At 41.4% G+C, this 288,358-nt stretch overlaps 6 protein-coding genes, 1 non-coding gene and 2 pseudogenes across 37 annotated transcripts; 5 read left to right on the forward strand and 4 right to left on the reverse strand.

The window, feature by feature from the left end:
• Nucleotides 1-835: 835 nt before the first annotated feature.
• SLC11A2 (solute carrier family 11 member 2) lies at nt 836-153,998 on the forward strand. Of its 11 annotated transcripts, none has more exons than XR_009599900.1 (19): nt 836-904; nt 12,162-12,233; nt 13,954-14,105; nt 14,802-14,927; nt 15,710-15,829; nt 17,246-17,352; nt 17,882-17,952; nt 18,060-18,127; nt 19,397-19,552; nt 20,207-20,365; nt 21,199-21,285; nt 22,176-22,295; nt 22,451-22,600; nt 23,129-23,202; nt 24,015-24,168; nt 25,785-25,838; nt 32,234-32,400; nt 152,858-153,685; nt 153,959-153,998. XR_009599900.1 is itself a non-coding variant. In XM_042246728.2 (18 exons), the coding sequence occupies exons 3-18, from the start codon at nt 12,200-12,202 to the stop codon at nt 32,309-32,311; spliced, it is 1,710 nt and encodes a 569-aa protein (XP_042102662.1). In that variant the 5' UTR covers nt 2,132-2,206; nt 2,709-2,765; nt 12,162-12,199; the 3' UTR covers nt 32,312-35,102. The 11 variants fall into 11 exon arrangements, 7 of the variants coding, with proteins under 7 accessions (XP_027823124.1, XP_027823125.1, XP_042102662.1 ...); XR_009599897.1 differs by having other exon boundaries at nt 152,875-153,685; XR_009599898.1 differs by having other exon boundaries at nt 152,875-153,998.
• LOC114113747 (N6-adenosine-methyltransferase TMT1A-like) lies at nt 63,762-67,845 on the reverse strand (annotated as a pseudogene).
• On the forward strand, nt 79,538-79,668 carry LOC114114251 (small nucleolar RNA SNORA38). The gene has a single exon (XR_003589081.1). It is a non-coding gene; the product is annotated as a small nucleolar RNA SNORA38 (small nucleolar RNA).
• Nucleotides 97,561-153,998, forward strand: LOC101116975 (natural resistance-associated macrophage protein 2-like). Of its 21 annotated transcripts, XR_009599901.1 has the most exons (19): nt 97,561-97,632; nt 103,272-103,355; nt 105,233-105,384; nt 106,084-106,203; nt 106,619-106,738; nt 108,179-108,285; nt 109,543-109,613; nt 109,721-109,788; nt 110,854-111,009; nt 111,669-111,827; nt 112,500-112,586; nt 113,494-113,613; nt 113,768-113,917; nt 114,455-114,528; nt 115,422-115,575; nt 117,396-117,451; nt 125,140-125,305; nt 152,875-153,685; nt 153,959-153,998. XR_009599901.1 is itself a non-coding variant. In XM_060412592.1 (18 exons), exons 3-18 carry the CDS (start codon nt 103,283-103,285, stop codon nt 125,153-125,155), a joined length of 1,683 nt encoding a protein of 560 aa, XP_060268575.1. In that variant the 5' UTR covers nt 98,756-98,959; nt 99,437-99,493; nt 103,272-103,282; the 3' UTR covers nt 125,156-126,430. The 21 variants fall into 21 exon arrangements, 15 of the variants coding, with proteins under 15 accessions (XP_042102665.1, XP_042102666.1, XP_042102669.1 ...); XR_009599902.1 differs by having other exon boundaries at nt 152,875-153,998; XR_009599903.1 differs by lacking the exon at nt 152,875-153,685.
• Nucleotides 153,999-165,569: 11,571 nt separating this feature from the next.
• LOC114113748 (N6-adenosine-methyltransferase TMT1A-like) lies at nt 165,570-166,123 on the reverse strand. Its single transcript, XM_060412598.1, has one exon. It carries the CDS (start codon nt 166,059-166,061, stop codon nt 165,576-165,578), a length of 486 nt encoding a protein of 161 aa, XP_060268581.1. The 5' UTR covers nt 166,062-166,123; the 3' UTR covers nt 165,570-165,575.
• Nucleotides 165,940-222,826, forward strand: LOC101116391 (natural resistance-associated macrophage protein 2-like). Its single transcript, XM_027965937.3, is given in 20 exon segments — nt 165,940-166,050; nt 167,460-167,614; nt 177,294-177,388; nt 187,969-188,040; nt 190,700-190,851; nt 194,390-194,509; nt 195,168-195,287; nt 196,514-196,620; nt 197,726-197,796; nt 197,912-197,979; nt 200,459-200,614; nt 201,251-201,409; nt 205,824-205,910; nt 206,787-206,906; nt 207,335-207,484; nt 208,021-208,094; nt 210,795-210,948; nt 212,680-212,733; nt 222,661-222,687; nt 222,689-222,826. Coding segments are annotated over 19 exon segments (1,947 nt in total). The 5' UTR covers nt 165,940-166,050; nt 167,460-167,507; the 3' UTR covers nt 222,743-222,826.
• A 2,627-nt stretch (nt 222,827-225,453) lies between these two features.
• Nucleotides 225,454-240,902, reverse strand: HIGD1C (HIG1 hypoxia inducible domain family member 1C). The gene is made up of 3 exons (XM_060414062.1): nt 240,798-240,902; nt 233,047-233,181; nt 225,454-226,350 (listed from the first exon to the last, which is right to left on the reverse strand). Exons 1-3 carry the CDS (start codon nt 240,889-240,891, stop codon nt 226,286-226,288), a joined length of 294 nt encoding a protein of 97 aa, XP_060270045.1. The 5' UTR covers nt 240,892-240,902; the 3' UTR covers nt 225,454-226,285.
• A 13,049-nt stretch (nt 240,903-253,951) lies between these two features.
• TMT1A (thiol methyltransferase 1A) lies at nt 253,952-265,187 on the reverse strand. Its single transcript, XM_004006354.6, has 2 exons — nt 264,619-265,187; nt 253,952-255,326 (listed from the first exon to the last, which is right to left on the reverse strand). The coding sequence occupies exons 1-2, from the start codon at nt 265,117-265,119 to the stop codon at nt 255,090-255,092; spliced, it is 738 nt and encodes a 245-aa protein (XP_004006403.2). The 5' UTR covers nt 265,120-265,187; the 3' UTR covers nt 253,952-255,089.
• On the forward strand, nt 257,104-266,345 carry LOC132659620 (thymosin beta-10-like; annotated as a pseudogene).
• The last annotated feature ends 22,013 nt before the right edge of the window (nt 266,346-288,358 follow it).

The following is a 288,358-nucleotide window of genomic DNA, read 5'->3' on the forward strand; positions in this document are numbered from 1 at the left end:
CCCCACTCCCCTCCAATGCCTCTCCTTTCCAGCTTTGCCTCTGGCTGGCTGACTAATCTAGGATATTTGCCCGAGGCAAGTTCCTCCACCATTTTTTTCCCCAGATTGAGCAATCCCGGCTTTCTCTGGATATACATATCGCACACGTATACATAGCAGCCTCAGGTGTGTTTTGTTTTTTTCTTTAACATCAGACACTGAGTCTCGGGTTTGTGTGGCTTTGTTGTCCGCCTGTTTATTACTGATTGACCTGGCTGATGCCAGCGGGTTCTTCAGATCTCAAGGGATGGACTGGGTGGTGTTTTCACCCATACTCTGAGACTTCCTATAATTACCCTGGCACTGCACGTACCTATGTGGAAAATACTCATGGACTGTCAGGCTTGGGGTTAAGTGGTTTCAGTTTACGTCTCAGGGGTGCAGAGTCCTAGTGCACATGCAATCCTGGTTCAAGTGCCCAAACCAGCTTCACTCCAAGTGGGGGTGGCATCTGGGAAGGAAAGCAATTCCTCTTACTCCACCCCTTTCCACCACTGGAACACACAGGCTTGCCTCGGGCCCCCGTGAAATAAGACAGAGATGAAATCTTAGAATTAAAGTTTTCACATGCAATTAATTGTTCCTTAATGTCCAGGAGTGGCAGATATGTGATGCTTTCCTTTTCATGGCAGGTCAAAGATGAAATTTGATTATGCTTTGAAGGGTGTGGTTTGCTTCTCGAAATTCCCTGCAGTGTCTTTAACAATGTGTTGCCCAGAGTAAGGTAAGGGGCCTGTCTAACCAAGGGGAGGCGCACTTGTCTCCATATATAGAGGCAAGAGACAGGAGCAGCGCTGGGAGTCAGACCGAGCCTGCACAATGAAGAAACAGCTTAAGGAGGAGGCAGCCCCACAGTGTGAGCTAAGTAAGTAGCCAGCAATAAGCATATAATAGCCCAGGGAATCTACCCACCAGAGCAGACCCTGAACACGACAAGGAGGCTCCAGCCATTTTATTTTCTAGTTGCAGTAGAAGTTCCCAAAGGAAAGGTTCTGTTCTGGAGGGACTTCATCAAGCCTTTCTGAAACACCCCATACGTGTTGCAGAGAGATTTTCAGAACTAATTTGCACATTTTCTTTTCTCCCTAGGAGAAATTCGGTATGGAAACCAGCCTGTATCGGATCACTGATGATGCTCAGATCAGTTTTTTTTGGTCCCTGAATTTGGATTTTCCTTCTTGCAGTTTACTCTCCTTTTCTCTTCTCTTGGACTCTTTTATCAACTAATAAAAATTTCTCCTAGCAGTTTTTACACGAAGAAAGATGTTGGAAGGTTTTATGCTTTTCTTCTCTAGGTCTATGACTTGGTTAGATAAGCTTGGTTACCTTTAAGGAGAGCGGTTATGGGGGCAATGTGGGGGCCGGGAGAGAGAGGGGTCTAAGAATGTTTCTGGCAGCTGTAAAGGACATTGTAGAAAATTAGGGTGGTTAGTCAAACTATTTTCTCCTTTCTGAAGCACCACTAGCCTGGTCGTCATCTTCAGAGAAGACTCTGGGATGTGCGATTGAAACTGGGAATGGAGCGGGACTGCTTTTGGGTAGGTGGAAAATAAAGTTTGGGAGAAGAAGCGAGGCAGCTGAGTAGGAGAGAGGAAAACAATTCAATGCCGAGACTTGGGAGTAGGGCATCTGATGCAGTCGAACTGGCTGCGCTAGCTGATGCTTCGCGGTTCCTCCCAGCTGTGGGGTGCTCTTGGTGGGGCAGCAGATACTATGATGCGGCTTTGGGGGCGGGAGGTGGAGCTGGAACTCTCATATAGAGCCGTGTGTCAGAAGCAGTGATCTTGTCTTCCAGGGCCTAACGAAGTCACGGCGAACTACAGCAGGAAACGTACTCGTCCGTAGGTTGCTAGCTGGGTGGGAGACTCCACAACACAGCGTGGGTTGGATGAGCTCCAGCACTAGCTCAGCCGCAGACAGCTCCCGCCTAGACCTCCGTGGCCCCGCCCCCAGTCAGCCTGGAGTGGGCGGAGACTCGGGATCCGTAGTCAGCCTGCCACGCGCGTTGGCCGCTACGGCCAATATGGAGAGTCCAGCCAATAGGAACGTGCGGCTGCGATCCTGTCGGCCAATCGCGGGGCGTGTAGGGGGTAGGCTGGCGTGGCGCTGGCTCCAGGGATATGGAGCCGCTGGAGCCGGGACGGATTGTCAGGTGGTTGCGGAGCCGGTAAGGTGGGGAGCGGGCCAGGTCAGGGGTCACGCGGGCGCCCCGCTTTCCCGGGCTCCGGGCGGCTCGAGGGCCAGCCTGGGAGCAGGCGCTGCGGCCAGTATTTGGCGTGCGGGGCTCCAGGAGGGTTTGCGAGGGGCGGCGCGGGCTGGGAGGGCCTGGACGCGGGTTCCAGACGGAGCCGCATTCTTCAAAGGAAGAGCGAGAGGAGGGCCTCGGGAGGGGGAGCGGGAAGAGAGCGCCGGAGGTCGCAGGGGCCTCGTCCCTTCCCCGCCGCGGCCTAAAGAGACCTCAAGAGAAAATGGCTGAACCCCTGGGCGGACCTGCCGCGGTCCCGGGACCCGTGGTCGAAGGTCTGCCGACCCCGCTTCACGCCGCGGGAGAGGCCGACGGACGCGGGGCAAGGTCCCCTCGGCCTCCTTATCTTCGGAGCCCTGATGCCCCGTCCGCTCCCTGGGCCTCCCGCCGCCGCACTTCAGCGAAAGAATTCATTTTACTACAGGCGACATCCAAGAAGCGCCTCTTCGTGTGAAGGGCCTGGACAGACCGCAGAGTCCTGGTGTGTAGATCGGTTTTAGGGCGGTTTGTGCAGCCTCCAGGCTCAGGAGCTTTTGTAGGGGCGTTGTCGCACTCCGTGTGTGAGAAGGGTGGCTGGCTGCTCGACATCTGTTCCGTTTCATAGGTTCCTGCTGTTACAGCTATGTTTACTTTTGGATGTTCTGTTTTTGGTTTTTGTTTGTTTTGTTTTCAATTGGTTTCCCCCAATTCTCTTCATATATCAGGCTATTTCAAAGAGCATCATTGAAGAAGTTGAGTAACCTGGACTTGAGTTTTCCTGTGTGTAAAGTGAAGATATTCTCATACCGTCCACTGCTTTCAAAAGAAGTGTGATGGAGTTAAGGGAATGTGACACCTCTTTAAAGAAAAAAGCAAAAGCAAAAATTCTATGGAATGCGAGGCAAGAGGAGACAGGTTTCCAGAAACTTTTGCTGGCCATAGTTCTAGTGAATATTGCTGCAACTAGGGGACCTTGTTTTTCTCCCTTGACTCTTGTGGAATCTGAACCCCAACTAGTTTGCAGCACTTCTTGGTTCTCTAAACCTTTGAGCAGGGTTCTTAGGCTCTTTGTTCTTTTGTTTCCACATATTTAAAATGGGAATTGATAGTATCTTAAAGAGTATTAAATGGTGGTGAGTATTAAATGAATTAATACACATAAGGTGCTTAGAACAGTTCCTAGCATGTAGGAGCTTTTGTTATTAATATTACCTGTAAGTAAGTGCCTTCTTTCCCCTAAAAGATTCCACACTAAAAGAATTCTGACCTTATTATTCTTTGTTCAGAATCTCCTGACCCCATTGCCAGTGAACCCCTAGGCCTGTTTTCCATTCACATTCTTGTGACTATAGACTCTCTGCTGCGTGTTTATCGTTAAGTCAGGTTCGAAACTCCAGCTCTGCAGTACTGCCTGTCCATGATAGCTGTGTTGGGTAAATGAAAACTTCTTTGGCTGTTTAGTTTTTCATTGAATAATATTTCACTTACAGTCTTGGCCTACAGACTGTTTTTTTTGGACCCACTACCAAAAAGGCCATGATTGCAGCACACTTGGTTCCTCAGATTTCCGGAATGGCCATGGGACTTGGGCGGGGAATTTCTGGGCAGCCTGGCTGCACTTATTAGTGAATGGGGAAGCTTGACGCAAGTCTTACTGTACTGTTAGGAAATCAGCGGTGATCCCTTGGAATACGACACAGAGCTAAGCAGCTTTGGTTCATTTTTAAAAAATATTTATTTCTTTTGTTTATTATTTGTTTGGCTACGTCGGGTCTCAGCTGAGATGCGCTGAGTCTGCGGCATGGGCTCAGTAGTTGCCCCGCTGCACGTGAGATCTTAGTTACCCAACCGGGGGTCAAATCCACATTCCCTGCATTGGAGAGTGAACTCTTAACCACTGGACCACCCAGGAAGTCCTTGGATCAGTTTTGACTCAATGAAGTGATGGTTAGAGGTTACATACTGGTGTTCACAAAGCAGCATCTTTTCTATTAATAAGTGACTTTTAGTTCTAAGAGTTTGGGTGAGTGCTGTGAAATCAAAGACATCTTTAGCCACTATCTCCTTATTGTGTATGTAGATAGAAATGTCTGCTGACAGACTTAGGCTCTTTCTGTGAGTTTAGAAGTTTCTCTGAGGTTCTCTTGATACTATCTGGAAGGCTTTAATAGAAGACATTTCTGTCTTGCAGTTCTCCCTCTGCAAGAAAACTGCTGTTTACATAGGTAGCAGAATTGGAAACTAATCGCTAAATGAGAAACTTTGGATTTACAAAAAAAGAACATGGCTTACTGCATAAAGTATGCTGGCCTGTTTGCTAGCTTTTTATTAAGACAATTTAGTATTTATATAGTGTTGAAATTTTGATGTTGGCTTTGTGCAAGTGGAGAACATTGTGAAACCTTTGTGCTTTAATAAGGAGGACAGGGACTGATATCTTTAAAGAGTTGAGTGCTTGAGGCAGAGAGGGAAGCCTTTTTCTTTAATATTGTTGTCATCTTTATCATGTGAGTCTGGTTTGAATAAATATTTTGGAAAAGAGGACAGGGAGCATTTGAATGTGCAGAATATGAGGAGTTGGGAGACTGAGATCCTTGTTGTCTCAGCCATCCAATGCCATTTAGTCTTTTGATAATTTAACAAACGTATGTTGAACAGTTAACGTTTTTTGGCCCCTGGAGACATGAAGAGCCCTCCAGGTATCATCAGGAATATCATGGATATAGTAAAACAATAAATATGAATTATAAACTATAATATCAGAATGGAATGTCAAAGAGTTGGCCAGGAATGATAAAAATATATTTATTGTCTAATTCCTCTTCCACTTTTAAGATTAGAGTAACTTACATTTTTTAATGTAAGGATCAGTTCCCAGTAAAAACTTAGATTGGGAAATTAGGGTTTTCAGTCTTGTCTTTGTTCTTATTGCTAGTAGGTCATTCTGTGTGGGTATTTTTGTTTGCTTTGGTTCCATTTATTACTAATAATAGAGTGTCTATAAAATTCCTAGGTAATGAAAGGAGGCTGCAAGTTAACTATTGAAATTTCAGCAGGTTCCAAAGAGTAGAAGGAGGCCTGGAGAATCTTATATATATTGTCTGTTTTTACAGGTAATTTTTCTTTGCTTTAAGCAAAGAAACTTTGAGGAAAATATGTACTTAATATTGTTAAGGTCAGTCTGCCTCGAGGGAGCCAGTATCTTTCATTGGAATAAATAAGTTGAATGTAATCTAATGGTAATCATTCCTCACTTCTGCCAGAGAAAAGCTACCTTAAGTATAGGGCAAAACATTTTTTTTTTTTTTTTCCCCGAGGCAAGAAGTGGGTATAGATTAGTTTAATAGACTTTCTTACTTGAGGGTAAAGCTGTCTCTGAAATTTTTACAATGCTTGGAGTTGTGTTCTGAGATAGTTGTGTCGGGCGCAGAAGGCCAGGTTGGGCTGTCAAAGGGAAATAGTGCTGTAAATGTCGGTCGATTGGGAGGAAATCAGGGGAAGCTTACAGTGAGAGTTGGACGGAACAAAGACCAAGCTGTAGTTTCTGGAAGTAAGATGTTAGCGGCCCTGTCATGTAAGCAGGCAAGGAGGTTTGGAACCTGGCTAAGCCTCAGAGGGCTGAGCAGGGAAAGTGAAGAGCCCAGTTTAACAGATACTAATTGGGCCCTTCTAATTCTGAAGTCTCTGGCTGATGAGTGATATTTTTGTCTAAAAGCACAGTGCTTCTTGACAGCCTGGCCACATTTCTCCCCACTGTTATCGTCTTTGACACCCAGGCAGCTGATGTTGTTATCAACTGTGCTCTTCCCCCCGTGTCTTACCCCTCTCTCCTCCAATTGCTGCCTAACCTTTCTCTTCTTTCTTAATCATTAGATGTTTTCCACGTTAGGTTTTCCTTTCAACCATAAAACAGATTTTCAAAAGTCTAAGTCAGGTGGCAAACAGCAAACTTGGTGAGTTGAAATTGTGGTACTCTGATAGGCTAAATGAGATGTGTCCAATTTTCAGATCATTACTATGACATAAAAAGTCAGTAACATGGGGGGAAAAAAAAGTAACACAGTCTGTGGACCTTGTGCCAGAGAGAGAGAGAGGCTGTGATGTAAGTGAAGCGCCTTGAACAGTGGCAGCACTGTTTGTACTTTATGAACTGGCTGTGCTTGTGTGACTTTCAGCTTACTGAAATATCACCCACTAGGGTGGAGAGGATTAGAGTTTCAAGGCCTTTTTGTTACGCTAACACCAGAGGGTTATTCAGGAAGTAGATGTAATCTCTTTCCAACCTGTCTTTTTTTTTTAATATGTCGATTTTATATCAAGTTCATTTTTATGAGAGAAAAATAGGATTATTTTTTAATCGAAATTTAAAAAGCAATTGCAAACTTCACATCCTCAATTATAATTTAGAAATTCACATGACTTTTCTAAGCTTTTCTCTCCCATCATCCACTTTGGGGGAGATTTTTGGAATCAATTAGGTGGATATCCTGATGGAAAGACTGAGAAATGGGTGCTTTATTGACCTGGAGTGGAAAAACAGAGGAAATTACCATTTCTCATTTTGAAAAATGGCCAGTAGTATTCCTGATTAAAATCCATAGGTTCAGGGACTTCCTTGGTAGTCCAGTGGCAAAGGCTGTGTGCTCCTAATACAGGGGGCAGGGTTTGATCCCTGGTCAGGGAACTAGATGCCACATGCCACAGCTAAAGATCCTTGCACTTCAGCTAAGACCCAAAGCAGTCAAATAAGTAAATAGATACTTTTTAAAAAACATAGGTTCAGACAGCAGTGAGCTCTGTGTGAACCATGGAATATTTCAGTTTTGTTGACTCCCAATCATACGGGGGCAGGAGCTCACCTTCATGAAGAACATCTTATATAATATAAAAGCTAGATTAATAATAATGGTTTAGTAAGATTATCAAGTACTTTAGCCTTAAAGTAGACCTTTAGAGAAAAGGGAATTTTAGAAGGATCTAGAAATCTTTATGTTTTCTTCAAGCAAATGGAATTCTTTTTTTAATTTTTTTTTTTAATCACAACTCCTTTTTATTCTCCTATAAACAACTTGAGTATGACTTTTAACGCCTGTTTCTGGCAGTTTCCACCTTGTCACCAGCATGTTGAACACTGAGTATTGGCTGAGGAAGAAGAAGGGGTTTGCCAGTCAGCTTTAAACATTCCTGTTCATATTTATCTAATCAGCTGATTGCATGCACACTTTTATGGTTGCCTCTATGAAACTTCTTTTCCTACTAATGCTGTCTCTGATTTTATTTATATAATGGGGAAAAGACGAGGAGAATTATTAGAGGACTGTTCAAAAAACATTCCTCTCCAGAACTTAAAATTAATTTTAGGGAGACCGTTGCAACAGCTCCTAAGATCAATGAAATGGTTTGGGGTACCCTTGCTCTCTGTAAGAGAGTTTTCTAAGAAAAATATTAGTTTAAATTCAAGCATTTTTTTAGCCGTGGGGGGAAAAGTTGAAATTGTATGTATTTAATACTCAGTATTTCACACTTCCTTGGGGGCAATTTTTAAACCAGTTTTGGGCTATTCACATTGTTCTTCTTGAGTTCCTGTAAATGCCAAGAGAACACCTGGAATTACTGTGAATTAAATTTTCATAAGTTATTATAACTAGTAAGTGTTGGAGGATATAACTTTTTGTTTTGATGTAATTTCAGACTTGCAGAGAAGTTGCAAGAGTAGTATCAGGGAATAAGTGCTTTCAGAATAACATGATATTACAGTAGTAAGCAGCACATGCCTTGGGGAACGTGAAAGAGGGCCATTTAACCCATATTAGGGAGTGAAGCGGAGGATTTGCTGAGGAGACTTTTTTATTTCTTTGGATTCAGGAGAAACTTCCAAATCACAATTTCAGAGCATGGCTGTTTGCGCACTAAGTCCAAGTAGTAGTAAGTTAAGCTTGAGGCTTCAGCTCTCTGGGTATCCACTGCAGAAGCTCCATCAGAGAGAATTGGTCCCTGAAGTGTTCACTGAGAAACGGAAGGTTCCTGAGGTGTTTGTTGGGGAACTGAGTAAATCTGCATGATCTTTATGTTTTTAAAAAATAAACGATGCATTTACTTGGCAATTTTTTTTTTTTTAATTGTAAAACTGCACACAGTGTATTTTCACGAGAGGTCCTTCTTTCGCCTGACCTTGTCTGGGCTCCTCCACTCCTTCCTCTCGGAGTCGGCATTACCAGTTTTGGGCATCTCCTTGGGCATCTCCTCTGTTCGCGTATTTTCTCAATATTTCTCTTTTGTTGCATAAATGATAGCTAAGTGTTCTATAAATTATATCTTTAACTTCACAGTGTATCTTGGAGACTGTTTCCTACCAATCTGTTTAGATCTGCCTTGTTTATCGTATTCCATTCTATGAATGTCCTAGGTTGTTTTAGTCTTTTGACACTACAGACAGTGCTGTGGGAAATATTCTTGCATATGCTGATACTTCCTGTACAAATGTTTCTTCAGTATGCGTTCTTAGAAATGGAATTGCTGGGTCAAAGGATATGTAGACTTTTGACATTTAGACAGAAAATGTAATTAGCATTCTTATTTTATAAAACAGTCTTTCAACTTTTTTGATAAGGAATAGGATAAAATAGTTATTACATTGACCCGTGAGTGCCCTTTTCCCCCCTGCTGTCAATGGCTGTTTGATAGGAGGAGACTTACTGGCTCTAAGAGAAGGTGATGCTTAGTGGTTGGGGGTAAGCTAGAATGTCAAGGCACCTTGTTAATCATAACTGTCCGAGCACTGCAGGGTTGAATCTTGTTGCCTGTGTCTCCACTTGATCTTTTTCTTAGCATAATTTAATGACTGAAGTGACCTGGGGGTATGGTCCTAGAGAGCAAAGTGGTCTTATATTAACTTACTGCTTCTCTATGGGTGTTGGATTTTCGTGGAGACCTTAACATTGTGCAGCACCCAGAGTGTACTGACTCTCCATGCCTTGCCCTAGTTATGTTCTCTAGACACTGCAAGCAATGGAGCTTACAGTTTGTTGACTCAGTGTTTCGATGAGAAATTTGGAATAGGGAATTCCCTGATGGCCCACTGGTTAGGACTCAGTGCTCTCACTGCTGGGGCCCAGGTTGATCCCTGGTCTGGGAACTAAGATCCTACAAGCTGCATGGTGCAGCAAAACAAACAAGCAAACACACCAGCAAACAGGTTGGAATCTAGAACCCATTTTCTTCCTTGGAGAGAGATTTCACAGAGAAGGTCAGGCTTCTTGTGTTTTACAAGTTCTGTAAGTAATTATGGGAGCAATCACTTAGAACACTAATAGTAATTATTAAAATTTTTATCTTGAGATATTTCTGTTTAAAATTACTTAACTGTCACCTTTTCACACTTCATATTGGGAAAAAAACACACTACTGTCTCAACTGTTTGCTTTTTTAAAGATGCAAGGTTTAAAGGCTCCTTTTGGACAGGGATCGTCCTCAAATGCACTGAACGCTTCTGTGCCTTCTAACACCGAGTGTCAGTCATCATGCAAAAGTAGTTGAAGTTTATTGATTCTTCATGAGTAGGACAGCAGTTAGAAACTTGAGTTATTCTTAATAATAACAATATAACATTAGTAATACTATTCTTTAAAAAATAACCACTCAACACTTTTCAGCATGTCTTTTCATTTTATTTATTTTATTTATTTTTTGGCTGTGCTGTGTGGCTTGCAGGATCTCAGTTCCCCATTCAGGGATTGAACTGAATCCCAGGCCACAGCAATGAAAGGCTAGAGTCCTCATCACTATGCCACCAGGGAACTCCCAATAATAATGCTCTTTTTGGGGGGAATAGGGTGAGAGGCCTGTGCTTTGTGGCTTGTGGGATCTTGGTTCCCTGACCGGTGATTAAACTTGCCCTTTGCAGGGAAAGCATGGAGTTCTAACCACTGGACCACCAGGAAATTCCCGATAATCTTAATAATAATGTTCTCATAGCTGATTGAAGTATAAGGAAGTTGTCTCATAAAAAGCTCATGATTTCCCTTGTAAGAGCTGTAGTCCCAGATCGGATTTGTGGTTTCTAGTTTATTGTGTGTTATCCTGGCTTCTTAGAATTAAGTAAAAGTATCTGTGTTGTGATTGGAATTCAAGTGGTGCCGCTGCTGAGCGGTCAGATTAAGTCCCATTTAGTTGAGGTGCTGGCTGAAAGAGGGCTGGGATTTAGTCAGCAGTATTGAGGTCTGCTGGTGAAACCATCTCATAGCACAAACTGATAGGAAGGACATGGCTACTGTTTATTATGAGTCTCCTTATTGGTGACTATAGAGTTGAAAGTTTATATTTTCTAAATTAGCAAGATTTAGATGTTGCTATGTGGTATACTCCAGAAAATAGGTGAAATCTAATACCCCTTTCAGGTCTTAATTCTGTAATTTGGCAAAACAGATATAGAATATGTTGATTTGTTGTTGTTTTAGTCGCTAAGTCATGTCCAACTCTTGCGACCCCCATGGACTGTAGCCTATCAAGCTCCACTGTCCATGGGATTTTCCGTACAAGAGACTAGAGTGGACTGCCATTTCCCTTTCCAGGGGATCTTCCCTACCAGGGCTTGAACCCAAGTCTCCTGCATTGGCGTGAGGATTTTTTACTGTTGAGCTACCAGGGAAGTCCTAGAATATGTCGATAGATTATCTAAAAAAGAAAGTAGAGCACTGTTCACATAAGAGCAATAATGGTACGAGAGTGGAAAAAGACTAGTAAAGGATAGATAAGGGGAGGTTTCCTCAGTTTTTCAGGATGGTTGTTACTGGGATTCAACCAGTAAGGGGGGGTGGTTAACAATATTGTTTACCTTTCCCATAATTTCTAAGTCTAGAATTAACTAAGAAGTAGATTCCTTAATCAGTAGATCAGAATTTTTAAACAACCTTATTGGTGGAGTTGACTGGAGAATATGCCATATATCCGTGGCCCAGTGGGCTTACTAATACCACCTCTACCCCCTGTTAAACTTAGCCCACTTAAACTTAAGCCCTCTACCCCAGTTCACCTTAACCCAGTAGGAGGCTGGACATCTGGAATACCCCCTCACTACCACACCCCCTCACCCCTAACATCCCTCACTCCTCGTCCCCCCGGTAAGTTGCTTACTGCTGATAGAGAGACGTGCAGGTGGGCTGCTGTCGGTGCCCTTTTCTCCTGGTGCCTCGGCTCTCCTTGAGGGGAGTGTGGTCACTCACTCTTCTCTCAGTTGTTGAAGTGTTGGGGAATGAGACCTGAAACCTTAAAGCTGAAGTCTGTCTCAGAGAAAGATGAGACTGGGAAATAGTGGCCCTCTCCTACCAGTGTGCTGGTGAAGTCTTTCCCCCTTCCTCCCCACCCTCCAGAAACTTGAAACATGAACTTAAATTGTTAGTTAGATCAAAGAGAGTTATAGATCTTTGTCCTTAAAAGCGCATCAAAATGGTGGGAAGTCAGTCTTTTAAATATTTGGGTTAATTGCAGGTAAAGGGTGGGAGACTGGGTGACTGATTGCCTGGAAGCCTCTGTGTGGAGGCCTTATTTGTGTTGTTCAGTCGCTAAGTCGTGTCCAATTCTTTGCGACCTCTTGGACTGCAGCATGGCAGCTTTCCCTGCCATTCACTGTCTCCCGTGGATACTTAAAAACTACTTGCCCACTTGCCTGAAATACCTTTTGCTTCACTTTGGTTTCCAAGTGTTGCTAGTATTTCATTTTTTCCCCGTAAATATCTCTTAATCATATTCTGAAAACTGTGATTGTTTTCAAGGTTATCTAATTCAGTAGAACGATTATTCTTTTCGCATAGTAAGGGTTCAGTCATACAGTGTCACAGAATACTGGTTGTGAACTTGTTTTAATTTGTTCTTGCTAATTCTCCTCTTCTCTCTTTTCCAGAATCCTTTTCTAAGAACTCAGGCACTCAGGTATCCACCATGGTGTTGGGTCCTGAACAGAAGATACCAGATGGTAATTTACACCTTTGTGTTATTGACTCATTTTTGTTTGAAATTAGGCTTAAGCCATTAAGAAAAATGTACCATATTGTCCTTCTTGTCCTCTGTTCCATCAAAAGCTGTCACCATCTCCTGTCCCCCAGCCAACTATATGGAGACTTGCTCCATTCAGAGGTGACTTAGGTGACCTGGTGACCGAGGCTGTAAATGAAAATGGATTTATAACCATAGAGACCTGCCTCAATTTTATTTCCAGTTCTCAGATGAGCCAAGATTAGCTGCAAGTCTGGTTTCTATAGCAGTAGTGCTTGTAAAGGCAGTCTAACTTGCAGACCTGGTATAAAAACTTCTGGGGTGCTTTAGCTGCTGAAGACACTTCAGATAAGAGTGGAACAGGAAAATACTGAGCTAGCACCTTGTAGAGTATTTCAGGAGACTTTATGCTTTGACTAATCCTTCCTGATTCTAAATTTCTCCTTTAGAATTTCCATTCCTTTTCTGTACATTTACTCCTCAGTTCAGTGTCACTTAAGGTGAAGTGGGTCAGTTCCCTATGAAAAGAAAGCTTTTGTTTTTCTAATTGGCGGTTGCACGGGGTTCTTGGAAACCCTGAGATTAGAGCTTTGTGGTTAAAAATAGCCATTTGATGGTCTCAGCAGACTGGGTTTCCTAATTTTCTGGTGAGTTAGCCCTTTTCTGTCAGACCCTCGCCCGGCTCCCCTGCTGGCCGGATTTAAAATTAGCAGCGAAATGCAAGAGGAAGACTAATCACACTGGTGATTAGTCTGCGGTGAGCCCTTCAGTCGCAAGGGTGACACCTCCCCCTCCTCAGGCTCTTCACTGAAGGCCTTCACCAAACAGGAACCGATGGCAAAGGGTTCCTGTTAGGTCGTTTCTCTGCAGCTACAGATTTTAGCCTGAAATATGATAGTGTTTTGTAAGTTAATCATTTCTGGGGAAGCCTGATGGAGATACAATGTCCAAGAATGATCCTTTGAGTAAATCCTACCAAATAATGGGTGGGAGGTGGAGAGAATGTCCCGTTAGCCTGTTTCCTTCTAAAAGCTAAGATATAGGTTATCAGTGAGGCTAGTCTGGGGATGTTACATATTGAGCCCTGGACATCAGTGATTTGGGAAGAAAATGAAATGATTCTAAAAATTGGCAAGTGACAATAGAAGCGTGAAACTACGGGGAGGCCGGTTGTGAGATTAGTGTTGAAAACCGATATAGAGATTGGTGACTGGAGAAGAGGGTTGAGAGGGAGCTTTTTTACCGTAAGCATTTTTGTGTTTCTCAAATTTTCAGCCAATACATTTGAATGTATTGCCAATTCAAAAATTAATTTAAAAATATAGTACTGGAAATTGAGATGGAGTTAGGTAGATCTTGTGCATTTATTGAGGTATTAAAAAGATTTAACTTTAGCACTTCTAAAGATGATTATTGATATTACCAACTGCACTGGGCTTCCCAGGTAGTGCAGTGGGTAAAGAATCTTCCTGCCAATGCAGGAGACACCAGAGATGCAGGTTCAATCACTGGGTCAGGAAGATCCCCTGAAATAGGAAATGACAACCTGCTCCAGTATTCTTGCCTGGAAAATTCCACGGACAGAGGAGCCTGGCAGACTATAGTCCCTGGGGTTGCAAAGAGTCGGACAGAACCAAGCACCTTTATATTAGTGGATTTTATTCATTTTAATTCATTTCTTCTCGATTGTTTTAACTCAGAAGATGCTTCTGGAGACCATGGAGACTCTGCCAGTCTTGGTGCTATCAACCCTGCATATAGTAACTCCTCAATTCCGCAGTCCCCCGGGGCAGGCTCAGAGGACCCCTTTACCACCTACTTTAATGAGAAGATTGCCATTCCTGAGGAGGAGGTTAGTGACATGTCCTTGGGGGAAAATATTATTATCTAGGGAAAACTTATGTACAATGTCTGCTAGACAACTAAAGATCAGCAACCTCAGAGTCAATTCTGGCAGGCAGTCTCTGAAGACTGAATTTTTGTAGTCAGAGAAACTGTTAAGGAAACCAAGGTCCTTGTAAAACCATTGCCAAGTTTTACTGGTGAGCATTTTTTGATCCAGAAAACATGATTTTCATGTTCCCTTTTTTATGGTGCCTTTTGTCGCGTTTGGGTAGTGTTTGAGCACAGAGGTAGGAGTTATTATTGCTGGGGTTTTAGAATGAAAGGCTGTTGGAAGGGCAGGTAAGAGAAGGGCTCTTATTTGTACAGAGAGCTAACCAGGTTGCTGATAAGGAATGGATAAAATGGAAAAGAAACTTGGACACACCCACGTCCAACTTCTGAAATCCTTTGTTCTTATGAAGCTGATATTGTTGCAAGTTAGACCAGGAGTTTGGAGGTGGTAATCCTTTTTTTTCTCCAAGATAAATTTTATTTATTTTTATTATTATTTAAAAAATTTTTTATTCTGTATTGGAGTATAGCCAGTTAACAATATTGTGCTAGTATTGGGTGGATAGTGAAGGGAGTCAGCCATACATATGCATATATCCATTCTTCCCCTGGAGGTGATAATCATTTTGTTCTGTATTCCTCTCTTGTACAGTACTCTTGTTTTAGCTTTCGTAAACTCTGGGCCTTCACGGGACCAGGATTTCTTATGAGCATTGCTTACCTGGATCCAGGAAACATTGAGTCTGATTTGCAGTCTGGAGCAGTGGCTGGATTTAAGGTGAACATGGAGTCTTCCCCGCTTTCCTTTTTAAACACTTACAGCATACTTCTCCTCTGCTCTGCCTGTTGGATATCAACCTTGTGGGCTATGTGCTGATTCTGTATTGGCTCTGACACTTAGATGAAAAGTGCTTTTCCGTCTTTTTTTTTTAATCCCAACTAGGAATGAGAATTTATTTGTTTATTTATTCCTAGCTGTGCTGGGTCTTTGTTGCTTTGCGCAGGCTTTTCTCTAGTTGCAGCGAGAGTGGGGGCTACTCTCTAGTTGGGGTGCACAGAGTTCTCATCGCAGTGGCTTCTCTCGTCACAGAGCAGAGGCTCTAGATGTGCAGGTTTCAATAGCTGTGTTTCCCAGGCTCCAGAGGACAGGCCCAGGAGCTGTGGCATACGGGTTTAGTTGCTCCGTGGCATGTGGGATTTTCCCGGACGAGAGACTGAACCCTTTCTTCTGCATCAGCAGATGAATTTTTTACCACTGAGCCACCAGGGAAGCCCTTTCCATCTGTTTTTTTAAATGTTATTGTGTAGTTGGTTTTTAGTTTTGTTTTACCCAGGTAGTTTCCTTGAACAAAAGCGCAACTGCAGATGGGAAAAACTAAGGCTCAGAAAGGTGTGAGGTGACCTAGCAAGTTCTGTGCAGAATGTGATACAGAACTCAGATCATTGGATTCCTGAGCAGAGCTCTTTGAGTGTGCTATTTCCCATTGACATTGCCAAACAACCGAACTTAAACCACCAGTTATCTCATGAGTGTAATGGTGGGGTTTTGTTCTTCTCTAGCTGCTCTGGGTTCTCCTGTTGGCCACCATCGTGGGGCTCCTGCTCCAGCGTCTTGCAGCTCGACTGGGAGTGGTCACTGGGCTGCATCTGGCTGAAGTGTGTCACCGCCAGTATCCCAGGGTAAGCAGTGTTTGTCACCCATCTCATAGGTAACTGTGTGTCTAGACATTTGGGACTTGTTGCTGCCTAAGGCAGGAATGGGTAGACCCAGTGTCTGTAGGCTAGCTTTAAACTGACTTAATTGATCAGTCAGTTCAGTCGCTCAGTCGTGTCTGACTCTTTGCGACCCCATGAATTGCAGCACGCCAGGCCTCCCTGTCCATCACCAACTCCCGGAGTTCACTCAAACTCACGTCCATCGAGTCGGTGATGCTATCCAGCCATCTCATCCTCTGTCGTCCCCTTCTCCTCCTGCCCCCAATCCCTCCCAGCATCAGAGTCTTTTCCAATGAGTCAACTCTTCACATGAGGTGGCCAAAGTACTGGAGTTTCAGCTTTAGCATCAGTCCTTCCAAAGAACACCCAGGACTGATCTCCTTTAGAATGGACTGTTTGGATCTCCTTGCAGTCTAATTCAAAAGCAGAGACATTACTTTGCCAACAAAGGTCCATCTAGTCAAGGCTATGGTTTTTCCAGTAGTCATGTATGGATGTGAGAGTTGGACTGTGAAGAAAGCTGAGCGCCAAAGAATTGATGCTTTTGAACTGTGGTGTTGGAGAAGACTCTTGAGAGACTTGATTGTTAGATAAGTACTAATCTATCTCTGGTTCATCCTAAATGTTTAATCTCCTTTCCTGGCTGTGAGAGAGTATCCTTACCTGCTTTTTTTTCTTACATACCTCTCAAAAAAGAAGTTGGTAACTTGTTTGTTTTAGCTTCTCTTTCTTCTTACATTTCTTACACGTCATGTTTCTTAGTTTGTTTTTTTTCTGGCCTCAGTGTGCTAGCACTACTAAATTTCTTTCTGTTTGATTATTTGACCAGATTCGATCCCAGATTTTATTATAGGACACCCAATTCCAACACTTCGCCCCGAGTCCCTTTGTATATCTGTCTTTTTTTACTTGCTTGTGCATTATTACACCAAGGATGACTCCAACCTTTTCATATTTGTTTTGTCTCTTCAGCTGTGGTCAGAATAGATATTTTCTTCTGTAGTATTTTATTCTCTCCTGAACAATATTTTGACCATCTTAGCATCCTCATTTCCTCCTAACACTTTCAGGATTGTTTTTAGGCAAAAAATTAAGTGGAAACAATGAATGGAAACTCCATTCTTCTGTCGAGTAAAACAGAAGGAGAAGAAATTGGCATCAGCTCTGCCCTGACCTTGACTCAGGCTCTACCACAAAGAGCAACCTGGCCCTCTCCAGCAAGGGACCGAGTAAAGCTTGAATTCTGGTCCTTCATCTCCAGACCTAAGGCTTAATAAAGGACTGTTTTGGATCACTGCCAAAATATGTATTCCAAACTATGGAGGAAGTTCTTAGAAGTGATTAATTAAGAACCATATCTTTTTGCTGTTTGATGTTTAGGTTCCACGAATCATCCTGTGGCTGATGGTGGAGCTGGCTATCATTGGCTCAGACATGCAGGAAGTTATTGGCTCAGCTATTGCCATCAATCTCCTGTCTGTAGGAAGGTGAGGGGTTTTTCCTCTACAAATAATTTTTGTTTTGCCAGATTTCAAAGCAAGTGTAAAAAGAAAATCCCAAGTCATCTTCAATTTTAAAGATTCAGCTCACGTATTGTTTTTCCTGTGGAACCTTTCTGGAACCACCTTCTCTCCTGCCAGGTGGAGGCTCTCTGTCTTCCATGTTCTCATGGCAGGTTATGCAGACCTGTTGTTATCCAGTGTATGGCAGTGTGTTTTATAATTTGTATCTCAGTTTATCCCACTTGATAAGTGAGTCCCTTGAGAAATAAGACCCCTACTTTTTAGCTTTGTGTCCTGAATGTCTGAAATTATAGACAAAATTTGAATGAATGTGTTACTTCACTTAGTACTGAGATCCTAAACTACCCAAGGTCTGGCCCCCTTGCTGCTGTTCCTGTTTCCCAAGTCCTTAGTCCTCCACGTGTCATGTATCTGGAACGCTGTTGGAAAACTGGGAAATGGGTCTTTCTCAATGTTTCTTTCCTTTAATCTCCCTTTTTAATCTCTGACCTAGGATTCCTCTATGGGGTGGAGTTCTCATCACCATTGCAGATACTTTTGTATTTCTCTTTTTGGATAAATATGGTAAGGACAGTGGGAATGGAGGGGTCACTCAAAGGAGCTGCTTCCTGTCATGTGGCTTATGGGGTAATTGCCTTCTGTGAACTCACTGCTGTGCTTTTCCCCTTTAGGCTTGAGGAAGCTGGAAGCATTTTTTGGTTTTCTCATCACTATTATGGCCCTCACATTTGGCTATGAGGCAAGTATTACAGGCTTATTCATTAGCTTTATTATTATTCTTCTTAGCTTTTTAAAACAAGGCGTTTGTCCTTTTATTATGAAAGACAGTACATGCTAACAAAAGCCGAATTCAGCACTGGCCAGTTTTAAAGGAATAAGGATATGGCAGAGACTAGTGTCCAGGAAGACCTTCAGGGACTCCTAATTTAAAACTTTACTAGAATTTCTGGTCCCAAGTTATTCTCAGCAACAGAACAGCATTGGAGAGGGTTAGGAAAGGGGTTACAGGGTTATTCTTGGCTGTTAACATTAGAGGGGTTTGTTTTTGCTCATCCTAGTTGACAGTAGTTGCAGCTTGGACTTTCTCTGTATTGTAACAGTTAATGAACTATAGGGGATACAGTACATGTTTCCCAGTTTGTGCCCCAATCCGGACATTCCGTTGGGTTAAAAGTAACCCTAACCCTACCATTATATTCAGTAATGCCCCTGTCTGTGTCCAGTTATTATAAACTGATTTCTGCTTATTGTCCTAGCTAGGCTTTTGAAAATGTGTCTACTTTATGAGTAGATGATAGAGCTTGGTCTAAGGCTTCAAGAGAAATGCTAAACCAGGAAAAAGTGTTTCTGAGTGAGTCTCAGCAGATGCTAGTGGCAAGTGTTAGTGATTTTTCTATACAGAGGTGAACACGGGAGCATGATTAGTGTGGATAATCAAGAATCGACTATTCTAAGGTATGTCTCACAGGAGTTATTGTGATAATAATATCAATAAGGCCCTTAGCAGCTGTTTTATTTCTTTAGAATATTAATTAGATTCTCAACACATCCAGGCTTCCCAGGTGGTGCTGGTGTTAAAGAATCGGCCTGCCAGCGCAGGAGACACAGGAGACTTGGATTCTGTCTTTGGGTGGGGAGGATCCCCTGGAGGAGGAAATGGCACCCCTCTCCAGTATTCTTGCCTGTGAAATTCCGTGGGCAGAGGAGCCTGGCAGGCTGCAGTCCATGGGATTGCAAAGAGTCGGACAGGACTGAGCGACAGGACTGAGCAACAGCACTGCACATCGATTTCGTATATCTAAAATACAGTGTGAAGTGTCTGGACACCCCAGTCCTAAACTCTCTGACCTTGTGCTGCTTGGTTTTTTTGGGTGGTTCTGTGTGCCTCATTTCCTGTGTAGTTGTTGATGAAGGGGATTAAGGAGTAAAGATGCAGTGTCTCTAGTACTGTGTTACTCCCTAGTCTCATGCTCCAGAAAAGACTAATAGCTGTTCTGTTTGTATGTAGTATGTTACAGTGAAACCCAGCCAGACCCAGGTCCTCAAAGGCATGTTCCTACCATCCTGTTCAGGCTGTCGTACCCCACAGATTGAGCAGGCTGTGGGCATCGTGGGCGCTGTTATCATGCCACACAACATGTACCTGCATTCTGCCTTAGTTAAGGTGAGCAAGGCCTTTCTCATCTCAGTGGCCTGTGCAGTTTCATGGCCTCTTTTCCTTTCGCTGCAAGGGACACACACGTGGTTCACAGCTCTTGGAGCCCTGAAGGAGCACGCGATTTTCCACAGTTGGATGCCACACTCTTGTATCACCAAGGTGACCAGAGATGGCACCAGCATGACATAGAGAAGGGACTAGAGTCCTTCTTAAAAGAGCTGAAGGGGCACCATGTCTCTTGTGTTTAAATCTCAGAAGCCTGAGTGACCTCATGGAGGTCAGGAGGAAAGAGCCTAATCTGGCTTTTACCAGTTAATCCATCACAGTCGTTTGTTGGAAGATTTCAGAGACCTTTGTAATTAAGGTGGTGTCCACATTCGGTCTGAAATCAGATTGTTCTCGTAGGTCAGCAGTTCTTCCAGTCACATAACTGAGGGTTCAGCAGTCACTCGTTCACTTTTTCCTCTTTGGGATGTGTGATTTATCAAAGGGCCATGACTTCTTACTCACTCAGTTAACCAGGATGTAAGTGGAGTCTCAACATTTCATGTGGTCAGTTGTTTGCCCCCTAGGCCTTTCAGCTGACTACAGACTTGTGAAATATCACAAGGAAACTTGTTCCAGCTCGTCAAAAAGTGACTGTTGCTGTTACGTCTCTAGTCCAGACAGGTAGACCGGGCCAGCAAGCAGGAAGTTCGAGAAGCGAATAAGTACTTCTTCATTGAATCTTGCATCGCTCTCTTTGTTTCCTTTATCATCAACGTCTTTGTTGTCTCAGTGTTTGCCGAAGCATTTTTTGGGAAAACCAACGAGCAGGTGGTAAGTAAGCCTGGGTCCTGTGTAGTAGTGGATGTGAGGGTAGGGAGGAGGCTGCATTGGGGCAGGAAAACATGACAGTGACTTAGAGCTCAGGGGACATAGATCTCAGTGCTGTCCCTAAGTCATGGCACTACTCAGGTTTACAGTCTGGGCCTGTGACCAGGCCCAGACTCTCCTTCGCAGCTTTAACAGGTAAGGAAGTGTGCCTTAGACCAAGGTTGCCTTATGCTGTTGTTGGCGGCTTCATGTCTGTTTGGCTCTTTATCATCCCCTTTTGCTTCCTGTTTACCAACTACTGGCTGCTTGCCAGTCCTGCCATTTAGTGATTACAGGCGGGAGGAGTCAACCAACAGAAAATAGAAGCTGTGGCTAGACAGGCTATCACACTGAATTCTCTGTCCTCTTGACTCCTGATTGCCAATCTAGTTTTTTTTTTGCCAATCTAGTTTTGATAACTCCTTTGTTTCCCACCCATAGGACCTCTGACTCCTGGCTCTGCTTTGAATAAGGCCACCCTGTTCTGGGTGTCCTCTCATATTTGAAGTCTGTTTAAGGGCCCTCACCTCCTATTATCATTTAAAATGACCCAGCATTCGTGTATTACCATGCACACTCTATCTCAAGGAAAAGCTTTTGGTGACCTGGGGGTGTAGAAAAAGTGAGGAGGCAGAGCTCAAGGACCTGCCACCAGCCTCTGCTGTCATCAGCCTGTGTCCAGTGTCTCACCTGCAGGACTCGTTTCTTAGATGATCCCTCTGTCTGTGAGCTGCTGGGGAGGTCTTCTTCTTTGAGTTGTGGACTCAAAAGTTGTTCCTAAACTGCTTTGGTTCCAGGTTGCGGTCTGTAAAAACAGCAGCAGTCCCCATACTCACCTTTTCCCAGAGGATAACTCAACACTGGCTGTGGACATCTACAAAGGGGTAAATGTATTTGGATTTCTGATCTCTGCCCCTGAATCAAGATTCTCAGCATAGTGTCTGGTCTTTTCAGTGGGTTCACTTCAGAGCTCAGCATATCTTCTGTATAGTGTCCCTTTTTTTCAGAGGTCCAGATGCCAGACAAGCCTTTTGGATTACCTGGAAGGGAATAGGAGATCAGCTGACAAGATGATTTCATTGTGTCAGCAATTCCCAAACTTACATGTTGATAGCATATTGGTTTCTAGGTGTTAACTGGGGAGACTAAAGAAGTATCCCTGGTAAAGTGGTCTTTTTTGTGTGTGTGGCTGAAGACTATTTATTTATTTAAATTGCACTGTGTGGCATGCGGGATCTCAGTTCCCGGACCAGGGGTGAAATTTCTGCCCCCCTGCATGGGATCACAGAGTCTTAAGTACTGGACTGCCAGGGAAGTTCCAGTAAAGTGGTCTTTACTGGGGCCTCTCTGTCCGTTTTATGCTGATTACATTGTGAACCTCCAACAGTACACAATACATAGTATTTAACATTTCTGAAATTTATTGGAGGTTTCTTTCCATTCCTATTACCATCTTCCAGAATAGTGTGTTTAGGAATATAATTTGGGAAGTGTGTTATAGTCATTTTTCTTTTTGATACTTAACATATGAGTTGAGGATAAAGGCTTTAGGAGCCTAGAGAAGAGAAGGGACTAGGCTGAGGAGGAATGGGGGCCCATCCAGCAGAATGTAGGTTGAAAGCCTCTAGAATGAGGTCAGGACCCGAGTCTAGCTCCTGGGACAGTGCCAGCACATTGCTTGGTAGAGGTGGGTGCGTAGCCAGGAGTGGGGAGAGGTGACAGAGGATATGTTTGGGGTGCTGTCTCAGGTGATCTCTCTCCCTTGCCTCTCCAGGGTGTTGTGCTGGGGTGTTACTTCGGGCCTGCCGCTCTCTACATCTGGGCGGTGGGGATCCTGGCTGCGGGGCAGAGCTCCACCATGACAGGAACCTATTCCGGCCAGTTTGTCATGGAGGTACGTGCTGCTGTGACTGGGATAGACGAGAGGAAGAGGACATTGCCCTTTTGTCCCTTCTTAGTTCTGTGCCTCTAAGGTCTTCCCAAACCTCCCCAGACCTTTTTCTGTGTCCCTGTTCCAGACATTCATCCTGCTTCTGTGTTTTCTTCCAGGGATTCCTGAACCTAAAGTGGTCACGCTTTGCCCGAGTGATTCTTACCCGCTCTATTGCCATTATCCCCACTCTGCTTGTGGCCGTCTTCCAAGACGTGGAGCATCTAACAGGAATGAATGACTTCCTGAATGTTCTTCAGAGCTTACAAGTGAGAAGGGAGCTGGGGACACTCACATTCCATTGAGTCAGGAGGCATTCTGCATTGCCCTTAGGTACCAAGCCTAGTGTGGGTGTGGGGAAAATTCAGAGGAAGAAAGAGGCACAGTCTTGGTCTATGGTGAACGCATATGAAATCTCTAGAATCTAAAAGGTTTTTAGAAGTGGCTTGTTTTTTTCTAAGCCTGTTGAATGGGAATTATAAACTGTAATTACACATAGAACACAAAATTATTCATTAACTGAAGCAAACATTAAATAATGTAAAGGAGACTGTTGGATATTATGCAGATTAAGAAGACAAGGCAGATAGAAATTTTGTAGACACTGTGAGCATAACTGATGCTGGGTTCATGCTATAGATTTCCACATAACCCTGCAGCTTGTTGGGATGACAGGAGTAATTTCTCACAGAGTGGGTGAGGCAGGGTCTGTGGTTCCCTTTTGCTAAGAGTGCTGCTCTGTGGGGTGTTACAGGACCCCCTGGAGCCCCGTCTGATCTTAGCTTTCTCTTTTGCAGCTTCCCTTTGCTCTCATACCCATCCTCACGTTTACGAGCTTGCGGCCTGTGATGAGTGAATTTGCCAATGGATTGTGAGTGTACTTCTGTTCCCCAAGATGTGGGGGAGGAAGGGTATCTTCATCAAACTGACCAGTCAGAAATTAAGTCATAGGGGGACTATGTGCTTTAAGACATGATTGCTAGAGCTGCCCCCTCACTCTCTGACTTAGAAAATAGAGACTGTTGGGGACTTCCCGGTGGTCCAGTGGTTGAGACTGCCTTCTAGTGCAGGAGGTGCGATTTCCATCCCAGGTCAGGGAACTAAGGTCCTACATGCCACAGGGTGTGGCCAAAAATTAAAAATAAGTAAGCACAACATTGTGAATCAACTATACTTCAGTATAAAAAACATTAAAGAAAATGGAGACCATGAATTTAACAACGGAGGGCAAGCACATTTTTTGTTTCTGGTGGGAAATTTTTTAGCTTTTAGGGCTTTAACTAGTCAACTTCAGCCACTGAAGGTTAAAGTATCTTAAATCCATCTTAAATGATCTTAATGAGGGAGGCATAAGCTAATACCTTTTATATACATCTCTAAAGTACATGGGATATTTAAATGACATGTTGCATCTCTAGGGACTCATGACTGTTTCACTTGTAAGGCTTGTTGCATTTTTAGGGGCTTAAATAATAGGGATTATTTGATAGTGTTTTTTTCTTCTTCTTCTTCCTCTTTCTCCCTATCATTGCTCATTTAACCTAATCTGGGACCTAAGCATTTTTCGGTTTATTTTTAAATGCCACTTACTCCTGTCCTGTGACCACAAAAGACACAGTGTCTTTTTCTGTTTGTGGACAGGTTGGACTATTCTACCAATAACTGTGCTGATTCTTTTGACAGGGGCTGGAGGATCGCAGGCGGTATCTTGGTCCTCATCATCTGTTCCATCAACATGTACTTTGTCGTGGTTTATGTGCAGGATCTAGGGCATGTGGTATTGTACGTGGTGGCTGCAGTGGTCAGCGTAGCTTATCTGAGCTTTGTGTTTTACTTGGTAAGTCCAGTTGGAAGGGGCAGGGGTGGTCAAGGGGGACTAACACTCAGAAGAGAAAGGACCCAAAGGAGCATATGGTTATCTGTCTTTAGGTTATTGACACAATTTACATGAAATCGTTAAACCAGCTGTGACTAAAGAATATTTTTAACCATAAATTTTCCCTCGGTTCCTAAGAGCTATCATTTTTCTAAATCTGTCACTCTGTCTGGTTTCCATTCCTAATAATTCCTAACAAGAGAGTGTAGTATGTTTGAAGAACTTAAGATCAGGCATGTAGAAAGTAGAGTTGTATGAGATGAGGTTGGAGAATGGAGGTGTGTCTTGTGATTTCAAATCTCTGGAGGGAACACATGTGGGTTCACAGCACTGCCCAGCTCTACTGCTTAATAGCTGTCCAATGACGACTCAAGTAAAAAGTGATAATCTCTTGTTGAATTATTCTAGAATTACTAAAGAATGATGGTTATAAAACAAGCTATATAGAAAAGGAATGCAAAATAAATAAATAATAATAAAAAGAAAAAATGCAGAATTATAAATACCTAGATAATAAAAAAAATTGTCAAGAGTCTAGAGTAAATTACGTAAAATGGTAATAGTAGTTGCCTTTGGATGGTGGGGTTATGGATATATTCTTTTCTCTGTTTTCACCTTCTTCTGTAACATTACTTACATCCAGGAAAAGCAGCTATGCCAGCAACACATCTCCCTCATTATTCTAGACAGGTTTCTCTAAAAATCACAGTGGGTGAGGACTGGGGACAGCCGAGTTTATACCACGTCTACTGCAAAAAATGGGAAGACTGGATGATAGAAACCCCTGCTCGTCTGACAACCCCTAGCCCCCGTGTCAGGGTCTGCCAGAGGGTAGATGCTTGATTGGAAACATTGTTTTAATGAATGTTGGGAAATTGTGTTTTGGATGGATATAGCTCTGCTTTCTTCCTCCTCAGTGAGCCATGGGCACACTAAGATTATACTGATCCTACAATATAAGGACTTACTCCCAGGAAACCCAAGGAACTCAGTATGGCCTTGACAGAAATTGTTTTAATAATTCGCTGTAGGGTGACCCTTGGTGGCGTAGTGGTTAGAATTTCTGGCTTTCACTTCAAAATCCCAGATTCAGTCCCTGGTAAGGGAACTGAGCTCTGCAACACCCCCCAACCCTGGCCCCCCAAAAAAGTGCTGTAGAACTTAAGGGGATCCTTCCTTCATGCAGATCAGTTATGACAGTGCTGAGTCATTCTTAGTCACCCTGAGGCTGTAGAAAATGTTGAAGACCCATTTTCAAGGCTGGGGACTGATTCTAGACGAATTCCTACTGTTTAGTTCAGGAGACTGTTGCAGCTGTATTAGCCAGTGGGTCATTGCCCTGCATTGTGAGGAGTGGAGTAGGACTGAAATGGGGTAGTGGTCTTCAAGGAATTCTGCCTGAGAGTTAGATAAAAGAAACACACCACAAACACAAAGCAGTAGGAACAGAGGGAGCTGAGAATTGAAATTAGTACAGCAAAGAGGTTTGCATCTGAGCAGTGCATTTGTGGGCAGTGAGGGGGGTAAGTGGGCTCTCCAGACGGGTCAGCGAATGATGACCATATTTTCTCTTTTAGGGTTGGCAATGTTTGATTGCACTGGGCATGTCCTTCCTGGACTGTGGGCACACGGTAAGCATCTCTAAAGCCCTGCTGACCGAAGAAGCCACCACTGGCTATCCTAAGTAAACACTGTTCACAGGCAGCCATCAGAGCCAGTGTGTTTCTATGGTTTACTGTGTGAACATAGCCAAAGGTATGTGCTGTTGCACAGACTGCATTTAGGACTCGGCTGTTGGTTGGGAAAGACATTGTCGCATATTTGTTTGAAAGATAGCATTATTTTTCCTCCTGAACTCCTAACCTGGTAACTGGATTTAGGATCTTTGACAGCTTGATACCTGCTCTCAAACAGCACTGAATTCTTTCACTGTCCCAGGGTCAGTTGTTTTATTTTTATGTGAGATAATTCTCAATGCATGATTCTTAACAAGACTGACTATATGTTAAAAAAACATATTTGGAGAATGCAATACAGTTTTCATAATACAAATTACAGAATAGGTATGCAAGTTTTCTTTATCAAAAGATAATGGATTTAAAAGTCTGAGAAATACTTTCCTTATGCATACCCTTTGAATTAATTATAAAAAATAAAACAATTAGGGTGGTTTGATTCATATTAAATATAACCTTATGAGATAGTCTACCTCCATCAGGTTCAGGATTCTTTTAACTTATTTTCACTTTAATTTCATTGAAAGTTAAGAGGGGTAAGAAAGCATTAAAGAAGATGATAAATGGACAGATGGTAAAACTCACTTGTGGTCATGGTGACTAACACTAACCTCTTCTGAAAATCACTCTGATGATTTCCCTCAGAGATTGAGAGCTTACTGAAATGTTGTTGGGAGTCCCGACTTTAATGACTCTCATGTTAGTACAGAGCTCTCTTGATGGTATTTCTTTTTGAGCACTTGGAGTAGAGAAACCTTCCCCTTCCTCCTCCAGGAGGGTAGTGATAGAAAAAGATGGTAGCATTTATGAACTGATGTTCTCAAGAGACTTTGGGGTGAGGTGAAAAAACTTGAAAGAAGAGGAACCATCTGTTTTATTCCTGAAAAACACCTTCTACCAGAATCGTCATGTTTTTCTGAAGCATGCCCAAGACGACTTGCAAGGCAATCTCAGGAGCTCTGGATGTAAGCGTTGGAAAGCCCACTCCCTCTCAGCGAGTGCTTTGGTGTCACTGGTTGCCAAGTTCTCTCTGCAGGGTTGCACTGGGCTACCTCTCTTCAGCCATTCCCTCAGAGGGAAAAACTTTGAGACCAGATGGTGGAGCTCTGGAGTCAGAGGAAATGGGTCCCTTCAGCATGGAGCTGCTGCTCTTCAGCTACTTGTGACATTTTTACATGTGGAGCCTGAGACCATGTGATTATCTCAAACCAAGTCATTGTCCGGTGGAGATAAATAACCAGGTCTTTTGTAGCTACTGACTTGGTGAGAACAGTAATGGGAATGCAATCAAAGGACTTTTCATTTTTGGTGTAATTCCTGTTGATTGATGTTCTCTGTTCACCTGAGCCCCTAAAGGCATTGTTTCCAGTACTTTGTACACAGTCTAAAGCACAGACTGAATGGACTGTCGTTTACACGGCTTTAAGGGTAAACTTCTGTGTTCCACTGACCGTACCTTTACCTCAGCCCCTCCAGTGACATAGCACACAATCACGAGAGACAAATTCCCCAACCGTTCCTCCCTCTCCCCTACCATCATCCCCTAAGCTGTTCACAAGGGCACTCTGGAGATATCGGGGACTGACCTCTTAAGCCCTCGTCTGGCCTCAGTAGGTGAGGGCCATGTTGACAAAATTCTTTGTAAAAGATGGTACACTAACATCATTTACCTTTGCCTGGAGTCTGGCTGGGTCCAGTCAGTCTCAGATTCACAAATATTTAGAAGCCCAGGTAAAAGCTGCTAGTTTTCTTTTCAAAGTTATGTATATGTCTTGCAGTGATGAAAATTTTTTCCCAGTTAAATGTCAGTTTATGTCACTCTGTGTGTAGTATTTTACAGTGTTAAAAGCACTCCCGTACTGTGTTCCACCTAATGCTTTCAGATGGAAAGTATACTTTCTATCCAGCCACTACTCTGGGTGCAGTAAACAATGCTTAGAGCTGACAGCTCCCAGTGCCAGCATGTGCACGCTGCTTGTGTGAAATGTGTAAGGATACACAATTGTACTTTATGTAAGTTGGTCCTTGTTCTTTATAAATGTGGCATGAAATAACTGCTGCTATAGCATACTGGGAATTATCAGCAATGGGGAAGAACTGCAGTTTGGCTCCTGTGAGGTCCTGCTAGTGATTTTAGGAGTGGTTACAATGAGCTTTTAGGGGCCATTTAACAATATGTAAACTTGGTTTGAAATTAAAAAGTTTTTTTTTCCTTTTTCCAATTTGGTTTCCTGGATATTTTTTTAAAAACCTTGAAAATACTCTGTGAGTGGGATCTCAACAACTTTGAAATACTGAAACATCAACTACCACCTGGATTGACGTACTAGATTCACACTGTTCATGATTTTTCTCTTTAGAAGGGATAGAGGAATACAGTTGACCTCCCTGGACATCTAGGTGTTAGAGGTGTTTCATGGAGGCATGAAATAAAAATTCTGTGTGTAATTTATATCAGCTCTTTATGTGTATACTCAGCCTTTCATGTCCAGTGTTCCTCCGAATGTGTGATTTCATGTTCTCAGATTCATCTTGCTGGGATCATGTATTTCTGTCTTATTTACCTTTGAAAAAAAAATGTATATGAGGAGACTCTTGAGGTTCAAATTCAATTTGTTCAAGGCTCAACATAGGTTTAGTTCGAAGAAGGCTTGATGAATTATAAACACCAAGCACTAATTTATATCACTGATTTAATTAGTTTTGCCATTGCTAAATGTTACATCATTAAAATATTTAAAATTGAGAAAAAAACTGTCATTCTGCCTTTTTCTCCTCTAAGCTGAACATTTTTCTGTCTGTAGTCTTGCTTCACCATTCAGGTAGGCGTTTATATTCTGTATATGCTGCCAATAAAAAGTATGAGTATTTGAAAGGTGAAAGGAAAATTGTTTAACTTAGAAATGAAAGCATATAAATACAAAGACCGGATAGAAATACAAAACTCAGACACAGTAAACTGCTAGTCTTGTCACCAAACACATGGCATGAAAAACTAGGTCAGCCCTTAATTTGTTCCAGGATTGTCACTCTGTTGCAAGCCTTCCCTGTCTGTCTTACAGGAACTAAATCCTGTGAATTAACACCATAGACGTCATCTGAGAATTTTCTTTTCCATGCTGTCCTTCTCATTTAACTCACCCTTCTTACCTTGGTTTTGTTTTGTTTTTTTAATTCTTTTTTTGGCTCTGCCACATGCCTTCGGGGATCTTAGCTCCTGCCCAGGGATTGACCCCATGGCAGGAATGGGGCTCATGGCATAAAAGCTTAGAATTCTAACCGCTAAGACCAGGGAACTCTTTATTTGGGTGTAATTTCATGGCTAACATAGGGTGTGTCACAGTTTGAAGGTCCTGGTGTGAGACTTCCTTCAGCTCTGCCCTCTGCGGTGCTCTGTGTTCCTTCCTTGGGCAGGGCCTGTGAATCCAGATGTGCCACCTTTGATACCTTAGGTTGGGGACATTAAAAACAACACATTAGTATGGTAGTTGGGGTCTAAGCACACTGTGTGTGTGTGTGTGTGTGTGTGTGTGTGTGTGTGTGCGCAGGTTTAGTTGTGTCTGACTCTTTTTCAACCCATAAACTATATCCTGCCGGGCTCCTATGTCCATGAGATTTTACAGGCAAGAATACGGAAGTGGGTTGCCATTTTCTACTCCAGGAGATCTTCCCAACCCAGGAATTGGACCCACATCTCATGGGCCTCCTGCATCAACAGGCAGATTCATTACCTCTGAGCCAGCTGGAAAGCCCTCAGCGTGCACATGGTCTCATGTCATTCTTACAGCAAAAGGATATATATATATATATATATATATATATATATATATAAGGCAACTGAAGGACCAGAAACTAACGCATCACTAATCAGTAGGCATTTGGCATTTGTGCCTGACTAGCTTAATTCCAGAACCCATGTTATTTTTACTAATCATCCAATACAATACGTAGTATACACTTAACAGTACACTTTAGACACCGAGCTTTGGTGTTAAGCAGCACCAAGAATAGTACCATATCAAAGATACTTCTCTTAATACTCTAATGAGTGCTAGAATATGTTTTAGGTCAAAAGTTGCCAATTCATAGACTAATTTTGTTTGGCCTGTGCTAAATTTTCAAAAGTACCTGAATGCTTTTTGTGGTGGGTGTGGAAAATGGGCAGGGCCAGCAATAAGTAAGAACTGATGGTTTATTCATTTGCGTACCTCTCTGCCCTTGAAAGGTTTAGCCAGTTCCTCTGCTATTTAGCTCCATTTCTCAGTGTCCCTGAGCAATACAACAAACTTTTCCAATGAAGGAGTTTTCTCTACTAAGCCATGAAGTGATACAACCTGGAGGTGATGGAGCTAAAAATGCAGCCCTTGCTTACTACACGCCCACCCCACCACCTTAGTTCACTTAAGAAAAGGCCGCAGTGGATTGTCAGTGTATCTGACTATTGCTCTTGGTTACTAAAACCTGAATCACAAAACCCTGAAGCGAGTATAAAGGCTGAAATCTGAAGTGCTGTGCTTCTGCCCTAAGGCCAGTGTGGCTCAGTAATTCCTAGCCTTCTAGTTGAGAATAGTTTTATCATGGGCCCCATTTTGTCCTCATCTTCACACAGTCATCGTAAACCTCTGATGGGCATTTTTAATGTCTAAAAATATTGCTGAAGACTAAAGTGAGAGGTTTCCCAGGTGGCACAGTGGTCAAGAATTGGTCGGCCGGGGCAGGAGATGCAAGAGGCATGGTGCAATCCCTGGGTCATGAAAATTCCCTAGACTAGGAAATGGTAACCCATTCCAGTATTACTGCCTGGAAAATTCCATGGACAGAAGAGCCTAGCTGGCTATACAGTCCATGGGATCAGAGTCGGACATGACATCACACCCACCCCACCCCCACACAAAATGAGATAGTTTATTAATGTCCTTGGCGTTTTAAAGTGCAGCATTTATTCCCGTTTTACAGATGAGTAGGATAAGGCTCAAGAAGGATACATAACTTGCTCGAGGTCATAGGAAATGGCAGAGTTGGAGCTTGATCCCAGTCCCAGTGCCTTTTGCACTATATTCTTCTACTAGAAGTATTTCTGTGAATTTATAGTGTGCATTTGGCATCCTGAGCACTCATATGATCTCATTTGATTCTTACAACAGAAGGTTCAGTCTCTGTACAGATGAGACAACTGAAAGGCCCAAAAGAGGCTGTTGGTACCAAGGGGCAACAACATTCCTAAAACCCCTGGTACCAGTAGGGCTAAAAGGAGACTCAGTGATGGTCCCACGGTGAATGCAAAGGAGAGGAAAAGAGTAAGCTACAACTTCACAAATGCTGACACAAATCATCTGGATTAGGCCTCCTGGAGTGAGTCTGGCAAATATTTTTTGCTTTGTTTTCATATTTTTTTTTTGTCCACCTTGGGTCTTGGTTGCATCTTGTGGGATCTTTCATTGCCATCTGCAGACTTCTCTCTAGTTGCTGCTTGTGGGCTCCAGAGCCAGAGCTTGCTTAGTTGCCCCTAGGAATCTGCAATCACAGTTCCCTGACCAGGGGTCAAACCTTCTTCTGCCTGGCAAGTTGGATTCTTAACCACTGGACCACCAGGGAAGTTCCTGGCAATGTGTTTTAAAGGCAGCTAAAGTAATTCTTACGAAGTCTGATACACGTCTGGGATCCTTTTCTCTTAGCACATGCCGTTTTATGTTTCTTTCTTTTGTTTAATGAAAGGCTTTTTCTGCTCAGGGGTGCCAAAGGATAATTAGGGCCCAGACAATAGGGCTCAGAATTTAGACTATTTGAAATTTGATTTCTTTTCTTTTTTTTTGGGGGGGGGGGGCGGGCGGGGCGTTCTGTGCAGCTAATAGGATCTTAGTTCCCTGACCTGGGATTGAACCTGAACCTTCTGCAGAGAAAGCACAGAGTCCTAATCACTGGACCACCAGGGAACTCCCTGAAATTTGAGCTCTAACACACTTAGTATTAAGGTATAAAAGCTCGCAGTACATTTGCTCTTAATATCCAGATCAGAAACACCCACGCAGAGGTAGAGTATGTCACAAGGATAGTTAAAGTGCAGATTTTGTATTTGGCATTAGCAAATCCTTGACTATTTCAGCTCCTGTCAGTTATTTTATATATGTAGTAAACCATTCATGTATTTATAAGCCATTTATTTTCTGAAAGAAAATCAGTATAGCAGAACTGAAATAAGAGCTACTTTTATATGCTGATTCTAGGCACCTAAATGCCAATTTTAAATACTTATAAATCAGTCTAACCCTTTTCCATCTTTTTGTCCTCAGTACCGTCTGGGATTGACAGTTCAACCTGAACTCTACCTTCTGAACACCGTGGATGCTGACTCACTTGTGTCTAGATGACTGACAGCCGGAGGGACCATATAAGACCCACTTTCTCTTAGTCCTTTTGTGCCAAGTGTCCTGTTAACATTTCTCTTGTTTGTTCGGTGGTGAGTTTTGTTCAAATATTTTGAACAAAAGGTAAAAATTTCCTCATGGGAAGGGTGTTAAAGCTGACAGCTGTTAAGTGTAGGTCAGAGACCCACCCACCTCGCAACAGTCCACAACTGCCAGAGTTGAGTGATTAGCCTGTAATGGCCACACACCCCTATGGGCTTGTGTCTGGACTTTGGGAATTTATAAAAAATATATATGTGTGTATGTTTATGTAAACCTGAACTTACTGGTTTGGGTAGAGTTTATATAAAGATGATATTCTGTATTTTTTAAACAAATTTGTTCAGATAAATCATATTTATTTTGTCTAAATCACATGTAACAAAGGAAAAAGAGCACTACTCTTTTTCAGAATGAACTGGTCAAATAGACTGATTTTTAAAGTGATACTTGACTGTGGCCGGTTAAACTTGACTTGGATTTAATCAACCAACCCTTGGTAACTACTGGTACTAGCACATCGTTTCCAAAAGAAGACATTCCTTTGGCAGTCTTTCTTCATCCTGGTTGTCGGTGTGCTCTGTGATTATTATTTTTCTCTGTTGTTGTTTTTCTTGAGTGTTTTTTTCAGAGATAGGATGGTATTTTCCAAAGAGCTTACTACCTAGTAACAATATCCAGAAATCATACTTTAACCAATAATCAGTTTTCCATGCTGCACTGTAACTCAGCCCATTCTAGCATTTTAGGTATAAAAAGAATTCTAACACTGAACTTTATAAAGCCCAACAGAAGATAATGGAGGTATTAGTTTTCTTTCTAATGTGTGTATAGTCCCACCATGTCTTGTCTTCCCCCTTTTCCCATTAATACTCCAGACACCATTTCTAGGCCAAAGTCTGCTTCCTGGAGTGGCTGATGTTTCTAATGCTGACTCTCCGAGGGAATGCTAAGCATTTTAAGTTTATTTCTACCAAGTAGTATGAGATTAGACCCACACTGGGACTTGGAAGATTGGTCCACATGTATAAACTGCCTGCCCACGTATGGATCATAGATATTTTGACTCTTCTTCCTAAGCAGAATTTTTTTCCATAACACTTTTATAATAAAACACTTAATACTTAAAACTTTCTGCAGAAAGTTTCTGCATATTGATCTGATTGAAAAGTCAGAACATTTTCAACACCAGACTCACAGCCCTTCATGGAAGTGCAGTTGACTTACACTGAGTGGCAGCTACCATTTTTAATGGAATACAGTCTGTGCCTTCTCTCATTTCCTTCCAGCCCCAAAGGCTTTGAGTTTGCAAATCCTGCAGCCTTTGTGTTTGAGCATCATTTTCCTCTTTGAGCATAAACCTCTCTGCCTTACTCTAAAACTTTGCACATTTCAATAAGACTTTACATTGCCTTGGTCATTTATAATGATCCTGTAAGTGGCAAGGGTTTTTTTCTAAGATGATTCTTAAAATTCCCTCATTTCTAATTCATGACCCTTGAAACTTCTGATAAGAGCAATAGCCTTGCAACTCAGGTTAGAGACCTTCTGATCTTATAAGTAAAACTGAATTAACATCGTTTATCAGCTTTTATTTGAAAAAGAGACTTAAAAAATGAGTTTCAGTGTTTCGGTTTCTTTATACAGAGACAGCAACTCTATATGAATCAGTTTGTTGCATTTTTTTCCTCCCTCCCTGGGCAGTTCCATTTCTCAGTAGTTTCATTACCAGAGGATGTTTGGGAAAAGAAAAAAGGCAGAAAGAATCCTGTTTTACAACTCATAAAAAGAATAAGGTGGTTGGTTAAATAGAGATTAAGTACTTGAGGGGTTTCTATAGCTTTTCTCCATTCTTAAATTGTATCTTATTAGGAACAGACTAGAATTTACAGCAAAAATTTATAAGTATATCTCTCAGGTCATACAACTCCTGTAATCAGAAAACTTTATAATAAAGCAAGCCGAATCGTGCTAAAACCAGTGGAGGAGACTGATGTCTAACAGTAAGTCTTGGACAGACTTTTTTGCTAAGTTAATATTTAATCATTCCTTATGATTTACAGTCTGGATTTCATGATTCGTGTTTATATAGAAAACAATATAATCAGTCTCCCCGCCTTTTTTGACCCCACTGTGTGGAATGTGGGATTCTCCATCAGGGATTGAACTTGTGCCCCACCACTCCTGCAGTGGAAGTGCAGAGTCTTAACCACTGGACCACAAGGGGAAGTCCCAATAGAGTCAATCTTAAGATTAACCTAGATTCATATACCCACTCAGTTTCTGAGGTTTAACACTATGGAGTCAATTTGTAAAAGGGTACTCTGATAGTACATATCCAGGATATCAGAAAAATGCAATTAAATAGTTGTTACTGAACAGCTGCTGCTGTATAACTGTGTGCTGGCCTAATAAAAAAGTAGTCAGTGCATACCCAATAGTCAGGGAGGCATCAGAGGTTATAGCAGCCAGTAAAAATAGACTTCTGAATTTTAAACATGATGATATTAAGCAGCGAGCCTTTGCCCCAGAAGTATTGTGCACATTCAGGTTTGTGTCTGTTTATAGGGTCTTCCCTCAGTGACCTCCCTTTGTCCAAGCTAATGTGGGTAAATGGGCTTCTTGCATACTTTTCTCCATAAATGATTTTATGTTTTAATTTAAGCATAATTTTTGAGCTCTTATGTATAGCTACTTTTAATATTTTTCATTGCTTTTTTCCGAGCAATAAATACATTAGTACTTCCAGAGTAAAGGTATCACAAAATTCTGGAATCTTTTGGGTTTTGAGAAGAGCCCATTTCTGAGTTAACACTTCAGTTCATCTATTTTTAATGCTGAACATGTTTTGGGAGAGGGGGATCTTTCTGGTAGCCTGATTAGAAGTATCTTCATTGTGTAATCAACATGAAGGATGACATTTCTATGCCAGAGGTCTTAAAATTTCCTGATTTCACGGAAAATATTATAGCCAACTGCTGGAATGTTTACTATAGAGTAGTAGAGTAGTTGGATTCTTTCCTCGCCTGTTTTCTAAAGAGGACAGTGTTGATTGAAACATGTCTGTTTGTTGGTGGCACTTGAAGAGCCTCTTAGTAGGTGCAGATGGCAACTTTAAAAATAATTACCCTGAGCCAGTAGAGAAGCAGAGAAGGCAATGGCACCCCATTCCAGTACTCTTGCCTGGAAAATCCCATGGATGGAGGAGCCTGGTAGGCTGCAGTCCATGGGGTTGCGAAGAGTCGGACATGACTGAGTGACTTCACTTTCACTTTTCACTTTCATGCATTGGAGAAGGAAATGGCAACCCACTCCAGTGTTCTTGCCTGGAGAATCCCAGGGACGGGGGAGCGTGGTGGGCTGCTGTCTATTGGGTTGCACAGAGTCGGACACGACTGAAGTGACTTAGCAGCAGCAGCGGTAGAGAAGAGTATATAATACACAGAACAACGAGTTAATGTTTAGAATGCAGATATATTTTCAATATTGTTGCATCTTTCCCTTCTCCAAATACTAGACTTGACCTTCCAGTCAGAGTATTTCTGCACTACAGAAAACATAAAGAGGAGGAAATCATTACCACAGATCGTATTACATGCATTTTAGTGCACTTTTTGTTTTTTACCTTGCATTCTTGATTTTATCTCAGTGGGTACTTTTTTTTCCCTTTGGTTTTCTTTCCCAGAAGTGCCTGGCAGGCTATACAGTCCATGGGGTTGCAATGAGTTGAACACAACTGAGTGACTAAGCACATTTCTTTCCCAGGCCTGGAGTCAGAATAAGTCTGATGCATAGCAGGTATGACTTCAACAAAGTGGAACTAGTTTCTAGAACCCTAGGCTTACAGAGGAGCTTGAGACCTCAGGTATACTTCACATTTATTATCTTTGTTTCTTGTGTTTTCTGCAGTGTCATGCCAGATTAGCAGTAGCACAAAGGGACTAAATCTTTCCACTCCCACAATACTGCCATTTGAAGGGAAAAGGGATTTGTTGTTTTTGGAATTTACCTTTGTATTCCCAGAAATACTTTCGAGAAGTATAAAGATGAATACACAAATATTTAAATATTAGACATTTATGTTTGTGGTAAATCAGTCAGGTTTCTGTATAAGAGTGAGGTGCACAGTGATGAACCAGTTTTTAAAAGAAATTTCACTGAGCCTCAGGCAGTGTGCTAACCTGCGTGTATCACGGTGCTTGTCTGATAGACTCCCACATGCAGCCTCCAGGGCTGAACCAAATTTAAATAACAATGTAGCCGTTCATTCTCCTCTGATGTGATTTTTGCCTATTCTAAAAAGGAGTTTATGAAAGCCTTAATTACCTTGCCCTGTTTGGAGAGAATGTCTGATATGGATAGTGATGGTTTTTCTGTAGCCGTTATATAACTCCTAATTTTCAGATTGATTTGGCATAATATAGATTATTTTCTGCTGCTAGCTAGAAAATAAAAATTTTAAAAGTCAGAAAATTATGTCGTAGGTTCTAAAGGACATCAACAAAGGTATTTTTGAGTTGACTATTTATGGTAGTTGATTTGGAAATCAGTGTCTCAAAAAATTGAAGGCTGTGAGAATTCTGACTGAAATTTCTGCAGTATAATTTGCTACATATTGAAAATTCATTTTTTGTAAGTACTTTTCAGAAGACTTCTTATTTTTCTTGTATGTGGCTTCATTTTTTGGTAATTCTTACAGAGTAGAGAACACCTATAAGCAAAAAGTTGTATATCAATAGAGTATTGATAGGAAACAAACACTGAATTTCATCGCTTGTATTTTTTCTAAAACAATTAAAAGCAAACACCCTCTATCTTATTATTTTTTGGCTTGGATCATACAGCTGACTCCAGAACTGGGGAAAAAAAAATTTAAGAGCCCTTTAGGATAAGTATAAATCTGAGTTTATGATGTACTATGCCACCCTAAAGTTTGAATTTTAAAATATTAGAAGGGAAAGTGGGAAGATTAGGCAAGATCTTGAGATTAAAAACAATAAGCGCTTCTACTTAGCAAACATCTATTCATTATTGTTCTCAGTATTGTACTTAGTATTCTGATAAAAAGGAAAGTGAATGGATTGTAATCCCTGCTTCTAGGACTTTACCATTCAGTGGATGAATTAGCTGTGTTTAGGCAGATGAGACAGGTGTACATCTTCCCCAAGGATGAGGTCCTAGGGCCCTGCAGAAATGGGGGAGGGCCTGGAGAAATAGCATGAGGAAGAGCTGATTCAGTGAATTCCAGGGAAGTCAGCAAATGTTCATACCCAAAGCAAGATAGGGAGCAGCAGATTTAAACTGCATTCCATAACAGTTGTCAAGGCATCGGCTGTCTTAGGTTGTCTAAACTAAACCTTGGCTTCATTTTCCTTCTGCTTTATTTATGACTTCTTGTTAATAACTACAGAGTCTATAGTGTCAGTAAGTTCATTGTTTTCATCCCAGTCAGAGAGCTAAATGAGGCAGATGTCTGCATCATTTTCTAATGAAATAGTACTGTAACTGTCAAAGATGCATAAAATTCAAGCCAAAACGTGTTTAAACTTGAATCGTGGTATCTATGGAAACCGCATTCCCAGGTTCAAAGAGAATTATATGACTCATTTCCCTGTGCTTATTAGACACAGTTATTAGCCTTTTGCCTACCTCGTAAGGCTTTATAGGTGGCACAGTGGTAAAGAATCTGCCTTCCAATGCAGGAGACGCAGGAGACTCAGGTTCAATCCCTAATTCAGGAAGATCCCCTGGAGTAGGAAATGGCAACCAACCCAATATTCTTGCCTGGAAAATTCCACAGACAAAAATTTCTGGTGGGCTACAGTCCACAGGGTTGCAAAAAGTTGGACACGACTGACTCCACACCCATACTACTTCTTAAATGTAGGTGTTCCCCAGAGCCTATATATAGATTATATTATATGTGACGTTTCTGCCTCCCGTAGGTAGGTGTATATAAATCAGTGTGTTGGCTGTTTATAATAATAGCCAGGACATAGAAGCAGCCTAGATGTCCATCGGTAGACGAATGGACAAGAAAGCTGTGGTACATATACACAATGGAATGTTACTCAGCTATTAAAAAGAATGCATTTGAATCAGTTATGAGGTGGATGAAACGAGCCTATTATACAGAACGGAGTAAGTCAGAAAGAAAAACACCAATACAGTATATTAACCCATATATATGGAATTTAGAAAGATGGTTACGATGGTTACGATGACCCTATATGCAAGACAGCAAAAGAGACGCAGATGTAAAGAACAGACTTTTGGACTCTGTGGGAGAAGGCAAGGGTGGGATGATTTGAGAGAATAGCACTGAAACATGTATATTATCATGTGTGAAACAGATCGTCAGTCCAGGTTTGATGCATGATACAGGGTGCTCAGGGCTGGTGCACTGGGATGACCCTGAGGGATGGGATGGGGAGGGAGGTGGAAGGGAGGTTCAGGATGGGGAACACATGTATACCCATGGTTGATTCATGTGAATGTATGGCAAAAACCACCGCAATATTGTAAAGTAATAAGCCTCCAATTAAAAAAAAAATAAGTGTTGAGCATTCCCCTCAAAATGTGCAGTTATAAACCATGTAAATGTACTATAGTCAGTCTATTACTGGTAAAGATTTTTAGATTTGGTTTGGCTCTGCAGTGTGGTGTGCAGGATCTTAATTCCCACCAACCAGGGACTGAGCCCATGCCCCCTGCATTGGGAGTTTAACCACTGAACTGCCAGGGAAATCCCCCAGCAGGCACCTTTCTCAACTGCTATTCTATTTCACTCCTCTGTTTAAACTCTTCAGTGGCTTACTTCATCTTGTTACTCCTCAACTAGCAACCATGTTAATCTATTGGGGGCTTTGTTTTATATCAGTTTAGCTAACCTGTTACTGTGTTTTCCAGAATTGCCTTCTCTGCAGAGTTATGGGTTAGCTTGGCCATGAGTGGTATTTTGCTTGAGATTTGAAGGTGAAAGGTGAAGCAGCAGTTGCCAGATTCTTTTTGCACTTGGAAGGCTTGGTACAGAGCACCAGATGCTGTTACAGTTTGTGTGTGATGTTTATCTGCTGGCTCACCTCACTGTTGTTGGGCAGCAGTCAGGCCCATAGATCCTTCAGTTGCTTGTGGATCTCTTCCACGGCTCGTGGGCCAGGTGTGGATTAGCTCCATGATAAAGGCTGCCAGCTTTTCCTAACGGTCATGCCATCAAGGTTAGAGTCAGCAAGACTCTGACTCAAGTTTCCACCTGTCTGTGGTTCTAGTTCATCCTTGCAGATTCTAGTTTCTCTTTCCTTCTCAGTTGCTGTCTTGTTAACTTTGGGTACCAGGATTAGAAATATGACCAACAGCCTAACACGGACTGTTTAACCAGCTCCCCAAATTGCTTGAGGTCATGTCTTTTTAATAAATCTCTTTTTATATTATCACTGCTAGTAGTTTTAGAAGGAAATGGCAACCCACTTCAGTATTCTTGCCTGGGAAATCCCATGGAGAGAGAAACCTGGCTACAGTCCATGAAATTGCAAAAGAATTGGACACAACAACTAAACAACAACCAAAGCAACTAGTAGTTTTGCTTATCTGATTGAACAGACTGTAACAAAATTTGGTATTAGAAGCTTCCAGAGGAACGTAACTCTGAGGATTCTGGGTTATCTGGGGTTGGTTCTCTTGATCTGATATAAGGTGTTAATGGCCTTTCCCCCAACTCCAGTGGCAAAGAGTATGCTGGCAGTCCATGGCATGCGTTAGCAAAACTTTGCAGAGACCCTTAATCGGGTGCCTATAGAAAGCAAGGCTTTGGGTGATCAAGTTTTTACTGCCATAGAACATTTAGTGGAAATAAGGAGTAGACTACAATTGGTTACTTCTAAGTGTGCTGGAGACCTTGGGAAAACTATATGATGGGTTCATGGGTTGTTTGTTTGTTTTTGAGAAGCAATTTTATTTCTTTATTAAGGTACACCAGGTCTTAGTTGCACCATGTGGGATCTAATTCCCTGACCAGGTATCAAACCCAGGCCCCCTTCATTGGAAGCTCAGAGTCTTAGCCACTGGACCACAAGGGAAGTGCCTGGGTTCATGGCTCTTAATTCCTAGTTTAAGTTTGTGTGAGGGACCTGAAAGTTTTATGACTTTGCAAAAAGAAACTATTAACTCCTTAGGCATGAGATTGATATTTTTGAAAAATATACAAAGAGGCTAATCTTGTAAGTGATTAATTACAACACAAATTAAATTCCCAACCTCACAACCTCTTGTGTTTAAGTTTAGGACATTGCTTTGGAAGGAGTAGGACTCTGAAAATTGGGGACAAATGGGCAGATTTCAGTGAAAATGGGTCCTTGAGCCCCAGTATCTTACAGACACTCCTTTGCCAGGAGAAACAGTCCTTTGATCTCTGTCTGATAATGACTGAAACTTGGACCAAAAAGTAGTCTCCAGTTAAAGAAGCTGAAATACCAAATCTTCCTTAGTATACTTCCATGGTGGAGCAGTGATTCTTCTTTACTGGTGTGATTGTGTTGCCCAGGGAAATCTGGCGATGTCTGGAGATAATTTGGTTATCACAAAGCCGGCGGGGGGCGGGAGGTGGGGGGCAGGGGGCGGGGTACCATTGGAATCTAGTGGGTAGAGGCCAGGGATACTATAGAACTTACTAAAATGCACTGGACAGACAGTCCTCCACAACAAAGAATAATCCAGTCCAAAATGTCATAGTGTTGAGATTGAGACACTTTGCCATAAAAGAAGGTATCCAAGGCCTTAGGGAGATTGGAATGTTAACTTTGACTTATCCTGCTCATGTACGCTATGCGTGTGTGCTCAGTTGTGACCGACTCTTTGCAACCCTATAGACTATAACCCGCCAGGGTCCTATGTCTTAAGAGATTTCCCAGGCAAGAATAGTGCAGTGGGCTGCCATTTCCTCCTCCAGAGGACCTACCCCTGACTCAGGGATTGAACCTGGGTCTCCTGCAATGGCAGGCAGATGCTTTACCCCTGAGCCACCTTTATCCTGCTCATCCACCCGCTAAATAAATCTTCTTCCTTCTACAAAGCTGTGAGAAATATATTTATGAAGTCAGCCCTGGTCTCCTTGAAGAGATCTATGGTAATAGTTTTCTGTAAGCCAGAAATGACAGTAGCAATTTCAGGACTTCCTGAATTCAGTGGGAATGATGAGATTATAGATTGGCAGGGGGTAAACAGCAGCATTTATTTGACAAAAACAGTGAAAGTATGGTGACTGTAATGGGCAGCAAAGCCTAAGCAGTAATCAGCGTAGTCTAAGCCAAAATGATCTTTGATATTGGCTAATTCATTATCATGTACCTAGAGTTGTAAGTGGTGAGCAGTGTGTAAGCAGAAAAGCTCTAGGTTTGGTGAGCAAGAGTTTGACTTAAATCATCACAGTAGAGAGCCATGGCCCCTCAACCAGTTCCTGAATTTGAGTTTAACTGACAGACCCAAAGTCCTTGCAGTAAAGAGGTCAGATCTCCTTTACGACAGACCCTGTTTCACAGCCCCAAATGCTAAAATTACATATCTTCCTTCTAGTCTTCCCCAAGGAACCTGTGACTATTCAGTAGGGTGCTTGTGTAAGAGGAAAAGGGAAATAATCATATTTGTGGGACACTTAAATATTGGCTCTGAATTGACACTATTGCCTGGAGAACTAGTTTGTTTTACCAGCCAAACTAGGAGTTTATGGTCGGATCAGTGGAGGTGTGCTCTGGGTCTATTTTATAGTTGGTCTGCTGGGTCCCTGAACTACCTTATGTTATTTCCTCAGCGATGGAATGTTTAATTGGAACAATTCAGTTCAGTTCAGTCGCTCAGTTGTGGGACTGCAGCACACCAGGCCTCCCTGTCCATCACCAACTCCCAGAGTCTACGCAAACCCATGTCCATCAAGTTGGTGATGCCATCCAACCATCTCATCCTCTGTCGTCCTCTTCTCCTCCTGCCCTCAATCTTTCCCAGCATCACAGTCTTCAAATGAGTCAGCTCTTCGCATCAGGTGGTCAAAGTATTGGACTTTCAGCTTCAACATCAGTCCTTCCAATGAACACCCAGGACTGATCTCCTTTAGGATGGACTGGTTGGATCTCCTTGCAGTCCAAGGACTCTCAAGAGTCTTCTACAAGACCACGGTTCAAAAGCATCAGTTCTTCGGCACTCAGCTTTCTTCACAGTCCAACTATCACATCCATACATGACCACAGGGAAAACCATAGCCTTGACTAGACAGACTTTTGTTGGCAAAGTAATGTCTCTGCTTTTTAATATGCTATCTAGGCTGATCATAACTTTCCTTCCAAGGAGTAAGCATCTTTTACATACTCAGTAACTATCAGAATCCTCACATTGGTTCTCTGACCTGTGGAGTAAAGGCTTTTATGTAAGGGAATGCGAAGTATCAGTTCAGTTCAGTCGCTCAGTCATGTCCGACTCTTTGCGACTGCATGAACTGCAGCACGCCAGGCCTCCCTGTCCATCACCAACTCCTGGAGTTCACTTAGATTCACGTCCATCGAGTCCGTGATGCCATCCAGCCATCTCATCCTCTGTCGTCCCCTTCTCCTCCTGCCCACAATCCCTCCCAGCATCAGAGTCTTTTCCAGTGAGTCAACTCTTTGCATGAGGTGGCCAAAGTACTGGAGTTTCAGTTTTAGCATCATTCCTTCCAAAGAAATCCCAGGGTTGATCTCCTTCAGAATGGACTGGTTGGATCTCCTTGCAGTCCAAGGGACTCTCAAGAGTCTTCTCCAACACCACAGTTCAGAAGCATCAATTCTGCAGCGCTCAGCCTTCTTCACAGTCCAACTCTCACATCCATACATGACTACTGGAAAAACCATAGCCTTGACTAGATAGACCTTAGTCGGCAAAGTAATGTCTCTGCTTTTGAATATGCTATCTAGGTTGGTCATAACTTTTCTTCCAAGGAGTAAGCGTCTTTTAATTTCATGGCTGCAGTCACCATCTGCAGTGATCTTGGAGCCGCCCAAAAATAAAGTCTGACACTGTTTCCACTGTTTCCCCATCTATTTGCCATGAAGTGATGGGACCGGATGCCATGATCTTTGTTTTCTGAATGCTCAGCTTTAAGCCAAGTTTTTCACTCTCCTCTTTCACTTTCATCAAGAGGTTTTTTAGTTCCCTTTCACTTTCTGCCATAAGGGTGGTGTCATCTGCATATCTGAGGTTATTGATATTTCTTCCAGCAAGCTTGATTCCAGCTTGTGTTTCTTCCAGTCCAGCATTTCTCATGATGTACTCTGCATATAAGTTAAATAAGCAGGGTGACAATATACAGCCTTGATGTACTCCTTTTCCTATTTGGAACCAGTCTGTTGTTCCATGTCCAGTTCTAACTGTTGCTTCCTGACCTGCATACAGATTTCTCAAGAGGCAGGTCAGGTGGTCTGGTATTCGCATCTGTTTCAGAATTTTCCACAGTTTATTGTGATCCACACAGTCAAAGACTTTGGCGTAGTCAATAAAGCAGAAATCGATGTTTTCTGGAACTCTCTTGCTTTTTCCATGATCCAGCGGATGTTGGCAATTTGATCTCTGGTTCCTCTGCCTTTTCTAAAACCAACTTGAACATCAGGGAGTTCACGGTTCACATATTGCTGAAGCCTGGCTTGGAGAATTTTGAGCATTACTTTACTAGCATGTGAGATGAGTGCAATTGTGCGGTAGTTTGAGCATTCTTTGGCATTGCCTTTCTTTGGGATTGGAATGAAAACTGACCTTTTCCAGTTCTGTGACCACTGCTGAGTTTTCCAAATTTGCTGGCATATTGAGTGCAGCACTTTCATAGCATCATCTTTTAGGATTTGAAATAGCTCAAATGGAATGCCATCACCTCCACTAGCTTTGTTCGTAGTGATGCTTTCTAAGGCCCACTTGACTTCACATTCCAGGATGTCTGGCTCTAGATGAGTGATCACACCGTCGTGATTATCTGGGTTGTGAAGATCTTTTTTGTACAGTTCTCTGTGTATTCTTGCCACCTCTTAATATCTTCTGCTTCTTTTAGGTCCATACCATTCCTGTCCTTTATCGAGCCCATCTTTGCATGAAATGTTCCCTTGGTATGTCTAATTTTCTTGAAGAGATCGCTAGTCTTTCCCATTCTGTTCTTTTCCTCTGTTTCTTTGCATTGATCACTGAAGAAGGCTTTCTTATCTCTTCTTGCTATTCTTTGGAATTCTGCATTCCAGATGCTTATATCTTTCTTTTTCTCCTTTGCTTTTCACTTCTCTTCTTTTCACAGCTATTTGTAAGGCCTCCCCAGACAGCCATTTTTCTTTTTTGCATTTCTTTTCCATGGGGATGGTCTTGATCCCTGTCTCCTTTATAATGTCACGAACCTCATTCCATAGTTCATCAGGCACTCTATCTATCAGATCTAGTCCCTTAAATCTATTTCTCACTTCCACTGTATAATCATAAGGGATTTGATTTAGGTCATACCTGAATGGTCTAGCGGTTTTCCCTACTTTCTTCAATTTAAGTCTAAATTTGGTAATAAGGAGTTCATGATCTGAGCCACAGTCAGCTCCTGGTCTTGTTTTTGTTGTCTGTATAGAGCTTCTCCATCTTTGGTTGCGAAGAATATAATCAATATGATTTTCGTGTTGACCATCTGGTGATGTCCGTGTGTAGAGTCTTCTCTTGTGTTGTTGGAAGAGGGTGTTTGCTATGACTGGTGCATTTTCTTGGCAAAACTCTATTAGTCTTTTCCCTGCTTCATTCTGCATTCCAAGCTAAATTTGCCTGTTAGTCCAGGTGTTTCTTGACTTCCTACTTTTGTATTCCAGTCCCCTATAACGAAAAGGACATCTCTTTTAGGTGTTAGTTCTAAAAGGTCTTGTAGGTTTTCATAGAACCGTTCAACTTCAGCTTCTTCAGCATTACTGGTTGGGGTATAGACTTGGATCACTGTGACATTGAATGGTTTACCTTGGAAATGAACAGAGATCATTCTGTCATTTTTGAGATTGCATCCAAGTACTGCATTTCAGACTCTTTTGTTGACCATGATGGCTACTCCATTTCTTCTGAGGGATTGCTGCCCGCAGTAGTAGATACAATGGTCATCTGAGTTAAATTCACCCATTCCAGCCCATTTTAGTTCGCCGATTCCTAGAATGTCGACGTTCACTCTTGCCATCTCCTGTTTGACCACTTCCAATTTGCCTTGATTCATGGACCTGACATTCCAGGTTCCTATGCAATATTACTCTTTACAGCATCGGACCTTGCTTCTATCACAAGTCACATCCACACCTGGGTATTGTTTTTGCTTTGGCTCCATCCCTTCATTCTTTCTGGAGTTATTTCTCCACTGATCTCCAGTAGCATATTGGGCACCTACCCACCTGGGGAGTTCCTCTTTCAATATCCTGTCATTTTGCCTTTTCCTACTGTTCAGGGGTTCTCAAGGCAAGAATACTGAAGTGGTTTGCCATTCCCTTCTCCAGTGGACCACATTCGCTCAGAACTCTTCTCCATGACCTGCCCGTCTTGGGTTGCCCTGCAGGCATGGCTTAGTTTCATTGAGTTAGACAAGGCTGTGGTCCTAGTGTGATTAGATTGACCAGTTTTCTGTGAGCATGGTTTCATTGTGTCTGCCCGCTGATGCCCTCTTGCAACACCTACCATCTTACTTGGGTTTCTCTTACTGTGGGCGTGGGGTATCCCTTCACGGCTGCTCCAGCAAAGCACAGCCACTGCTCCTTACTTTGGATGAGGGGTATCTCCTCACCACCGCCCTCCTGACCTTCAACGTGGGATGGCTCCTCTAGGTCCTCCTGCACCTGCGCAGCCACCGCTCCTTGGACGTGGGGTTGCTCCTCCTGCCCGCCGCCCCTGGCCTCGGGTGTGGAGTTGCTTCTCCCTGCTGCCACCCCTGGCCTCGGGCGCTGCCCCTGGCCTTGGACGCAGGGTGGCTCCTCTCGGGCGCCGCCCCTGACCTCAGACACAGGGTCACTCCTCTCGGCTGATCCTGCGCCGTCTCAACCTGGCACTCTAGGCCGCTGCCCCTGACCTGGGACATGGGGTAGCTCCTCTCGGCCGGGCTTAGTGCGCCGGAGCGCCGGCCACAGCCGCCTGTGCTTAGTATAAACCATTCTAAATGCTTCTGTTACCAAAGCAATATTATATTCCCAGAGGGACTGTAGAGTTTAGTGTCATCAGCAATAATTATACAGATGCCAGGCTGGTGATTTCTACAACATGTTTATTCATTTTGCCTCTGGCCAGAAGGCAGATAGATCTTACAGAATGAGAATGAATTTCTATCAATGTAATCAGGTGGTCAGTCTAATTGGAACTGCTGTACAGGTGTGGTTTCATTCCTGTAGCAAATCAACACAGTTTTTGGTATTTGGGTTTCAGCTGTTAATCTGATGGATTGTTTTTTTCTATACACCTTTTCGTATAGAAAGACTGTCAGAAGCAGTCTGCTTTCATGTGGCAGGGCCAGTGGTATACTTTCAGTGTTCAGTCTCAGGGCTGTGTGAACTCTCCAGCTCTGTGCCACAATCTAGTCTGTAAGACCTTGATCATCTCTCTGTTCTATAGAATATCACATCAGTCCATTACATTGATCTGATCTATCAAGGGGAAATTGCTACTATATTGTTAGGATAAGGAGGAGCGTGTCTGGAATGTATACCTTCTGGGGCATTTCTTAGTACTCTCATGTCCTGTGATTGAAGAAGGTGGAAAATTACACCCAAAACAGGAAGGATAATTAATGACCCAGGTTTGGGTCAACACCCCAGTCAAATAAACGCTGTGCTTTCAGAAGGCAAAGGATGGATTAAATGGCTAGTGGAAAAATGTATTTATAATACAAACCATGGTCATCTGACCTGTTGCAGAAACAAGACTGATAGTTACTTGTATTTTTCCTTATTTTGATATGAATATACTTGTGTTTACATTCACCAATTGTTTTTTTCTGTTTGCCACCTCCATTTACCTACCATCTAATATAAAAAGTGTTAATAGTAGTTAACCTCATATCTCACGATTTAAGTTACAGGATAGAAAAGGGGACACGACAGCTCAGAGATGAATCGACAGCATCTGAAGATGTACAAAGGGACTTTGTGTCTTCTTTTGGGAGAGAGTTAGCCTGTTTTTCATTATACAGGGAATGGTGGTTTTTCCCATTGTGTTTATTTGAAGGTGAGTATATTAAGAGAGGTATATATGGAGACCAGGTTGGCAAGGGGTAGACAGTGATGGATCTGTATTGTGTCAGCTTAGCTAAACTATAACTAGGTTTTCCAGAATTCCTTTCCTTTTGTCAAGTACAAATTGACACTTGCCATCTACCTCTACAAGGTGCTGCAGCACCCTACATCATGTACTGCTGCAGCTGCTGATTTTCACTACCCCATGAAAGGAGTTTCGGGTGGAGAGCAGAAATGAGGCACTCTGTGCTTGGGGAAGTCCTGGCAAGACAGGTCTTCAGATAGATATTTTCAGGAACTGATTTTGAGTCTAATTCTTTTATCTCCTCATATCTAGAAAAGCACTAAAATACTTGATGGTGATAACTGTTTCTTGCGACTAGTAGAAAGCTTCGTGAGACTAGCAGAAACCTTCTGGAAAAATATGTTACTGCATGCATTCCCCCTTAACCAAAAACAATATACTGCCCTCCCCCTGCCTCTCACCACCTCTTTGGAGCAGTTTCTCAGAGCTATCTGAGGTGCTGTCTTCCAGACTGCAGTCCTCCTTAGGCCCCAAATAGAACTCAGCTTGCAACTCTTGTGTTGTGCATTTTAAGTCAACTCTTTCATTTCCTGAAAAACTGCACATGGACTTTTGCATGAGATTTAGAAGGCAGAAGTAGAGTAGCAGCCAAGGCACGTTGCAGCATGGTTCTCCTGTCTGCTGGCCCACCTTGTTCGCATAGGATGGCAATCAGGAGTGCAGCTACCATGGCTCCCGCTGAATTTCCTCTTTAACTTTCTCTGACTCCTTGGCCAGGTCCAGGTTTAGCTCCAGGATGAGGGGCATAAGCTTTTTCTATGTCACTCCAAGCATCTACTTTGGAGGCTTAGAAATGGTGAGAAATCCACAAGCATTCCAGACTGTCCTGTGTGTCCTAGGTTATACGTGTAGGTTCCAGATTTTCCTTGCTTCTCTCATTTTTCTGCTGACCAATTCAGGTCGCAGCCGCTAAAACATAAGCAACAGCCTTACAATTACATAAATCCAAATACCTATAACAAACTTCTTACTCTGTTATTACTAGTAGTTCTGTAGTCTCATCAAACACTGATTGATTCATCTCACACCAAGCTATGTTCAGTTCAGTTTAGTCGCTCAATCGTGTCTGACTCTGCAACTCCATGGACTGCAGCATGCCAGGCCCCCCTGTCCATCACCAGCTCCCATCCTCTGTCATTCCCTTCTCTGCCTGCCCTCAATCTTCCCAGCATCAGGGTCTTCAAATGAGTCAGCTCTTCACATCAGGTGGCCAAAGTATTCGAATTTCAGCTACAGTATTAGTCCTTCCAGTGAACACCCAGGACTGATCTCCTTTAGGATGGACTGGTTGGATCTCCTTGCAGTCCAAGGGACTCTCAAGAGTCTTCTCCAACACCACAGTTCAAAAGCATCAATTCTTTGGCACTCAGCTTTACAGTCCAACTCTCACATCCATACATGACTACTGGAAAAATCATAGCCTTGACTAGATGGACCTTTGATGGCAAAGTAATGTCTCTGCTTTTTAATATGCTGTCCAGGTTGGTTATAACTTTCCTTCCAAGGAGTAAGCACCTTTTAATTTCATGGCTGCAATCACCATCTGCAGTGATTTTGGTGTCCCCTAAAATAAAGCCAGTTACTGTTTCCACTGTTTCCCCATCTATTTGCCATGAAGTGATGGGACCGGATGCCATGATCTTAGTTTTTGGAATGTTGAGCATTAAGCCAATTTTTTTTACTCTCCTCCTTGACTTTCATCAAGAGGCTCTTTAGTTCTTCTTCACTTTCTGCCATAAGGGTGATGTCATCTGCGTATCTGAGGTTATTGATATTTCTCGGCGATCTTGATTCCAGCTTGTGCTTCCTCCAGCCCAGAGTTTCTCATGATGTACTCTGCATATAGGTTAAATAAGCAGGGTGACAATATACAGCCCTGAGGTACTCCTTTTCCTATTTGGAACCAGTCTGTTGTTCCATGTCCAGTTCTAACTGTTGCTTCCGGACCTGCATACAGATTTCTCAAGAGGCAGGTCAGGTGGTCTGGTATTCGCATCTGTTTCAGAATTTTCCACAGTTTATTGTGATCCACACTGTCAAAGGCTCTGGTATAGTCAATGAGGGTAGGGAGTTACTTTTATCTTTATATTTCTAGACCAGCACAGTACCTTACATATAGCACATGCTCAATAAGTGTTTGCTGAATGACGAAAATGAGAACATATTACTTTGCAGTAGTTTCTTGGTGTATTTTGTTTAATACCTGGTGACTCAGATCGTGAAGACAGCCTGCATTGCAGGAAACAGCCTGCGTTGCAGGAAACAGCCTGCGTTGCAGGAAACAGCCTGCGTTGCAGGAAACAGCCTGCGTTGCAGGAAACAGCCTGCGTTGCAGGAGAGTGAGTTTGATCCCTGGGTTGGGAAGATCCCCTGGAAAAGGGAATGACAGTCCACTCCAGTATTGCCTGGAGAATTCCATGGATAGAGAAGCCTGGCGGGCTACAGTCCATGAGGTTGCAAAGTTGGACATGACTGAGAGACTAGCACTTCACTTCTTTCACATATCACAGCTTCAATAAATGAAATTGAAATAAAACTGACAAAAACAGCAAAAAATAAATAACAGTGAAATGATAATGGCAGGTATATTGAGAAACAGGTACAATGCTGAAAGCTCTGTAAGTTTAGCCAGATCTTTCTGGAAAGATATAATAAGTGATATTAAGCTGAAGATGCTTCCTGCCCTGGAAATTTTACTTTGGGGAACATACTCCAAGGAACTAAGCAAAGGAAAAGTAAAGAAATTGACACAAAGATGTTTATGGCTACACTGTGTATGAGAAGAAGGGCGCAGCAAGAGAATGAGAGGGTTGGATGGCATCATTGACTCAGTGAATTTGCGCAACCTCCAGGAGATAGTGAAGGACGGGGAAGCCTGGCGTGCTGTAGTTCAGTGAATTTATGCAAACTCCAGGAGATAGTGAAGGACAGGGGTCACAAAGAGTCAGACACAACTGAGTGACTGAAGAACATCAACAATGTATGAGGAAAAACAAAACAACCCAGATGGCCTAAACAGAAGAAAAACCACCATAGCCTTAAAAAATATCGTAAGTATAGGAAATACTGAGGAAGAAGCAAGAACAAATAATCTGTTGCCACAGAGTTTAAATACAGGTAATGTACACATAGACCTTAGCAGTGATCATAAGATTTTAAACAATATAAATTATAATGAGAGAAGTTAAGAAATATGTTCTGTAAATTATCTGCACAGGCTACTCCATCCTGCAGCAGAAAATGCTAAATAGATATTCTTAATAAAACAAGTGAAACAAACTATTTCATAATTATATATATATATACAAATTTTATGATTAATTTTTCTAGCAAAAGCTTAGCTCTCTTCCCTTATCAAATCAAGACTCTGTTCCTACTGAAATTTGTTTTCTTTTTGAGATTAAAGTTAGAACCTTTATTGCTTTCCATACAGCCTCTCTGTAATTTGTATATAATTGAGTTTAGCTGGAAATATGTTTATCTTCTTGTTTAGTCACCCTAAATGTCTCTGGAAAAACAGTATAATTTACAACAGACCCAGTGATTAATCTCTGTTCATTACAGTGATCTGTTCAAGTGACACTGAGTTCTTGAATTGTTTTTCTAGTTAAAAATGCTAAAGAAGAAAAAAAAAATGCTAAAGAAGATGAAATCACTATAAAATTGTTTGCCACCATTTCTTGCTATTATAAGCCTTAATCAAATTAAGTGGAACATTTGGGGTGGGATGGGGAGGGAGATGGGAGTGAGGTCAAAAGGGAGGGGATATATGTATACCTATGGCTGATTCATATTGAGGTTTGACAGAAAACAGCAAAATTCTGTAAAGTAATTATCCTTCAACAAAAAATAAAAAAAAATTAAGTGGAACATTTAAACATGGAGTATTATTATAAAATAAAATTTTGATTCTTTTTGATATGTGAATAATGACACCTATAAAATTGCTAGATTTGTAGTGACATTTAATGGAAATATGACATACCTATTTAGAAGGTTTTGTGGGATTAATCACAAATTTATGTATGTCTGATTTTTATATATGTATATTTAAATTTTATTGAAGTATAGTTGATTTATAATTTTGTGTTAATTTCTCCTATATAGCAAAGTGATTCTGGTATATATATATTTTTTTTTTCATATTCTTTTCCATTTTAGTTTATCACAGGATATTGAGTATAGTTCCCTGTATATATGTCTGATTCACATAAGTTATTTTAATAGTTTCCAGACAAAATAAACACAAGGAAAGAGGCATGGCTGAAGTATACAATAATAATTCTTTCTTAGGGCAGCTAAAGTATCCAAAAGAGAAGGAAGAGAAAACTTAGCTTTTGAAACAAAATACTGGTGTTTAGATTTTGTGTGTGTGTGTGTGTTTTTAAGTCCACATACTTATAGTATTTGTTAAAAATATAAATGTATAAAATATCTATTGGGAAAGGATAAAGAGGCCAATACTCCAGATACAACTATAATAATATTGATACTTCTTGAACTGGAGTTTATTTAACCATCATTATTAGCATCTGGAACACATCAGGAGGCCAGCAACAAGTCACAGAGCACAAATACCACACAGTTCATGCTCTCAAGTATATAGGTAGGCCCAAGGTTTCATTCAGAGCTGTTTAATTCTGAATTGACTCAGTTATTTTGGGCATGGGTATCTAGCTTCTGGCAACACAGAATATTAGAAGCAGAAGTTTCTGATGATACCCAACAATAATGGAAGAAATTGAAAAATCTATAAACATTAGACACAAAAACGTAAGGGAGTTGATTGGAGGAAAAAGAGACATTTCCTTAACTCATAATGGGGTTACATCTTGATAAACCCACCATAAGCTGAAAATACTGTAAGTCAAAAATTCATCTATTGAATGGGCTTTTTTTTGGTGGCTTAGTGGTAAAGAATCCTCCTATGCAGGAGATAAGAGTTCAATCCCTGGATCAGGAAGATCTCCTGGAGGAGGGCATGGCAACCCACTCTAGCATTCTTGCCTGGAGAATCCCATGTACAGAGGAGCTTGATGGGTAGCAAAGAGTTGGACACAACTGAAGAGAGTGAGCTCACTCCCACACACCTATTGAACATCACAGAGTAGACTAGCCTACTTTAAAATGCTCAGAATACTTATATTAGCCTGTAGTTAGGCAAACTCATGAAACACAAAGCCCATTTTATAATACAGCCTTGAATACCTCATGTACTTTATTGGATATCGTACTGAAAGTGAAAAACAGGATGGTTGGGTACAGAGTGCTTGTAACTGTATTGGTTGTTTACCTTCATGATGGTGAGGCTGACTGGGAGCTGCTGCTGTCTAGCATCATCATGAGAGTATCCTACCACATATCATTAGCCCAGGAAAAGAACAAAGGATGATTTCTATTTTTTCTATTTTTTTAACATGTGGCTGTGCACAGTTTTCCCAGCACCATTTGTTGAAGGGTCTGTCTTTCCAGCATTGTGTAGTCTTGCGTCCTTTGCCGTAGATTAATCGACCATAGGTGCATGGGCTTATTTCTAGGTTTTCTGTCTTCTTCTGTTGATCTCTGTTTTTGTTTTTGTGCCTGAACCATACTGTTTTGATGACTGTAGCTTTGTAGTATAGTCTGAAATCAGGAACCCTGATTCTTCCAGTTTCCGTTTTTCTTTTTCAAGATTACTGTTGCTATTCAGGATCTTTTGTGTCTCTATACAGATTTTGAGATTGTTTGTTTTAGTTCTGTGAAAAAATGCCATTGGTAGTTTGATAGGGATTGCCCTGTATCTGTATATTTTCTTGGGCAGCATAGTTATTTTGACAATGTTAATTCTTCCAACCCACAAACATGGTATATCTTTCCATCTCTTTATGTCTTTGATTTCTTTCATCAGCATCTTATTGTTTCTAGGGTATAGGTCTTTTGTGTCCTTAGATGGGTTTATTCCTAGGTATTTTGTTCTTTTTGATGTGATGGTAAACAGAATTGCTTCTCGAATTTCTCTTTTGGATCTTTCATTGTTAGTGCATATAAATGCAACAGATTCCTATGTATTAATTTTTTGACCTGTAACTTTACCAAATTCATTGATGAGTTCTAGTAGTTTTCTGTATAGTATAGTATCATGTATAGTATAGTATAGTATCATGTCATCTGCAAACAGTGATAGTTTAACTTCTTTTCCAATTTAGATTTCCTTTACTTCTTTTTCTTCTCTGATTGCTGTACCTAGGACTTCCAAAACTATGTTGAATGGAAGTAACGGGAGTGGACATCCTTGTCTTTATTGCTCATCTTAGAATGGTTTCAGCTTTTCACCATTGAGTTTGATGCTACCTGTAGGTTTGTCCTATATGGCCTTAATTATGTTGAGGTTTGTACCTTCTATGTCCACTTTCTGGAAAGTTTATCATAAATGGGTTCTGAATTTTGTTAAAAGCTTTTTCTGCATTTATTGAGATGATCATATGGTTTTTATTCTTCAGTTTGTTGATGTGGTCTATCACATTGATTGATTTGTAAATGTTGAAATGTCCTTGCATCCCTGAGATGAATCCCATTTGATCATGGTATTCTTTAACTTTATACACAAAATATAAGCTCAAAGTGGAATAAAGACCTAAATGTGAGACCGGACACTATAAAACTCCTAGAGGAAAACATAGACAGAACACTTTCTGAAATAAATCATCTCCTAGAATAATGGAAATAAAAACAAAAATAAACAACTGGAACCGACTTCAACTCTAAAGCTTTTGCACAGCAAAGGAAACTATATAACAAAAAGACAACCCACAGGTTGAGAGAAAATATTTGCAAATGGTGTGACTGATAGGGATTAGTCTCCAAAATTTGTAAACAGCTTATGATGCTTAACAGCTTCAAAATAGCCCACTGCAAAAATGAGCAGAAGACCTGAATAGACATTTCTCCAAAAAGGCCATACAGATGGCCAACAGGCATATGAAAGATGTTCAGCATAGCTAGTTATTCAGTTCAGTTCAGTTCAGTCGCTCAGTCGTGTCCAACTCTTTGCGACCCCATGAATCGCAGCACGCCAGGCCTCCCTGTCTATCACCATCTCCCGGAGTTCACTCAGACTCACGTCCATAGAGTCCGTGATGCCATCCAGCCATCTCATCCTCTGTCGTCCCCTTCTCCTCCTGCCCCCAGTCCCTCCCAGCCTCAGGGTCTTTTCCAATGAGTCAACTCTTCACATGAGGTGGCTAAAGTACTGGAGTTTCAGTTTTAGCATCATTCCTTCCAAAGAAATCCCAGGGTTGATCTCCTTCAGAATGGACTGGTTGGATCTCCTTGCAGTCCAAGGGACTCTCAAGAGTCTTCTCCAACACCACAGTTCAAAAGCATCAATTCTTCAGTGCTCAGCCTTCTTCACAGTCCAACTCTCACATCCATACATGACCACAGGAAAAACCATAGCCTTGACTAGATGGACCTTAGTCAGCAAAGTAATGTCTCTGCTTTTGAATATGCTATCTAGGTTGGTCATAACTTTCCTTCCAAGGAGTAAGCGTCTTTTAATTTCATGGCTGCAGTCACCATCTGCAGTGATTCTGGAGCCCCCCAAAATAAAGTCTGACACTGTTTCCACTGTTTCCCCATCAGAAATGCAGATCAAAACTGCAATGAGATATCATTCCACACTGGTCAGAATGGGTATCTTCCGAAAATCCATAAGCAACAAATGCCAGAAAGGGTGTGGAGAGAAGGGAACCCTCTTACACTGTTGTGTGCTCAATCACTTCAGTCACGTCTGACTCTTTATGACTTATGGACAGCAGCCCACCAGGCTTCTCTCTCCATGGGATTCTCCAGTCACGAATACTGGAGTGGGTTGCCATGCCCTCCTCCAGGGGATCTTCTTGACCCAGGGATCAAACCTGCGTCTCCTGCATTGCAGGTGGATTCTTTACTTCTGAGCCACTGGGAAAGCCCCTTACACTGTTGGTGGTAATGTAAATTGGTACAGCCACAATGGAGAACAGTATGGAATTCCTTAAAAACTAAAAGTAGAGCTAGCATATGACCCTGCAATCTCACTCCTGGGCGTGTATCTGGAGGAAAGCTTCTGAAAGGTCACATGCACCCTGTGTTCACTGCAGCACTGTTTACAGTAGCCAAGACATAGAAGCAACCCAGATGTCCATTGAGAGAGGAATGGATAAAGAAGACATGGTACATATATACAATGGAATATTCCTCAGCCATTTAAAAGAAGGAAATAATGCCATGGATGGACCTAGAGGGTGTCATATTGAATGAAGTCAGTCAGACACAGAAGGAGAAATACTGTATGACATCCCTTATTCAGTGGAATCTAAAAAGAAATTATACACATGAAATTCCTTACAGAACAGAGACTCAGACTTAGACAATGAACTTATCGTTGTCGAGGGGAAGGGGTAGTTAGGGAGTTTGGGAAGGTCATGTACACACTGCTATATTCAAAATGGACAACCAGCTAGGACACATTGTACAGCACATGGAACTCTACTTAACATTGTGCCAGTCTGGATGGGAGTGGGGTTGGAGGAGAATGGATACATGTATATGTATGGCTGAGTCCCTTCACTGTTCACCTGAAATTACCACAACATTGTTATTGGCTATACTTCAATACAAAATAAAAAATTTAAAGTTTGGGAAAAAAATCATTAGCAAAAAAAATAAAGTGAGAAATGCACATTAAAATGATGTATAACATAACCACATTTATTTAAGAATGTATTCCAGTATCTAATAGCAAATTTCAGAAATGGAAAACCACAATTACATTTGCTCCAAGTTACTTTTACTAATACATGCTCCATGAAATAAAAAGCTTGTCCCTGAGAAAGAAAAAGAACACCAAGGATTTTAGTTTGAGGAAAACAAATCCATCAGATGATTAAATGTCAGATTTCAGTGGCCCCAAAGGCCAACTTCATGAGAAGACATGGAGAAATCCAAACTTACTACCATAACGTGGTTAATAGTGTCATCTTCTGTCAGACTGTATACAGAGCTCTCAATCCATATTTTCTGTTCATAGAGTAGTGGATAATAGCTAAAATTTAAAGCAATTTGAAGTATTCAAGGTCCTATCCTTAATACCTGTCTATCACATGTTAACCTACTCAGTCCTCACAATACACTTATTTGGTAAATATTATCATTCCTCTTTTTTACAGATGAGGAAACAGAGTCACATAGATAATAAACAACTTGTCTGACATCATGCAACCTATGTCAGAACCAGGTTTTTCACTTGGGTTGTCTGACTCCAGAGGCTTGTAATACTGTCCCACCAATATGTTTATTTTAGAAAATTTAGAAAATAGAAAAAAAGTTTACAGAGAAAAATAGTCATCTCCTCAGGATAACTACTGTTAAGATTTTGTGTGTACTTTTCAATGAAAATGTAGTGATGGTTTACTTGTGAAAGGTTGTTGCTAAACCACAAAAGACGCCAAGATTCTTGGCCTCCGGAAGAGAAGAATTCAATCTGGGGCCAGAGATGAGGCTTGATCCCTCAGAGCTTTTGTGTAATAAAGTTTTATTAAAGTATAAAGAGATAGAGAAAGCTTCTGACATAAATATCAGAAAGGGGCAGAAAGTACCCCACTGCTAGTCTTTAGCTGGATGTTATATAGCTACTAGCAGTCTGCTAATTAAAGAATGGAAAGTCTCAAAACTCAGAGAATGGCACCAGGCCCCTCACCCATAACATGCATTTTGAGATAACGTTGGCACCAGGTGAGTCATCCCAGGCCATAAAACGATAGACCTGGATCTTGAAGAAAGGCAGATTACCATACAAATAAATAGTTTCACTAACATAGATTAGGAGAACAATGTATAAGTATAACATACTGGTTTGTCAAGTTAGTTCTGAGCCTAAATCTGAGCCTTTAGGCAGAACCGATTTGAAGATAGAGTCTGGGACAAATGCATAGTATGTTAACATAGCCAAACATGTCCATAAGAAAAATGCATTGGTTAGCTCAAGGTTTGAGAAAAGTTAAGTTCAGGTGGAACCAGGTGTCTTTATGGTAGAACAGAATTTTAAGAAAAACCTTTTTTAAAGTTTGTATAGAGAAGGGGAAAAAAATATAACACTAGTTTGTTTCCTCCTGCTGCTTAAGAGAGACAAAGAATGTCTGACACTTGCAGCCTGTTTCCTCCATTTGGAGACCCCTGGCCTTCCTGCCTATTACCCGCTCACTCGCTAAGTCATGTCAGACTCTTGCACCCCCATGGACTATATAGCCCGCCAGGCTCCTCTGTCCATGGGATTCTCCAGGCAAGAATACTGGAGTTGGTTGTCATCTCCTCCTCCAGGGTATCTTCCCAAACCAAGAATCAAACCTGGGTCTCCTGCATTGCAGGCAGGTTCTTTAGCAACTGAGCTACAAGGAAAGCCCATATAAAAATGTATTTTCCCCCTATACTAGGATTGGAATATACATTCTATTTTATAATTTTTATGATTTTGAGTATTATTCTAAAACGTGGTTTAAAAAATCTTTACACAAAAAAAGAAAAAATCTCTACACAGTATTTCACACCACTAAAGTTACCATCTCCTATTTAACCATTCTCATTTGGACTATTTCCAGTTTTTCACTACTGTAAATACTGTTACAGTGAACATCCTTATCCATAAGTGTTCATGACCATCTAAATTATTTCCTAGTAAGTAACTTGCTAAAAAGTGGAGTTGCTGAACCAAAAATGTGCCTTTTCAAAGCTGTTGGTACAGGTTGTCAAATTGCACGTGTGTTCAGTTGCCCAGTCACATCACTATAGCCCGCCAGGCTCCTCTGTCTATGGGATTTTCCAGGCAAGAATACTGGAGTGGGTTGCCATTTCCTTTCCAAGGGATCTTCCCAACCAAGGGATAGAATTGGTGTCTCCTGCATTGGCAGGCAGATTCTTTACCATTGAGCCACCTAGGAAGCCCAGTTGTCAAACTGCCCTCTGGAAAAGTTGCAGCAGTTTGCATTCACACCAGCAATAGATAGATGTGAGTGCCCATTTTCAGTAAATGCATATTGATGCTTTTTTGTCAATTTGATGTATAATGTGATATTTTTGATAACATGCATATCTTTAATCTTAATCGTAACATCTTTTACTAAATGTTATTGGTTGTTTGGATTTCTTCTTTTCTAATTTGTTTCTTAATGTCTGTTATCACTTTTCTAATAGGCTGGTTTTTTTTTTTCTTACTGACTAGTAAGAGCTTTTAGTATAATTAGACTTCGTATGCTATAAATGTTTTTCCCCCATTTGTTGTTTGCCTTTTCATTACAGTTTTTTTACACTTTAAATTTATCTGAAAATTGTTCTTAGGCTCTGCTTTGCAAACCTGTGGGAGTCTGAATCCATGCCAAGCACTACCTGAGGCTAAATAACCATGTTTTATGTTTTGTACCATTGTCACAGAATGTAAATGATAGGATAAAATTTAAAAATTGAGTCACCTTACAAAGGAAAAACGTACTGTACTGCACAGGGAACTACTTAATGCACTGTGGTGACCTGAATGGAAAGGAAGTCCAAAAGGGGTTCACTTTGCTGTATGGTAGAGACTAACACAGTATTGTAAAGCAACCAGATTCAATAAAAATTAATTTAAAAAATAAAAGAATAGGGAAAAAAATTTTAAAAAGCACAGATTTTTGGCTTGTTGAAATAAAAATTATTGAACCATCTAAAAGTGTTACTAACTCATGATAATTTTTTTTTCTTTTTTCTTTAAAATTTTTTTATGTTGGTTTGATTTCTGTCATACATCGACATGAATTAACCGTAGGTATACATATGTCCCCTCCTTCTTGAATCTCCATCCCACCTCCCGCCCATTCCTACCCCCTCTAGGTTATTACAGAGCCCCAGTTAGAGTTCCCTGGACCAAACAGCAAATTTCCATTGGCAGTCTACTTACATTTGTTACTCTATATGTATCCATGCTACTCTCTCCATTTGTCTCACCCTTTATTTATTTTTAATTGGAGAATAGTTGCTTTATATTATTGTGTTGGTTTCTGCTGTACATTTACATGAATCAGCCATGGGTATACATATGTCTCCTCCCTCTTGAACTTCCCTCCCATCTTCTACCCTATCCCACTCCTCTAGGTTGTCACAGAGCACCAGGTTGAATTCTTGCGTCATATAGCAAATTCCCATTGACTGTCTACAAGCAGTTCATGATATTTTGTCCATGGTATTTTATTCAGTCTGTGGATGCTGTGTGTAAATAACTGTCATATAGCAGTAACTGCTGCTTTCATCTCATTTCATTCAATTCAGTCACTCAGTCATGTCTGACTCTTTTCAGCCCCATAGACTGCAGCACACCAGGCTTCCCTGTCCATCACCAACTCCCAGAGCTTGTTCAAACTCATGTCCATCCAGTCAGTGATGCCATCCAACTGTCTCATCCTCTTCTGTCCCCTTCTCCTGCTTTCAGTCTGTTCCAGCATCAGGGTCTTTTCTAAAGGGTCAGTTCTTCACATCAGGTGGCCAAAGTATTGTAGCTTCAACTTCAGCATCAGTCCTTTCAAAGAGTATTCAGGACTGATTTCCTTTAGGATTGACTGGTTTTATCTCCTTACAATCCAAGGGACTCTCAAGAGTCTTTTCTAGCACCACAGTTCAAAAGCATCAATTCTTCAGCACTCGGCTTTCTTTATGGTGCAAGCCTCACATCCTTACATGACTACTGGAAAAACCATAGCTTTGACTATACAGAGTTTTCTCAACAAAGTAATGTCTCTTGCTTTTTAATATGCTGTCTAGGTTTGTCATAGCTTTTCTTCCAGGGAGCAAGCATCTTTTAGTTTCATGGCTGTAGTCACCATCTGCAGTGATTTTGGAGCCCAAGAAAGTAAAGTCTGTCACTATTTCCATTGTTTTTCCATCTGTTTGCCATGAAGCTTTCATCTGGGACAGCCTTATAAATATAGGTCAAGTCCGGATACAGTAGAGGCTACACATTATTAAGGAGTCTTCAGAAGTTTTCTACTTTATCTACCTTGGCAGGGCAGGGGAAGAAGGGAGAAAAGGACCAATGAGTACCTCTGAAAGCCATGGTGACTGTCCCATTCTCCTTAGCTTCATCTTGCTTTCCTAGTCTTGGCTGTCCCAGGCAGAGTTTAGAGAGGGAGTTCCCCCAAATTCTGTGGGCAAGTATGAGACCTGAGTTCAGGAATGGAAAACTTGAAATTTCCTGATGGAAAAAAAATTTCTCCACAGAAGAGGACAGAATGGAAGAGGAGACCCAGATTTGGAGAGGTTGGTGATGTCCTCTGGGTTACACAGGTTAGGCTCGAGAGATGCATGTTACCCATTCAGGTGACTGTCTGGTAGAAAGCTGGACATGAAGATTTGGTTAGAAGAGAGCTGAGCCTGATACTTAGATTTGGAAACCATCTGTGTGCATGGTCATTGAAAACTCAGGGAACGTGAGAGTACACAGGTGTATATAGCAAAATTAGAGCCAAAAAAGAACTCCATTGTTAGGGGATGGTCACCGGAAGAATAGCCAGCAAAAGTAGTTTTGCAAAACAAAAAAAAAGTGGTTTTGCAGCAAAAGTGTTGAAATCAGAGCAATACAAAGCCTCAGTGATAAGCACTGTGGTGAAATGATAAGAATATGTGCATTAAAGTCAGATCTGCTGGCCGTGTATCGTGGGACAAGTTTCTTAACCTCTCTGGGTCTGTTTTCCCAGCCCAACATGAAGACAATACCTGTGTTGAGGACTGTGTGAGGGCTGAATGAGAATGTAGGAAAGTCCCTGGTTCTATTAAGCAGTGAGTGGGTGCTTTGTAGGAGCTAAGGAAGAATATGATCCCCTAAGAGCATTCTCAGTGCTTAAACCTGAAATGATTATTTGCTTTGCTGAGAAGTTGTGAGATTAGTAACACTGTAAGCAAACCATCTCCTAATTGTGCCAGTTAATGCCCGATCTTGGGACATAAGAATTTGAGGATCAGAGCTTTTTCAGTTACAGTTTTGATGTTGGCCTGCCCTTGAGCCAAAATTATAGTCGGCCCTTGATATTCACAGGTTCCACATTCTCAGATTCAACCAACCACAGATCGAAAATACTGGGATAAAAATCCAAAAAGTTCAATAAAGGCCAAACTTGAATTTGCCACATGCTAGAAACTGTTTACATAGCATTTACATTGTGTTAGATATTATATGTAATCTAGAGATGAGTTAATGTATGTGGGGGTATGTCCATATAAGTTATACACAGACACCACACCATTTTATATAAGGGACTTGGGCTTGTGTTGATTTTGGTATCTGTGGTGGGGGCAGGGAGGGACCTCCAGGCATACTAGGGACAACTGTATATTATTGCCTCGAAACATGGTCTTCAAGTCCTTTTCTTCTTGAGGAATTTCTCTGTTGGAAAAAACACTGGGGATTGCAGAACATCCTTTTCCCCTAGAGTAGTAAATTCAAATGTTAAGGTACTCATATCTTTAGTATGTTCACTTATATTTAGAATAAAACTTTTAAGACTAGTTTTTAAGCAAACAATAAAGGTAATATGTGAAAATTACATATGGTATAAAGAATTTCAAAGTATACAGATAGATGTAAAATGTAAAGTAATTCTTACCCCTTATCCGATTCCTTTCCCAAGAGCTTGTTGTTATCGTTCAGTCGCTAAGTCATGTCCTACTCTTTGCGATCCCATGAACTGCATCACAGTTCTCTGTTCATCACTATCTCCCTGAGTTTGCTCAAACTCATGTCCATTGAGTCAGTGATGCTATCCAACCATGTCATTCTCTGTTGCCTCCTTCTCCCAAGAGGTAACCACTGTTTATAATTTCTTGTTTATCATTCTCATTAACATAAATACTTATATAGGTATATTCTCCCCCCCACACACAAATGGACTTGTACTCTACATAATATACTGTTTTCATTGCCTTTTAAATGAACAATATCTCGAGGATTTTTTTTGTCGCCATAGGTAGCTCTTCCTTGTTCTTTTTAACAGATGCACAGATATCCTTTACACTGTGTGACAGTTTACATAACAGCCTCCAATTAATGGATGTTTAAGTTATTTCCAACTTGCAGTATTTCAAATACTACAATGAATATTTTCACATATGAATGAGTTTTTGCACATTTATACAGTATAGTTATAGGATAAATTCCTGTTGGATGAAGGAGTAAGTGTACTTGAAAATTTAATACTATTAAATAGCACTCCAGAGAGGACACTTCCTCCAACTAGGGTGTCCAGTCCTCCAAACCCATCCCAGCACCATATTGAACTTAAAAGTCTCTGACAGAATAGTAGGTAAAATAGCATCTTGCTTTACTTTCTTTTTAATTAAAGTATAGTTGATTTATAATATTAGTTTCAGGTATACAACATAGTGATTCAGAATTTTTATAGGCTATACTCCATTTAAAGTTATTACAAAATAATGGCTATATTTCCCTGTGTTGTAGAATATATCCTTATTGCTTATATATTTTATACATAGTAGTTTGTATCTCTTAATCCCTCACTCCTGTCTTGTCCCTCTACCCTCTCCCAACTGGTAACCAATGGTTTGTTCTCTGTATCTGTGAATACGTTTCTGTTTTGTTATATTCATTCCTTAAAATATCTTGCTTTAATTTGTTCTTTAATTGCAAGACTAAACATTTAAATCATATATTAGCTATCTTTATTTGTATTTCTGTTTGAGTAATTTGCTTCTTTTTCTCTTTTAAAAACAGTTGATTTAAGAATCCTGTTGATCTTGTTGATTTGTAATGTCTTAATATGAAGGAAGTTAACCCATTATCTGTCATCCTTGGCAAATATTTTTACAAATTTTTGTACTTTCAGTTTGTTTATAGTCCTTTTCCCTGCAGGAGTTATAAAATTTTATTTATTTATGTATTTATATGTGTATTATCAGTCTTTTCCTTTATAGCGTCTTCTGCACGCTGAGACTTTTTTGAAAAACTCAACAGTATCTTTTCCAGGAGCTTTACTTTTGTGTTACGGTGTTTGATTTACTGAAATTGGGAGGGCTGTCCTTGGTGATAATGGTTGCTACTAAGCAGCCCTCCTCAACCCACATTCACTGGCCTCAGCACTCGGCACACTTCCTGGAGGATCTGCTCCTGGTTCTTCACCGAGCAGATCACCAGGGTGCAGACCACCACATCCATGGAGCCTGTGGCCACCTGGCGCATGTTCTCCCCGGCAGCCATTAGAAGGGCTCAAACTGCAGGTGTCAGCCTGGGCAATGCACTTGATCAAGAACTTCTCAAAGCTGGGGTTGGGATCAACACAGGTCACCTGGCATCCAGGGGAGGTAGAACTTGAAGTTGGCCCCCATGCCACAGCCCAGCTCCAGCCGGGAGAGCTTCCTGGAGGGGCCCGTGAACTCCTGCAGGTTGCTGAAGAGCTCCTGCTTCTTGCTCACCATCTGTTCATTATACATCACAGTGAACCTCGCCAGGAAGTAGGGGAACCACTGTTTGCCTATCCAGTTCCACAAGCCCAGAAAGTCCAGCAGGTACATGGGAAATGCCAGGATGCAGACGGCCAGCCGGAGAATAAAATGGTTAGTGCCATCACTCAGAAGAGAACAGATCAACAGTTAGAGATCCGACTCCTTTAATTGGGGGAAGCAGATATCTGGCCACACTCCAGAGCCAATCAGCTGCAGAGTAAAGAACTGGCTGTACTGGAAATACACAGCTGAAGTCAAATCTCTGGCAAGAGACCTATTTCATCCAATTAATAGATGTTTGGCAGAAGTTGCCTCATGGCTTACTTTTCATGAAGTGAAATGAGAAAGTTCCCAGCTTTTCCTTAGAAGGAAAGCTGATTACAACCCCCTACTCCTGCTTAGAGACTGCTACTGCAGTTTCAAATGCGGAGTGTGTGCACTCACAGCTTATCTGTGAGTGACCTCTCCTAAGAAAACGATCTGTGGGTGGAGCCTGGCTAAAACCCACACCAGTAAGCCCATGCCTAGGCCCAGTTATTACTACATGCCCCTGCCTACTTCCTTTCCATCTTGCCCACTTCTGCCTCGTGGTTTTTTTTTTTTTAAGTGAAAGCACTTGCCCATCTGGTCACAGTTGGTAAGACCTTTCCCTTTTGCATTCTCAGCAGAGGCACTCAGGTGTTCATAACTCCACAATGGGATTATTTTTAAATCACTGTTTTTGGCTACCCGTCTTTTAAAGGGCAAGTTTCACCTTCAAACTGTGCCACACAGCTTCAGTTCAGGGGCTCCCCAGGTGGTGCTAGTGGTAAAGTACCTGCCCACTAATGCCAGATAGACTCAAGAGAGGAGGGTTCGATACGTGGGTCAGGTAGATCCTATTCCAGTATTCTTGCCTGGAGAATCCCATAGGCAGAGAAACTTGGCAGGCTACAGTCCATAGGGTCAGAAAGAGAAGGACACTACTGAAATGAATTAACATGCTTACATGCACTGTACTACATTATTGAGCTTATTTACATAAAAAAGTACTCCCCAGAATAATCACTTTTGGGAACCTAGAGTATTCAGAAAATGTTTCCAGATACCCCTCTATTTTAAACAAGAAAGCCTGAGGTTTTGGGTGATCAGGGAACACAGAAATTTTCAAAAATAATGATATTTACTTTTTTAAACCAGGTGATGGATGCAGAGAATGTTCTGTTGTTTTATTATTTGTTACCATGGTTTAGTTGCTAAGTTGTGTCTGACTCTTGCGACTCCATGGACTGTAGCCCTCCAGGCTCCTCTGTCCATGGGATTTAGCAAGCAAGAATGCTGCAGTGGGTTGCCATTTCCTTCTCTGGAGGATCTTCCCCACCCAGGGATGGAGCCAGGGTCTCCAGCTTTGCAGGCAGATTCTTCACAGACCGAGCCACCAGGTAAGCCACTATTATTTGTTATACCCACACATATTTTATAAATATATATTCCATCTTAACAGCTTTCTTGAGGCAGACATGACATACAATAAAGTACACACATTTAAGCTGTCTAGTTTGGTTAAGTTTTCATGCATGTACACACCCATGAAATCATTGCTTCGGTCAAAGTAATGAATATACCTATCACCTCCCCCAAATACCTCTTGCCTCTTGGTAATCCCTCTTTCCTGTCCGCCCTGCTCCTGGGCCACCACTGAGATCTGTTTTCTGTTGCTAGAGATTAGTTTGCATTTCCCATAATTTAATGTTAATGGAATCATACAGTATCTACTTTTTTTCCCCTCTGGCGTCTTTCATTTAGCATCATTGAGAGTCATCCACATTGTTGCATGCATCCGTTAATTTTCCTCCTGGGTAGTATTCCACTGTACGGATCTAAAACAGTTTGTTTATCCACTCACCTGTTGATGGACATTTGGATTGTTAACAGTTTTTGGCTATTACAAATGACGCTACTATGGGGACTTTCCTGGTGGTCCAGGGGTTAAGAATCCACCTTGCAATGCAGTGGAATCAGGTTCGATCTTTGGTCAGGGAACTAAGATCCCATGTACTACAGAATAACTAAGCCTGCATGCCACAACTACTGAGCCTGGAACCCACAAACCACAACTAGAGAGTCCATGAACCGCAAGGAAAGATCCAATGTGCTGCAACAAAGATCCTGTGCACCATGCTAAGACCCAATGCAGTCAAAAAAATAAATGTTTTTTTTTTTTTTAATTAAGCTATTGTGAACATTAGTGTACAAATCTATGTGTGGACATATGCTTTCTTCTGGATAAATTCCTATGAGTAGAATGTATAAGTCACATGGAGGTATATATTTACCTTTTAAAGAAACCGCCAAACTGTTTTCCAAAGTGGTTGTACCACCAGCAGTGTATGAGAGATTGAGTTGCTCTGTATCCTCACCTACACTTGGTGTGGTCAGCCTTTTAATCTTAGCCATCCTAAAAAATGTCTTGTGGTCCCTCACTGTAGTTTTAATCTGCATCTCCCAGGTGATTAATGATATCAAGCATCTTTCAATGGGCTTATTTGCCATCTATGTATCTTATTTGCAGTGTTTGTTCAAATCTCTTGAACATTTTATTAATTATGATTCTGATTGTTTTTGCCTATGCTGCATGGCATGTAGGATCTTAGTTCCCCAACCAAGGATTGAACCTGCGCCCCCTGGAGTGGAAGTGCAGCACCCTAACCACTGGACCACCAAGGAATTCCCTGAATATGTTAAAATTGGGTTATTTTCTTATTGAGTGTTGAGAATTCTTTGCAAGTCATTATTAAATATGTGATTTGCAAGTATGTTTTCCTACTCCATGGCTTGTCTTTTTAATGGTATGCTAAAAAGTGCAGAAATCCTTGTGTCGTCTTCGTTTGGTTTTGGTATCAGAATTCCATGGGATCATGCTATGGGAAAGGGAAGAATACAGTATAGAGTATAGGTGTCTTAGAAGACACATCTCACTCAGAGACTGGAGTCACAAAGGGCTTTTTGGAGGAACAAACATCTATTTATTTATCTATTTTTCTGCCCCAGGTCTTAGTTGCAGCATGCAGGATTTTGAGTTGTGGCATGTGGGAACTAGTTCCTGACCAGGGATCCAACCTGGGCCCCCTGCATTGGGAGCACAGAGTCCAGTCTTTTGGACTTCCTCTAGGAAGTACCCCCTAGAGGAAGGAACATCTGAAGTGAGACATTAGGGAGTTCCCTGCTGGTACAGGGGATAAGAATCCGCCTGCCAATGCAGGGGACATGGGTTTGACCCCTGATCTGGATAGATCCCACATACCATGGAGTAACTAAGTCCATAAGCCACAACTATTGAGCCTGTGCTCTAGACCTGGGGAGCTGCAACTACAGAGCCCACGTGCTCTGGAGCCCATGCTCTGCAACAAGAGAAGCTGCCACAATAAGAAGCCTGCTCACCGCAACTGGAGAGAAGTCCCTGAGCTCTGCCACTAGAGAAAAGCCTGTGCAGCAAAGAAGACCCAGCACAGCCAAAAATAAAATAAATAAACAGTTATTTTTTATAAAGGCAAAGTGAGACATCGGTGGTAAGTAGGAATCAGCTAGATGGAGGCTGGGCAGAGCCCGAACGCTGCAGCAGAGGCACGGCATGTGAACAGACAGGGAGGAGAAGGGAACAGCGGTACATCGGGGGAGCGGAAATACAGGGAGCATCCTTGTGAGGCTGGCGTCATACTCCGTTCAGGTAAAGAAACGACAAGATTTGATGATTTACCCACAGTTTCTCAGTTGGCTTGACCTGGAATCCAGGTCTGTTTTACCCTTAAGAGGCTGTTTTTACTCTTACTGCCCCACGAATGTCTCTAATGCTGATTGGGTCCTCAGTGTTATTACACTGAAACTGCAGACAGGTTGTTTAAAATTAGAAGAGGATGAAGGAGTGAACCTAAGCAATGTCTGCATGTGAGGAGTAGGAGGAAGAAAGTGCCAATTGAAAGCAGTAGTGAAAGAAAAATAATGGAAGCCAAAGAAAGCGGTGTGAGAGGAATGGTATCACATTCCAAAGATGGAGAGAGTTGAAGAGTTGGTGGGTTTTCTGACTCTACTTGGTGATGATCTCATTTAGCTAATGAGAACGTAATTTCTAGGGAGGGGATCACAAAAGGATGGAAAAATGAGTGTTAAGTAGAGGAATACAGATCACCTTTTCAGATATGTTAATTACTGGATGCAGGAAAGTGTAAGAAGGGAAACCAACTTTGAGATGGAGGCAGTCTTATTAGGAGATGATCTTAAGATAAACACTGAAGAAGGGGAAGGAAGCAGTCTGCATAGGAGAAGTTGAGCTGTGATGTAGGATACAGGCTGAGCTGACCATCAGAGCTGTCCTGGGTTAAGGTAAGAGGGGTGAATCTTCACCTTCCCACCTAGATCAATTATTTGATGTTGCCTGCCTGAGAAAGTGGTAAGAGTTCATGCCTGAGGCCAACAGCCTTCTCACTAGAAACAGGTAATAAATCCTTCATTCTCACAGGGGGATACGTCTAGTGCATTCCAGCATTATCACAAGGAGGAATACTTTTAGGATAGCTAAAGATAATGAGCGGGTAACAGGCAGGAAGTCCAGGGGTCTCCAAAAGGAGGAAATAGGCTGCAAGAGTCAGACATTTTTATCTCTCTCTTAAGCGGCAGGAGGAAACAAACTAGCGATATGTTTTCCCTTCTCTATACAATTTAAAAGAAGTTTCTCTTAAAATACTGTGTTGCCATAATGACACCTGGTTTCACCTGAAATTAACTATTCTCAAACCTTGAGTTAATCAATGCATTCTTCTTATGGAAATGTTTGTCTTAAGCTATGTTAATGTACTATGCATTTACCCCAGACTCTGTCTTCAAGGCGGTTCTGCCTAATGGCTCAGAACCTACTTGACAAACCAGTATGTTATACTCAGATATTGTTGCCCTAATCTATGTAAACGAAACTGTTTGTATGGTAATCTGCTCTTCTACAAGATTCAAGTCAATCGTTTTATGGCCCGAGATGACTTGTCTGGTGCCAAGATTACTCCAAAATACATCTTATGGTTGAGGGGCCTGGTGCCATTCTGAGTTTTAAGACATTGCTTTTTTTCATTAGCAAACTACTAGTGACTATATAACATCCAGCTGAAGACTTAGCAGGGGGGTACTCTGTTTGCAGCCTACTGATACCTATGTCAGAAGCTTTCTCTATCTCCTTTACACTTTAATAAAACTTTATTACACAAAAGCTCTGAGCGATCAGGCCTCATCTCTGGCCCCAGATTGAATTCTTCTCCTCCGGAGGCCAAGAACCCTGGTGTCTTTTTGTGGTTCCGCAACAACTTTTCAATGTCACAAGGAGGAATGCTCTTAGAGTAGCTGAAGATAATATTTATCTTCCCAAGTGGCTCAGTGGTAAAGAATCCAATTGCCAATGCAGGAGCCTCTGGTTAAATCCCTGGGTTGGGAATATGCCCAGGAGGAGGAAATGGCAACCTACTCCAGTATTCTTGCCTGAAAAATTCCATGGACAGAGGAGCCTGGTGGGCTACAGTCCATGGGGTCGCAAAGAGTTGGACACGACTGAGTGACTTTGAGTACACACACACACACACACACACACAGTATAAGCTTAGTTATTTAACTTTGGATAAAGACAGTTTAGGACTTGCATAGTGTTGAAAGTTGGATACGGGCTTGGTTTGAGTGGAGGACCTTGTCTTTATGAATCCTGTTTACATAAGGAAGACAGGGAGTGACGTCTTCAAAGAGTGGAGTGTTTGAGGCTGAAAGGGAAGCCTTTTGCCTTATTATTGTTGTCATCTTTATCGTGGGAGTCTCTCTGGTTAGGGAGCATTTGAATGTGCAGAATATAAGGAGTCAGAAGAACTAGACCCTTGCTGTCTCAGCCATCCAATGCCAATTAGTCTTTTGATAATTTAATAAGCATGTATTAAACAATTAATGTTTATTGGCCCCTGCAGACACATGAAGAGTACTCCAGGTATCATCAAGAATATCATGGACATAGTAAAACAAATATAAATTATAAACTGTAATACCATCAGAATGGAATATAAAAGAGTTGGCCAATGATAAAAATATATTTGTTGTCTAATTCCTCTTCCATTTTTAATTTAAGGTCAGAGTAACTTACATTTTTTAGCATAAGATCAGTTCCCAGTAAAGACTTACACTGGGAAATTAGGGTTCTCAGTCTTGTCTTTGTTCTTATTGCTAGTAGGTCATCTTGTGTGGGTTATTTTTGTTTTCTTTTGTTTCATCGGTCACTAAGAGTGTCTATGAAATTCCTAGAAAGGAGGCTGAAAGTTAACTATTGAAATTTCAGCAGGTTCCAAGTGGTAGAGGAGGAATGTATGAGTCTTGATTCCCTGGTGGCTCAGGTGGTAAAGAATCCACACGAAATGCAGGAGTTCCAGTTTCGATCCCTGGGTTGAGAGGGTCTCCTAGAGAAGGGCATGGCAACCCACTCCAGTATTCAGTCAAAACAGTAGTAAGTTAAGCTTAAGGCCACATATGCCTGCCCACCGACAGCTTCAGATCTCTGGTTATCCACTGCTGAAGGTTTATCAGAGAGAACTGATATATCCCTAAAGTGTTCATGGAGAAATGGAAGGTGCCTGAGGTGTTTGTTGGGGAACTGAGTAAATCTGCATGAACTGTATGTTTTTAGAAGATGAATGATACGTTTACTTGGCAAAATTATTTTAAATTGCAAAACCGTATACAGTGTATATTCATGAGAGGTCCTCCTTTTGCCTGACCTCATTTGTGCTCCTCCACTCCTTCCTCTTGGAGTCGGCATTACCAGTTTTGGGTATCCTTTGGATTTCGTTTGTACATGTATATTCTCTCTCTCTTGCTGCATAAATGATAGCATAGTGTTCTATAAATTGTATCTTTAGCATCACAGTGTATCTTGGAGACTGTTTCCTGTCAATCCGTTTAGATTTGCCTTGTTTATGGTATTCCATTCTATGAATGTCCTATGATGTTTTAGTCTTTTGGCACTACAAACAGTTCTGTGGGAAATATTCTTGCACATGTTGATACTTCCTATACAAGTGTTTCTTTATTATGCATTCTTAGAAATGGAATTACTGGGTCAAAGAATATGTAGACTTTTGACATTTAGACAGAAAAGTAATTAGCATTCTTATCTTGTAAAACAGTCTTACAACTTTTTTGATAAGGAATGGGATAAAATAGTTATATTACATTGATCCATGAGTGCCTTTTTCCCCCTGCTGTCAATGGCTGTTTGATAGGAGGAGACTTACTGGCTCTAAGAGAAGGTGATGCTTAGTGGTTGGGGGTAAGCTAGAATGTCAAGGCACCTTGTTAATCATAACTGTCCGAGCACTGCAGGGTTGAATCTTGTTGCTTGTGTCTCCACTTGATCTTTTTCTTAGCATAATTTAATGACTGAAGTGACCTGGGGGTTTGGTCCTAGAGAGCAAAGTGGTCTTATATTAACTTACTGCTTCTCTATGGGTGTTGGATTTTTGTGGAAACCTAAACACTGGGCAGTACCCAGTGCATATTGACTCTCCATTCCTTGCCCTAATTACGTTCTCTAGACACTGCAAGCAATGGAAGTTATAGTTGCTGACTCAATGTTTTGATGAGAAAGTTGGAATCTAGGGAATTCCCTGATGGTCCAGTGGTTGGAACTCTGGGTTTTTGCTTCCAGGCCCAGGTTCCATCCTTGGTCTGGAAACTAAGATCCTACAAGCTGCACAGCACAGCAAAAAAAAAAAAAAGAAAGAAAGAAAAAAGCAAGAAGTTGAAATCTAGAATCCATTTTCTTCCTTGGAGAGAGATTTCAGAAAAAAGATCAGACTCTGTGTTTAAAAGTTCTGTAAGTAATTATGGGAATAATCACTTAGAATTGCAATAATTTGATTTTATGGTGAGACATTTCTTTTTAAAATTATTTAGCTATCACCCTTTCACACATGATACTGGGGAAAATACACTACTGTCTCAATTGTTTTAAAATATAACCTTTAAAGGCCTGTTTTGAATAGGAATCTTCCTCAAATATATTGAATACTTCTGTGCCTTCTGAAACCAGTTATCAATCATCAAGACAAAAGTAATCTAATTGAATTGGTCCTTCCTGAGTAGAGCAGCAATTAGAAACTTGAGTTATTCTTACTAATATAATATTAATAATGAAAAAGCAAGAGAGTTCCAGAAAAACATCTATTTCTGCTTTATTGACTATGCCAAAGCCTTTCACTGTGTGGATCACAATAAACTGTGGAAAATTCTGAAACATATGGGAATACCACACCACCTGACTTGCCTCTTGAGAAATCTGTAGGCAGGTCACGAAGCAACAGTTAGAACCGGACATGGAACAACAGACTGGTTCCAAATAGGAAAAGGAGTACATCAAGGCTGTATATTGTCACCCTGCTTATTTAACTTATATGCAGAGTACATCATGAGAAACGCTGGGCTGGAAGAAGCACAAGCTGGAATCAAGATTGCCAGGAGAAATATCAGTAACCTCAGATATGCAGATGACACCACCCTTATGGCAGAAAGTGAAGAGGAACTAAAGAGCCTCTTGATGAAGGTGAAAGAGGAGAGTGAAAAACTTGGCTTAAAGCTCAACATTCAGAAAACGAAGATCATGGCATCCGGTCCCATCACTTCATGGGAAATAGATGGGGAAACAGTGGAAACAGTGTCAGATTTTATTTTTTGGGCTCCAAAATCACTGCAGATGGTGACTGCAGCCATGAAATTAAAAGATGCTTACTCTTTGGAAGGAAAGTTATGACCAACCTAGCCAGCATATTAAAAAGCAGAGACATTACCTTGCCAACAAAGGTCCGTCTAGTCAAGGCTATGGTTTTTCCAGTGGTCATGTATGGATGTGAGAGTTGGACTGTGAAGAAGGCTGAGCGCTGAAGAATTGATGCTTTTGAACTGTGGTGTTGGAGAAGACTCTTGAGAGTCCCTTGGACTGCAAGGAGATCCAACCGGTCCATCCTAAAGGAGATCAGTCCTGGGTGTTCATTGGAAAGACCGATGTTGAAACTGAAACTCCAATACTTTGGCCACCTGATGCAAAGAGCTGACTCATTGGAAAAGACCCTAATGCTGGGAAAGACTGAGGGCTGGAGGAGAAGGGGACGACAGAGGATGAGATGGTTGGTTGGCATCACCGACTTAATGGACATGGGTTTGGGTAGACTCTAGCAGTTTTTGATGGACAGGGAGGCCTGGCATGCTGCAGTTCATGGGGTCGCAAAGAGTCGGAAACAACTGAGCAACTGAACTGAACTGAAAATAACCATTCAACACACTTTGGCACTTCTGTCTATTTTATTTTATTCATTTAATTAGTTTATTTTTTGGCTATGCTGCGTGGCTTGCAAGATCTCAGTTCCCCAGCCAGGGATTGAACCCGGGGCATAGTAGTGAAAGGCTAGAATCCTAACCACTCTATCACCAGGGAACTCTAATAATAATAGTCTTCTTTGGGAGGTGGGTTGGAGGGGGCCAGTGCTGTGTGACTTGTGGGCTCTTAGTTGCCTGACCAGAGATCAAACTCACACCCTTGGTAGTGAAAGCGTGGAGTCCTAATCACTGGACCACCAGGGAATTCCCAATAATCTTCATAATAATGTTTCAGAGTGATTGAAGTATGCGGAAGTTGTCTCATATCAATAGTCCACAATTTTCCATGTAACAGCCACAGTCCCATATCGGATTTGTGGTTTCTACTTTTTTGTGTGTTATCCTGACTTCTTAGAATTAATGTAAAATAAAAGTAAAAAGGCTCTAAGTGGGTTCTAGGAGCTGTGCTCTGCTTGGAATCCAGGTGGTATGCTGAGTGGTCAGATGTGTAAGTCCCCTTTAGGTGATGTGCTGGCTGAGAGAGGGGTGGGACTTAGTCAGCAATATTGAGGTCTGCTGGCGAAACCATCTAGTAGCTCAAACTCTGATAGGAAGGACATGGATTATAATTATTATTCATTATAACAAAGTTATTAATTATAAAGTTCTTGATATTGGTGACTATAGAGATGAAAAGTTATGTTTTCTAACTTAGCAAGAGGTGATATGTTTTACACTCCAGAATATAGATGAAATCTAAGGCAATGGCACCCCACTCCAGTACTCTTGCCTGGAAAATCCCATGGGATGGATGCTGGGAGCCAGTGTGAGGAATCCTGCCCATGGCAAAGGTCATGAGGAAGGAAGCCAGACATATGCAAAGGTGTGATCTGGCTTCAGGGGTTCCCCCTGGGTTTTCCTGAACATCTACCTACCAACCAGAGTCTGGCTGCCTTATTGTACTGTGCTTTCCACTCTTCTACCTCTAAAAGGAATTAACTTAGGGCTCCAGTTAACAGTCTCCTGCATATAAAAAGAATGTCTCGGTTTAAACCCCTTTGATGGGTTTCTAATTTACCTGACTGGTCTGCCTGGACTTTTACAACTTGTGAATTGTTTACAGCCCCCCAACCACGAGAGGCACAAAGCTTAAAGCATCTTAAAGATACAGAGCCTTTTCTAAAGAGCTAAAAATTATATTGGTGACCGGTTTCACTGTTGAGTCAATGACTGCTGCCAGGCCTCCATATCCTTTATCTTTTAAGCACCTGGGAGGATATTAATTAATGTAATCGGGATATAGAAAAAGGAATACAGTAGTTTTGATGTTAGCAACACTAGACTTTTGAGTTAATTACTTTTCTCTTTGTTATAAATCACTGTACTCCTTTTCCTTGTTATAAATTGTTGATTCCTTGCTATGTAAGAATGTAACTTTATTTAGTGCTTTCTGAGAGTGGCACCAGACTTTGGGAAGAACAACACACTTAAGGCAAAAAAGTCTTCTGGTTGACAAACCCTTATCAGAAAAGGGCTGTAAAATGTTAATTGGCCTTCTGGCCAGAAGATGATGTAAATCACCTAAGATTTGTGTATACAACTAGGTATGCAGAGAGAAAGCCTGGTCTCGATAAGAGTCAGGGCTGCTGACGCTGCATAATTTTGTATTATCCATTGATCTCTATGTACAAAAAAAAGGCATAAAAGGCCTTTCCAGACAATAGAGGATGGGCCAGTCACTGGAAAGACTGGTTTCCCCTGTGTCTTCTTTACTCTGTTTTCAGGCTGAATTCCCATCTGGGATGTGGAGGCTCTCCGAGTCTACTTACTTGCCCTGGCTTTTAAGACCCACGAGAGAGGGAGCCTAAGGTAGTGCACCCTCCATTATTCAAGTGGGCGCCAGTGGCCTAACATAGACAGTGCAAGTTCCTTGTCTTGGAACTTTATTAGTTCTCCACATAAACCAAGTTATTCAGCCTCTTTTCTCCACTAAATTTTCCTATCACACTATTTCTTCCTAATCTCTTTTATATTTCTAAATAAATAGGTTTTTCCTCGCCTACACTGTCTCCCCTTCGAATTACCCTGGATTCACCAGGACTGGACCCTGGCAGATGGAGGAGCTAGCTATATTGTTTTCTATGTCACTTGTTTCCGAAGAATTTCTTATGTTCACAAATGTGTGACTGAGCCTGTGATATAATGCTGATATGCAGTTCCACATGAGATCAATGGTTGTAATAATGTAACTCTAGATATGGGAAGAAACAACAAGAGGGAATATTTTCCTGGACCAAGAGGCTTGTGAGATAATAGTCCAGAGACTTTTGCTACTTGCAAGGCCTGGTCCAATAACAGCACCCGGAGTGGCCCATCAATGGAATCTTCCCTAGACCTGGGAATGAGCCTTCCCAGCACCGTGAGACACAATAGCCATGAAACATGGTCAAATGTGTGGCTATGAAGGGACCCTGCTGACTGGAAGTTGGTACTTGCCAACTGCCTCTACAAAGATTACATCAGGACCACTACAAGCTGCTGACCTTCAACACCCCCTGAAAGGAGTTCAGGGTGGAAATCAGAAATAAGACACTCTGTGCTCTGAGAAAAACCCAAAAGGACCAGCCTTCAGACAGCCAGATGTTTTCAGGTAAAGATTTTATGAGCCCAAATTCTTGCATCTTCTCATACTTAGAAAAACGCTAATGTCATGAACCAATGTCTGGTCCTGGTTCTCCTGGTAGCCCCTAAACAGCTTTTCTACTTCTATTAATCTTTGAGCCGTGTACCTTAAACTTTCCTGTTAAGTTTGTTTCTTCCAGAACACAACAAATCTCCAAATGGTAGTATGACAAGAATATTCCCTCAACAACACCTAGACAATGCTGAAACAAGTCACCTTATCATTCCATGGACTCTCATCTCCCTCTGTTAATGCACCCTGACAGAGAGCAGGCAAAGGGAACCCAGAACCCCACAATGCCCCTGTACAGCCTGAAGAAGCCAGAGCGGTCATTGCCCCCTTTCCCCTGAGACTGGGTTCCCAAATGCCTGAGAAGAAAAATAGGTAGACAGACATGAAAAGGGTATTAAAAGGGACCAAAATCCAAAATCAGGAAAATTAATGCTTATGGCTAATCACACCATTATCAATGGGGGACCCCATTGTATGTGGTTATCTAACTGCTCAGATGATATTAACAATACTATGTATGATTATGCTACTCAAGTAACCTGAAAAGTTACTAACACTACGATGGAACATTAGCATGACAAAGGACATCTTGGCTGGTTTGACGATGGAATGACACCCCCTCATCCTTGAATCGTCCTCGATAAACAGATTGGGCCTGAACAATGAGACATCTTGAAACTTGCTGCAAACACCAAAAACTTAAAACTTGGACTAGACATTTCACAGAGACCATTCATAGTCATAATAACTATTTCTTTCATTATAATCAATCATATTTCATACAAGCTTGTGTTCCCCTTCCTTTTGTTACAATTATATTTGTTGTTTACCATTGCCTTTATGCAAAAATTGTTAAAACTAAACAGACTCAATTAGTCAAGACCCTTTTTACAAATATAATAAATAAGGGGGAATTGTCAGGGAACATTTAACAGGAGGATAACTGCATGCTGTTTTCTATTTCTCAAGGATCTCTGTTCCTTATCAGTTCCTATTCAGGGAACAAATGAAACAGCACGCTGTTCCCAGGACTGAGGTCATAAGATGAGACATGTATGAATCCCCTTCAGTGACTCTTTTCAGCATCAGCAACCTTGTACGTATCTCATCCTGTGTAATACCTGAGTAATCATCTTAGTAAAGATATATAAGCCTACGTTTCTGCTAATAAAGCACCCTTGCTCCATCAGAGCTTGGGTCCCCGTTTCTTTCTTTCTCTCTTTCTTTCTCTCTCTCTCTTTCTCTCTTTCACTTTCTTATCGTCGACTCCGGACCGCCAGGTTCCAGTCCATTAAAGGACCCCAACACCACACAGTCAAAGACTTTAGCATAGTCAAAGAAGCAGAAGTAGATGTTTTTCTGGAATTCCCTTGCTTTCTCTATGATCCAACAATGTTATCAAATTGATCTCTGGTTCCTCTGCCTTTTCTAAACCCAGTTTGTACATCTGGAAGTTCTCAATTCAAGTACTAGCTTGCAGGATTTTGAGCATAACCTTACTAGCATGGGCAATGAGCATAACTGTTCAGTAGTTTGAACATTCTTTGGCACTGGCCTTCTTTGAGATTGGAATGAAAACTGACCTTTCCAGTCCTGTGGCCACTGCTGGGTTTTCCAAATTAGCTGACATATAGAGTGTGGCACTTTAACAGCACCATCTTTTAGGATTTGAAATAGCTTAACTGGAATTCCATCACCTCCAATAGCTTTGTTCCTAGTAATGCTTCCCAAGGCTCACTTGACTTCACACCCCAGGGCATCTGACTCTAGGTGAGTAACCACACCATCGTGGTTATCCATATCATTAAGACTTTTTTTGGTATAGTTCTGTGTATTCTTGCCACCTCTTCTTAATCTCTTCTGCATCTATTAGGTCCTGACTGTCTCTGTGCTTTATCATGCCCATCCTTGCATGAAATGTTCCTTTGATATCTCTGATTTTGTTGAAGAAATCTTTAGTCTTTCCCATTCTGTTTTTTTCTTCTATTTCTTTGCATTTTTTCATTGAGGAAGGCCTTATCTCTCCTTGCTATTCTCTGGAACTCTCTGGAATTCTCATTCAGTTGGGTATATCTTTCCCTTTCTCCTTTACTTTTCTTTTCTCTTCTTTCCTCTGCTATTTGTAAAGACTTCTCAGACAACCACTTTGCCTTCTGGCATTTCTTTTTCTTTGGGATGGTTTTGGTCACTGCCTCCTGTACAAGGTTATGAACCTCTGTCCATAGTTCTTCAGGTACTCTGTCTGCCAGACCTAATCCCATGAATGTATTCATCACCTTCACCATATAATAATAAGGGATTTGATTTAGGTCATACATGTATCACTTGTTCCTGGAGGAGGGCACAGCAACCCACTCCAGTATTCTTGCCTGGAGAATCCCATGGACAGAGGAGCCTGGCAGGCTGCAGTCCATAGGGTTGCACAGAGTTAGACATGACTGAAGTGACTTAGCACACACAGAGTGTATCACTTGTTAATTTCCTGTTTTTTTTATATTTCCTTATATTCTCAGAATTAGATTAGAAGTTTCCAACCTCATTCAAAATTTTTTAAATCACTAGGATAATACATTTTATAGGCTTAGCACTAACCCTAGATGCCAAAATATATAGAACTATATCAAAGCTTTGAGTAAATATAAATTAGAAATCTAGCATTCTTTTCATACTAAGTCAAACAAGTGGAATTAAAATGTCACAAACTTTTCTAGCTAGTCAAAAGTAAGAAATTTTCTAAAATACATACATACACATACTATATATGTATATATATATCCACACAAAAGCTTTTCTACTATCCTTGATAAAAGCTTGAGAAAGAACAACAACTGAGATGGAGATGGAGAAACTGGAAAACATAAATGAAATGAAATGGGAGCACTGAATGTGAAATAGAAAAGGTGAAACAAATTAGATAAAAGCATAAAATCATCATATAGTCCAGTTGTTTTTAAACGTGGCTGCTCATTAGAAACACATCTGGAGTTTTGGAGAAGAATAGCAATACTTTGGGCATTTCTATTTTTCAAAAGATTCCAAGGTAATTCTGTTATGCATCTGGATTTTTAAAAGTGATTACAAGTTTTTCTATGAAATGGTAGTTTTAGTGATATAGAATTCTATTATTTTCTGTTGACTGATCATGATACAAAGGTATTAAGTGTATAATAGTTATATATTCAAAATAGTAGAAGGTGTTTTAGAGGAGGAAATGGCAATCCGCTCCAGAATTCCTGCCTGGAAGTTTCCATGGGCAGAGGAACCTGGCTGGCTACAGTCTATTGTGGTTGAAAAGAGTTGGACACAACTGAGCAACTGAACCTGCATGACCCTCCTACAAAGGTGTGTCTGTGGTTTCCTGTCTTAGGACACGTAAGACTTGGAGGCAAAGAAATGTGGATTTGGAGGAGTCTGTGGCCAGCTTCCTCCCTGCAGGTCCAAGATCAACCATCCAATGTAGAAAAGCCTCTGATTTCTCCATCAAGTCTGAATGAGAGTCTTGCTGTGTAGAGTATTCTTGGTTGTACATTCTTCCCTTTTATTGCTTTAGACATATTGTGCCATTTGCTTCTGGCTTGTAGAGTTTCTTTTGAGAAATCAGCTGATAACCTGATGGGAGTCCCCTTGTATATTATATGCCATTTTCCCCTTATTGCTTTTAGTGTTTTATTAATATCTTTGTCTTTATTTTCATAATTTTGATTACTATGTGTCTCAGTGTTTCCTCCTTGAGTTTATCCTGTCTGGGACTGTCTGTACTTCCTAGACTTGGTTGACTATTTCCTTTGCCATGTTAGGGAACTTTTTAGCTATTATTTCTTCAAACATTTTCTTGGGTCCTTTCTCTGTCCCTTCTCCTTCTGTTGTTGCTGTTGTTCAGTCACTAGCCTTATCGGACTCTTTGTGACCCCGTGGGTTGCAGCATGCCAGGCTTCTCTGTCCTTCACCATTTCCCAGAGTTTGCTCAAACTGATGTCCATTGAGTCGATGATGCCATCCAAACATCTCATCCTCAGTTATCACCTTCTCCTCCTGCCTGCAATCTTTCCCAGCATCAGGGTGTTTTCCAATGAGTTGGCTCTTCATATCAGGTGGCCAAAGTATTGGAACTTCAACTTCAGCATCAGTCCTTCCAATGAATATTCAGGGTTAATATCCTTTAAAATTGACTGCTTTGATCTCCTTGCTGTTCAAGGGACTTTCAGGAGTCTTCTTCAGCACCACAGTTTGAAGGTATCAATTTTTCAGCGCTCAACCTTTTTTATTGTCCAGCTCTCACATCCATACATGACTACTGGAAAAACCATAGCTTTGGCTATACAGACCTTTGTAAGGCAAAGAAATATCTCTGCTTTTTAATGCACTGTGTACGTTTGTCATTGCTTTTCTTCCAAGGAGCGAGGGTTGACCATAAGGACCTTTTTCAGCAAAGTCAAACTTTTAGGTTATTGCTATCCAATAGATGTGAAATGGATCTCATTGTTGGTTTAGTTTGCCTTTCCCCAGTTACTACAGATGTAGATTAGTTTTTTACATATATTATTGGTTATTTGTATTTCTTTTCTGGAAATGGTCTATTCATACCTTTTGTCCATTTTTCTATTTGGTTGTTTATCTCTATTTTTATTGTCATTGTTGTTGGTTTGTAGGAATCCCTTACAGATACCCATCTTTTTCAAACATGTATGTTAGAAACATATATGTTGCAGATAATTTCTTCCCATTTCCCTATCACTTATGTTTTAATCTCGTTTAAGATGTCTTTTTATGTAGGAGGTTTTAAACTTTGTTAATTTTATAAAAATTGTCCATTTTTCAAAATTTGATTTAAGAAATTAGATCATGAGCTATTTTATTTTTTTTTTTCCAGATAATTTTGAAGGTTTTGTTGTACAACTTTAAGTTTTTCACTTACCTGGAGCTTATTTTGCCTTCTTTTCCTGTCTTCTGAAGCTTCTGAGGCTCACCATTTGCTTCTCACCACATTTCTCTAGTGAGAAGTCTTTGACATTCTAGGCATCTCACTTCCTCCCTCTGAGTCTTTCTCTTAGAAACAAGAGAATGGGAACATAAATGAAGCTCCAGGCTTAGAAAACTAGCTCTTTGAAAGCCTGTAAAGAAGAAGCAAATGGTAATGATCAGGTAAAAGGAGACATTGGGAGCAATCTCTGCAAAAGATGATACGTAGGGTGGTTCTTCATCCTTCAAACCAAGAATCTGAGACTCCTGGAAGAAAATTTATGCTTGTGAGGAGAAGGAAGAGTGTCTCAGAGAGCTGGCCATGAAAGAAAGGAGGTGTAGATTTGAGATAGGATCCTAAAGAAACCTTTTTATTTGGTGCTGGGGTATAGCCGATTAACAGTGTTGTGATAGTTTCAGGTGAGCAGTGAAGGGACTCCGCCACACATATACATAAATCCGTTCTCCTACTTTTAAAGTCCTTCCACATCTACTTTCTTTTTTAAAAAAAATTTTCTACTTTCTTACTTTACCTCTCTCCCCTACCTTCAAGTCCTGTGAGCTTTTTTTTTTTTTTTTTTTTTGTCCTGCACCAGAAGATTGTGAAAGTGAGGCATATAGAATCACATAGAAGTTGTTGGTGAAGTTAAGGAAGAACCCAGGTTTCTTGACCTTCTTGAACATTAGAAGGTTTCAGGCAAGCCCAGCTTGAAGCCAAGTTGTGGCAGAGAGGAGCAGTATCCCAAAATTACAAGAAGGAACCTGTGATTTCTAGTGCCATAAACATCACCACAGTCATAATCATCATCAAAAAGCCTTTAGCAGGGCCTGCTTGCAGTAAGCAACTAAGGTAGACACTGAAATAAATTTAGAACACATTGCTCATGAACACGGTCTAAGAAATCACACTCTATGGAAAAAAAATTAATATATGCAGATAAGCAAAGGACATATATATATATGACAATAAAGAAGAGATAGACCAATCTAGCTACTGCAGACAGTAGAGAATTAGCATCAAGCATGTCAGAAGTCACTGCAATTCAAGGAAAAGAGGCTTGCTGGGTGAAGAACAGAGCCTGGCAGGAACTGGTTATGGGGGTTCCAAGTTCAGTGAAACTGTTACCAACCAATCAGGGAGGGCACGTCTCTTGCCTTCTGACTTCTTCCCCTCCCTTTTGCCCACCAGACACATGCCCCACCCCAGGCTTTTCCTCTTCTAGGCCACATAACCCTTGCCACGGCTCAAGATCAGAGGAAGTTTTACTTTGTGTTAGTCTTTGATTCTGAATTAGGGACCTTTACCCAGCATCGGTAGGAACCACCCTCAGGAGCCACTTTGTGATCCCAGACTTGTCCGCAGCAATTAGAGTGAATGGACAGAGGTAAGGAAACTCCTGGAGGGAAGGTCTCCACGCCCAGCTTTGGCAGGGTCACTTGGGATCTCCACCGTCGGCCTTAGTATTCACTGTGGCATGTGGCTCGTTACTATACCTGTCCCAGTCACTGAGCTTCTCCTGCATTCAATTTCTGTAGGAAAAAGGAAGCTCCTGCTTCAGGGTACTCTCAGTCTAGGCATATCTGCATGTTCAGCAAGATTCATCAATGTCTCAAATAGCTGAATCAACATTAAATCATTCTAAAGTTTAATCTCTCTCTCGGAATATCACTATCAAATATTCTAATGTAAGAAAATAAAGGATTAATATGTTCACATACATGTGTAAAAATATATGTTACTAAATGAACATGCATTGCTCAGGAGGAAGTCATTGGCTCTGTCTCGGGGTCCTTGCACTTGCTTTTCTCTCTGCCTGGAAGTTTTCATCTAGGTAGCTATTCCTATGATTTGCTCTCTCACTTCAGTCAGGTTTATCCTTCAAAGTGAGGTCTTTCCTAGCCAGCTCCTCTAAAATAGTCCTTATTTCCTACCTCTGGCTCTAGCTGCTTCTTACCATGCTCTTTAAATTTATTTCCGAAATAGAATTTATCACTGCCTGACATATACTTAGTGACTTGCTTATTGTTTTCACCCACCCCCACAACAGAAGTTCCCTGAGAGCAGAAACTTTGTATTCTTTGTTGTTTGCTTACAGATTTCTTTTGATGTGGACTATTTTAAAGTCTGTATTGAATTTGTTATAATATGGCTTCTGTTTTGCTCAGTCGTTAAGTTGTGTCCAGCTCTTGGAGACCCCATGGACTATAGCACACCAGGCTACTCTGTCCTCTACCATCTCACTGAGTTTGCTCAAATTCATGTCCATTGAGTCACTGATGCTATGTGACAATCTCATCCTCTGCCTCCCCCTTCTCCTTATGCTTCTGTTTTATGTTTTGGTTTTTTGACCTCACAGCATGTGGGATCTTAGCTCCCCTACCAAGGATTGAACCCACACAGCCTGCACTGGAAGGCGAAGTCTTAACCATTGAACCACCAGGGAAGTCCCTGTATGTCTTAACCACCACTACCAGTGTCTAGAACAGTATCTGGTACAGTAGATCTTCAATGCTGTATTAAATGAATGAAATGAAATACAACAAGCATGTGTTTGTGTGTCCTTATTCTAATGTTTGGTGACACTAAATAGGAGAGACTGAGATGTCTTTCTAAACTAATCCTGTTCAGCTTTGGAAACTTGGTCATTCTAAACCTCTGACTCCACCTCTTAAGAAGACACCTCATCAATCTCTTTTTAGTCCAGGTGACTCACCCCTAACTCCAGTGGTCAGCTTGTGTTCTTGGTATCCTTGACCAGTATTTTTTGTTTGAGATTTGGCTTATAACGCAAGCTCAGTGTCAGACAAAGCACTCCCTGAGATTTTTGCTGGAACAATAAGGGAAAAGATATCTATCTGCTAATGGGGAGGATTCCTTCAGCCCAAAGCAGATGGTGGCTGCGGTCCCACTATGCAGGCAGAACCTGTCTGAGAATAAAACCACACTGGGACTGAATTAGAGCCCAGAGTGAGAGGGGGTTAGAAAGAAAGAGACAAGTGCACAGCGGCTTGGTTGATATCATCTGAGTTCCCAGATGAAGCCTTGCCCAAAGCTTGCTGTACCATTGGGTTACATGTGTGATTTACTTCCCTTTGAGCACTGTCTGAATTGGGTTTCTATCACTAGTTATCAAAAACCAAATAAACGGAATTTCCTGGTGATGCAGTGGTTAATAAGACTCAATGCTGTCACTGCTGGAACCCTAGAGCAGTGTGATCCCTGCTCGAGGAACTAAGATTTCTGTAAGCCTTGAGGTGTAACCAAAAATAAATAAATAAATAAAACAAAATAAATAAAATAAATAAAACATGTCTAACGCCCGTTTAGCTATATAATTTATACTACATCAATTTTCACTTGTTAACTAAATAAGACATGCAAATTTTTGCCTAAGACATTACAACATTTTTATAGCTTATAAAATAATCTGTATATCTGTATATATTTATCACTTGATTTTAATGCAAGTATGTGAGGTTGGGTAAAGATTATTCTTTCAGTTGTCTAAACTGAAGCTCAGAGAAATCAATCAATTTATCCAATAACAAACAGCTAATAAATGGCAGAGCAAGAATGCTAAGTAGGTCTTTGGCTCTAAATCCCAAGGCCTAGTCTATAGCACTTCAGCTACTTAAATAAGTGGAGACTTTCTTTCTGGATTTGTCTCTATTTAAAAAATGTTTTTAACAGATTTTCTTACCGTGTTGCATGGGTTCCTGGATCTTGGTTTCCAACCAGGGATTTAACCCATAACTTTGGCAGTGAAAGCACTGAGTCCCAACCCCTGGACAGCCAGGGAACATCTGCCTTTCTTTGTCTCTCTTAATAGAAAAGCACCGCTCTTAGAGACAGGACCTTGCTCTTTGCCTTGAGTCCTTTAATCCCTAGGGCAACTCTCTGAATGAGTGGAGGCTCCGAGTGGAGCGTTCGACCTCACTAATTGCAAGGGTAGAGTTTGCTCATCAAGGAGCTTGTTATCGGCTGACTGAAATAATGCATTTGCATGAAGTGCTGTTTTTCCACCTTTTTTGACCACTACAGTAAAAAATATATTCTACAGCAACCCAGTACACACACACACACACACACACACACACACACACACACACACACATATTATTAAAAATAAAGTTTCATAAAATAATACCTACTTTAGTACTTTTGACATTCTCTGATAGTTCCTATAGAGAGGGTTAATAGCCTTGATAGAGATGCCAGGGGTCCTCAGGGGGCGAAAAGGACAAATCTTTTTTTCCCCACATTCCTGCATCTTAGTCACATAAGAAGTTTTTTTCTTTAACCCAGAGCTGACGATTACACAACAAAACAAACTCGTCTTAAACTCTGTTCAGTTCAGTTGCTCAGTTGTGTCCGACACTTTGCGACCCCGTGAACTGCAGCATGCCAGGCTTCCCTGTCCATCACCAACTCCTGGAGTTTACTCAAACTCATGTCCATTGAGTCCGTGATGCCATCCAACCATCTCATCCTCTGTTGTCGCCTTCTCCTCCTGCCTTCAATCTTCCCCAGCATTAGGGTCTTCAAATGAGTCAGTTATTCCCATCAAGTGGCCAAAGTATTGGAGTTTCAGCTTCAGCATCAGTCTTTCCAATGAATATTCAGGACTGATTTCCTTTACGATGGACTGGTTGGATCTCCTTGCAATCCAAGGGACTCTCAACAGTCTTCTTTAACACCACAGTTCAAAACCATCAATTCTTCTGCGCTCAGCTTTCTCTATAGTCCAGCTCTCGCATCCATACATGACTACTGGAAAAACCATAGCTTTGACTAGATAGAGCTTTGTTGGCAAAGTACTGTCTCTGGTTTTTAATATGCTGTCTAGGTTGGTCATAGCTTTTCTTCCAAGGAGCAAGCGATTTAAATATCATGGCAGCAGTCACCATCGGCAGTGATTTTAGAGCCCCAAAACATAAAGTCTCTCCCTATTTCCATTGTTTCCCATCTATTTGCCTTGAAGTGATGGGACCGGATGCCATCATCTTAGTTTTCTGAATATTGAGCTTTCAGTTAACTTTTTCACTCTCCTCTTTCACTTTCATCAAGAGGCTTTTTAGTTCTTTGATTTCTGCCATAACAGTGGTGTCATCTGTGTATCTGAGGTTATTGATGTTTCTCCCGGCAATCTTGATTCCAGCTTGTGCTTCATCCAGCCCAGCATTTCTCATGATGTACTCTGCATAGAAGTTAAATAAGCAGGGTGACAATATACAGCCTTGACATACTCCTTTTCCTATTTGGAACCAGTCTGTTGTTCCATGTCCAGTTCTAACTGTTGCTTGCTGACCTGCATACAGGTTTCTCAAGAGGCAGGTCAGGTGGTCTGGTATTCCCATCTCTTTCAGAATTTTCCACAGTTTACTGTGATCCACATAGTCAAAGGCTTTGGCATAGTCAATAGAGCAGAAATAGATGTTTTTCTGGAACTCTCTTGCTTTTTCTATGATCTGACACATGTTGGCAATTTGATCTCTGGTTCCTCTGCCTTTTCTAAAACCAGCTTGAACATCTGGAAGTTCACGGTTCATGTACTGTTGAAGCCTGGCTTGGAGAATTTTGAGCATTACTTTACTAGCCTGTGAGATGAGTGCAATCATGTGGTAGTTTGAGCATTCTTTGGCATTGCCTTTCTTTGGGATTGGAATGGAAACTGACCTTTTCCAGTCCTGTGGCCACTGCTGAGTTTTCCAGATTTGCTGGCATATTGAGTGCAGCACTTTCACAGCATCATCTTTCAGGATTTGAAATAGCTCAACTGGAATTCTATCACTTCCACTAGCTTTGTTCACAGTGATGCTTCCAAAAGCCCACTTGACTTCACATTCCACAATGTCTGGCTCTAGGTGAGTGATCACACCATTGTGGTTACCTGGTCCTGAAGATCTTTTTTGTATAGTTCTTCTGTGTATTCTTGCCACCTCTTCTTAACATCTTCTGCTTCTGCTAGCTCCATACCAGTTCTGTCCTTTATTGTGCCCATCTTTGCATGAAATGTTCCCTTGGTATCTCTAATTTTCTTGAAGAGATCTGTAGTCTTTCCCATTCTATTGTTTTCTTCTATTTCTTTGCATTGATCACTGAGGAAGGCTTTCTCATCTCTCCTTGCTATTCTTTGGAACTCTGCATTCAAATGGATATATCTTTCCTTTTTTCCTTTGCCTTTAGCTTCTCTTCTTTTCTCAGCTATTTTTAAGGCCTCCTCAGAGAGCCATTTTGCCTTTTTGCGTTTCTTTTTCTTGGGAATGGTCTTGATCACTGCCTCTTCTACAATGTCACAAACCTTCATCCATAGTTCTTCAGACACTCTGTCTGTCAGATCTAATCCCTTGAATCTATTTGTCACTTCCACTGTATAATTGTAAGGGGTTTGATTTAGGTCATACCTGAATGGTCTAGTGGTTTTCCCTACTTTCTTCAATTTAAGTCTGAATTTGGCAATAAGGAATTCATGGTCCAAGCCACAATCAGCTCCCGGTCTTGTTTTTGCTGACTGCATAGAGCTTCTCCATCTTTGGCTGCAAAGAACATAATCATTCTGATTTTGGTATTGACCATCTGGTGATGACGTGTGTAGAGTCATCTCTTGTGTTGTTGGAAGAGGGTGTTTGCTATGACCAGTGTGTTCTCTTGATAAAACTCTGTTAGCCTTTGCCCTGCTTCATTTTTGTACTCCAAGGCCAAATTTGCCTGTTACTCCAGGTATCTCTTGACTTCGTACTTTTGCATTCCAGTCCCCTGTGATGAAATGGACATCTTTTTTTTTTTTTTTTTTTTTTAATGTTAGTTCTATAAGTTCTTGTAGGTCTTCATGAAAGTGAAAGTGAAAGTGAAGTCTCTCAGTCGTGTCTGACTCTTTGCGACCCCATAGACTGTAGCCTACCAGGCTCCTCTCTTCATGGGATTTTCCAGGCTATAGTACTGGAGTGGATTGCCATTTCCTTCTCCAGGGGCTCTTCCCAATCCAGGCCTCAAACCCAGGTCTCCCACATTGTAGACAGATGCTTTACCGTCTGAGCCACCAGGGAAGTCCAATAGAACCGTTCAACTTCAGCTTCTTTAGCATTACTGGTTGGGGTATAGACTTGGATTACTGTGAAGGATTATATAACAACAATGTATCCTGCTCAAGGGCACGTTTCTCCTTCTTAAGAACCTTCTGACTAAGCCTGTCATCTTAAAATGTCTATTGTGGGAGTGGGTCCGGTAAGACCTTTACAACCTTGAGACACTCTTATGACTTACTGTTAATAATCAATTGAAAAAGTATGTAACTCCCTTGCTGGGACTAGTGAGGAGGCACTCTCCATCCCCCTTCTGATATCTATGTCAGAAGCTTTCTCTGTCTTTTTCGCTGTAATAAATTTTCTGCCACATGAAGTCCTGCATGTCTGGAACTTTGTCCCTGATCCTGAAGCTAAATCCTCTTGTTTGGAGATCACAAATTACTATTCTATTTTTACAAATTTTGATTTTACAAATTCTGATTGTGACACACTAAATTGATTTCATAATCCAATAATGTATTGAGACTCAGTTTGAAAAGCACCATTATAGGTCACAGATATATAAAGTCACATCCAAGCTAATGTTCACATCCCGTGAGAATCACAGAAGGGTTTATGGGGTGTGTGACGTTGAGTTACATTTTGAAAAAATGGACAGGATTTCAATACTGGAAGTGCAGGTGGACGTAACAGTAGGAGCCAAGGTGCAGGGTCTGGCAAGCCCAGCATGTGTTCAGGAAGAAGAGAATATGCAATTCAACTAGAGTGAAGGATTTCCATGGTGGGGAGGTAACAGATGAGCTGGAAAGAAGGCTGAGACACAGACTGGATCCCTGGGTCAAGATCCCTGGGTCAAGATCCCTGGGTCATAACCTCCAGAGGAGAAAATGGCAACCCACTCCAGTATTCTTACCTGGAGAATCCCATGGACAAAGGTGCCTGGCAGGCTATAGTCCATGGGTTTGCAAAGAGTCAGGTAGGACTTAGCAACTGAGCACACACCCAAAGACTCAATTTTGGAAATATATACATAAATATAAACAGTTCTTGTTGTTCAGTCGCTAATATAAACATATTCTAATGAATAGTCTTCATTGCCTGACAGCATAATATATTTTAAAAAGGAAATGATACGTTTATGGAACACCTCCTATATACCGGGCCTTTTTTTAGAACCAGGTGTACAGAGATAATTGCCCCAATGAGAAGCTCACATTTTAGTGGGAGAAGAAAACACAAAAACATTAACCCACTAAAGGATTGTGCTTATCTTATTTGTGTTGTATCTGTACCACCCATCTTCTGCCTGGTGGTGGTGGTGGTGGTTTAGTCACTAAGTCGGTTCTGCCTGGTATGTAGCTGATTTTCATTAAGTATATTCAGAATGATTTAGTGCTAGGGTAGAGTAAGAAGTATTCAGGTAGCAGATAGAATGTAGGGCTAATGCTCCCTGGAGGAAGGGGTCCTGGAATGTTTCAACAGAGGGGGATATTTTAATGGAACTAATAGTCGTAATGATAAAAACAATAGTGAGTTGCTCGGGTAAGGAAGGTGTATGACTGTTACCATAACTGATGCTATCTTGGGCCCCTAGGGGTCCTCTTGTTTTTCCACTGACCTGACCTAGGATTGTACAGTCCATTGAATCACTTCTCTGTTGCCAAGTACTTTGTAGTTCATAGGTATTGTTTGATAATCACTGGGACCATGACTTTAGTAACCCATTAATAAATCTTGACTTAGGAATGCATGTCCTATTTTGAGCACCTACCCCATATCCTAGTTTAACAATAAAATTGTCCCATTGGCCCCTTGGCCATGTGGAGTGCAGTTGTGAAAGCTTCTGGATTATTTTTCTCCCAATCCCACCCTGTGAGTAAGTACCATGTATTAATAATAAATCAAAGCATGATTATGTGGAGCTGCCTGTCTTGCTTTCCTGTCTCAAGATGCCATCTCAGCTTGATGGGCACTTTTTGTTCCCTCTGTCCTCCAACAAAAAGGGAGGGGAGGGAAGAGTTAGTGGGCTTCCCAGTTGGCTTAGTGGTAAAGAATCCACTTGCCAATGCAAGAGACATAGGAGAGGTAGGTTTGATCCTTGGGTTGGGAAGATCCCCTGGAGAAGGGAATGGCTACTCACTCCAGTATTCTTGCCTGGGAAATTCTATGGACAGAGGAGGCTGGTGGGCTACAGTCCATGGGGTCACACAGAGTCGAATATGACTTAGTGACTGAGCATACACACAAAGACTCAATTTTAGAAATATATACATAAATATAAACAGACAAAGTCTAATTATCCGTCTTCATTGCCTGACAGCCACAACAGATTTTAAAAACGGGATGATATATTTATGGATATATTTATACTTAACACCTCCTATATATCTGGCCTTTGTTAGTACCAGGTGTTCTGGAAAGACACCGGGTCTGGCTGCTCACAACTCAAAGCCAATAAACAAGCCAGGTTAGTGGAAAGAAAAGCATGCTTTATTTCAGATGCTGGCACCTGGATGTTGAGGGGTATGCGTCTATCCAAAGGTCGGCCCCTCCTCCCCCCATAGGTAGGAGATTTTATAGACAGAAAGAGGGGGCTACATACAGAAGCAGCACAGTTCGCTCTGACAGTCATCTTCAGATTGGTCATTTGGTAGTCTGACCAGCGTCTCTTGATTGTTTCAGGTATAGTTAATCTTCAGTTCCGGGGTCTGTTCCTATTTCTTTAAGGCCAATTCACGGAATTGTGGCAGCTCATGTTGAGGGTACAGCCTGGTCGTCGTGTAGTTAACTTCTCCACCTGGAGTTTCAGTATCTATAAGACAGTTCACAGGATATGGCTCAGAATATTATCTACAGTCCTTGAGAAGGAATTAAAAGTCCTTCACTATGCTTAATGACTACATTGTTATTATTAGGCGTCCTTTGACTGTTTTCCTTTGTTTTTGCATTTCTCACTTCTCAGATTAAATTTATTCTTTGACTAAAGTTCTCTGCAGACAAAAGGCAGACAGAAGACACTGGGTAGGAGGTAGGGATCAAGGACCTAAGGCTCCTGCTCTGTTTCACAGGTATACAAAGATACCTGCCACTTTTGAGAAGCTCACATTTTAGTGGAAGAAGAAAGCACAAAAACATTAACCCACGAAAGTATTCTGTTTATTTGTGTTGTATCTATACCACCGATCTTCTGCCTGGTATGTAGTGGATTTTCAATAAGTATATTCAGAATGAATTAGTGGTGGGGTAGAGTAACAAGCGTTTGGGTAGCAGGCAGAACGTATAATGCTGCCTGGAGGAAGGAGTCCCGGAATGCTTGATCAGAGATGGATATTGTAATGGAACTAATAGTTGTAACGATAAAAACAACAACAATGATGAGTTTCTCAGGTAAGGAAGGTATATGACTGTTAGCATAACTGATGCTATCTTGGGCCCCTAGGGGTCCTCTTGTTTTTCCACTGACCTGACCCAGGACTGTACAGTCCACTGAATCACTTCTCTGTTGCCAAGAGCTTTGTAGTTAATAAGCATCATTTAATAATCCTTAAGGTCTTGTAGCCCTTATGCTCTGCTGATCCTCAAACAATGACAACCTTTTGCTCACGTATTCCAGGAAAATAGTTACTCCTCATAAATCTACACTTACGAACACAGGTCCTATTTTGAGCACCTAACTTAATACCCTGCTTTAATAATATAATTTTCCGAATGGCTCTGGATGGTGTGGAATTCAGTCACCTATGCTTCTGGACCATTGCCCAATCTCACTTTGTAAGTTGTTTTTCAGCCACTCAATAGTGTCTAGTTCTTTGCAGCCCCGTGAATTGCAGCATGCCAGGCTTCCCTGTCCTTCATTATCTTTTGGAGTTTGCTCAAACTCATGTCCAACCATTTTATCCCATGTTGTTCCCTTCTCCTCGCCCTCAATATTTCCCAGCATCAGATTCTTTTCCAATGAGTCGGCTGTTCCCATCAGGTGGCCAGAGTATTGGAACTTCAGCTTCAGCGTCAGTCCTTCCAGTGAATATTCAGGGTTGATTTCCTTTAGGATTGACTACTCTGATTTCCTTGTTGTCCAAGGGACTCTCAAGGGTCTTCATCAGCACCACAGTTCTAAAGCATCAGTTGTTAGGCTCTCACCCTTTTTTATGGTCCATTTCTCACATCCATACATGACTACTGGAAAAACCATAGCTTTGACCATATGGATTTTTGTGAGCAAAGTGATGTCTCTGCTTTTTAATATGCTGTCTCAGTTCATCATAGCTTTTCTTCCAAGGAGCAAGCATCTTTTAATTTCATGGCTACAGTCACTGTTCATAGTGAATTTGGAGCCCAGGAAAGTAAACTCTGTCATTGTTTCCACATTTTCCCCACCTATGTGCCATAAAGTGATGGGACAGGATGTCATGATGTTAGTTTTTTGAATGTTGAGTTTTAAGCCAGCTGTCTTCTTTAATAGCTGTTTTAGTGTCCAGTTTTAATAGCTGTCCTCTTTCAGCTTCATCAAGAGGCTCTTTTGTTTCTCTTCACTTTCTGCCAAGAGGGTGGTGTCATCTGTACATTTGAGATTATTGATATTTCTCCTGGAAATTTTGACTCTAGCTTGAGCTTCATCTGCTGGGCATTTTGGATGATATAGCCTGCATATACATTAAAGAAGCAAGGTGACAATATACAGCCTTGATGTACTCCTTTCCCAATTTGGAACTAATCTGTTGTCCCATGTCCATTTCTAACTATTGCTTCTTGACCTGCATACAGATTTCAAAGGAGGCAGGAAAGGTGGTCCGGTATTCCTATCACTTGAAGAATTTTCCACTGTTTGTTGTGATCCTCACAATCAAAGGCTTTAGCGTAGTCAATGAAGCAGAAGTAGTTTTGTTTTCTGGAATTCCCTTGCTTTCTCTATGATCAGTGGATATTGACAATTTAATTTCTGGTTCCTCTGCCTTTTCTAAATCCAGCTTGTACATCTGGAAGTCTTGGTTCACATACTGTCGAAGCCTAGCTTGAAGGATTTTGAGTATTACTTTGCTAGCATGTGAAATGCACGCAGTTGTGTGGCAGTTTGAACACTCTTTTGGCATTGCCCTTCTTTGGGACTGGAATAAAAACTGACCTTTTCCCATCCTGTGGCCGCTGCTGAGTTTTCGAAATTTGCTGGCATATTGAGTTCCAATAGAGTTCTGCCAAGAGAACGCACTGGTCATAGCAAACACCCTCTTCCAACAACACAAGAGAAGAGTCTACACATGGACTTCACCAGATGGTCAACTCCAAAATCAGATTGATTGTATTCTTTGCAGCCAAAGATGGAGTAGCTCTATACAGTCAGCAAAACCAAGACCAGGAGCTGACTGTGGCTCAGGTCATGAACTCCTTATTGCCAAATTCAGACTTAAATTGAAGAAAGTGGAGAAAACCTCTAGACCATTCAGGTATGACCTAAATCAAATCCCTTATAACTATACAGTGGAAGTGAGAAATAGATTTAAGGGACTAGATCTGATAGATAAAGTGCCTGATAAACTATGGATGGAGGTTCCTGACATTGTACAGGAGACAAGAATCAAGACATCCCCAAGAAAAAGAAATACAAAAAAGCAAAATGGCTGCCTGAGGAGGCCTTACCAATAACTGTGAAAAGATGGGAAGCGAAAAGCAAAGGAGAAAAGGAAAGCTATACCCATTTGAATGCAGAGTTCCAGAGAATAGCAAGGAGAAATAAGAAAGCCTTCCTCAGCGATCAATGCAAAGAAATAGAGGAAAACAACAGAATGGGAAAGACTAGAGATCTCTTCAAGAAAATTAGAGATACCAAGGGAATATTTCATGCAAAGATGGGCTCGATAAAGGACAGAAATGGTATGGACCTAACAGAAGCAGAAGATATTAAGAAGAGGTGGCAAGAATACACAGAAGAACTGTACAAAAACAGATCTTCATGACCCAGATAATCACAATGGTGTGATCACTCACCTAGAGCCAGACATCCTGGAATGTGAAGTCAAGTGGGCCTTAGAAAGCATCACTATGAACAAAGCTGGTGGAGATAATGGAATTCCAGTTGAGCTATTTCAAATCCTAAAAGATGATGCTGTGAAAGTGCTGCACTCAATATGCCAGCAAATCTGGAAAACTCAGCAGTGGCCACAGGACGGGAAAAGGTCAGTTTCCATTCCAATCCCAAAGAAAGGCAATGCCAAAGAATGCTCAAACTACCACACAATTGTCCTCATCTCATACGCAAGTAAAATAATGCTTAAAATACTCCAAGCCAGGCTTCAACAGTACATGAACCGTGAACTTACAGATGTTCAAGCTGGTTTTAGAGAAAGCAGAGGAACCAGAGATCAAATTGCCAACATCCTCTGGATCATAGAAAAAGCAAGAGAGTTTCAGAAAAACATCTATTTCTGCTCTATTGACTATGCCAAAGTCTTTGTGTGGATCACAATAAACTGTGGAAAATGCTGAAACAGATGGGAATCCCAGACCACCTGACCTGCCTCTTGAGAAATCTGTATGCAGGTCAGGAAGCAACAGTTAGAACTGGACATGGAACAACAGACTGGTTCCAAATAGGAAAAGGAGTACATCAAGGCTGTATATTGTCACCCTGCTTATTTAACTTATATGCAGAGTGCATCATGAGAAACCCTGGGCTGGAAGAAGCACAAGCTGGAATCAATGTTGCTGGGAGAAATATCAATCACCTCAGATATGCAGATGACACCACCCTTATGGCAGAAGGTGAAGAAGAATTAAAGAGCCTCTTAATGAAAGTGAAAGAGGAGAGTGAAAAACTTGGCTTAAAGCTCAACATTCAGAAAACGAAGATCATGGCATCTGGTCCCATCACTTCATGGGAAATAGATGGGGAAACAGTGGAAACAGTGGCTGACTTTATTTTTTGGGCTCCAAAATCACTGCAGATGGTGACTGCAGCCTTGAAATTAAAAGATGCTTACTCCTTGGAAGGAAAGTTATGACCAACCTAGATAGCATACTAAAAAGCAGAGACATTACTTTGCCAACTTTGCCAACAAAGGTCCGTCTAGTCAAGGCTATGGTTTTTCCAGTGGTCATGTATGGGTGTGAGAGTTGAACTACAAAGAAAGCTGAGTGCTGAAGAATTGATGCTTTTGAACTGTGGTCTTGTAGAAGACTCTTGAGAGTCCCTTGGACTGCAAGGAGATCCAACCAGTCCATCCTAAAGGAGATCAGTCCTGGGTGTTCATTGGTAGGACTGATGTTGAAGCTGAAACTCCCATACTTTGACCACCTGATGTGAAGAGCTGACTCATTTGAAAAGACTCTGATGCTGGGAAAGATTGAGAGCCAGAGGAGAAGGGGAAAACAGAGGATGAGATGGTTGGATGGCATTACTGACTCAATGGACATGGGTTTGGGTGGACTCCGGGAGTTGGTGATGGACAGGGAGGCCTGGTGTGCTGCGGTTCATGGGGTCGCAAAGTGTCAGACATGACTGATTGACTGAACTGAACTGAACTGAGTGCCGAAGTTTAACAGCATCAACTTTTAGTATTTAAATAGCTCAGGTCGAATTCCATTACCTCCTCTAGCTTTGTTCACAGTAATGCTGATAGTAAACTGAAACATGATTATATGGAGCTACCTGTCTTTCTTTCCGTCTCAAGATGCCATTTCATTTTGATGGGCACTTTTTGTTCCTTCTGTCCTCCAACAAAAAGGGAGGGGTGGGAGAAGTTTGAGGAACTTCCCACGTGGCTCCTTTGTAAGGAATCTGCCTGCCAGTGCCGGAGATGTAAGAGACGCAGATTAGATCCCTAGTTTGGGAAGATCTCTTGGAGGAGAAAATAGCAACCTTCTTCGTATTCTTGTCTGGAAAATCCCATAGACCAATGGAGCTTTGTGGGCTATATATTATCCATGGGGTTGCAAAAGGTCAGAGAGGACTGAGCTTCTGAGCAGGTACAAACAGGAGGAGTTAATTTCAGGCGGTTCAGGGAAAACAAAAGCTTGAAAAAGAATATTGAGAGAGTGGATGGGAGGTGAGCATGGAAAGAAAAGTCTCCTACTCAAATGAAAAGCACATACGATACAGATACATATTAGCATCTGTGCAGAAATCAGTTGGCTATTGTGGTAGTGTGAAATGTTCAGTGAATTTACGTGAATAAATAAATAAAAGTAAATGCCGCTCAGTTGTGTCTGACTCTTTGCAACCCCATGGACTGTAGCCTACCAGGTTCCTCCATCCATTGGATTGTCCAGGCAAGAATACTGGAGTGGGTTGCCATTTCTTTCTCTAGGAGATCTTCCCAACCCGGGGATTCAACCCAGGTCTCCCACGTCGTAGGCAGACGCTTTACCATCTGAGCCACTGGGGAAGTCTTTACATGAATAGGATTTTATAAAAGAGGATCATTTCCAAGCTGGAGATTTGAATGGAAGGAAATTGTTTTAGATGGAGGCACTATGGTATGGTAGTGAGGTGCTGGCTCTTAGATCTAACAAATCTTTATTCAAAGTCTGGCTCTATCACTAACTTGTGGGTCTTTAGGCAAAGTACTTAATCTCCCTCAGACCTAGGTTCCTAATATACAAAATTAAGATCACAGTTCTTGCCTCACAAATTTATTGTGAGGATTAATTCATATTTATAACATTTTACATATGGTGTTTGATACGTAATAAGAATTCCATTAATGTTGTCAGTTACTCTAAGTGAATAGCAGGGACCCCGTAGGCAAGACTGGAGTGTGTATGTTGGGAGCAATTCCTGAGTAAGTGTGACAGGGGAGCTATGGTAGATTCTCCTTGTAAACTGCATTCCTATTTTGGGAGTCCTAAACTAAAACAGGGCCTTTCCCTTAAACACGTTTGTTCTTGGGTGCTTTCGTATTTCTTCTTTTTCCCTTCTATTTTCTCATGAAGGCAGGTACATTGAGCCCAGCCCAGTCTAAGGCAGGTTTGCTTTAGGAAACTTGTCTGCTGTAGAACAAGGAGAAAAGAGATAGGTCAAACTGTAATGGGATGACTTCTAGTCCTGGAATAAAGACATCTTTGTCTTGTGATGCTATGCTGTTCTGTGACTCTACCTCCTGAGAAATAAGACAGAGATGAAATCTTAGAATAAAAGTTTTCAGATGCAAGTAGTTGTTCATTTGTATCCAGGAGTGGCAGATATATGAAGTTTTTCTTTTTAGGGCAGGTCAAAGATGAGATTTACTTATACTTCTAAGAGTGTTATTTGCTTCTTGAAATTTCCTCTGGTATCTTTAACAATGCGTTGCCCAGAGAAGCATAAGAGGCATTGTCTAACCAAGAGAAGGTGCACTCCTCTGCATATATAGAGGCAAGAAACAGGAGCAGCAGTGGAGAAAGTCAGACCCAGCCTGCACAATGAAGAAGCAGAGTAAGAAGGAGGCAGCCCCACACTGTGAGCTAAGTAAGTAGCCAGCAAAAGGCATATAATAGCCCAGGGACTCTACCCACCAGAGCAGACCCTGAACACGACAAGGAGGCTCCAGCCATTTTACTTTCTAGTTGCAGTAGAAGTTCCCAAAGGAAAGGTTCTGTTCTGGAGGGACTTCATCAAGCCTTTCTGAAAATCCCCATATGTGTTGCAGAGTGATTCTCAGAATTAATTTGTGCATTTTCTTTTCTCTCTAGGAGAAATTCTCTATGGAAACCCGCCTGTATCAGATGATTGATGATGCTCAGCCCAGTTTTTTGGGTCCCTGAATTTGCTCGTACTTTGTACTTTATTTTGATTTTGCTTTTTGCAGTTTACTCTCCTTTCCTCTTCTCTTGGACTCCTTTATCAGCTAATAAAAATTTCTCCTAGCAGTTTTTACACGAAGAAAGATGTTGGAAGGTTTTATGCTTTTCTTCTCTAGGTCTATGACTTAGTTAGATAAGCTTGGTTACCTTTAAGGAGAGCGGTTATGGGGGCGATGTGGGGGCTGAGAGAGAGAGGGGTCCAAGACTGTTTCTGGCAGCTGTAAAGAACATTGTAGAAAATTAGGGTGGTTAGTCAAACTATTTTCTCCTTTCTGAAGCACCACTAGCCTGGTCGTCATCTTCAGAGAAGACTCTGGGATGTGCGATTGAAACTGGGAATGGAGCGGGACTGCTTTTGGGTAGGTGGAAAATAAAGTTTGGGAGAAGAAGCGACGCAGCTGAGTAGGAGAGAGGAAAACAATTCAATGCCGAGACTTGGGAGTAGGGCATCTGATGCAGTCGAACTGGCTGCGCTAGCTGATGCTTCGCGGTTCCTCCCAGCTGTGGGGTGCTCTTGGTGGGGCAGCAGATACTATGATGTGGCTCTGGGGGCGGGAGGTGGAGCTGGAACTCTCATAGAGCCGTGTGTCAGAAGCAATGATCTTGTCTTCCAGGGCCTAACGAGGCCACGGCGAACTACAGCAGGAAACGTACTCGTCCGCAGGTTGCTAGCTGGGTGGGAGACTCCACAACACAGCGTGGGTGGGACGAGCTCCAGCACTAGCTCAGCCGCAGACAGCTCCCGCCTAGACCTCCGTGGCCCCGCCCCCAGTCAGCCTGGAGTGGGCGGAGACTCGGGATCCGTAGTCAGCCTGCCACGCGCGTGGCTTATATGCCCCACGGCGAATATGAAGAATCCAACCCAAAGGAATGTGTGGCTGCGACCCTGTGGGTCAGCCGCAGGGCGTGTAGGGGGTAGGCTGGCGTGGCGCTGGCTCCAGGGATATGGAGCCGCCGGAGCGGGGACTGATTATCCGGTGACTGCGGAGCTGGTAAGGTGGGGAGCGGGCCAGGTCAGGGGTCACGCGGGCGCCCCGCTTTCCCGGGCTCCGGGCGGCTCGAGGGCCAGCCTGGGAGCAGGCGCCGCGGCCAGTATTTGGCGTGCGGGGCGCGGACCGGGAGGGCCTGGACGCGGGTTCCAGACGGAGCCGCATTCTTCAAAGGAAGAGCGAGAGGAGGGCCTCGGGAGGGGGAGCGGGAAGCGAGCGCCGGAGGTCGCAGGGGCCTCGTCCCTTCCCCGCCGCGGCCTAAAGAGACCTCAAGAGAAAATGGCTGAACCCCTGGGCGGACCTGCCGCGGTCCCGGGACCCGTGGTCGAAGGTCTGCCGACCCCGCTTCACGCCGCGGGAGAGGCCGACGGACGCGGGGCAAGGTCCCCTCGGCCTCCTTATCTTCGGAGCCCTGATGCCCCGTCCGCTCCCTGGGCCTCCCGCCGCCGCACTTCAGCGAAAGAATTCATTTTACTACAGGCGACATCCAAGAAGCGCCTCTTCGTGTGAAGGGCCTGGACAGACCGCAGAGTCCTGGTGTGTAGATCGGTTTTAGGGCGGTTTGTGCAGCCTCCAGGCTCAGGAGCTTTTGTAGGGGCGTTGTCGCACTCCGTGTGTGAGAAGGGTGGCTGGCTGCTCGACATCTGTTCCGTTTCATAGGTTCCTGCTGTTACAGCTATGTTTACTTTTGGATGTTCTGTTTTTGGTTTTTGTTTGTTTTGTTTTCAATTGGTTTCCCCCAATTCTCTTCATATATCAGGCTATTTCAAAGAGCATCATTGAAGGAGAAGTTGAGTAACCTGGACTTGAGTTTTCCTGTGTATAAAGATATTCTCATACCGTCCACTGCTTTCATAAGGAGTGTTATGAAGTTAAGGGAATGTGACACCTCTTTAAAGTGAAAAGCAAAAGCAAAAATTCTATGGAATGCGAGGCAAGAGGAGACAGGTTTCCAGAAACTTTTGCTGGCCATAGTTCTAGTGAATATTGCTGCAACTAGGGGACCTTGTGTTTCTCCCTTGATTCCCAAGGAATCTGAACCCCAACTAGTCTTGGCTCTGTAAACCTTTGAGCAAGATTCTTAGCCTCTTTGTTGCTTTGTTTCCACATAGTTAAAATGGGGATTGATAATATCAGTCTTAAAGAGCTGATGGTGAATATTGAATTAATACACATAAAGTGCTCAGAACATTTCCTAGCATGTAGGAGTTTTTGTTGTTATTACCGTAAGTGCCTTCTTTTTCCCTAAAAGGTTCCACAGTAAAGGAATTCTGATCCCCTGAACGTGTTACCGTGAACCCTTAAGCCTGTTTTTCATCCTTGTCATTCATTACCTGAGGGTATAGTATGATTACCTGTGACAACAGACTTTCTGCTGAGTTTATTTTATCATTAACTAAGACTACATGGAAAACTCCAGCTATGCAGTACTGTCCATGATAGCCTTGTTGGGTAAATAAAAACTTCTTTGACTGTTTAGTTTTTTAGTGGATAATATTTCATTTATAGTCTTGGCCTAGGCCAGGTTTTTTTTTCTGAAGTCAATGCCCCAAAGACCATGATTGCAGCATACTTGGTTCCTCCTGTTTCCAGGATGGCTGTGGGACTTGGGTGGAGAATTTTGGGGCAGCCTGGCTGTACTTCTTGTTAGTGAATGGGGAAGCTGTACATAAATCTTACTCTACTGTTAGAAAATCAGCAGTGATCCTTTGGAATGTACACAGAGATACTAAGCAGCTTTGGTTAATTTTTTCCTTTTTAAACATTTACTTATTTTGTTTATTATTTATTTGAGTGCATCGAGTCTCAGCTGTGATGTCTTCGCATCTCTCTGTGGTGCTTGCTCAGTAGTTGCCTCTCTGCATGTGGGATTTTAGTTCCCCAACCGGGGATCAAACTTGCATCCTCTGTGTTGGAAAGTGGACTCTTCAAACCACTGGGCCACCAGGGAAGTCCTTGGTTCAGTTTTGACTCAGTGAAGTGATGAGGTTACACACTGGTATTTACAAAGCAGCATCTTTTCTAATATTTGACTTTTAATGCTAAGAGCTTGGGTGGGTGCTGTGAAATCAAAGATGTCTTTTCCCCCATTTCCTTATTGTATATATAAACAGAAATGTCTGCTGACAGACTTATGCTGTTTATGTGAGCTTAAAAGTTTCTCTCAGGTTCTCTTGCTACTACTTGGAAGGCTCTAATGAAAGGCTTCTGTCTTGAGGTTCTCTCCTTCCAAAACGCTGCTGTTTATATAGGTAGCAGAATTGGGACCTAATTGCAAAATGAGGAACTTTGAGTTTACAAAAAAGAACATCATTTAGTGCATAATATGCTGGCCTGATTTGACTGAAGTACATATGGTGTAAATTCAATAATTTTTTTTTACTAAAGATTTTTAGCTGGAGTTTCAATATCAAAGTCTCCAAGTGAATAGAATGAATATACAGAAAAGTAGAAAGATACAGTAGACCTGAAAAGTACTGTAAAAGCAATTTAAGATAATTAAGATTTATATAATTTTCACACAACAGTAGGATACAAATTCTATTCAAGCTCCCATAGACTGTAAACTAGGAGGCACTGGAACATATCCAGGAACATAAAACAATGTGCAAAAATTTCATGATCTAAAGATATTAAAATCATACAGAGTCTGTTCTTTTATCACTGTGGAATCATGTTAGAAATCAATATTGAAAGATAGTTGCAAATAACCCACATATTTTCAAATGCAGTGTGACATTTACCAAGAGAAATCTTCAACTTAGCCTTTGAAAGTCTCAATAAAATTAGACTGAAGAAAACAGAGGAAGTGATTGCAGAGAAAAAAGCATTTAAATGAGAAATTAGTATCAAAATTAAAAATTAATATTAAAGATACTTCAAACAAAATCCCATGTATTTGGAAATTAAATGTCCACTTTTAAATGATGGGTATACCTGAGAAGCCTTGCAAGGAAAATTAGAAAATATTTGTAATAGAATAAAAATGAAAAGACTGTTTGCTAAGATTTGTTGCATGAAGCTGAAGCTGCTCAAGGCAGTTAAATACAGTGTGGAATCTTGAATAAGGTATAAAAACAAATAATGGACTCGCATATAATTTGGTGAAATCTGACTCAATGTTTTGATGAGAAAGTTGGAGTCTAGGGAGTTCCCTGTTGGCCTAGTGATTAAGATTTGGTGCTTTCACTGTCAGGCTGGGGCTCCATCCTTGTTTTGGGAACTAAGATCCTACAAGCTGCATGGTGCAGCAAAAAAAAAGAAGTTGGAATCTAGAATCCATTTTCTCTCTTGGACAGAGATTTCACAGAAAAGATCAGGCTTATTGTGTTTTATTAACTCTGTAAGTAATTATGAGACTAATCATTTAGAATACTAATAGTAAAAATTTATTTAGATTTTAATTTATTAAAAATTTTGTCTTGAGATACTTTTGTTTAAAATTATTTTACAGGCACCTTTTCACACTTCGTACTTGGAGAAAAAGCACACTACTGTCTCAATTGTTTACTTTTTAAAGATAAACTTTCAAGGCTTGTCGTGAACAGGAATTTTCCTCAATTGTATTGAAGACTTCTGTGCCTTCTGAAACAGGATATCAGTCATCACAATAAAAATAATCTGTAATAATTGAATTGATTCCTCGTGAGTAGGTCAGAAATGAGAAACTTTTGATAATAACAATATTAATAATAATGTTCTTTTAAAAATAACTGCCCTTAACACTTCTGGACACTTCTATTTTATTTATTTAATTGATTTATTTTTTGGCAAGGGAGTTCCTATGTTTTCTAAATTAGCATGAGGTGCTATGTTTTACATTCCAGAAGATACCCCACCACACCCCTACCCTCACCACTGGCTTCTGAGAAAATTGAAACTTGAGTTCACTTGAGTTGTTTGTTGGATCAAAAAGAGTTATAGATTCTATCCTTAAAAACTCATCAAAATGAGGGGAAGTCAGTCTTTTAAATATTTGGATTAATCTGGAGGCAAAGGCAGAGATTGAGTGATTGCCTGCAGGCCTCTCTGTGGAGGCTGATTAAAACCCACTTCCCAGAAATACTTTTTACTTCAGTTTGGTTTTGAATTCTTGCCACCAAAAGCATGATTAAAATTTTTACATTTTTTTCTATTAAACATCTCTTAATCATATTCTGAAAACTGCGATTATTTTCAAGGTTATCTAATTCAGTAGAACAATTATTCATTTCATATAGTAAGGGTTCAGTCATACAGAGGCACAGAATTCGTGTTTTGAACTTGTTTTTATTTGTTCTTGCTAATTCCTTTCCCTCTCTTCTCTCCTTTCCAGAATCCTATTCTATGAATTCAGACACTCAGGTATCCTCCATAGTATTGGGTCCTGCACCTTCTGTTCAGATACCTGTTGCAGATGGTAATTGATTGCTTTGTGCTATTGACTCATTTTTATTTGGAATTAGGCTTAAGCCAGTAACAGTTTACCATATTGTCCTTCTTGTCCTCTGTTCCATCAAAAATTGTCTGCATTTCCTATCCCCCAGGACTTTCCTGTGGCTCAGTTGGTAAAGAATCCGCCTGCAGTGCAGGAGACCACCTGCAATGCAGGAGACCCAGGTTCAATTCCTGGGTTAGGAAGATGCCCTGGAGAAGGAAATGGCAACCCACTCTAGTATTCTTGCCTGGGAAATCCATGGACAGAGGAGCCTGGCAGGCTACAGTCCATGGGGTTGCAAGAGTCGGACTAAAGCACCATTGTTCCCCAGCCAACAATATCATGGAGACCTGCTCCATTCAGGGGTCACCACCTGGTGCCTTAGGCTGTAAATGAAGTGGGTTTATAACCACAGAGACCTCCTTCATAACTTATGTCCAGTTCTGAGATGAACTGAGATTAGCTTCAGGTCTGATTTCTTATAGCAGTAGTGCTTACCTAGGGCTTCCCTGCTGGCTCAGATGGTAAAGAATCTGCCTGCAGTATAGGAGACCTGGGTTTGATCCCTGGGTTGGGAAGATCCCCTGGAGAAGGAAATGCAGCCCACTCCAGTATTCTTGCCTGGAGGATTCCATGGGCAGAGGAGTCTGGCAGGCTATAGTCCATTGGGTCACAGAAAGTCGGACATGACTGAGCGACTAACACTTTGAGTACTTGTAAAGGCAGTCTAAGTTGCAGCCTGGCATAAAAACCTCTAGGGTGGTTAGGCTGCTTCAGATGAGAATGCAGCAGGAAAATTCTGAACTAGCTCCTTACAGAGTGTTTAATGAGACTGTGCTTTGACTAATCCTTCTTGATTCTAAATTTCTCCTTTAGAATTTCCATTCCTTTTCTGTAAACTTCCTCCTCAGTTCAGTAACACTTAAGGTAAAGTGGGTCAGTTCCCTACAGAAAGAAAACTGCAAAGGTATCTTGGTAACCCTGAGATTAGAGCTTTGTGGTTAAAAATAACCATTTGATGGCTACACACACTGAGTTTCCTAACTTTCTTGTTGGTTAGCCCTTTTCTCCCAGACCCTCTGTCTCCCTGCATTTAAAATTAGCAGCAAAATGCAGGAGGAAGGGAAACACTGATGATTAGTCTGCGATGAGCCCTCCTGTCATGAGGGTGAGACTGCCCTCCTCCCCAAGCTCTTCACTGCAGGTCTTAGTCAAATAGCAAAGGGTTCCTGTTTGGTGGTTTCCTTGCAGCTTCAGATTTTAGCCTGAAATGTGGCAGGATTTTCCAAGTTACCAATTTTGGAGGAAGCCTTATGGAAATATAATGTCCAAGGATGATCCTTTGAGTAAATCCTACCAAATAATGGATGGAGGTTGGAGAGGGGATTGTCCCATTAGCCTGACTATTTCCTTCTAAAAGTTAAGATTTTAGTTGATCAGTGAGGCTAGTTTGGGGATGTTATATATTGAGCCCTAGACATCAGTGATTTTAGAAGAAAATGAAATGATTCTAAAAATTGGCAAATGATAATAGAAGTGTGAAAGTAAGGGGAAACCATTTGTGGGATTAATGTCGAAAACTGATGTAGAGCTGAGTGACCGGAGAAGACGGCTGAGAGGGAGCTTTATCACCATAACCATTTTTGTACTTCTCAAATTTTCAGCCATGTGAATGTATTGCCTATTCAAAACTTAATTTATTAACAATATAAATAAAAATAAAGTAAATTGAGATAGAGTCAGGTCAGTCTTACATGTTTAGGTATTAAAAGATTTAATTTCAGTATTTCTAAGATGATTATTAATATTAGAGTCTTTTGTTAATTTTAACTCATTTCGTCTCAAATCTGTTAATTCAGAAGATGCTTTTGTAGGCCATGGAGACTCTGCCAGTCTTGGTGCCATCAACCCTGCCTACAGTAATTCCTCAGTTCCTCAGTCCTCTGGGGGCCTCTCAGAGGAGCCCTTCACCACCTACCTGGATGAGAATCATGCTGTTCCTGAGGAGAAGGTTAGTGACAGGTCCTTGGAGGAAAACATTATTGTCTAGGGAAAACCTATGAATTCAAAGTCTGCTGGACAACTCAAAATCAACAACCTCAGAGTCAGTTCTGGCAGGCAATCTCTGAAGACTCAATTTTTGTAGTCAGAGTAAACAGAAACTGTTAAGGAAAGTAAGGTCCTTGAAAAACGGTTGCCAAGTTGTACTAGTGAGTATTTTTTGATCCCGAAACAATGAATTTCAGGTTCCCTTTTTTACGGTGCCTTTTGTCCCATTTGCATAGTACTGATATTCTTGCTGGGGTTTTAGAATGAAAGGCTGTTGGAAAGGGCAAGTAAGAGAAGGGTTGGACTCTTATTTGGATAGAGAGTGGACCAGCTTATTGATAAGCAGTGGATAAGATGGCAGTTAAACTTGGACACACCCATGTCCAACTTCGGAAATCCTTTGTTTATGAAACTGATATTGTTGCTTTTTATGTGATAAAATAATAAATTAGATCAGCAGTTTGGAGGTGATAATTTTTTTCTCCAAGAGACACTTTATTATTATTATTTTTTAACTTTTTATTCTGTATTGGACCGTAGTCAGTTAACAGTGTTGTGATAGTTTCAGGTGGCAGCAGAGGGAGTCAGCTGTACATATGCGTGTGAATCCATTCTCCCCGAAGGTGATAATCATTTTGCTTTGTTTTCCTCTCTCGTACAGTACTCTTGTTTTAGCTTTCGTAAACTCTGGGTCTTCACAGGACCAGGACTTCTTATGAGCGTTGTGGATCCAGGAAACATTGAGTGTGATTTGCAGTCTGGAGCACTGGCTGGATTTAAGGTGAACATAGAGTCCTCCCTCTTTCCTTTTGAAAGACACACAGCGCACCACAGCCTTTTCCTCTGCTCTGCCTGCTGGATATCAGCCTTGGTGGCTACATGCTGATTCTTCATTGGCTCTGACACTTAGGTGAAAAGTACTTTTCCATCTGTTTTTAAATTTTATTTTGTCATGTAGTTGGTTTTTAATTTTATTTTACCCAGGTAGTTTCCTTGAACAAAAGTGAAACAGCAAATGGGAAAAACTAAGACTCAGAAAGGTGCAAGGTGACCTAGCAAGTTCTGTGCAGAATGTGATAGAGAACTCAGGTCATTTGATCCCTGAACGGGGCGCTTTCCTGAGTGTACTGTTTCCCATTCCCATTGCCAAACAACCAAACCCAAACTTCCAGTTATCTCATTTTGTTCTTCTCTAGCTGCTGTGGGTTCTTCTGTTGGCCACCATTGTCGGGGTCCTGCTCCAAACGCTTGCAGCTAGGCTGGGAGTGGTCACCGGGCTTCATCTTGCTGAAGTGTGTTACCGTCAGTATCCTCGGGTGAGCAGCGTTTGTCTGTTGCTCATAGGTAACTGTGTGTCTGGCAACCTGTGCTGTCCCCCTGCCTCCCCCCGCCCCCATACAGAAATAGTGGAGGAGGAGGGGATCTGTGTCCCTGAGGACTGGCAGTCCCGAGGGAACTCTGTAGCTTCTCTTGCTGCTAAACCATGTTTCTGCACTCCTTCAAAATCTAGCATGAGACTCACATTTACCAGAAAGTTTTCCTTAGACGTTTCTGTGTGAGTAAACACTTACCTTTTACTATGCCTTTTGGCACCAAGCAGGGCCCAGTCCACACAGGGGTGGGGGTGTTCCCTAAAGCTTTTTCTTCATTCATCCATGTTACTCCATTACTTTGCATTATTCATATTTTCTTTTTTGTTTGTCTTTGCTGTCAATCTGAAGTGAGTTTTTTTCTTTTACTGGGGCATTTTTGGCAGGATCTTTGAATTTGTTAATGATGCTTTTTCATTTTACCTTGACCCTGGAGTTTACACTGTCCTCCATAATTTCTTTCTGGATATTTAGGTCTTTCTTGTTCTTGCTTAAGTCAGGAATGGATAGACGCAGGGTCTGGAAGATAGCTTTAAACTGACTTGATCTTTAGATAAGTATCTACCTCCAGTTTTTTCTTAGTTTAATCTCCTTTTCTGGCTGTGAGAGAGTATCTTTACCTGCCTTTTGTTTGTTTTTATATGCATCTCAAAAAAAAAAAAAAGCACCTTGGTAATTTATAGTTTGTTTAGCTTCTCTTTCTTCATGTATCTCAGCTGTTGTTTTTTTGTGACTATTTTTTCAGTAGTAGGTACATGGAAGTGGTCCCCCCACCGCCCCCTGCCTCAGTGAGCTGGCCCTACTAAATTTCTTTCTGTTCAATTATTTGACGAGATTATCTTCCAGATTTTGTTATTGGACACCCAGTTCCACCGCTTTGCCCTGAGTCCCTTTAGCATGCCTGTCTTTTTGACTTGCTTGTGCATTATTACACCAAGGATGACTCCAGCCTTTTCATGTTTGTTTTGTCTCTTCAGCCATGGTCGGGATAGATTTTTTTCTATAGTATTTCTGTTCTCTCCTGAACAATGTTTTGACCGTTTTAGCATCCTCATTTCCCCCTAAGAATTTTAGGATTGTTTTTAGGCAAAAAAAATTAAGCGGAAATAATGAATGGAAATTCCATTTTTCTGTCAAGTGAAACAGAAGGAGAAGAAATTGGCATCAGCTGCTGCCCTGACCCTGACTCACAGGCTCTGCCACAGAGCAGCCTGGCCCTCTCCCTCCATCAAGGGGCCAAAGCTGAGTTCTAGTCCTTCATCTCTAGACCTAAGGTTTAATAAAGGACTCTTTATGGATCATTGCCAAAATGTGAATTCTAAACTATGGGGGAAGTTCTTAGAAATGATTAATTAGAACCATATCTTTCTGCTGTTTGGTGTTTAGGTTCCACGAATCCTTCTGTGGCTGATGGTGGAGCTGGCTATCATTGGTGTAGATATGCAAGAAGTTATTGGCTCAGCTATTGCCATCAATCTCCTGTCTGCAGGAAGGTGAGGGGTTTTTCTTTTAGAAAGTAATCAATGTTTTGTGAGATTTCAAAACAAGTATCAAAACAAAAGTCCTTCCCAGGTGGCTTAGTGGTAAAGAATCTACCTGTGAAGCAGTAGGTACAAGTTTGATCCCTCGATTGGGAAGATTTCCTACCGAAGGAAACTGCACCCCACTCCAGTATTCTTGCTTGGGATATCCTATGGATAGAGGAGCCTGGCAGACTACAGTCCATGGAATTGAAAAAGAGTTGCACATAGAGACTAAGCAACAACATAAAAAGAAAACACAAGTCATTTTCAGTTTCCAAGATTCACTCAAGTATTTTTTTTTCTGTAGAACCTTTCTGAAACTACCTTCCTTTCTCCTGGCAGATGTAGGCTCTATATCTTTCATGTTCTCATGTTGGGTAATACATACCTGTGTTATCCAGTATGTCGCAGTGTGTATTATAATTAATTTGTATGTCAGTTTATCCCAAGTGAGGTCATTGAGAGATAAGACCAGTGCTTTTCAGTTTTGTGTCCTGAATGTCTGAAATACTAGACAAAGTTTGAATGAATGTATTGTTTCATTTTGACAAACCTAGACAGTGTGTTAAAAAAGAAAGACATTAATGACAGAGGTCCTTATAGTCAAGGCTATGGTCTTTCCAGTAGTCATGTATGGATATGAGAGCTGGACCAAAAAGAAGGCTGAGCGCCGAAGAATTGCTGCTTTTGAACTATGGTGCTGGAGAAGACTCTTGAGTCCCTTAGACAGCAAGGAGATCAAACCAGTCAATCTTAAGGAAATCAACCCTGAAGACTCATTGGAAAGACTGATGGTGAGGCTGACCTCTAATACTTTGGCCACCTGATGCGAATAGCTAGACTCATTGGTAAAAGACCCTGATGCTGGGAAAGATTTATGGCAGAAGAAGAGGGCGACATAGGACGAGATGGTTGGATGGCATCACTGATTCAATAGGCATGAACTTGGGCAAACTCTGGGAGATGAGATGGTGAGGCACAGGGAAGCCTGGCGTACTGCAGTCCATGGGATCTCAAAGAGTTGAACACAATGACTGAACAGCAACAACACATGGTTTCATTTAGTGCTGTGATCCTGAATTACCCGGGGCCTGGCCTGCTTACCATGGGTCCATTTTCCCAAGTCCTTGCTCCTGCAAGTGTCAGATGTCTGGAGAACTGTTGGGAAAAGTGTCATTCTCAATGTTTCTTTTCTTCCCTTAAATCTGTTTTTCATCTCTGACCTAGGATTCCACTGTGGGGTGGAGTTCTCATCACCATTGCAGATACACTTGCATTTCTCTTTTTGGACAACTATGGTAAGGAACATGGGAATGGAGGGGTCGGTCAGAGGAGCTGGTTTCCATCATGTGATTTACGGGGAAATCTGCCTTCTGTGGACTCACTGCTACATTTTCCCCTTCAGGTTTGCGAAAGCTAGAAGCATTTTTTGGTTTTATCTTCACTGTTATGGCCCTCACATTTGGCTATGAGGTGAGTATTACAGGCTATTCATTAACTTTATTTTTTTTTTATTAGCTTTTTAAAACAAGATTTTTGTTCTTTTACTATAAGAGACAGTAGCTTTTAACAAAAAGCCAAATTCAACCTTATGCCAACTTTAAAGGAATGAATTGCAGCAAAGACTAGTGTCCAAGGAAGGCCTGCAGGGACTCTTAGTTCAGTTGATTAGAATTTCTGGAACTTTCGAAACTAATCTCCCTGGTTGGCCATCCCAATAACTGAGCAGCCCTGGAGAGGGTTAGGAAAGGGGTTGCAGGGTTATTCTTGGCTGTTACCTAAACGGATTTTGTTTTTGCTCATCCTGGTTGACAGTAATTGCAGCTTGGACTATCTCTGTATTGTAGCAATGAACTATAGGGGATACAGGGCCTATTTCCTGGTTTGTGCCCCAGCCCCAGTACTCCACTGGGTTAAAACTAACTCTACCATTATATGTAGTGAAGTGAAACCCAGCACCTTTCTATGTCCAATCATTATAAACTGACTTCTCTTTATTGCCCTAGCTAATAAGCTTTTAACAATATATCTGCTCCGAGGAGATGATATACCTTGGTCTAAGGCTTCCAAGGGAAATGCTGAACCAGGAAAAAAGTGTGTATGAGAAGAGTTTTTGAGTGAGTCTCAGCAGATGCTAGTGGCAAGCATAAGTGATTTTTATATACATGGTGAGCACAGAAGCATGGTTAGTGTGGGTAATCAAGAATTGACTGTATTCTAAGGTGTGTCTGACAGGAGTTATTGTGGCACTAATATCAATAAGGCCCTTAGCAGCTGTTCTATTGCTTTAGAATATTAACTGCATTCTGTACACGTCTGTTTTGTTCATATAAAATACAGTGTGAAGTGTCTGGACACCCCAGTCCTAAACTCTCTGAGCTGTGCTGCTTAGGTTTTTTGGGTGGTTCTGTGTGCCTCATTTCCTGTGTAGTTGTTGATGGAGGGGATTAAGGAGTGAAGATGCAGTGTCTCTAGTACTGTGTTACTCCCTAGTCTCATGCTCCAATAAAGGCTAATAGCTGTTCTGTTTGTGTGTAGTATGTTACAGTGAAACCCAGCCAGACCCAGGTCCTCCAAGGCATGTTCCTGCCGTCCTGTTCAGACTGTCGTACCCCACAGATCATGCAGGCTGTGGCCATTGTTGGCGCCATCGTCATGCCACACAACATCTACCTGCATTCTGCCTTAGTCAAGGTGAGCAAAACCATTCTTATCTCAGTGGCCTGCGTAGTTCATGGTACCTTTTCCTTTAATTGCAAGGGATGCACACTCAGTTTACGACTGTTAGAACTCTGAAGGAGCATGATGTTTTTCCACAGTTGGCCTCCACACAGTTGGACTCTGTTTTCACCACAAAGGTGACCAGAGATAACAGACCTCATAGAGAAGAGACTAAAGTCCCTCCTAAAAATGCTGAAGGTGGACCATGTTTCCCAACTTTAAATCTCAGAAGCCTGAATGGCCTCCTAGTGGTCAGGGAAAAAAAGCCCAACCTGGCTTTTACCAGTCAGTCCAACACAATCATTAGCTGGGAGATTTCAGAGACTTTTGTCATGAAGGTTGTCTCCCACTTAGGTCTGAAATCAGGTTTTTGTAGGTCAGCGGTTCTTCCAGCCACAGTAACTGAGGTCTCAGAAGTCACTTGGTCACTTTTTCCAATTTGGGGGTGTGTGATATCATCACAGGGTCATGACTTCTTACTCAGTGAACCAGGATATAAGCGGAATCTCACACATTTCATATGATTAGTTGTTTGCCGTTGAGGACTTTCAGTGGACTCCATACTCATGGAATATTGCAAGTAACTTGTTCCAGCAGTTTTAAAAAAATGACTGTTGCTGTTACCTCTCTAGTCCAGACATATAGACCGAGCCAAAAGGCAGGAAGTTCGAGAAGCCAATAAGTACTTCTTCATTGATTCCTGCATCGCTCTCTTTGTTTCCTTTATCATCAACACGTGTGTCATCTCAGTGTTTGCCGAAGCATTTTTTGAGAAAACCAATGAGCAGGTGGTAAGTAAGCCAGGGACCTGGGTAGTAGTGAATGCGAGGATAAAGAGAAAAGCTGATTGGGCCAGAAAAACATGACAGTGACTTAGAGCTCAGGGGAAATAGATCTCAGTGCTGCCCACTAAATCATTGCTCCAGTCGTGGTTTACACTCTAGGGCTGTGGTGCAGCTCAGCCCATCCTTCCCAGCTTTTGACTGGGAAGGGAGTTTTCCTCGGACAGAGGTTGCCTCTTGCTGTTAGTGGCTTCACGTCTGTTGGCTCCTTCTCATCCCCTTTCCCTTCCTGTTTACCAACTGGCTGCCTGCCAGTCCTACTGGTGATGACAGGTTGGGAGGAATCAACACACAGAAAACAGAATCTGTGGCTAGACAGGCTGTTTCGTCACTTTGAACTCTCTGTCCTCTTGACTCCTGATTGCCAGTCTGGTTTGGATGACTCCTTTGTTTCCTGTCGTAGGACCTCTGACGCCCGTCTCTGCTTTGACTAAGGGCTCCCTCTTCTGGGTGTCCTCTCATGTTTGCGGCCAGCCTCTGCTCTCATCAGAACCCATGTCCAGTTTCTTGCCTTCGGCATCTGTCTCTCAGATGACCTGTGTGTGAGCTGTAGGAGAGGTCTTCTTAATCTGAGTCCTGGCCTCAAAAGTAAAAGTCGTTCCTAAACTACTTTGGTTCCAGGTTGCGGTCTGTAAAAACAGCAGCAGTCCCCATACTCACCTTTTTCCAGACGATAACTCAACACTGGCTGTGGACATCTACAAAGGGGTAAACCTGTTCAGATTTCTGATCTTTGCCCCTGAATCAAGATTCTTAGCATAGTATCTGGTCTTTTCTGAGGGTTCACTTGAGAGCTCAGCGTATCTTCTCTGGATTGTTGAGTGTTGTTATTCAGAGGTCCCATGCCAGACAAGCCTTTTGGATTATGGAGGGAAATATAAGATCAGCTAAAAAGATGAATTGTATCCGTGATTCTTAAACTTGTGTTGATAGCATTTTGTGTTATAGGGGTTAATTGGCATCAAAGAAAGTGTTCTTAGTAAAGTGGTCTTTTGTTTTTATATTTGTTCTCCTCCCCAACCCCTCAGCCGTGTGCCTGGAGACTTTATTTATTTATTTAGGCCATGCTGTGTGGCATGTAGGATCTAGTTCCCTGACCAGGGATCATGCCATGCCCCCTGCATTCGGAGCATGACGTCTGAACCACTGGACTACCAGGAAAGTCCAAAGAAAAGTGGTCTTTACTGGGGCCTCTCTGTCCCTTTTATGCCAGTTACATTGTGAACCTCCAAGAGTAGAATATATAGTATGTGGCATCTCCAGAATTCATTTGTGTTTTCTCTCCATTTCTATCACCATCTTCCAGAATACTGTATTAAGGAATATAATTTGGGAAATGTGTTGTAGACGTTTTTTTAATAGTTAACATATGAGCTGAGGATAAAGGCTTTAGGAGCCTAGAGAAGAGAAGGGGCTGGGCTGAGGAGGAATGGGGGCCCATCCAGCAGAATGTAGGTTGAAAGCCTCTAGAATGAGGTCAGGACCCGAGTCTAGCTCCTGGGACAGTGCCAGCACATTGCTTGGTAGAGGTGGGTGCGTAGCCAGGAATGGGAAGTGACATCAAAGATATGTTTGGGGTGTTGTCTCAGGTGACCTTTCTCCCTTGCCTCTCCAGGGTGTTGTGCTGGGGTGTTACTTCGGGCCTGCCGCTCTCTACATCTGGGCGGTGGGGATCCTGGCTGCGGGGCAGAGCTCCACCATGACAGGAACCTATTCCGGCCAGTTTGTCATGGAGGTACGTGCTGCTGTGACTGGGATAGACGAGAGGAAGAGGACATTGCCCTTTTGTCCCTTCTTAGTTCTGTGCCTCTAAGGTCTTCCCGAACCTCCCCAGACCTTTTTCTGTTTCCTCTTCCAGACATTCATCCTGCTTCTGTGTTTTCTTCCAGGGATTCCTGAACCTAAAGTGGTCACGCTTTGCCCGAGTGATTCTTACCCGCTCTATTGCCATCATCCCCGCTCTGCTTGTGGCCGTCTTCCAAGACGTGGAGCATCTAACAGGGTTGAATGACATCCTGAATGTTCTTCAGAGCTTACAAGTGAGGAGGGAGCTGGGGAAACTCACATCCCGTTGAGTCAGGAGGCATTCTGCATTGCCCTTAGGTACCAAGCCTAGTGTGGGTGTGGGGAAAATTCAGAGCAAGAAAGAGGCACAGTCTTGGTCTATGGTGAATGCATATGAAATCTCTGGCATCTCAAAGGCTTTTAGAAATGACTTGTTTTTTTTTTCTAAGCCTGTTGAATGGGAATTATAAGCTGTAATTACACAAAGAACACAATGTTATTGTTTGTTAATCCAAGCAAACATTAAATAATGTATAAGACACTCCTTGGTTTTATAGCGGTTAAGAAAATTCGGCAGATACTAATTCTGTTAAGACACTATGAGCATAATTGATGCTAGGTTCATGTGACAGATTTCCACATAACCCTGCAGCATGTTGTGATGACAGGAATAATTTCTCACAGAGTAGGTGAGGCAGGGTCTGTGGTTCTGTTTTGCTAAGAGTGCTGCTCTCTGGGGTTTTACAGGAACCCTCCATAGCCTTGTCTGACCTTCGTTTTCTCTTTTCTAGCTTCCCTTTGCTCTCATACCCATCCTAACATATACGAGCTTGCGACCAGTGATGAGCGAATTTGCCAATGGACTGTGAGTGTGTTTCTTGTAGTTCCCAAAGATGTCGGGGGGAAGGGTATCTTCATCAAACAGGCCAGTCAGAAAATCAGTTATAGGGGAGCTATATGCTTTAAGAAGTGATTGCTAGAGCTGCCCCTTAAATCTATGACTTAGAATAGACTATTGGGGACTTCCCTGAAACTAAGGTCTCACATACCACAGAGAATGGCCAAAAATTAAAACCAAATAAGCACAACATTGTATATCAACTTGACTTCAATTTTTAAAAAGCTAAAAAAAAATGAAGATAGAGATTGTGTATGTAACAAAGGAGGGAAAGCACATTTTTTGTTCTAATACCTTTTCTATACATCTTTAAAGGACATGCGTATTTGAAATGACTTGTTTCATCTCTAGGGACTCAAGACTTTTTGCAGTTTTAGGGCTTGTTCCATTTTTAGGGAATTAAATAATAGGGATTATTTGATAGTGTTATTTTTCCTCTTTCTCTGTGTGTGTGTGTGTGTGTGTGTGTGTGTGTGTGTGTGTGTGTGTGTACGCGCGCCACTCAGTCGTGTCTGATTCTTTGTGACCCATTGTAGTTTGTGACCATGGGGTTCTTCTCCAGGCAAGAATACTGGAGTGGGTAGCCATTCCCTTCTCCATGGGATCTTTGTGACCCGGGGATCGAGCCCAGGTCTCCTGCACTGCAGGAAGATTCTTAGCTGACTGAACCACAAGGGAAGCCTTTCTTTCTCCCTAACACTGGGTAACTTTGACCCTTTTAACCTAATCTGGGACATAAGATCTACTTTTAAGTTTATTTTGAAATGCTGCTTACTCCTGCCTAAGGAGATACAGTGTCTTTTTCCATCTGTGGACAGGGTGGGCTGTTCCACCGATAACTGTGCTGATTCTTTTCACAGAGGCTTGAGGATCGTGGGCGGTATCGTGGTCCTCATCATCTGTTCCATCAACATGTACTTTGTCGTGGTTTATGTCCAGGATGTAGGGCATATGATATTGTATGTGGTGGCTGCAGTGGTCAGCGTAGCTTATCTGAGCTTTGTGTTTTACTTGGTAAGTCCAGTTGGAAGGGGCAGGGGTGGTCAAGGGGGGCTAACACTCAGAAGAGAAAGGACCCAGAAGAGCACATAGCTATCTATCTTTAGGTTATTGACACAATTTACATGAAATTGTTAAACCAGCTGTGACTAAAGAATATTTTTAGCCGTAAGTTCTCCCTTGGTTCCTAAATGGTGTCATTTTTCTGTCATTCCATCTGATTTCCATTCCTAATACTTCCTAACAAGAGAGTGTAGTATGTTTGAAAAACTCAAAGAAGATCAGCCATGTAGAAAGTAGAGAGTGGTAAAAGATGGGGTTGGAGAAGGGAGCTGTGTCGTGTGATTTCAGATCTTTGGAGGGCAGCACATGTGTATTCACAGCCCTGCCCAGCTCTACTACTTAATAGCTGTCCAATGTTGAAATTAGTAAATAGAGATATTCTCTTTTTGAATTATTCTAGAATTATTAAAAATGATGGTTATAAAACAGCTCTGTAAAAAAGGAATGCAGAATTATGTATACCTACATAATCAAAAAATTATCAAAAGTCTAGAGTAAATTATGTAAAAATGGTAAGAGGAGATGCCTTAGGATGGTGGGATTATGGATATATTCTTTCTCTATTTTCCAGATCTATAATGTTACTTATATCAGTGAAAAGCAGCGATAGCTACAACACATCCACCACCCTGTTCTACACAGGTTTCTCTAAAAAACACAGGATTCAGGATTAGGGACAACAGAATTTATAATGTATCTGCTACAGAGAATGGCAAGGCTGGAGGGTGGAAACCCCCTGCTCATCTTTCTAACACTGACCTAGTTCCCATGCCTGGAGAAGGCAATGGCACCCCACTCCAGTACTCTTGCCTGGAAAATCCCATGGACGGAGGAGCCTGGTGGGCTGCAGTCCATGGGTTCGGTAAGAGTCGGACATGACTGAGCGACTTCCCTTTCACTTTTCACTTTCATGCATTGGAGAAGGAAATGGCAACCCACTCCAGTGTTCTTGCCTGGAGAATCCCAGGGATGGGGGAGCCTGGTGGGCTGCCTTCTGTGGGGTCGCACAGAGTCGGACACGACAGAAGCGACTTAGCAGCAGTAGTTCCTGTGCCAGTATCTGCCACAGGGTAGGTAGTTGATTGGGAAAACATTTTAGTAAATATTGAAAAATTATGACTTAAGTAGATATATCCCTTCTTTTTTCCTCCTGAGTGAACCATGGGCACACTAAGATTATGATAAGCCTGTAATATAGGGACTTACTCCAAGGAAACCCAAGTAAGTGAGTATGGTCTTGACAGAAATTGTTTTAAAAATTCGCAGCAAGGCATTCCCTGGTGGTATAGTTGTTATGATTTTGAGCTTTCACTTCAAAGTCCCAGACAGACAAACAGACAGACAGACACACACACACACACACACACCCGCCCAAAGGAAATGCTGTAGAAGTTAAGGGGATCTTTCCTTCATGCACGTGTGCTGAATTGTTCTCAGTCAGCCTGACACTATAGAAATTGTTGAAGACCTACTTTTAAGGCCGAGCACTCATTCTAGAGTGAAGTACTACTGTTTAATCAGGAGACTATCGCGATTTTATTAGTCAGTCATTCCCCATAGTGTAAGGAATGTGATAAGCCTGAAAGAAGGTGGTATTCTTGGAACTCTCCCAAACAGATAAAAGCACACACAAAGCAGTAGGAACAAAGGGAACTGAGTATTGAAAGTAGTACGACAAAGAAGTTTGCATCTGAGCAGTGTAATGTGGGCGGTGCAGGGGGTAAGGGCTCTCCACAGAGTTTGGTGAATGATAACTGTATTTTCTCTTTCAGGGTTGGCAATGTTTCATTGCACTGGGCATGTCCTTCCTGGACTCTGGACGCACACGGTAAGCATCTCTGAAGTCCTGCTGACCGAAGATGCTATCCATGGCTACACTAAGTAAACACTGTCTGCAGGTACCATCAGACAGTGTTTCTATGGTTTACTGTGTGAACATAGCCAGACGTATGTGTTGCACAGACTGCATTTAAGACTCAACTGTTTGTTGGAAAAGACTTTGTTGCATATGTTTGAAAGATGGCATTATTTTTCTTTCTGAACTCTAACCTGGGAACTGGATTAGGTAGGATCCTTGACAACTTGACATCTGCTTCTCTCAAACAACACTGAACTCTTTTGCTGCCCAAGGGCCAGCTTCTTTTATCTTTTTGAGGCATAATCGTCTATGTAAGATTGTGAGAAAGACTGACTATATGTTAAAAAACATATTTAGATAATTCAATAAATTTTTTATAATACAAAGTACAGAATATGTGTGCAAGTTTAGTTTATCAAATGACAGTGCATTTAAAAGGCTGAGAAATACTTTCCTTATGCATACCCTTTGAATAATTGTTTTTTCTTTACATCTGTTTGATGTCTTATCTCCTTTAGTAGAATCAAGGGAAAGCAGTTTGTGTTGTTCATAGCTATACTCCCAAAACCTAAAGTAGTGTCTTAGTTCAGTTCAGTTCAGTTGCTCAGTTGTGTCCAACTCTTCGCGACCCCATGGACTGCAGCATGCCAGGTTTCCTTATCCATCACCAACTCCTGGAGCTTACTCAAGCTCGTGTCCATTGAGGTGGTGATGCCATCCAACCATCTCATCCCGTCTCCTCCTGCCTTCAATCTTTCCCAGCATCAAGTTCTTTTCCAATGAGTCAGCTCTTCACACCAGGTGGCCAAAATATTGGAGTTTCAGCTTCAGCATCAATCCTTCCAATAAATATTGAGGGCTGATTTCCTTTAGGATTGAGTGATTTCTTTGCAGTCCAAGGGACTCTCAAGAGTCTTCTCCAACACCACAGTTCAAAAGCATCAATCCTTCAGTGCTCGGTTCTCTTTATGGTCTCACATCTATAATAACTACTGGAAAAACCCTAGCTTTGACTATATGGACCTTTGTTGGCAAAGTAATGTCTCTACTTTTTAATATGCTGTCTAGGTTTGTCATAGCTTTTCTTCCAAGGAGCAAGTGTCTTTTAATTTCAATTAAATTTAATTTATTTAAATTATAATAAAATCTGATTTTATTTTCAATTTAATTTAATTAAATAGTGCCTGAGATATATTAAGTGCTCAGTAAAGTGTTTATTGCATAAAAGGTTAGCGAAGATTTTTGACTGCTACATATGGGCAATGAACTTAGAAATGCGAACAATAATATATTTGAAAAGTGTCACACTGGAATGTTCTTCCACTTAGAAAACCTTAAACCTGTTCTCATTTTTCAACAAGTTTATGAACCTATCTCTCTGATGGACGGAGGTGTCAGTGCTGTTGAAGGATACGAGAAGCGATTGTTCCACGTTGCTCTCCCTCCATACTCCAGCGTGACTACAACTTTGATTGTTGTAAAGAGTTTGTTTCAGGATCCCTCAAAATCTACTACTCTTGGTTTCAAAGCCATTGTGCAAGCTTAGTGTTGAAATCTACTAGTATTGGAGGGTCTCCTCTAGAGGCGTGGGTCAGCAGTGGCTCACTGCAGGGACTGGGGTACTGGCAGCAGCAGTCCTCTGGATTATTTTAATTATAAAATAATAAATTTTTAATTATAAAAGATTAAATCTCAACTAGGGTGGCTTGATCCATATTAATATAAAATCATGAGATAATCTACCCCTATCAGGTTCAAGATTCTTTTAATTTATTTTCACTTTAAATTTCTCAGTGGCAGTTAAGAGGGACAAGAAAGCATAAAAAAGATGTTATATGGACAGATGGTAAAACTCACTTGTAGGTGATGGTAACTAATCTGTTAGAAAATCACTTGAACAATTTTCTGCAGAGATTAAAGAGTTTATCAGAATTTTCTCTGGAGTCCTGATTTTAATAATTCTCATATTAGCACAGAGTTCTCCTGATGGTATTTCTTCTTGAACAGTAGAGTTGGGAAACCTCCCCCTTCCTCCCCTAGGAGGGTAGTGATAGAAAAAGATGGCAGCATTTATGAACTGATGTTCTCAAGAGACATTGGAGTGAGGAGAAAAAGAAAAGGAGCCATCTGTTTTATTCCTAAAAAACACTTTCTACCAGAATCGTCATGTTTTTCTGAAGCATGCCCAAGATGACTTGCCAGGCAATCTCAGGAGCTCTGGATGTAAGTGTTGGAAAGCCCGCTCCCTCTCAGCGAGTGCTTTGGTGTCACTGGTTGCCAAGTTCTCTCTGCAGGGTTGCACTGGCTACCTCTCTTCAGCCATTCCCTCAGAGGGAAAAACTTTGAGACCAGATGGTGGAGCTCTGGAGTCAGAGGAAATGGGTCCTTTCAGCATGGAGCTGCTGCTCTTCAGCCACTTCTGACATTTTCACTTGTGGAGCCTGAGACCATGAGATTATCTCAAACCAAGTCACATTGTCCGGTGGAGATAAATAACCAGGTCTTTTGTAGCCACTGACTTGGTGAGAACAGTAATGGGAATGCAATCAAAGGACTTTTCATTTTTGGTGTAATTCCTGTTGATTGATGTTCTCTGTCCACCTGAGCCCCTAAAGGCGTTGTTTCCAATACTTTTTACATAGTCAAAAGCGCAGACTGAATGGACTGTTTTATATCTCATTAAGGGTAAACTGGGGGCTTCTCTGATGGCTCAGATGGTAAAAAATCTATCTGCAGTGTAGGAGACCCAGGTTTGATCCCAGGGTTGGGAAGATCTCTTGGAGAAAGGAAGGGCAATCTACTCCAGTATTCTTGCCTGGAGAATCCCATTGTTGGAGGAGCCTGGCAGGCTACAGTCCTTGGGGTCGCAGAGTTGGGTATGACTGACTAACAGTAACTCACTAACTAAGGGTAAATTGATGTGTTCCATTGACTATATCTTTACCTCAACCGCTCCAGTGACATGACACGGAATCATGAGAGGAAAATTCCCTAGCCATTATTCCTCACATCCCTTTCTTTCCCTAATATCATTCCCTAAACTGGTTACAAGGGCACTCTGAAAATAACTGGGGACTGACATCTTAAGTTCTCCTCTGGCCTCAGTAGGCGAGAGCCATGTTGACAAAGTTCTTTGTAAAGACAGCACACTAACATTTACTTTTCTCCAGAGTCTGGGTAGGTCCGGTCAGTCTCAGATTTACAGATGTTTCAAAACCCAGGTAAAAGCTGCTAGTTTTCTTTTAAAAGTTAGATATATGACTTGCAATGATGGAAAATTTCTTCCCAGTTAAGCTGCGGTTTATATCACTATATGTGTAGTATTTTACAGTGTTAACACTGCCATGCTATATTCCATCAGATGCTCTCACATGTAAAGTGTACTTTCTGTTCAGCCAGTACTTTGGCTACAGTAAACATTTAAAATTGAAATCTTCCAGCGCCAGCACATACACTCTGTGTGGAATAAAATAACTGCTGCTACAGCATACTGGGAATTAACAGGGATGGGGAAGAGCTGCAGTTTGGCTCCTGTGAGGTCCTGGTAGTGGTTTGGGGAGTTGTTAAAATGAGCTTTTAGTGACATTTAACAATATGTACACTTAGTTTGTAATTTAAAAGTTTTTTTTTTCTTTTTTCAATTTGGTTTCTTGGGTATTTTTTAAACCTTGAAAATACTCTGTTAATGGGTCTTACAAGTTTGAAATACTGAAGCATCAGCTACCCCCTGGAGAACATATTAGACCCACACTGTTCGTGATTCTTCTCTTTATAAGGGTTAGAGAAATACAGTTTACACATGAATATCCAGGGATGTTGACCCTCTGTGGAATAAAAAAAATCAGCCTGTAATCTGTAGTCAGCTCTTCATGTTTATACTCGGCCCTTCATGTCCAGTGTTCCTCTGAATCTGTGATTCTGCATTCTCAAATTTACCTGACTTGGGATCATGTATTTCTGTAGCATTTAATAATGAAAAAAAATCTGTGTGGGAGCAGACCCTCGAGGTTCAAATTTACAGCGTTCAAGCCTCAACATATGTTTAGTTCCGAGAAGACTTGATGAATTGTTGACACCAAACGCTAATTTCTACTACCAATTTAGTTAGTTTTGCTGTTGCTAAAGATTATATCGTTACCATATTTAAAGTTGAAAAAAATGGTCATTTTGCATTTCTCTGCTCTAAGCTGAATATTTTTCTGTCTGTAGTCTTGTTTCACCATTGAGGCAGGCTTTTATATTCTGTATATGCTGCCAATAAAAAGTATGTGTATTTGAAAAGAGAAATGAAAATTGTTTAGCTTAGATATGAAAGCATTTGGGCAGACCATATATAAACCAAGCTCAGACGCAGTAAACTACTAGGCTTGTCACCAAACACGGCAGGAAAAGCTAAGCCAGCACTTAATTTGTCCCAGGAGTGTCACCAGAGCTTCATTTTCCCTTTCTCTGTTGCCCTCTGTTGCCCTGTCTGTCTTACAGGAATTGAATACTGTAAGTTACACCATAGAAATTATCTCAGAGTTTTGTTCTACATTTGTCCTTCCTCCCTTCTTACTTTTTTTTTTTTTTTTAATATGCCATGTGGCTTACGGAATCTTAGCTTCCTGACCAGGGATTGCACTTGGGCCCGTGGCAGTGAAAGTCTGGAATCATAACCACTAAGCCACCACGGAACTCCTTATTTGGGTTTAATTAAAAAAATAAGATGCGTAACACTTTGAAGGTCCTGATTTGAGACATTTCCTTTAGCTCTGCCCTCTGTAGCGCTTTCTGTTCCTTCCACGGACAGGACCAGTGAGTCCAGATCTGCCACCTTCTTTTGACACCTTAGCTTGGGAATGTTAAAAATGACCAATGCATGCTAGTTGGGTGTCGAAGTACTCACATTTGTGTGTGTGTGTGTGTTTGGGGTGGGGGGGCTCAGTCGTGTCTGACTCTTTGTGACCCCATGGGCTATATTCCCCCAGGCTCCTCTGTCCATGAGATTTTCCAGGCAGGAATACTGAAGTGGGTTGCCATGCCCTTCTCCAGGGATCTTCCAGACCCAGGGATCAGACTCGAGTCTCTTGCACCTCCTGCACTGGCAGGAGGATTCTTTGCCCACTGCACCACCTAGGAAGCCCAAGCACTCACATGGTCTCATGTAATTCGTATAACAAAAGGATATAGATAAGGCAACTGAAGGACCAAAAATTAAAACAACATATCACCAGTAAGTGAGCAGTTGGCATTTGAACCTGACTAGCTTAATTCCAGAGCCCATGTTATCATTACCAAGCATCCTATCAATATATAGTATACACTTTAAGATACCAAGCTTTGGTGTCCAGCAGCACCCAGAACAGCACCATATCAAAGATACTTTTCCTGATGCTCTGATGAGTGCTACAGTACATTTTAGGTCAGAAGTTGCCAATTGATAGGCTAATTTTATTTGGGCTGTGCTAAATTTTCAAAAGTACCTGAATGCTTTTTCTGGTAGCTGTAGAAAATGGGCAGGACCAGCAATAGCTAAGAATTGATAGTTTATTCATTTCCATACCCCTGTGCCCTTGAAAGGTTTAGCCAATTCCTCTGCCATTTAGCCCCATTTCTCAGTGTCCCCGAGCAATACCACAAACTTATCCAATGAAAAAGTTTTCTCTACTAAGTCATGAAGTGATACAATCTGGAGATCATAGGACTAAAAATGCAGCCCTTGCTTACTACAAGCCCACCCCACCACCTTAGCTCACTTGAGAATAGGCTGCAGTGAATTGTCCGATATCTGATAATTGCTCTTGGTTATTACGACCTTAAGTCATAAGACCCTAAAATGTGTGTGAAAGGTGAAGTGCTGTTATTCTGCCCTAAGGCCAGTGTGTTTCAGTAATTCCTAGCTTGCTAGTTGAGAATAGTGTTTATCAAGGGCTCCATTTTGTCTCATCTTACAGTCATCACAATCCTCTAATGGGCATTTTTAATGTCTAAAAAAATATCGAAGACCTAAATGAGATAGGTTTCCCAGGTGGCGCAGTAAAGAATCTGCCTGTCAGTGCAGGAGAGACAAGAATTGCAGGTTCGATCTCTGGATTGGGGAAAATCCCCTACAGTTGGAAATGGCAGCCTATTCTAGTATTGCCTGGAAAAATCTCATGGACAGAAGAGCCTGGTGGGCTATAGTCCTTGGTCACAAAGAGTCAGACATGCCTGAGCACAGACACACACACACACACACACACACACACACAAAATGTGATAGCTTATTAAAGTCCTTGGCATTTTCAAATGTACCATTTTTTCCGGTTTTACAAATGAGTAGGATAAGGCTCCAGGATACATGACTTGCTCAAGATCACAGGAAGTGGCAGAGTTGGAGCCTGATCCCAGCCCCAGTGCCTTTTCCACTGTACTGTACTAGTCCATAGGGTCAGAGTCAGACACGACTGAAGTGACTTAGTGTGCTTGCATACTGTGAATCTGTTGTGTGCATTCAGCATCCTGCCTATTCACATGGTCTCATTTAATTCTTATAACAAAAAATCAGCCTCTAAATTACAGATTAGGTAACTGAAAGGGCCCAAAGAGGCTGTTACCAGGGGCAACAACATTCCTAAAACCCCAGGTAATACCAGTAGGGCTAAAAGGAGACTCAGTGATTGTCCCATGATGAATGCAGAGAAAAAAAGAGTAAGCTACGTCTTCACAAATGCCAGTACAAACCGTCTGGATTAAACCCACTCTTCAGGAGTGGGTCTGGCAATGTGTTTTTTTGCTTTGTTTCCATATTTATTTTTGATCTGCACTGGGTCTTGGTTGCGTCTCAAGGGATCTTTCATTGCCATGCGCAGGCTTCTCTCTAGTTGCTGCTTGTGGGCTCCAGAGCCAGAGCTTGTTCAGTTGCTCCCAGGCATGTGGGATCACAGTTCCCTGACCAGGGGTCAAACCTACATCTTCTGCCTGGCAAGGCGAATTCTTAACCCCTGGACCATCAGGGAAGTGCCTGGCAATGTGTTGTAAAAGCAGCTAAAGTACTTCTTATTCAGTCTGATAAGCGTTCAGAACCCATAGATTTTTTCCTGTTCTATAAGCACATGCCATGTTATGTTTCTTTCTTTAAATGGAAGACTTTTCTCTGCTCAGGTGCCAAAGGATAATAGAGCTCAGATAATAGGCCTCATGATTTAGACTATTTGAAATTTGATTTATTTTCTCTCTTTTGGCTGTACTGTGCAGCTTTTGGGATCTTAGTTCCCTGACCTGGGATTGAACCCGAACCCTCAGCAGGGAAAGCTCAAAATCCTAATCACTGGACCGCCAGGGAACTCGCTGAAATTTGAGTTCTAACACACTTGATATTAAGGTATAAAAGCTCACAGTACATTTGCTCTTAATATCCGGATCAGAAACACCCATCCTGAGATAATGGCATAAGAATAGTTAAAGTGCAAATTTTGTATTTGACATTAACAAATCCTTAACAAATTTCAGCTCCTATCAATTATTTTATATACAGTAAACCATTCATATATCTGTATGCCATTTATTTTCTGAAAGAAAATCAGTATAGCAGAACTGAAATAAGAGCTACTTTTATATGCTGATTATAGGTACCTAAATGCCAATTTTAAATACTTATAAATCAGTCTAACCCTTTTCCATCTTTTTGTCCTCAGTACCATCTGGGATTGACAGTTCAGCCTGAACTCTACCTTCTGAGCACCGTGGATGCTGACTCACTTGTGTCTAGATGACTGACAGCCGGAGGGACCATATAAGACCCACTTTCTCTTAGTCCTTTTGTGCCGAGTGTCCTGTTAACATTTCTCTGTTAGTTCAGTGGTGAGTTTTGTTTAGTTGTTTTGAACTAAAGGTAAAGATTTCCTCATAGGGTAGATTTCGTCACAGTGTTAAAGCTGACAGCTGTTAAGTGTAGGTCAGAGACCCACCCACCTCACAACAGTCCACGACTGCCAGAGGTGAGTGATTAGCCTGTGATGGCCACACACCCCTATGGGCTTGTGTCTGGACTTCTGGAATTTTAAAAGTATGTGTGTGTGTATATTTATGTAAACCTGAACAGACTAGTTTGCGTGGAGTTTTATATAAAAATGATGTGGTTTTTTTTTTTTTTTTTAAAGAATGTTGTTCGGATAAACCAGATATTTTGTCTGAATCACAAGTGACAAAGGAATAAGAGCACTGTTCTGTTTCAGAATGAGCTGGTCAAGTTGACTTACTTTTAAAGTGATACTTGACTATGGCCAGTTAAACTTGACTTGGATTTAATCGACCTATCCTTGGTAACTACTGATACTAGCACATCAATTCCAAAGAAAACATTTCTTTTATTCTGCAGTTGTATTTCATCCTGGTTGCTGGCATGCTCTGTAATTGTTATTTTCTTTCTTGTTATTTTTCTTGAATTTTTCTTCAGAGATATGATGGTATTTTCCAAAGAGCTTAACACCTAGTAACACCTAGTAATATCCAGAAGTCATTCTGGATTCTGGTCATTCTTTAACCAATGATCAGCTTTCCATGCTGCATTGTAACTCAGCCCATTCTAGCACTTTAGGTATGAAAAGAATTCTAACATTGAACTTTATGCCCAACAGAAGATAATGGAGATACTAGTTTTCTTCCTAATGTATGTATAGTCCCATCTTTTCTTCCCACTTTTTCCGTTAATACTCAAACACCATTTCTAGGCCAAAGTCTATTTCCTAATAGACTTTGGAGATATTTCTAATATTTCTAATGCTGACTCTCCTAGGGAATGCTAAGCATTTAAAGTTATTTATACCAAGTAGTATGAGACTAGAACTAGACTAGGACTTGGAAGATAAGTCTGCATTGCACAAACTGCCTGCCCACATGTGGATTATAGATTCTTTATGGACTCCTCTTCCTAACCAGGATTTTTTTTCCACAAAATTTTTGTAATAAATCATTTAATACCTAAAACTTGAAAGTTTCTGCATACTGATCTGATCTAAAAGTCAGAGGATTTTGAACACCAGGCTCATCCGCCTTCTTGGAAGTGCAGTTGGCTTACACTGAATGGCAGTTATCCATTCTTAATGTAATATAGTCTGTGCCTTCTCTCCTTTCCTTCCAGCCCCCAAAACACTGAGTTTGCAAGCCCTGCAGCCTTTGTATGTTTGAGCATCATTTTCCTCTTTCAGCATAAACCTTGCTGCCTTATTTTAAAACTTAGGACCTTTCAGTAAGACTTAAAAAAAAAAAAAATCCAGACATTGCCTTTGTTCATTTATAATGATTTGATCCTTTGAGTGGCAGGGATATTTTTTCCAAGATGATTCTTTAAAATTCCCTCATTTCTACTTTGTGGCTTTTGAAATTCCTGATAAGAGCAACAGCCTTGCATCCCAGGTTAGAGAGCTTGTGATCTTAAAAGTAAAACTGAATTAACATCATTTATCAGCTCTTATTTGAAAAAGAGACTTAAAAAATGAATTTCAGTGTTTCGTTTTCTTTATACAGAGACAGCAACTCTAGGTGAATCAGTTTGTTGGATTTTTCTTCCCTCCCTGGGCAAGTGTCCAGATGCTCATTTCTCAGTAGTTTCATTACCAGAGAATGTTTGGGGAAAGAGAAAAGCAAAAAGAATCCTGTTATACAGCTCATGAGAAAGATAAGGTGGTTGGTTAAACAGAGATTAAGTTCTTGGGGGTGTTTCTGTAGCTTATCTCCATCTTTAATTGTATGTTACTAGGAAAAGACTAGAGTTTTCAGAAGTTTATTTATAAGTATACCCCTCAGGTCATACAACTCCTGTAATCAGAAAACTTGATATAAAGCAAAAACTAGGTCATGCCAAAACCAGTGGAGGAGACTGATGTTTAAAGATTGAGTCTTGGGTAAACATTTTTGCTAAGTTAAGAGCATTTAATCATTATGATTTATGAATCTGGATTTCTATGATATGTGCTTATATAGACAATAATATAATCAATCTCCCCCTTTTGACCCTACTGGGCGGCATGCAGGATCCCCCACCTGGAATCAAACTGATGTCCACCTCCAGTGAAAGTAGAGAGTCTTTACCCAATACGTTCAGGGGAAGTCCCAATATATTCAGTCTTAAGATTAACCTAAATGTACATACTCACTCAATTCCTAAGGTTTAACACTGGAGTCAATTTTAAAAGGATGCTCTAACAGTCAGCAGTGGCCACAGGACTGGAAAAGGTCAGTTTTTATTCCAATTCCAAAGAAAGGCAATGCCAAAGAATGCTCAAACTACCGCACAATTGCACTCATCTCACATGCTAGTAAAGTAATGCTCAAAATTCTCCAAGCCAGGCTTCAGCAATACGTGCACCGTGAACTTCCAGATGTTCAAGCTGGTTTTAGAAAAGGCAGAGGAACCAGAGATCAAATTGCCAACATGTGTCAGATCATAGAAAAAGCAAGAGAGTTCCAGAAAACCTCTATTTCTGCTTTATTTACTATGCCAAAGCCTTTGACTGTGTGGATCACAATAAACTGTGGAAAATTCTGAAAGAGATGGGAATACCAGACCACCTGACCTGCCTCTTGAGAAATCTGTATCCAGGTCAGGAAGCAGCAGTTAGAACTGGACTTGAAACAACAGACTGGTTCCAAATAGGAAAAGGAGTACGTCAAGGCTGTATATTGTCACCCTGCTTATTTCTAACTTCTATGCAGAGTACATCATGAGAAACGCTGGACTGGAAGAAACACAAGCTGGAATCAAGATTGCCGGGAGAAATATCAATAACCTCAGATATGCAGATGACACCACCCTTATGGCAGAAAGTGAAGAGGAACTAAAAAGCCTCTTGATGAAAGTGAAAGAGGAGAGTGAAAAAGTTGGCCTAAAGCTCAACATTCAGAAAACGAAGATCATGGCATCTGGTCCCATCACCTCATGGGAAATAGATGGGGAAACAGTGGAAACAGTGTCAGACTTTATTTTTTGGGGCTCCAAAATCACTGCAGATAGTGACTGCAGCCATGAAATTAAAAGACGCTTACTCCTTGGAAGAAAAGTTATGACCAACCTAGATAGTATATTCAAAAGCAGAGATGTTACTTTGCCAACTAAGGTCCGTCTAGTCAAGGCTATGGTTTTTCCTGTGGTCATGTATGGATGTGAGAGTTGGACTGTGAAGAAGGCTGAGCACTGAAGCATTGATGCTTTTGAACTGTGGTGTTGGAGAAGACTCTTGAGAGTCCCTTGGACTGCAAGGAGATCCAACCAGTCCATTCTGAAGGAGATCAAGCCTGGGATTTCTTTGGAAGGAATGATGCTAAAGCTGAAACTCTAGTACTTTGGCCACCTCATGCGAAGAGTTGACTCATTGGAAAAGACCCTGATTCTGGGAGGGACTGGGGGCAGGAGGAGAAGGGGACGACGAAGGATGAGATGGCTGGGTGGCATCACTGACTTGATGGACGTGAGTCTGAGTGAACTCCGGGAGATGGTGATGGACAGGGAGGCCTGGCGTGCTGCGATTCGTGGGGTCGCAAAGAGTCGGACACGACTGAGTGGCTGAACTGAACTGAACTGACAGTGTATACCCAGAGTTTCAGAAAACTGCAGTTCAGTACTGAGCAGCTGCTCAGTATTGAATTGAACAGCTGCTGCTACATACTACATTATTGAGCAGCTGCTGCTACATAACTGTGTGCTGGCCTAATAAAAAAGGCATCCAGAGCGTACCCAATAGTTTAATTAGTCAGTGAGGCATCAGAGATTACAGCAGCCAATGAAAACAGCCTTCTTAATTTTTAAACATTATGATATTAAGCACCAAGCCTTTGCCCCAGAAGTATTGCACACATTCAGGTTTGTATCTGGAGGGTCTTCCCTCAATGACCTCCCCTCTTTGCCCAAGCTAATGTGGGTAAATGGGCATCCTGCATACTTAGCTTTTTTTCCATAAATGATTTTACATTTTAATTTAAGCATAATTGGTAAGCTCTTATGTATAACTACTCACTATTTTTCACTGCTTTTTTCAAGCAAGAATTACATTAGTATATTCAGAGTAAGACTATTGCAAAATTCTGGAGTCTTTTGGGTTTTGTGAGAAGAGCCCATTTCTGATTAAACAGTTCATCTGTTTTTAATGCTGAGTATATTTTGGGAGAGGGGGATCTTTGTGGTAGACTGATTAGAGGTATCTTCTCATTGTGTAATCAGTATGCAGGATGACATTTCTATGGCCTTGGTCTTAAATTTTCCTGACTCTCATGGAATGCATTGGCGCCAACTGCTGGAATGTTTACTCTAGGGAAATAGAGCAGCTGGATTCTTTTCTTGCCTGTTTTCTAAACAGGACAGTGTTGACTGAAACATGTATGTCTCTTGGTGGCGCTTGAAGAGCTTCATGGTGAGTACAGATGGCAGCTTAAAAATAATTACCCAAGTGTATATAACATAGAGCAGTGAGTTAGTGTTGTTTAGAATGTAGATATAGTATGCAATATTCCTACATCTTTCCCTTCCCCAAACACTAGGCTTCACTTTCCAGTCACAATAATTTCTCCAGTACAGAAGACATCAAGAAAGAGGAAATCAGCACCACAGATCATATTATAGTGTCCCCCCCCAACCTTTTTTTTTAATAGTGCATTCTTGTTTTTATCTCAGTGGGTACTTTTTTCCCCCTCTTTGGTTTTCTTCCCCATGCCTGGAGTTGAAAGAAGTCTTAGGCATAGCAGTTATGACTTTAGCAAGATGGAGATAGTGTCTAGAACCCTAAGGCTTACAGAGGAGCTTGACACCTCAGGTATACTTAACATTTATTATCTTCTTTGTTTCTTGTGTTTTCTGCAGTGTCATACCACATCTCCCACAATACTGCCATATGAGCGAAAAGGGACTTTTTTTTTAAAAACAATTTTCCTTTGTACTCCCAAAAATACTTTCAAGAAGTATAAGGATGAATACACAAATATTTAAATCTTAGATATTTATGTTTGTGGTAAATGAGTCAAGTTTCTTTATGAGAATGAGGTGCACAGTAGTGAACCAAGTTTTTTTTTTTTTTTAATTCACCAAGCCCCGGACAGCATGCTACCTAGCACAAGCTCTGTGCTAGCCATGTGCACTCCCACTGGGGACTTCTGGGCTGAACCAAATTTAAATAAAAACATGGCCATTCATTCTCCTCTGATGTAATTATTGCCCATTCTAAAAAGGAGTTTATGAAAGCCTTAATTACCTTGCCCTGTTTGGAGAGAATTGAGTGAATAGAGCATCACATTTAATATGGTTAGTGAAAAATTTTCTGTAGCCATTATATAACTCCTAATATTCAGATCGATTTGGCATAATATAGATTGTTTTCTGCCACTAACTAGAAAATAAAAAAATTTTAAAGTGAGAACATCCTGTCCTAGGTTCTAAAAGACAAAGATATTTTTGAGTTGACTATGATTATTGATTTGGAAATCAATGTCTTAAACAATTGAAGGCTATAAGAATTCTGATGGGAATTCTGCAGTATAATTTGCTATATATTGAAAATTCACTCTTCATAAGGACTTTTCAGAAGGCTTCTTATTTTTCTTGTGTGTAACTTCCATTTTTTGGTAATCCTTACAGAGTAGAGAACACCTAGAAACAAAAGGATGCATATCAATGGAATATCCATAAGAAACAAACATTGAATTTCATCACTTGTATTTTTTCTAAAACTAACCTACAATTGAAAACAGACACTCTTTATCTTATTTGTTTTTGGCTTGGATCATACAAGTGACTCAAGAGGGAAAAAAACCCCCAAATCTAAGAGCCCTTTAGGATCAGTATAAATCTGAATTTATGATGTTACTGTGCCACTGTGAAGTTTGAATTTTAAGATAGTGGTGAGAAGGGAAAGTGGGAAGATTGGCTAGATCTTGAGATTTAAAAAATAGGCACTTAGAAAACATATATTCAGTATTGTACCCAGTATTCTGTATTCAGTACTGTACTCAGTATTGTGTTCAGTATTTTGATAAAAAGGAACGTGAGTGGATTGTGTTCCCTGCTTCTAGGAATTTACCATTGAGTGGATGAATTAGCTATCTTTAGGCACATGAGCAGATGTACATCTTCCCTAAGGATGAGGTCCTAGGGCCCTACAGAAAGGGGGAAGGGCCTGGGAGGATAGCCTGAGGAAGAGCTGATTCTGTGAATTCCAGGGACATCAGCAAATGTTCAACCCAAAGCAAGATAGGGAAGGGCAGATTTAAAATACATTCCATAACCGTTGTCAAGACATCAGCTATCTAGTCAGTCAGTTCAGTTCAGTCACTCAGTCATTTCTGACTCTTTGCGACCCCATAAATTGCAGCACGCCAGGCCTCCCTGTCCATCACCAACTCCCGGAGTTCACTCAAACTCATGTCCATCGAGTCGGTGATGCCATCCAGCCATCTCATCCTCTGTCATCCCCTTCTCCTCCTGCCCCCAATCCCTTCCCAGCATCAGAGTCTTTTCCAATGAGTCAACTCTTCGCATGAGGTGGCCAAAGTACTAGAGTTTCAGCTTTAGCTTCATTCCTTCCAAAGAACACCCAGGACTGATCTCCTTCAGAATGGACTGGTTGGATCTCCATGCAGTCCAAGGGACTCTCAAGAGTCTTCTCCAACACCACAGTTCAAAAGCATCAATTCTTTGGCGATCAGCTTTCTTCACAGTCCAACTCTCACATCCATACATAACTACTGGAAAAACCATAGCCTTGACAAGATGGACCTTTGTAAACTTAGCATTTATTTCATTTTCCTTCTGGTTTATTTATGACACTTTCTATTAATACCTCTTGAGTGAACAGAGCCTAAAGGGTCAGTAAGTTCATTTTCTCATCCTGATCAGATAGAAAAGTGAGGCAGATGTCTGCAAAAATTTCTACTGAAATAGTACTGTAACTATCAAAGATGCATAAAATTCAAGCCAAAAAATGTTTAAACTTGAATCATTGTTGTATCTATGGAAATAACATTATCTGTTTCAGAGAGTACTATAGGACTCATTTCTCTGTGCTTATTAGACACAATTATTGAGATACCAAAGGAATATTTCATGCAAAGAGGCACAATAAAGGACAGAACTGGTATGAACCTAACAGAAGCAGAAGATATTAAGAAGAGGTGTCAAGAGTACACAAAAGAACTATACAAAAAGATCTTCACGACCAAGATAATCACAATGGTGTGATCACTCACCTAGAGCCAGACATCCTAGAATGCAAAGTAAAGTGGGCCTTAGGAATCACTATGAACAAAGCTAATGAAGGTGATGGAACTCCAGTTGAGTTATTTCAAATCCTAAAAGATGATGCTGTGAAAGTGCTGCACTCAGTATGCCAGCAAATTTGGAAAACTCAGCAGTGGCCACAGGACTGGAAAAGGTCAGTTTTCTTTCCAATCCCCAAAAAAGGTAATGCCAAAGAATGCTCAAACTACCGCACAATGCATTCATCTCACAGGCTAGTAAAGTAATGCTCAAAATTCTCCAAGCCAGGCTTCAACAGTATGTGAACCATGAACTTCCAGATGTGCAAGCTGGAGTTAGAAAAAGCAGAGGAACCAGAGATCAAATTGCCAACATCCTCTGGATCATTGAAAAGGCAAGAGAGTTCCAGAAAAATACCTACTTCTGCTTTATTGACTAGGCCAAAGTCTTTAACTGTGTGGATCACCACAATTTGTGGGAAATTCTTAAAGAGATGGGACTACCAGGCCACCTGTCCTGCCTCCTGAGAAATCTGTATGCAAGTCAGGAAGCAACAGTTAGAACTAGACATGGAACAACAGAATGGTTCCAAATTGGAAAAGGAGTATGTTAATGCTGTATAGTGTCACCCTGCTTATTTAACATGTATGCAGAGTACATCATGAGAAATGCTGGACTGGAAGAAACACAAGCTGGAATCAAGATTGCCGGGAGAAATATCAATAACCTCAGATATGCAGATGACACCACCCTTATGGCAGAAAGCAAAGAAGAAATAAAGAGCCTCTTGATGAAAGTGAAGGAGGAGAGTGAAAAAGTTGGCTTAAAACTCAACATTCAGAAACCTAAGATCATGGCATCTGATCCCATCACTTCATGGCAAATAGATGGGGAAACAATGGAAACAGTGACAGACTTTATTTTCAGGGGCTCCAAAATCACTGCAGATGGTGACTGCAGCCATGAAATTAAAAGACACTTGCTCCTTGGAAGAAAAGCTGTGACAAACCTAGACAGCATATTACAAAGCAGAGACATTACTTTTCCAAAAAAGGTCCCTCTAGTCAAAGCTATGGTTCTCCCATCCCATGTATGGATGTGAGAGTTGAACCATAAAGAAAGCTGAGTGTTAAAGAACTGATGCTTTTGAACTGTGGTGTTAGAGAAGACTCTTGAGAGTCCCATGGACTACAAGGAGATCCAACCAGTGGTCCTGGGTATTCATTGGAAGAACTGATGCTGAAGCTGAAACTCCAATACTTTGGCAAAGAATGGACTCATTGGAAAAGACCCTGATGCTGGGAAGGATTGAAGGTGGGAGCAGAAGCGGGCGACAGAGGATGAGATGGTTGGATGGCATCACCGACTCTATGAACATGAGTTTGAGTAAGCTCCAAGAGTTGGTGATGGACAGGGAAGTTTGGTGTGCTGCAGTCCATGGGGTCACAAAGAGTCAGACATGACTGAGTGATCTGAATTGATTAATCCCTTGCCTATCTCAGGTTCAACCCCTGAGTTGGGAAGTTTCCCTGGAGTAGGAAATGGCAACCTACTTGAACCAACTCAGTATTCTTGCCTGGAAAATTCCATGGAACAAAAATTCCTGGTGGGCCACCATCCATGGGGGTATAGAGTTGGACACCATTGAGTGTGCACCCATGCTACTTCTTAGATGTAGGAGTTCCCCAGAGTTCTGATCCTGTTGAGACAGTGTGTAATTTCCTTGGTTCTGTCTCTCCACAACAAAGATTTGAAATGGTGGACCAGTGTTATAGCTTGGTTACAGCTCAGACTTTTATTTGGCAAACAGGATAGTATACCTTCAAGGCATGAGGGCAGGCCACCCCAAAGGAGAGGCCCCAATGTATCTTGCTCCCTTTTTTTTTAACACGTTTTGTCTCCTCCCCCCTCGCCTGCCCTGTGCAAATTAGGGCTAGCCAGAAAGGGGGCACATTTGTTTCACCTGAGGTTCTCACTCTGGTCTGCGGATTTTCTTTTGTTCCATTTTCACGGGCTTTTCCATTTATCTTTTAGCCACTGCCATTTTGGATTCCTTTTTCCTATTCTATTACCTAACATTTCCCTCTCAAGAGATGGGAGGCCCAGTTCTTTGGGAATGGGGGTGTTGAGGTCTCTCAGGCTACTTCCTGCTGAGCTGGGATGGCGAGGGGTATTGGGCCTCCCCATCTTGCTAGTCTCAAGCCTCAGAGTCCACATAGTGGTGTCCATCTAAGGGTGAGTGAGATATTTTCTGCAGTTGGATATTTATATATCCTTGTTGAACTAGCATTGCATTTTGTAGCTTGTTGACCTGTGCAGAGACAAAATGGGTTAAACAATTGACAATACACAGAGCAATCATGAACAGTATCAGTATGGTGATAACAGGGGTTAGTAGGCCTCCTCAGACAGCCATTTTGCCTTTTTTGCATTTCTTTTTCTTGGGGATGGTTTTGAACATTGCCTCCTATACAATGTTATGAACCTCCATTTATAGTTCTTCAAGCACTCTATCAGATCTAATCCCTTGAATCTATTTATCACTTCCATTGTATAATTGTAAAGGATTTGATTTAGGTCATACCTTAATGGCCTAGTGGTTTTCCCTACTTTCTTCAATTTAAATCTGAATTTTGCGTAAGGAGTTCATGATAAGGAATTTTAAAATAGGCAAAATAAATCTCATTTTTTTAGAACAATAAGCATGAAACCCAGTCTGGACCCGGCACTTTGGGGACACTTGTAGCCTGTAGTCAGTTATTTGTTTTATTAAAAGTAAGGTTGAAGTTACTAGCTGCTTGTAGACACTGTTTTGAGAATATCTGGTGGCATCTAAGTCCCTTGGACTGTAAGGAGATCCAACCAGTCCATTCTGAAGGAGATTAGCCCTGGGATTTCTTTGGAAGGAATGATGCCAAAGCTGAAACTCCAGTACTTTGGCCACCTCATGCGAAGCGTTGACTCATTGGAAAAGACTGATGCTGGGAGGGATTGAGGGCAGGAGGAGAAGGGAACGACAGAGGATGAGATGGCTGGATGGCATCACAGACTCGATGGATGTGAGTCTGAGTGAACTCTGGGAGGTGATGATGGACAGGGAGGCCTGGCGTGCTGCGATTCATGGGGTCGCAAAGAGTCAGACACGACTGAGTGAACTGAACTGAACTGAAGTCTGACACAATTCAGAAAACTCAAGTTCTTATCAATACAAGGGCTAGTCTGCAATTATACCCATAGTGTCACCTAGTCATTTCCTTGAATGTTTGATCCATAGCGACTCTATTTTGACTTTTAATTGTAATAGTCTCCTTAATAGCCAGAGCAGATATCACCATTAATGATGTCAGTGTTTCTTTAGGTATGAGAAGATGCAAGAATTGGGACTTGTAAAGTCTTCTTTAGAAGAAGTTCAGTTCAGTTCAGTTCAGTCACTCAGTCGAGTCCGACTCTTTGCGACCCCATGAATCGCAGCACGCCAGGCATCCCTGTCCATCACCAACTCCCGGAGTTCACTCAAACTCACATCCATGGAGTCGGTGATGCCATCCAGCCATCTCATCCTTCGTCGTCCCTTTCTCCTCCTGCCCTCAATCCCTCCCAGCATCAGAGTCTTTTCCAGTGAGGTGGCCAAAGTATTGGAGTTTCAGCTTTAGCATCAGTCCTTCCAATGAACACCCAGGACTAATCTCCTTTAGGATGGACTGGTTGGATCTCCTTGCAGTCCAAGCGACTCTCAAGAGTCTTCTGAAAGAGATGGGAATACCAGACCACCTAACTTGCCTCTTGAGAAACCTATATGCAGGTCAGAAGCAAAAGTTAGAACTGGACATGGAACAACAGACTGGTTCCAAATTGGAAAAGGAGTACATCAAGGCTATATATTGTCACCCTGCTTATTTAACTTATATGCAGAGTACATCATGAGAAACGCTGGGCTGGAAGAAGCACAAGCTGGAATCAAGATTGCCAGGAGAAATATCAATAACCTCAGATATGCAGATGACACCACCCTTATGGCAGAAAGTGAAGAGGAACTAAAAGCCTCTTGATGAAAGTGAAAGAAGAGAGTGAAAAAGTTGGCTTAAAGCTCAACATTCAGAAAACGAAGATCATGGCATCTGGTCCCATCACTTCATGGCAAATAGATGGGGAAACAGTGTCAGAGGAAGACTAGTTAGAAAATATCTAACTACCTGAAGGCCTGTTCTGCCAGCGTTTCCCAGAGCAGAGTGCCTCCTCCCTGATGTGTACCCTGAGCTCCTTGCAGGCATGGTGAAGGACAGCAGCTGCAGGGGCCATGATTTAGCTTTTGTAGAGGTAAATGGCAAGTGGCAGTTTCCAGTTGGAGGGCCCCTTCATGGCCATAAACTTGACCGTGATTTGAGGGAGGAGGCATTTCATGACCATTTCGTCCCACGGTAATTAGAATGCTTACTCTCAGGTCTGTCAGAGATCTTTCTGATAGGCCTCTCAATGTGCTGTTACTGGACTAGGCCATAGAACCGCATCCAAAATTCTCTAGACCACCTATCTTACTAACCTCTTGGTCCAGGAAAACATCTCCTTTGGTTGCTTCTTCCCATATCTAGAGTTACACTGTTATAATCATTGATCTCATATGGAACTATATTTTATTTTATTAGAGGCTCAGCCACACATTTGGTAAGGTAAGAAACAGCAATTTTGTAAAATAGGCAAAATGCAAATAACATAGTAGCAGTATTAGTAAAGTCATAATTAAGAATTAAGCCAAGAACTTCCATTAGATGCAGCCCAGTAATATTGCAGGTTATCTGACTTGGTCTGTTATTCCAGGGAAATTATATATTGACATTGTCCATAAGGCACACAGCTCAGTTTCCTAGTGTTATTAGATTGATTATCCTTAGTATGATTTGTTACCAGCATAGAGAAGACTTTAAACTTAAGTTATCATAGCCCAGTGTTATCTACATAAATGCATCCCATTATTGTGAGAGATTTTATTTCTTGGCTGAAACTTTGCTTGTTGCTCTGATTGAGATTGAATAATAGAAGAAAACTCAAATTTATGGCCAGGGTTAGAGCAGGCATTATTAATTGACAGGTGAGGGGATCCCATCTAGCATTATCAATAGTGACCTGAACATGACTAGGATTTTTCTTTTAAAGTAAATTTCCTCAGGACCAACCAATTAGAGCCTTGGAGAAGAGAAATTCACCAAAGTAACCCAGAACTAAATGCTGGTGAAGTGAAAGTGAAGTCATTCGGTCGTGTCTGACTCTTAGCGACCCCATGGACTGTAGCCTACCAGGCTCCTCCGTCCATGGGATTTTCCAGGCAAGAGTACTGAAGTGGGGTGACATTGCCTTCTCCTCAAATGCTGGTAATTGGCCACAAACCCAGCAATTGGATTGATTTCTAAAACTAGCATAGGATCATGCCTATGATAGAAAAACATTTGATTCATACGTAAAGGTCTAAGAAGTCAAGAAAACGTCATAAATGATCATACGAGTCACACTGAGGATCCTGGGCAAGCTGTCTATCTCTGATGCGTTCTCGTCCTAGTGTGGTGCAGTTGCCTCTGTTTGAGTGTCATTTTGAGGTGAGTTCAGGTCAGCTGTTCTCCCTATAGACCAGTCCAGTGTAGGAGCCTTTGAAAGTGGGAAAAGAGTCAATGTCCCTTCAATTTCACTGCGCATGAGCTAGTTAAGAGTACCTAATAAAAAGGTCCTTCCATCCAGGTTGGAGACAGTCTCTTAACTTGTCTTTTTCCAGTCCTGGTTGCAGGTTGTGAGGCATTTGATCTTTGTCTAAAGATTACTGAGATAAGTTTCAGGAACAAACTTAGGGTGTTCTTTAAACATTCAATTTTATACTATCATGTGAATTGAATCGCCAGTCTATGTCTGACGCAGGATGCAGCATGCTTGGGGCTGGTGCATGGGGATGACCCAGAAAGATGTTATGGGGAGGGAGGTGGGAGGGGGGTTCATGTTCATGTTTGGGAATGCATGTAAGAATTAAAGATTTTAAAATTTAAAAAATAAAAAACTAAAAAAAAAAAAAATTTTATATTAATATCACACAACAGCAAAGAACTATCCAGGAAATGAGTCTTAGACACAGACCTCCATTAACAAACTGGGATTTAATATTCACTGAAACATCTTTTTCTCCCTAAAACCACCCTCATTACCAAACATAACGAAATTAAGGCCAGTTTGTTTATGAAATAGGTCTGGTCTCAATAAGCTTGGCCTGATGATTTATAAAACCATAATTGTTCATAGACTTTTTTGCTTTGCTGAAACTTTTATACAATCTGAGACGAACTCTTAAAACCTTTCAGGGCTAAGAACGTCATGCCAAGACATACACATATTCAGACAGACACAACACAAGATCTAGCTTCATTTTCTAAACTTAGTCATGAATCAGACATTAGAATATAAAATTCACTAATTTATAAATAACAGTTGGAATAAATAAAAAATTTAAAAGCTTCTTCCCATTTCCCCCTCAGTCTCAGGAGTTAGAGGTGGTCTAGATAAGTGTTCCTGAGAACCCTGGTCTCAAGGCATAGGGAGAGAGAATCAAGTTCTACTTGATTTTCTGATCTCAGGGTCAGAATTCTAAGAAAACCATTTGATCAAGTTTGCTTTTTACTAACTGTATATGCAAAAATTTTGGAACCAGTGTTTAAGGACTTTTACCTAAATCAACTTTCTCTGAGGTCTAAACAGAATGGCAGCAGGTCTAACAAAATGGTGTTCACACAAAGCAAAATGGCCATTGCAAATCATAACACAGAACACAAAGTGTAAAACACGCAGGCCTGTCAGTCCTAGTCACACATTCATTCCCTGAAATACTCAGAAAACCTCCTACGGATATGCAGAACTTCAGATCCAGGTACTAACAGAGTAAATGAAAATGGCTTAGGTCTTCAAAGATTTCAAAGGGAGGAAAGGAAGCCAGGTTGAAAGAAGAGGCGGAGAGAGGCCTGAGAGGGGGGGTCAAAAGGGGTGGCCTTACAGACGTCTCCTGCCACCTGCAGAACCCAGGTGTTACAGGACCTTATGCTGGGCCTCCAGAGAAGGGAGGACTGGAACTCGGCCCTACCAGAAACCAGTCCAGGCCAGACCAGAACAAAACCAGAATTCCAGCCAGAAACCAGACCAGAACAGAGCCAGAATTTGAGTTCTCTGCCAAGTGGAGGTGATCAGCCTTTGATCCTCAGTTTGGCTGAGGCCCTTTGACCAGATTCTTGCATCAGGACCAGGGGACTAGAAGAAAAGTGTAGGATAGGAAGGGTTAAGGAGAGGAAAGAGGGAGGGAAGGAAAGAGAGGTCAATAAAGTCTCTCGTTCCTTACATGGTCAGGGCACCCTGGCGAGTTGTCTGCTTCAGGAAGAGACCAGGGACAAAAGCATCCTGGTTGCGGCCGCTGAGTCTGGTCCATTGGCAGGCGAACTGGTCCCTGAGTACCTCAAGTGGTCAGGATGTCAATTGCAGCAAAGAAAAGTCCCTACCAGAGCCACCATTTGTTGCAGGAATGGGGACCCCTTCCACAGCCCAGAAGTGAGCTCTTGTCTAACACTCAAATGAGTTGTCTGAGAGGACACACAGGCTGACAGAGCAAGAGATTTTACTGAAAAGGGCGCCTGGGTGGAGAGCAGTAGGGTAAAGGAACCCAGGAGAACTGCTCTGCCTTGTGGCTCCCAGTCTTGGGTTTTATGGCAATGGGATTAGTTTCCACATTGTCTTTGGCCAATCATTCTGACTCAGAGTCCTTCCTGGTGGTGCATGCATTGCTCAGCCAAGATGGATACCAGCAAGAAGGATTTTGGGAGGTGGTCAGACACATGGTATCCCCTTTTGACCTTTCCGGAACTCTTCAGGTTGGTGGTGGCTTATTAGTGCTGCATTCCTTACTAGGCCCTCCTGTTGTAAAATAACTCATGCAAATGGTTACTATGGTGCCTGGCCAGGGTGGGTGGTTAGAGTCAGTGTGCTTTCCCTAACAAACAGACTGATACAGAATTTGGCATTAGAAGCTTCCAGAGATGCATAACCCTGAGAATTCCTTCTGGGCTATTTGGAATTTGTTCTCTGATGCTTTAAAGGTATCAATGGTCTTTTTTCCCTGCTCCAGTGGCAAAGAGTATGCTGGCAGTTCATGGCTTGTGTTAGCAAAACATTAAAAAAATTCATCGCTTTGCAGATACCCTTAATCAGGTGCCTATAGTAAGCACGGCTTTGGATGAGCAAGTATTTACTGCCATAGAACATTTCGTGGAAACAAGGAGTATAATACAGTTGATTACTTCTAAGTGTGCTGGAGAACTTGGGAAAACTATATGATGGGCTCAAAGGTTGTTGGTTTTTTTGAGAAGCAATATTATGTCTTTATTTAGCTGTACCAGGTCTTTTTCAGCATGTGGGATCTAGTTCCTTGACCAGGGATCAAACCTAGGCCCCCTGCATTGGGAGCTTGGATTCTTAGCCGCTGGACCACCAGAGAAGTCCATAGGCTCATGGCTTTTAATTCCCAGCTCAAGTTTGTGTGAGGGACCTCAAAGTTTTATGACTTGCCAAAAAGAAACTCTTAATTCCTGTAGCCATGAGATTGATATTTCTGAAAAATATACAGAAAGGCTAATCTTGTGGTTACTCACAACACAGATTAAACATCCTACCGCACAACACCTCTTGTGTTAAAGTTTAGGGCATTGCTTTGGAAGGAGTAGGACTCTGAAAATTGAGATGGGGATATACAGGCAGATTTCAGTGAAAATAGATCCTCGAATGCCAATAGCTTACAGACATACTCCTTTGCCAGGAGAAACAGTCCTTCTATCTCAGTCTTAAGAATGACTGAAACTTGGACCAACAAGTAGTCTCCATTAATGAAGCTGAAATACCAGAACTTTGTTAGGAGACTTCCATGGTAGGCAGTGATTCTTCTTTACTGGGGTGGTTGTATTCCCCAGGGAAATCTGTCAATATCTGGAGACATTTTGATTGTCACAGTGGAATGGGTACTGTTGGCATCTAGTTGGGTAGAGGTCAGGAATAGTGCTGAACTTTCTGAAACGCACAGGACAATCCTCCACAAGAGGGAGTAACCCAGTCCAAAATGTCAATGGCGTTGAGTATGAGAAACATTGCCTCAAAGGAACGTATTCAAGGGCTTAGGGAGATTGGAATGTTAGACTGGATTTATCCTGCTCTTGTGTGCAGGTGTGCTCACTTGCGTCCGAATGTTTGTGACCCTCCTCTGTCTATGAGATTTTCCAGGCAAGAATATTGCAATGGATTCCATTTCCTCCTCCAGGGGATCTTCCCAACCCAGGGATCAAACACATATCTCTTGTGTCTCCTGCATTGGCAGATGGATTCTTTACCACTGAGACACAAGGGAAGCTTTAGCCTACTCATTCACCCCCTCAGTATATCTTCTTCCTTCTGAAAGCTGTGAGAAATACATTTGTGAAGGGAGCCCTGGCCTCCTTGAAGAGGTATATGGTAGTGATTTTCTGTAAGCCAGAAATGACAGTGGCAGTTTCTGGGCTTCCTGAATTCAGTGAGAATGATGAGATTGTAGGTTGGCAGGGGTCAAGCAGCAGCATTTATTTGGCAAAAACAAGGAAAGTATGATTATTGTTATGGGCAGCAAATCTTAAGCAGTAATCAGAATAGTCTAAGCCAAAAAGATCTTTGACATTGGCTAATTCATTATCATGTACCTAGAGTTGAAAGTGTTGAGCAGCATGTAAGCAGAAAAGCTCTAGGTTTGGTGAACAAAAGTTTGACTTGAATCATCACAGTAGAAAGCCATGGCCTCTCAACCAGTTCCCAAATTTGAGTCAATTCATAGACCCAAAGTCCCTGCAGTAAAGGAGAGGACAGATGTCCTTAAGGAAAGACCTTAATCCACAGCCAAAAATACAAATACTATATAAATTCTCTTTCTAGTCTTCCTCAAGGAAGCTGTGACTATTCAGCAGGGTGCTTGTTCAAGAGGAAGGGGGAAATAATCACATTTGTTGGACACTGTGATAATGGATTTCTATAAACTTAATCAGGCGATCAATCTAACTGCAGCTACTGTAGAGGTGTGGTTTCATTGCTATGGCAAATGAACACAATTTTTACTATTTGGTTTGCAGCTGTTCATCTGATGGGTTGCTTTCTGTACACCTTAGTAAAGACTATCAGAAGCAGTTTTGTTTCATCTGGCAGGGCCAGCAGTACACTTTCAGTGTTCACTTGGGGCTGTGTGGACTCTCTAGCCTTATGCCAGAATCTAGTCTATAGGACCTTGATCATCTCTCTATCGCACAGGATATCACATCAGTTCAGTTCAGTTTGGTTCAGTTCAGTCGCTCAGTCGTGTCCGACTCTTTGCGACCCCATGAATCGCAGCACACCAGGCCTCCCTGTCCATCACCAACTCCCGGAGTTCACTCAAACTCATGTCCATCGAGTCAGTGATGCCATCCAGCCGTCTCATCCTCTGTTGTTCTCTTTTCCTCCTATTCCCAATCCCTCCCAGCATCGGAGTCTTTTCCAATGAGTCAACTCTTCACATGAAGTGGCCAAAGTACTGGAGTCTCAGCTTTAGCATCATTCCTTCCAAAGAACACCCAGGGCTGATCTCCTTTAGAATGAACTGGTTGGATCTCCTTGCAGTCCAAGGGACTCTCAAGAGTCTTCTCCAACACCACAGTTCAAAAGCATCAATTCTTTGGCGATCAGCTTTCTTCACAGTCCAACTCTCACATCCATACATGACCACTGGAAAAACCATAGCCATCAGTCCATTACACTGATCTTATCTGTTAAGAGGAAATTGCTGCTATATACTTAGGGTAAGGAGAAGTATGTCTGGAATGTATATTTTCTGGGGTATTTCCTAGTACTCCCATGTCCTGTGATTAAAGAAGGTAAAAAATTATATCCAATTCAGGAAAGATGATTAATGACCTGGATCATTTAAGAATGAATGTTTGGCTCCCGCACCCTGGGGCGCTCTTCTCGTGTCTTTGGATCGATTTGCCCTCACGCCTCAAAGATGGATTTTCCTGCTATCTTCTAAATAAAATAGAGCTGTAACGCTGAGCTGTAACACTGATTTGTCTAAGAGCTATAACATTGCCCATTTGAGACCTGAGAGCTATAACACGGTCTATCCAAGACCTGAGAGCTGCGACACGCTGAGGGGGCTTTAATGTCCGTCACTCCAAATCTTTGTTGTGACGAGACAAAGAATCACACTTGTGTGCCATCTATGGTGCCGTGACTTGGATATAACCTGGCTGAAACAACCTCCGCGTGGAAGAGGCCAAGCACAGCCGGAGCCCAACTTAGCGAAGCTCCCACGGTAGAGGCGGAACGCGAAGAAAATCCACCGCAGGGGAAGGCCCATCGTGCTGGAAACCGGGACAGCAGAAAGCCCACGCGGCCCAGTCTCAGATCCCAGAAGACCTCCAGTTAAGAAACCTTGGACCACTGGACAAAACCCCAAGAAGGATTGTCAGAAGATCCTCTGACAAATGCTGAGGAAGTCTGGTACACTGATGGAAGCAGCTTTGTCTTGGATGGAAAAAGAAGAGCCGGGTATGCAGTAGTCTCCAATTTTGAGACCATAGAGGCTAAGCCTCTGCCACCAGGTCAACAAGCTACAACATACAGTGCCAGTTCAACAAAGATGTAAAACTACAGCCGACCACAGAAAATATCACACACCCTTAGATGGACACCGCTATAAGGACTCTGAGGCTTGAGACTAGCAAGAGGGGGAGGCACAATACCCCTCGCCGCCCCAGTTCACCAGGAAGTAGCCAGAAAGACCTTGATGCTCCTATTCCCAAAGAATTGGGCCTCCTATCTCCAAAGAATTGGGCCTCCTATCTCTTGAGGGGGGAATGTTAGGTATGTAGAACAGGGAAAAGGAGTCCAAAATGGCAGTGGCTACAAGACAAGGAAGGGAAAAGCCGTCAAAAATGAAACAAAAGAAGGTCTGAGGACCTCAGGTAAAACAAACAACACTCCTGGCTGGCCCAGTTGACATAGGACAGGCCCAGGGAGAGATAAACGTATAAATAGAAGAGACAAAGATCGAAGTGCCCTCACACCTCAAAGGTGGATTTTCCTGCTATCTTCTAAATAAAATAGAGCTGTAACACTGAAAAAAAAAATGAATGAATGTTTGGGTTAACACCACAGTTAAATAACCATGAATAGCCAAGATGCTTTCTGAAGGCAAACATAGATAAAATGGCTAGTGGAAAAACATAGTTATAATACAAGTCATGATCATCTGACCAGCTTCAGAAACAAAGACTGTGATAGTTATATTATTTCTTCCTTTTTTTGATATAAATACACTTGTGTATACATCTACCAATTTTTTTCTGTTTGCCACTTCCATTTATCTACCATCTAATATAAAAAGTGTTAATAGTAGTTAACCTCATATCTCAGGATTTAAGTCATAGGATGTCAAAGAGGAACACGACTCAGCTCAATGATAAATCAACATCACCCAAAGATGGACGGAAGGACTTGTATCCCCTTTTGGGAGAGAGAGAGCATGTTTTTGGTTATACAAGGCATGGGTGATTTTGCCATTGTCTTTGTTTAAAGGTAAATGTATTAAGAGAGGTATATATGGATGCCAGGTGCACAAGGGGTAGACAGTGATAGATTTGTACTGCATCAACTTAGCTAAACTGTAACTAGGTTTTCCAGAATTCCTCCTTTTGTCAGCTACAGATTGGCACTTGCCATCTAACTCTATAGGGATTAAATCATGTGCTGCCAGTTTTCAACACCCCTGAAAGGAGTTTAGGGTGCAGAGCAGAAATGAGGCACTCTGTGCGTGGGGAAATACTGGCAAGACAGGTCTTCAGATTTTTCAGAAGCAGATTTTATGAGTCCAATTCTTACATCTCCTCATCTAGAAAAGTACTAAAATTCTTTATGGTGATGACTGTTCCTTGTAACTAGCAGAAAGCTCATGAGACTAGCAGAAACCTTCTGGAAAAATATGTGTTGACTGCATGTATTCCCCCTTCACCAAAATCAAATATATACTACCCTTCCCCCACCACGGGCTTCCCTGTGGCTCAGCTGGTAAAGACTCCTCCTGCAATGCGAGAGACCTGGGTTTGATCCCTGGGTTGGGAAGATCCCCTGGAGAAGGGAAAGGCTACCCACTCCAGGATTCTGGCCTGGAGAATTCCAAGGACTATACACTCCATGGGGTCCCAAAGAGTTGGACATGATTGAGTGACTTTCACTTCACTTCACTTCACTTCCTCCACCTCACCTGCAACCTCTCTGGAGCAGTTTCTCAAAGCTATCTGATGTGCTTTCTCCCAGTCTGCAGTCCTCATTTTGCCCCCAAATAAACCTCAATTCTCAACTCTCACGTTGTGCACTTTTTTAAGTTCGACAGTTTCATTCCCTGAAAATCTGCACAGGTGACATTCTGCATGAGACCAGAAGGCAGATGTAAAGCAGCAGCCAAGTTCTTTGAACCTGGGAAGGCACTCTTGCAGCCTATTTTTGCTTATGTGCTGGCCCACCTTGTTGGAATGGGGCAGCAATCAGGGCTGCGGCCACTATGGCTTCTGCTGAATTTCCTCTTTCATGTTCTCTGACTCCTTGTTCAGGCCCATGGTTAGCGCCAGGATTAAGGGGCATTAGCTTTTTCTGTGTCACTCCCAGCATCTAATTTGGATGCTTACAGATGGTGAGAAATCCACAATGATTCCAATCTGTTCTAGGTCTTCCTTGTAGGGTCCAGATTTTTCTTGCTTCTCTCACTTTTCATCTAGTATTTCTTTCTAACTGCTTGTTCTGACCACTTTAGGTCCCAGCTCCTAATACATAATAAGCAAGATCCTCACAATTACATAAATCTAAATATGTACAATAACTCTATTTACTGTATGTTACTACTAATAATTCTATAGTCTCATCAAACAGTGATTGATTCACCTACCATACCAAGCTATGTAGCATTCCACTAACATGCCATGCCTCTATGTCCTTTGTTTTCTACTCAGAGTCCTGACTTCCTTCTCTGCTTAGTTAATTCCTCTATATTCTTGGCATATCACATGGTTCACACCCTTAGAGAAGCCTCCCCTGGATTCTCAGCCCTAGTTAAATGCCCCTGCTTTGTGCTTGTGCCTCCATAGCAACCTGTGTTATCTTGTAGTACCTTTGGCTTTATATTGTCTTCTGCTCTTGGTCTGTCTCCCAAAGGAGACTAAACTATTTGAGGGTAGGGAGTTACTTCTATCTCCAGACCAGTACAGTGCCTTGCACATAGCACATGCTCAATAAGTGTTTGCTGAATGACAAGAAGAACACATTACTTTGTACTAAAGTTTCTTGGTGTATTTTGTTCAAGACCTGGTGGCTCAGACAGTAAAGAATCTGCCTGCAGTGCAGGAGGGGTGGGTTCAGTCCCTGGGTTGGGAAGCTCCCCTGGAGGAGGCAATGGTAACCCACTCCAGTATTCTTGCTTGGAGAATTCCATGGATAAAGGATCCTGGTAGGCTATATGGTCCATGGGGTCGTAAAGAGTCGGACACAGCTGAGCGACTAACACTTTCACTTCTTTCACATATCACAGCTCATAGTAAGAAGATAATTACCACATAACTCCCTATATGCAAGCCCAACACCCATCATCCCATAATCCTAGACCTACTCAGGCTGATTCTACTTTGCACATCGTGAAGGGGAGCTGAGAACATTATGACTTGTTCTCATTAATGTAGACCAAAAATCCTTAAGTAATTTAGGTCCCAAAGTAGACTCCTTGTCTACCTGAACTATCTGATTTAGCTGTTGATATAACCTGAATTAACCAGATAATTTTATGCTCATTCTTTGGGTTTGACTGTGTAAATATCACTTAATTTATAGACTAATAAAAAATTGCCTGTTGCTCAAGCTGGATAGGTGAGTTATATAGGGTACAAACTATTCACTGCCCCTTTTATTATAGAGGATAATACAAACTATAATCTAGTTCTCTACTGGGTTTTTCCTTTTTAAAATTGAAGTATATTTCACATACAACATTATAGTGTACAACATAATGATTCTGTGTTTGTATGTATTGAGAAATGATCACCACAATAAACCTAGTTAACATCTATCACCAGCTATAGTTACAAATTTTTCTTTTGATGAGAACTTTTAAGATCTACTGTGTTAGTACCTTTCAAATATGCAATACAGCATTATTAACTATAGTCACCATGATGTACATTACACCCCTATCACTTATCTCACTTATTTATTTTATAACTGGAATTTTGTACCTTTTGTTTATTGAGTGTTTCTTTTGTTTTGTTTTTCAGTGCTTAAAATACCAAGACATTAAGCCTATAACTGGGCAGCAACCTCAACTAAGTAAAGATCACTGTCTTTCTTACCACTCCTCTTCATTAATCATCTTGATCCAATAATCATGAATGAATATGAATGAATGAATGAATACAAATAGTCTCTAATTTGAATGAATGAATAATAAAAAGATACCAATTAAGCAGGTTACCTAGAGTCATAGCTCCTACAACAAATCCTTGGGCAGCAACTCTCATGTGAAAAAGATGAATGGACACTTTCTGATATCTTCTGTATTTTAACTTGACCATAGGACACCATAATCATAAGGCCTGCTATCCCTGTAAATTAAAAAAGTTCAGTTCAGTTCAGTCGCTCAGTCGTGTCCAACTCTTTGCAACCCCATGAACTGCAGCAAAAGTAGAGATTATATAAGGGGATGATGGAGGAATAGTTGGTTGGATGGCATCACCAACTCAATGGACATGAGTCTGAGTAAACTCTGGGAGTTGGTGATGGACAAGGAGGCCTGGCGTGCTGCAGTCCATGGGATAGCAAAGAGTTGGACACGACTGAGCGACTGAACTGAACTGAACTAAGTAGCAGGCTAAAATTCCCAAGAACTTAGAGAATTGAGAAGGGGCTCTCCAAGGGATCATTACCTGGAAAATAAACAGGCAGGATACCAAAGAATAATTCATTCATGGATTCAGTATCTGCAGTTTTGACTCTTCCCAGAAAAACCTGAATTGTATAGTGTAGTAACTTGTATAGTAATTTTCCTGATAGATGGTTTCAAATTTATAAGCTGCAAGACTTTTATCTGGGATAAGTCACTTAACCAGTGAGTCAACCAACCAAAATCTCAGCATTCATAGATTTTGGATGTTTTGACTTTATTCCTCTCTACTTGTTAGTTATGTTAAATAAGAAATAAATCTAGTGAAGTGAAAAAGACTATAATCCGTGAACACAATAGTCTCTATTTAAGTCTTCTTTGATTTCTTTCATTAGCATTTTATGTTTTTCAGCATTCAGATTCTTTACACGTTTTGTAAAGCTTATACCCAATCATTTCATTTTCTTTAGAGTGATTGTGGATGGTCTCCTGTCTTTAAATTCAGTCTCCATATGTTTGTTGTTAGTATACAGAAATCTAACTGATGTTCATGAAGGATAGCAAGTTTTGACTAACTGTGTTGGCACATGTTTGTCTCTGGTTGGTGAGGATATATTTATTCTCTCAGAGTCCGTTTAATAAGTGGAAATTAGAATCAGAATAAATAATCACACTTATATGTATATTTTGAAGGCTGATTAGCAATAAGTGAAATTGAAGTTAAAATGACAAACAAAAACAGCCAAAAACAAATAACAGTAAAACAGTGATGGCAGGTACATTGATAAATAGGTACAATGCTGAAAGCTCTGTAAGTTCAGCCAAATCTTTCTGGAAAGAACTCTGGAAAGGTATAATAAGTGATATTAAACTGAATATACTTCCTGCCTTGGAAATTCTACTTTGGGGAGCATACTCCAAGGAAATAAGTAAAGGAAAAGTCAAGAAGTTGATACAAAGATGTTTATGGCTACACTCTGTATGAAGAGAAGCAGGCAACAAAGAATGACAGGGTTAGATGCCATCACTGACTCAATGGACATAAGTTTGAACAAACCCCAGGAGATTGTGAAGGACAGGGAAGCCTGGCATGCTGCAATCCACGGGGTCTCAAAGAGTCGAACATGACTGAGAGACTGAACAACAATAAGATACGAGGGAAAACAAAACAACCCAAACGGCCCAAACAGAAGAAAAACTGCCATAGCCATATAAATACTGTAAGCTTAGGAAGAGCTAATATACTACTATGAAATGCTAAGTGAAAGAAGCAAAAACAAATAATCTATCGACACAGAGTTTAAATACATGTAATGTACACATAGACCTTAGCAGTGATCATGAGATTTTAAACAATATAAATCAATTATAATGACAAGTTAATATAAGAAATTGAAATATTCTGTAAATTATCTGCACAGGAAACTCCATCCTGTGGCAGAAAATACTTAGTGAATATTCTTAGTAAAACAAGTGAAAGTATTCAATAATATATATACAAACTTTATCATTTATTGATCTAGCAAAAACTTGGCTCTCTTCCCTTATCAAATCAAGAGTCTGCTCTTACTGAAATTTGTTTTGTTTCTTTTGGAGATTAAAGTCAGAACCTTTACTGCTTTCCATACAGTGTCTATAGTTTGTATATAATTGAGTCTAGTTGGAAACATTTTTATCTTTTGACTTTAATCACTCTAAATGTCTCTGGAAAAACATTTAATTTACAACAGACACAGTGATTAATCTCTGTTCATTATAGTGATATGCTTAAGTGATACTGATCTCTTGAATTGTTTTTCTAGTTAAATATGCTAAAGAAGATGAAGAAATCACTGTAAAATTATTTGCCTCCATTTCTTGCTTTTACAAGACTTAATCAAATTAAGTGGAACATTTAAACAGAGAATATTACCATAAAATTAAATTTTGATTTTTTTTGGTATGTGAATAATAAGACCTATAAAGTTGCTAGATTTGTAGTGACATTTAATGGAAACATACAACTTATACCTATTTAGAAGTTTTTGTGGAATTACTCACAAACTTACATATGTCTGATTTATATATATATGTATTTAAAATTTGTTGAATTATAGTTGTGTCATAATTATAGTTGAATTACAATGTTGTGTTAATTCCTCCTGTACAGTAAAGTGATTCTGTTATACATATATATTTTCTTTTTCATATTCTTTTCCATTATGGTTTATCACATGATATTGAGTAAAGTTCCCTGTATATATATATCTGAATTAATTATTTTATTTTTTATTTTATTTTTTATTTTATTTTTTAGCAGTTGTTTTATATTTAATTTATAAAAGAGACCCCCAAATAATAATAACAAATTATCCAGGGTCAGGAAAGTAGGGTCAGGTCCTCCCCAATCCCGGCTGTGCCCCTCTTCCTCTCTGGCAGGAAAAGAATTGGCCTCCCAGGGGTAAATAAGTTATTTTAATAGTTCCCAGACAAAATACACACAAGGAAAGAGGCATGGCTGAAGTATACAATCATAATGCTTAGGGCAGCTAAAGTATCCAAAAGAGAAGGAAGAGAAAGCTTAGCTTTTAAAACAAATTACTGGTGCTTAGATTGTGTGTGTGTGTGTATGTGTGTGTGTGTGTGTTTAAGCCCACATACATATAGTATTTGTTAAAAGTGTGAATGTATTAAATATATGTTGGGAAAGGATATAGAAGCCAAGACTCCAGATACAATTATAATAATATTGATACTTCTTGAACCTAGAGTTTACTTAACCATCAATGTTAGCATCTGGAGCACATCAGAAAGCCAGCAACAAGCCACAGAGCATGAACACCACAAAGTTCACGCTCTCATATAGGTAGGCCCAGGCTTTCATTCAGAGCTTTTTACCTCTGGATTGACTCACAGTTCTTTTAGCTTGGGTATCTAGCTTCTGTCAGCACAGAATATTAGAAGCAGAAGTTTCTGAGGATACCCAGTGATGGAAGAAACAGAAAAATCTATAAACCTCAGACACAGGAACTTAAAGGTTGGAGTTGATTAGATGACACAGAGACATGTATATCTGCCTTAACTCATGATCGGGTTACATCTTGATAAGCCCATCATAAGTTGAAAATACATTAAGTCAAAAATTCATTCAATACTACCTCACTTACTGAACAGGTAACTCCAGTGACTCAGCGGTAAAGAACCCACCTGCAATGCAGGAAATGCAGGAGATGCGGGATCCATCCCAGGGTCAGAAACGTCCCTGGAGGGGGGCATGGCAGCCCACTGCAGTATTCTTGCCTGGAGAATCCCATGGACAGAGGAGCCTGTTGGGCTACAGTCCCTAGGGTGGCAAAGAGTTGGACAGAAATGAAATGCCTGAGTATGCACCCATGCACCTATTGAACATCACAGCTTAGCCTCACCACTTTAAACATGCGTGGCATCCTTACAATAGCTTGTGGATAGGCACAATCATCAAACACAAAGTCTATTTTATAATAAAGTGTTGAATATCTCATGCAATTTATTGAATATTGTACTGAAAGTGAAAAACAGAATGGCTGGGTACACAGAGTGGTTGTAAGTGTTTTGGTTGTTTACCTTCATGATGGTGAGGCTGACTGGGAGCTGCTGCTGTCCATCATCACATACCACATATTGCTAGCCCAGGAAAAGATCAACATTCAAAGGATGATTTCTACTTTTTTTTTTTTTTTTAACATGTGGGTGTCCAGATTTCCTAGCACCATTTGTTGAAGGGACTGTCTTTCCAGCATTGTGTAGTCTTGCCTCCTTTGTCATAGATTAATTGACCACAGGTGCATGGGTTTATTTCTGAGTTTTCTATCTTGTTCCTTTAATCTCTATTTCTAATTTTGTGCCAGAACCATACTGTTTTGATGACTATAGTTTTGTAGTATAGTCTAAAGTCAGGGAGCCTGATTCCTCCAGCTCCATTTTTCTTTTTCAAGATTGCTGTGGCCATTCAGGGTCTTTTCTGTCTCTATGCAAACTTTGTTACTTTTTGTTCTGGTTCTATGAAAAATGCCATTGGTAATTTGATAGGAATTGCACTGAATCTGTAGATTGCCACCATAGGCAGTATAGTCATTTTGACAATATTGATTCTTCAAATCCACAAACATGGTATATCTTTCCATTTGTTTATGTCTTTGATTTCTTTCATCAGCATCTTATCATTTTCAAAGTATAGGTCTTTTTTGTCCTTAGGTAAGTTTATTGCCAGGAGAAATATCAATAACCTCAGATATGCAGATGATACCACCCTTATGGCAGAAAGTGAAGAGGAGAGTGAAAAAGCTGGCTTAAAGCTCAACATTCAGAAAACTAAGATCATGGCATCTGGTCCCATCACTTCATGGGAAATAGTTGCGGAAACAGTGTCAGACTTTATTTTTGGGGGCTCCAAAATCACTGTAGATGGTGATTCCAGCCATGAAATTAAAAGACATTTATTCCTTGGAAGGAAAACTTTGACCAACCTAGATAGAATATTCAAAAGCAGAGACACTACTTTGCCAACAAAGGTCTGTCTAGTCAAGGCTATGGTTTTTCCTGTAGTCATGTACGGATGTGAGAGTTGGACTGTGAAGAAGGCTGAGCACCGAAGAATCGATGCTTTTGAACTGTGGTGTTGGAGAAGACTCTTGAGAGTCCCTTGGACTGCAAGGAGATCCAACCAGTCCATCCTAAAGGAGATCAGCCCTGGGATTTCTTTGGAAGAAATGATGCTGAAGCTGAAACTCCAGTACTTTGGCCACCTCATGCGAAGAGCTGACTCATTGGAAAAGACCCTGATGCTGGGAGGGATTGAGGGCAGGAGGAGAAGGGGACGACAGAGGATGAGATGGCTGGATGGCATCACTGACTCAATGGACATGAGTTTGAGTGAACTCTGGGAGTTGGTGATGGACAGGGAGGCCTGGTATGCTGCAGTTCATGGGGTTGCAAAGAGTTGGACATGACTGAACTGAACTGAACTAAGTTTATTCCTAGGATTTTTGTTCTTTCTGATGTGATGGTAAATGGAATTGCTTCTTGAATTTCTTTTTCTGATCTTTCATTGTTAGTGTATATAAATGCAACAGATTTCTGTGTATTAATTTTTTAACCTACAACTTCGAATTTACCAAATTCATCGATGAGTTCTAGTAGTTTTCTGGTACCATCTTTAGGATCTAGTATGTATGTATAGTATCATATCATCTGCAAATAGTGATAGTTTAGCTTCTTTTTTTCCAATATAGATTTCCTTTAACTTCTTTTTCTTTTCTTCTCTGATTCTTGTACCTAGGACTTCCAAGACTATGTTGAATAAAAGTGATGAAAGTGGATATCCTTGTCTTATTCCTGATCTTAAAGGGAATGCTTTCAGCTTTTCATCATTGAGTATGATGCTAGCTGTAGTTTTGTCATATATGGCCTTTGTAATGTTGAGGTATGTACCCTCTGTGCCCACTTTCTGGAGAGTTTTTATCATAAATGGGTGCTGAACTTTGTCAAAAGCTTTTTCTGCATTTACTGAGATGATTGTATGGTTTTTATTCTTCAGTTTGTTTACGTGGTCTATTACACTGATTTGCAGATATTGAAAATTCCTTGCATCCCTGAGATGAATCTCATTTGATCATGGTATTCTTTAACTTCATACATAAAAATAAGCTCAAAATGAATTAAAGACCTACTGTGAGACTGGACACTATGAAACTCCTAGAGGAAAACATAGACAGAACACTCTCTGACATAAATCACAGCAATATCTTTTTAAATCCATCTCACAGAATAATGGACACAAAACAAAAAATAAACAACTGGGACCTACTTAAACTCAAAAGCTTTTGCACAGCAAAGGAAAAAATAAAATGAAAAGACAACCTACATGCTGGGAGAAAATATTTGCAAATGATGTGACCCCTTAGGGATTAGTCTCCAAACTTTTCAAACAGCTTATGATGCTTAACAGCTTCAAAACAAACAACCCACTGAAAAAATGGGCAGAAGGCCTGAATAGACATTTCTTCAAAGAAGACATACAGATGGCCAACAGGCACATGAAAAGATTTTCAACATTGCTAGTTATTAGAGAAATGCAAATCAAAACTACAATGAGATATCACCTCACACCGATCAGAATGGCTGTCATCAAAAAATTCACAACAAATGCTGGAGAGGGTGTGGGGGAAAGGAACCCTCTTACACTATGTGTGACTGTCACTTTGGTTGTGTCAGACTGTTTGAGACCTATGGACAGAAGCCCACCAGGCTCCTCTATCTATGTGATTCTCCAGGTAAGAATACTGGCGTGGGATGCCATGCCCTCCTCTGGCGGATCTTCCTGATCCAGGGATCAAACCCGTATCTCCTGCATTAAGCTACCTTATGACACTGCGATCCTACTCCTGGACATTCATCCAGAGGAAAACATGACCCAAAAGGTCACATGCATCCCAGTGTTCACTGCAGCACTGTTTACAATAGTCAAGACATCGAGGCAACCTCCATGTCCATTGAGAGAGGACTGGAAAAAGAAGGTATGGTACATATACAGAATGGAATCCTACTCGGCTATTAAAAAGAATGAAATAATGCCATTTATAGCAACATGGATGAATCTAGAGAGTATCATACTGAATGAAGTAAGTCAGACAGAGAAGGAGAAATATTGTATGACAACCTTTATATGTGGAATCTAGAAAGAAATGAAACAAACGAACTTCCTTACAAGAGAGAAAGAGATTCACAGACTTGGAAAACAAACTTATGGTTGTCAGGGGGAAGGGATAGTTAGGGAGTTTGGGAAGGTCAAATACACACTGCTATGTTCAAATGGATAACCAACTAGGACCTATTGTATAGCACATGGAACTCTACTCAACAGTTGTGTACCAGTCTGGATGGGAGGGGGGTTTAGAGGAGAACAGATAACATGTGTATGTATGGCTGAGTCCCTTCATTGTTCACCTGAAACTACCACATTACTGTTGGCTATACCCCAATACAAAATAAAAAGTTTAAAGTTTGGGGACAAAAAAAACACAAAAAGTCATTAGCAAAATAATGAAGTGAGAAATGCGCATTAAAATGATGTATAACATAACCATATTTAAGAACATATTCGAATATCAAACAGCAAATTTCAAAAATGTAAAACCATAATTACTTTTGCTCCAACCTAATATGTGCTCCATGAAATAAAAATCTCCTCTCTGAGAAAGAAAAGGGAAAAAAACCAAAACAAAATACACCAAGGATTTTAGTGTGGGGAAAACAAGACGACTAACTGTCAGATTATGTATTATATTTATTATATGTCAGATTATATATATTTATAAGATGACTAAATGTCAGATTTCAGTGGCCCCAGAGGCCAGCTTCATGAGAAGACATGGAGAAATCCAAACTTACTACGATACCATTGTGGTTAATAGTATCATCTCTGTCAGACTGTCTACAGAGCTGCCAGTCTATACTGTCTGTTCATAGAGGAATACATAATAATAGCTAAAATTTAAAGCAATTTAAAGTAGTCAAGAGCCTATCCTTAATGCCTTTCTGTCACATGTTAATTCACTTAATCGCCACAATGCACTTATTTGGTAAATATTATTATCATTCCTATTTTTCACACGTAAGGAAACAGTCACATAGAAAAGAAACAACTTGCTCAACACCATACAACTTATAAATGTCAGAACCAGGTTTTTAACTTGAGTTGCCTGACTCCAGAGGCTTATAATACTGTCCCACCAATATGTTTATTTTAGAAAATTTAGAAAATAGAGAAAAGTTTACAAAGAAAAACAGCCAGCCACCTTTCATTACCTCGCGATAACTAACTACTGTTAAGATTTTGTATGTACTTTCATATGAATAGGTATCTTCCCCTTAATACTAGGATTCTATTTTATAATCTTTTATTTTATCTATGTATTTGAGTATTATTCTAAAACATGGCTTAAAAAATCTTTACAAAAAAAAAAGAAACAATACAAAATCTCTACACAGTATTTCACATCACTAAAGTTACCATCTCCTATTTAACCATTCTCATTTAGACTATTTCCAGTTTTTCACTACTCTAAATATTGTTACATTGAACATCCTTACCCATAAGTGTTTGTGATCATCTAAAATTATTTCCAAATAAATAACTTGCTAAAAAGTGGAGCTGCTGAATCAAAAGTCTGTGCCTTTTTAAAACTGTTGGTGAAAGTGAAAGTGAAGTCGCTCAGTCGTGTCCGACTCTTTGCGACGCCATGGACTGTAGCTTACCAGGCTCCTCTGTCCATGGGATTTTCCAGGTAATAGTACTGGAGTGGATTTCCATTTCCTTCTCCAGGGGATCTTCCCGACCCAGGGATCAAACCTGGGTCTCCCGCATTGTAGACAGACGCTTTACCGTCTGAGCCACCAGAGAAGTCCAACTGTTGGTACAGGTTGTCAAATTGCGTCTGTGCTCAGTTCCTCAGTCACCTCCAACTCACTGCGACCCCATGGACTGTAGCCCACTTTTACAGGCTAGCATACTGGAGTGGGTTGCCATTTCCTTTCCAAGGGATCTTCCCAATCTGGGGATTGAATCCTGCATTGGCAGGCAGATTCTTTGCCAAAGAGCCATCTGAGAAAACTGTTTTCAAACTGCCCTTTGGAAAAGTTGCAGCAATTTGCATTCACACCAGCAATAGATATGAGTGCCCATTTCCAATAAATGCTCATTGATACATTTTTTGATCAACTTGATATGTAATGCAGTATTTTTGATAACATGCATATCTTTAATAATCTTAACATCTTTTACTAAATGTTATTGGTTGTTTAGATTTCTTCTTCTTTGATTTGTCTCTTGATGTCCATTATCAGTTTTCTAATAAGCTGTTGGCTTTTTTCTTACTGATTTGTAAGCGCTTTTAGTTAGACTATGTACACTACAAATGTTTTCCCCCCGTTTGTTGTTTGCCTTTTAATTACATTTTTAAAAAAATTTTAATTTTATCTGAAAATTGTTCTTAGGCTCTGCTTTGCAAACCTGTGGGAATCTGAATCCATACCAAGCACTGCCTGGTGCTAAATAACCATGTTATATATTTTGTACCATTGTCACAGAATGTAAATGATAGGAGTAATTAAAAAAACTGAATCACCTAACAAATGAAAACGTATCATACAGCACTATTTAGTGTACTGTGGTGATCTGAATGGGACTGAAATCCAAAAGACATACAGTTTGCTGTACAGTAGAAACTAATGCAACATTGGAAAGCAACTATACTTCAGTACAAATTAATTTTAAAAATAGGGACAAAATTGAAAAATCAAAGCATAAATTTTTGGTTTGTTGAAATTTTTTAAAAAATATGGAGCCATCTAAAAGTCTTACTAAATTCATGATAACATTTTTCTTCTTTTGATTTATTTAATTGGAGAATAACTGCTTTACAATATTGTGTTGGTTTCTGCCATACATCAACATGAACCAGCCATAGGTATACACATGTCACCTCCCTCTGAAACTTCCCTCCCATCTCCTACCTCATCCCACCCCTCTAGGTTGTCACAAAGCACCAGGTTGAGCTCCCTGCATCATACAGCAAATTCCCACTGGCTGTTTACAAGCCACTCATGATAATATTTTGTCATTAGGTATTTTATTCAATCTGTGGATGTTGTGTGTAAATAACTATCATATAACAGCAATTGCTGCTTTCATCTGGGACAGTCCAGGTCAAGTCTGGACACAGTAGTAGCTACACATTATTAAGGAGTCTTCAGAAGTTCTCTACTTATCTACATCTTGGGGGGAGAAGGAGGAAAGGGACCAATGAGTACCTCTAAAACCCATGGTGAGTGTCCCGTTCTCCTTAGCCTCTTCTAGCTTCCCTAGTCTTGATTGTCCAAGGCAGAGTTTAGAGAGGGAGTTCCCCCTAATTCTGTGGGCAGGTATGAGACCTGTGTTTAGGAATGGAAAACTTGAAATTTCCTGGTGGAAAAAAAATTTCTCCATAGAAGAGGCCAGAAGAGAGAGGAGACCTGTGCCTGAGAGGTTGCTGATGCGCTCTGGGTTATACAGGTTAGGCTAGAGATGCCTGTTACCCATTCAGGTGACTGCTGTGTAGACAGCTGGACTTGAACATTTAGAGTTAGAAGAGAGATATGAGCTTGATACTTAGATTTGGAAACCATCTATGTACAAGATAATTGAAACCTTTGGGGGGCATGAGATTGCACAGGGAGTGTAAATAAGCAAAATTAGAACCAAAATAGAAATTCCAGTGTTTAGGGGAAGGGCAGAGGAAGAATAGCCAGCAAAAATGGTATAAATGTTGAAGTTGGAGCAATACAAAGCCCCAGTGATAAGCACTGTGGTGCAGTGATAAGAATATGTGCATTAAAGTCGGATCAGCTGGCCGTGTAATATGGGGCAAGTTTCTTAACTTCTCTAGGTCTGTTTCCCCAACCCAACATGAAGACAGTCCCTGTGTTAAGGAATGCGTGATGGGGTGAATGAGAATGTAGGAAAGCCCCTGGTTCTGTTCAGCAGTGAGAGGGTGCTTTGTAGGAGTTAAAGGAAGAATATGATCCCCTAAGAGCATTCTCAGTGCTTAAACCTGAGATGATCATTATTTCCTTTGCAGAGGCGTGAGATTAGTAACACTATAAGCAAAATGCCTCCTAACTGTGCCAGTTAATGCCCAACCTTAGGACATAAGGATCCAGGATGTGAGTATCAGAATCAGACGTTTTTCAGATACTATTTTGATGTTGGCCTATCTTTGACCCAAAGACAGAATTACAGTTGGCCCTCAGCCCTTGGTGTCCAAAGGCTTCCCTGGGAGCTCAGCTGGTAGAGAATTCACCTGCAATTCAGGAGACCCTGGTTTGATTCCTGGGTTGGGAAGATCCCCCGGAAAAGGGATAGGCTTCCCACTCCAGTGTTCTTGGGCTTCCCTGGTGGCTCAAACGGTAAAGAATCTGCCTACAATGTGGGAGACCTGGGTTGGGAAGATCGGTTGGAGGAGGTCATGGCAACCCACTCCAGTATTCTTGCCTGGAGAATCCCTATGGACAGAGGAGACTGGTGGTCTACAGTTCATAGGGTCGCAAAGAATCGGACACGACTGAACGACTAAGCACAGCAAAGCGCTCGGTATCTATAGGTTCCGTGTCCTCAGATGTAAGCAGCCACAGATTGAAAATACTGGAAAAAATCCAGAAAGTTACAAAAAAGCCAAACTTGAATTTGCCACATACTGGCAACTATTTACATAGCATTTACATTATGTTAGGTATGCTAAGTAATCTAGAGATGATTTAAAGTATGTGGGAGGATGTGCATAACATATGCAGATTGTACACCATTTTATATAAGTGACTTGAACTTGTGTAGATTTTGTTTTCTGTGTGGGGGCAGAGAGGGACCCAAGGGATACTAGATTCGACTGTATATTATTGTCTCAAAACACTTTCTTCAAGTCTTTTTCTTCCTGAGGAACTTCCTCTGTTAGAAAATAAAACTGGGGATTACAGAACATCCTTTTCCCCTAGAATAGTAAATTCAAATGTTAAGATGTTCATACTTAATGTATGTTCACCTATATTTAGAAGATACTGTAAAACTAATTTTTAAATAAACAATAAAGGTAATATGTGAAAATTACATTTAGGAATAAAGATTTCAAACTATACAGAGAGGTATAAAATGAAAAGTAATTCTTTCCCCTCATCTAATTCCCTTCCCAAGAGGTAACTGTTAATAGTTTCTTGTGTATCATTCTCATTAACATAAATACTTATATAGATATATTCTTCCCCCAACACACACAAATGGACATGTACTCTACATGATATTCTGTTTTCATTGCCTTTTAAATTAACACTAAGTCGAGGATTTTTTTCATATCAACATAGGTAACTCTTGTTCTTTTTAACAGATGCACAGAAATTCTTTATACTATGTGAAAATTTACTTAACAGCCTCTGACTGATGGGTATTTAAGTTATTTTCAATTTGTGGCATTGAAAATACTATAATGAATATTTCCACATATAAATGAGTTTTTGCACATTTATACAGTATAGTTACAGGATAAATTCCTATTGGATGAAGGAGTAAGTGTACTTGAAAATTTAATATTATTAAATTGCCCTCCAAAGAGGACATTTCTTACAACTGGGGTATCCAGTCCTCCGAACCTACTCCAACACTATATTGAACTTAAAAGTCTCTGACAGAATAGTAGGTAAAATAGCATCTTGCTTTACTTTCTTTTTAATTAAAGTATAATTGATTTATAATATTAGTTTCAGGTATACAACATAGTGATTCAGAATTTTTATAGGTTATACTCCATTTAAAGTTATTACAAAATAATGGCCATATTTCCCTGTGCTGTAGAATACATCCTTATTGTTTATTTATTTTATACATAGTAGTTTGTATCTCTTCATCCCACACTCCTGTCTTGCCCCTCTACCCTTCTTCAATGGAATGGCAAACCTACTTGCCTTGAGAACCCCATGAACAGAATGAAAAGTAAAAAAGATATGACACTGAAAGATGAACTCCCCAGGTCAGTAGGCACCCAATATGTTACTGGAGAAGAGCAGAGAAAGAGCTCCAGAAGGAATGAAGAGGCTGTGCCAAAGCGGAAACGATGCCCAGCTGTGGATGTGTCTGGTGGTAAAAGTAAAGTCTGATGCTGTAAAGAACAACATTGCATAAGAACCTGGAATCTTAGGTCCATGAATCAAGGTAAATTGGAAGTGCTCAAACAGGAGATGGTAAGGGTGAACATCGACATTTTAGGAATCAGTGAACTAAAATGCACAGGAATGGGTGAATTTAGTTCAGATGACCATTTTATTTACTACTGTGGGTAAGAATCCCTAAAAAGAAAATGAGTAGCCCTCATAGTCAACAAGAGTCCAAAATGCAGTACTTGGATACAATCTCAGAACAACAAAATGATCTCTGTTTCCAAGACAAGCCATTAAATATCACAATAATCCAAGTCTATGTCCCAATCACTAATGCCAAAGAAGGTGAAGTTGAACAGTTTTAGGAAGACCTACAAGACCTAGCTAGAACAAACACCATAAAAAGATGTCCTTTTCATAATAGGGGACTGGAATGCAAAAGTAGGAAGTCAAGAGATACCTGGAGTAACAGGCAAGTTTGGCCTTGAAGGATGAAATGAAGCAGGGCAAAGGCTAACAGAGTTTTGTCAAGAGAACACACTGGTCATAGCAAACACCCTCTTCTGACAAGACAAGGTGACTCTACACATGGACATCACCAGATGGTCCATACAGAAATCAGATTGGTTATATTCTTTGCAGCCAAAGATGGAGAAGCTCTATACAGTTAGCAAAAACAAGACCAGGTGCTGACTGTGGCTCAGATCATGAACTCCTTATTGCAAAATTCAGACTTTCATTGAAGAAAATAGGGACAACCACTAGGCCATTCAGGTATGACCTAAATCAAATCCCTTTTGCTTATACAGTGGAAATGACAAATAGAGTCAAGGAATTAGATCTGATAGACAGAGTGAAGAGCTATGGATGCAGGTTCATGACATTGTACAGGAAGTGGTGATCATTGTACAAAAAGTGGGTTTTTAAAAAGCTGAGAAAAGGAGAGAAGCTAAAGGCAAAGGAGAAAAGAAAACTATACCCATTTGAATGCAGAGTTTAAAAGAATAGCAAGGAGAGAAAAGAAAATCTTCTTAAGTGAACAATGCAAAGAAATAGAGGAAAATAATAGAATAGGAAAGACTAGAGATCTCTTTGATAGCCTATGGTGAATGGTGAATGGTGTCGGGTTCCTGATCTCTGATGGAGAGAATTTTGCTTCAGATTCAGAGACTCAGCTTTAGTCACTCAGAGCTTCCTGGCAAAAGTTTTATTACAGTGAAAAAGGGGTAGAGAAAGCTTCTAACACAGACATCAGAAGCAGGCAGAGAGGGCCCCACTAGTCTTATTAAGGCCTTATGTACCTTTTCAAATGGTTGTTAACAAGAGAACGGTCTTATCAGACCCAAACAAACAAACATTTTCAGATAAAACAGGATTAGTCAGAAGGTTCTTAAAAAGGAGAAATATGTCTTCCAGCAAGATATAATGTTGTTATGTAATCATTAGTACAGAGTTTAAGGAAAAACAAACCCTTGAGTAAGATAAGTTGTTGTGTAATAATTAGCTGTATGCTTAAAGAAAAAAAAGTCTTATGTGACTAAGATGAAGGAATGTAGACAAAAAACTTTGTTGCTTCCTCCTCCTTGAGGGCCCTGGACTCCTCATCAACCTACCTAAGAATTAACTGTCTCATCTTCAAGAAAATTAGAGATACCAAGGGAACATTTCATGCAAAGATGGGCTCGATAAAGGACAGAAATGGTATGGGCCTAACAGAAGGAAAAGATATTAAGAAGAAGTGGTAAGAATACACAGAAGAACTATACAAAAAAGAACTTCATGACCCAGATAACCATGATGATGTGATCACTCACCTAGAGCCAGACATCTTGGAGTGCAAAGTCAAGTGGGCCTTAGGAAGCTTCATGACAAAGCTAGTGGAGGTGATGGAATTCCAGTAGAGCTATTTTAAATCCTAAAAGATGATGCTGTGAAAGCGCTGCAGTCAATATGCCAGCAAATTTGGAAAACTCAGCAGTGGCCAGGACTGGAAAAGGTCAGTTTTCATTCCAGTCCCAAAGAAGGGCAAGGCCAAAGAGTATTCAAGCTGCCAAACAATTGCACTTATTTCACATGCTAGCAAAGTAATGTTGAAAATTCTCCACAAGGCTTCAATAGTACATTAACCAAGAACTTCCAGATGTTCAAGCTGGATTTAGAAAAGGCAGAGGAACTAGAGATTAAATTGCCAACATCTATTGCACTGATGCTGCGAGGGGTTGGGGGCAGGAGGAGAAGGGGACGACCCAGGATGAGATGGCTGGATGGCATCACGGACTCGGTGGACGTGAGTCTGAATGAACTCCGGGAGTTGGTGATGGACAGGGAGGCCTCGCATGCTGCTATTCATGGGGTCGTAAAGAGCTGGACACGACTGAGTGACTGAACTGAACTGAATTGAATTGCACTGTGGAAAAAGCAAAAGAATTCCAGAAAAACTTCTGCTTTATTGACTATGCTAAAGCCTTTGACTGTGTGGATCACAACAAACTGTGGAAAATTCTTAAAGAGATGGGAGTACCAGAACCACCTTACCTGCCTTGTGAGAAATCTGTATGCAGGTCAAGAAGCAACAGTTAGAACTGGACATGGAAAAATGGACCGGTTCGAAATTGGGAAAGGTGTACGTCAAGGCTGTATATTGTCACCCTGCTTATTTAACTTATATGCAGATTACATCATGAGAAATACCAAGTAGATAAAGCACAAGCTGGGATCAAGATTGCCAGGAGAAATATCGATAACCTCAGATATGCAGATAATACCACCATTATGGCAGAAAGCAAAGAGGAACTAAAAAGCCTCTTGATGAAGGTGAAAGAGGAGAGTAAAACATCTGGCTTAAAACTCAACCTTCAGAAAACTAAGATCATGACATCTGGTCCCATCACTTCATGGCAAATAGATGGGGAAACAGTGAAAACAGTGACAGACTTTATTCTCTTGGACTCCAAAATCACTGCAGATGGTGACTGCAGCCACAAAATTAAAAGATGGTTGCTCCTTGGAAGAGCAGCTATGACCAACCTAGATCACATATTAAAAAGCAGAGACATTACTTTGCCAACAAAGGTCTGTCTAGTTAAAGCTATGGTTTTTCCAGTAGTCATGTATGGATGGGAGAGTTGGACCATAAAGAAGGCTGAACACCAAAGAAATGATGGTTTTGAAATGTGGTTGGAGAAGACTCTTGAGAGTCCCTTGGACTGCAAGGTGATCAAACTAGTCAATCCTAAAGGAAATCAACCGTGAATATACATTGGAAGGATTGACGCTGAAGCTGAAACTCCAAAACTTTACCCAGCTGATGTGAATAGCTGACTTATTAGTAAAGACTGGGAAAGATTGAAGGAGAAGGGGACGACAGAGGATGAGATGGTTGGATGGCATCACTGATTCAATGGACATGAGTTTGAGCAAGCTCCGGGAGATGGTAAAGGACAGAGAAGCCTGGCGTGTTGCAGCCCATGGGATCGCAAAGATTTGGGCCCTATTGAGCAACTTTAAACTCCATTTAAAGTTATTATAAAATAATGGCTATATTTACCTGTGCTGTAGGATATATCCTTGTTGCTTATTTATTTTATACATAGTAGCTTGTGTCTCTTCATCCCCTACCCTTGTCTTGCTCCTCCCCTCCCCCCTCTCCCAACTGGTAATCACTAGCTTATTCTCTATATCTGTGAATTTGTTTCTGTTTTGTTATATTCACTTGTTAGTTTTATTTTTAAGATTCCATTATAAAATATCTTGCTTTAATTTGTTCTTTAATTGAAAGACTAAGCATTTAAATCACATATTGGCTATCTTTATATTTCTGTTCCAGTGATTTGCTTCTTTTTCTCTTTTTAAAAACGATTGATTGAAGAATCCTATTGTTGATTTGTAATGTCTTTTAATATGAAGGAAGTTAACCCATTGTCTATCATCCTTAGCAAATATTTTTATAATTTTTTTGTACTTTAAGTTTGTTTATAGTCTATTTCTTTTCCCTGAAGGAATTCTAAAATTTTATTTATTTATGTATTATCAGTCTATTTCTTTAAAGCTTCTTCTGCACTCTAAGATTTTTTTCTTAAAAAATTCAACAGTATCTTTTCTAGTAGCTTTACTTTTATGTTAGGGTGTTTTATCTACTGATATTGAGAGGACTGTCCTTGGTGATGGTGGTTGCTACTAAGCAGCCCTTCTCAGTCCATACTCATCGGCCTTAGCACTCAGCACACTTCCTGGAGGATCTGCTCCTGGTTCTTCACCAAGCAGAGCATCAGGGTGCAGACCACCACATCCATGGAGCCTGTGGCCACCTGGTGCATGTTCTCCCCGGCAGCCACTATGAAGCACTCAAACTGCAGGTGTGGGTTTTGGGCAATGCTCTTGATCAAGAACTTCTCAAAGCTGGGGTTGGGATCAACACAAGTCACCTGGCATCTAGAGGGGTAGAACTTGAAGTTGGCCCTGGTGCCACAGCCCAGCTCCAACAGGGAGAGTTTCCCAGAGGGGCCTGTGAACTCCCACAGGTTGCTGAAGAGCTCCTGCTTCTTGCTTGCCATCTGTTTGTTGTACATCACAGTGAACCTCGCCAGGAAGTAGGGGAACCCCTGTTTGCCTATCCAGTTCCACAAGTCCAGAAAGTCCAGCAGGTACATGGGAAATGCCAGGATGCAGACGGCCAGCCGGAGGATAACAATGGTAAGTGCCATCAGTCAGAAAACAGGTCAATGGTTAGAGATCTGACTCCTTTAATTGCAGGAAGTAGGTTTCTGGCCACACTCCAGAGTCAGTCAGCTGCAGAGGAAAGAACTGGCTGGGCTGGAAATACACAGCTGAAGTCAGATCTTGGGCAAGAGACCTGTTTTATCCGATTAATAGATGTTTGGCAGAAGTTGCCTCATGGCTTATTTTTCATGAAGTGAGATGAGAAGGTTCCCAGCTTTTCCTTAGAAGAAAAGCTGATTACAACCCCCCTATTCCTGCTTGGGGAGAAGGCAATGGCACCCCACTCCAGTACTCTTGCCTGGAAAATCCCATGGACGGAGGAGCCTGGTAGGTTGCAGTCCATGGGGTTGCTAAGAGTCAGACACGACTGAGCAACTTCACTTTCACTTTTCACTTTCACGCAGTGGAGAAGGAAATGGCAACCCACTCCAGTGTTCTTGTCTGGAGAATCCCAGGGACAGAGGAGCCTAGTGGGCTGCTTTCTTCTATGGGGTCGCATAGAGTCGGACACGACTGAAGCAACTTAGCAGCAGCAGCAGCAGCATTCCTGCTTGGAGACAACTGCTGCGATTTTAAATGCAGAGTGTACTCACAGCTTGCCTGTTTTCCAGTGACCTCTCCTAAGAAAACGATCTGTAGGTGAAGCCTTGCTAAAACCCATACCAGCAAGCCAATGCCAAAGCCTAGTTATTACTACATGCCCCCTCCTACGTCCGTTCCATCTTGCCCCTCTATGTCTCAATTTTTTAAAAAAGAAATGAGAGCACGTGCCTGTCTGGTCACAGTTAGCAAGACTTTTCCCTTTTGCATTCTCGGCAGAGGCTGTCTGCTGAGATTATTATTATTATTATTATAATCCAAAAATGGGAGTATTTTTAAATCACTGTTTTGGGCCCCCCATCTTTTAAAGGGCAAATTTCACCTTCAAACTGTGCCAAACCACTTCATTACTGGGGCTTCCCAGGTTGCTAGGGGTAAAGAACCTGCCTGGCAGTGCAATAAGAGGTAAGAGATGCGGGTTCTTTCCCAGGGTCAGGAAGATCCCATTCCAGTATTCTTGCCTGGAGAATCACATGGGCAGAGAAGCCTGGCAGGCTACAGTCCATAGGGTCACAAACAGTAAGACACTATTGAAGCAGCTTAGCACATATATACATGCATGTACTACATTACTGAGCTTATTTACATCAAAAAATGTTTCCAGACGTACATATGTTTTAAATAGGAAAGCGTGGGTTTTAGGGTGGTTGGGGAACATAGAAATTTTCAAAAATGATATTTACTTTTTAAACCAGGTGATGGGTACAAAGAATGTTCTGTTGTTTCATTATTTGTTACCATAGTTTAGTTGCTAATTTGTGTCTGTTTCTTGTGACCCCAAGGATTATTGTCCACCAGGCTCCTCTGTCTATGGGATTTAACAAGCAAGAATGCTGCAGTGGGTTGCCATTTCCTTCTCCAGAGGATCTTCCTTACCCTGGGATGGAACCAGGGACTCCAGCTTTGCAGGCAGATTCTTCAAAGACCGAGCCACCAGGTAAGCCATTATTATTTGTTATACCCTACACATATTTTATATATTCCATCTTAACAGCTTTCTTGAGGCAGACGTGACATACAATAAACTACACACATTTAAGCTGTCTAGTTTGGTTAAGTTTTCATGCATGTACACACCCATGAAATCATTGCTTTGGTCAAAGTAATGAATATACCTATCACCTCCCCCAAATACCTCTTGCCTCTTGGTGATCCCTCTTTCCTGTCCTCCGTGCTCCTGGGCCACCACTGATCTGTTTTCTGTTGCTAGAGATTAGTTTGCATTTCCCATAATTTAATGTTAATGGAAAATCATACAATATCTACTTTTTTTGGTCTGGCTTCTTTCATTTAGCATAATTGAGAGTCATCCATATTGTTGCATTCATCCGTTGATTTTCCTGCTGAATAGTATTCCTTTGTATGGATCTATAACAATTGGTTTATCCACTCACCTGTTGATGGACATTTGGGTTGTTAACAGTTTTTGGCTGTTGCAAATGATGCTACTATGGGGACTTTCCTGGTGGTCCAGTGGGTAAGAGTCCACCTTGCAATGCAGTGGAATCAGGTTTGATCTTTGGTCAGGCAACTAAGTTTCTGGGGAGCAACTAAGTCCCCATGCCACAACTACTGAGCCTGAAACCCACTAGTCAAAACTAAAGAGTCCGTGAACCTCAAGGAAAGATCCATTGTGTTGCAACAAAAGATCCCGCATGACACAACAAAGATCCTGTGTGCCGCATTAAGACTCAATGCAGTCAAATAGATAAATATACTTTAAAAAAACTAAGCTACTGTGAACATTAGTGTACAAGTCTTATATATGTACATATGCTTTCTCCTGGATAAATTCCTATGAGTAGAATGTGTAAGTCACATGGTAGGTACATGTTTATCTGTTAAAGAAAATGCCAAACTGTTTTCCAAAGTGGTTGTACCACCAGCAGTGTATGAGAGATTGAGTTGCTCCACATCCTCACCTACGGTTGGTGTGGTCATCCTTTTAATCTTAGCCATCCTAAAAAATGTCTAGTGGTCCCTCATTGTAGTTTTAATCTGCATCTCTCAGGTGATTAATGATATCAAGCATCTTTTAATGGGCTCATTTGCCATCTATGTATCTTATTTGCAGTATCTGTTCAGATCTTTTGAACATTTTACTTATTATTATTATTGTTTTTGGCTATGCTGCGTGGCACTTAGGATCTTAGTTCCCCAACCAAGGACTGAACCTGCGCCCCCTGGAGTGGAAGTGTGACACCCTAACCACTGGACCATCCGAGCATTCCCTGAACATTTAAAAATAGGGTTATTTTCTTATTGAGTGTTGAGAATTCTTTGCAAGTCATTATCAAATATGTGATTTGCAAATATGTTTTCCTACTCCATGGCTTGTCTTTTTAATGGTATGCTAAGAAATGCAGAAATTCTTGTGGCGTCTTTGTCTGGTTTTGGTGTCAGAATAATGCTGTCCTTGTAAAATGAATTTGGAAGTGTTTCTTCCTCTTCTGTTCCTTGGAAGAGTATGAGAATGATTGGTACTAATACTTTATATATTTTATAGAATTCTCTAGTGAAATCCTCTAGTCCTAGACTTTTGTTTGTTGGAAGATTGTTCCTAACTGATTTAATCTCCTTACTAGTAATCTATCTCTTCAGATTTTCTATTCATGATTCAGTCTTGGTAGGTGGTATGTTTCTAGGAATTTATTCGTTTCTTCTATGTTAACCAATTTGTTGGCTCATAGTAGTCACTTAACGATTCTTTGTATTTCTGTGGTATCAACTGTAAAGTCTCCTCTCTACATTTCTGATTTTATTCATTTGAGTCATCTTTTTTCTTGATGAGCCTAGCTAAAGATTTGTCTATTAGATCTTTTTAAAAAGCCAATATTTAGTTTCATTGACCTTTTCTACTGTCTTTTTAGGCTCTGTTTTATTTATTGCCACTCTGATCTTTGTTATTTCCTTCATTCTACTAATCTTGTGCTTTATTTGTTCTTTTTTTTAGTTTCTTGAGGTATAAAATTAGGCTATTTGAAATTTTTCTTGTTCCTTGTGGCAGGCATCTGTTGTTTTGAACTTGTCTCTTAGTATTGCTTTTGCTGCATCCCATAAGTTTTGGTATGTTCAGTTCAGTTCAGTCACTCAGTTGTTAACTCTTTGCGACCCCATGAACCGCAGCACGCCAGGCCTCCCTGTCCATCACCAACTCCCGGAGTTTACCCAAACTCATGTCCATTGAGTCGATGATACCATCCAACAAACACATCCTCTGTCATCCCCTTCTCTTCTCACCCTCAATCTTTCCCAGCATCGGGGTCTTTTCAAAAGAGTCAGCTCTTCATATCAGGTGGCCAAAGTATGGAAGTTTCAGCTTCAACATCAGTCCTTCCAATGAATACCCAGGACTGACTTCCTTTAGGATGGACTGGTTGGATCTCCTTGCAGTCCAAGGGATTCTCAAGAGTCTTCTCCAACACCACAGTTCAAAAGCATCAATTCTTCGGCGCTCAGCTTTCTTTATAGTCCAACTCTCACATCCATACATGACCACAGGAAAAACCATAGCCTTGACTAGACGGACCTTTGTTGGCAAAGTGATGTCTCTGCTTTTTAATATGCTATCTAGGTTGGTCATAACTTTTGTTCCAAGGAGTAAGCATCTTTTAATTTCATGGCTGCAGTCACCATCTGCAGTTATTTTGGAGCCCCCAAAAATAAAGTCAGCCACTGTTTCCACTGTTTCCCCATCTATTTGCCATGAAGTGATGGGACCGGATGCCATGATCTTAGTTTTCTGAATATTGAGCTTTAAGTCAGCTTTTTCACTCTCCTCTTTCACTTTCATCAAGAGGCTCTTTAGTTCCTCTTCATTTTCTGCCATAAGAGTGGTGTCATCTGCATATCTGAGGTTATTGATATTTCTCCTGGCAATCTTGATTCCAGCTTGTGCTTCATCCAGCCCAGCATTTCTCATGATGTACTCTGCATATAAGTTAAATAAGCAAGGTGACAATATACAGCCTTGACATACTCCTTTTCCTGTTTGGAACCAGTCTGTTGTCCCATGTCCAGTTCCAACTGTTGCTTCCTGACCTGCATACAGGTTTCTCAAGAGTCAGGTCAGATGGTCTGGTAATCCCATCTCTTTCAGAATTTTCCACAGTTTATTGTGATCCACACAGTCAAAGGCTTTGGCATAGTCAAAAAAGCAGAAATAGATGTTTTTCTGGAACTCTCTTGCTTTTTTGACGATCTAGCAGATGTTGGCAATTTGATCTCTGGTTCCTCTGCCTTTTCTAAAACCAGCTTGAAATCTGCAAGTTCATGGTTCATGTACTGCTGAAGCCTGGCTTGGAGAATTTTGAGCATTACTTTACTAGCGTGTGAGATGAGTGCAATTGTGCGGTAGTTTGAGCATTGTTTGACATTGCCTTTCTTTTGGATTGGAATGAAAACTGACCTTTTCCAGTCCTGTGGCCACTGCTGAGTTTTCCAAATTTGCTGGCATATTGAGTGCAGCACTTTCACAGCATCAGCTCTCAGGATTTGAAACAGCTCAACTGGAATTCCATCACCTCCACTAGCTTTGTTCGTATTTCTTTTTTTACTTTTCTCAAGGTATCTTTCAATTTCTCTTTTGATTTCTTAACTGACTCTTTGATTGTTCAACAGCATGTTTTTTTAAGCTCTCTATAGCTGTAAATTTTCCAGTCTTCTTGAAATTAATATCTAGTTTCATACCACTGTGGTGAAGAAGATATTTGATATGCTTTCAGTTTTCTCCTTTTGCTTCTGTTTTATGTTTTGGTTTTTGGCCATATGGCATGTGGGATCTTAGCTCCTCAACCAGGGATTGAACCCACACAGCCTACATTCGGAAGACAAAGTCTTAACCACTGTTATGCCAAGGAAGTCCCTATATGTCTTAACCACTGCTATTTTCCAGTGTCGAGAATAGTATCTGGCACAGAGTAGATCCTCAATACTGTATTATATGAATGAAATAAGTGAAACAAACATATGTGTTTGTGTGTCCTCATTCTAATGTTGTTTGGTGACATTAAATAGAAGAGACTGAGATGTCTTTCTCAACTAACCTCTTCAGCTTTGGAAACTTGGTCATTCTGAATCTCTGACCCTACCTCTTGAGAAGACTCCTCCCAACCTCTTTTTACTCCGAGTGACTCACCCTCTAACTCCAGTGGTCAGCTTGTGTCCTAGGCACTCTTGACCGCTATTTTTGGTTTGAGACTTGACTCATAACCCAAGCCGGGTGTCAGACAGAGCCCTCCTGAGATTTTTGCTGGAACAATAAGGGAAAAGATAATCTATTTGCTAGTGGTGAGGATTCCACCAGCCCAGAGCAGGTGGTGGCCACCGTCCCTCCATGCAGGCAGAACCTGTCTGGGGATAAACCACACTGGGACTGAAGTAGAGCCCAGAGCAAGAGGGAGTTAGAAAGAAAGAGATAAGTGGACAGTGGCTTGGTTGATATTATCCGAGTTCCCAGATGAAGCCCTGTCCAAACTCATTATACCATTGTGTTATGTGTGATTCACTTCCCTTTGAGCATAGTCTGAATTGGGTTTCTATCACAGGTAATCTAAAAGCAAAACTAGGGAATTTCCTGATGATCCAGTGGTTAGCACTCAGTGCTATCACTACTAGGGCCCTGTGGCTTGGATGGGGTCCTTGGTTAGGACATCTTTTTTTGTGTTAGTTTTAGAAGGTCTTTATAGAATCTTTCACCTTCAGCCTCTTCAGCATTAGTGGTTGGAGCATAGACTTATACTATGATATTGAATGGTTTGCCTTGGAAGTGAACTGAGAGCATTCTGTCGTTTTTGAGATTGCACGCAAGTACTGCATTTCAGGCTCTTGTTGACTATGAGGGTTACTCCATTTATTCTAAGGGATTTCTGTCCACAATAGTAGATATAATGGCCATCTGAATTAAGTTCGCCCATTCCTGTCCATTTTAGTTCACTGATTCCTAAAATGTTGATGTTCATTGTTGTCTTCTGCTTGCATGCCTGCTAAGTCACGTTAGTCTTGTCCAACACTTTGGGGCCCTATGGACTGTAGCCTGCCAGGCTCCTCTGTCCATGGGATTTTCTATGCAAGAATACTGAATGGATCAAGAATACTCGCTTGGATATAAAGTGTGTGATCATTTCCTAGTTAGGGGATCTTTCCAACCCAGGCAACGAACCTGCATCTCTTATGTCTCCTGCATTGTCTGGCAGGTTTTTTACCATTAGTGCCTCCTGAGAAGCCTCTTAACATCTCTTGCTTGATCATGTCCAATTTACCTGGATTCATGGACCTAGCATTCCAGGTTCCTATGCAGTATTGTTTTTTTTCAGCATTAGACTTTACTTTCACTACCAGGGCCACCGGTGACTTAACTTTCACCACTGGACCACCGGGGATGTCCCCCCTAGAGGAAGGAACATCTGAAGTGAGACATCAGGGACTTCCCTGCTGGTACAGGGGATAAGAATCCGCCTGCCAATGCAGGGGACACAGGTTTGACCCCTGATCTGGATAGATCCCACATACCATAACTAAGTAACTAAGCCAATAAGCCACAACTGTTGAGCCTGTGCTCTAGATCTGGGGAGCTGCAACTACAGAGCCCACGTGCTCTGGAGCCCATGCTCTGCAACAAGGGAAGCCGCCGCAATAAGAAGCCTGCTCACTGCAACTGGAGAGAAGTCCCTGAGCTCTGCCACTAGAGAAAAGCCTGTGCAGCAAAGAAGACCCAGCACAGCCAAAAATAAAATAAATAAACACAATTATTTTTTATAAAGGCAAAGTGAGACATCGGTGGTAAGTAGGAATTAGCTAGATGGAGGCTGGGCAGAGCCCAAACGCTGTAGCAGAGGCACGGCATGTGAACAGACAGGGAGGAGAAGGGAACAGCGGTGCATCGGGGGAGCGGAAATACAGGGAGCATCCTTGTGAGGCTGGTGTCAGACTCAGTTCAGGTAAAGAAACGACAAGATTTGATGATTTACCCACAGTTTCTCAGTTGGCTTGACCTGGAATCCAGGTCTGTTTTACCCTTAAGAGGCCGTTTTTACTCTCACTGCCCCACGAATGTCTCTAATGCTGATTGGGTCCTCAGTGTTATTACACTGAAACTGCAGACAGGTTGTTTAAAATTAGAAGAGGACAAAGGAGTGAACCTAAGCAATGTCTACATGTGAGGAGTAGGAGGAAGAAAGTCCCAGTGAAGGTAGGAGAGAGAACGGTTCAAACAGAATGACTCAAACAGCACAGCGTAATGGAAGCCAAAGAAAGCGGTGTGAGAGGAATGGTATCACATTCCAAAGATGGAGAGAGTTGAAGAGTTAGTGGGTTTTCTGACTCTACTTGGCGATGATCTCATTTAGCTAATGAGAACGTAATTTCTAGGGGGAGGGGGAGTCACAAAAGGATGGAAAAAAGAGTGTTGCAGATGTAGAGGAGTGCAGATCATTTTTTCAGATACATTAATTTCTGGATGCAGTAAGTAGTGAAAAGGGAAACCAACTTCAAGATGGAGGCAGTCAGTTATTTGGAGGTAATCTTAAGATAAAGGAAGGGAAGGAAGCAGTCTGCGCAGGAGTTGAACTGTGATGTAGGATACAGGTTGAGCCGACCATAAGAGCTGTCCCTGGTTGGGGAAAGAGGGGTGAATCTTCATCTTCCCACCTAGATCAGTTATTTGATGTGGGCTGCCTACAAGAGGCATAAGAGGTCATGCCTGAGGCCAACAGCATTCCCACTTGAAACAGGGGTAATAAGTCCTTCATTCTCACAGGGGATACTTCTAGTACATTCCAGCATAATCACAAGGAGGAATACTTAAGGATAGATAAAGATATCACAAGACTCAGTTTCAGTCCCTCGGTTGGGAAGATCCCCTGGAGGAAGAAATGGCAACCTATTCTAGTATTCTTTCCTGGGAAATTCATAGACAGAGGAGTCTGGTGGGCTACAGTCCATTGGGTTGCAAAGAATCTGATATGACTTAGCAACTGAACAAACATACAAAGATTCAATTTTGGAAATAGATACATAAATATAAACAGATATAAGCCATAACATATTAAAACAATGGGATTATATATGGTTATGGAACACCTCTTATATATCTGGACTTTGTTAACACCAGGTGTACAAAGATAATTTCCTCTTTTGAGAAGCTCATATTTTTGTGGGAGAAGAAAGCATAAAACATTAACCCACTAAGGGGCTGTGTTTGTATTCTTTGTATTGTGTCTGTTCCACCCATCTTCTGCCTGGTAGGTAATTGATTTTCAATAAGTGCATTCAGAATGAGTTGGTGTTAGAGCAGAGTAAGAAGTGCTTGTGTACCAGACAGGATATAGGGCTGATGCTGCCTGGAGGAGGGAGTCAGCAAATGCTCCAATAGAGGAGGGGTTTTAATGGAACTAATAATAATAACAATTTAAGAAAACAACAATAATAATAAGGTTTTTTTTCCAGGTAAGAAATGTGTATAAGTATTAGCATAACTGACGCCATCACGCCCAAGTTCCTCTTGTCTTTACCCTGACCCAATCCAGGACTGTACTGTGCTCTTACTCATTTCTCTGTGGTCAAGTGCTTTGTAGTTAATAGGTGTAGTTTAAAAATCATTAGGATCAGGTAGCCCTTATGCTCTGTTGGTCCTCAGTGACAACCTTTGCTGATGTATTCCCATGAGACTAGTTACCCATTCATAATTCTTGACTTAGGAATACAGGTCCTGTTTTGAGCACCTACCGCCATACCTTAGTTTAACAATACAATTGTCTCAATGGACAGTTGTGGAATGTAGTTTTGAAGTCTTCTGGATCATTGTTCACCCAATCCCACCCTGTGAGTAAGTTACCATATAATAAATAGAAACATGATTATATGGAACTGCCTGTCTTGCTTTCCTGTCTCAAGATGCCATCTCAGTTTCATGGGTATGTTTTGTTCCCTCTGTCCTCCAACAGAAAGGGAGGGGTGAGAGACTTAGGAGGGGGCTTCCTGGGTGGCTCAATGGTAAAGAACCTGCCTGTCAATGCAGGAGACACAGGAGATGTGGTTCTTGTTCGATCTTGGGGGTCTTGGGATCTTGAGTTTGATCCCTGGGTCATGAAGATCCTCTGCAGGAGGAAATGGCAATCCAGTCCAATATTCTTGCCTGGAAAATCCCATGGACTGAGGAGTCTGGCCTGCTATAGTCCTTGGGGTTGCAAAGAGTCAGACAGTACTGAAGTTCTGAGTAGGCATGCATGGAGGAGTTAATTTCAAGGAGTTGTTCAGGGGGGAAAAAAAGCGTGAAAAAGAACACTGGGAGAGTGGATGGGAAGTGAGCATGGAAGAAAAAGTTTCCTATTTAAATAAAACCACACATGATACAGATACATATTAACATCTATTTAGAAATCAGTTGGCTATTATGATAATGTGAAATGTTCAGTGAACTTACACAAATAGGATTTTATAAGAGAAATTATTTCTGAGCTAGAGATTTGAATGGCAGGAAACTGTTTTAGGCGTGTAAGATAAGGCACTGTGATATGGTAGTTGGGGTGCTGGCTTTTGGATCTAACAAATTTTTATTCAAAGCCTGACTCTACCACTAACATGCTGTTAGATTAATTAACTTTAATTAATTATCCTCCTTAAGTAACTAATTACTTAACCTCCCTCAAACTCAGGTTCCTAATATGCAAAATAAAGATTATAGTCCTTGCCTCACAAATTTATTGCGAAGAGCAATTCTTGTTTATACTGTCCTAAATATGGTACTTGACACATAATAAAAATTCCATTAATGTTACTGTTAAGTGCATTGGGGACCTAGCAGGCAAGATTGGAGTGTGTATGTTGGGAGCAGTTCCTGAGTAAAGGCCACAGGAGTACTATGACAGAGTCTCCTTGTAAAGTGAATTCCTATTTTGGGAGTCCTAAACTACAACAGGGAGTTTTCCTGCAACAGGTTAGTTCTTAGGTGATTTCATATTTCTTCTTTTATTTTTCCATGAAGGGGGGCAAACTGAGCCCAACCCAATCTAAGGCAGTGCTGCCTTAGGGAACTTGTCTGCTGTAGAACAAGGACGAAGAGATAGGTCAGTTGTAAGGAGATAGGAAGGGATCGTCTTCATCTTGTGGTGCTACGGCTGTTCTGGGCCTCTCGCACCTGCAAAATGAGACAGAGATGAAATTTTGTAATAAAAGTTTTTAAATGTTATTAACTGTTTGCTAATATCCAGGAGTGGCAAATATGCACGTGCATGCTCAGTTGCTCAGTCATGTCTAACTCTTTGCGACCATATGGACAGTGGCCCACCAGGATCCACTGTCTATGCAATTCTCCAGGCAAGAATACTGGAGTGGTTTGCCATTTCCTCCTCCAGGGGATCTTCCCAACCCAGGGACTGAACCAAATCTCCTGTCTCCTGCATTGATCAGCAAATTCTTTACTATGAGCCTCCTTGGAAGCGCCCAAAGATATATGATGCTTTCCTTTTCGCGACAGGTCAGATATGAAATTTGATTATGTTTTGAAGGGTGTGGTTTACTTCTTGAAATTCCCTGTGGTGTCTTTAACAATGTGTTGCCCAGAGCAGGGTAAGTGGCCTTGTCTAACCAAGGGGAGGCGCACTTGTCTCCATATATAGAGGCAAGAGACAGGAGCGGCACTGGGAAAAGTCAGACCGAGCCTGCACAATGAAGAAGCAGCTTAAGGAGGAGGTAGCCCCACACTGTGAACTAAGTAAGTAGCCAGCAAGTAAGTACATAACAGCCCAGGGAATCTGCCCACCTGAGAGCAGACCTGGAATGTGAAAAGGAGGCTCCAACCATTTTATTTTCTAGTTGCAGCAGAAGTTCCCAAAGGAAAGGTTCTGGTCTGGAGGGACTTCATCAAGCCTTTCTGAAACACCTCATATGCATTGCAGAGAGATTCTCAAAACTAATTTGTTATAAGGAACCTACCTGCCAGTGTAGGAGACGCTGCAGACTCAGGTTCCATCTTTGGATTGGAAGATCCCCTGGAGGAGGAAAGGCAACCCACTCCAATATTCTTGCCTGAACAGAGGAGCCTGGTGGGCTATAGTCCATGGGGTTGCAAAGAGTCAGACACAACTGAGTGACTTCGAGTACACACAAACACGTGATATAAGCTTAGTTATTTAGCTTTGGATAAAGACAGTTTAGGAGAAGGCAATGGCACCCCACTCCAGTACTCTTGTCTAGAAAACCCCATGGGTGGAGGAGCCTGGTGGGCTGCAGTCCATGGGGTTGCTAAGAGTTGGACACGACTGAGCGACTTCACTTTCACTTTTCACTTTCATGCATTGGAGAAGGAAATGGCAACCCGCTCCAGTGTTCTTGCCTGGAGAATCCCAGGGACAGGGGAGCCTGGTGGGCTGCCGTCTATGGGGTCAAACAGAGTCAGACACGACTGAATCGACTTAGCAGCAGCAAAGACAGTTTAGGACTTGCATAGTGTTGAAAGTTGGATACGGGCTTGGTTTGAGTGGAGGACCTTGTCTTTATAAATCCTGTTTATATAAGGAAGACAGGGAGTGACATCTTCAAAGAGTGGAGTGTTTAAAGCTGAAAGGGAAGCCTTTTGCCTTATTATTGTTGTCGTCTTTATCACGGGAGTCTCTCTGGTTAGGGTGCATTTGAATGTGCACAATATAAGGAGTCAAAAGAACTAGACCCTTGCTGTCTCAGCCATCCAATGCCATTTAGTCTTTTGATAATTTAACAAGCATGTACTGAACAATTAACGTTTATTGGCCCCTGGAAACACAGGAAGAGCCCTACAGGTATCATTGGGAATATTGTGGACATAGTAAAACAATAAATATGAATTATAAACTGTAATACCATCAGAATGGAATATAAAAGAGTTGGCCAATGATAAAAATATATTTGTTGTCTAATTCCTCTTCCATTTTTAATTTAAGGACAGAGTAACTTACATTTTTTAGCATAAGGATCAGTTCCCAGTAAAGACTTACACTGGGAAATTAGGGTTCTCAGTCTTGTCTTTGTTCTTATTGCTAGCAGGTCATCTTGTGTGGGTTATTTTAGTTTTCTTTTGTTTCATCTGTCACTAGTAATAGAGTATCTATAAAATTCCTGGGTAATAAAAGGAGGCTGAAAGTTAACTATTGAAATTTCAGCAGGTTCCAAATGGTAGAAGGAGGAATGTATGAGTCTTGATTCCCTGGGGGCTCAGGTGGTAAAGAATCCACCCAAAATGCAGGAGATGCAGATTTGATCCCTGGGTTAGGAGGGTCTCCTAGAGAAGGGGATGGCAACACCCTCCAGTACTCTTGCCTGGAGAATTCCATGGACAGAGGAGCCTGGCAAGCTGCAGTCCATGGGGTGGCAAAGAGTTGGACACGACTGAAGTGACTTAGCATGCTTGCACGCACACTAGAGAATCTTATATATATATATATATATATATATGTATATATTGTCTGCCATTACAGACAATTTTTCTTTGCTTTAAGCAAAGAAACTTTGAGGAACATACGTACTAAAAATTGTTAAGGTCAGTCTACATTGGGGGCAGCCAGTATCTGACACTGGAATAAATAAGTTGAATGTAACCTAATGGTAATCATTCCTCACATTTGCAAGAGAAAAGCTACTTAAGTATAAGGGCAAAACATTTTTTTCTGAAGTAAGAAATGTGTACAGACTGGTTTAATAGAATTTCTTACTTCAGGGTAAAGGAGTCTTTGAAATTTTTACAGAGCTTGGAGTTGTGTTCAGAGATAGGTGTGTCAGGACAGGAAGCCAGGTTGGGCTGTCAAAGGGAAATACACTGCTGTGAACTTTGGGTTGGGAGGAAATCAGGAGAAGCTTACAGTGAGAGCTGTGAGGAACAAAGACCAAGCTATAATTTCTGAAAGTAAGATATTAGTGGCCCTGACATATAAGCAGGCAAGGAGGTTTGGAAGCTGGCAAAGCCTCAGAGGGCTGAGCAGAGAAAGTAAAGAGCCCTATTTAATGGGTATTAATTGGGCCATTCTAGTTCTGAAGTCTCTGGTTGATGAGTGATTATTTTTATCTAAAAACTCAGTACTTCTTGACAGCTTGGCCACATTTCTCCCCACTGTTATCGCTTTTGACACCAAGGCAGCTGATGTTATTTTCAGCTTTACCCTTCTCTCCTCTTCTTGCTGCCTAAAATTTTCACTTTCTATTTTTTCTTAATCATTAGATGTTCTGCATGTCAGATTTTCCTTTCTACCTTAAAACAGATTTTCAAAAGTCTAAGTCAAGTGGAAACAGGAAACTTGGTGCTGAGTTGAAATTATGGTTCTCCGATTGACTAATTGAGATGTCTCCAATTTTGAGATTATTACCATGACATAAAAAGTCAGTGACATGGTCGCTCTCAGTGGCCACTGTGTCAGAGAGAGATAGAGAGAGGAGAGAGAGAGAGAGAGAGAGAGAGAGGCTCTGAAGCAAGTTAAGCATTTGTACAGTAGCAGCACTGTTTATGAACGGGGCGTGCTTGTGTGATGTTCAGCTTACCGAAATATTAACCACTTGGGTAGAGAGGGTTAGTTTCAAGGCTTTTTTCTTAAACTAACACTAGAGGGGCTTCTCACTTTGTTCTTCTGTCAGGTGACAGACAGTGAAAGTGTTAGTTGCTCAGTCGTTTCTGACCCTTTGAGACCCCATGGACTGTAGTCCACCAGGCTCCTCTGCCTGTATTCTCCGGGCAAGAACACTGGAGTGGGTAAACAGTCCTTTATTCAGGGGATCTTCCTGATCCAGGGATCAAACCCAGGTCTCCTGCATTGCAGACAGATTCTTTATCATCTGAGCCACCAGGGAAGCTTGTCAGAAGTAGATGTAATCTGTCTCCAAACTGCCTTTTTTTTATTATGTCATTTTATATCAATATCATTTTCATGAGAGAAAAATGGGATTTGCCGGGGGCCAGCGTGAGGAACTCCGCCCATGGCAAAGGTCATGAGGAAGGAAGCTTGGCGTACGCAAAGGCGTGATCAAGCCTCAGGAAACCCCTGTTCCCGAGCATCTACCCCAAAACCAGAGTCTGTTTTATGCTCTCACCTACACCTCTGACTTTACGGGGGGCTCTCCCCCATAACCGTTTCTCTCGGAGAAGGAGTAATTGTGCAGCTCCAAGGCAATAAAAATTCCTGGGCATGACAAGAGTGTTTCAGCTTACAGCCTCCTCTGAAAGTTATCTAGCCCGCCTGTATAGGTTTGTCCGGCCACATGTGATTGTTCACAGCCTCCCAACCTGAGAGGCACGAGATGTTTTAGACTTACTAAAGGCAAATTCCTTTGGGAAGTTGGAAATTGTCAGTATAGTGGCTTGGTTAGGAATTATATTGGTGAAGGGTTTTTTCATTTGTTGTGCCAATAATTGCTGCTAATTCCCTGCCCTGGGTGTGACAAGGGTGTCTCAGATCAAACCTCTCTGCTGACAGACTAGCTTGTGTGACAGGATTATCCATACTCCTGCCACTACACACATGATTGTTTACTACCTCTCAACCATAAACAGCACAGAGACTTTTTGGAGTATTTTGAGAGTCTTAATTAGCATAGGGCTTTTCTCATTGCTGAGTCAATGATTGCCGCCAGGCCTCCATATCCTTAGGCACCTGGAAATATATTAATCAATGTATTTGGAATATAGAAAAGGAAATATAGTAGTTTTTAAGGTTAGCAATACTAGACTTTTTGAGTTAATGAATTTTCTCTTTTGTAATAGATCACTGTACTTTGTTATAAATTACTGTGTCCTTGCTATGTAAAAATGTAACTTTATCACTATCTTAAGACTAAATAGATCTTAAGGGGAACATTGGTGAAAGGATTTTCATTTGTTGGGCTGATGTTTGCTGCTAAATCTCCATGTTCCCTGCCCTTATGATGAATATAACTAGCATATAGGAGAAATAAGTATTAACCTTTAAGCATATAGGAGAAATAAGTATTAACCTTTAAGATTAATCATGTTAACCTTGGGTCAAATAAATTCCTTTATTGACTGTAACTCACTACACCCTCACCCTATAGGAATGTAACTTTATTTGGAGGGTGGTGCCTGGTTTAAGTAAAAACACCCTTCGAAAAAATAAGTTTTTTGGTTATCAGAAAGAAAGGGTCGTAAAATGTCAGTAGGTCTCATGGCCAGAAGATGATGTAAAACCCCTAAGACCTTTTTTTTTATACATTTATGTGAAGCACCTGATTTTGATAAAGGTCAGGACTGCTGACCCCTGTGTGACTCTGTATTCATCCCTATGTGTAACAAAAGGTATATAAGCAAACCCAAAAATAAAGAAATAGGATCAGTTTCTGGAAAGACTGATTCCCCATGTCACTTCTTTCTTGCTCTCCGTTTTTCTGGCTGAATTCCCATCTGGTGCATGGGTACCCACCAAGCCTATTAATTTTGCCTAGGCTTTTAAGATCGGACTGGGAGGGCCTCAGTGCCTCTTCTCCTTCGGGAGAACGGGAAGACGCCTGCGGCCTACGTAGGTGGTGATTGGTATTCCATGTGAATAAAGTTATTCAGCCTCTTTTTCTCTGCTAATTTTCTAATCCCTCTCTATCTGTAATTAAATAAGTTATTTCCAAGGACACTGACTCCATCCCCACCTTCAAATCACCCTGGATCCACCAGGGCTGGACCCCAGCAGGGATTATTTTGTATTCAAATTTTAAAAATAATCCTGAACTTCCCATCCTCAATTATAATTTAGAAATTCACATGGTTTCTCTCTCATCACCCCTAGTGGGAGCAGATTGAGTTTCAGAATCAATTAGATAAATATCCTGATGGAAAGACTCAGAAACTGATGCTTCTTTATTGACCTGGAATGGAAAAACAGAGGAAGCTATCATTTCTCATTCTAAAACATGGCCAGTAATATTCCTTATTAAAATTCATAAGTTCAGACAGCAGTTAGCTCTGTTTGAAACAGAATATTTCAGTTTGTTGACTCCTAATCATACAAGGGCAGGAGCTCACCTTCACGAATAGCATCTTATACAATATAGAAGCTATACTAAAAACAATGGTTTAGTAGGATTATCAAGTATTTTAGCCTTAAAGTAGACCTTTAGAGGAAAAGGAATTTTAGAAGGATCTGGAAATCTTTACATTTTCTTCAAAACCAATGGAATTCTGTGTTTTTTTTTTTTTTTTTTTTTTTTTAAGTCACAACTCCTTTTTATTCTCTAATAAACACCTTGGGTATGACTTTTAAGGCCTGTTTCAGCAGTTTCCATTTTGTCACCAGCATGTTGAACACTGAACACTGGCTGAGGAAACATCAAGAGGAAGAAGAGGTGGCTTTGCCAGTTAGCTTTAAATATTCCTGTTCACATTTATCTAATCAGCTGTTTCCATGCACACTTTTCTGGTTGCCCCCATGAAACTTCTTTTCCTACTTAATGCTGTCTCCAGTTTTATCTATATAAAGGAGTGAAAGAAGGGGAGAAGAATTAGAAGACTGTTCAAAAAACATTCCTCTCCAAAACTGAGATTAATTTTAGGGAGACCTTTGCAACATTGAATACAGCTCTAAAATCAATGAAATGGTTTTGGGTGGCTTTGCTCTTTATAAGAGAGTTTAATAAGATAAATATTAGTTTAAATTCAAATTTTTTTTAACCATGGGGAGAAAGTTGAAATTGTATGTATTTTAATACTCAGTATTTCACACTTTCTTATTGGCAATTTCTAAACCAGGTTTGGGCTATCCAAATTGTTCTTCAGAGTTCTTGTAAATGCTAAGAAAACACTTGGAAGTATTGTCAATTAAATATTCAGAATTTATGATAGCTAATAAGTGTTGGGGAATATAACTTTTATGTTGATATAATTTAAAACATGCAGAAAAGTTGCAAGAGTAGTATCAGGGAATGAATGCTTTCAGGGTAGCATGGTATGATAATAGTAAGCTGCAGATACCTTGGGGGAACAGGAAAGAGGGACATTTAACCCAGGTTAGGTTGGATACGACTGAGCAACTTCACTTTCACTTTTCACTTTCATGCATTGGAGAAGGAAATGGCAACCCACTCCAGTGTTCTTGCCTGGAGAATCCCAGGGGCGGGGGAGCCTGGTGGGCTGCCGTCTATGGGGTCAAACAGAGTCAGACATGACTGAAGCGACTTAGCAGCAGCAGCAGCAGCAGCAGCAGGGAGTGAGGAAACACTCTGCTGAGGAAGATTTTTAAATTTCTTTGGATTTAGGAGAAACTTTCAAATCACAATTTCAGAGCATGGCTATTTGCACACTAAGTCAAAGTAGAAGTGAGTTAAGCTTAAGGCCGCATATGCCTGTCCACCGACAGCTTCAGATCTCTGGTTATCCACTGCAGACGCTTATCAGAGAGAACTGATTTATCCCTGAGGTGTTCATTGAGAAACAGAAGGTTCCTGAGGTGTTTGTTGGGAAACTGAGTAAATCTGCATGTTCTTTATGTTTTTAAAAAATAAACAATACATTTACTTGGCAAAATTTTTTAAAATTGCGAAACCTTATACAGTGTGTATTCATGAGAGGTCCTTTTGGCTGACCTCGTTTGTGCTCCTCCACTCCTTCCTCTTGGAGAGGGCATTACCAGTTTCTGGCATATCCTTTGGATTTTGTTTGTACGTGTATTGTATATTCTGTGTCTCTCTTTTGCTACATAAATGATAGCATACTGTTCTAAGTATCTTTAACTTCACAGTGTATCTTGGAGACTGTTTCCTGTCAATCCGTTTAGATCTGCCTTGTTTATGGTATTCCATTCTATGAGTGTCCTAGGTTGTTTCAGTCTTTTGACACTACATACAGTGCTGTGGGAAATATTCTTGTGCATATTGATACTTCCTATACAAGTGTTTCTTTAGCATTCTTTAGTTTCTTTATTATGCATTCTTAGAAATGGAATTGCTGGGTCAAAGATTATGTAGATTTTTGACATTTAGACAGAAAATGTAATTAGCATTCTTATCTTATAAAACAGTCTTAAAACTTTTTTGATGAGGAGTGGGATAAAATAGTTATATTACATTGACCCATGAGTGCCTTTTTCCCCCTACTGTCAATGGCTGTTTGATAGGAGGAGACTTACTGGCTCTAAGAGAAGGTGACGCTTAGTGGTTGGGGATGAGCTAGAATGTCAAGGCACCTTGTTAATCATAACTGTCCGAGCACTGCAGGGTTGAATCTTGTTGCCTGTGTCTTCACTTGATCTTTTTCTTAGCATAATTTAATGACTGAAGTGACCTGGTGGTATGGTCCTAGAGAGCAAAGTGGTCTTATATTAACTTACTGCTTCTTTATGGGTGTTGGGTTTTCGTGGAGACCTAAACACTGGGCGGCACCTAGAGCGTATTGACTATCATTCAATATTCATATTGACTCTCAATGTAATATAACTATTTTATCCTCTAAATCAGGAGGCAAAAGCAGAGACTGGGAGATTGCCCTAGTTATGTTCTCTAGACACTGCAAGCAATGAAAATTATAGTTGTTGACTCAATGTTTTGATGAGAAAGTTGGAATCTAGGGAATTCCCTAATGGTCCAGTGGTTGGAACTCGGGGTTTTTGCTTCCAGGCCCAGGTTCCATCCTTGGTCTGGAAACTAAGATCCTACAAGCTGCACAGCACAGCAAAAAAAGAAAAAAGCAAGAAGCTGAAATCTAGAATCCTTTTTCTTTCTTGGAGAGAGATTTTGGAAAGAAGATCAGACTCTTGTGTTTAGAAGTTCTGTAAGTAACTGTGGGAATAATCACTTACAATACTAATTGCAATTATTCTTTTTTTGGTGAGACATTTCTTTTTAAAATTATTTAGCTATCACCCTTTCACACATGATACTTGGGGGAAAACACACTACTGTCTCAATTGTTTGCTTTTTAAATATAACCTTTAAAGGCCTGTTTTGAATAGGAATCTTCTTCAAATGTACTGAATACTTCTATGCCTTCTGAAACCAGATATCAATCATCAAGACAAAACTAATCTAATTGAATTGGTCCTTCATGAGTAGAGCAGCAATTAGAAAGTTGAGTTATTCTTACTAATATAATATTAATAATACTACTCTTAAAAAAATCATTCAAGACATTTTGGCACTTCTTTCTATTTTATTTTATTTATTTAATTGGTTTATTTTTTGGCTATGCTGCGTAGCTTCAAGATCTCAGTTCCCCAGCCAGGGATTGAACCTGGGCCACAGCAGTGAAAGGCTAGAATCCTAACCACTATGCCACCAGGTGACTCCCATACTATTTTTCTTCGGGAGGTAGGTTGGAGGGGGCCTGTGCTGTGTGACTTGTTGGATCTTAATTGCCTGACCAGTGATCAAATTCACACCCTTCGCAGTGAAAGCATGGAGGCCTAACCTCTGGACCACCAGGGAATTCCCAATAATCTGCATAACGATGTTTCAGAGTGATTGAAGTATATGGAAGTTATCTCATATAAATAGCCCACGATTTTCCGTGTAAGAGCCATAGTCCAAGATCGGATTTGCGGTTTCTAGTTTCTTGTGTTATTCTGGCTTCTTAGAATTAATGTAAAATAAAAGTAAAAACACTCTGAGTGGGGTCTAGGAGCTGTGCTCTGCTTGGAATCCAACTGGTATGCTGAGTGGCCAGATGTGTAGGTCCCATTAAGGTGAGGTGCTGGCTGAGAGAGGGGTGGGACTTAGTCAGCAATATTGAGGTCTGCTGGTGAAACCATCTGGTAGCTCAAACTCTGATAGGAAGGACTTGGATTATAATTATTATTCATTATAACAAAGTTATTAATTATAAAGTTCTTGATATTGGTGACTATAGAGATGAAAGATTGTGTTTTCTAACTTAGCAAGAGGTGATATGTTTTACACTCCAGAATATAGATGAAATCTAACACCCCCTTCAGGTCTTAATTCTGCGAAATAGGTATAGAATATGTCAATTTGTTATTGTTTTAGTCACTAAGTCATGTCCGACTCTTTTGAGACCCCATGGACGGTAGCCCACCAGGTTCCTCTGTCCATGGCATTTCCCAGTCAGGAATACTGGAGTGGGTTGCCATTTCCCTCTCCAGGGGATCTTCCCAACCAGGGCTCAAACCCAAGTCTCTTGCATTGGCAAAAGGATTCTTTTCGCCTAAGCCACCAGAGAAGCCCCAGAATATATCACTAGAATATCTCAAAAGGAAAGTAGAGCACTGTTCACACAGGAGCAATAATGGTACAAGAGTGGGAAAAGACTAGTAAAGGATGGAGAAGGGGAGGCTTCCTCAGTTTTTTAGTAGGATAGCTATTGGGGTTCAAGGGGAGGTGGTTAACAATTAATATTATTTACCTTTCCCCTTTGAAGTTTGAACTTAACTGAGAAGTAGATTCCTTAATCACTAGATAAAAATTAAAAAAAAATTAGCCTTATTGGTGGAGTTGACTGGAGAATATGCCATAGGTCTGTGGCCCAATGGACTTACTGATATCCCCGCTCTAACCCCAGTTAAACTTAACCCGGCGGTCGTCGCGCTCTCCTTCCCAGGCTGCTATTAATTGCTGATGGAGAGAAGCGCAGGTGGCCTGTGGACTCCGCCTTGACCTCCGGGTGCCTCTGGGGGGCGGGGAGGCCGGGCTGGTCATTCATCTTTCTCTCAGCGTTGAAGTGTTGGGAATGAGACCTGAAACCTTAGCGCTGAAGTCTCTGTTTGGGGAGAGGGGAGGCTGCGAAACAGTGGCCCTCTTCTACCAGTGTGCTCGTGAGCTGCTTCCCCCCAGCCCAGAATCTTGAAATATGAGCTTAAGTTGTTAGATCAAAGAAAGTTATAGATTTCTGTCCTTAGAAACCCATCAAAATGATGGGAAGTCAGCCTTTTAAATATCTGGGTTAATCAGGAGGCAAAGGCAGAGACTGGGAGATTGCCTGGAAGCCACTGTGTGGAGGCTTTTGTTGGGTTGTTCAGTTGCTAATCCGTGTCCAGCTCTTTGCGACCCATGGACTGCAGCCCACCAGGTGTCTCTGTCCCTCACTGTCTCCTGTGGGTGCTTATTACAAACCGCTTGCCCACTTCCCTGAAACACCTTTTACTTCAGTTTTATTTTGAAGTCTTGCTAGTCAAAATATGGTTAAGACTTTTATATTTTTTCTGTTAAACATCTCTTAATCATAGTCTGAAAACTGTGATTATTTCCAAGGTTATCTAATTCAGTAGAATGATTATTCTTTTCACACAGTAAGGGTTCAGTCATACGGAGTCACAGAATGCTGGTCGTGAAACTTGTTTTAATTTGTTCTTGCTAATTCCTCTCCCTCTCTTCTCTCCTTTCCAGAATCCTATTCTGTGAACTCAGGCACTCAGGTATCCACCACGGTGTTGGGTCCTGAACAGAAGATGCCAGATGGTAATTTACAGCTTTGTGTTATTGACTCATTTTTGTTTGGAATTAGGCTTAAACCAGTAACAGAAACTTACCATATTGTCTTTCTTGTCCTCCATTTCATCAAAAATTGTCACCATCTCCTGTCCCCCAGCCATCACTATCATGGAGACTTGCTCCATTCAGACAAGGGAAACACTGATGATTAGTCGGCGATGAGCCCTCCTGTCCCGAGGCTGACACCTCCCCTTCCCCAAGCTCTTCACTGCAGGTCTTCAGTTCAGTTCAGTTCAGTTGCTCAGTCGTGTCCAACTCTTTGCGACCCTGTGAATCACAGCATGCCAGGCCTTCCTGTCCATCACCAACTCTGGGAGTTCACTCAGACTCACGTCCATCGAGTCAGTGATGCCATCCAGCCATCTCATCCTCTGTCGTCCCCTTCTCCTTCTGCCCCCAATCCCGCCCAGCATCAAAGTCTTTTCCAATGAGTCAACTCTTCGCATCAGGTGGCCAGAGTACTGGAGTTTCAGCTTTAGCATCAGTCCTTCCAAAGAAATCCCAGGGCTGATCTCCTTCAGAATGGACTGGTTGGATCTCCTTGCAGTCCAAGGGACTCTCAAGAGTCTTCTCCAACACCACAGTTCAAAAGCATCAGTTCTTCAGTGCTCAGCTTTCTTCTCAGTCCAACTCTCACATCCATACATGACTACTGGAAAACCATAGCCTTGACTAGATAGACCTTTGGTGGCAAAGTAATGTCTCTGCTTTTCAATATACTATCTAGGTTGGTCATAACTTTTCTTCCAAGGAGTAAGCGTCTTTAAATTTCATGGCTGCAGTCACCATCTGCAATGATTTTGGAGCCCCCCAAAATAAAGTCTGACACTGTTTCCACTGTTTCCCCATCTATTTGCCATGAAGTGATGGGACCAGATGCCATGATCTTAGTTTTCTGAATGTTGAGCTTTAAGCCAACTTTTTCACTCTCCACTTTCACTTTCATCAAGAGGCTTTTTAGTTCCTCTTCACTTTCTGCCATAAGGGTGGTGTCATCTGCATATCTGAGGTGATTGATATTTCTCCCAGCAATCTTGATTCCAGCTTGTGCTTCTTCCAGCCCAGCATCTTAGTCAGGTGGCAAAAGTTTCCTGTTTGGTGGTTTCCCTGAAACTTCAGATTTTAGCTTGAAATGTGGCAGGATTTTGCAAGTTCCCCATTTTGGGGGCAGTCTGATGGAGATATCATGTCCAAGGATGATCTTATAAGTAAATCCTACTAAAACAATGGGTAGGGGATGGAGATTGGAGTGGCCCATTAGCCTGACAATTTCCTTCTAAAAGTTAAAATTTTGACTTCCCTGGTGGCTCAGATGGTAAAGTGTCTGCCTACAATGCAGGAGACCTGGGTTTGATCCTTGGGTCGGGAAGATTCCCTGGAGAAGGAAATGGCAACTGACTCCAGTACCCTTGCCTAGAAAATCCCATGGACAGAGGACCCTGAGGTCCATGGGGTCACCAAGAGTTGGACACAACTGAGTGACTTCACTTTCACTTTCACTTTATCAGTGCGGCTAGTCTAGGGATGTTCTATATTAAGCCCTAGACATCAGTGATTTTAGAAGAAAATGATTCTAAAAATTAGCAAGTGGCAGTAGAAGCGGAAGGGCTTCCCCAGTGGCTCATCTGGTAAAGAATGTGCCTGTAATGCAGGAAACCTGGTTTTGATCCCTGGGTTAGGAAGATCCCCTGGAGAAGGGAACAGCTACCTACTCCAGTATTCTGGCCTGAAAAATTCCATGGACTGTATAGTCCATGGGATTGCAAAGAGTCAGACATGACTGAGTGTCTTTCACAGTGCAGTACAATAGAAGCATGAAAGTAGGGGGAGACCATTTGTAAGATCAGTGTTGAAAACTCATGTAGAGCTTAGTGACTGGGGAAGAGGGTAGAGAGGGAGCTTTATCACCATAAGTAATTTTGTATTTCTCAAATTTTCAGCCATGTGAATGTGTTGCCTATTCAAAAATTAATTTATTAGAAATATAAATAAAAATAAAGTACCAGAGATATTACTTTGCCAACAAAGGTCCATCTGGTCAAGGCTATGGTTTTCCAGTAGTCATGTATGGATGTGAGAGTTGGACTATAAAGAAAGCTGAGCACCGAAGAATTGGTGATTTTGAACTGTGGTGTTGGAGAAGACTCTTGAGAGTCCCTTGGACTGCAGGAGATCCAACCAGTCCATCCTAAAGGAGATCGGTCCTGGGGGTTCATTGGAGGGACTGATGTTGAAGCTGAATCTCCAATACTTTGGCCACCTGATGTGGAGAGCTGACTCATTTGAAAAGACCCTGATGCCGGGAAAGATTGAGGGCAGGAGGAGAGGGGGACAACAGAGGATGAGATGGTTGGATGGCATCACCGACATGATGGACATGGGTTTGGGTGGACTCTGGGAGTTGGTGATGGACAGGGAGGCCTGGTGTGCTGTGGTTCATGGGGTTGCAAAGAGTCAGACACAACTGAGCGATTGAACTGAACTGAACCAAAAATTGATAGAGAGTCAGGTTGATCTTGTGCATGTAGGTGTTAAAAAGGTTTAATTTCAGTATTTCTATGATGATTACTAATATCAGTGTATTCTGTTAATTTTAACTCATTTCTTCTCAAATCTGTTAATTCAGAAAATGCTTCTGGAGACCATGGGGTCTCTGTCAGTCTTGGTGCCATCAAACCTGCCTGCAGTAACTCCTCAATTCCACAGTCCTTCAGGGTGCACACAGAGGAGCCCTTTACCACCTACTTTGATGAGAAGATTGCTGTTCCTGAGGAGAAGGTTAGTGACAGGTCCTTAGAGAAAAATATTATCATCTAGGGAAAACCTATGTACAATGTCTGCTGGATAACTCAGGATCAGCAACCTCAGAGTCAGTTCTGGCAAGCAATCTCTGAAGACTGAATTTTTGTAGAGAGTAAACAGAAACTTTTGAGGAAACTAAGGCCCTTGAAAAATTGCCAGGTTGTACTAGTGAGCATTTTTTGACCCAGAAAGGGAAAATTTCCTGTTCCCTTTTTTTTTTTTTTTAGTTTTTATTTTTTAAATTTTAATATCTTTAATTCTTACATGCGTTCCCAAACATGAACCCCCCTCCCACCTCCCTCCCCATAACATCTCTCTGGGTCATCCCCATGTACCAGCCCCTAGCATGCTGCATCCTGCGTCAGACATAGACTGGCGATTCAATTCTTACATGATAGTATACATGTTAGAATGTCATTCTCCCAAATCATCCCACCCTCTCCCTCTCCCTCTGAGTCCAAAGGTCCGTTATACACATCTGTGTCTCTTTCCCTGTCTTGCATACAGGGTCGTCATTGCCATCTTCCTAAATTCCATATATATGTGTTAGTATACTGTATTGGTGTTTTTCTTTCTGGCTTACTTCACTCTGTATAATCGGCTCCAGTTTCATCCATCTCATCAGAACTGATTCAAATGAATTCTTTTTTATGGCTGAGTAATACTCCATTGTGTATATGTACCACAGCTTTCTTATCCATTCATCTGCTGATGGACATCTAGGTTGTTTCCATGTCCTGGCTATTATAAACAGTGCTGCGATGAACATTGGGGTACATGTGTCTCTTTCAGTTCTGGTTTCCTCGGTGTGTATGCCCAGCAGTGGGATTGCTGGGTCATAAGGTAGTTCTATTTGCAATTTTTAAGGAATCTCCACACTGTTCTCCATAGTGGCTGTACTAGTTTGCATTCCCACCAACAGTGTAGGAGGGTTCCCTTTTCTCCACACCCTCTCCAGCATTTATTGCTTGCAGATTTTTGGATCGCAGCCATTCTGACTGGTGTGAAGTGGTACCTCATTGTGGTTTTGATTTGCATTTCTCTAATAATGAGTGATGTTGAGCATCTTTTCATGTGTTTGTTAGCCATCCGTATGTCTTCTTTGGAGAAATGTCTATTTAGTTCTTTGGCCCATTTTTTGATTGGGTCGTTTATTTTTCTGGAATTGAGCTGCAGAAGTTGCTTGTATATTTTTGAGATTAGTTGTTTGTCAGTTGCTTCATTTGCTATTATTTTCTCCCATTCAGAAGGCTGTCTTTTCACCGTGCTTATATTTTCCTTTGTTGTGCAGAAGCTTTTAATTTTAATTAGATCCCATTTGTTTATTTTTGCTTTTATTTCCAGAATTCTGGGAGGTGGATCATAGAGGATCCTGCTGTGATTTATGTCTGAGAGTGTTTTGCCTATGTTCTCCTCTAGGAGTTTTATAGTTTCTGATCTTACATTTAGATCTTTAATCCATTTTGAGTTTATTTTTGTGTGCGGTGTTAGAAAGTGATCTAGTTTCATTCTTTTACAAGTGGTTGACCAGTTTTCCCAGCACCACTTGTTAAAGAGATTGTCTTTACTCCATTGTATATTCTTGCCTCCTTTGTCAAAGATAAGGTGTCCATATGTGTGTGGATTTATCTCTGGGCTTTCTATTTTGTTCCATTGATCTATATGTCTGTCTTTGTGCCAGTACCATACTGTCTTGATGACTGTGGCTTTGTAGTAGAGCCTGAAGTCAGGCAAGTTGATTCCTCCAGTTCCATTCTTCTTTCTCAAGATTGCTTTGGCTATTCGAGGTTTTTTGTATTTCCATACAAATCTTGAAATGATTTGTTCTAGTTCTGTGAAAAATGTGGCTGGTAGCTTGATAGGGATTGCATTGAATTTGTAAATTGCTTTGGGTAGTATACTCATTTTCACTATATTGATTCTTCCGATCCATGAACATGGTATATTTCTCCATCTATTAGTGTCCTCTTTGATTTCTTTCATCAGTGTTTTATAGTTTTCTATATATAGGTCTTTAGTTTCTTTAGGTAGATATATTCCTAAGTATTTTATTCTTTTCGTTGCAATGGTGAATGGAATTGTTTCCTTAATTTCTTTTTCTACTTTCTCATTATTAGTGTATAGGAATGCAAGGGATTTCTGTGTGTTGATTTTATATCCTGCAACTTTACTATATTCATTGATTAGCTCTAGTAATTTTCTGGTGAAGTCTTTAGGGTTTTCCATGTAGAAGATCATGTCATCTGCAAACAGTGAGAATTTTACTTCTTCTTTTCCAATTTGGATTCCTTTTATTTCTTTTTCTGCTCTGATTGCTGTGGCCAAAACTTCCAGAACTATGTTGAATAGTAGCGGTGAAAGTGGACACCCTTGTCTTGTTCCTGACTTTAGGGGAAATGCTTTCAATTTTTCACCATTGAGGATAATGTTTGCTGTGGGTTTGTCATAGATAGCTTTTATTATGTTGAGGTATGTTCCTTCTATTCCTGCTTTCTGGAGAGTTTTTATCATAAATGGATGTTGAATTTTGTCAAAGGCCTTCTCTGCATCTATTGAGATAATCATATGGTTTTTATTTTCCAATTTGTTAATATGGTGAATTACATTGATTGATTTGCGGATATTGAAGAATCCTTGCATCCCTGGGATAAAGCCCACTTGGTCATGGTGTATGATCTTTTTAATGTGTTGTTGGATTCTGATTGCTAGAATTTTGTTGAGGATTTTTGCATCTATGTTCATCAGTGATATTGGCCTGTAGTTTTCTTTTTTTGTGACATCTTTGTCAGGTTTTGGTATTAGGGTGATGGTGGCCTCATAGAATGAGTTTGGAAGTTTACCTTCCTCTGCAATTTCTGGAAGAGTTTGAGGAGGATAGGTGTTAGCTCTTCTCGAAATTTTTGGTAGAATTCAGCTGTGAAGCCGTCTGGACCTGGGCTTTTGTTTGCTGGAAGATTTCTGATTACAGTTTCAATTTCCGTGCTTGTGATGGGTCTGTTAAGATTTTCTATTTCTTCCTGGTTCATGTTCCCTTTTGTACGGTGTCTTTTGTCCCATTTAAGTAGTGTTTGAGCACAGAGGTACTGCTATTATTGCTGGGGTTTTAGACTGAAAGGCTGTTGGAAGGGCAGGTAAGAGAACAGCCCTTATTTGTACAGAGAGCTAACCAGGTTATTGATAAGCAATGGATAAGATAGAGGAGAAACTTGGACCCACCCATGTCCAACTTCTGAACTCTTTGTTCTTATGAAACTGATATTGTTGCTTTTTATGTGATAAAATAATAGATAAATTAGATCAGCAGTTTGGAGGCGATAATCTTTTTTTTTTCTCCAAGAGACACTTTTATTATTATAATTTTTTAAAACTTTTTCTTCTATATTGGAGTATAGTCAATTAACAATATTGGGCTAGTTTCAGATGGACAGCAAAGGGAGTCAGCCATACATAGGCATGGATCTATTCTCCCCCTGGAGGTGATAATCATTTTGCTCTGTCTTCCTCTCTTGTACAGCACTCTTGTCTTAGCTTTCGCAAACTCTGGGCTTTCACCGGACCAGGATTTCTTATGAGCATTGTGGATCCAGGAAACATTGAATGTGATTTGCAGTCTGGAGCAGTGGCTGGATTTAAGGTGAACATAAAGTCTTCCCTCATCCCTTTTTTTGGTTTACCTGGTGGCTCAGGTAGTAAAGAATCTGCCTGCAATGAGGAATACACGGGTTTGATCCCTGGGTCAGGAAGATCCCCTGGAGAAAGGAATGGCAACCCACTCCATTATCCTTGCCTAGGAAATCCCAGGACAGAGGAGCCAGGACAGTCCATGGGGTCGCAAAGAGTCAGACAAGACTTAGTGACCAACGCTCTGACTTCTTCTATCCTTTTTAAACACACACGGCACACCCCAGCCTTTCCCTCTGCTCTGCCTGTGGATATGAACCTTGGTGGCTACGTGCTGATTCTTCATTGGCTCTGACACTTCGATGAAAAGTACTTTTCGATCTGTTTTTAAATTTTATTTTATTCACGTAGTTGATTTTTAGTTTTATTTTTATTTACCCAGGTAGTTTCCTTGAACAAAAGTGAAACAGCCAATGGGAAAAACTAGAACTCGGAAAGGTGCAAGGTGACTTAGCAAGTTCTGTGCAGAATGTGATACAGAACTCAGGTCATTGGATCCCTGAACGGGGTGCTTTCCTGAGTGTACTGTTTCCCATTCCCATTGCCAAACAACCAAACCAAAACTTCCAGTTATCTCAAGAGTATAATGGTGGGACTTTGTTCTTCTCTAGTTGCTCTGGGTTGTTCTGTTTTCCACCATCGTGGGCCTCCTGCTGCAGAGCCTTGCAGCTCGACTGGGAGTGGTCACTGGGCTGCATCTGGCTGAAGTATGTCACCGCCAGTATCCCAAGGTAAGCAATGTTTGTCTCATATCATAGGTAACTATGTGTCTGGCAGTCTATGCTAGCCCCCTGTATACTAAAATAGTGGAGGATGTGGGAATCGTGGCCCTGAGGGCTGGGAATCCCAAGGGAAATTCTATAGCTCCTCTTGCTGCTAAACCATGTTTCCCTGATGCTGGGAAAGATTGAAGGCAGGAGGAGAAGGGGACGACAGAGGATGAGATGGTTGGATGGCATCACCGACTCGATGGACATGAGTTTGAGCAAACTCCAGGAAATGGTGAAGGACAGGGAAGCCTGGCGTGCTGCAGTCCATGGGGCCGCAAAGAGTCGGACACCACTGAGCGACTGAACAACAGCAACAATGTCTGGAAGACAGGTTTAAACTGACTTGATCTTTAGATAAGTACTGATCTGCCTCCAGTTTGTCTTAAATGTTCAATCTCCTTTCCTGGCTGTGAGAGTATCCTTACCTGCTTTTTATCTTATATGCCTCCTAAAAGAAAAAAAAAAAAACTTGGGAATTTATAGTTTGTTTTATCTTCTCTTTCTTCATGTATCTTAGTGGTTGTTTTTTTGTGACATATATTTTAGGTGGTAGATACCTGGAGGCTGTTTTTTTTCCTGGCCGCAGTGAGCTAGCAATGACTAAATTTCTTTCTGTTCTATTATTTGACCAGATTAGATCCCAGATTTTATTATAGGACACCCAATTCCAACACTTTGCCCCGAGTCCCTTAGCCTATCTGTGTTTTTTGACTTGCTTGTGTATTATTACACTAAGGATGACTCCAACCTTTTCATGTCTGTTTTGTCTCTTCAGCTGTGATCAGGATAGATATTTTCTTCTGCAGTATTTTTATTCTCTCCTGAACAATATTTTGACCATCCCAGCATTCTCATTTTCCACTAAAACTTTCAGGATTGTTTTTAGATCAAAAATTAAGTGGAAATAATGAATGGAAATTCCATTCTTCTGTCAGGTGAAACAGAAGGAGAAGAAATTGGCATCAGCTGCTGCCCTGACCCTGACTCACAGGCTTTGCCACAGAGAGCAGCCTGGCCCTTTCCAGCAGGGGGCCAAGTGCAGCTGAGTTCTGGTCCTTCATCTCTAGACCTAAAGGCTTAATAACGGACTGTTATTGGATCAGTGCCAAAATGTGAATTCCAATCTATGGGGGAAGTTCCTAGAAATGATTAATTAGAACCATATCTTTCTGCTGTTTGATGTTTAGGTTCCACGAATCCTTCTGTGGCTGATGGTGGAGTTGGCTATCATTGGCGTCGATATGCAAGAAGTTATTGGCTCAGCTATTGCCATCAATCTCCTCTCTGCAGGAAGGTGAGAGGTTTTTCTCTAGAAAGTAATCAATGTTTTGTGGGATTTCAAAGCAAGTATAAAAACAAAAGTCCTTCCCAGGTGCTGCTGCTGCTGCTGCTGAGTCACTTCAGTCGTGTCCGACTCTGTGCGACCCCATAGACGGTCTCCCACCAGGCTCCCCCGTCCCTGGGATTCTCCAGGCAAGAACACTGGAGTGGGTTGCCATTTCCTCCTCCAATGCATGAAACTGAAAAGTGAAAGTGAAGTCACCCAGTCGAGCCCAACTCTTGGCGACCCCATGGACTACAGCCTACCAGGCTCCTCCATCCATGGGATTTTCCAGGCAAAAGTACTGGAGTGGGGTGCCATTGCCTTCTCCAGCTTCCCAGGTGACTTACTGGTAAAGAATCTGCCTGCCAAGCAGGTGATGCATGTGTGATCCCTGGGTCAGGACAATCCACTGGAGAAGGAAATGGCAACCCACTCCAGTATTCTTGCCTGGGAAATCCTACGGACAGAGGAGCCTGGTGGGCTATAGTCCACTGCGTCACCAAAGAGTTGGACATGACTTAGCAACGAAACAACAACATAAAAACAAAAACCCAAGTCATTTTCAATTTTGAAAATTCAACTCAAGTATTATTTTTTCTGTGTAACCACTCTGGAACTACCTTCTTCCCAGCTCTTTATCTCCCATGTTCTCGTGTTTGGTCATGCATATCTGTATATTATATCATAATATTATGGATATTATAATTAATATATTATGTATATTATAATTAATGTATATTAATGCATATTATGTAGATTGTATACATGTATATTATAATTAATTTGTATATCAGTTTATCCCACTTGTCAAGTGAACTCCTTGAGAGATAAGACACATACTTTTCAGCTTTGTGTCCTGAATGTCTGTAATAGTAGATAAGTTTGAATGAATGTATTACTTTACTTAGTGCTGTGATCCTAAAACACCCAAGGCCTGGCCTCCTTACCACTGTTCCCTTTTCCCCAGGTCCTTGCTCCTCCAAGTGTCATATATCTAGAGAGTTTTGGGGAAGAGAGTCTTTTTCTTAATGTTTCTTTTCTTTTCTTTAATCTCCCTTTTTAATCTCTGACCTAGGATTCCTCTCTGGGGTGGAGTTCTTATCACCATTGCAGACACCCTTATATTTCTCTTTCTGGACAAATATGGTAAGGACAGTGGGAAGAGAGGGGTCGGTGGCTTACATTGTGGTAAAAGCCACAGTCAGGTGGCTTACAGGGGAATGTGCCTTCTGTGAACTCACTGCTGCATTTTCCCCTTCAGGTTTGAGGAAGCTAGAAGCGTTTTTTGGTTTTCTCATCACTATTATGGCCCTCACGTTTGGCTATGAGGCAAGTATTACAGGCTGATCATTAGCTGTTGTTTGTCTTTTTTTCCTTAGCTTTTTAAACAAAATTTTTGTCCTTTTATTATAAAAGACAGTGTGTATTAATAAAACCCAAATTCAGTACTAGGCCAGTTTAAAAGGAATAAGGATGTAGGAAAGACTAGTGTCCAGGAAGTTCTGCAGGGACTCCTAGGTCAAAAATGACTAGAATTTCTAGGACTTTCCAGACTAGACTCCCTGATCCCAAATTGGCCATCTCAACAACAGAACAGCCTTGGCAAGGATTAGGAGAGGAGCTGCAGGGTTATTCTTGGTTGTTACCTTGACAGGTTCTGTTTTTGCTCATCCTGGTTGACAGTAAGTCCAGCTTGGACTTTCTCTGTATTATAACAGTTAATGAACTAAAGTGGATACAGTGTGTGTTTCCTGTTTTGTGCCCCAGCCCCAACACTGCATTGGGTTAAGCCTAACCTCATCATTATATGCAGTGAAGTGAAACCCAGCACCTTTCTGTGTCCAATTATTATAAACTGATTTTTGTTTATTGGACTAGCTAAGCTTTTGAAAATATGTCTAATCTATGAGTAGATGATACAGCTTGATCTAAGGCTTCCAAGAGAAATGCTGAACCAGGAAAAAGAGTGTATGAAAAGTGTTTCTGAGTGAGTCTCAGCAGCTGCTAGTGGCAGGCATAAGTGATTTTTATATACATATGTGAGCACAGATGTTGGATCATCGAAAAAACAAGAGAGTTCCAGAAAAACACCTGCTGCTGCTGCTGCTAAGTCGCTTCAGTCATGTCCAACTCTGTGCGACCCCATAGATGGCAGCCCACCAGACTCCCCCATCCCTGGGATTCTCTAGGCAAGAATACTGGAGTGGGTTGCCATTTCCTTCTCCAATTCATGAAAGTGAAAAGTCAAAATGAAGTCACTCAGTCATGTCCGACACTTAGTGACCCCATGGACTGCAGCCTACCAGGCTCCTCCATCCATGGGATTTTCCAGGCAAGAGTATTGGAGTCTGCTTTATTGACTACACCAAGGCTTTTGATTTTGGATCACAGCAAACTGTGGAAAATTCTTAAAGAAATGGGGATACCAGACCACCTTACCTACCTCTTGAGAAATCTGTATGCAGGTCAAGAAGCAACAGTTAGAACTGGACATGGAACAACAGACTGGTTCCAAATTGGGAAAGGAATATGTCAAGGCTATATGTCGTCACCCTGCTGATTTAACTTACATGCAGAGTACATCATGTGAAATGCAAGGCTGGATGAGGCATAAGCTGGAATCAAGATTGCTGAGAGAAATTTCAATAACCTCAGATACGCAGATGACACCACCCTTATGGCAGAAAGTGAAAAGGAATTAAAGAGCCTCTTGATAAAAGTGAAAGAGGGGAGTGAAAAAGTAGGCTTAAAACTCAACATTCAAAAACTAAGATCATGGCATCTGGTCCCATCACTTCTTGGCAAATAGATGGGGAAACAATGGAAACAGTGAGAGACTTTATTTTGGGGGGCTCCAAAATCACTGCAGATGGTGATGCAGCCATGAAATTTAAAGACACTTGCTCCTTGGAAGAAAATCTATGACCAACCTAGACAGCACATTAAAAAGCAGAGACATTAGTTTGCTGACAAACGTCCGTCTAGTCAAAGCTATGGTTTTCCCAGAAGTCATGTATGGATGTGAGAGTTGGACTATAAAGAGAGCTGAGCACTAAAGAATTGATGCTTTTGAACTGTGGTGTTGAAGAAGACTCTTGAGAGTCCCTTGGCCTACAAGGAGATCAACCAGTCAATCCTAAAGGAAATCAGTCTTGAATATTCATTGGAAGGACTGATGATGAATTGAAACTCCAATAATTTGGCTACCTGGTGTGAAGAACTGACTCGTTGAAAAAGACCCTGATGCTAGGAAAGATTGAAAGCAGGAAGAGAAGGGGACACTGAGGATGAGATGGTTGAATGGCATCATCAACTGAATGGACATGAGTTTGAGCAAGTTCCTGGAGTTGGTGATGGACAGGGAAGCCTGGTGTGCTGCAGTCCAGGGGTTCACAAAGAGTCAGACATGACTGAGCCACTGAACTGAACTGAGCACAGAAGCATGATTAGTGTGGGTAATCAAGAACTGACTATTCTAAGGTGTGTCTCACAGGAGTTATTGTGGCACTAATATCAATAAGGCCCTTAGCAGCCATGTTATTTCTTTAGAATATTAATTATGTTCTTTATACATCTATTTAGTATATATAAAATGCAATATGAAATGTTTGGATACCCCAGTCATAAATTCTCTGACCTTGTGCTGCTTGGTTTTTTTTTTTTTTTTGGATGGTTCTATGTTCCTTATTTCCTAAATAGTGTTGATGAAGGGGTTTAAGGAGGAAAGGATGCAATGTTATCTAGTACCGTGTTACTCCCCTGGTGTCAAGTTCCAGAAAAGGCTAAGAGCTGTTCTCTTTGTATGTAGTATGTTACAGTGAAACCCAGCCAGACCCAGGTGCTCCAAGGCATGTTCCTGCCATCCTGTTCAGGCTGTCGTACCCCACAGATCATGCAGGCTGTGGCCATCGTGGGCGCCGTCATCACACCGCACAACATCTACCTGCATTCTGCCTTAGTCAAGGTGAGCAAGGCCTGTCTTATCCCAGTGACTTATGTAGTTCGTGGCATCTTTTCCTTTCACTGCGAGGGACACACACTTAGTTCACAGCTGTTGGAGGCCTGAAGGAGCACGGCGTCTTTCCACAGTTGGACACCACGCTCTTGTATCACCAAGGTGACCAGAGGTGACTGACCCCCTAGAGAAGGGACTAAAGTCCTTAAAAGATCTGAAGGGGCACCGTGTCTCTTGTCTTTAAATCTCAGAGACCTCAATGGCCTCATGGAGGTCAGGAGGAAGGAGCCCAATCTAGCTTTTAGCACACACAGTTGTTTGCTGGAAGATTTCAGAGACCTTTGTAATTAAGGCTAACTCCCGCTTAGGTCTAAAATCAGGTTGTTTCTGTAGGTCAGTGATTCTTCAAGCCACAGTAACTGAGGGCTCATCAGCCTCTCAGTCACTTTCCCCTGTTTGTGTGTGTGTAATGTCACCAAAGGGTCATGATTGAACTCAGTGAACCAGGATGTATGTGGGGTCTCTCACATTTCATGTGGTCAGTTGTTTGACCTCTAGGACTTTCAGCTGCCTCCAACTCATGAAATATTACAAGGAAACTTATTCCAACTCGTTAAAAAATGACTGTTGCTGTTACCTCTCTAGTCCAGACAGGTAGACCGGGCCAGCAAGCAGGAAGTTCGAGAAGCGAATAAGTACTTCTTCATTGATTCCTGCATTGCTCTCTTTGTTTCCTTTATCATCAACATCTTTGTCATCTCGGTGTTTGCCGAAGCATTTTTTGAGAAAACCAACCAGCAGGTGGTAAGTAAGCCCGGGACCTGGGTAGCAGTGGATGCGAGGGTAAGGAGGAGGCTAACTGGGCAGGAAAACATGACAGTGACTTGGAGCTCAGGGGAAATAGATCTCAGTGCTGCCCCTAAGTCAGTGCACTAGTCAGGTTTACAGTCTAGGGCTGTGGCCAGGTCCAGAGCCATCACTCTCAGCTTTGGACTGGGAAGGGAGCATTCCTCAGATAAAGACTGCCTCTTGCTGTGGTCAGTGGCTTCCTGTTTATTTGCTCTTATCCCCTTTTGCTTCTGACTACTGACTGCTTTCCAGCCCTGCCATTTGGTGATGACAGGTTGGGAGGAGTCAACACACAGGAAATAGAATCTGTGGCTAGACAGACTGTTTTATCACACTGAATTCTCTGTCCTCTTGACTCCTGATTGCCAATCTAGTTTTGATCACTCCTTTGTTTCCCATCATAGGACCTCTGATTCCTGGCTCTGCTTTGAATAAGGACTCTCTATTCTGGGTGTCCTTTCATATTTGAAGCCTTCTAAGGACCCGCTTTGGGATTGGAATGAAAACTGACCTTTTCCAGTCCTGTGGCCATTGCTGAGTTTTCCATATTTGCTGGCATATTGAGTGCAGCACTTTTACAGCATCATCTTTCAGGATTTGAAACAGCTCCACTGGAATTCCATCACCTCCACTAGCTTTGTTCGTAGTGATGCTTTCTAAGGCCCACTTGACTTCACATTCCAGGATGTCTGGCTCTAGATGAGAAATCACATCATCGTGATTATCCGGGTCATGAAGCTCTTTTTTGTACAGTTCTTCTGTGTATTCTTGCCACCTCTTCTTAATATCTTCTGCTTCTGTTAGGTCCATACCATTTCTGTCCTTTATCGAGCCCATCTTTGCATGAAATGTTCCCTTGGTATCTCTAATTTTCTTGAAGAGATCTCTAGTCTTTCCCATTCTGTTCTTTTCCTCTATTTCTTTGCATTGATCGCTGAAGAAGGCTTTCTTATCTCTTCTTGCTATTCTTTGGAATTCTGCATTCAGATGCTTATATCTTTCCTTTTCTTCTTTGCTTTTCGCTTCTCTTCTTTTCACAGCTATTTGTAAGGCCTCCCCAGACAGCCATTTTGCTTTTTTGCATTTCTTTTCCATGGGGATGGTCTTGATCCCTGTCTCCTGCACAATGTCACGAACCTCATTCCATAGTTCATCAGGCACTCTATCTATTAGATCTAGGCCCTTAAATCTATTTCTCACTTCCACTGTGTAATCATAAGGGATTTGATTTAGGTCATACCTGCATGGTCTAGCGGTTTTCCCTACTTTCTTCAATTTAAGTCTGAATTTGGCAATAAGGAGTTCATGATCTGAGCCACAGTCAGCTCCTGGTCTTGTTTTTGCTGACTGTATAGTGCTTCTCCATCTTTGGCTGCAAAGAATATAATCAGTCTGATTTTGGTGTCGACCATCTGGTGATGTCCATGTGTAGAGTCTTCTCTTGTGTTGTTGGAAGAGGGTGTTTGCTATGACCAGTACATTTTCTTGGCAAAACTCTATTAGTCTTTGCCCTGCTTCATTCTGCATTCCAAGGCCAAATTTGCCTGTTACTCCAGGTGTTTCTTGACTTCCTACTTTTGCATTCCAGTCCCCTATGATGAAAAGGACATCTTTTTTAGGTGTTAGTTCTAAAAGGTCTTGTAGGTCTTCATAGAACCGTTCAACTTCAGCTTCTTCAGCATTACTGGTTGGGGCATAGACTTGGTTTGCCTTGGAGACGAACAGAGATCATTCTGTCATTTTTGAGACTGCATCCAAGTACTGCATTTCGGACTCTTTTGTTGACCATGATGGCTACTGCATTTCTTCTGAGGGATTGCTGCCCACAGTAGGAGATATAATGATCATCTGAGTTAAATTCACCCATTCCAGTCCATTTTAGTTCACTGATTCCTAGAATGTTGACGTTCACTCTTGCTATCTCTTGTTTGACCACTTGCAATTTGCCTTGATTCATGGACCTGACATTCCAGGTTCCTATGCAATATTGCTCTTTACAGCATTGGACCTTGCTTCTATCACCAGTCACATCCACAACTGGGTATTGTTTTTGTTTTGGCTCTATCCCTTCATTCTTTCTAGAATTATTTCTCCACTGATCTCCAGTAGCATATTGGGCACCTACTGACCTGGGGAGTTCCTCTTTCAGTATCCTATCATTTTGCATTTTCACATTGTTCATGGGGTTTCAAGGCAAGAATACTGAAGTGGTTTGCCATTCCCTTCTCCAGTGGACCACATTCTGTCAGACCTCTCCACCATGACCCGCCCGTCTTGGGTTGCCCCACAGGCATGACTTAGTTTCATTGAGTTAGACAAGGCTGTGGTCCTAGTGTGATTAGATTGACTAGTTTTCTGTGAGTATGGTTTCAGTGTGTCTGCCCTCCAATGCCCTCTTGCAACACCTACCATCTTACTTGGGTTTCTCTTACCTTGGGTGTGGGGTATCTCTTCACGGCTGGTCCAGCAAAACGCAGCCACTGCTCCTTACCTTGGATAAGGGGTATCTCCTCACTGCTGCCCTTCCCTTCCAGCAAATTTGGAAAACTCAGCAGTGGCCACAGGACTGGAAAAGGTCAGTTTTCATTCCAATCCCAAAGAAAGGCAATGCCAAAGAATGCTCAAACTACCACATGATTGCACTCATCTCACATGCTAGTAAAGTAATGCTCAAAATTCTCCAAGCCACGCTTCAGCAATACATGAACCATGAACTTCCTGATATTTAAGCTGGTTTTAGAAAAGGCAGAGGAACCAGAGATCAAATTGCCAGCATCCGCTGGATCATAGAAAAAGCAAGAGAGTCCCCCAAAAACATCTATTTCTGCTTTATTGACTATTCCAAAGCCTTTGACTCTGTGGATCACAATAAACTGTGGAAAATTCTGAAAGAGATGGGAATACAGATCACCTGACCTGCCTCTTGAGAAATCTGTATGCAGGTCAGGAAGCAACAGTTAGAACTGGACATGGAACAACAGACTGGTTCCAAATAGGAAAAGGAGTACATCAAGGCTGTATATTGTTACCCTGCTTATTTAACTTATATGCAGAGTGAAAGTGAAGTCACTCAGTCGTGTCCGACTCTTTGCGACCCGTGGACTGCAGCCCACCAAGCTCCCCCATCCACGGGATTCTCCAGGCAAGAATACTGGAGTGGGTTGCCATTTCCTTCTCCAGGGGATCTTCCCGACCCAGGGATCGAACCCAGGTCTCCCACATACCCATATGCAGAGTACATCATGAGAAACACTGGACTGGAAGAAACACAAGCTGGCATCAAGATTGCCAGGAGAAATATTAATAACTCAGATATGCAGATGACACCACCCTTATGGCAGAAAGTGAAGAGGAACTAAAAAGCCTCTTGATGAAAGTGAAAGTAGAGAGTGAAAAAGTTGGCTTAAAGCTCAACATTCAGAAAATGAAGATCATGGCATCTGGTCCCATCGCTTCGTGGGAAAAAGGGGAACAGTGGAAACAGTGTCCGACTTTATTTTGGGGGGCTCTTAAATCACTGCAGATGGTGACTGCAGCCATGAAATTAAAAGACGTTTACTCCTTGGAAGAAAAGTTATGATCAACCTAGATAGCATATTGAAAAGCAGAGACATTACTTTGCAGACTAAGGTCCATCTAGTCAAGGCTATGGTTTTTCCAGTAGTCATGTATGGATGTGAGAGTTGGACTGTGAAGAAGGCTGAGCACTGAAGAATCGATGCTTTTGAACTGTGGTGTTGGAGAAGACTCTTGAGAGTCCCTTGGACTGCAAGGAGATCCATCCAGTCCATTCTGAAGATCAGCCCTGGGATTTCTTTGGAAGCAATGATGCTAAAGCTGAAACTCCAGTACTTTGGCACCTCATGCGAAGAGTTGACTCATTGGAAGAGACCCTGATGCTGGGAAAGATTGTGGGCAGGAGGAGAAGGGGACGACAGAGGATGAGATGACTGGATGGCATCACGGATTCGATGGACGTAAATCTGAGTGAACTCCGGGAGTTGGTGATGGACAGGGAGGCCTGGCATGACCCCATTCATGGGGTCGCAAAGAGATGGACATGCCTGAGCGACTGAACTGAACTGAAGGACCCTCACTTCATGTCACCATTTAAATTGGCCTAACATTTGTGTATTACCATGCACACTGTAACTCAGGAAAAGTTTTTGATGACCTGGGAGTGTAGAAAAATTATCAAGGAAGACCTCAAGGCCATTGCTGCCAGTCTCTGCTGTCATCAATCCAGGTCCAATGTCTCGCCTTCAGCACTCATCTCTTAGATGACCTGTGTGTGATCTATAAGAGAGGTCTTCTTATCTGAGTCCTGGACTCAAAATTAAAAATTGTTCCTAAACTGCTTTGGTTCCAGGTTGCGGTCTGTAAAAACAGCAGCAGCGCCCATGCTCACCTTTTCCCAGACGATAACTCAACACTGAACGTGGACATCTACAAAGGGGTAAACGTGTTCGGATTTCTGATCTCTGCTCCTGGATCAATATTCTCAGCATAATATCTGGTCTTTGCCGTGGGTTCACTTCAGAGCTCAGCATATCTTCTCTGAAGTGTTTTTTTTCAGAGGTCCAGATACCAGATAAGACTTTTGGATTATGTAGAAGGGAATAGAAGATCTGCTGAAAAGATGAATTAATTGAATCAGCAATTCTCAAACTTGTGCTGCTATAGGCATTAATTGGGGTGACTAGAGAAAGCGTTCTTAGTAAAGTGATTTATTTTTTATACTTGTTCCCCGCCTCGCCCCAGTGGCTGGACACTTTATTTATTTAGGCCGCACAGTGTGGCACACAGGACCTAGTTCTCTGACCAGCAATCGAACCCATATCCCCTGCATTGCGAGTACAGGGTCTTAAGCCAGTGGAACGCCAGGGAAGTCCCTGGAAAGTCTTCTTTGCTGGGGCCTCTCTGTCCCTTTATGCTGGTTACATTATGAACCTCCAAGAGTAGAATATGTGGCATCTCCAGAATTCATTTGTGCTTTCTCTTCATTCCTATTACCCTCTTCCAGAATACTGTGTTAAGGAATATAATGTGGGAAATCTGTTGTAGACATTTTTTAAATAGTTAACATGTAGGCTGAGGATAAAGGCTTTAGGAGCCTAGAGAAGAGAAGGGAGTAGGCTGAGGAAGAATGGGGGCCCATCCAGCAGAATGTAGGTTGAAAGCCTCTAGAATGAGGTCAGGACCCGAGTCTGGCTCCTGGAACAGTGCCAGCACAGCTCTTGGTAGAGGTGGGTGCATAGCCAGGAACAAGAAGTGACATCAAGGATATGTTTGGGGTGTTGTCTCAGGTGATCTCTCTCCCTTGCCTCTCCAGGGTGTTGTGCTGGGGTGTTACTTCGGGCCTGCCGCTCTCTACATCTGGGCGGTGGGGATCCTGGCTGCAGGGCATAGCTCCACCATGACAGGAACCTATTCTGGCCAGTTTGTCATGGAGGTACGTGCTGCTGTGACTGGGATAGACAAGAGGAAGAGGACATTGCCCTTTTGTCCTTTCTTAATCCCATGCGTCTACAGTCTTCCCAAACCTCCCAGCCCTTTTCGGAGAAGGCAATGGCACTCCACTCCAGCACTCTTGCCTGGAAAATCCCACGGATGGAGGAGCCTGGTAGGCTGCAGTCCATGGGGTCGCTAAGAGTCGGACACGACTGAGCAACTTCACTTTCAGTTTTCACTTTCATGCATTGGAGAAGGAAATGGCAACCCCCTCCAGTGTTCTTGCCTGGAGAATCCCAGCGATGGAGGAGCCTGGTTGGCTGCCGTCTATAGGGTCGCACAGAGTCGGACACGACTGAAGCGACTTAGCAGCCAGCCCTTTTGCTATTTCCTTCCAGACATTCATCCTGCTTCTGTGTTTTCTTCCAGGGATTCCTGAACCTAAAGTGGTCACGCTTTGCCCGAGTGAGTCTGACCCGCTCTATTGCCATCATCCCCGCTCTGCTTATTGCTGTCTTCCAAGATGTGGAGCATCTAACAGGGATGAATGACTTCCTGAATGTTCTTCAGAGCTTACAAGTGAGGAGGGAGCTGGGGAAACTCACTAAGTCAGGAGGGAGTCTGTACCTTTATTCTGTATTGCCTTTAGATAACAAGCCTAGTGTGGTTGTGGGGAAAATTCAGAGGAAGAAAGAGGCACAGTCTTGGTCTACAGTGAACGCATATGAAATCTCTGGCATATAGAAGTCTTTTAGAAGTGGCTTTATTTTTAAGGCTGTTGAATGGGAATTATAAGCTGTAATTACACATAGAATACAATTATTGTTTGTTAATCCAAACAAACATTAAATAATATATAGGACACTGTTGGGCTGTATGGAGATTAAGAAGACAAGGCAGATACAGATTTTGTAAAGACTCTGTGACCATAACTGATGCTGGGCTCATGCTACAGATTTCCACATAACCCTCCAGCGTGCTGCGATGACAGGGACAATTTCTCACAGAATAGATGAGGCAGAGCCTGTGGTTCCCTTTTGCTAACAGTGCTGCTCTCTGGGGTGTTACAAGGACCCCCCTGTAGCCCTATCTAATCTTATTTTTTTCTTTTGCAGCTTCCCTTTGCTCTCATACCCATCCTCACGTTTACGAGTTTGCGGCCTGTGATGAGTGAATTTGCCAATGGATTGTGAGTGTACTTCTTTTTGTTTCCTAAGATGTGTGAGGGAAGGATATCTTCATCAAATAGTGCAGTTATGAAATAAGTCATAGGGGACTATGTGCTTTAAGAGGTGGTTGCTAGAGCTGCCCCCTCAATCTCTGACTAAGAAAAGAGAGACTTCTGGGGACTTCCCTGATGGCCCAGTGGTTGAGACTCTGCCTTCCTGTGCAGGGGGTGAGGGTTTGATCCCAGGTCAAGGAACTAAGGTCCTCTATGTCACAGGGTGTGGCCAAAAATTAAAAATAAATGAACACAACATTGTAAATCAACTATACTTCAATTTTTAAAAATTAAAGAAAAGAAAATAGAGATGGTAAATGTAACAAAGGAGGGCAAGCACATTTTTTATTTCTGGGGGAAGTGTTTCAGCTTTAAGGGCTTTAACTCTTCAACTTCAGCCACTGAAGGTTAAAGCATCTTAAATCCATGTTAAATGATCTTGATGAGAGAGGCATAAGCTAATACCTTTCATATACATGTCTAAAGGACATGGGGTATTTGAAATGACTTCTTGTATTTCTAGGGATTCATGACCTTTTCAGTTGTAGGGCTTGTTGCATTTTTTAGGGATTTATATACTATGGATTCATGCAAAGATGGGCTTGATAAAGGACAGAAATGGTATGGACCTAATAGAAGCAGAAGATATTAAGAAGAGGTGGCAAGAATACACAGAACTGTACAAAACAGAGCTTTACAACCCAGATAATCACGATGGTGTGATCACTCACCTAGAGCCTGACACCCTGGAATGTGAAGTCAAGTGGGCCTTAGAAAGCATCACTACGAACAGAGCTAGTGGAGGTGATGGAATTCCAGTTGAGCTATTTCAAATCCTGGAAGATGATGCTGTGAAAGTGCTGCACTCAATATGCCAGCATATATGGAAAACTCAGCAGTGGCCACAGGACTGGAAAAGGTCAGTTTTCATTCCAGTCCCAAAGAAAGGCAATGCCAAAGAATGCTCAAACTACCACACAATTGCACTCATCTCACATACTAGTAAAGTAACGCTCAAAATTCTCCAAGCCAGGCTTCAGCAGTACGTGAACCATGAACTTCCAGATGTTCAAGCTGGTTTTAGAAAAGGCAGAGGAACCAGAGATCAAACTGCCAGCATCTGCTGGATCATGGAAAAAGCAAGAGAGTTCCAGAAAAACATCGATTTCTGCTTTATTGACTATGCCAAAGCCTTTGACTGTGTGGATCACAATAAACTGGAAAATTCTGATACAGGTGGGAATACCAGAGCACCTGACCTGCCTCTTGAGAAACCTACATGCAGGTCAGGAAGCAACAGTTAGAACTGGACATGGAACAACAGACTGGTTCCAAGTAGGAAAAGGAGTACATCAAGGCTGGATATTGTCACCCTGCTTATTTAACTTCTGTGCAGAGTACATCATGAGAAATGCTGGGCTGAAAGAAGCACAAGCTGGAATCAAGACTGCCAGGAGAAATATCAATAACCTCAGATATGCAAATGACACCACCCTTATGGCAGAAAGAAAAGAGGAACTAAAAAGCCTCTTGATGAAAGTGAAGGAAGAGAGTGAAGTTGGCTTAAAGCTCAGCATTTAGAAAATAAAGATCATGGCATCTGATCATGGCATCATGGCAATTGAACTGATGATATGGATTATTTGATAGTGTTTTTTTTTTCTCTTTCTCCCTATCATTGTTTAATTTTTGCTCATTTAATCTAATCTGGGACAAAAGAAGCACTTTTCAGTTTATTTTGAAATGCCTCTTACTTCTGTCTTGTGACCTCAAAAGACACAATGTCCTTTTCTGTTTATGAATAGGGTTTTTTCACTTCATGGGAAATAGATGAGGAAACAGTGAAAACAGTGTCAGACTTTATTTTGGGGGGGCTCCAAAATCACCACAAATGATGATTGTAGCCATGAAATCAAGAGACGCTTACTCCTTGGAAGGAAAATTTTGACCACTCTAGATAGCAATTAAAAAGCAGAGACATCACTTTGCCAACAAAGGTCAAGGCTATGGTTTTTCCAGTGGTCATGTATGGATGTGAGATTTGGACTGTGAAGAAAGCTGAGCGCCCAAGAATTGATGCTTTTGAACTGTGGTGTTGGAGAAGACTCTTGAGAGTCCCTTGGACTGCAAGGAGATCCAACCAGTCCATTCTGAAGGAGATCAGTCCTGGGTGTTCACTGGAAGGAATGATGCTAAAGCTGAAACTCCAATACTTTGGCCACATCATACGAAGAGTTGACTCATTGGAAAAGACCCTGATGCTGTGAGGGATTGGGGGCAGGAGGAGAAGGGGACGACAGAGGATGAGATGGCTGGATGGCATCACAGACTCAATGGACATGAGTCTGAGTGAACTCCCGGAGTTGGTGATGGACAGGGAGGCCTGGCGTGCTGCGATTCCTGGGGTCGCAAAGAGTTGGACACGACTGAGCGACTGAACTGAACTGATGATATGGATTATTTGATAGTGGTTTTTTTTTTCCTCTTTCTCCCTATCATTGTGTAATTTTTGCTCATTTAATCTAATCTGGGACAAAAGAAGCACTTTTCAGTTTATTTTGAAATGCCTCTTACTCCTGTCTTGTGACCTCAAAAGGCACAGTGTCCTTTTCTGTTTGTGGACAGGGTGGACTATTCTACCAGTAACTATGCTGATTCTTTTGACAGGGGCTGGAGGATCGCAGGCGGTATCATAGTCCTTGTCGTCTGTTCCATCAACATGTACTTTGTCGTGGTTTATGTCCAGGGTTTAGGGAATGTGGCATTGTACGTGGTGGCTGCAGTGGTCAGCGTAGCTTATCTGAGCTTTGTGTTTTACTTGGTAAGTCCAGCTGGGAGGGGCAGGGGTGATTGAGGTGGGGCTAATGCTCAGAAGAGAAAGGATCCCAAAGAGCACTTACCAATCTATCTTCAAGTTATTGACACAATTTACATGAAATTGTTAAATCAGCTGTGACTAAAGAATATTTTTAGCCATAAATTTCCCCTGGTTCCTAAGAGCTGTCATTTTTCTATTTCTCTCATTCTGTCTGATTTCCATTCTAATAATTCCTAACCAGAGAGTGTAGTATGTTTGAAGAACTTGAAGAAGATCAGCCATGTAAAAGTAGAGAGTGGTACAAGATGGGGTTGGAGAAGGGAGCTGTGTTGTGTGATTTCAAATCTTTGGAGGGCAGCACATATGGGTTCACAGCCCGGCCCAGCTCTACTACATAATAGCTGTCCAATGATGACACAGGTAAATAGTGATAAACTCTCACTGAATTATTAAAAATGGTGGTTGTAGAACATAGTGCTCCATAGAAAAAGAATGGAGAATTATGTGAACCTAGATAAGAAAAAAATTATCAAAAGTCTAGAGTAAATTATATAAAAATAGTAATAGTAGTTGCCTTTGATTATGGGATTATGGAAATATTCTTTTCTCTATTTTCCGATTCTTCTGTAATATTATTTATATCAATGAAAAGTAGCTATAGCAACAACACATCCACCTCCCTATTCTATGCAGGTTTCTCTAAAACAACACAGGGTTGAGGATTAGGGACTACTACAAAGAATGGCAAGGCAGTAGGGTGGAAATGCCCTGCTCGTCTTTGTAACACTTACCTAGTCCCCATGTCATTGTCTGCCACAGACAATGTCTTGATTGCGAAAACATTGTAGTGAATACTGAGAAATTATGTCTTGGATAGATACATCTCTTCTTTTTTCTTGCCCGGTAAACCATGGGTACACTTAGATTAAGCTGACTCTATAATTTAGGGACGGTTGTTATTGTTCGGTTGCTAAGTTGTGTCCTACTCTTTGGAACCCCATGGGCTACAGCATGCCAGGCTTCCCTGTCCTTTGCTATCTCCTGGAGTTTGCTCAAACTCATGTCCATTGAGTTGATGATACCATCCAACCATCTCATCCTGTCACCCCCTTCTCCTCCTGCCCTCAATCTATGAAACCTAAATAACCGAGTATGGCCTTGACAGAAATTGTTTTAACAATTTGCTGTAGGACATCTCCTGGTTGCTTAGTGGTTAGGATTTCGGACTTTTGCTTCAAAGTCCTAGGTTCAGTTCCTAGTCAGGGAACTGAGATCCTATCCTACAAGCTAGGCAGCATGGCCAAAAAGAAGTTTCTGTAGAAGTTAAGGGGATCCTTCTTGTATGCGGATTGGTTATGAAGGTGCTCAGGTGTTCTCAGTTAGCCAGAGGCTATAGAAATTGTTGAAGACCCAGTTTTAAGGCTGAGGATCGATTCTAGAATGAATTACTATACTACTCTTTTGTTCAGAAGACTATCACAGTTGTTCTTAGCCAGTCAGTCATTACCCATACTGTGAAGAATGGTGTAGGACTGAAAAAAAGTGGTCTTCAGGGACCTCTCCCAGTCAGATAAAAGAAACAAATGCAAAGCAGTAGGAACAGAGGGAGCTGAGTATTGAAATTAGTACAACAAAGAATTTTGCATCTGAGCAGTGCAATCTGGGCGATGAGGGGGGTAAGTGGGCTCTCCAGACGGGTCAGCGAATGATGACCAACTATATTTTCTCTTCCAGGGTTGGCAATGTTTCATTGCACTGGGCATGTCCTTCCTGGACTGTGGGCACATGGTAAGCGTCTCTAAAGTCCTGCTAACCAAAGAAACCACCAGTGGCCGTACTAAGTAAACGCTGTTCACAGGTAGCCGTCAGAGCCAGTGTTTCTATGGTTCACTGTGTGAACATAGCCAAAGGTATGTGCTGTTGCACAGGCTACATTTAGGACTCAGCTGTTTGCTGGGAAAGGCTTTGTTTCATATATTTTTTGGAAGATAGCATTATTTTTCTTCCTAAGCTTCTAACATGGGAATTGGATTAGATAGGATCTCCGACAACTTGACATCTGCTGCTCTCAAATGATGCTGAACATTTTCACTGTCCCAGGGTCAACTTGTTTTATCTTTATGGGAGATAATCCGATATGCCTGATTCTTAACCAGACTGACTACATGTTAAAAAAAACATGTTTGGAAAATACAATACATTTTTCATAATACAATTTACAAAATAGGTATGCACGTTTTGCTTATCTAAAGATAATGGATTTAAAAGGCTGAGAAGCCATTAAAAGAATGAAATAATGCCATCTGCAGCAACATGGATCAACCTGGAGAGTGTCTTACTGAGTGAAGTAAGTCAGACAGAGAAGGAGAAATATTGTATGACATTCCTTATATATGGAATCTAAAAAGAAAAAATACAAATGAATTGCTTACAAAACGGAAAGAGACTCACAGGTTTAGAAACCGAATTTGTGGTTGCTGGGGGGACGGGATAGTTAGGGAGTTTAGGATGGTCATGTACACACTGCTATATTCAAAATGGATACCCAACAAAGGACCTATTGGATAGCACATGGAACTCTACTCAATGTTATGTGCCAGCCTGCAGGGGAGAGGGATCTGGGGGAGAATGGACACATGTATATGTATGGCTGAGTCCCTTCACTGTTCACTGCCCCCCTCCACAACATTGTTAATCAGCTATATCCCAATACAAAACAAAAAGTTTAAAGTTTGAAAAAAATAGAAAGTATACAGCAAAAAAATAAAGGGCTGAGAAATACTTTCCTTATACACATCCTTTGAATTATTTTTATTATAAAAATAAAATCTCAATTAGAGTAGTTTGATTCATATTATGTTTAATTATGAGATAATCTTCATCTATCACATTCAGGATTTTTTAAACTTATTTTCACTTTAAATTTCTCAGTGGAAGTTAAGAGGGGTGAGAAAGCATTAAGATGATAAATGGACAGATGGTAAAACTCACTTGTGGTCGTGGTGACTAACACGAATCTCTTCTGAAAATCACTCTGATGATTTCCCTCAGAGATTGAGAGCTTACTGAAATGTTCTTGGGAGTCCCGATTTTAATGACTCTCATGTTACAGAGCTCTCTTGATGTACTCTCATGTACAGAGCTCTCTTGGTGGTATTTCTTCTTGAGCAATTAAGAGTTGGGAAACCTTCCCCTTCCTCCTCCAGGGGGGTAGTGATAGAAAAAGATGGTAGCATTTATGAACTGATGTTCTCAAGAGACTTTGGAGTGAGGAGAAAAAACCTGAAAGAAGAACCATCTGTTTTATTCCTAAAATACAACTTCTAGAATTGTCATGTTTTTCTGAAGCATGCCCAAGACGACTTGCAAGGCAATCTCAGGAGCTCTGGATGTAAGCGTTGGAAAGCCCGCTCCCTCTCAGCGAGTGCTTTGGTGTCACTGGTTGCCAAGTTCTCTCTGCAGGGTTGCACTGGGCTACCTCTCTTCAGCCATTCCCTCAGAGGGAAAAACTTTGAGACCAGATGGTGGAGCTCTGGAGTCAGAGGAAATGGGTCCCTTCAGCATGGAGCTGCTGCTCTTCAGCTACTTCTGACATTTTCACTTGTGGAGCCTGAGACCATGAGATTATCTCAAACCAAGTCACATTGTCCAGTGGAGATAAATAACCAGGTCTTTTGTAGCCACTGACTTGGTGAGAACAGTAATGGGAATGCAATCAAAGGACTTTTCATTTTTGGTGTAATTCCTGCTGATTGATGTTCTCTGTCCACCTGAGCCCCTAAAGGCATTGTTTCCAGTACTTTGTACACAGCCTAAAGCGCAGACTGAATGGACTGTCATTTGCACGGCTTTAAGGGTAAACTTCTGTGTTCCACTGACCGTACCTTTACCTCAGCCCCTCCAGTGACGTAGCACAGCATCACGAGAGACAAATTCCCCAACCGTTCCTCCCTCTCCCCTACCATCATCCCCTAAGCTGTTCACAAGGGCACTCTGGAGATATCGGGGACTGACCTCTTAAGCTCTCGTCTGGCCTCAGTAGGTGAGGGCCATGTTTACAAAATTCTTTGTAAAGGTGGTACACTAACATTTACCTTTGCCTGGAGTCTGGCTGGGTCCAGTCAGTCTCAGATTCACAAATACTTAGAAGCCCAGGTAAAAGCTGCTAGTTTTCTTTTAGAAGTTATGTATGTGACTTGCAATGATGAAAATTTCTTCCCAGTTAAACGGCAGTTTATATCACTCTGTGTGTAGTATTTTACAGTGTTAACAACGCTCCCACGCTATATTCCATCGATGCTCTCACATGGAAAGTGCGCTTTCTACGCAGCCACTCCTCTGGGTGCAGTAAACAGTGCTTAGAGCTGACAGCTCCCAGTGCCAGCGTGTGCACGCTGCTTGTGTGAAATGTGTAAGGATACACAATTGTACTTTATGTAAGTTGGTCCTTGTTCTCCATAAAACTGTGCTGCTACAGTGTACTGGGAATTAACAGGGATGGGGAAGAGCCGTGTTTTGGTTCCTGTGAGGTCCTGCTAGTGGTTTTAGGAGTGGTTACAATGAACTTTTACTGACATTTAACAATATGTAAACTCAATTTGTGGGGATTCCCTGATGGCTCAGGTGGTAAAGAATCTGCCTGCAGTGAGGGAGACCCGGGTTCAATCTCTGGGTCAGGAAGATCCCCTGGAGAAGGAAATGGCAACCCACTCCAGTATTCCATGAATAGAGGAGCCTGGCAAGCTGCAGTCCATGGTGTCACAAAGCTCAGACACAGCTGAGCTACTTTCCCCTGGTGGCCCAGCGGTAAAGAATCCTCCTGCAACATAGGAGACGCAGAAGACTCAGGTTTAATTCCTGGTCGAGACGATCTCCTGGAGGAGGGCAAGGCAATCTACTTCAGTGTTCTTGCTGGGAAAATCCCATGGGCAGAGGAGCCTGCCGGGCTGCAGCCCAAAGGGTCACAAAGAGTCGGACACACCTGAGTGAGCGCACACACACACCGACTTGAAATACCGAAACATCAGTTACCACCTGTATTGACATATTAGACTCATGCTGTTAGTGATGCTCTCTTTAGAAGCTGTAGAGGTATACAGTTGATCTCCAGACATGGAGGGGGTTAGGGATGTTGACCTTCCATGGAATAAAAAATCTGCATGTAATTTATAGTCAGCTGTTCATGTTTATACTTGGCCTTCCATGTCCAGCGTTCATCCAGATCTGTGGTTCCGCATTCTCAGATTCACCCTGTCTGGGATCATGTATTTCTGTCATATTTACCATTGAAAAAAAAATCCCTGTATGAGGAGACTCGCGGGGTTCAAATTCATGCTGTTCAAGGCTCAACATAGGTTTAGTTCCTGGAAGACTTGGTGAATTGTTGACACCGAACACTAATCTCTATCACCAATTTAGTTTTGCCATTGCTAAAGATGACATCATTACCATATTTAAAGTTGAAAGATAATTGTCCTTCTGCCTTTCTCCACTCTAAGCGGAACACTGTTCTGTCTGTAGTCTTGTCTCACCATTGATATAGGCTTCTATATCCTGTATATGCTGCCAATAAAAAGTGTGTGTATTCGAAAAGAGAAACCAAAATTGTTTAGCTTAGAAATGAAAACATTTTTGGAGACCAGATATAAATACAAGGGCAAAGCTCAGAAACAGTAAACACTAGGACTGTCACCAAACACAGGGCAGGAGAAGCTAAGTCAGCACTTGATTTGTTCCAGAGGTGTCACTAGAATTTTCCCTTTCTGTGTTGCAAGCTTCCCCTGTCTGTCTCAACAGGAACTGAATACTATAAGTACCACCATAGAAGTTATGGGAATTTTGTTCTCCATGTTGTCCTTTCTCATTTAGCTCTCTTTTTCTTTTAATCTTTTCTTTTGGCTGTGCCATGTGGTTTATGTGATCTTAGCTCCCTGCCCAGGGACTGAACCCAGACTAATGGCAGTGACCGTCTGGAATAGTAACCATTAAGCCATGGGGAACTCCTTATTTGGGTTTAATTTCAGAACTAAAACAGGATGCATAACCATTTGAAGATCCTGCTTTGGCTATAGCTCTGCCCTCTGCAGCGCTTTCTATTCCTTCCTTGGACAGGACCAGTGAGTCCAGCTGTGTGTCACCTCCTTTTGACATCTTGGCTTTGGAATGTTAAAAATGACCAACACATTGCTCTGCTGGTTGGGGTCTAAGCGCTCGAGTGCGTGTCTGTATGCTCAGTCACTCAGTCATGTGTGACTCCTTGTGACTCCGTGGACTGTAGCCCGCCAGGCTCCTCTGTCCATGCAATTTTCCAGGCAAGAATACTAGTGTGTGTTGCCATTTCCTACTCCAGGGTATCTTCCTGACCCATGGATCAAACCGGTGTCCTTGGGCCTCGTGCATTGGCAGGAGGATTCTTTACCACTGTGCCACTGGGGAAGCCCTTAACACTCATAAGATCTCTTGTAATTCTTACAACAAAAGGACAAACGTAAGGCAGCTGAAGGGCCAAAAGTAGAATAACATCGCTAATAACTGTGTAGTTGTCATTTGAATCTGACTAGCTAAATTCTAGTGGAGAAGGCAATGGCACCCCACTCCAGCACTCTTGCCTGGAAAATCCCATAGATGGAGGAGCCTGGTGGGCTGCTGTCTATGGGGTCGCACAGAGTCGGACACGACTGAGCGACTTCACTTACACTTTTCACTTTCATGCATTGGAGAAGGAAATGGCAACCCACTCCAGTGTTCTTGCCTGGAGAATCCCAGGGATGGGGGAGCCTGGTGGGCTGCCATCTATGGGGTCGCACAGAGTCGGACATGACTGAAGTGACTTAGCAGCAGCAGCAGCAGCTAAATTTCAGAGCCCATGTTACCATTACCAATCATTCTATATAATATATAGTACATATTTCATAGTATATACTTTAAGACACCAACTTTGGTGTTTAGCAGCACCAAGAACAGCACCATATCAAAGATACTTTGCTTAATACTCTGATTAGGGTTAGAAAATGTTTTAGGTCAAAAGCTGCCAATTGATAGGCTAATTTTGTTTGGCCTGTCCTATATTTCCCAAACTACCTGAATGCTTTTTCAGGTATATGTGGAAAATGGCAGGGTCCTGTATGATCCTATCCCAGCAATAAGTAAGAACTGATAGCTTATTCATTTTCTGGTGGCTCAGACAGTAAAGAATCCTCCTGCAATGCAGGAGACCTGGGTTCCATCCCTGGGTTGGGAAGATCCCCTGGAGGAGGTCATGGTCACCCAGTATTCTTGCCTGGAGAATCTGCATGGACAGAAGAGCCTGGTGGGTTACAGTGCATGGGGTTGCAAAGAGTCAGACACAGCTGAACAACTAAGCACAGCACAGCAAACTTTTAGCCAGTTCCTCTACCACTCAGCCCCATTTCTCAGTGAGAAATGCAACGAACTTCTCTAATGAAGGAGTTCTCTCGACTAAGTCATCAAATGATACAACCTGGAGATCATGGAACTAAAAAAAGCAGCCCTTGTTTACTACATGCCCACCCCACTACCTTAGCTCACTTGAGAAAAGGCTGCAGTGAATTGTCAATGCTCTTGGTTGCTAAAATCAGATGGTCAACACTAAAATCAGATTGATCATATTCTTTGCAGCTGAAGATGGAGAAGCCCCATACAGTCAGCAAAAACAAGACCTGGAGCTGACTGTGGCTCAGATCATGAGCTCCTTATTTATTGCAAAATTCAGGCTTAGATGAAGAAAGTAGAGAAAACCACCGGGCTTCCCTGATGACTCAGATGGTAAAGAATTGCCTGCAGTGCAGGAGACCTGGCTTCAGTCTCTGGGTAGGAAGATCCCCTGGAGAAGGGTATGGCTACCCACTCCAGTATTCTTCCCTAGAGAATTCCATGGACAGAGGAACTTGGCTGGCTGTGGGGATGCAAAGAATTAGACACGTTTGAGCGACTAACACTTTCACTTTCAGAGAAAAACACTAGGCCATTCATGTATGACCTAAATCAAATCCTTTATGATTAGACAGTGGAGGTGATAAATAGATTCACAGGACTAGACCTGGTAGACAGAGTGCCTGAAGAACTATGGACAGAGCTTTGTAACATTGTACAGGAGGCAGTGACCAAAACTATCCCAAAGAAAAAGAAATGCAAGAAGGCAAAGTGGTTGTCTTAGGAGGCCTTACAAATAGCTGAGGAAAGAAGAGAATTGAAAGCAAGGGAGAAAAGGAAAGGTACACCCAACTAAATGCAGGGTTCCAGAGACGAGTAATGAGAGACAAGAAGACTTTCTTCAGTGAACGATACAAAGAAATGGAGGAAAACCACGGAAAGGGTAAGACTAGAGATCTGTTCAAGAATCTATCAATTATTGATATTTGATATAAATATCAATCTATTGATATTTCTTTGGAAATATCAAAGGAATTTCATCCAAATACGGGCACAGTAAAGGACAGAAATGGTAAATATCTAATAGAAGCAGAAGATGTTAAAAAGTGGCAAGAATACACAGAAGAATTATACAGAAAAGGTCTTAATGATCCAAAGAAACACGAAGGTGTGCTCGCTCACCTAGAGCTGGACATCCTGCAGTGTGAAGCTAAGTAGGCCTTAGGAAGCATCACTACCAACAAAGCTAGTGGAGGTGACAGAATTCCAGCTGAGCTATTTGACTTCACACTCCAGGATGTCTGGCTCTAGGTGAGCGCCCACATCATTGTGGTTATCTGGGTCATTAAGAACTCTTTTGTATAGTTCTTCTGTGTATTCTTGCCACCTCGTCTTAATCTCTTCTGCTTCTGTTTGGTCCTTACCATTTCTGTCCTTTATCGTGCCCATCCTTGCGGGAAATGTTCCCTTGAAATCTTCAATTTTCTTGGAAATCTCTAGTCTTTCCCGTTCTATTGTTTGCCTCTATTTCTTTGCACTGTTCACTTAAGAAGGCTCTCTTGCCTCTCCTTGCTGTTCTGGAACTCTGCATTCAGTTGGGTATATCTTTCCTTTTCTCCTTTGCCTTTCGCTTCTCTTCTTTTCTCAGCTATTTGTAAGGCCTCCTAAGACAACCACTTTGCCTTCTTGCATTTCTTTTTCTTTGGGATGTTTTTGGTCACCACCTCCTGAACAGTGTTACAAACCTCTGTCCATAGTTCTTCAGGCACTCTGTCTACCAAATCTAGTCCCTTAAATCTATTCATCACCTCCACTGTCTAATCATAAGGGATTTGATTTAGGTCATACCTGAATGGTCCAGTGGTTTCCCCTACTATCTTCAATTTAAGTCTGAGTTTTGCAATAAGGAGCTCATGATCTGAGCCACAGTCAGCTCCAGGTCTTGTTTTTGGTGACTGTATAGAGCTTCTCCATCTTTGGCTACAAAGAATATAACCAACCTTATTTCAGTATTGACCATCTGGTGATGTTCACGTGTAGAGTTTTGTGTTGTTGGAAGAGAGTGTTTACTAGGACCAGTGTGTTCTTACTGAAGTGGCTTGTGTTCCCATTTCCAGTGGACCACATTTTGTCAGAACTCTCCACCACAACCCATCTGCATTGGGTGCCCCTGCACGACATGGATCATAGTTTCATTGAGTTGCACAAGGCTGTGATCCATATGTTCATTTTGGTTAGCTCTGTGATTGTGATTTTTGTCCTGGAGGCTGTGGGATTGTAGTTCTTGCTTCTTCTTTCTGCCCTCTGATGGATAAGGATAAGAGGCTTGTGCAAGCTTCTTGATGGGAGGGACTGGCTGTTGGACTGCTCTGGTGGGCGGGGCCATGCTCAGTAAATCTTTAATCCAGTTTTCTGCTGATGGGTGGGCCTGTGCTCCCACCCTGTTAGTTGTTTGGCCTGAGGAGGCCTAGTCTTGGAGTCTACAGACTCTGTTGTAGGGTGAACTCTAAAAGGACTTATGCCAATAGGTGCCTCCCAGGCCTGCTGCTGCCAGTGCCCCTGTCCCTGTGGCAGGCTACTGCTGATCAACGCCTCACAGGAGACTCTCAAACAGTCACAAGCAGGTCTAGCTTAGTCTCTTGTGGGGTCACTGCTCCTTTCCCTGGGTCCTGGTCCACACAAGGTTTTGTTTGTACCCTCCAAGAGTTTCTGCTTCCCCAAGTTCTGTGGAAGTTCTGTAACCAAATCCTGCTGCCCTTCAGATTCCCTGAGGATTCCCAGTTCCTTTGCTGGACCCCCAGGTTGAAAAGTCTGACGTGGGGCCTAGAACCTTTGCAGTAGTGAGAGATCTTTGGGATTACTGCTCTGCAGTTTGTGGGTTGCCCACCTGGCCAGTATGGGATTTGACTTAAACATAATTGCACCCCTCCCACCATCTCGCTGCGGCTACTCCTTGGTCCTTAGACATGGGGAATCTTTCTTCATCGGTTCCAACATCCTCCTGTCGAAGGTTGCTCAGCAGCTAGTTGCGTTTTCGGTGTTCTTGCAGGAAATGATGGGCACTCATCCTTCTACTCTGCCACCGTGATATCTCATTTTCCACTATGCTATACTAGAAATGTTTTCTTTCTATGATTTTACAGTGTGCATTTGGTGTCCTGAGCACTCATATGATCTCATTTTAATTCTTACAACTAAATAATTAGCCTCTATACAGATGAAGCAACTGAAAGGCCAAAAAAAGGCTATTGGTACCTAGCAGCAACAATATTCCTAAAACCCCAGGTAATACCAGTGGGCTAAAAGGAGACTCAGTGATTGTCCCATGTTGAATGGAGAGGAGAGGAAAAGAGTAAGCTACAACTTCACAAATGCCAGTACAAACCATTGGGATTAGGTCTCTAGGAGTGAGTCTGGCAATACGTTTTTTTGCTTTGTTTTCATATTTACTTTTTGTCCACACTGGGTCTTGGTTGCATCTCACAGGATCTTTCATTGCTGTGTGCAGGCTTCTCTCTAGTTGCTGCTTGTGGGCTCCAGAGCCAGAGCTTGCTTAGTTGCCTCCAGGCATACAGAATCATAGTTCCCAGACCAGGGCTCAAACCTGTCTCCTGCCTGGCAAGGTGGATTTTTAACCATTAGACCACAAGGAAGTTCCTGGCAATGTGTTTTAAAAGCAGCTAAAGTAATTCTTATTCAACCTGATAAACACTTGGGACCGTTGGTCGTCTCCTTTTCTCTTAGCACATGCCATTTTATTACTATTTTTAATGAAAGGCTTTTCTCTGCTCAGGTGCCAAAGGATATTAAAGCCCTGATAATAGGGCTCAGGATTTAGACCATTTGAAATTTGATTTCTTTTCTCTTTTTTGGCCATGCTGTGCAGCTTATGAGATCTTAGTTCCCTAACCAGGGATTGAATGCTGACCCTCAGCAGGGAAAGTTCAGAATCCTAACCACTGGACTGCCAGAGAATTCCCTGAAATTTTATTTCTAACACACTTGGTATTAAAGTATAAAAGCTCGCAGTGCATTTGCTCTTAAGATTCTGATCAGAAACACCCATCCTGAGGTAGAGTGTCATAAGAATAGTTAAAGTGAAAATTTTGCATTTGGTATTACCTCAATCTTGATTTTAGCTCAATAGATCATTTTATATACAATAAACCATTCATGTGTCTGTAAGCCACTTATCTTTTGAAAGAAAATCAATATAGCAGAACTGAAACAAGAGCTACTTTTATATGCTGATTATAGGTACTTAAATTCCAATTTTAAATACTAGCAAATCAGTCTAACCCTTTTCCATCTTTTTGTCCTCAGTACCATCTGGGATTGACAGTTCAACCTGAATGAACTCTCCCTTCTGAACACCGTGGATGCTGACTCACTTGTGTCTAGATGACTGATAGCCTGACAGACTATATATGACCCACTTTCTCTTAGTCCTTTGTGCCAAATATCATGTTAATAAATCTCTGTTTGTTCAGTGGTGAGTTTTGTTCAAACATTTTGAACAAAAGGTAAAGATTTCCTCATAGGAAGGGTGTGGAAGGCTGATAGCTGCTAAGTGTAGGTCAGAGACCCACCCACCTCACAACAGTCCACAACTGCCAGAGGTAAATGATTAGCCTATGATGGCCACACACCTTTATGGGTTTGTGCCTGGACTTCTGGAATTTTACAAACATATATGCGTGTATGTTTATGTAAACCTGAACATATCAGTTTGGGTAGAGTTTTACATAAAAGTGATAGATATGTTATATTTTTTAAAACAAATATTGCTCAGATAAATCAGATATTTATTTTGTCTGAATCACAAATGACAAAGGAGAAAGAACACTGTTCTTTTTCAGAATGAACTGGCCAAATTGACTTATTTTTAAAGTGATAATTGACTACGGCCCGTTAAACTTGACTTGGATTTAATTAAACAACAGCCCTTGGTGAGTACCAGTATTAGCACATCATTTCCAAAGAAGACTTTTCTTTACTTGACAGTTATATTTCATCCTGGTTGTCAGCAGGCTCCATGATTATTATTTTCTCTATTGTTTTTCTTGAATTTTTTTTTCAGAGATATGATGGTATTTTCCAAAGAGCTTAGTACCCAGGAACAGGATCCAGAAATTATACTTTAACCAATGATCAATTTTCCATTCTGGATTGTAACTCAGCCCTTTCTGGCATTTTAGGTATAAAAAGAATTCTAACACTGAGCTTTGTAAGGCCCAACAGAAGATAATGATAATTTCCTTCCTAATGTATGTATAGTCCCACCATGTCTTTTCTTCCCCCTTTTCCCATTAATACTCCAGACATGATTTCTAGGTCAAAGTCTATTTCTGGAGTGGCTAACGTTTCTAATGCTGACTCTCCTAAGGAATGTTAAGCATTTTAAGTTATTTATAGCAAGTGGTATGATATTAGAACTAGGCTGGGGCTTGGAAGATTAGTCCACAGGTCACAAACTGCCTGCCTGCATGTGGGTTATAGCTTTTTTTTTCTTGACCCTCCTTTCTAACTAGGATATTTTTTTTTATTTCATAACTTTTTTTTTGGAAGGGAGTCAAAACTGTTTACGTGACAACGCAATTAAACAGCTGGTGGTTTAAAAGTCAGTCTAGGTTCAAGATGGCAGATTAGAAGGATGTGTGCACCCATCTCCTCCTGTGAGAGCAAAATATCGCAACTATCTGTTGAACAACCATCAACAGGAGGTTGCTGGAGCCCACCAAAAAAAACACCCTATCTGCTAGTGTTGGAGACTCTCGTATGGTGGCATGGGTTGGCAGCGGCTCACTGCAGCAACCTGGGAACCCATAGCAGCCTCCATAAAATCTGTATAATAAAACATTTAATACTTATACTTGAAAGTTTCTGCATATTGATCTGATCGAAAAGTCAGAAGATTTTCAACACCAGGCTCACACCCCTTCATAGAAGTGTAGTTGGCATACACTGAATGGCAGCTATCCATTCTTAATAGAGTACACTCCATGCCTTCTCTCATTTCCTTTCAGCACCAAAGGCATTGAGTTTATAAACCCTGCAGCCTTTGTATGTTTGAGCATCATTTTCCTCCTTCAGCATAAATCTTACTGCCTTATTTTAAAACTTAGCACCTTCCAGACATTGCCTTTGTTCATTTATAATTTGATCCTCTAAGTGGCAGGGATTTTTTTTACCAAGGTGATTCTTTAAAATGCCCTTGTTTCTTCTCTGTGGCCCTTGAAACTTCTCATAAGAGCTTTGCCAGAGAGATTATAGACCTTCTGATCTTAAAAGTAAAACTGAGTTAACACCATTTATCAGCTTTTACTTGAAAAAGAAACAAAAAATGAGTTTCAGTGTTTAGGTTTCTTTATACAGCGACAGCAACTCTAGATGAATCAGTTTGTTAGAAGAGCCTGTTTCTGAGTAAATACTTCAGTTCATCTATTTTCAATGCTGAGCCTGTTTTGAGAGAGGGGGATCTTCCTGGTAGTCTTATTAGAAGTATCTTTTCATTGTGTAATCAACATGAAGGATGACATTTCTATGCCAGAGGTCTTAAATTTTCCTGATTTCATGGAACATATTGGAGCCCACTGCTGGAATGTTTATTTTAGTGAATAGAGTAGTTGGATTCTTTCCTTGCCTATTTTCTAAAGTGCTGACTGAAACATGTCTGTTTGTTGGTGGCACTTGAAGAGCCTCATAGTAGGTGCAGATGGCAACTTTAAAAATAATTTCCCTGAGCCAGTAGAGAAAAGTGTATATAATACATAGACCAGTGAGTTAGTGTCTTGACTGCAGATACACTTTCAAACATTCCTGCATTTTCCCCTTCCCCAAACGCTGGACTTCACCTTCCAGTCAGAGTATTTCTCTACTCCAGAAAACACCAAGGAGGAGGAAATCGTCACCACAGATCATATTACATGCATTTTAGTGCACTTTTTGATTTTTCACCGTGCATTCTTGTTTTTATCTCAGTGGGTACTTTTTTTCCCCATCTTTGGTTTTCTTTCCCATGCCTGGAGTCAGAATAAATCGGAGGCATAGCAGTTAGGACTTCAACAAGATGGAACTAGTTTCTAGAACCCTAGGCTTACAGAGGAGCTTGAGGCCTCAGGTACACTTCACATTTATTATCGTCTTTGTTTCTTGTGTTTTCTGCAGTGTCATGCCAGATTAGCAGTAGCACAAAGGGACTAAATCTTTCCACTCCCACAATACTGCCATTTGAAGGGGAAAGGGATTGTTTTAGCAATTTACCTTTGTATTCTTAGAAATACTTTCAAGAAGTATAAAGATGAATACACAAATATTTAATGTTAGACATTTATGTTTGTGGTAAATAAGTCAAGTTTCTATATGAGAGTGAGGTGTAGAGTGGTAAACCAAAATTTTTTTTTTTTTTTCAAAAATTTTTTTTAAAAATTTCACTGCGCACCCTCCTTGCAGTGCACAGCCCTGCTGCTCCACAGGGGCCCTCAGGGCAGAACCAAATTTAAATAACAACATGGCCATTCATTTGCCTCTGATGTAATTTTTGCCCATTCTAAAAAGGACTTTGTGAAAGCCTTAATTACCTTGCCCTGTCTAGAGAGAATTAAGCGATGAATACAGCATCACATTTAATATGGAGAAAAGTTTTCTATAGCCATTATATAACTCCTAATTTTCGGATTGATTTGGCATAATATAGATTATTTTCTGCCACTAACTAGAAAATAAAAATTTTTAAAGTCAGAAAATCATGTCCTAGGTTCTAAAAGACATCAACAAATACATTTTTTAGTTGACTATTTACGATTGTTGATTTGGGCATCAACATCTTAAACAGTTGAAGGCTATGAGAATTCTGGCTGAAGCTTCTGCAGTATAATTTGTTACATATTGAAAATTCATTCTTCGTAAGTACTTTTCAGAAGGCTTCTTATTTTTCTTGTGTGTAACTTCATTTTTTGTACCTATTGAAGAATCGAGGTCTAATGTAATCCTTGTACATAGAGTAGAGAACACCTAGAAACAAAATACGTATATCAATAGAGTATTCATGGGAAACAAACACTGCATTTCTTCACTTGTATTTTTTCTAAAACTAACCTACAATTAAAAACAAACACCCTCTATCTTATTAATTTTTGTTCATACAAGTGGCTCCAGGAAAAAATAAAACAAAACTCAACTTCAATCCCTGAGTTGGGAAGATCCCTAGAGTAGGAAACAGCAACACACTTGAGCCAACCCAGTATTCTCGCCCGGAAAATCCCATGGACAGAGAAGCGTGCTGGGCTATACAGTCTGTGGGGTCACAAAGAGTTGGACACTAATGAGCACACGTGCACGCTACCTCTTAAATGTATGTGTTTCCTGGAGTTCTGATCCCAATGCTTTTCTCACCTCATTCACACTTGTTTCACTTGGAAGCAAGTAGATCTCTCTTCTGAGAGTGAGACCCACATATAGACTATATTAAATGTGACATTTCTACATCCCATATGTAGATGGTCTCCAAAACTTGTATATAAGCAAATATGTTGAGCATGCCCCTCAAAATGTGCACTTATAAACAAAATAAATGTACTAGAGTCAGTCAATATACTGATAAATCTTTTTCGTTTTGTTTTTGGCTTTGGTTGCACAGTGTGGCATGTATGCTTGGGTGCAAAATCATCTCGGTTGTGTCTGACTCTTTACGACCTTATGGACTGTAGCTCGCTGGGCTCCTCTGTCCATGGGATTCTCCAGGCAAGAATACTGGCGTGGGTTGCCATGCCCTCCTCCAGGGGATCTTCCTGACCCAGGGGTCAAACACACATCTCCTGCATTGGCAGGCAGGTCCTTTACCACTAGCACCTCCCGGGAAGCCCAGTAAGGCGCGCAGGATCTTAATTCCTCCACCAGGGACAGAACCCATGCCCCCTGAACTGGGAGTGTGGAGTCTTAATCACTGGACTACCAGGGAAGTCCCCCCACAGGCATCTTTCCAAACTGTTACCCTGACTGTGTTACTCCCCTGTTTAAACCCTTCACTGATTTACTTCATCTTGTTACTCCTCAACTAGCAACCATGAAAATCAACCATGACAAACAAGGGGATCTGTTTTATGTCAATTTAGCTCAGCTGTTACTACGTTTTCCAGGATTCCCTTCTCTGCATGGTGGTGGTGGTAGTTTAGTCGCTAAGTCGTGTCCGACTCTTGCGATCCCATGGACTGTAGCCCGTCAGGATCCTCTGTCCATGGGGTTTTCTAGGCAAGAACACTCGAGTGGTTTGCCATTTCCTTCCCCAGGGGATCTTCCCCGACCCAGGCATCGAACTCGTGTCTCCTGCACTGCAGGCAGGTTCTTTACCAACTGAGCTGCCAGGAAAGCCTCCTTCTCTGCATAGTTCTGAGTTAGCTTGTCCATGAGACACATTTCACTTGCGATCTGAAGGTGAAAAGTGAAGCAGCACCTGCCAAATGCTTTTTGCACTGGTTAGGCTTGGTATAGAGGACCAGGTGCTATTATAGTTTGTGTGTGGTGTTGTTTATCTGCTGGCTCTCTTTGCTACTGTTGGGCAGCAGTCAGGCCCACAGGTCTTTCAGCTCCTAGTGAATCTCCTCTATTAGTTCTTCCGGCTCCTGGGCCAGATGTGGATAATAGAAGGTGCCAGCTTTTCTTAAGGGTCATGCCGTCTAGGTCGGAGTCAACAAGATTCTGACTCAAGTTTCCACTTGTCTTTGTGGGTTCCAGTTCATCCTTGCAGATTCTAGTTTCTTTTTCCTTCCCAACCGCTGCCTTGCTCAGATGTCAGGATTAGAAATATAACCAACAACCTAACATGGACTGTTTAACCAGGTACCCAAATTGCTTAAAGTCATATCTCTATAATAAACCCCTTTTTCTGTATCACTACTAGTAGTTTTAGAAGGAAATGGCAACCCACTCCAGTATTCTTGCCTGGGAAATTCCGTGGAGAGAGGAGCCTGGCTATAGTCCATGAGGTTATGAAAGAGTTGGACATGACTTAGTGACCAAACAACAAAAACAGCTAGCAGTTCTGCTTATCTGATTGAACAGAATGATACAGAATTTGGTATTAGAAGCTCCCAGAGGAACATAACCCTAACATAACATAACACAACCCAGAGGATTGGTTCTGTGAATTAGTTCTGGGTTATTTGGAGTTGGTTCTCTAATCTGATTAGATTTAAAGGTATTAATGGCCTTTCTCCCCACTTCCAGTGGCTAAGAGTATGCTGGTAGTCCATGGCATACATTAGTAAAACATTTTAAAAATTATCACCTTGCAGATACCCTTAACCAGGTGCCTATAAAAGTAAGGTTTTAGGTGATCAAGTATATACTGCCATGGAACATTTGTTGGAAATAAGAAGTATAATATAGTTGGTTACTTCTACGTGTACTGGAAAACTTGGGAAAACTATACAATGGGCTCATGGCTTTTTTTTTTTTTTAAGATGCAATTTATTTTTATTATTTAGATACACAAGGTCTCAGTTGCAGCATGTGGGATCTAGTTCCCTGATCAGGGATCAAACCCAAGTCCCTGCATTGGGAGCTTGGAGCCTTAGCCACTGGACCTCCAGGGAAGTCCCTGGGCTCATAGCTTTTAATTCCTAGCTCAGGTTTGCATGAGGGAACTGAAAGCTTTATGACTTTCCAAAAAGAAACTCAATTCCTGTGGCCATGACATTGCTACTTTTGAAAAATATCCACAGAGTCTAATCTTGTGAGTGATTAATCACAACACAAAATGAATTCCCAACCTCACAACACCTCTTATATTCAAGTTTAGGGCATTGCTTCTGAAAATTGAAATGGGGACATATGGTCAGATTTCAGTGAAAGTGGGTCCTTGAGCCCTGATATCTTATTGACACTCCTTTGCCAGGAGAAACAGTCCTCTATATCTGTCTGAGAAAGACTGAAACTTGAACCAAAAAGTAGTCTCCACTAAATGAAGCTGAAATACCAGAACTTCCTTAGTATACTTCATGGCGGAGCAGTGATTCTTCTGACCTGTGGAGTAGGGGCTCTTATGGTAGGGAAAGCTAATGTAAACCATTCTATACGCATCTATTATCAACGTAATACTGCATTCCCAGGGTGATGGTACAGCTTGGTGTCATCAGCAACGACTTTAAAGATGCCAGGGTGGTGATTTCTACCACATCTCTATTCATTTTGCCTCTTTTGCCAGAAGGCAGAGAGATCTTACAGAATGATAATGGATTTATAAAAACTTAATCAGTTGATCAGTCTAATTGCAGCCACCGTATAGGTGTGGTTTCAGTGCTATAGCAAATCAACATAATTTTTGCTATCTGATTTGCAGCTTTTAATCTGATGGATTGCTTTTTTCTGTACACCTTTTAGTATAAAAAGACTGTCAGAAGCAGTTTGCTTTCATTTGGCTGGGCCAGTGGTATACTTTCAGAGTTGAGCCTCAGGACTGTGTGAACTTTTTAGCCCTATGCCACAATCTAGTCTGTAGGACCTTGATCATCTCTGTTCCACAGGATAGCACATCAGTCCATTACACTGATCCGATCTATCCAGGGGAAATTGCTACGATAGTGTTAGGCTAGGGAGAAGGGTGTCTGGAATGTATACCTTCTGGGGCATTTCTTGGTATTCCCATGTCATGTAATTGAAGAAGGTGGAAAATTACATCCAATACAGGAAGGATGATTAATGACCCACATCGTTTAAGAATGAAGGTTTGGGTTAACACCCCAGTCAAGTAACTATGAATAGCCAAGGTGCTTTTGGAGGGCAAAGGATGGAAAAATGCCTAGCGGAAAAATGTGGTTATAATATGAGCCATGCTTACCTACCAGTTGCAGAAACAAAGACTGGATGGTTATGAATATTTATTCCTTATTTTTATATGAATACACTTGTTATATTCACCAGTTTCTTTCTTTCTTTCTTTCTTTCTTTTTTTTTTTACTGTTTGCCACTTTCATTTACCTACCATCTAATATAAAAAGTGTTAATAGTAGTTAACCTTATATCTCAGTATTTAAGTCACAGGATATCAAAAGGGAACATGACTCAGCTCGAAAATGAATCAACACCACCCAAAGGCACGTTGAATCCTCTTGGGGAGAGAGCATGTTTTCGGTTACACAAGGCATGTTTGGTTTTGCCATTCATCTTTATTTGAAGGTAAGTGTGTTAAGAGATGTATATATGGATGCCAGTAGAAGGTGATGGATTTGTATTGTGTCAACTTAGCTAAAATGCAACTAGGTTTTCCAGAATTCCTTTCCTTTTGTCAACTACAAATTGGCACTTGCCATCTACCTCTGTAAGTATTAAATCATGTGCTGCTGCTGCAGCTCTTGATTTTCAACACCCCCCAAAAGGAGTTTAGGGTAGAAAGCAGAAATGAGGCACTCTGAGCTCAGGGAAAAACTGGGAAGGCAGGTCTTCAGATAGATATTTTCAGTAGCTGACTTTATGAGCCCAATTCTTATATCTCCTATCCAGAAAAGCACTAAAATCCTTCATAGTGATGACTATTCTTTGTGACTACCAGAAAGCTTTACAAGACTAGCAGAAACCTGGAAAAATATGTGCTTGACTCCACGTATTCCCCCTTCACCAAAATCACATACAGAATGATGTTACCCCCACTCCACCCCACCCCAGCCTCTTTGGAGTAGTTTCTCAGAGCTATCTGAGGTGCTGCCTCTCAGGCTGAAGTCTTCATTTTGCCCCAAATAAACCTCAACTCGCAACAGTCACATTGTGCATTTTTTTAAGTCGACACTTTCATCCCCGGAAAAACTGCTCAGGAGATAATTAGCATGAGCCTAGAAGGCAGAAGTAAAGCAACAGCCAAGTTCTTTTAACCCGACAAGGCACTGCTGCAGCACGTTTTTGCTTATCTGCTGGACTGCTTCGTTGGCATGGGGCAGCAATCAGGAGTGTGGCGACTATGGCCCCTGCTGACTGTCCTCTTTCACTTTCTCTGACTCCTTGGCCAGGTCTGTGTTTAGTTCCAGGATGAGGAGCATCAACGTTTTCTATGTCACTCCCAGCATCTACTTTGAAGGCTTAGAAACAGTGAGAAATCCACAAGGATTCCAGAATATTCTGTGTGTTCTAGGTCATCCTTGTAGGTTCTAGATTTTCCTTGCTTTTCTCATTTTTCATCTACCATTTCTTAATAACTGCTTGCTCTGACCACTTCAGGTCCCAGTTCCTGATACATAAGCAAGAGCCTTACAATTACATAAATCCAAATACCTACAACAGATCTCTTTATGTCACTACTAGTAGTTCTACAGTCTCAACAAACACGAGTTCCACTAACATGCCATGCTTTTGTGACTTTTTCCTCTGCCTAGAGCCCCAGCTTCCTTCTCTGCTTAGTTATTTTCCTCTACATTCCTGGCTCACCACATGGTTTGCATCCTTAGAGAAGCCTCCCCTGGATTCTCAGCTCTAAATGCCCCTCATTTGTGCTTGTGCTTCCATAGCAACCTGGGTTATTTTGTTGTAGTACAATTGACTTTATATTGTCTTCTCCTGCCCTTGGTCTCTCTCCCTCAGGAGACTAAACTGTTGGAGGGCAGGGAGTTACTTCTTATATCTCTAGACCACTAAGTGCCTTGCACATAGCACACGCTCAGTGTTTGCTGAATGATGAAAACGAGAACACATTACTATGTAGTAATGTTTCCTGTTGTATTTTGTTCAAGTATCACATATCACAGCTCATAGTAAGAAGATAATTACCATATAACTCCCTCTATGCAAGTCCCACATTCATCATCTCATAATCCTAGACCTATTCAGGCTGAATCTACTTTGCACAGTATGAAGGGGAGCTAAGAACACTGTGACTTGTTCTTATTACTGTAGACAAAAAAACCTTAGATAATTTAGGTCCCAAAGTAAATTCTTTGCCTATCTGAACTATCTGATTTAGCTGTTGATATAGCCTGAATAAACCAGATAAGTTTACACCATTCTTTGGATTTAACTGTGTAAATGTCAGTTTACAGACTAATAAAAAAAATTGCCTATTGCTCAAGCTGAATAGCTGAGTTACAAAGGGTATAAACTATTCACTGCTCCTTTTATTACAGAGGATAATACAAACTATAACCTAGTTCTCTACTGGGTTTTTCCTTTTAAAAATTGAAGTACATTTCACATACTACATTATGGTGTACAACATAATGATTCTGTATTTGTATGTATTGTGAAATGATCATCACAATAAGCCTAGTTAACATGTATCACCAGATATAGTTACAGACATGACTGAAGCGACCTAGCAGCAGCAGCAGCATAGTTACAGAATTTTTTCTTTTGTTGAGAATTTTCAAGATCTACTCTCTTAGCAACCTTCAAATATGCAATACAGCATTATTAACTATAGTCACCATGCTATACATTATATCTCCATGACTTATGTATTTTATAACTGGAATTTTGTACCTTTGCCTACTGAGGGTTTTTTTTTCTGTGCTTAAAATACCAAGACATTAAGCCTATAACTGGGCAGCAACCTCAACCAAGTGAAGATCGCTGCCTTTCTTTCCAGTCCTCCTCCATTAATCATCTTGATCCAATATTCATGAATGAATATGAATGAATGAATAAACAAAAATACACTCTAATCTGAATGAATGAATAATGAAAATACTCTCAAAGATGGTTGAATCATATACAAATTAAGTTGGTTACCTAGAGTCACAGCTCCTACAACAAATCCTTGGGCAGCAACTCTCATGTGAATAAGATGAATGGACATTTTCTGATCTCTTCTGTATTTCAACTTGTAAAGACCATAGGACACCACGGTCACAAAGCCTGCTATCCCTGTAAATTAAAAAAGTAGAGATTATATAAATAGCAGGCTAAAATTTCTCAAGAACTTAGAGATTTGAATAAAGGGCTGCCCAAGGGATCAGTACGTGGAAGATAAGCAGGCAAATCACCAAAAAATACTTCATTAATGGATTCAGTATTTGCAGTTTTGACTCTTTCAGAAAAAATTGAATTATATAGTATAGAAACTTGTCTAGTAGTTTTCCTAGGCATGGTTTCAAATTTGTAAGCAGTAAGACTTTTATTTGGGGCAAGCTGTTTAACCAGTGACTGAACCAACCAAAATCTCAGCATTCATAGCTTTTGGGTGTTTGGCTTTATTCCTCTCTACTTTTTATTAATATTAAATAAGGAGTAAATCTAGTGAAGAGATCTCTAGTCTTTCCCAATCTGTTGTTTTCCTCTATTTCTTTGCACTGATCGCTGAAGAAGGCTTTCTTATCTCTTCATGCTATTCTTTGGAACTCTGCATTCAGATGCTTGTATCTTTCCTTTTCTCCTTTGCTTTTCGCTTCTCTTCTTTTCACAGCTATTTGTAAGGCCTCCTCAGACAGCCATTTTGCTTTTTTGCATTTCTTTTCCATGGGGATGGTCTTGATCCCTGTCTCCTGTACAATGTCCTCTTTCAGTATCCTATTATTTTGCCTTTTCATACTGTTCATGGGGTTCTCAAGGCAAGAATATGGAAGTGGTTTGCCATTGCCTTCTCCAGTGGACCACATTCTGTCAGACCTCTCCACCATGCCCACACGTCTTGGGTGGCCCCAGAGGGCATGGCTTAGTTTCACTGAGTTAGACAAGGCTGTGGTCCTAGTGTGATTAGATTGACTACTTTTCTCCAGATCTAGAGATCTCGAGACTAGAGATCTCTTCAAGAAAATTAGAGATACCAAGGGAACATTTCAAGCAAAGATGGGCTCGACAAAGGACAGAAATGGTATAGACCTAACAGAAGCAGAAGATATTAAGAAGAGATGGCAAGAATACACAGAAGAACTATACAAAAAAGATCTTCATGACCAAGATAATCATGATGGTGTGATCACTCACCTAGAGCCAGACATCCTGGAATGTGAAGTCAAGTGGGCCGTAGAAAGCATCACTACAAACAAAGCTAGTGGAGGTGATGGAATTCCAGTTGAGCTATTTCAGATCCTGAAAGATGATGCTATGAAAGTGCTGCACTCACTATGCCAGCGAATTTGGAAAACTCAGCAGTGGCCACAGGACTGGAAAAGGTCAGTTTTCATTCCAGTCCCAAAGAAAGGCAATGCCAAAGAATGCTCAAACTACTGCACAATTGCACTCATCTCACACGCTAGTAAAGTAATGCTCAAAATTCTCCAAGCCAGGCTTCAGCAATACGTGAACCGTGAACTTCCAGATGTTCAAGCTGGTTTTAGAAAAGGCAGAGGAACCAGAGATCAAACTGCCAACATCTGCTGGATCATGGAAAAAGCAAGAGAGTTCCAGAAAAACATCGATTTCTGCTTTATTGACTATGCCAAAGCCTTTGACTGTGTGGATCACAATAAACTGTGGAAAATTCTGAAAGAGATGGGAATACCAGACCACCTAACCTGCCTCTTGAGGAACCTATATGCAGGTCAGGAAGCAACAGTTAGAACTGGACATGGAACAACAGACTGGTTCCAAATAGGAAAAGGAGTACGTCAAGGCTGTATAGTGTCACCCTGCTTATTTAACTTCTGTGCAGAGTACATCATGAGAAACACTGGGCTGAAAGAAGCACAAGCTGGAATCAAGATTGCCGGGAGAAATATCAATAACCTCAGATATGCAGATGATACCACCCTTATGGCAGAAAGTGAAGAGGAACTAAAAAGCCTCTTGATGAAAGTGAAAGAGGGGAGTGAAAAAGTTGGCTTAAAGCTCAACATTCAGAAAATGAAGATCATGGCATCCGGTCCCATCACTTCATGGGAAGTAGATGGGAAACAGTGGAAACAGGGTCAGACTTTATTTTGGGGGGCTCCGAAATCACTGCAGATGGTGACTGCAGCCATGAAATTAAAAGACGCTTACTCCTTGGAAGAAAAGTTATGAAAAAAAAAAAAAGAAAAGTTATGACCAACCTAGATAGCATATTCAAAAGCAGAGACCTTTTTTTTTTTTTGCCAACAAATGTCCGTCTAGTCAAGGCTATGGCTTTTCCAGTGGTCATGTTGGATGTGAAAGTTGGACTGTGAAGAAAGCTGAGTGCCAAAGAAATTGATGCTTTTGAACTGTGGTGTTGGAGAAGACTCTTGAGAGTCCCTTGGACTGCAAGGAGATCCAACCAGTCCATTCTGAAGGAGATCAGCCCTGGAATATCTTTGGAGAGAATGATGCTGAAGCTGAAACTCCAGTACTTTGGCCACCTCATGCAAAGAGTTGACTCATTGGAAAAGACTCTGATGATGGGAGGGATTGGGGGCCGGAGGAGAAGGGGACGACAGAGGATGGGATGGCTGGATAGCATCACTGACTTGATGGAGGTGGGTCTGAGTGAACTCCGGGAGTTGGTGATGGACAGGGAGGCCTGGCGTGCTGCGATTCATGGGGTCGCAAAGAGTCGGACACGATGGAGCAACTGAACTGAACTGAACTGAAATCTAGTGAAGTGAAAGAAACTTTAATATCTTAAGTGAAAATGACATGTTGAGTTTTAATAAGAGGTAAAAAGGTGTGAATATTTGCATGAGAAGCCCGTGACTCTGGGAAGAACTGTGATTCTAAAAAATTCCAGAAGCCCATACAAATATTTTTGTATTCCTTACATATGTCAAGAAATGAATATACTGCTGTGACAACCAAGATTCTATGCAGTTAACTCTAAAACAGAAAACTGAATAGCAATCAGTTGAATAGGGAAAATTCTAGTAAGTGATTTGAAACAGTGTGAGAAGTTAATCTATGACAAATCAAAATAACCATATAACAAATAAGGGGATAATTATCTGAACTAGCTTGAATTTACATCTCACACCAGACCCTACAAAAAAACTCTGGAAGGGTTAGAGTTAAGTATGAAAATAAAACAAATTTATTAAGAAAATCTAGAAGAAAATAGAACAGAATATTTATGACATCTAAAAAAGGAGTAAGGTAGACTTAAAGTGCGGAGAAGGCAATGGCACCCCACTCCAGTACTCTTGCCTAGAAAATCCCATGGATGGAGGAGCCTGGAAGGCTGCAACCCATGGGGTCGCTGAGGGTCGGACACGACTGAGCGACTTCACTTTCACTTTTCACTTTCATGCATTGGAGAAGGAAATGGCAACCCACTCCAGTGTTCTTGCCTGGAGAATCCCAGGGATGGCGGAGCCTGGTGGGCTGCCATCTCTGGGGTCACACAGAGTCGGACATGACTGAGGTGACTTAGCCGCAGCAGCAGCAGACTTAAAGTGAGGACAAAAACGCTGTATTTTGATGACAGAATAAAGGAAACTTCTGCATGGTGAAAGTGTGGCTCTGTATCGGGGGATCTCTCTTCTACTGATTTATGCATCTACCTTGATCAGCACCACATTGTCTTGACTACTCTGTATAGTAACCCTTAATATCAGGTCAGGATGATTCCTCCCAGTTAATACTTTTTCTCAAAAAAGGCTGCTTTATGTCAAATCTCAACATGAATCAGCCGTAGGTATACATGTATCCCCTCCTGAAGCTCCCTCCCATCTCCCTCCCCATCCCACCCCTCTAGGTTAATACAGAGCCCCTGTTTGAATTTCCTGAGCCATACAGCAAAGCAATTATCCTTCAATAAAAAATAAATAAATTTTAAAAAGGTTGTTTTAGCCATTCTAGAACTTTTGCCTTTATATGAATTTTAGAATAAGCTTGTTTATATCTACAAAAAAAAAGAAAAAAACATTGCTGGTATTTTGATAGGAATTACACTAAACCCATAGATGCGTTTGGGGAAAACTGACATCTTTATTGAGTCATACAATCCACGAGCACAACAGTCTCTATATTCATTTAGGTCTTCTTTGATTTCTTTTATTAGCATTTTATATTTTTCACCATACAGATTCTATACATGTTTTCCGAAGCTTGAAAGTGGAAGTCACTCAGTCATGTCTGACTCTTTGCAACACCATGGACTGTAGCCTGCCAGGCTCCCCTGTCCCCTGTCCATGGAATTCTCCAGGCAAGAGTACTGAAGTGGGTAGCTATTCCCTTCTCTAGGGAATCTTCCTGACTCAGGGATTGAACCCATGTCTCCTGCACTACAGACAGATTCTTCACTGTCTGAGCCACCAGGAAAACCCTAATCATTTCATTTTCTTTAGAGTGACTGTAAATGGTCTCATGTCTTTAATTTTGGCTTCCATGTGTTTGTTGTTAGTATATGAAAATGCAGTTGCTTCTTAAGTAGAATAGCAAGTTTTGACTATGTTGGCATGTGTTTGTCTCTATGGGTGGGTGAGGATATATTTATTCTAAGAATCAGAGTAAATAATCACATTTATATGAAAATTTTGTATGCTAATTAGCAATAAGTGAAATTGAAATAAAAATGACAAACAAAAATAGCAAAAAACAAATTACAGTAAAACAATGATGGGAGGCACACTGAGAAACAGGTGCAATGCTGAAAGCTCTGTAAAGATTTAGCCAAATCATTCTGGGAAGAAATCTGAAAACATATAATAATTGATATTAAACTGAACATGTGAGAAGTTTAAGAGGGAAGGGACATATGTATACCTATGACTGATTCATGTTGATATATGACAGAAACCAACACAATATTGTAAAGTAATTACCCTCCAATTAAAAATAAAATAAAATAAAATAAACTGGACATGCTTCATGCCCTGAAAATTCTACTTTGGGGAAAATACTCCAAGGAAGTAAGCAAAAGAAAAGTCAAGAAGTTGACACAAAGATGTTTATGGCTACACTATGTATGAGGAAAAACAAAACAACCCAAATGGCCCAAACAGAGGAAAAACTATCAGAGCTGTAAAAAAAAATTGTAGATATAATTATACTTACATTATAGTATAATATACTACTATGACATGTTAAGTAAAAGAAGCAAAAACAAATAATCTATTGACACACAGTTTAAATACACGTAATGTAATGTATTTAAAGTATCATTATTTAGACCTTAGCAGTGACCATAAGATTTTAAACAATATAAATCAATTATAATGACAGAAGTCAAGATAAGATTAAAATGTTCTATAAATTATCTGCATAGAATACTCCATCCTGCGGCAGAAAATACTTAATAGATATTCTTAATAAAACAAGTAAAACAAACTAATAATATATATACAAATTTTATCATTTAGTTTTCTAGCAAAACTTGGCTCTCTTCCCTTATCAAGACTCTGTTCTTACTGAAATTTGTTTTGCTTCTTTTAAGATTAAAGTCAGAGCCTTTACTGTTTTCCATACAGAATCTCTGTAGTTTGTATATAATTGAGTTTAGCTGGAGACACTTTTATCTTTCTACTTTAATCACCCTAAATGTCTCTGGAAAAACAATTTAATTTATAACAGACACAGTGATTAATCTGTTCATTATAGTGATCTGTTCAAGTGACACTGAGTTCTTGAATTTTTTTTTATAGTTAAAAATGATCAAGATGATGAATAAATCACTATAAAATTATTTGCCTCCATTTCTTGTGCTATTACAAGCCTTAATCAAATGAAGTGAAACTTTTAAACACAGAATACTACTTTAAAGTAAAATTTTGATTCTTTTTGATATATGAATAATGACACATAAAGTTGTTAGATTTGTAGTGACATTTAATGGAAACATTTGACTTATACCTATTTAGAAGCTTTTGTGGAATTAATCACAAACTTATGTTTGTCTGATTTATATACATATATGTTTAAATTTTATTGAAGTATAATTGATTTACAGCCTTGTGTTAATTTCTGCTGTACAACAAAGTGATTCTGTTTTACATATATATTTTCTTATTCATATCCCTTTCCATTTATAGTTAATTACACTATATTGAGTATAGTTACCTGTATATATTTATGATTTAAATACTTTAAAAAAAAGATAGTTTCCAGACTAAACACAAGGAAAGAGGGATGGCTGAAGTATACACTAATAATGCTTAGGGCACCTAGAGTATCCAAAAGAGAAGGAAGAGAAAGCTTAGCTTTTGAAACAAAATACTGGTGCTTAGATTTTTTTTTAATTCCACATATATATAGTATTTGATTAAAATGTAAACACATTAAATATGTGTTGGGAAAGGATAAAGAGGCCAAGACTCCAGATACAATTATAATACTATTGATACTTCTTGCATCAAGAGTTTATTTAACCATCAATCTTAGCATCTGGAACACATCAGGAAGCCAACAACAAGCCTCAGAGAATGAACACCAAAGTTCATGCTCTCAAGTATATAGGTAGGCCCAGACTTTCATTCAGAGCTTCTTAACGCTGAATTGACTCACAGTTCTTTTGAGCTTGGGTATCTAGCTTCTGCAACACAGACTATCAGAAGCAGAAGTTTCTGATGGTACCCAGAAGTAATGGAAGAAAGAGAAAAATCTATAAACATTGGACACAAGAACTTAAAGAGATATGTAGATCTTCCTTAACTCATGATGGGATTACATCTTGATAAACCCATCAAAAATTCATTTAATACAACCTCACCTATTGAACATCATAACTTAGCCTAGCCTACTTTAAACGTGCTCAGAGTACCTACATTAGCCTGTAGTTAGGCAAAATCATTGAATGCAAAGCCTATTTTATAATACAGTGTTGAATATCTCATGTAATTTACTGAATATTGTACCGAGAATGAAAAACAGGATGTTGGGTACAGAGTGGTTGTAAGGGTTTTGGTTGTTTACCTTCATGATGGTGAGGCTGACTGGGAGCTGCTGCTGTCCAGCACCATCATAAGAGTATTGTATCACATATCATTAGCCCAGGAAAAGACCAACATTCAAAGTATGATTTCTACTTGAACGCACATTGCTTTCTCATCATCTCAAAGTCAAACAGTCGTAACTCTGTATACAGAGTCTCTGTATACATCTCAATAGTTCCTAACAGATTCAGTCTAATAAACTGAATTAGCTGCTACTGATTCTGAATCATTATAGAAAAGTTACAGTCTATTCAATCAATTATATTTAGACTGGTTGGGAAGTTTTTTTTAAAAAAATTTATATAAAACTGTAATTTTATTTTTTATATTTATTTATTGGCTGTGCCAAGAGGCATGTGGGATCTTAGTTCCCCAGTTAGGGACTGAACCCATCCCCCCTGCAGTGGACATGCAGAATCTTAACCACTGGACCACCAGAGAAGTACTTGGCAATGAGTAATTTAAAACAGACTGTGAATGAAAATGAATTAAATGGAATAAAAATTTGATGCTTCATAATAATAATAGTAAATAACATTTACTGAGTATTTGTCATACACTAGGAACCATGCTGAAGGTTTAACTCATACATGCATAGAAGGGGTTAGCTTCAATTATCTGAAAGTATTCAACTATATAAAATATTTCAATACTCAAAGATACTGGTCGAGGTATTATTGTGTTATTACAGTTTTACAGTATTCAGTCAAGTCTTGTACTTACCTACAGGGACAAATGGGGAGTCTCTAGATTTTCTGATCAGTCGGGATAACTGGCCTTCATCTTCATCTGCTGACCACTGGTTATCTGAAGACATTTTTCTCTCTAATAACTAGGGGATAAATGTGGTTGCTATGAATGATCAGAAAGAATCTGTTTCCCTCTTCCAATATACTCTTGATTATGTGTTCTTCATTTGCTTGACATGACTGTCTGCTCAATTGAAATAAAGTTATCTTTCCTTCACTCTCTGCATTGTGGAATCCTTTCATTTTGTTTAGGGGTGGAGGAAAAAGAAATATACAAAGTGGCAAATAATAATCAGATTCCATGAATACAGAGTGAAAACATAGATCATAGGAGTGTTATTCAGCCCCCTTTCACTCCTCAGCATTTGTAATCACTGGGAATCTCAGAACTTCCACAAAGAGTAAGAGCAGAGTTTCTATTACAAAATACAGTTTTTAAGAATGATGGCAAAGCCAACAGAGGCAAAAATAACTCCAGATTTACAGTTTCTGGGAGAATGACCACTCCAGTTCTGCAGAATGTGTAGGGTACTATAAAGTCATTGAGATTTTTACCAAGCACCTACCATGTACCAGGTGCTACCCTAGTCAATGGAAATAATCTTCCTTGACTGCATAGGATGAATGAGGAAGCTAGCAAGAGCAACTACAATCACAGTCAACATGATCTGGAAGTATCTGTTTGTTATCCATGCAGCCCTCTATTTTTAACCCTCAAATCTGAAATACGATGGCTTCATTCTTTGATATCAATCAGCTTTCATCAGAAAATGTAATCTGGTAAATGGCAGAAGCACAATACCTTTAGCGTACTCCACCACCTGCAGCCTGCCTTCTGGTGTTCGCTTAGCAGGAAGCCGTGGATCAGAACAGGCTTTGCAAGGACGGCACACGTTCAGGTGCAATTTCTAACATTGATAATGGGAAAGCCAGTACCCTCGCCCCAGCAAGGGGGAGTGGCCAGCTGGTATTGGCTAAGGTTTCATAAGCCCCAGCTGGAAACTTAGTAGTAGCAGGACCTGGACCACAAACATTAGGTTTTCGAAGATAACATTCAAGGAAACATTAAGAAAAGGCCTTTCCTTCTGCCTTCAAAAGGGCGCTCCCAATTCCCTCTGTGGTTGAGTCCTGTTACCCAACCCTAGTCCAGAAATTGAACGGAAACGGGGCAGGGTTACAACAGTGGGTTTGTAGGTGGGAGTGGGGTTAGCCTCATGAGGCCGAGATTCTTGTTGTCTTTTAGTGCGCTTGCCAGATGGCCACCCACGGTGGCCGAGATCTGAGGCTGAGAAGCCGCGAGCCTGTCCCAGTTCACCTGACCGCCAAGCCCTCGCACCTGAGCTCCACGTGGAGCTGCGAGTTGCGCGCGCGCCCTGCTAGGAAGGACGTGACATCACTGCTCCCTCGGCCAATCCGAAGGCCCGGGGGCGGGAGACAGCAGGTGTGAATGAGCTGCGCCTGCACAGCGCGAAGCTGCTCTGTCTTTCCCTGCGGGTGGTGGTGGACGCTGCCTTCGCTGCTTCTGTGAGGGTGCACCCTTGAGGCCTCAGAGAAATTCTGACTCAGGTCTCCCAGCTGCAGCCACGAACGCCTCAGGTTGAGGACAGAGGAGCATGTAGAGTTCGCGCTTTTACCTTAGAAGTTTGAAGTTTTTAATTATTTTAGATTTACAGAAAAGTTCTGGAGAAGGAAATGGCAATCCACTCCAGTACTACTGCCTGGAAAATCCCATGGTCAGAGGAGCCTGGTAGGCTACAGTCCATGGGGTCACAAAGAGTCGGACACGACTGAGCGACTTCACTTTCACTTTCCCAGAATAGTACAAAAAACTGTATATCTGATAACTTAGATCCCCCTTTGTTAACATTTAGTCGCATTTGCTTTATCATTTTCCTCTAGATATGGTTTCTTCCTTCCTGTGAGCCGCCTGAAGAAAGTTGCACACGGATAGGCCTGTATCCCAATATACTTTGTGTGCACTTGGGGCATTTTCTTACATAACTATCGTATAAAGAGTAAAATCAGGAAATTAGCAGTGCTATAATATGATAATCTCAAGAGTTTATTCTCATTTCACTAATGGTCCCAATAATCCTTAACAGCCAAAAAAAAAAAAAAAAAAAATTTTTTTTTTCTTGTGAAGGATCCAGTCCACTCCAATACATATTACATTTGGTTGTCAAGTGTCTTCCAGACTCCTTTAATCTGGAACATTTCCTTAGTTGGTGTATTACTCAAGATTCTTCAGAGAAACAGAACTGATAGGGTTGTTGTTTTTTTTTTTTTTAATATTCATTTGTTTCTTTGGCTGTGTTGGGTCTTAGCTGCAGCACACAGGATCTTCATTGTAACCCATGGACTCTCATGGATTTGTCTCACGAACTCTAGAGCTCAGTGGGCTTTAGTAGTTGCAGATTTTAAATTTCTGATCCTACTCAGTGGCTTTTTTTCCCCCTTCTGTGAAATGAATAGTGAAGCTGTCTGCTGAAAGGAACATTGTGGAAATGAGTGTGGTGAAGCTTTGTCCTTTGTGGCAACTGAGGGCAAATTATGAGATTTCTTAGCAACAGTGAAAGTCTAACTCAGATTTTGTACTTTCTCCTGAGAGCAGCAGTGGAATAAAATGGCTGGGATCAACTGTTTGTTTAACAAAGGTTAATAGAGTGCTGCAGACAGAAAAGTGTCTCAAGACAAATGCCCTGTCCTCAAGAAGCTTATAATCAAGTTGGGGGAGATGGATGAGTAAACCAGTATCACGTGAGAACCTGTTGAGATGATGGGAAGAAGAGGTATGGACTTATAGGAGCTAAAGGATCTTAAAATTCAAACTGGAAGAATTATTTTAGAGAAAGTGACTTACAGGATTATTTTAAAAGAAAACTTATAGATTTTAGGTGAAGAGACTATAGTTGATTTACAATATTGTGTTAGTTTCAGGTGTATAGCAAAGTGAATCAGTTCTCTCTGTCCATAAATGTATATCCATTCTTTTTTTAGGTTCTTTTCCCATGTAAGTTGTTAACAAAATATTGAGTAGAGTTCCCTGTGCCGTATAGGTCTTTGTTAGTTACCTATTTTATTTATAGTAGTGTGTATATGTTAATCCCAATCTCCTAATTTATCACTTACTCCCACGTTTTCCCTTTGGTAACTGTAAGTTTGATTTCAAGATTTGTGAGTCTGTTACTATTTGTAAATAAGTTCCTTGTGTTGATTTTTGGAATTAGATTCCACATATAAGTGATATCATGTGATGTTTGTCTTTCTCTGACTCACTTCACTTAGTATAATAATCTCTGGGTCCATCCAGAGATTGCTGCAAATGGCATTATTCCATTCTTTTTTTATGGCTGAGTAATATTCCACTGTATACCGGTACCATATTTTCTTTATCTGTTCATCTGCTGATGGACATTTTGGTTGCTTCTATGTCTTGGCTATTCTAAATTGTGCTGCTGTGAACATTGGGATGCATGTACGTTTTTGAATTATGTTTTTTTGTGAACATATACCAAGGACTAAGACTGCTGTATCATATGGTAGTTTGATATTTAGTTTTTTAAGGAACCTCCATATTGTTCTCCATAATGATTGTACCACTTTAAATTCCCACCAGTCGTGTAGAAGGGTTCCCGTTTCTCCACACCCTCTTCAGCAGTTTTTGTTTTTAGACTATTTGATGATGGCCGTTCTGACTGGTGTGAGGTGCTTCACCATTGCATTTTGCTAATGATTAGTGATGTTGAGCATCTTTACATGTACTTTTGGGCCATCTATCCTTTTTGGAGAAGTATCTCTGGACCTTCTGTTCATTTTTTGAGTGGGTTGTTCTTTTGGTATCAAGCTCCATGAACTGTTTGTATATTTTGGTGATTAATACCTTGTTGGTCGCTTTGTTTGCAAATATTTTCTCCCATTCTGTTGGTCGTCTTTTCGTTTTGTTTATGTTCTGTTTTGCTGTGCAAAAGCTTTTAAGTTTAATTAGGTCCCGTTTGTTTATTTTTGCTTTTATTTTCATTACTCTAGAAGGTGGATCAAAAAAGATATTGCTATAATTTATGTCAGAGTGCTGCCTATGTTCTCCTTGAAGAGTTTTAGGCCTTTAGTCCGTGTTTAGTATATTTTTGTGTCTAGTGCTAGAGAGTGTTCTAATGTCATTCTTTTACATGTAGCTGTCCAGTTTTCTTGGCATCACTTATTGAGGACACTGTCTTTTCCCCATGTATATTCTTGCTTCTTTGGTCAATGATTGACCACAGGTGTGTAGATTTATTGCTGGATTTTCAGTTCAGTTCCTTGGATCTTCTTTTGTGCCAGTGCCACACCTATACTCAGAAAACTGTAAGGTGCTGATGAAAGAAATCAAAGATGACACAAACAGTTAGAAAGAAATACCATGTTCTTGGATTGGAAGAATCAGTTTTGTCAACATTGAGGCAGGAGATAGCTGGGCCCCAGGCTAGGCAATTTCAGCTATTCTCTTGTTTACGTTTCTTGGTGCAAGAAAAAGGTGAGCTGTAGGTTAGATACTTACAACCAGCCTCCTGTTTGCTCTTCCACATGGAAGTAACAACTGAAATAGTAAATAGCCAGGCTTTGTCTCCTGAGGACACCTTAAAATAACAGTCATGGCAGGAACAGAGAGGGGCTAAACCTTGTTTGAGTAAAAGGATCAGGAGGTCATATATTTCCCATCCTTGGGGCAAGGCTTCTTAGGGGTCAAAAAGGAGGGGACCCCACTCCCATGATATGTGATGCTAATATGTGATCTCATTGGCCTCTGGGATGGAATCCATCTTGGAAAAAATGTTGCACATGTGTGTTGGGGAGAGTCTTATGGTAGGTCAAGTGTGGAAAAAGAAACCAGATAGTTGGCTAAAGGTGTTGGAGAAGTCTTGAGAGTCCCTTGGACTGCAAGGGCACCCAACCAGTCCATTCTAAAGGAGATCAGCCCTGGGTGTTCTTTAGAAGGAACGATGCTAAAGCTGAAACTCCAGTACTTTGGCCACCTCATGCGAAGAGTTGACTCATTGGAAAAGACTGAAGCTGGGAGGGATTGGGGGCAGGAGGAAAAGGGGACGACAGAGGATGAGATGGCTGGATGGCATCACCGACTAGATGGACGTGAGTTTGAGTGAACTCTGGGAGTTGGTGATGGACAGGGAGGCCTGGCGTGCTGCGATTCATGGGGTCTCAAAGAGTCGGACACAACTGAGCGACTGAACTGAACTGAAACAAAGACTCAAAAGAACTGTCCTATGTAAACGACTCAACCGCCTCTTTACTCCTTCTTGTGCTCCTCCTCCCTAGGGGGGATGCCCACACCCTTTCCCTCTGGATGTGCATCTCTGCCTTGCTTCTATCTTAAACTGTCTCTGTGTCTTCTGCCACTTATTGTTGTGCTATGTCCCTAATAATAAATCTTGTACCTGTATTTACAGTTTTTGCCACCATAAGAAATGTATTTTTCCCGGGGGCAAAGATCCAGGGAAAAATAGCTTCTAGCCTCTACCACTTGTTGATCTGCTGGCTAGGATTCCTGGTTTTCATCCAGGCTGTGAAAGTGAAAGTATTAATCGCTCAGTCATGTCCGAGGCTTTGCAATCCCATGGACTGTAACCTGCCAGGCTTCTTTGTCCCTGGAATTCTCCAGGCAGGAATACTAAAGTAGGTTGCCATTCCCTTCTCCAGGGGATCTTTCCAACCTGGAGATTGAACCCAAGTCTCCCACATTGAAGGCAGAATCTTTACCGTCTGAGCCACTAGGGAAGCCCAGGCTACTCAGGTTCACTTCCTGGGCAGGGAATTAGGGCCTTGCTTCACACCACCACTCACTGCTGCCTCTCCAAGATCAAAATGACTATACTATCATACATGTTTGTCAAAAATTCATCAAACTGTACAATTAAAATGGGTTGATTTTGTTATACATAAATTATACATCAATAAACTGATTTAAAATTTTTAAAAAATGCGTATACTACCCTAGGCAATCTACAGATTCAGTGCTGCTGCTGCTGCTACATCGCTTCAGTTGTGTCCTACTCTGTGCGACCCCATAGACGGCAGCTCACCAGGCTCCCCGTCCCTGGGATTCTCCAGGCAAGAACACTGGAGTGGGTTGCCATTTCCTTCTCCAATGCATGAGAGTCAAAAGTGAAAGTGAAGTCGCTCAGTCATGTCCGACTCTTCGCGACCCCATGGACTACAACCCACCAGGCTCCTCTGTCCATGGGATTTTCCAGGCAAGAGTACTGGAGTGGGGTGCCATCACCTTCTCCACAGATTCAGTGCAATCCCTCTCAAATTACCAATGCCATTTGTCATAGAAATAGAACAAAAATATTATAAATTTGTGTGGAAACACAAAAGACCCCAAATAGCCAAACAGTCTTTAAATAGAAAAACAGAGCCGGGGGAATCAGGCTTCCTGATTTCAGACTATACTACAGAATCTTGCGTTTTAAGCTAAGGATTTTGAACTTTGATCTGAAAGCCACGAGAAGCCACCAAAGGATTTCAGGCAGGAAATGACTTTTTATTTAGCTTCCAGAAGGATCATAGAGAACAGTTTGGGAGGGGTAGGGCTGTGGTGAGGCTTGCTTAATTGAAGTAAGGAGTGATGTGTACAGAAGCGAGGGAAGGAGGAGGGAAGGGTCGGTATCTGGTTGTAGGAAGAAAGAGAAAGCTAGGATGATGTCTTGGGTTCCCAGCTTGAGTAACAGTGACAAATAGTAATTTTGCTATTTGTTGAGATTAAACAAGTAAGAAGCAGGTTAGAGGTAAGGGAGACCCATAGTCAGATATTGGCAGATTTTATGGCAATAGGAAAATAAGGCATGAGTGGGAGAGTTGTGATGAATTGATTTACACCGCAGTCCAGCCTGGTTAGAGAGGGAATCAATCTTGGTTGGTAGCCAAGACAGATTAGACTTATCTGAGGTTTCTAAGTTGAAAAATGGGTGGGAGAGGTAAAAGGCTGGAAGGCTGGGTTTCAAGAATGAAACTTTAGAGTAAAATTTTATATGCGGCACTTTGGAGGTTATGATGACGTGCTTCAATAGATGTTTAGTATGTCTGTTTTCCTCTAGAAATGGTAAGTTTATTTGTAGGAGCATTTTTTCCCCAAGGAGAGGATCTGTATCTTTCATCAGACTCTCAAGGAAATCTCTTATGACCCTACCCTATAAAAATTAAGAATTGGTATTAGCCCCATCATAACCTGTTTCTCGTATTTTCAGACATACCTGTCATGCAGTTGCTATATGAGCAGAGGCAAATGTTTCTTTATAAAATGTAACTCAGAAGGGCCCTACAGAATATGAAGGGGAGAAAATAAAAGCACAATAGCAAAAAGGTAGCTGACAGGTTAGCAATTTATTAATAGTGTCTGCTCTCTCCAGTGTTTCCTCCCACTTGTGATACTGGGGCAGGTGAGGGGTATGCGTTGGCATGCACTTTGGTATATGGTATCATTTATGTTTATGAATAAATGTATATCTTACTGTTTAAGCCTTTGGTTTTTTAGAAAGAAAGTTTTTAGATTTCTTTGTTCCTAAGCTTTGGTGGACAATGAAGTGGAACAAAAAGCTCTTCCTCTGGGATCAGAGTTAATAATTTGTTCCCATAACCTGAGAGGTGAGATAGAATTTGAAAGGAGTGCTGTTTCTTTTATAAGCTTCATACTAGCTGCTTAGCTTGACAGGTAAAATGGAAGCTGATATTGGAGGGACTAAGAAAATCCTGTAAGTATCCACAGTACTCCCTGTAGAAGTTACTTTCAGCAGCTGAAGCAAATGCATTTCATGCAGGTGCCAATTTTTTATTGTCAGGTACAAAAATGGGAGCTTTTCCAAGTTTTTACGAAAGATTTTAAAAATACGGACTCTTCGGAAAACATTATACTGTGTAATAATTAAGCCAGTTGGAATTCCAGGATGACATTTATAGAAATGAAGGATCTTTTCTAATAGGAAAGCAGTCTTTATTCCTCTCACAAATTCTTAGGGAGGCAGGGTCTTGACCACAGTGAGGGGCCATGTAGAGCAGTTCCAGTGCCCTTACTAACCATCTTATATATTGTTTCATCCTCACAAAAATCCTAGGAGATGTGGGTACTGCTACCCTCTTATGTTAAGTGAGTAAAATATTAGTGAAATGTGGTGATGAGATTTGTTCAAGTATTCTGACTTCAGGGACTTCCTTGGTGGTCCAGTGGCTAAGATGCTGCACTTCTAAAGCAGGGGGCCCGAGTTTGATCCCTGGTTGGGGGACAAGGGAGCTTCCCTGATGGTGATAGTATTAAAGAGTCTGCCTGCCAATGCAGGAAATGCAACAGATGTGGGTTCGGTCACTGGATCAGGAAGATCCCTGGAGTAGGAAATGGCAGCCTGCCCCAGTATTCTTGCTTGGGAAATCCCAGTGGACAGAGGAGTCTGGCAGGAGTCCATGGGGCCACAGAGAACTGGACAAAACTGAGCAGCAAGTGACTAGATCCCACATACTGCAACTAAAGATCTTGCACCTGGCGCAGCCAAAATGAATATTTAAAAACAAACAGACATTCTGGAAGCTTTTTTCACTGGACCACAATGCTGGGAAAAACATTGACGTGTCAGCTGATAGAGGCCTTAAATACAGAGTTGAGCAGCTTAAATTCAGTTTAATGATGAATAGATATCTTTGTAATTTTGAGTTGTGGGAATGGTCAAATTAAATTGTTCTGGAAATTATGAGCTCATGCTCAGAAAGGGGTGATGAAGAAGTGGAGGCGTGGAGACCTGTTTGGAGCATTTTCTGGTATGAGAGATCAGGACTTGGGTGAGATATCTGTGCCTGCCTTAGGAAGCCACTTCTTTGTACCCCAGGAAAGTTGTTTGCTGAACTTCTGCTTTATTGTGGGTTGAATTGGGTGAAAGAGGGAAAGGAAGGTTAAGTCAGTTGTAAAAGGAATGTCTTTGTACTACTGTATCCAGATGTGTTATCCTCTCCTTGCCTTAGAGCTACTTCTCTGTCATACCCTTGAATCAGGTGACACCTGGCAAGTTCCAGCATAAATTGTTTATCACTCTAGCCATCCCCATTCAGTCGCTACATGTGGTCATCCAGGCATTAATTCTGAGGCTAAGAAGGTGGCTGTGGAAGTGGAGTAGAAGGGACCAGTTGAGAGATATGTAGAAGAGGCAGGACTTGCTGCTGAATCCATTGGCTTCACAGTGAGCACCTGCTATATAGCACACACTGTATTGGGCATGTAGGAGAAAGGAGGAACAGACTGGTGGCTATTACTGAGTGCTAAGAGATTTCTCAAAGAACCAGCTTCTTGAAACAGCCAGCAAATGCTTTCTAGGGCATCACTTTACCTGTTCCTTAGGACATCATTACAGATATTGAGGAAGCTGGAAAATGTTGTTTATTTAGGGAAGAAGAGAGTGAATTCTTTGTTGACGTGGTAAATCCGAAATATCAAAGTCATGGCAATTGTGAGGTTTAGGAATCTTCTTCACATAGATGGTGGTTCGCAACCTAAGTTTGTAAGAAACTCTCAAGGGACTGAACACAGACCAAATGAGTCTTAGGGGATGATTCAAGAGAATTGGTGGAGGAAGGGGCAAACGGTTGTAGAGACTAGGATTCAGAAGAGCTGGAGAGATAGGGCAGCACTGTAGGGAAGTCTGGGCTTTGGAGTCAGTTGAACTCTGTGGGAATACCAGGATGGCCATTCACTCTGTGGCCCTGGGCAAGTGACAGAACATCCACTGGTCTGCTTTCTTCTTTGTCGGGTGCAGATAATTGCACCTGCCTGGTAAAGTTGTGAGTACTGTACGAAATAATTCTGTAAAACTCCCTAGTATAAAGAAGGTGGGTAATAAATGAAAATTTTTATTATTCGCTGTTAGAGTCATAGAATAAACGAATCATTCCAAGGAGACGGTTGATATCAGTTTCAGATACATTTTAAAGACCGTGAAGGATGCAGGCCTGGGTTGCACTATGGGATGTGAGAGATTTTTATCTTTAAAAATGGTGAATTCTGGGAACTTCCCTTGAGGCCCAGTGGTTAAGACTATACTTCCAATGCAGGGGGTGTGAGTTCAATCTCTGGTCAAGGAGCTCAGATCCCATATGCCATTTGGCCAAAACAAAAAGGTAGATTCTGAATGGTAATTTTCCTTGTTCCCATGTAATTCTCTGTAGGTTCCCAAATAGTTTCCTTTAGAAACAAAATAATGTCATACATCATCTGCGTATTATTATTATTATTTTAAAAACTGAACTAGAAATTGGGAACGCTGGCCACTTTATGTTCATTTCCTGGGCCTTCAGTTAATATGACATTTGCCTCAGTTCTGTGGTGATTCCGTGGTTCAGGGAGTCCTGGTTATTCTTTATGTAGCCTGAATGCTTTTGGTTTTAAATATTGAGGTATTTAAAGTGACACTTATTTAATTGCTTAATTTTTTGCTTTTGTTGACATTAGTCTGCTATGATTCATTACACCATGAACTCAACAGATAAATAAGAATTGAGTTTCAGTTATGTTAAGTTCTGTGTTTTCTAAAGCAATACCAAAGAGAAAGGCTCGTATCAGGGTCAAAAGTACAAAAGGAACTCTTATGTAATGCTTGCCTCACTTTCTATTCAAGTGTGAAATATGTAGGAATTCAGGGGAAGCAGCTGGATTATTGGAACAGTTAGGAATAGGATACAATAAATATATAAATATAATAAAATTTAGTAAGTTTTTGCTGATGTTAGCCATTAAAATAAGTGTTGAGCTCATGGACTCAGGGTCTTAACAAAATTAGGAACAAGCTGATGGAAATAGTAGCCGTCCCAAAATCTGCCCTTCGGGTTCCCAGCCCTGCCTACTGTCTTTCAGTTCCTTGAAGATATTTTCTTTTTTTTTTGTTTGTTTGTGACACAAGCTGTTCCATTAGGCTGAAAGACTCTATTCATCCTCTGAAATTCAGCTCAGATGTCACTTCCTCAAGGAAGCCTCTGATCCTCTCCCTGGGAGGGTCAGATTTCATTCTCCTGAACTTCTTCCTCAGAGAGAGCACTGATCACCGCAGTAGATGCTCCCTGAGGGCAGAGAACAAGTGTAGCTTACTCAGGGCTCGAAGCCAAGCACCAAGAGCAGAGTACACAGTAGGCACGCAGTAAGTGTTGAATGAAGTTCAGCATTTATTAAGCACTAAGTACCTCACCTCATTAACTCCTCACAGTAAGCCTTTAGGTAGATATCATCCCCATTAACAGATGACGAGAGTGAAACTAGAGAAGTAACTTGCCCCAGGTCATATAGTCATTGAAGGACACAGCCAGAACTTGATTCATGTCATTTTGATGGCAAAGCCAGTGTCCTTTTGTCTTTTATTTCTCTCATTGCATGCTATTATCCCACGGAAAAGCCAATGTTCTGAACATGGCACTATGCTTAGAAGGACAAACAGAGGGTCTGGTCAGAATGCAGTGATGTATCTATAATGGACATTTGTAATGTGCCTTCCTACCATCCATTCCCGCTTTCCCTAATCACAGGCCCTGCTTTCATTTGGAGGATACACGACTCTGCTTGTCTCAGTCCCCATGGTTTGGGTGTCCTCAGCCCTGGGGATGAAGTGCTGTGCCCATCACCCATCCCATTGAAATAGGATGAATGACTCAGGGATGGACTTCTGACCTAGTATTGTCAATTGAAGAATCAACTGAGACTCCAGTGTAGAACTCTAGAGTGTTTCAAAAAGTTGTCTTGATCTTTTCAACTGGCCATGGGTCCTGGAAGCATGAAGACTGGCATTATTTCCAAAGACTTTACCATCTGAAAGAGAGAGGAGGGCAGATGTGTCTGGCTACTGATAACATTATCTGAGCCTTGCCCAGGCTGTGCCTCAGGCTCTCTGTTCCTAAAGTGAAAGTGAAGTTGCTCAGTCGTGTCTGACTCTTTGCGACCCCATGAAGCCTACCAGGCTTCTCTGTCCATGGGATTTTCCAGGCAAGAGTACTGGAGTGGGTTGCCATTTCCTTCTCCAGGGGCTCTTCCTGAACCAGGGATTGAACCCCAGTTACCCATATTGCAGGCAGACGCTTTACTCTCTGAGCCACCAGGGAAGCCCCTCTGTTCCTAAACCTTTCACTAATTCAAGTCAGAGTTCTTTTCTACGTAAGTCTTTTTGGGTTGGGAGTTCTGTCACCAGCAATCAAGGGACTCTAACCAACACAGGACCTAAAAAGCATTGACATGTTTTGCCTCTTCTCTGTTTCCATTTTGCCTAGGCTTAAGTCATGTCCTTCGGTTCTTGGAATGATCATAAATGTGTGTTTTCTGGGCCTGAGAAGGTGGTATGGCAGGGATGCTTGTCAAAACAGGTGTTGTGGTTTTAGGAATTAGGGCTCTCAGACTAGCTCAGTACCTTGTGGAATGTGAGAAACTTCACTTATTTATTTTTCCCCACCTGTAGAGAGTAAGGATAATATTTGCTACACCATTTAAACAAAAGGGAGTTGAGAAGAATGTGCCCAGTGCTTTGTACTTTGGTATTACCTTCCAGCCTGTCAATAATACTTCACCAGATCAACCTGTGGTTTTTCAGATTTCTCAATCCCTAGACCGACCTAACCAGTAGTAAGTCGGGCAAATAAGAACGCCCCTACTTTTGGGAGACCCTGGCGGGAGGATATTCACATTCCATAGTTCAGGAGACTGTAGACTCATGTCCTAACCTCACCGTAATAGTGACTGTTTTCATGCACAAGAGAGAATAGTAAACTTCCATTCTTTCTGCCCTATGGATTTCACAAAGGGAGTTTTTGGACTTGAACTTTTCAAAACCCATTCAGACCCTTCCAAAATTGCCTTTTATTTTTATTTTTTGGCCATGCTACATGGCATATGTGATCTTAGTTTCCTGACCAGTGACTGAACCAGCATCCTCTGTCATTTCTAGTGCAAGTCTTAACCATTGTACAACCAGGAAAGTCCCCCAAATTGGTTTTTCTGAAATCTGCTAGCTGCATTTAGTCATCTGGCTGTAGAAGGAAAAATACGTACATTCAAGTAGCTTAATTTTCCACCATGAAGGAAAGCCCTCTCAGAGATGCTAAGAAAAATGAGAGTAAGCCAGAAAAGATATAAATCATTCATTTTATTTCCATTCCTAAAATATATGTAAATTTATTGAGTTGATACTTAAAATAGCCCTTTTGCAAAATCATCTCAGAAAACATACTAAACTTATTAAAATGCATACAAACTTGTGCTGAAAATTCTAAATCCTCTGACCAACTTGTTTTCAATACACTTATGATGATTTTTCAAGGTTTCTGTGGTTACAAGGAACAAAGAAATCATCTTGGGACCAGAGTAGAAATTTGATCAGAATAATCCAAACAATATTTGTCTACCTCTTTACAGACTCACAGGTTGCCTATTTTGAGGGGGCTCTTACAAAGTATACCCAAGCATTCAGTGTTTCCCTCACTACAGTGGGCATTTCCTTTGCTTGCAGTTTAAAACATTCAGCCAAGTGCATGCTATATAATGGGCAAAATGAACCCAAGAACTCTGCTTCATGTAGTTTTATGGATATACTAAAGTGTACTAAAGTACAATCTTCCTTGTAGGAATTAAAGACTGGAATGCAGAAGAACAAACTTTGGTGGAATACCAGAATAAAAAACATAACAGAGCTGGGCAGAACCAGGTGTGGCGTCCTGGTACATTAATTTTGAAAGCCAGCACATTGATACTAAGAACAGCAAGTAGATTCAGATTCCTTAAAAACAAAACAAAACAAAACAAAACCTGTGCTTTTAGGTTTGGATTTTTCAAATAGTTAGTATTTCTTTATTCAGTTTGTGAATTCTTAAGATGTTTTCCCCTCTTCCTTTTCAAAATCTTCCTTTGTGTGATTAAATTCTTATTAGTATCAGCCTCTCATAGAAATGGTGAAATTAAAATCTGTTGGGTCATAATTTAAATAAGATAAACTGTGAAGTTATGGAATAAAGTAAGATCTGAGGATAATGGTAGAATTTAATTATGGAAGCCCACTGTTTCTTTCAAGAGAGAGTTCAAAGTTGTTTTGTGTTTTGATTCTTGGGAGATGATAGAAAATGGTTAACTAGGTTATAACATAAACTTTTAGGGATGAAATGTAAATTTACCCAAAAAAGGGAGTTCCCATCTTTCAGTTACTGTTTTAAGTGTGAAGCCAAAACCTTAAATTATTTGAGCCCTTTGGGTCTCAGCTCCCTGCTTCCACTATTTCACAGCATATCCGTAGATGTGAGGGCGCACTAGCTCCCAGGACAGAGGGGCCTGTAAGTGCTGCAGCTTCAGCTTGGAGAAGCGGGCCTGCTCCAGGGCCTTCCAGCTCTCTCTGGTCAGGTTGCATCCATCAAACAGAAGGTGCCAGACGGGATCCAGGACCTGTTGCCAGAAGTAATTCCAGGTGGAAGGCTTATCTGCTACATGCTCCATAAAATAAAAAGCTCCTCCCTGAGAAAGAAAAGGGGGAAAGAAAACCACCAAGAATTTTAGTTCGGGACAAACAATTTGATAAGATGTTTAAATGTCAGATTTCAGTGGCCCCAGAGGTCCACTTCATGAGGAGATATGGAGAAATCCAAACTCACTACGATACCATTGTGGTTAATAGCGTCATCTTCTGTCAGACTGTATACAGAGCTGCCAGTCTATATCGTCTGTTCATAAAAGTAATACATAATGATAGCTAAAATTTAAAGCAATTTAAAGCATTCAAGGGCCTATTCTTAATGCCTGTCACATGCGTGCTTGCGTGCTCAGTCACTTCCAACTCTGCGACCCCGTGGACTGTAGCCCACTAGGCTCCTCTGTCCATGGGATTCTTCAGACAAGAATACTGGAGTGGGTTGCCATGTCCTCCTCCAGGGAATCTTCCCAACCCAAGGACTGAACCCATGTCTCTTGCATCTCCTGCATTGGCAGGTGGATTCTTTACCACTGAGCCATCTCAGAAGCCAGGTTGTCAAACTGCCCTTTGGAAGAGTTGCCCCAGTTTGTATTCATACCAGCAATAGATGTGAGTGCCCATTTTCAATAAATGCTCATCTATGTTTTTAAAAATCTATTTGGTGTGTAATGTGGTATTTTTTATAACATGCATATCTTTAGTATTTTTAATCGTAACATCTTTTACTAAATGTTATGTGTTGGAAAGATCCCCTGTAGAAAGGAATGGCAACCCACTCTAGTATTCTTGCCTAGAGAATTCCATGGACAGAGGAGCCTGGTGGGCTATAGAGTCCATGGGGTCGTAAAGAGTCTGACATGACTGAGTGACTAACACTTTGACTACTAATACTGGCTGTTTGGATTTCTGTTTTTCTGATTTGTCTGTTAATGTCCATTATCAGTTTTCTAATAGGCCATTGGGTTTTTTTTAACTGATTAGTAAAGGCTTTTTGGAGAAGGCAATGGTACCCCACTCCAGTACTCTTGCCTGGAAAATCCCATGTATGGAGTAGCCTGGAAGGCTGAAGTGCATGGGTTCGCTGAGGGTCGGACACGACTGAGCGACTTCACTTTCACTTTTCACTTTCATGCATTGGAGAAGGAAATGGCAACCCACTCCAGTGTTCTTGCCTGGAGAATCCCGGGGACGGAGGAGCCTGGTGGGCTGCTGTCTATGGGGTCGCACAGAGTCGGACAGGACTGAAGTGACTTAGCAGCAGTAAGGACTTTTATTATAATTAAACTACATACACTACAAATGTTTCCCCATTTGTTGTTTGCCTTTTAATTACAATTTTTTAACTTCTCTTTTTATTAAAAAAAAACCCAACCTTTAAATTCTTCTGAAAATTGTTCTTAGGCTCTGCTTTGCAAGCCTGTGGGAGTCTGAATCCATACCAACCACTGTCTGAGGCTAAATAACCATGTCTTGTACTTTTGTACCATTATCACAGAATGAAAGAGATAGGATTAATTTTTAAAAATGAATCATCTAACAGATGAGAACATACGGTACAGCACAGGGAACTCTACTTGATGTACTGTGGTGACCTGAATGGGAAGCAAGCCCAGAAGGGATTCACTTTGCTGTACAATAGAAACTAATGCAACACTGTAGAGCAACTATCCTGTAATAAAAATTAATTTTTAAAAATAGGAAAAAAATAAAAGCACAAGTTTTTGGTTTGTTGAAAAAAAAAAAAAACCCCACCAGGTCTCTTTGGGCAGCGACACAAGGGGGAGCACTGGACAGGAGACTTGAAGAGGAACTTCTCGGGTTGTTTTAAGAAAATGGCAGACAAGCCCAACATGGGGAAATCAGCTTCCATAAGGCCAAGCTGAAGAAGACTGAGACTCAGGAGAAGAACATCCTTTCGACCCAAGAGATCATTGAGCAGGAGAAGCAAGCAAAGTGAAGTTTCTTGTGAGCCTGGAGGATTCTCCACCGCATCGTCTTGGAGACCCTATCCGTGAGGTGGAGGAAAGTCCACCTGCAAGATGCACACAAGTGACAAGCTGCACCGTGAGATTAAACAGTATGTTTCCAAATTATGAACAGGTTACTGAAGAAACCAAAAGAGAAATTAGAAATTTCCTAGAAACAAATCCCAATGAAAACACAACAACTCAAAACCTATGGGATGCAGCAAAAGCAGTTCTAAGAGGGGAATTTATAGCAATACAGTCCTACCTCAAGAAACAAAAACATTGGGTAGACAGCCTAACTTTATACCTAAAACAACTGGAAAAAGAAGAACAAAAAACCCCCAAATTAGCAGAAGGAAACAAATCATAAAGATCAGAGCAGAAATAAATGAAAAAGAAATGAAAGAAACAATAGTAAAGATTAATAAAACTAAAAGCTGGTTCTCTGAGAAGATAAACAAAATTGACAAACCTTTCGCCAGACTCATCAAGAAAAAAGAAGAATCAAATCAACAAAATAAGAAATGAAAAAGGAGAGGTTACAACAGACAATGCAGAAATACAAAGGATTATAAGAGACTTCTGAGCAACTATATGGCATAACCTAAAATGCATAACCTGGAAGAAATGGACAAATTCTTAGAAAAGTTCAATCTTCCAAGACTGAACCAGGAAGAAATAGAAATTATGAACAACCCAATTACAAGCACAGAAATTGAAACTGTGATCAAAAATTTCCCAAAACACAAACCTGGGAGCAGATGGCTTCATAGGTGAATTCTGTCAAACGTTTATAGGAGAGCTAATACCCATCCTTCTAAAACTCTTTCAAAAAATTGCAGGGGAAGGAACACTTCCAAACTCATTCTACGAGGCCACCATCACCGTGATTCCAAAACCAGACAAAGACAACACAAGAAAAGAAAACTACAGGCCAATATCACTGATGAACATAGATGCAAAAATCCTCAACAAAATTTTAGCAAACAGAATTCACCACTACATTAAAAAACTCATACACCATGATCAAGTTAGGTTTACTCCAGGGATGCAAGGATTCTTCAATATATGCAAATCAATGTGATACACCATATTAATAAATTGAAAGATAAAAACCATATGATAATCTCAATAAAAGCCACAATAGAAAAAGCCTTTGACCAAATTTAGCACCCATTTATGAGGGTATCCACTCTCACCACCATTATTCAACATAGTTTTGGAAGTCCTAGTTACAGCAATCAGAGAAGAAGAAGAAATAAAAGGAATCCAGATCAGAAAAGGAGAGTGCTCCCTGTTTGCAGATGACATGATACTACACAGAAAGCCCTAAAGATATTACCATAAAATTACTAGAGCTAATCAGTGAATTTAGCAAAGTTGCAGGAGACAAAATCAATACACAGAAGTCACTTGCATTCCTGTATACTAACAATGAAAAATCAGAAAGAGAAATTAAGGAATCAGTCCCATTCACCATTGCAACAAAAAGAATAAAATATCTAGGAATAAACCTACCTAAGGAGACAAAATAACTGTATATGGAAAATTATAAGACACTGATGAAAGAAATCAAAGACCACATAAACAGATGGAGAGATATTCCATGTTCCTAGGTAGGAAGAATCCATATTGTGAAAATGACTATAGTACCAAATGCAATCTACAAATTCAGTGTAATCCCTATCAAGTTACCAAGGGCATTTTTCACAGAACTAGAACAAAAAATTTCATAATTCATATGGAAACACAAAAGACCCTGAATAGCCAAAGCATTCTTGAGAAAGTAGAATGGGGCTGGAGCAATCAACCTTCCTGACTTCAGATTATACTACAAAGCTACGGTCATCAAGACAGTATGGTACTGGCACAAAAACAGAAATACAGATCAATGGAACAATATAGAAAACCCAAAAATAAACCCATGCACCAATGGATACCTTATTTTTGACAAAAGAGGCAAGAATATACAATGGAGCAAAGATAGCCTCTTCAGTAAGTGGTGCTAGGAAAGACCTAAATGTAAGACCAGAAACTGTAAAACTTTTAGAGGAAAACATAGGCAGAATACTTGATGACAGAAAGCAAGATCCTCTATGACCCACCTCCTAGAGTAATGGAAATAAAACCAAAAGTAAACAAGTGGGACCTAGTTAAACTTAAAAACTTTTACACACCAAAGAAACTATAAGCAAGGTGAACAGACAGCTCTCAGAATTGGAGAAAATAATGGCAAACGAAACAAGGGTTAATTTCCAAAATATACAAGCAACTCATACAACTCAGTGCCAGAAAAACAAACAACCCAATCAATAATTGGCAAAAAGACCTAAACAGACATTTCTGCAAAGAGGTCATACAGATGGCTAACAAACACATGAAAAGATGCTCAACATTACTCATTATTAGAAAAATGAAAACTCAAAACTGAAACTCAAAAATGAAATCTCAAAACTACAATGAGATACCACCTCACATGAGTCAGAATGACCATCATCAAAAAGTCTACAAACAATAAATCCTGGAGAGGGTGTGGAGAAAAGGGAACCCTCTTGCACTATTGGTGTGAATGTAATAAGTTGATACAGTCACTAAGGAAGACAGTATGGAGAGTCGTTAAGAAACTAGGAATAAAACCACCACGTGACCCAGCAATCCAACTACTAGGCATGTACCCTGAGGAAACCAAAACTGAAAAAGACACATGTACCCCATTGTTCATTGCAGCACTAACTACAATAGCTAGAATGTGGAAGCAACCTAGATGTCCATCGACACATGAATGGATAAAGAAGTAGTGGTACATATACACAATGGAATATTACTCAGCCATAAAAAAGAACACATTTGAGTGAGTTCTGATGAGGTAGATGAACCTAGAGCCTCTCATGAATGGATAAAGAAGTAGTGGTACATATACACAATGGAATATTACTCAGCCATAAAAAAGAACACATTTGAGTGAGTTCTGATGAGGTAGATGAACCTAGAGCCTCTCATGAATGGATAAAGAAGCAGTGGTACATATACACAATGGAATATTACTCAGCCATAAAAAAGAACACATTTGAATGAGTTCTGATGAGGTAGGTGAACCTAGAGCCTATTATACAGAGTGAAGTAAGTCAGAAAGAGAAATACCATATATTAACACACATATACAGAATCTAGAAAGATGGCACTGAAGAGTTTATTTGCAGGGAAGCAATGGAGAAACAGATACAGAGAGCAAATTTATGGACATGGGGAGAGGGGAGGAGAGGGTGAGATGTACGGAGAGAGTAATATGGAAACTTACATTACCATATATAAAATAGCTAATGGGAATTTGCTGTATGTCTCAGGAAACTCAAATAGGGGCTCTGTATCAATGTGGAGGGGTGGGATGAGGAGGGAGATGGGAGGGAGGTTCAAGAGGAAGTGGACATATGTATACCTATGGCTGATTTACGTTGAGATTTGACAGAAAACAAAATTATGTAAAAAATAATTTTAAAAAAAGACAGATATTGAGCCATCTAAAAGTTACTGAATTCATGATAATATTTTGTAATTTGATTTTTTTTCAATCAGTGTATACTGTATGTAAATAATCAAATAGCAGTAACGCTGGTTTCATCTAGGACAGTCCTGTAACTATAGATCAAGTCTGGACACAGTAGAGGGTACACATTTTTAACGAGTCTTCAGAAGTTTTCTACTTAACCTACCTGTGGAGGAGAAGGGGAAAAGGGACCGATGAGTACCTCCAAAACCCATGATGACTGTCCCATTCTCCTTAGCCTCTTCTAGCTTCCCTAGTCTTGGCTGTCCAGGCAGAGTTTAGAGAGGGAGTTCCCTCTACTTGCCCCTCTGTGGGCAGGTACGAGATGTGTGTTCAGGAATGGAAAACTTGAAATTTCCTGCTGAAAAAATTTTTTTTCATGGAAGAGGACAGGAGAGAAGAGGAGACCCAGGTCTGAGGAGGTTGCTGATGCCCTCTGGATTGCACAGGTTAGGCTAGAGAGCCTGTTACCCTTTCAGGTGACTTGTGTAGCCAACTGGGCATGAAGATTTGGGATTAGAAGAGAGATCTGAGCTTGATACTTAAATTTGGAAACCATCTGTGTGCATGGTAATTGAAAACTTTGGCGGTACATGAGATTACACGGGGGGTGTATATAAGCAAAATTAGAGCCAAAATAGAAACTCCAGTGTTTAGGGGATGGGCAGAGGAAGAATAGCCAGCAAAAATGGTAGAAATGTTGAAGCTGAAGCAATACAAAGCCCCAGTGATAAGCACTGTGGTGCAGTGAGAAGAATATGTGCATTAAAGTCAGATCTGCTGGCTGTGTCGGAGAAGGCAATGGCACCCCACTCCTGTACTCTTGCCTGGAAAATCCCATGGACGGAGGAGCCTGGTAAGCTGCAGTCCATGGGGTTGCTACAAGTCGGACACAACTGAGCAACTTCACTTTCACTTTTCACTTTTATGCATTGGAGGAGGAAATGGCAACCCACTCCAGTATACTTGCTTGGAGAATCCTAGGGACCAGGGAGCCTGGTGGGCTGCCATCTATGGGGTCGCACAGAGTCGGACACAACTGAAGCGACTTAGCAGCAGCAGCTGGCTGTGTAATGTGGGGCAAGTTTCTTAACTTCTCTAGGTCTGTTTCCTCAGCCCAACATGAAGACAGTCCCTGCGTTAAGGACTGCGTGATGGAGTGAATGAGAATGCAGGAAAGCTTCTGGTTCTATTCAGCAATGTGTGGATGCTTTGTAGGAGCTAAAGGAAGAATATGATCCCCTAAGAGCATTCTCAGTGCTTAAACCCGAGATGATCATTATTTGCTTTGCAGAGGCGTTGTGAGATTAATAACACATAAGCAAAATGTCTCTTAAATGTGCCCAGTTAATGCCCAGTCTTGGGACAGAAGAACCCAGGATTTGAATGTCAGAATCAGACCTTTTTCAGTTACAGTTTTGATGTCGGCCTATTCTTGAGCCAAACACAGAATTACAGTCGGCCCTCAGTATCCACAGGTCCTGCATCCTTGGATTCAACCAACAGATGAAAAATACTGGGCAAAAAATCCAGAAAGTTTAAAAAAGGCCAAACTTGAATTTCCCACATGCTGGCAACTATTTATATAGCATTTACCTTGTATTAGGTATTAAAAAGTAATCTAGAGATGATTTAAGGTATCTGGGAGGATATGTGTAGGTTATATGCAGATTCTATACCATTTTATGTAAGGGACTTGAGCTTGTATAGATTTTGGTATCTGTGGTAGGGGGCAGGGAGTGACTCTGAGGGACAACTGTATATTATTGCCTCTAAACACTATCTTCAACTCCATTTCTTCCTGAGGAACTTCCTCTGTTAGAAAATAAAACTGAGGTCTCCGGCGGTATCACCCTAAACATGGCCATCTCGTCTGATCTCAGAAGCTAAGCAGGGTTGGGCCTGGTTAGTACTTGGATGGGAGAAAATAAAACTGGGGATTACAGACCATCTTTTTCCCCTAGAAGAGTAAATTCAAATGTTAAAATATTCATATTTTATGTATGTTCAAGTTTGTTTAGAATTGTTGTTCAGTTTATCAGTCGTATCTGACTCTTTGCAACCCCGTGGACTGGAGCACACCAAGCTTCTATTTAAAACAAGTTTTTAAGTAAACAATAAAGGTAATATGTGAAAATTACATACAGGTATAAAGAATTTCAAACTATATGGAGAGGTATAAAATGAAAAGAAATTCTTTCTCCTCATCCAGTTCCCTTCCCAATAGGTAACCACTGTTAATGATTATATGTTTATAATTCCCATTAACATAAATACTTATATAAGTATATTCTCCCCCTCCACACACAAATGGACTAGCACTCTACATAATATTCTGCTTTCATTGCTTTTAAAATTAACACTATCTCTTGAGAATGTTTTTCATTGACATAGGTACAAATTTCTTGTTTTAACAGCTGCAAAGAAATTCTTTATACTATGTGACAATGTACTTAACAACTTCCCATTGATGGATGTTATTTCCAATTTATTATATTAAAAATGCTGTAATGAATATTTTTACCTTTAAATGAGTTTTTGTGTATTTTTGCAGGATAGCTATAGGATAAATTCCTGTTGGATGAAGATGTAAATTACTTAAAAATTTGATATTATTAAATTGCTTTCTGAAGAGGACACTTCCTCCAGTTGGGTGTCCAGACCCCTAGACCCACCCCAATATCATACTGAACTTAAAAGTCTCTGACAGAATAGTAGATAAAAAGGGTCTTGCTTTAATTTCTTTTTAATTGAAGTATGGTTGATTATGGAGAAGGAAATGGCAACCCACTCCAGTGTTCTCGCCTGGAGAAGCCCAGGGACAGAAGAGCCTGGTGGGCTGCTGTGTGTGGGGTCGCACAAGAGTCGGACACGACTGAAGCAACTTAGCAGGAGCAGCAGCAGCAGCATGGTTGATTATAATATTAGTTTCAGATGTACAACAAAGTGATTCAAAATTTTTTTCCCTTTTAAAAATTTATTATTATTATTATTTTTACTTTACAATATTGTGTTGGTTTTGCCACACATCAACATGAATCCGCCACAGGTGTACACATGTTCCCAATCCCAAACCTCCCTCCCACCTCCCCCTTCTAACGCATATATATGTAATTTAGAAAGATGATTCAAATTTTTTATAGTTTATACTCCATTTAAATTTATTACAAAATAATGACTATATTTCCCTGTGCTGTAGAATATATCCTTGTTGCTTATTTATTTTACACATACTAGTTTGTATCTTTTAATCCCATACCACTCCTGCTCCTCCCTTTTTCCCTCTCCCAGCTGATAACCACTAGTTTGTTCTATCTATGAATTTGTTTCTGTTTTATTTATTCATTTGTTTTATTTTAAAGACTCCACTATAAAATATACTTTAATTTGTTCTTTAATTACAAGACTAGATATTTAAATCATATATTGGCTATTTTTATTTATATTTCTGTTCCTGTGCTTTGCTTTTTTTCCCTCTTTTTAAAAACAATTTATTTAGGAATCATGTTGATCTTGTTGATTTGTAACACTGTTATGAAGGAAGTTAACTCATTATCATCCTTGGCAAATATTTTTTACAAAATATTTTTGTACTTCAAATTTGTTTATAGTCCTTTCCCTGCAGGAGTTCTAACTTTTTTTTAATTCATGTATTATCAATCTTTTCCTTCATAGCTTCTGCACTCGAAGCTTTTTTAAAAATTCAATAGTGTCTTTTCTTGGAGCTTTACTTTTATGTTTGGGTGTTTGATCTACTGAAATTGGGAGGACTGCCCTTGGTGATGGTGGTTGCTACTAAGCAGCCCTCCGCATGCCCGCACTCACCGGCCTCAGCACTCGGCACACTTCCTGGAGGATCTGCTCCTGGTTCTTCACTGAGCAGAGCACCAGGGTGCAGACCACCACATCCATGGAGCCTGTGGCCACCTGGTGCATGTTCTCCCCCGCAGCCACTATGAAGCGTTCAAACTGCAGGTGTCGGTTCTGGGCAATGCTCTTGATCAAGAACTTGTCAAAGTTGGGGTTGGGATCAACACAGGTCACCTGGCATCCAGAGGGGTAGAACTTGAAGTTGGCCCCCGTGCCACAGCCCAGCTCCAGCAGGGAGAGCTTCCCAGAGGGGCCCGTGAACTCCCGCAGGTTGCTGAAGAGCTCCTGCTTCTTGCTCTCCATCTGTTTGTTGTACATCACAGTGAACCTCGCCAGGAAGTAGGGGAACCACTGTTTGCATATCCAGTTCCACAAGCCCAGAAAGTCCAGCAGGTACATGGGAAATGCCAGGATGCAGACGGCCAGACGGAGGATAAAAAGGGTGAGCGCCATCATTCAGAAGAGAAAAAAACAGATCAGCGGACAAGAGGTCTGACTCCTTTAATTGCAGGAAGTAGGTTTCTGGCCACACTCCAGAGCCAATCAGCTGCAGAGAAAAGAAGAGCTGGCTGTGCTGGAAATACACAGCTGAAGTCAGATCTCGGGCAAGAGACCTGTTTTATCCAGTTAATAGATGTTTGGCAGAAATTGCCTCATGGCTTATTTTTCGTGAAGGGAAATGAGAAGGTTCCCAGCTTTTCCTTAGAAGGAGAGCTGATTACAGCCCCCTCTTCCTGCTTGGAGACTACTGCTGCAGTTTTAAATGCAGAGTGTACTCACAGCTTCTGTTCTCCAGTCTCTCCTAAGAAAACAGAATCTGGGGGTGGAGCTTGGTGAAAACACACCAGAAGGCTGTTGCTAAACCCCATTTATTACTCCGTGCCCCCGACCTACTTCTGTTCCATCCTGCCCACCTCTGCCTCATTTTTTTTAAAAAAGAAGTGAAAGCACATGCCTGTCTGGTCACAGCAAGAGTTTTCCCTTTTGCATTCTAGGCAGAGGTTCTAAGATGTTCATAACTGCACAGTGGGATTATTTTTAAGTCACTGTTTTGGGCTGCCCATCTTTAAAGGGCAAGTTTCACCTTCAACCTGTGCCAAATTACTACATTACTGAATTAACTTTCCGGAGAAGGCAATGGCACCCCACTCCAGTACTCTTGCCTGGAAAATCCCATGGACGGAGGAGCTTGGTAGGCTGCAGTCCATGGGGTCGCTAAGGGTCAGACACGACTGAACGACTTCACTTTCACTTTTCACTTTCATGCACTGGAGAAGGAAATGGCAACCCACTCCAGTGTTCTTGCCTGGAGAATCCCAGGGACGGGGGGAGCCTGGTGGGCTGCCATCTATGGGGTCGCACAGAGTCGGACACGACTGAATTAACTTACATAAAAATAGTCCCCAGAATATTCACTTTTGTGAACCTAAAGTATTAAGAAAATATTTTCAGACATCCATCTGTTTTTAACAAGAAAGCCTGGGCCTTAGGGTGTTCAGGAAACATAGAAATGCTCAAAAATAACGGTAATGTTTACTTTTTAAAACCATGTGATGGACACAGGGAGTGTTTTGTTTCCTTATATGTTATACCCAATACATATTTTATAAATATGTGCTCCATCTTAACAGCTTGCTTGAGGTAGAATTAACATACAATAAACCACACATATTTAAGCTGTATCATTTGGTTAAATTCTGGCACATGTACACATACATGAAGTCATTGCTTCAATCAAGGTAATGAACACATCAATCACACTCCCCGCCTCCTAAATACTTCTTGCCCCTTTGTGATCCCTCTTTCCTGCCCTCCACATTCCCAGGCCACCACTGATCTGTCTTCTGTCACTGGAAGTTAGTTTGCCTTTCCTATAGTTGGGCTTACAAGAATCTGCCTGCAATGCAGAAGACCCCAGTTCAATTCCTGGTTGATTCCTGGGTCAGGATGATCCTCTGGAGAAAGGATAGAGTACCCACTCCAGCATTCTTGGGTTTCCCTAGTGGCTTCAGATGGTAAAGAATCTGCCTGCAATGTGGGAGACCTGGGTTTGATCCCTGGGTTGGGAGAATCCCCTGGAGGAGGATAGCAACCAACTCCAGGATTCCTGCCTGGAGAATCTCCATGGACAGAGGTCCTGGCAGACTACAATCCATGGGGTCGCAAAGAGTTGGACATGACAGAGAGACTAAGCCCATGTACATACACATACATCCTATGATTTTATGTTAATTGGAATCATACAATATCTACTTTTATTGTCTGATTTCTTTCATCCAGCATAATTAAGAGTCATTCATACTGTTGTATGTATCCACTGATTTTCCACTGAGTAGTATTCTATTGTATGGATCTATAACAGTTTGTTTATCTATTCACCTGAATTTGATGGATATTTGAGTTTTTAACAGTTTTCATAGCTTATTATAGTAGCTTATTACAAATGAAGCTACTATGGGGACTTCTCTAGTGGTCCAGTGGTTAAGAACCCTCCTTGCAATGCAGGGGACTCAGGTTCGATCCCTGGTTGGGAAACTAAGATCCCACATGCTACGTAGCATCTAAGCCCCTGAAAGGTGGTTGCTGAGCCGTGAAAGATGACGGGATTCTTGGCCTCTCTAGGAGAGGAATTCAATCTGGGGCCAGTGATGAGGCTTGATCGCTCAGAGCTTTTGTGTAATAAAGTTTTATTAAAGTATAGAAGAGATAGAGAAGGCTTCTGACATAGACATCAGAAGGGGGCAGAAAGAGTGCCCCCCTGCTAGTCTTTAGCTAGATGTTATATAGCTACTGCTGCTGCTGCTAAGTCACTTCAGTTGTGTTCGGCTCTGTGCAACCCCATAGACGTCAGCCCACTAGACTCCCCCGTCCCTGGGGTTCTCCAGGCAAGAACACTGGGGTGGGTTGCCATTTCCTTCTCCAATGCATGAAAGTGAAAAGTGAAAGTGAAGTCGCTCAGTCGTGTCTGACCCTTAGCAACCCCATGGACTGCAGCCTACCAAGCTCCTCTGTCCATGGGATTTTCCAGGCAACAGTACTGGAGTGGGTTGCCATTGTATAGCTACTAGCAGTCTGCTAATTAGAGAAAGGAAATGTCTCAAAACTCAGAGACTAGTACTAGGCCCCTCACCCACAACATGCATTTTGAGATAACAATGGCACAAGGTGAGATGTCCCAGGCCATTAAATGATTGACATGAATTTTGAAGCGAGGCAGGTTTCCAAGCAAATACAGTCTCATTAACGTAGCTTAAGAGAATATTTGCATGAGTAAAACATACTGGTTTGTCAAAGTCTGTTCTTAATCTTAGGCAGAACTAATTTGAAGACAGAGTCTAGGGTAAATACATAGTTCATTAACATAGCTTAAGACAGACATTTCCATAAGAAAAATGCATTGGTTAGCTCAAGGTTTGAGAAAAGTTAAGTTCAGGTGGAATCAGGTGTCATCGTGGCAACACAGATCTTAAAAGAAACCTCTTTTTAAATTTATATAGAGAAGGGGAGGGCTTCCCTCATAGCTCAGTTGGTAAATCATCTGCCTGCAATGCAGGAGACCTGAGTTCAATTCCTGGGTCGGGAAGATCCCCTGGAGAAGGAAATGGCAACCTGCTCCAGTATTCCTGCCTGGAGAATCCCATGGACAGAGGAGCCTGGCAGGTTACAGTCCATGGGGTTGCAAGAGTCAGACACTGTTGTAGCCATGCATTCCGGGGAAACAAGCTCACTCAGAAGGACAATGCAGATAGTGGAATGCAGTTTATTACACCGGCGGGCCCAAGGCAGAGTCTCCTCTTAGCCAAGGACCCCGACCAGTTTTTGTGAAAACCTTATATATCCTAAGTGTACTTGCTCAAATCCACCTCCCCAAATTCCTTGAAACTAGTCTGGACAAGGTAAGAGAGAGATATGATCAAAGTTAACCCATGATTCATGTGTCACAAGACTAGATGAACAGTGGATATTTATCAATAGGACTATGGTCATATCCCGATAAACATAATGCAATTTACCACTTTGTTCTGTTACAGAGATAATTAGCATATTCTTTCAGGCAACGGAGAGTCCAGGTACAAGTCCTGAGGCTCTTTTATGCAGGGGTGCGGGGGAGGGGTCTGGTTTTCCATTGGTATCAGCCTGGCCTAAGATGGAGCCCAGCTCAGTCTGTTTCCTTCTTCAACACGACTTAGTGACTAAACCACCACCACCACCAGAGAAGGGGATAAAAACACTAACACTTATAGTTTGTTTCCTCCTTCTGCTTAAGAGAGAGATAAAAAATGTCTGACACTTGCAGCCTGTTTCTTCTGTTTGGGGACCCCTAGCCTTCCTGCCTGTTACCCTCTCACTACCACAGCTACTGAACCTGAGTGCTCTGTGACCCACAGGTCACAACTAGAGAGTCCGTGCGCCTCAGTGAAAGATCCCAAATGATGCAACAAAAGATCCTGCATGCCACAACTAGGACCCAATATGGCCAAACATATATTTTTTTAAGTTAAGCTACTGTGAACATTAGTGTACCAGCCTTTGTATAGCCATATGCTTCCGTTTCTCATGGATAAATTTCTTTAGTAGAATGTAAGTGTCACATGGTAGGTATATGTTTACCTCTTAAAGAAAAATGCCAAACTGTTTTCCAAACTGATTGTACCACCAACAGTGTATGAGATTTAGTTGCTCCACATCCTCACCAACACTTGGTGTGGTCGTCCTTTTCATTTTAGGCATCCTGAAATGTGTCTAGTGATCCCTCATTGTTGTTTTAATTTGCATCTCCCAAATGATCAATGATGTCAAGCATCTTTTGATGCGCTTATTTGCCGTCCATGTATCTTGTTCAGAGTGTCTGTTCAAATCTTTTGAACATTTTATTTTTTATTATTGCTTTTTTGGCCATGCTGAATGGAATGCAGGATCTTAGTTCCCCAGCTAGGGGTTGAGGCTACATCCCTGCAGTGGAAGTGCAGCATCTTAACCACTGGACTGCCAAAATTGGGCTATTTTCTTATTATGTGTTGAGAATTCTTGTATCAAATCATGTATGTATGTACATGCCATGTATCAAATACCTGATCTGCAAATGTTTTCCTACTCTGTGGCTTGTGTTTTTAATGGTATTTTCAGAAGTGCAGAAATTTCTTTCTTGTGGCATCCTCGTCTGGTTTTGGTATCAGAATAATGCTGTCCTTGTGAAATGAGTTTGGAAGCGTTTCATCCCCTTCTATTTCTCAGAAGAGTTTGAGAATTCTTGGTATTAATACTTTACATATTTGATAGAGTTCAGTATTGAAGTCCTCTAGTCCTACACTTTTATTTGTTGGATAATTTTTGATTACTGATTTAATCTCCTTACTAGTAATCTGTCCGGAGAAGGCAATAGCAACCCACTCCAGTACTCTTGCCTGGAAAATCCCATGGGTAGAGGAGCCTGGTAGGCTGCAGTTCATGGTGTCATGAAGAGTCGGACACGACTGAGTGACTTCACTTTCACTTTTCACTTTCATGCACTGGAGAAGGAAATGGCAACCCACTCCAGTGTTCTTGCCTGGAGAATCCCAGGGACGGCGGAGCCTGATGGGCTGCCGTCTTTGGGGTCGCACAGAGTCAGACATGACTGAAGTGACTTAGCAGCAGCAGCAGCAGCAGTAATCTGTCTCATAACCTTCTAGTAATATACACCAAGGTTGTATATTGTCACCCTGCTTAATAACTTATATGCAGAGTACATCTTGAGAATGCCAGGTTGGATCAATCACAAACTGGAATCAAGTTAGTCAGGAGAAATATCAATAACCTCAGATATTCAAATGATACCATTCTAATGGCAGAAAGTGAAGAGGAACTAAAGAGCCTCTTGATGAAAGTGAAAAAGGAGACTGAAAAAGCTGGCTTAAAACTCATCATTCAAAAAACTAAGGTCATGGCCTCTGGTTCCATCACCTCATTGCAAATAGAAGGGGAAAAAGTGGAAGTAGTGACAGATTTTATTTTCTTGAGCCCCTAAATCACTGCAGATGGTGACTGCAGCCATGTTGAAGAAGGAATTCATAGGGCCTGGACTCCATCTTAGGCCTGTTCATGCTGATCATGCTCGGCCACCTTTCCAGTGGACTCTGAACTCTGTGTTTAGTGCCTTTGAAAACAACAGAAGGATAAGACCCCCTCCAGACAGGGGAACCTTGAAGATTGTATCTAGGTTACTCATCGCCTAAGAGAAAACATACACTAATCACCCCTTCCTCTAGACAGGCCATAAATTTTTCTGTATCAATCGGAGTGTAACCTCAGGTTTATTGATTATTGGCTAATTGTTTGGCTGTTTGAGCACATGAGCACATAGCACGTGAATGATGGGGTTATTGGGATTGGATTTGCCTTGGTTTATGTAAGTCTCAAGGAATTTGGAGTGGTGAGTTCAGACACGTACCCATGGGGTATAAAAGATTTTCACAAATGCTGGTCGGGGTCCTTGGCTAAGAGGAGACTCTGCCTTGGGCCCACCAGTGTAATAAACTGCACTCCACTATCTGCACTGTCCTTCTGAGTGAGTTTGTTTCCCGGAACGCGTGGCTACATTTGGTGCATTGGCTGGGAAACTCCTCACTTTGAGGAGACAGGTCTCATTTGAGGCCACCCCGAGGCTTTGTGGCTTGAATCTCCTAGATGGGGGAAGGCGCCTCGCCCCTCTGGAAGAATTCAGCCTTTCAACGCCTGGTTTCTTCACTTTGGCAGGTAGTGAACGACAGCAAGGGAACTGAGCGCTCAGGTGAGGAGGAACCCACCCGGCAGGGTGGAAGTGGGGGCCTGATCACCCCCCTGGGAGGGACTAGAAGGGGCACAGACCCACAGGGGCCTGGAATAGGCAGGCAGCAGCGATTGCTTGGTACACAGGTCGACGAACATGCTACGGTTTAGGAAGGAAATTTGTGAAGGTCAGTTAGGAGGTGTGTCCACTCCATCTCAGGGAAAATTATTACCAGCAATCGCCAGGGGATTTTTAGCATAGGAAACTGGTCCTTGTATGCTCGTATTCTGCCCTCCCCCAGGAGGTGTCCCATCTGCTGTGAAATTCTTGACCCCCTCGGAATTGTTAGGCTAGAAGGAAGGGGATACATAAGTGAGTATGAATTGGCTTTCCCGGAGATGGTCTGGGACATGGTATATTTAACCCATCTGTGTTTTCATCCACACCTGATCAAGCCCACCAAGGCAGAACAGACTTTAAGGGAGAAACAGTCTTGGACCACGTGGTTTCTGGTTCGGCTGTGCTGACCGGCAGGTGAAGGAACGCCGATCCCCCTTCTCCCTCTGGGATCTGGCAGGTAAGGCTCTTCTCAACCCAATTAGGGATGAGGCAGAATGGCAATTCAAGTGTCATTGAGTGGAAATATCAGAAGTACATAGGGTACTGAGAACTTCGTAGACAGAACAAAAAGGAAAAGTAGAAGGTCTAAGAAGGTAAGCAAGATGGGAGGAAGTGAATCTAAGGCAACTGTTTTGGAGTGCATGATTAAAAATTTTAAGAAGGGTTTCGGTTCAGTTCAGTTCAGATGCTCAGTCGTGTCTGGCTCTTTGTGACCCCATGAATTGCAGCACGCCAGGCCTCCCTGTCCATCACCAACTCCCGGACTTCATGCAGACTCACGTCCATCAAGTCGGTGATGCCATCTAGCCATCTCATCCTCTGTCGTCCCCTTCTCCTCCTGCCCCCAATCCCTCCCAGCATCAGAGTCTTTTCCAATGAGTCAACTCTTCGCATGAGGTGACCAAAGTACTGGAGTTTCAGCTTTAGCATCATTCCTTCCAAAGAAATCCCAGGGCTGATCTCCTTCAGAATGGACTGGTTGGATCTCCTTGCAGTCCAAGGGACTCTCAAGAGTCTTCTCCAACACTACAGTTCAAAAGCATCAATTCTTCGGCGCTCAGCCTTCTTCACAGTCCAACTCTCACATCCATACATGACCACAGGAAAAACCATAGCCCTGACTAGACGGACCTTAGTCAGCAAAGTAATGTCTCTGCTTTTGAATATGCTATCTAGGTTGGTCATAATTTTTCTTCCAAGGAGTAAGCGTCTTTTAATTTCACGGCTGCAGTCACCATCTGCAGTGATTTTGGAGCCCCCCAAAATAAAGTCTGACACTGTTTCCACTGTTTCCCCATTTATTTCCCATGAAGTGATGGGACCAAATGCCATGATCTTCGTTTTCTGCATGTTCAGCTTTAAGCCAACTTTTTCACTCTCCTCTTTCACTTTCATCAAGAGGCTTTTTAGTTCCTCTTCACTTTCTGCCATAAGGGTGGTGTCATCTGCATATCTGAGGTTATTGATATTTCTCCCGGCAATCTTGATTCCAGCTTGTGTTTCTTCTAGTCCAGCGTTTCTCATGATGTACTCTGCATAGAAGTTAAAGAAGCAGGGTGACAATATACAGCCTTGATGCACTCCTTTTCCTATTTGGAACCAGTCTGTTGTTCCATGTCCAGTTCTAACTGTTGCTTCCTGACCTGCATACAGATTTCTCAAGAGGCAGGTCAGGTGGTCTGTATTCCCATCTCTCTCAGAATTTTCTACAGTTTATTGTGATCCACACAGTCAAAGGCTTTGGCATAGTCAATAAGGCAGAAATAGATGTTTTTCTGGAACTCTCTTGCTTTTTCCATGATCCAGCAGATGTTGGCAATTTGATCTCTGGTTCCTCTGCCTTTTCTAAAACCACCTTGAACATCAGGAAGTTCACGGTTCACATATTGTTAAAGCCTGGCTTGGAGAATTTTGAGCATTACTTTACTAGCGTGTGAGATGAGTGCAATTGTGTGGTAGTTTGAGCATTCTTTGGCATTGCCTTTCTTTGGGATTGGAATGAAAACTGACCTTTTCCAGTCCTGTGGCCACTGCTGAGTTTTCCAAATTTGCTGGCATATTGAGTGCAGCACTTTCACAGCATCATCTTTCAGGATTTGAAATAGCTCAACTGGAATTCCATCACCTCCACTAGCTTTTTTCACAGTGATGCTTTCTAAGGCCCACTTGACTTCACATTCCAGGATGTCTGGCTCTAGGTGAGTGATCACACCATCGTGATTATCCGAGTCGTGAAGATCTTTTTTGTACAGTTCTTCTGTGTATTCTTGCCACCTCTTCTTAGACTATGGGGTGAAGATGAAGCCTAACCACCTCCACATACTCTGTGAGGTCCAATGGCCCCTTGCGGGAGTAGGATGGCCACCAGAGAACACCATGAACATAAAAATAGTGAAAGCAGTCTATACAGAGGATAGCTTGGCACCTGGATCAATATCCATATATTGACTCATGGCTAGAGTTAGCTCAGGACCCTCCTACTTGGACAAGGTTCTGTATCCAGAAGGGAAAGGGAAAAATATTAATGGCACAAAAATTGACTGATCATAAAAAAGGAAATTCTACAGGATTTGGACGGGTCGACCTGACCCCTCCTCCATACTGGATAGTGACGCTCCTGCCTCAGTGCTTCACCAGGACTGGAGGCCGCCTTAATGCCCGATCCAGGGCCAGGTGAAGTCCTGCAGCAGCCGCTGCCCCTCCACCAGCTCTTCCCGAGGTTGTAGAGCCGCCACCTCGGCAGGCTCCGATCCCGGTGACAGAGGCCTCTCCAGGATCCGGCTCCAGCCAAACCGCCCAAGCTATACCCATCTCTCCCAGTGAGTACTGCCAAGAAGGGGAGGGAGACGTTTTAATTAAGCAGACTGCACTCTGCCAGAGAGTCGGAGGGAATGAAAGAGAACAGCCAAGAGATTTGCAATGCTAGCTGCTGCTCTGGGAAAGTCTATCTCAGGCCATCCGGAAAACCTCCTCTGCCCCAGGGACAGGACAGTCCTTCAACCGGTCCCAATGGAGGCCCCGGGCCCCGATACAGCCAAACCAGTGTGCCCAGTGCTGAGCTTTTGGCCACTGGAAGAATGAATGCCCTAAGGCAAGGAAGGAAGAGGAAGCTCCCGCAGTTGCGGGGCTTTCTGACTTGGAAATTAAATAGGGCTGCCGGGGCTCAGAGGTATCAGGTCTCCGAGAGCCCATGGTAACCTTAAAAGTGGGGGACCAAACCACTGACTTCACGGTGGATACAGGAGCAGAACTGTTGGTAGTAACAAAACCTGTGGCACCACTGTCCAAAAAGACTACCACTGTAACGGGTATCGTTTTGCCAGCCCAGAAAATGTCAGATGGCGGGGCACCAAGTGATTCATGAATTCCTCTGCATTCCTGAGTGCCCAGTACCCCTGTTGGGAAGAGACTTGCTCTCCAAACTAGGCGCACAAGTGACTTTCTCCCCTGAGGAGAGGCCCACCTTCCGGATGGACACTATGACTTATTAGCTCTCTCTCTCAATACCACCCCAAGATGAGTGAAGGTTGCATGAGCCTCCGAAGGAAGAACCAGCTGGCCCGGAAGAGCATGAGAGAGAGCTAACTCAATTATTCCCTGAGGTCTGGGCGAAAGACAAAGCCCCCTCCCCCCAGGCTGGCGAGATATCAAGCCCCAGTGATAATAGAACTCAAACCAGGCACCATCCCGGTTAGAAAGCTCCAGTACCCGCTACCGATAGAGGCCTGGGCCGGCATACTGTCCCACATCAATAGATTGAAACAAGTGGGCGCTCTAGTAGAGTGCCAGTTGGCTTGGAATACGCCAATCCTGCCAGTCATAAAGGAAGGACAGGGCTATAGGCCTGTACAGGGTCTCAGGCTAGTCAACCAGACTACTGTGACTTTACACCCCTATACCTATACCCTTATACCTTACTTAGCCTCCTCCCGCCAAGGACCAAAGTTTATTCTCGCCTAGATCTCAAGGGTGCCTTCTGTGTATGCCTCGCCCCAGCGTCACAGCCCATCTTTGCTTTGAATGGGCAGATCCAGTTGGGGGCACCAAGCAACAGCTCATCTGGACTCCCCTACAAGGGTTTAAGAACTCCCCAGCCATCTTTGGGGAAGCCGTGGCTTCTGACCTGAACTCATTCCATCTGGAAGAGTATGGATGTTGGCTCCTACAATATGGGGATGACCTGCTGCTGGCCCCAAAGACCAAGGAAAAATGCTGGGAAGGGAGAAAAGCACTGCTCCAGCTGCTGAAGGAAGCAGGTTACCGGGTGTTGAAGAAGGAGGCACAGATCTGCAAGGAGGAGGAAAGGTAGCTGGGGTTTGTTTTAAAGAAGGACACAAGGGTCCAGACCCTAGTTGGGTCCTGTATACTGATGGCACCAGCCTGATAAAACAAGGACAACGGCTGTCAGGTTAGCCAAAGCAGAAGGGGCCATCAAGACTGAAAAGGGATGGTGGGAATTGCCAAGTGGAAAATTATTGGTACCAAAGGAGCTGGCACACAATCTGGTAAGCCAAACACACCAAGCGACCCACCTAGGCCATGCTGCCTGCTCACAGGTTAATGCTGCCTCTCGGGTATTCAGACAAAAACCTCTGGGTATTTAGCGGAAAGGCACGCTGCCCTTTGAACACCTGGGAGTGGACTTCACTGAAATGAAGCCTCACCGACACTACCGTTACCTGCTGGTCATGGTATGTACATTCTCGGGATGGGTAGAAGCTTTTCCTACCTGGACTGAAACAGCATCAAAAGTAGCCCAGTGCCTGCTTAGGGAAATAGTTCCCAGATTTGGACTTCTACCAGCGTTGGTTCAGACAATGACCCGGCTTTTGTAGCTGATTTAGTACAACAAATAAGCAAAACTTAAGACATCAAATGGAAACTGCACACTGCATATAGGCCCAGAGTTCTGAGATGGTGGAATGAACCAACTGGACATTAAGGAGACTCTCCAAGTGGATCATAGAGACTGACTGCTCCTGGGTGGACTTGCTTCCGACGGCTCTGCTCAGACTCAGGATGACCCCACAGTCCCAGGGCTATTCTCCATGTGAAACTGTGAATGGGAGGCCCCCCTCCCATAATAAAACAGGTGTCAGCAAATTTGCCTCAGGTAAGGGGGAATAGGGCTTCACAGCAGATGGAACTGGGTAAGGTAATAAATTGGGTAATTAAGTTTGTACAAGAAAGGGTGCCGTTCCCCCTTGGGGAACATATTCATGAGTTTACGCTTGGTGACCAAGTATGGGTCAAAGATTGGAAGCGTGATTTGCTAGCCCCTTGGTGAAGGGGCCCTTATGTTATTCTAACTACCCCTACTGCAGTTAAAGTTGCAGGTATTGCCCCTTGAATCCATCATACGAGGGTGAAAAGAACATACCACACAGACCCCAAAAACGCTCAGTGGACTGCACAGAGGGACCCCGCTGACCCTCGAGAGACTAAGACCATCCTTAAGAAGAAGGAAAAGAAGATCCTGGACGAACACCTTCAGGATGAAGCCCCACAATCAACTCCTGCTGCTTGGCCTCATCAACGTGATTTTGAATTTAACTTCCGTTTCAACTCAGGACAACGTTTTTCATCTCATGGGCACATTCCTACACAGACTTCCACAACACTTCCAACTGCTGGGTATGTGGGGCTATGCCTCTGTCAGTGATGGATGGACTTCCTTGGTGGGTGTCACCGCTCTGCCAAGGAGATTTTAAACCACTCTGGTCTTTCTGGGATGACAAAAAGAGACTTTCCTCTCTCTTGTCAATCAGAACCTCTCCTTGCTCTCTTGGTGTAAGACCTACAGTCAATAGACTCGGGTCATGGGGTTACATTTGATATAAATGCCAGTGTAACAAAAGCCTAACCTACTTGTAAATCTACCCCGGTAGCCCTGGTAAATCTACCTTATTTACATGCAAGGTGGACAAGATCCGTGTTTCAATGATATGAGTATATTGCTGCTTATTCGTATCCTCTGTAGGGACAACAGATATCATGATTAAAGCAGAGTCCTTGACTAATTTCACAAAACAGGCCCTCCTAGATAGAACAAAAGCCATCCAAGCCTTAAATGAAGAGCAAATCCAAATGAGAAAAGCAGTAATTCATAGTAGAATGGCTTTGGACATACTCACAGCTGCTCAAGGAGGGACCTGTGCCATAATTAAGGTTGAATGTTGTGTATACATTCCTGACTTATCTGGCAATGTATCAGCTGCTTTAGATGACATGAAAAACCAGGTAAAAGCAATGTCAAATGAAAACATTCCTTTCTGGACTTTGGTCCTATCTTGGGTGAAGGGCGATTGGTGGAAAACTATATTTACCACTGTTGTAGTTGTCTTGATAGTTCTTTGTGGACCCTGAATTTTACAATGTATTATGAACTTTGTAACCCGAAGGTTGATGTCATTCTCCCAAATTGGTGGTTGGAGAGCCAGGGTGCGATATATCCCTATGAATGATGCTCATAATATGAGCTAAGAGCATCAAGAGGGGGGAATGAAGAAGGAATTCACAGGGCCTGGATTCCATCTGAGGCCTGTTCATGCTGATCATGCTCAGCCACCTTTCCAATGGACTCTGAACTCTGTGTTTAGTGCCTATGAAAACAACAACAGAAGGGTAAGACCCCCTCCAGACAGGGGAACCTTGAAGATTGTATCTAGGTTACTCATCGCCCAAGAGAAAACATAGACTAATCACCCCTTCTTCCATACAGGCCATACATTTTTCTGTATCAGTCGGAGTGTAACCTCAGGTTTATTGATTATTGGCTAATTGTTTGACTGTTTGAGCACATGAGCACATAGCATGTGAATGATGGGGTTATTGGGATTGGATTTGCCTTGGTTTATGTAAGTCTCAAGGAATTTGGAGTGGTGAGTTCAGACACGTACCCATGGGTATAAAAGATTTTCACAAATGCTGGTCGGGGTCCTTGGCTAAGAGGAGACTCTGCCTTGGGCCCGCCAGTGTAATAAACTGCACGCCACTATCTGCATTGTCCTTCTGAGTGAGTTTGTTTCCCGGAACACGTGGCTACAACAATGAAATTAAAAGACGCTTGCTCCTTGAAAGAAAAGCTATCACAAACCTGAAGTGAAGTCGCTCAGTCGTGTCCAACTCTTTGCGACCCCATGGACTGTAGCCTACCAGGCTCCTCTGTCCATGGGATTTTCCAGGCAAGAGTACTGGAGTGGGTTGCCATTTCCTTCTCCAGGGGATCTTCCCAACTCAGGGATCAAACCCTGGTCTCCCACATTGCAGGCAGATGCTTTAACCTCTGAGCTAGCAGGGAAGCCCATCACAAACCTATACAGCATATTAAAAAGCAGAGACTTTTTTGTTGTTGTTGTCACCAAACATCCATCTAGTCAAAGCTGTGGTTTTCCAGTAGTCATGTATGGATGTGAGAGCTGGACTGTAAAGTAGGCTGAGCACCAAAGAATTGATGCTCATGAATTGTGGAGCTGGAGAAGACTCTTGAAAGTTCCTTGGACTGCAATGGGATCAAACTAGTCAGTCCTAAAAGAAATCAACCCTGGGTGTTCAGTGGACGGACTCATGCTAAAGCTCCAATCCTCTGGCCACCTGATGTGAAGAACTGACTCACTGAAAAAGACCCTGATGCTGGGAAAGATTGAAGGCAAAAGGAGAAGGCTGTGGCAGAGGATGAGATGGTTAGCTAGTAACACTGACTCAAAGGACGTGAATTTGAGCAAACTCTGGGATATAGTAAAGGACAGGGGAGTCTGACGTGCTGCAGGCCATGGGGTCTCAAAGAATCATACATAACTTAGCAACTGAACAACAGTAAAGTCTCTGTTCAGATTTTCTATTTCTTCATGATTCAGTCTTGGTAGGTGGTATGTTTCTAGGAACTTATTCATTTCTAGGTCATTAACCAGTTTGTTGGCTCAAAGTAGTGTCTTATAGTTCTTTGTATTTCCATGGTGCCAATTGTTAAGTCTTCTCTTGCATTTCTGATTTTGTTTATTTGGGTCCTCTCTTTTTTCTTAATGACTGTAGCTAAAGTTTTGTCTATTAAATCTTTTTTTTTTTTTCAAAAAACAGTACTTAGTTTCATTGATCTTTTCTATTGTCTTTTTAGTCTCTGTTTTATTTATTTCCACTCTGATCTTTATTATTTACAAAGACCTTCTGTTAGGTAATTAGAATAGGAAACAGGAGTCCAGAATGGCGGTGGCTAAAAGACAAAGGAGAAGCTCAGGAAAATAGAACAAAGGAAGGTCCGAGGACCAGAGTGAGGACCTCAGGTAGAACAAACAGCACTCCTGGCTGGCCCAGTTTACACAGGGCGGGCCCAGGGGAGGGAGAAAGCAGAGGGACCAAAGGGCTGGGGCCCTCTATTCTCTTCGTCTCTCTCAGTAGGCATGCCCTCACGCCTCGAGGATGTATTTTCCAAATAAAACTGAGCTGTAACACAGAGCTGCAACACTGATCTGTCTAAGAGCTGTAACACGGTCAGTCTGAGACCCGAGGGCTATAACACAATTTGTCTGAGAGCTGTGACATGCAGAGGGCTTCAAGTCCGTCGCTTCAAATTTTTGTTGAGATGAGACAGAATTAAGGAGATTACACTCCTCTGACATTTCCCTATGCTAACTTTGATCTTTATTTGTACTATTTTTTTTAGTTTCTTGAGGTATAAAATTAAGTTATATGAAATTTTTTTTGTTTCTTAAGGTAGGCATCTATCATTTTAAACTTGCCTCTTAGAATTGCTTTTGCTGCATCCTATAAGTTTTCAGTCAGCTCAGTTCAGTTGCTCAGTCGTGTCTGACTCTTTGCGACACCATGAATCACAGCACACCAGTGCCCCTGTCCATCACCAGCTCCCGGAGTTCACACAAACTCACGTCCATCGAGTCGGTGATGCCATCGGATGATGCTCATCCTCTGTCGTCCCCTTCTCCTCCTGCCCCTAATCTCTCCCAGCATCAGGGTCTTTTCCAATGAGTCAACTCTTTGCATGAGGTGGCCAAAGTACTGGAGTTTCAGCTTTAGCATCAGTCCTTCCAAAGAACACCCAGGACTGATCTCCTTTAGAATGGACTGGTTGGATCTCCTTGCAGTCCAAGGGACTCTCAAGAGTCTTCTCCAACACCACAGTTCAAAAGCATCAGTTCTTCGGAGCTCAGCCTTCTTCACAGTCCAACTCTCACATCCATACATGACTACTGGAAAAACCATAGCCTTGACTAGAAGGACCTTGGTGGCAAAGTAATATCTCTGCTTTTCAATACATTGTCTAGGTTGGTCATAACTTTCCTTCCAGGGAAACGTCTTATAATTTCATGGCTGCAACCACCATCTGCAGTGATTTTGAAGCCCCCCAAAATAAAGACTGACACTGTTTCCCCATCTATTTCCCATGAAGTGATGGGACCAGATGCCATGATCTTCGTTTTCTGAATGTTGAGCTTTAAGCCAACTTTTTCACTCTCCTCTTTCACTTTCATCAAGAGGCTTTTTAGTTCCTCTTCACTTTCTGCCATAAGGGTGGTGTCATCTGCATATCTGAGGTTATTGATATTTCTCCTGGCAATCTTGATTCCAGCTTGGTGCTTCCTCCAGCCCTGCGTTTCTCATGATGTACTCTGCATAGAAGTTAAATAAGCAGGGTGACAATATACAGCCTTGACACACTCCTTTTCCTATTTGGAACCAGTCTGTTATTCCAGGTCCAGTTCTAACTGTTGCTTCCTGACCTGCATACAGATTTCTCAAGAGGCAGGTCAGGTGGTCTGGTATTCCCATCTCTTTCAGAATTTTCCACAGTTTATTGTGATCCACACAGTCAAAGGCTTTGGCATAGTCAATAAGGCAGAAATAGATGTTTTTCTGGAACTCTCTTGCTTTTTCCATGAGCCAGTGGATGTTGGCAATTTGATCTCTGGTTCTTTTGCCTTTTCTAAAACCAGCTTGAACATCTGGAAGTTCACAGTTCATGTACTGCTGAAGCCTGGCTTGGAGAATTTTGAGCATTACTTTTCTAGCGTGTGAGATGAGTGCAATTGTGCAGTAGTTTGAGCATTCTTTGGCATTGCCTTTCTTTGGGATTGGAATAAAAACTGACTTTTTCCAGTCCTGTGGCCACTGCTGAGTTTTCCATATTTGCTGGCATATTGAGTGCAACACTTTCACAGCATCATCTTTTAGGATTTGAAATAGCTCAACTGGAATTCCATCACCTCCACTAGCTTTGTTCCTAGTGATGCTTTCTATGGCCCACTTGACTTCACGTTCCAGGATGTCAGGCTCTAGGTGAGTGATCACACCATCGTGATTATCTGGGTCATGAAGCTCTTTTTGTACAGTTCTTCTGTGTATGCTTGCCATCTCTTCTTAATATCTTCTGCTTCTGTTAGGTCCATACCATTTCTGTCCTTTATCGAGCCCATCTTTGCATGAAATGTTTTCTTGGTATCTCTAATTTTCTGGAAGAGGTCTCTAGTCTTTCCCATTCTGTTGTTTTCCTCTATCTTTACCTTGGTTGCTGAGGAAGGCTTTCTTATCTCTTCTTGGTATTCTTTGGAATTCTACATTCAGATGCTTATATCTTTGCTTTCCTCCTTTGCTTTTCACTTCTCTTCTTTTCACAGCTATTTGTAAGGCCTCCCCAGACAGCCATTTTGCTTTTTTGCATTTCTTTTCCATGGGGATGGTCTTGATCCCTCTCTCCTATACAATGTCACGAATCTCATTCCATAGTTCATCAGGCACTCTTATCAGATCTAGTCCCTTAAATCTATTTCTCACTTCTACTGTATAATCACAAGGGATTTGATTTAGGTCATACCTGAACGATCTAGTGGTTTTCCCCACTTTCTTCAAGTGTGAATTTGGCAATAAGGAGCTCATGATCTGAGCCAGTCAGCTCCTGGTCTTGTTTTTGCTGACTGTTTGGAGCTTCTCCATCTTTGGCTGCAAAGAATATAATCAATCTGATTTCAGTGTTGATCATCTGGTGATGTCCATGTGTAGAGTCTTCTCTTGTGTTGTTGGAAGAGGGTGTTTGCTATGACCAGCGCATTCTCTTGGTAAAACTCTATTAGCCTTTGCCCTGCTTCATTCTGTATTCTAAGGCCAAATTTGCCTGTTACCCCAGGTGCTTCTTGACTTCGAACTTTTGCATTCCAGTCCCCTATAATGAAAAGGACATCTTTTTTGGGTGTCAGTTCTAAAAAGTCTTGTAGGTCTTCCTAGAACCATTCAACTTCAGCTTCTTCAGTGTTACTGGTTGGGGCATAGACTTGGATTACTGTGATATTGAATGGTTTGCCTGTTTTTGAGATTGCATCCAAGTACTGCATTTCGGACTCTTTTGTTGACCATGATGGCTACTCCATTTCTTCTAAGGGATTCCTGCCTGCAGTAGTAGATATAATGGTCATCTGAGTTAAATTCACCCATTCCAGTCCATTTTAGTTCACTGATTCCTAGAATGTTGACGTTCACTCTTGCTATCTCTTGTTTGACCACTTCCAATTTGCCTTGATTCATGGACCTGACATTCCAGGTTCCTATGCAATATTGCTCTTTACAGCATTGGACCTTGCTTCTATCACCAGTCACATCCACAGCTGGGTACTGTTTTTGCTTTGGCTCCATCCCTTCATTCTTTACTGGAGTTATTTCTCCACTGATCTCCAGTAGCATATTGGGCACCTACTGACCTGCGGAGTTCCTCTTTCAGTATCCTATCATTTTACCTTTTCATACTGTTCATGGGGTTCTCAAGGCAAGAATACTGAAGTGGTTTGCCATTCCCTTCTCCAGTGGACCACATTCTGTCAGACCTCTCCACCATGACCCACCCGTGGCCCCACAGGGCATGGCTTAGTTTCATTGAGTTAGACAAGGCTGTGGTCCTAGTGTGATTAGATTGACTAGTTTTCTGTGAGTATGGTTTCAGTGTGTCTGCCCTCTAATGCCCTCTCGCAACACCCACCGTCTTACTTTGGTTTCTCTTACCTTGGACTTGGGAGTATCGCTTCACAGCTGCTCCAGCAAAACGCAGCCACTGCTCCTTACCTTGGACGAGGGCTATCTCCTCATGGCTGCCCCTCCTGACCTTGAACGTGGAGTAGCTCCTCTCAGCCCTCCTGCACCTGCGCAGCCACCACTCCTTGCATGTGGGGTTGCTCCTCCCGGACGCTGCCCCTGACCTCCGTCATGGGGTAGCTCCTCTTGGCTGCACTGAGTTGTTGTGTAGTCATCAGTTTGAGGATTAAAGATAAAAACATTTTATGCGACTAAGACTAAGGAATGTGGAGGAAAAAAAATTTGTCCTTTCCTCCTCCTTGAGAATTCCAGACCTCTATCTCCTTCTCAAGAACCACAGACCCCTCTCTCCTTGGGGACCCCCAGACTTTTTGTCAAACTGCCTAGGAATTGACTCTCTCAGTAGAAGAATGAAACAGTCTGTCCTATGGCTCCTGGGTCACGAAAGGCCTTCCCTACTCTGAAGTTCAGCAGAAATTCCCTCAGGGCTTTTTTAAGAAAATGCGCAGTTTTGTTTTTTACATTTAAATCCTCGACAGCAATTTGGAAGTTATGCTTGTGTGATCCTTATGGATCCATCTTTATTCTCAGTTGGCTACTCAGTTGAGCCAACATCATTTACTTTTACTGTGTCATTTCTCCATTGATTTGAATCTGGTGGTAGTTGTGGGAGGCAGGTTGGTGGGTCAGGTTTACCACCTCCTGCCCCAAAGCTTTTCCCTTCCCTTCTCCCTTCCCCCCCACCCCCCGCCCCTGGCAAACAATTCCACAGTTTCAGACCTGGTAGAAGTTCAGCTGTGCATTGAGAAGGCTTAACCTTGCCAACTCTTTGAAGGTGCATATGGTTCTCAGTGTAGACATTCTGATGGGAGTGTGTGTCTTAAAGTAACAGATGATGAGGGACTTCCCTGGTGGTCTAGTATCTAAGATTCCCTGCTCCCAATCCTGGGGGCCCGCGTTCGTATCCTGGTCGGGAAACTAGATCCCACATGCCACAACTAAGAGTTAGTATGCTGCAACTAAAGATCCATATACTGCTGTTTAAAAAAAACAAGATTGAGAAATTTCACAGTCAACTAATGTGACTTGTGGTAGCCAAGGAATTTTGTGGTTTTGCCAGAACACAAGCTAAATGATTTGAAATGAAGGCTCTTATCAACATGCTCTTAGGAAATAATTATGTTGAATTTGAGAAAGCGTTGGACAGAAAATATGTAACTAAGTGGACTATCCAAAGAGGAGAGATCTTTTTTTAACTTTGTTTTTTAATGTTCACTTAGCTTAGGAATGAATGTAAATGCTTTTGTGTGGGTGTGTGCTAAGTCGCTTCTGTTGTGTCCAGCTCTGTGAAACCCTATGACCCACCAGGCTCCTCTGTTCATCAGATTCTCCAGGCAAGAATACTGGAGTGGGTTGCCATGCCCTTCTTCAGGGGATCTTCAGAATGCAGGAATCTAACCCATGTCTCTTATGCCTCCTGTATTGGCAAGCAGATTCCTTACCACTAGCGCCACCTGGGAAGCCCATGAGAGCCTTTATTTATTTTTTAGAAATTGAAGAAATAGCCAAAGCAATCTTGAGAAAGAAGAATGGAACTGGAGGAATCAACTTGCCTGACTTCAAGCTCTATTACAAAGCCACAGTCATCAAGACAGTATGGTACTGGCACAAAGACAGAAATATAGATCAATGGAACAAAATAGAAAGCCCAGAGATAAATCCACACACCTATGGACACCTTATCTTTGACAAAGGAGGCAAGAATATACAATGGAGAAAAGACAATCTCTTTAACAAGTAGTGCTGGGAAAACTGGTCAACCACTTGTAAAAGAATGAAACTAGATCACTTTCTAACACCATACACAAAAATAAACTCAAAATGAATTAAAGATCTAAACATAAGACCAGAAACTATAAAACTCCTAGTGGAGAACATAGGCAAAACACTCTCCGACATACATCACAGCAGGATCCTCTATGACCCACCTCCCAGAATACTGGAAATAAAAGCAAAAATAAACAAATGGGACCTAATTAAAATTAAAAGCTTCTACACAACAAAGGAAACTATAAGCAAGGTGAAAAGACAGCCTTCAAAATGGGAAAAAATAATAGCAAATGAAGCAACTGACAACTAATCTCAAAAATATACAAGCAACTCCTGCAGCTCAATTCCAGAAAAATAAATGACCCAATCAAAAAATGGATCAAAGAACTAAATTGACATTTCTCCAAAGAAGACATACAGATGGCTAACAAACACATGAAAAGATGCTCAACATCACTCATTATCAGAGACATGCAAATCAAAACCACAATGAGGTACCATTTCACGCCAGTCAGAATGGCTGCGATCCAGAAGTCTACAAGAAATAAATGCTGGAGAGGGTGTGAAGAAAAGGGAACCCTCTTATACTGTTGGTGGGAATGCAAACTAGTACAGCCACTATGGAGAACAGTGTGGTGATTCCTTAAAAAACTGGAAATAGAACTGCGTTATGACCCAGCAATCCCACTTCTGGGCATACACACCAAGGAAACCAGAATTGAAAGAGACACGTGTACCCCAATGTTCATCGCAGCACTGTTTATAATAGCCAGGACATGGAAGCAACCTAGATGTCCATCAGCAGATGAATGGATAAGAAAGCTGTGGTACATATACACAATGGAGTATTACTCAGCCATTAAAAAGAATACATTTGAATCAGTTCTAATGAGGTGGATGAAACTGGAGCCTATTATACAGAGTGAAGTAAGCCAGAAAGAAAAACACCAATACAGTATACTAATGCATATATATGGAATTTAGAAAGATGGTAATGATAACCCTGTATGTGAGACAGCAAGAGACACAGATGTATAGAACAGTCTTTTGGACTCTGTGGGAGAGGGTGAGGGTGGGATTATTTGGGAGAATGGCATTGAAACATGTATAATATCATATCAGAATTGAATCGCCAATCCAGGTTCGATGCAGGATACAAGATGCTTGGGGCTGGTGCACTGGGATGACCCAGAGGGATGGTACAGGGAGGGACGTGGGAGGGGGGTTCAGGATGGGGAACACGTGTACACCCAAGGTGGATTCATGTTGATGTATCATAAAACCAATACAATATTGTAAAGTAATTAGCCTCCAATTATAATAAATAAATTTAAAGGTAAAAAAAAAAGAAATTGAAGAAATGTATCTTGGAAATTTTTTAATAGACTATTTAATGCTTGACAAGATATGTAGTTATTTCTCTAGTAAAGTATTAGTAATTTGAAAATGAGATAACAAGAGAGGCTGTTTCTTCCTTAAAGCTTATCTATCTTTAAAGAAAATTAAATGCAACTTTTTTGCTGGACTGTCATTTCTTTTGGAGCATAAAAAATGTTTGCTATAATAACCAATAAATATAATATATATTAACTGGAATTAATTATGCACAAGTTTACCTAATTATGTATAGTAGTATAGTAAAGTTTCCATATGATCTAGCAATTCCAATCCTAGGCATATACCCATACCAAAATATAATTTAAAAAGATCTATGTGCCCCTGTGTTCACAGCAGCACTATTTACAATAGCCAAGACATGGAAACAACCTAAATGTCCATTGACAGATGAATAAAGATGTGGTATATATACACAGTGGAATATTACTCAGACATAAAAAGGATGAAATAATGCCATTTGCAGCAAGATGGATGGACCTAGAGATTATTATACTATGCAAAGTCAGCCAGAAAGAGAAAGATGAATATATGATATCACTTTTATATGGAATCTAAAATATGGCGCAAATGAATATACAAATGTTTCTGTGAAACAGAAACAGATTCACAGACATAAAGAACGGACTTGCGGTTGCCGAAGGGAGAGGGAGAAGGATGGACGGGGAGTTTGGGGTTGTAAAACTATTATGTATAGGATGGATAAACAACAAAGTACTACTGTATAGCACAGGGAACCATATTCAATATTCAAAATCATAATGGAAATGAATATAAAAGAGAATGTGTATATATATGTATGATTGAATCACTTTGCTTTACAGCAGAAATTAACATTGTAAATCAACTATACTTCAATTAAAAAAGAGAAAGACAAGTTATCTTATGATATCACTTATCTGAAGTATGACACAAATGAGCATATCTATGAAATAGAAATAAACTCACAGACATAGAGAACAGACTTGTGGTTGCCATGGGGAGGTAGGGGAGGGAAGGATTAGGAGTTTTGGATTCAGTTCAGTTCAGTTCAGTCGCTCAGTCGTGTCCGACTCTTTGCGGCCCCACGAATTGCAGCACGCCAGGCCTCCCTGTCCATCACCAACTCCCGGAGTTCACTCAGACTCACGTCCATCGAGTCAGTGATGCCATCCAGCCATCTCATCCTCTGTCGTCCCCTTCTCCTCCTGCCCCCAATCCCTCCCAGCATCAGAGTCTTTTCCAATGAGTCAACTCTTCGCATGAGGTGGCCAAAGTACTGGAGTTTCACCTTTAGCATCATTCCTTCCAAAGAAATCCCAGAGCTGATCTCCTTCAGAATGGACTAGTTGGATCTCCTTGCAGTCCAAGGGACTCTCAAGAGTCTTCTCCAACATCACAGTTCAAAAGCATCAATTCTTCGGCGCTCAGCCTTCTTCACAGTCCAACTCTCACATCCATACATGACCACTGGAAAAACCATAGCCTGGACTAGATGGACCTTAGTCAGCAAAGTAATGTCTCTGCTTTTGAATATGCTATCTAGGTTGGTCATAACTTTTCTTCCAAGGAGTAAGCGTCTTTTAATTTCAT

Source organism: Ovis aries, chromosome 3, assembly GCF_016772045.2.
Source record: "Ovis aries strain OAR_USU_Benz2616 breed Rambouillet chromosome 3, ARS-UI_Ramb_v3.0, whole genome shotgun sequence".
Classification (NCBI taxonomy): domain Eukaryota; kingdom Metazoa; phylum Chordata; class Mammalia; order Artiodactyla; family Bovidae; genus Ovis; species Ovis aries.

Coding starts and splice junctions, on each gene's coding strand:
- SLC11A2 (XM_027967323.3), top strand. CDS start 859: ATGAAGAAACAGCTTAAGGAGGAGGCAGCCCCACAGTGTGAGCTAA. Junction 22,296..22,450: donor CCGGCCAGTTTGTCATGGAG/GTACGTGCTGCT, acceptor GTTTTCTTCCAG/GGATTCCTGAACCTAAAGTG. Junction 23,203..24,014: donor AGTGAATTTGCCAATGGATT/GTGAGTGTACTT, acceptor TTCTTTTGACAG/GGGCTGGAGGATCGCAGGCG.
- LOC114113748 (XM_060412598.1), bottom strand. CDS start 166,061: ATGGCACTTACCATTGTTATCCTCCGGCTGGCCGTCTGCATCCTGGCA.
- HIGD1C (XM_060414062.1), bottom strand. CDS start 240,891: ATGTCTTCAGATAACCAGTGGTCAGCAGATGAAGATGAAGGCCAGTTA. Junction 233,182..240,797: donor CTCCCCATTTGTCCCTGTAG/GTAAGTACAAGA, acceptor TTTAATTTACAG/GGATAGCAGGCTTTGTGACC. Junction 226,351..233,046: donor TGTAGGAGCTGTGACTCTAG/GTAACCAACTTA, acceptor TTTTGTTTCTAG/GTGTTCTCTACTCTATGTAC.
- LOC101116975 (XM_042246730.2), top strand. CDS start 97,587: ATGAAGAAGCAGAGTAAGAAGGAGGCAGCCCCACACTGTGAGCTAA. Junction 103,356..105,232: donor TCAGATACCTGTTGCAGATG/GTAATTGATTGC, acceptor CTGTTAATTCAG/AAGATGCTTTTGTAGGCCAT. Junction 109,789..110,853: donor CCCTCACATTTGGCTATGAG/GTGAGTATTACA, acceptor GTTTGTGTGTAG/TATGTTACAGTGAAACCCAG.
- TMT1A (XM_004006354.6), bottom strand. CDS start 265,119: ATGATGGCGCTCACCCTTTTTATCCTCCGTCTGGCCGTCTGCATCCTG. Junction 255,327..264,618: donor TGTGCCGAGTGCTGAGGCCG/GTGAGTGCGGGC, acceptor TTTCTTTCTCAG/GGAGGAGCTTTTTATTTTAT.